The 263,883-nt window shown below is 42.1% G+C and overlaps 7 protein-coding genes, 1 long non-coding RNA gene, 1 other non-coding gene and 1 pseudogene across 17 annotated transcripts; 4 read left to right on the top strand and 6 right to left on the bottom strand.

Moving 5' to 3' along the window:
- The first annotated feature begins 21,055 nt into the window (after positions 1–21,055).
- On the top strand, positions 21,056–57,572 carry MRS2 (magnesium transporter MRS2). Its single transcript, XM_061147512.1, has 11 exons — positions 21,056–21,366; positions 24,530–24,603; positions 27,139–27,175; positions 28,901–29,013; positions 31,076–31,249; positions 33,624–33,754; positions 35,200–35,316; positions 45,433–45,585; positions 45,831–45,948; positions 54,341–54,454; positions 54,985–57,572. Exons 1-11 carry the CDS (start codon positions 21,177–21,179, stop codon positions 55,093–55,095), a joined length of 1,332 nt encoding a protein of 443 aa, XP_061003495.1. The 5' UTR covers positions 21,056–21,176; the 3' UTR covers positions 55,096–57,572.
- LOC133060010 (U6 spliceosomal RNA) lies at positions 48,301–48,407 on the bottom strand. Its single transcript, XR_009693680.1, has one exon. It is a non-coding gene; the product is annotated as a U6 spliceosomal RNA (small nuclear RNA).
- A 105-nt stretch (positions 57,573–57,677) lies between the features above and the next one.
- On the bottom strand, positions 57,678–112,312 carry GPLD1 (glycosylphosphatidylinositol specific phospholipase D1). 2 transcript variants are annotated; one of them, XM_061147505.1, is made up of 26 exons: positions 112,183–112,312; positions 109,610–109,665; positions 96,776–96,854; positions 94,969–95,066; positions 94,368–94,478; positions 93,319–93,367; positions 92,353–92,407; positions 85,875–85,982; positions 85,625–85,652; positions 85,377–85,516; positions 83,513–83,578; positions 81,606–81,729; positions 78,213–78,349; positions 74,346–74,532; positions 69,335–69,445; positions 67,910–67,984; positions 67,651–67,807; positions 66,834–66,975; positions 65,948–66,053; positions 65,767–65,860; positions 64,521–64,697; positions 64,032–64,192; positions 62,687–62,713; positions 62,533–62,583; positions 59,901–59,989; positions 57,678–59,273 (listed from the first exon to the last, which is right to left on the bottom strand). In XM_061147505.1, the coding sequence occupies exons 1-25, from the start codon at positions 112,301–112,303 to the stop codon at positions 59,903–59,905; spliced, it is 2,547 nt and encodes an 848-aa protein (XP_061003488.1). In that variant the 5' UTR covers positions 112,304–112,312; the 3' UTR covers positions 57,678–59,273; positions 59,901–59,902. The 2 variants fall into 2 exon arrangements, with proteins under 2 accessions (XP_061003488.1, XP_061003489.1); XM_061147506.1 differs by having other exon boundaries at positions 57,678–59,989; positions 81,606–81,726.
- A 6,645-nt stretch (positions 112,313–118,957) lies between these two features.
- ALDH5A1 (aldehyde dehydrogenase 5 family member A1) lies at positions 118,958–150,666 on the top strand. 5 transcript variants are annotated; one of them, XM_061147507.1, is made up of 11 exons: positions 118,958–119,287; positions 126,177–126,260; positions 126,956–127,126; positions 128,414–128,530; positions 130,463–130,606; positions 133,610–133,753; positions 135,342–135,500; positions 137,158–137,327; positions 139,567–139,625; positions 140,994–141,174; positions 150,354–150,666. In XM_061147507.1, the coding sequence occupies exons 1-11, from the start codon at positions 118,961–118,963 to the stop codon at positions 150,514–150,516; spliced, it is 1,719 nt and encodes a 572-aa protein (XP_061003490.1). In that variant the 5' UTR covers positions 118,958–118,960; the 3' UTR covers positions 150,517–150,666. The 5 variants fall into 5 exon arrangements, with proteins under 5 accessions (XP_061003490.1, XP_061003491.1, XP_061003492.1 ...); XM_061147508.1 differs by lacking the exon at positions 150,354–150,666 and adding an exon at positions 147,432–147,684; XM_061147509.1 differs by lacking the exon at positions 150,354–150,666 and adding an exon at positions 146,607–147,009.
- LOC133059976 (putative ribosome-binding factor A, mitochondrial) lies at positions 122,017–125,192 on the top strand (annotated as a pseudogene).
- Positions 135,404–146,750, bottom strand: LOC133059872 (uncharacterized). 2 transcript variants are annotated; one of them, XR_009693634.1, is made up of 4 exons: positions 146,625–146,750; positions 142,197–142,334; positions 135,910–137,049; positions 135,404–135,814 (listed from the first exon to the last, which is right to left on the bottom strand). It is a non-coding gene; the product is annotated as an uncharacterized LOC133059872 (long non-coding RNA). The 2 variants fall into 2 exon arrangements; XR_009693633.1 differs by lacking the exon at positions 135,404–135,814 and having other exon boundaries at positions 135,821–137,049.
- Positions 150,667–150,846: 180 nt separating the features above from the next.
- KIAA0319 (KIAA0319 ortholog) lies at positions 150,847–219,067 on the bottom strand. Its single transcript, XM_061147504.1, has 21 exons — positions 218,778–219,067; positions 190,570–190,727; positions 185,628–186,370; positions 182,823–183,000; positions 180,389–180,487; positions 178,096–178,193; positions 177,046–177,133; positions 175,795–175,887; positions 174,260–174,392; positions 170,846–171,074; positions 167,587–167,710; positions 167,040–167,172; positions 165,475–165,623; positions 163,567–163,718; positions 161,608–161,746; positions 160,746–160,905; positions 158,585–158,727; positions 155,746–155,868; positions 154,415–154,505; positions 151,346–151,437; positions 150,847–151,059 (listed from the first exon to the last, which is right to left on the bottom strand). Exons 2-21 carry the CDS (start codon positions 190,622–190,624, stop codon positions 150,881–150,883), a joined length of 3,201 nt encoding a protein of 1,066 aa, XP_061003487.1. The 5' UTR covers positions 190,625–190,727; positions 218,778–219,067; the 3' UTR covers positions 150,847–150,880.
- Positions 219,068–222,264: 3,197 nt separating this feature from the next.
- On the bottom strand, positions 222,265–233,531 carry TDP2 (tyrosyl-DNA phosphodiesterase 2). 2 transcript variants are annotated; one of them, XM_061147498.1, is made up of 7 exons: positions 233,299–233,519; positions 233,129–233,214; positions 229,199–229,378; positions 228,367–228,458; positions 226,533–226,651; positions 225,056–225,226; positions 222,265–223,369 (listed from the first exon to the last, which is right to left on the bottom strand). In XM_061147498.1, exons 1-7 carry the CDS (start codon positions 233,461–233,463, stop codon positions 223,088–223,090), a joined length of 1,095 nt encoding a protein of 364 aa, XP_061003481.1. In that variant the 5' UTR covers positions 233,464–233,519; the 3' UTR covers positions 222,265–223,087. The 2 variants fall into 2 exon arrangements, with proteins under 2 accessions (XP_061003481.1, XP_061003482.1); XM_061147499.1 differs by lacking the exon at positions 229,199–229,378 and having other exon boundaries at positions 233,299–233,531.
- A 228-nt stretch (positions 233,532–233,759) lies between these two features.
- Positions 233,760–246,683, top strand: ACOT13 (acyl-CoA thioesterase 13). Its single transcript, XM_061147502.1, has 3 exons — positions 233,760–234,007; positions 242,719–242,903; positions 245,217–246,683. The coding sequence occupies exons 1-3, from the start codon at positions 233,921–233,923 to the stop codon at positions 245,419–245,421; spliced, it is 477 nt and encodes a 158-aa protein (XP_061003485.1). The 5' UTR covers positions 233,760–233,920; the 3' UTR covers positions 245,422–246,683.
- A 607-nt stretch (positions 246,684–247,290) lies between these two features.
- On the bottom strand, positions 247,291–262,404 carry C7H6orf62 (chromosome 7 C6orf62 homolog). Of its 2 annotated transcripts, none has more exons than XM_061147501.1 (5): positions 261,364–262,404; positions 258,182–258,358; positions 257,025–257,147; positions 251,388–251,522; positions 247,291–248,669 (listed from the first exon to the last, which is right to left on the bottom strand). In XM_061147501.1, the coding sequence occupies exons 1-5, from the start codon at positions 261,403–261,405 to the stop codon at positions 248,544–248,546; spliced, it is 603 nt and encodes a 200-aa protein (XP_061003484.1). In that variant the 5' UTR covers positions 261,406–262,404; the 3' UTR covers positions 247,291–248,543. The 2 variants fall into 2 exon arrangements, with proteins under 2 accessions (XP_061003484.1, XP_061003483.1); XM_061147500.1 differs by having other exon boundaries at positions 260,027–262,403.
- Positions 262,405–263,883: the final 1,479 nt, after the last annotated feature.

Here is a 263,883-nt window from a genome sequence, read left to right as displayed (position 1 = left end):
TTTGTGTAGATTGGATCCCTGTATGGGTAAGAGTCGGACACAACTGAGCACCTGAACTGAACTGGTGCGTTAAGAAGTGCCTGGGTTGTTAATTGATTATATTTCAATATAAAATAAAAGGCTTTTTCTTTTTTTTTTTAAAAAAAAAAAAAAGAAGTGCCTGGGACCGGGAGGCTGGGGGCTGGGGTGAGAACTTTGGGAAAGGGGTGCTTTGTCCAGGCTACTCTGGGACATATATATTGTGGAACAAGAAAATGTTCTTTAAAAAGGTGAAATCTTCCAGCCTGTCTCTGCCAATGTTCCCCTATTCCTCCTAAGACATCAGTACTATGTGTCACGTGCAAATACCATTACAGGCCATACCTAATTCATAATCTATGAATAAAAATTATGTTCATAAATAACTACCATTAATTGAACACTTACCATGTGCATTCTGTGAGGTGCTTTAGATAGATCATCTAATGTTCAGAGCCTTCAGAGGTAAACATTCTTCTCTCCGATGAGGAAACACAAGTAGAGAAGCCTCAGGTCACATGGGAAAATTCAAACCCAGCTTTCTGTAATCCCAGGACCACTTTAACCACCATGACATACCATCTGAGAGATGAATGTCTGAGACATTGCAATCTGGGGCAGAAGCGTTTTTAAGTAAAGTTACTTAATACATCAATGCCTTGAAAGTTCACAGTTTTCAAAAGACCAAAGAGAAGAATATAGAGGGAAAATAGAGGAAGGAAATTTTGTGAGCTGATTGTGAAGAATACAGGTTCGACTTCCCTGGTGGGCCAGTGGTTAAGAATCTCCCTGCCAATGCAGGGGGCACAGGGTTCAATCCCTGCTCTGGGAAGATTCCACAGGCCACTGGCTGGCTGGGCCTGGGCACCACAACTACCAAGCCCACACTCTAGAGATGGACAGCCACAACTAAAGAAAGCCCGTGGGCAACAACAGAGACCTAGGGCAGCCAAATAATTTAAAAAAACAAACAAAAAAAAGGATTATTAAGAATACACAGGTTGAGAGGAAAATATCAGTGAAGATGGGCTGCCAAACGGTAAATAGGACAGAAAATCAGTTTGGGGAGGGGAGAACGGCAGTAAATCTAGCACCCCACCAGACCACCTAAACCTCCCTACTCCCATACCCATACCAGCCCAGAGCAAAATAAAAACACATGGCCTCTTGCTCAAAAGTTCAAAACTTCAAGATGGCAGCAGCAGAACAATAAACTAAGCACGAGGATCTTCCAGGCGTGAACCCTTGTCGCCAGCCCAGGAGGCAGCCCCACATCTGGATTCTAATGCCTCCCCCAACGGTACCTCTAGCCCAGGTTTGTCAGTACCTCTTGAGCCCAGACTCATTTATCCAGTTGCCTCTTAGACAGTGATATGGTGATAAATGTTTAACTACTGGTTTGCAGAGTGGGGAAGGCCTTGATTCACAACATTTGCCAACTTTTGTAATTTCAGTAGCACAAACCAGGCCAATTTCCAGCTCCCATATGACATCCCTGGAGGCATGAGTTATGCTGTCACAGGTATGCTATTTTCTCCATATAGATGCAATAGACATCTAACAAAAGAAAAGCAAAGTGAAATCACTCAGTCGTGTCCGACTCTTTGCGACCCCATGGACTGTAGCCTACCAGGCTCCTGTGTCCATGGAATTTTCCAGGCAAGAATACTGGAATGGGTTGCCATTTCCTTCTCCAGGGGATCTTCCTGACCCAGGGGACAAACCCAGGTCTCCTGCACTGCAGGCAGACACTTTACCATCTGAGCCACCTGGGAAGCCCAATAGAAATCTAACCTCAGAGATAATAGTAAAATGGAGGTGGTGATGAGTTTTGAGCCGTTATTATCTTTGTTTTTTAAATTTATTTAATTGTACGTTTATGTAATTTAGTTTTTAATAATGACCGTGTTTAAAATTCTTGGAAATTTAACAGTTGAGTCTTGCAAGTCAGTAGAAGGTGGTTCTCAGCCCATCCTTTCTCCTAGACAACATCCTTAGACCATCAGAAAGGCAGTCTGGACTCAGAATGCTCACAGGAGCTCATATTTTCCTCAAAATCTCTTTTCCTAAGATCCTTATCTCCATGAATGGACCCCCATCTACCCCATTTGTTCAAAGCTGGAACAATCACATGAGTAAATAGGCTAATTCTTATTTAGAAGGAAGATAGAGATGGAAGAAAGGGGGAGGGATGGGGGAGAGAAGTAAGAGAAGGAGGAGGAACTGGGAGGGGGGCGGAAGAGGAAGATTTGGAGTGTTTGGGCATGCATGCTAAGTCGCTTCAGTCCTATCTGACTCTGCATCCTCCTGGACTGTAACCTGCCAGGCTCCTCTGTCCATGGGATTCTCCAGGCAAGAATACTGGAGTGGGTTGGCATGCCCTCCTCTAGGGGATCTTCCTGACCCAGGGATCGAACCCATGTCTCGTATGTTTCCTGCATTGGCAGATGGGCTCTTTACCGCCACCTGGGAAGGAGTATTTGTGGGCATTCAGCAAAGAAGAGATGAATGGGGGCAATAGCAATTGGGTGGGGCCTCCCAGGGGAGATGAATCTTGAGGTGGGCCATGAAGAATTGACTGGATGTGATACAGTGAAGAGTTGGAAAGGAAGTTAAAGGAATCTTCATGAGGAAAAGAAGAGAAGCAAGGACAGTATGGAGAAGTAAGCCAGGGAAGAATCCAAAGGGCAGATAGTTGTCTCTGACCCAGGCCTGGCCCAAGAGATGGTGGGTGGGGAGGCCTGTGTCTACTGGGGGAGCCTGAGGTGAAGGTCTGGAGAAGGACATGGCAACCCACTCCAGTATTCTTGTCTGGAGAATCCCATGGATAGAGGAGCCTGACAAGCTACAGTCCATGGGGTCACAAGGAGTCAGACACGACTGAGCAACTAAGCAGCGGGTGAAGGTCAGTGATGCTGGAGGCAGAGTCCAGCAGAGAGGGCCCCAGACGCCAGGAGAAATCAGAGGCTGCCAGAGGAGGCCCAGCCTGTGGTGGCCAGTGTCCGCTCTGAGGAGTGTCAGAGCCTCCTGAGTTCCTGAGCCATCTCGAGGAATCCAGGTTCTATGCTCCTGTTTTGTCGGGAACGGCCCACAGTGATTGGAGAAACCCCCGCTGTTCAACGTCTCGCGCTGAACTTTGTGGCATCTGGGATTCCCTAAGAATAAGGAGGATGTGGGCTTCCACTGCCTTCACACCGTGATCCTGCGCCTGGGCTCGGACGTCCCTGAAGCTTCCCTCCCTGTGGGCTGAGGTTAGAAACCCTGCAAACCATATGCCCAGAGGCCCCATTAGAGTGTGCAGGAGAGCTGGGAGTATGGCTGCACCCCAGGAGGGACCTACGGAGGCTCCCTCCAGCTGAGGGCCCTGTGAGTCAGGGTTCCTCATAGCATGACAAGAAGAACCCCAGCATGCTACCTGCATGAGGGGAACAGGTCACCTGGGAGTGGGCTCAGGGTACAATCCTACTTTGCGCATCTCTAGGGACAAGAGGTGCTCTCTAAGACAGAGGATAACATACAATAAATAAAGATATAAGTACTGCCATTTTCTCTGCATGGACTGCTTAGGTACCCAGTTTTTAAGTATAGTTGTGTCTTCCTTTTTTAATAGAGGAAAGGATGTTGCTCGGTTCTTTCTTCTTTTTAATTTTTTAATTTATGGCCGTACTGGGCCTTCATTGCTGCATGGGCTTTTCTCTAGTTTCGGCGAGTGGGGGCTGCTCTTCGTTGCAGTGTGCGGGCTTCTCACTGCGGTGGCTTCCCTGGCTGCAGATCACAGGCTCTAGGGTGTGCAGGCCAGTAGTTGCCACACGTGGGGTCAGTAGTTTCCGCTCCCAGGCTCTTAACAGAGGCTCAATAGCTGAGTGGACGACAGAGGATGAGGTGGTTGGCTGGCATCACCGACTTGATGGACATGAGTTTGAGTAAGCTCCAGGAGTTGGTGATGGACAAGAAAGCCTGGCGTGCTGCAGTCCATGGGGTCGCAAAGAGTTGGACATGACTGAGCGACTGAACTGAACTGAACGGGCTTAGTTGCTCCACGGCATCTTCCCAGATCAGAGATCGAACCCGTGTCTCCTGCATTGGCAGGCGGATACTTTACCACTGAGCCATGTTCCCCTCATTAGAAAGGCCTTCCCTGATAGCCTTATGTGAAGTATCCGTTAGTCACTGTAGGTCACAGCACACCTTCTGTTTCCCATTTGTAGCACTTGCCCCTCCGCAGAATGTTCAGGAGAGTGGACCATTGTCAGATCTCTGACTGCTCTATATGAAGTACTGAGAACAGTGCCTGGCATAGAGTTGAACAGATGAATATTTGTATGTGTGTGTGTGTGTGTGTGTGTGTGTGTGTGAAGAGAGAAAAGGCAGTAGGAAAGAGAAAGGAAGGGAGCAAGAGGGGAGGAGGCAGCAGAGAAAGGAAGGTGTCCTAGCTCAGGTCTCCACTGTGTCCCCTACAGGGATTCACATATGTCTGAGTGCATCTAGTTGGACCCACCAGGAATGTATCCTTAGGAAAAACTAAGGCATCACTTGAAAATAAATTCATCCTAAAGTAAAGGACTGTAAGAGAAGTCAACCCTGTAACAAAGGCTAGATCATGGGAGAGGGGCAATCTGAAGTTTAGCATCTCATCTGCCAGATTCCAGTCCCCATGTGCTCGTTACAGGGAATTGGATGTGGCTATCAGCTAAACTTGACATCATTATTTCACTGCAAATTCTATAAAGCGTTGAGCACAAACAGCTCTTCTTTTATGCTGTCTGCAAAATGTAACGTGGAAAGGAGATGGAGAAGGCATGCTCCGGCAGGGAGCAGAGTCACCTTGGCAGTGTCTCCCTGGACCCTGTGGGCTGTAACCTAGCATCCATGGCGCTGGGACCTGGCAAGAGACAGCATCACCCCATAGAGGTGATGGTACCCAGGTGGCGGTACCTGGCTTCCCAAGCAGTAGAGGCCTCAGTAGGAAAGAATACCAAAAGGAAGGAGCTCCAGCAGGGAATGAGGGCCATGCAGAGACGGGACAGGCTTAGAACTCACTCCCTAGGAACTCCTAAAAGTAACTGGGGGACATTTCAGGGGGACAGTTATGGGGCTGCACATGCATGTTTCATAGGAAGCAAGAGCCTGCCAAACTGTGCCTTTATCATCTTGACCAGTTTCACCCCCTGACCTGATACGACCTGAGAAAATATAGGGGTTTGAGACCCTGAAAGTGAGGGAGAGAGGTACATGCAAAAAAATTAATAGAACCTAGTAATGCTGAAAAAGGCAAGAGAGTAACTGTTTTAAATTTCAGTGTGGGATTTTTTTTTTTAAAGATAAGTGAAAGTTGCTCAGTCATGTCTGAAGCTTTGCAACCCCATGGACTATACATTCTGTGGAATTCTCCAGGCCAGAATACTGGAGTGGGTAGCCTTTCCCTTCTCCAGGGGATCTTCCCAACCCAGGGATTGAAGATAAACAACTCTCTATTAGAGAGTTTCATGTGGAGATTCTGAGATGCAGATCATATCTGCTTTATGATTGCTTCACACACGCCACTTCTGGAGATCTCATTCTAAGGGGTATGATTAATGAGATTCTTTGGCCAATAAGGCCACTTGTAAACTACAAAAATCCTCAGAGGGATTCATCAATGCCCTGTATGCCTTCTGGAGGTGTTTAACTAGCCACCTGGAGGATTTCCCTGTCTCTGGACAATTATTTCACAGCAAGGAAGAAAAAAAATCGCATGAGGTTTCCAACCAGTCAAATTCACTGGAGTCAATAAACATGTCAGATTTAGGAAAGACTTGTATCCATTTCACAGGGATGGTCTCAAGATGGATTTTAGCTTGCTTCACTGAAAATGCCAATATATTTCAAAGTAGATTGGTTGTATGGTTTTATTTATACATGATACTTAAAACCTGGTTTTGAATCTTGGCTCCATCACTTGGTAGCTATGTCATCAGGGCTCTGTTACTTTACTTTTCTAAGTCTTAGTTTCCTCATCTATAAAATGAACAACCAAACACTACTCATACAGTATTAAAAGAGATCATGATTAATCCATAGTGTTTACAAAAGTGTCTGATACACTGTGTCCGACTCTTTGAGACCCCACCGACTGTGGCCCTCCAGGCTTCTCTGTCTATGGGATCCTCCAGGCAAGAATACTGGAGTGGATTGCCATTCCATTCTCCAGAGGAACTTCCCAACCCAGGGATTGAACCCTGGTCTCCTGCATCACATGCACGTTCTTTACTGTTTGAGCTACAGGGAAGACACATAGTACGCACCAAATAAATATCTCATTTTTTTTAAGATAAATCTTTCTTCTTCTCATGTGCAAATGAGTGTGGACAATTTTAGCTACTACACATACAAAGTTTGGCCAGACTCAGTGTAATATAACAGTCAAGTCGGTGGTGCTAGTGGTAAAGAACCCACCTGCTGATGCAGGAGACATAAGAGATGCAGGTTCGATCCCTGGGGCAGGAAGATCCCCTGAAGTAGTATATGGCAACCCACTCCAGTATCCTTGTCCGGAGAATCTCATGGGCTGGTGGGCTGCAGTCCATAGGGTCACAAAGAGTCAGACACAAGTGAAGCGACTTAGCGTATATGCAGTAGAATATAACAGACCAGAGAGAAACAGTCCTGCTTAGGGTTTAGTCTCAAGGCCACTTGCATCACTACCCCAAGATGGATAGTATCAGCACCCAGCCCAGATCCTCTCAGATCCCTGTGACCCCGTGTGTCCTACCCCTGACTTCTATGTGCCACACCTGTGACTCCTTCGCAGGCAGGCTTGGGCTCCTGGAGAAGCAGCATTTGGACTGTTGAGAGCTGGAATGCCTGAGAGTTTACCCTTGCCCACTCCCACCTCCATCTGTCACCTACCACCACCCCACACATACCCTTAACCTGTGACCGACCAGTGCAGGAATATGAAAGCCCACCTCCCTTGCTTTAGGTCGGGTTAACCCTCAAGCATAAAGTACACTTCACAGCTCCCCTGTGGAATCAAGTTGGAGCCACTCTCAGTGGGATATTGCCTGAAATTCCACCCTTACCTGGCTTCTTACCAGTTACTTTAAATAGCACTGCCCATTCTGACTCTCTAATCTTCTGACCTGGACCTTAGCTGCCTAATGCATTCATTCATTCATTATCAAATACTAGCTCAGAACCTACTCCAGGCAAAGCTCTGTTTCTCATTTATGTAGTCAATATTCTGTCCTTTCTACACCTTCTGTGCGCTAATTTCCTCTTCTTCAAAGTATTCCAGACACATTGGGTCAGGACTCACCCTAATGATAATTACCTCTTTTGTTGTTCTGCTCTTTAGTCACTAAGTCATGAGCGACCCTCATTCACCCCCATGGACTGTAGCCTGCCAATCTCCAGTCCATGTGATTTCCCAGGCAAGAATATTTGAGTGAGTTGCCATTTCCTTCTCCAGGGGATCGTCCCATTCCAGGGATCTTGAACCCAGGTCTCCTGCATTGGCAGACAGATTCTGAGCCACCAGGGAAGCCCCAATTATCTCTTTAAAGATCTCCAAATAGAGTCACATTCTGAGGGAATGGGGCTTAGGCCTTCAATATATGACTTTCTAAGGAAGTATACAGTTACGCTCATAACGTACATCATTTGTAATTCAAGTAGTGCTAATTCTAGCAAATCATCACTCTATTTTACACATTGTTCTAAAGAACGACTAGTTCACATCTGTTGGGCTTTCCAGGTGGCGCTAGTGGTAAAGAACCTACTTGCCGTTGCTGCAGACGTAAAAGACGTGGGTTCGATCCCTGGGTTGGAAAGATTCCCTTGGAGGAAGACACAGCAACCCACTCCAGTATTCTTGCCTAGAGAATACCAAGGACAGAGAAGCCTGGCAGGCTATAGTCCATAGAGTTGCAGAGTCGGACACGACTGAAGTGATTTAGCACACACAGGTCATAGTTTAAACTCAAGCTGAGTTTAAAGCTGATGATGAATGGAAAACACTAACCATCAAATGTGTCAGCAAGCCTTTAAATACTAGTTCAGCAGCTGAGGCACCAGTGAGGGATACGGCACAATTGGAACTACAGTGATTTCCAATTCATTCAGTCAAGTCATTACCAAATTTACTCACACTTTGATTTGTTTCCATGTATCTGATGGCAATATACATCATTTGTATCATCGATTTGTTTTCTTCTTATACACTAGAGCTTCTGGAAACTGAAGAACGAAGTACCACGCTATTTTACAGAAAACCAGAACCCCCTTGAAACTTGATCAGTTATGACAACTGAGGACGAGAGCAAAGAGCTTCACTTTTGAAAGGATTTCTGCCTCAGTGGGAGGTGTAAGAAGCTGCTAGCCTGACTTTGCTTGCCTGCAGGACAGCTGGAAGCAGATGTAATGTTGATACTTTCAAGTAATTGCACTTACAACACAATCTACTCTCTTCTGCAAGGAGTCTGTTGTGATACTTTGATTCTTAGACTAGAAAAGCTGTTTAAACAAAGTACTTTCCCTTCCATGGTGATTTAACTGTCCAACTATGGGGAGAAAAATTAAGCTTTCACAAACCTAGGTAACTTAAGCTCAAAATCCTTTCAACACTTCAGGCAATTCTCCATTCCCTTCACCTTAAATGATTTTTGTCACTCTCAACAGGAGCAAGACTCCCTTTGATGCGGAGTTAATAAAAATTGTTAACTCATTTTCTTCAGCTTGATGCTACAAACCAGCAAATAGTTTAAGAATGGTTTCACTATGCCAAACTAAGTTTGTTTTTCTATCTCCCGGTCCTCAGTTGTCTATATGCATAATCATTAAGTAACTGGGTATAACTATCTTACCTACATAAGTCAGGAGTGATATTTTAAAAATAAATTTGTGTGTGTGCTAAGTCGCTTCAGTCGTGTCCAACTCTCTGTGACTCCATGGACTGTAGCCCATCAGGTTCCTGTCTGTGGGATTCTCCAGGCAAGAATCCTAGAATGGGTTGTCATGCTCTCCTCCAGGGGGTCTTCCCCACCTGTGCCTCTTAGGTCTCTTATATTGGCAGGCGGGTTCTTTAGCACTAACACCACGTGGGAACCCCAAAATAAACAAATTCAAATATAAAGAAATTTAAAATAAGCATATTTATATTTGAATATAAAGAAATAAATTAAAAATAAATAAAGCCAAACTTAGCAATCAGTTAATATCTTTCCCCAGACCCCCACACCCCAAAGAATTCAAAGTACTCTGGCCTCTGACTAGCTTACTGCCTCTCCAAGTTATTATTAGATTTCATTAAAGTGAAAAGTAGAATAATGCTCACCTAAGTTTGATTTCTTGTTGTTGTTGGTCAACCATGCTAATCCTTTTGTAACTCAGATTTGGAGCAATAGAACAATGAAAGTCGGTTAGTTCTGTCTCCAACATTCCAGGGGTTTCTTTCATGTTTTCACACTACTAACGGACTACATTTCTCCACAGATTGTAATTCTACACAAACTCAGAACAGTTCTCTTTTCTTTCCTTTTTTTTCATAGCAAAATGAGAAGCACTGTCCTTTAACACCAACAAGTGAGCTTCAGTGGCAAAGTGCCTGCCTCCCTCATCATTAAAAGGTTACTGCTGGGAAAATCTTAGATGTCTAGTTTGAACTAACAACTTTTTCAGTATTTTAAAGGATTTTCCTTAGGTTGCTGATAATTACTGAGGTAAAACAGTACTATCTCTTAGTACCTGGGGAGGGTTTTGTTTTGTTTTAGGGTCAAATGTGGTATTTATAATAAATAGGAGATTTTGATGAAGGAAACTACCCCCTGCTGTGAACAAGCAAGAGAGAAGTTAACCATTACAAAGGAACGGTTTTGCAGGAAATTATGTCACTAATACAGAAGTTACTGGTTAACTGCAGTTCGGTTTCTGAATTAGTGGAAACAGCTGCATTAGGGAACTACGATGTTCTGATGTTATTTAAAGTTTGGGAATTCTAACTTAAAAAATTTTTATCACTCACTAAGACTAGCATAAAAGCCAGGTGGCTCAGTGGTAAAGAAAGAATCCACCTGCCAATCTAGGAAACGTGGGTCAGGAGGATCTGAAGAAGGAAATGGCAACCCACTTCTGTATTCTTGCCTGGAGAATCCCATGGACGGAGGAACCTGGCGGGCTACAGTCCATGGGGTCCCAGAAGAGTCGGACACAGCTTAGCACACACGCCACACCATAGAAGATGGCATCATTAAGGCTAGATGCCCTAACGTTTTTTATTCACATATATCGATTTCTAACTTAGTTATAAACTACTGAAGTTTCAGTGATTGCACAATATAACATTTTTTCAACTCTCCGTTTTATGACCTATTTGATCACTTCCCAATGACATGTTCAAATAGCGAAACAAGACCGTACTGAGTGCAGATTTGAAAAGCACTGAAAACATCCTTGTGAATGGAAGACAAGATTTAAATACCATTTAAATTAAAATGCAGTAAAAGCTTTTCCTAGGAAGACCCCAGGGAGTTTCCTGGTGGTCCAGCGGGTAGCCCTGTGCAGTCTCGGTGCTGAGGGCCCAGGTTCAATCTCTGGTTGGAGAACTCGGATCTTTTGAGCCTTGCAGAGAGCACGGTGTCTAAAAACAAGAACGAAAGATCCCAGCACGCCCTGTGCTGTGCTTAGTCACTCAGACGTGTCCAACTCTCTGCAACCCCATGGACTGTAGCCTCCTCTGTTTCCAGGCAAGAGTACCAAGTGGGTTGCCATACCCTTCTCAGCACACCCTGAACCCTGCCTAACTAATTTTTTCCCACGATTAACTCAAATTTAGTCTGAAAGAGACAAATGGCAAAACAAGTTCAGAAATTTTACTCAGGCCAGAAGGGAGAGGAAAAAAGAAACGAAAACCATCATATGACATGTATTTATGATATACATTTTTTCCCCCACCATCTTTGCATCTGTGAAATGAGGATGAAACAGAAATGGGGTTTAGCCAGTTCACCATCAGCTAAACCTGAAAGCCATTCCCTACACTTTCTGGTAAACTTCAATTATGCCATCTGTATTAATAAGCTGGATCCTGGGAAACCTTTCCCTAGGCATTAGGGTTACATTAAAAATGTCTGGATGCATGTCTATCAGTTTCAGAAGTTCACTTCCAGGTCTGGTAAACTGGGAAAGGTCTAGAACATCCCAGCCTTCTTGAAAAAGTGTGCCTAAGTTCTAACATCTTCCTAGATGATTCATATCTGAATGTGGCTTCCCTTAGTAATGGCAGAGGGTGTAAGAAGTGCAAGCTTGGTTCTTTAAAAGAATAAAAAGTAAAGTAAAGTTTAACATGGAACAGCAGACTGGTTCCAAATAGGAAAAGGAGTATGTCAAGGCTGTATATTGTCACCCTGCTTATTTAACTTATATGAAGAGTACATCATGAGAAATGCTGGGCTGGAGGAAGCACAAGCTGGAATCAAGATTGCTGGGAGAAACATCAATAACGTCAGATATGCAGATGACATCACCTTTATGGCAGAAAGTGAAGAAGAGCTAAAGAGCCTCTTGATGAAAGTGAAAGAGGAGAGTGAAAAAGTTGGCTTAAAGCTCAACATTCAGAAAACTAAGATCATGGCATCCGGTCCCATCACTTCATGGCAAATAGATGGGGAAACAGTGGAAACAGTGGCTGACTTTATTTTTCTGGGCTCCAAAATCACTGCAGATGGTGATTGCAGCCATGAAATTAAAAGACGCTTACTCCTTGGAAGGAAAGTTATGACCAACCTAGACAGCATATTAAAAAGCAGAGACATTACTTTGCCAACAAAGGTCCGTCTAGTCAAGGCTATGATTTTTCCAATGGTCACATATGGAAGTGAGAGTTGGACTATGTAGAAAGCTGAGCACCGAAGAATTGATGCTTTTGAACTGTGGTATTGGAGAAGACTTGAGAGTCCCTTGGACTACAAGGAGATCCAACCAGTCCATCCTAAAGGAGATCAGCCCTTTCAGGGTGATCAGGGTATTCATTGGAAGGACTGATGTTGAAGCTGAAACTCCAATACTTTGGCCACCTGATGTGAAGAGCTGACTCATTGGAAAAGACCCTGATGCTGGGAAACATTGAGGGCAGGAGGAGAAGGGGATGACAGAGGATGAGATGGTTGGATGGCATCACTGACTCGATGGACATGGGTTTGGGTGGACTCCGGGAGTTGGTGATCGACGAGGCCTGGCATGCTGCGGTTCATGGGGTCGCAAAGAGTCGGACACGACTGAGCGACTGAACTGAACTGAACTGAACAAATTATACACCATGTCATGCAAGGTTTTACTCTACTTAACTCTTATCTCCCCTACTCTAAATTTCCTGAGAGTAAATTTTCACCAAACTTGCCATATCATTCTTGGCTATTGCCTGGAGCCAATTCAAGCACATGACAATATGAAGTACATGTACATTTATTTATGGAAGAATACAGAATAAGGTCTATTATCTTCAGAAGCCAAAATTGTAAACATTTTGACAGATGCTAAATGTTTATACAAAATTTTAAACTGTTCCTTTATATTAAATACCTTTTCAATACACCCATAGTTATTAGTACATCAGGGTGGAGAATGCACCAGTTTTCAGACGTTCACCATGTGTTTTCTCCAAAGATGGTAGTTCTAGCACTTTTATTCTGAGACATGCTTTAAAACATCTCTGTGGTGCCACAATCTTTCATCTACAGGGGTGTATGGACAGGCCACTCAAGATGGCTGTTCTCTTGCTCTCTGGCCCCACCAGGGCCTGCTTCTGCTGCTGCTAAATAGCTTCAGTCATGTCCAACTCTGTGCAACCCAAAGGACTGACTGCAGCCTGCCAGGCTCCTCTGTCCGTGGGATTCTCTAGGCAAGAACACTGGAGTGGGTTGCCATGCCCTCCTCCAGGGGATCTTCTGGACCCAGGGATCAAAGCCAGGTCTCCTGCATTGCAAGCAGATTCTCTACTGCTGGGGCAGGAGGGAAGTCCCACCTACACCCTATTCACATGACTGACCTTCCTAGGAACTTAGCCCAGGCCCCAGCTATTGATAGCTTATCAAAAGGGCAGTGAGGGGCATGCTGCCTTGCTGATTTGCCTGGTTAACTAATAAGCCCAACTGGTAATAACTAATAACCCCTATAACTGGTAATCTCCCCTTCCCCCCAAGAGCAAAGACTGCCACCAGATCCTGCCCCCCTTCCACAACACACAGTGGGGTGTAGCCTTAGGACCTTGCTTCAGTTGTGTAAGCTCCCCCATCCTGTAAACCTCTGATATCTCTGATTGCTGACTTGGCTGTTTCTTCGGTCTTGAAGCTAGCCGGGCAAGCACAGGCATTATCGTGCTATCTTACACTACTGGTTTCAAAAAATGTAATTGAGAAAATAAATGAAGTGGCAAGAGGGTCTGAGCTTAAGTTTTTAAAACTAGAGATGTGCTTAGATTCTTGATGTGTAAACTCGTTTATGGTGGTTGATTTTATTTGTCAACTTGAAACGGGCCGCGCAAGTTAAACATTATTTCTGGGCATCTTCGAAGGTGCTTCCAAATGAAACTAGCATTTCAATCAATGAACTCATTAAACTGTTCTCCCCAAGGTCGGTGGGTGTCATTCAATCCACTGAGGGCCTGATTAGAAAATAAAAAGCAAAAGAATTCACCTTCCCCACCCCCCCCACCCCCACCACCTTACTATTTGAGCGGAACATTTACTCTCATCTTCTCCTGCCCTTAGATAGGCATTTATAGCATCAGCTCCCCTGTTCTCAGGCCTCAGACTAAACTGTCTCTCCAGCTTTCCAGGGTCTCCAGCCTCCAGATAGCAGTTCATGAGACTTCTCAGGCCTCATTATTGTGTGGGACAATTCCTCATAATAAATCTCCTTTTATCCTTTTGGTTCTAATTCTCTGAAAAATCCTAACTAGTATACCAACTGTTTTTGATTTCTGTATTAGGAATTCCCTGCATCGCTGAACTCTGTGGGACAAACGTGTACTCCAATAGTTAATAAGTAAGCAAGCATTGGAAGAGTGCTCCCTCTTGTGGCCAAATTTCTTGAAAAATTTCCAGCAAGGGAACGCACCCTCTTGCAGACCCCAGGTGTGTTGTGGTCCCAGACCTCAGAGAAGCCCCTTCCCATTACAGGTACAGGAAAGTGATTTTAAAAAGCTGGGATTTTGGTTTTGGATAATGGACACAAATCAGGACACACCTTTAAGTCATAAAAATAAGGAAAAAATGGAATTCAGTGCTGGAGTCTGATACTATTAGATTTTCACTTTTTAATGTCTACCACATGTGAAGAATATGTCTAGAAACATCAAAAAGGACATATGTTCTAAAGGCAAAAACAGTCTTGGGGTTTGTGGATTCTTCTCCTTATTATAAAATACAGTAAGTAGCTCTCGATGATGAGTGATTTTTGCCCCCCCAGCAGAGAGTGGTAATGTCTGGAGACTGGAACCTACTGGGTAGACAAGAAGAATGCAACTAAGCAACCCACAATATACAGGACAGCCCTCACCTGCAAACTATCTGGTTCAATATATCAATAGAGCTAAGATTTAAAAAAAAAACTGAAATAAGAATATTCTTATGAACTCAGTCTCATATATGACTACATACTTTTGGATTATGCATTTTGTCTTGTAATATATTTACAATGTTTAGCCATTGTTCTTCAAAATAGAAAATACATTTGGATGTGTTGGTTGCTAGCTACAGTGAGATAGAAATTCAGATATTCTCTCTCAGCGAAATGCTTGGAGAGTGAAGTTTTTAGATTAACTCCAGGTGGGCCTGAAATATTTTCATTAGAAAAACATGCCTGCTAGCAACAGGTGTATTGAGAGCTGGAGAAAAGAGAAAAGATTGACTGCAACATGGTTAGTTACCCCTCTGGCAACCAAGGAAAACCAATTCATTTAGGACCAGGAGCCCCAGTCTGGGATCCCTGAATCCTTAGGCTCTCTGAAAATAAGAAGAGTCTGAAAGCTATTTTCAACATTTTAAAAATGCTGTAATAACAGTTGAACATGTATAAGAAAATGCCAGACTAAAATGAAAACAGTATGTAGATGCTTATCATACATACAAGTTCATCTCATCTGACATAATATTGTAGGAATTTGAAGATCCTTGGGGACAAAATAATACAAGGAGTTCTTTGTGGTTAACAGAAAGTTAGAAACTACTGCCTAAGGAAACCTAGCAGTTGAGATAAGTGTGAAGAAATAAAATCCTACTACAATATTGCACTGATTTTTTTCCCTCTAGTTTACTACTTGCAGTGCTTAAGCACACTGCTTGGTTGTTGTTTAGTTGCTCCATCATGTCCGACTCTTTGCGACCCCATGGACTGTAGCCCACCAGGCTCCTCTGTCCATGGGATTCTACAGGCAAGAATACTGGAATGGGTTGCCATTTCCTTCTCTGGGGGGATCTTCTCAACCCAAGGATCAAACCTGGTTCTCTTGCGTTGGCAGGCGGATTCTTTACCACCAAGCCACCAGGGAAGCCCAGTACAGTGCTTGGTATATAATGATAAATTCAAATATTCTGGCTTAAGCCGGGACTTTAAAAAGAAGTAGAGCCACCTCACCTTCAGAATGGTGGTGATGGCAGTAAAACTCCAAGGGAAACTACAGAGGGATGATGGAACTGACTCCTAAACCCATCACAGAGAACGCTGCTCTCACATCGACCCTGAGGATCTGCATTTGTTTTTAATCAAGAACCCATGGGTTGTTTCCTTGTAGAGCTTAGTGAAATTTAGAGCTGTAGTAATTTCTAGGCCCTCACCATCACTGCTCCACCACCATAGTCAAAAACAGTGTGCTTTCAGGGTAACCCCACTGTTTTATTTGGGGTCACAACTGTTTAGGCCAGCACATGCTAAGAACAGGCACAGAATCCACCCTCCTCAGTCTCCTCTGCTGACTCTTCCTCTGTTCCTCTGATGTTAGTTGATATGCCTTGGAGACTGTGATCTGGACACTTTTCTCCCCTCTTTATTATACCCACCACCCCCAGGCAATCTCCTGCCCTCCCACAACCTCACTTACTACTTATGTGCCAAAGCCCACTCATTTATCCATCTAGCCTAGACCTTCTTCTTAGCTCCAGGCCAACAATCTATTAATAACTCTTTGTTCAGTTGGATATTTACTTGGCAATCTCAACTGGTCCAACATAGAATTCCCAATCTTTCCTCTAAACTATCTCTTCCTCTAGGTTGCCCTCACTCAGTACCCAGCACCGTAACTCACTATTTTACTTCTCCCAGAGTCATGGATAATGGTTTAATTAAACATGTAGTTTATGCTCAGTAAATATCTGTGAGATAAATGCATAAATAAGTAAATAAAAGAGGTACAACAGAGTCAGAGGTGCTGGGGATCATAGGTGCTTCCACAAATGCCAAGATAGGGTATCTGCAGCAGGGCCAGTCACCAGACGCATCATCAGATGCAATTCTCCAGGGAACAGTCTGAGCAGCCGTCACAGAGTTCTTCCACCTCTCACCCAGATGGAGGATACAGAAGGATGGAAAGACTGAAGACTTAGGCACAGGTATCATATGGAAGATTTGGAAAAAGCTGTGCTTGGGAAACCCCACCTCTACCATGACTATCAGGAGAAAGAGGTAGGGAGGGTGTTGTCCTCTCACTCCAGATCTAGCGAGAGGAACCTCTTTAGAGCACTCCAACAGCCTGAAGAGGTCCTAGACTCACACCCGGGCATGGGAGACCAGCCCTGCAGAGAAGTAACTGCATTCTAAAGGTGCGTGGAATCCTTCATGCAGACCTGACATCAGGAAGGTCAATCTGGGTTTGTTTTTAAAAGGATCCTGCCCCCCAAGAGCAGCATGGCCGGAAGAGGGGAACCTGCTTGAGGCAAGAAGGGGCAGAAACTGAAAGTGATCAGGAGGGTCACTGCCCACATCAAAGGAATGCCAATCAGATGTGTCTGGGTGGTAGTGGGGAGGAGGGGGGGGGGGAGGGGAAGAGAGCAGGAGGTGGTCCTCTGGAGATCGCGTGAATGTGCCCACGAGGAAATCAGCTTAAAATCTGCCCTGCCTAGAGAGAGCATGGAGCCATTATTCAATAAACACTTCTGGTTCATTCTTACTTTGCTTCACTGCCCAGCAGAGTCAGAAACAACAGCCATGGAATAAGAAAGGCAGTGGGAAAGGGTTGGGGGGAGCTTCCCAGAATCTCTACCTATACCTCAATTTCCTATTTGTCCCCAGGCCTGACAAGGAGTGCAGAATCAAGTCTTTCCTTTGAAGAGTGAAGCAGCTATTAGTATACTGGCGCTGACATTGTAAATTACTGTAGTTTGTATATAGAGTGGATGTTTTATTTTTATTGAGATATGGTTGATTTACAATATATTAGTTTCAGGTGCAGAGCATAGTGATGCAAAATTTTTATAGATCATACTCCATTTATAGATATTATAAAATATATGTTATATTCCCAGTGCTGTTTCCTGGTAGTTCATTTATTTTATACATAGGTGTTTGTACCTCTTAATCCCCTCCCCTTGACCTGCCCCTTCCTGCTCCCCTCTCCCCATTAGTAACATCTACTTTGTTCTTTGTATCTATGAGTCTGCTTCTGTCTTGTTATATTCATTTATTTTTTTAGATTCCACACGTCAGTGGAAATACATAGTATTTGTCTTTCTCTGTCTGACCTATTTCACTAAACACGATAGGGAGTGGATGTTTTAAATTGCTGAATTGAGATTAGAATGAACATAAGGACTGAGAGACCGGAGAAGTCATGGAACCTGCTCAAGTTTTCAAGAGGCAGGAGAAAGACCAGCCCCACTCAGCAGAATTAAAGAGACAAAAATAAAGTGTCTTCTGTGATTACATCCCACGAGGGCAACGTGCTCCAAGTACAAGCCACAGTGGTTTCAGTGATCAGTTACATAAACTGGGTTGGGCAGAGAAGGGGAAAAGGCCAGGAAGAATATAATCGTTGTGGGTGTAGAGTCTCCAGGAGGCTATGATGTGCATAACTGGGATAACATTTCTGAGGTGAAACAGCTCTGGGTGAGAACCCAGTGTGAGCTTGAGATTAGGTCGCCGACCTGCTTTGAAGTTCAAGAGATAAGGAAAGGGGCTTCCCTGGCGGCTCAGAGGTTAAGAATTCACCTTCCAATGCAAGAGACCTGGGTTCGATCCCCGGTCTGGGAACATTTCACATGCCAGGGAGCAGCTACGTTCGTACATTATAACCACTGAGCAGACGTGCCCCAATCACCGAAGCCCATGTGCCTGGAGCCTATGCTCCGCAACAAGAGAAGCCACCACAATGAGAAGCCCTCACACCGAAATGAAGAGCAGCCCCCATTCTCTGCAACTGGCAAAAGCTAGCACCAAATATCCAGCACAGCCAAGAGAAATAAATCTTTAAAAAAAAAAAATAAATAAGGTAAGTAAAGAGATTAAGGGATCTTAAAGCCAAATTTTTATATAGATGAAGAAATCTTCTTGGATCCTTTCATAGCTTAGGATGAAAGAAAGATGATTATCACTTTCTTTGTGTGTGTGTGTGTGTGTGTTCAGTCGTAACTGTAGCCCACCGGGCTCCTCTGTCCATGGGATTTTTCAGGCAAGAATACTTGAGCGGGTTGCCATTTCCTTCTCCAGGGGATCTTCCCGACCCAGGAATCGAACCCACATCTCCTGTGTCTCCTGTATTGGCAGGCAGGTTCTTTACCACTGAGCCACCTGGAAGGCCTACCACCCTACGAAAACTGCTTTTATGAAGGTGACCAGTGAGCCCCACAGCATCATATCCTATACAGGCAATTCGCATTTCTCACCTAGCAGTAGCATTTGATGTAACTGAGCACTTCATTTTTTAGACACTTTCTTCACTTGATTTCATGGATCCCACCCTCTCTAATTTTATTCCTCCTTCTTGGCCATGCCCTCTCATATTCTTCTGCTGGATTCATCTTCTCTTCTTAACCATTTAATATTAGAAGACCTAGAACTGAATCACAGGAACTTTTCTCTTTGAGAGAAAACTTTTCTCCTAAGAGGAGACACGTGGCTTTAAATATTTCTCAATCCCAAATGTGTATATCTAGCTTCAAAATCTCCCCCAAACTCCAACCTCTTACTCGCTGTCTGTGCTCAGGTATCTATCTGGTAGAGCTCTCAAATTTAACATGTTCAGAAACAAATGCCAAGCCACCGTCTGCTTTACATCTAAATTTGCCCCTCACCAAAATTCCGTATCTCAATAAATGGCATCATGATGGCCCATTTGTTTGAGCCAAAAAAATTTGAAGTTGACTTCTGTGCCTCTTTATTTACATCCCATCTACAAATCTTGTCAACTCAGCCTTCCGTTTATTGCACCAAACCCAACCAATCTCCCCTTCTCCATCACCCCCACCTTAACCCAAATCATCACAATCTCTCTGCTTCCACACTTACCTTTCTATAATCCCACACAGCCAAAACAATCCATTTAAATGTAAATCAGATTTACATCTTTGCTCAAAGTACCCCCCTTCCCATAGCTCCCACCCCTCTCAGATTAAATCCCAAGTCCTTGACATGAATTATAAGGCCATGTGTCTGGCCACATCCCAGAGTTTTTCTAAGGCTTTGTAAAGGTCACCTTAAACAGAGCTGTCTCATCATGCTGGTGACTTAAGTTTTAAGAGTTATCACATACCGTTTCCAAGAAATATCTCTGATGGTATGCACTGTTTTTGAAAGATGTATTTCATCATTGTCGCCCTTGGTTAAATGAAAAATCTACCAGCCATGTACTATATACCCAGGGCTCTTTTCCAGAGTTTCTAAACCCCACTCCACCCCACAGCCAAGAAAGCAGGGCTTGAAGTCCTCCTTTGCCCTCAATGCTCAAGTCGAACATTGCTGCTGCTGCTAAGTCACTTCAGTCGTGTCCGACTCTGTGCGACCCCATAGACGGCAGCCCACCAGGCTCCCCCGTCCCTGGGATTCTCCAGGCAAGAACATTGGAGTGGGTTGCCATTTCCTTCTCCAATGCTTTGAAAGTGAAGTCACTCAGTCCTGTCTGACTCTTCAGGACCCCATGGACCGCAGCCTACCAGGCTCCTCCATCCATGGGATTTTCCAGGCAAGAGTACTGGAGTGGGGTGCCATTGCCTTCTCCAAGCCTCTCTCTACTGGCCTCCTAATCACCTTCAGTCTCAGTACCCTACAGGAAGGGGGAAAAAAAAAAAGATTTTCCCTTATGTTTCTTTAGCTCTGTATTCATACACAGTGATTGAATGGAAATCTGTGAAACTTGTGTCTACCGTGCATTTCTACTTGGAAGGGCAAGTCTATTAACTCACACTTTAAAAATATGCATATATGTTGTATTTAATCAATTCTAAGCCTCACTTCTCATATTTTCAAGGCTGAAATTGAGGTCACTCTTAAATGATACAATTAGCAAAGTTTTTCAGCGACTTTTCCTTCTTGGTGGTATATAAAATAATGGCACCTTGAAATTGACATTAGCTTACATTTGATTAAATACAGAATATAAATCATCCGCGTTTATGTTCCTCCGTCTTCACTAGCAAAAGTTTAATATATCATTCCATATGAAAGTTTACTTTTGCTGCATTAAGCTTAATTATAACATGAGTTGGGAATGGGTAATAACTTCTCACTTTCAAATTGTAGATTGCATCTGTATGAAAATGCTCCAGAAACTGAAATACATTATATATATCCTGCGTATTTTTTCACATTTAAAGATTACTAGTTAATATAAGTAATCAACACTGTACGCGCCGACCAGACCACTGCAAATGCCCAAGGGTCGAACCTAGGCTGGGAAGTTCAACTCACGCAGGTACACGCGCCCCACCCACCCCGGGGCCGGTCCATACACGCTATACAAGTACACACAGGTGCAGAAGGCAAAGCTCTGATTGGCCGAGCGTCACGGGACGCGCACGCAGAGGCCCCTTCGGAGCATGCGCGGGAAATTAGACGCAGGCGCGGCGCGCCAGCGCATGCTCAGTATGCCTCGGTCGCAGCTCGGGCGCCGGCGCGGGGTCGCGAAGTGCCGGCCGCCGCGCCACTGTCCGGCATGAGGGGCTGGGGTCCCGCAGCTCTCTCCTCCTCGCTCCAACGCCATGGAATGCCTGCGGAGCCTGGCCCAGCTCCTGCCCCGCGTGGTGGGGCTGCCCCGGCGCACCCTGTGCGCTCTGGCCTTGGGCCTGACCCCAGGCACTCGCCCCGTCGTCGCCTACCGCCGCGCCACCGAATTGCTCGGAAGGAGGCGGGCCGCGCCGCTGTGCTGGCCCCGCCGGCTCCCCGTGACAGGTACCGCTCTCCCCGCCCTGCAGTTCCGGGACGCCGGGCTTGCGGTGACCCCAGGGCCCGACCCGACCGCCCGAGCCCACGTGGCTGTGGCTGCCCGCCCCGCGGCCTGCTCCGTCCTCGGCCTCCGGGTCCGCTCTTGGGCGCCGAGGTCCTGCCCTCTTGCACAGGTCTGCGGGCGGAGCTGTGTTCCACCAGCTCCGAACTCGACTGAGCATCGCCCCCCCTGGGCTCTGCTAGAGTCCGCCAGTCGTCTGTCCTCCCCACCGGTCCGGCTGCAAACGGCTGAGTCCGCTTGAGAGAAGGTTTTTATTAGTTTAGCTCGCATCCGTCATGATAGTGCCGAAACCAAAATTAGGCTTATCTACCTGGAAATTTTTTTATAAGTATTTCTCCTTTCTATCTCTTTCTTTTGAACGGACACATTTGTCCAGTTCCTCAGAAAAGGGGTAGTGAGGCTGAAGACTTCAGAAACTGCTTCTGAGAAAGATCTAACTTTTCTTCAAGTACTGTGTAACCAGATAGAAGGGGATGGAGGTAGAAGTCTAAGTCCCCGTCTCCCCGCCCCCCCCCCCCCCCCCCCCGCAAATGATAAACCACGATGATACCTTGACATTTTCAGAAGTGTGACAATGTGGGCGCTAATACTGCTCAAAAACCCGAGGCATGTATGGCTTCTCTAAAATGTTCTCAAACAAGTTTTCTCAATTGTACTCAGAATGTTTCTAAAGTAGCTCACTATTTCCACCTGCTTCCTCATACTCATTAGGAGAGTCTTTCCAAATTGGATTACATTGCTGATCTAACCTTTTAGGACAAGCATTGAGATTCAGAATCTCCCTCTGATACCTTAGGGTGAACGATGTCAGATTCATGATCTCTTTAGAAGATTTAGCTTTGGGACCAGAGACCAGACTTGACCACTCAGGACTCTTGTGTGGCGGTTTTATTAAAGTGAGAAAGGGACAGAGAAAACTTTTGATGTAGACATCAGAAGGGGGTGGAGAGTGCCCCACTTGCTAGTCTTAGCAAGGGAGCTGTATACTGTTTTAATTAATTATTACAATAAATCAAAAGAATGTCTCAAGGTTGTAAAGATCTTACCAGACCCACTCCCACAATTTACATTTTAAGATAACAGGATTCAGTTCAGTTGCTCAGTCGTGTCGGACTCTTTGGGACTCCAGGGACTGCAGCTCGCTGGGTCTTCCTGTCCATCACTAACTACTGGAGCTTATTCAAACTCATGTCCATTGAGTCAGTGATGCCATCCAACCATCTCATCCTCTGTCATCCCCTTCTCCCGCCTTCAGTCTTTCCCAGCATCAGGGTCTTCTCAAATGAGTCGATTCTTCACCTCAAAGGTGGTCAAAGTATTGGAATTTCAGCTTCAGTATTAGTCGTTCCAATGAATATTCAGGACTGATTTCCTTTAGGATGGACTGGTTGGAATAACAGGATTAGAATTTAACAATAGAAAGATCTTACCAGACCCACTCCCATAATACACGTTTTAAGATAACAGTATTAGTCAGAAGGTTTTCAGGAAGGAGAAGCTGTCCTCAAGCAGGATATGTTGTTGTTATATAATCCTTAGTACAGAGTTTAAATTGAGTTGTTTTGTATTGTAATCACCAGTTCCAGGCTTAAAGAAAAAAATGTTTTATGTGACTAAGATTAAGGAATGTTGAGGAAAAAAAAGACCTTTGTCCTTTCCTCCTCCTTGAGAACTCCAGACCCCTATCTCCTCTTCAGGAGCCCCAGACCCCTCTCACCTCCTTGGGGACCCTGGACTTCTTATCAGTCTCCCTAGAAATTGACTCTCTCACCTCTAGGTAACACTATCTGACTTGTGACTTATTAGCAAATGCTGATTTGTAGCGCTGTAACTTATATTCCCTCCCTCCATGGGATTCTCCAGCCAAGAATACTGGAGTGGGTTGCCATTTCCTTCTCCAGGGAGGAGCCTACTAGGCTACGATCCACAGGGTCGCAAAGAATCAGATACGACTGAGCGACTTCACTTTCACTTTTATTCAGCTGACCCTCATAAGGTGGTTTGTACAGGGTAACCAACAAACCTCAGATTAACAAATTATGTCTTTGAATGTATAGGAAAGAATAAGATCAAAAATGAGAATATAGCTTCATATTCTATGGATAGGAATTCTGCCCATGCTTCTTGTGTTTAGTATTGTGAACAGTGTACTTTCTCAGCTATTAAATTTACTTGGTTATGCTTGAGAGCTTTTCTTCAACTTAGTCTAATCACATTTTCAAGTAAAGGTTTGCCTTTATTCCAGTTCAGTGAATAGTGCAGTGAATTATTTCACAAGTATTCACTCTAAAGTGTATCAGTGGATGTAGAAAACAGCCTTGTGAAAATGGCTGGGTAAGGAGAGGGTGGGACGAATTGAGAGAGCAGCATGGACATGTACACACCGCCTGTAAAATGGATGGTTAGTGGGCAGCTGCTGTATAGCTCAGGGAGCTTGGCTTGGTGCTCTGTGATGACCGAAAGGGGTGGGACGGGGGCAGGGAGGCTCACGAGGGAAGGGGTGTATATGTGCACATAGCTGATTGACCTACAGCAGAAACCAGCACAGCATTGTGAAGCAGTTATACTCCCATTTTTAAAAATAATTAAACAATTAAAGTGGATCAGTGGGGAAGAAATTAAATATAGAGTTAAAATCTGCAGGCTTCATAATTTATAGGTTAATCAAATAGTCCTGATATTTGGAAGGCTGAGAGGTCAGGTAGTTCGTGGAATGTATGTTTTCTAAACTATGTCTTCCAATGTAACTTTCATTGACAACCTTTCTACATCGTATGAAAAGGAATAGGCGTTTTACTTTAATCTCAGAATGCTGTTACACATTTGATGTCCAACTACAAGATATAATAATTAGAAAGGAAAAGGGGTGGTTGGATCCATTAATTATTCTAATGCCTCACCTGAACTATTACTTTTAAAAACCACATTTTGCCAAACCTAACATAATCCCCTGTAAATGTTAAAAGTGTTTCTTATTTTCCCTCTGGGAAAAAAATTCAAAACATAATGAAATAGTTTGAAGACCTCTATAGACTATGAGAGTTGTATCTTAGCTATATGTGAAAATCAATCATATGCTCACAAGGACTTCTCTAATTCATTCTTCAGGTGAAACTTATCGGAATGGAACTTCTGATGTGTCTCAAGCCACTTTAGCCAGTGTATCCCCGGTGTTTACTGTGGTGAGTGTGTGTGGTCCATTTGATGACTTACAGAGAGTACATACTTGTTATGTTAACTGGGCTGGACTGATCAGCCATGATACTACTTACTTAGTTTTATAATGTCTAAGTCATTGTCTTGTGTTCAGTCAGTGACTTGAGTGCCAGCTAGATTTGCCACACAGCACTCTTGAGTCTCTGCTAATATCTGCAGAGCTTGTCCTGGTACCAGAACAGGTGGCTCAAATCACAATTCAGAGCTTCCTAATTGAATACTCAAGATTTCTCCAGAAATCTATTCAGAAGTCCCTGAAGGCTGTTAGCCACAAAATGGCTTGAACCTGTGCTATGCAACATAATACATGCAGAAGCATTTTGAAGGCAGCCCAGGGTATTACTTAAAACTGCACGCTTTGTTGGGTCTTGATCTCTGCAACGTTCTCTGAAATGATTCATAGAAAAAAATTGAATAAAACAACATAAATAGTGTGTATCACACACACATATTTAAAGAAAGAAAAATAAGGCCATTGGGGCACATATTAACAAAGGGCGATTCTAGGTCAAGGTTACATGGAAATTGGTTGTAATATTCTTGTAACATTTTTGTAGACTTAATTTTTTAAATCTTAATTTTTAGAGAAAGTGCTTGCTCTGAGCCAGAGTTTGTAAATTCTGATCTGAACCCTGTCTCTTACTAACTGGATGGACGTGGACACGTTACGATGCTATCTTTGTGCCTTGGTTTTCTCACCTGTAAACTAGGAGTAATAGTACCTACCTTGTAGAATTGTGAGATTTAAATTAATTAAAAATATGTAAAACCCTTAAAAATAATACCTCACATGTGGTGGTAAGCATTCAGTCTATATATTAGCCATTATATATCATCATCATTATTTAGGGTTTTTAACATAGCTTTTCTTTATGAACTGTACGGAACAAGACAATTCCCAGAATTGCACGGAAAAGTTGTCACTGTTATTCACTGTTCTGGGAGTTAGCCAGTTTAATTAAACAATACAAAGTCAGATGTTAAATATTGAAAGAAGGTTCTTTGCAGGTGAAATCATTGTCTACCAAGAACACTTAAGAAAATCAGTTGATGCTATTTGAAATAATGTGAGTTCCTTTACAAGGTAAACATTTTTTAAAAAGTCAGTTTGATCTCATTTTTTTAAATTAAAAATTCTCATTAAAAATGATACAGATAAATACGGAGATGCAAAAATTTTCACCATACATTGTTAAGTTGAAAGCAGAGGAGAGACTGCAAAGAAGTGTTGTAGAGTGAATGTATTTAGTAAGAATAAGTCTGGAAGGGCATTTAGTAAAATGTTAGCATGGTTTTCTCTAAAATTTGTGACCAAATAGTTTTATTTGCAAATTTTCTGCAGCAAATGTATGTGTTTGAAATAAGCTTAAAGAGGAAAGCTAGTATATATTACACAAAATAAAACTTCCCTTGATATAGGTTTCCCTTTAACTCTGATGTTTCATGGTGCTTATATATTCCTATTGATGTTATCTTTGTTCATAAGAAGCAAGCTGAAATATACTATGCAGTTTTATTGTGGTATTAACATAGCATGCATATTTAGGACTTGTACCTCGACTATATCTTAGAGTGTGTCTTCTGAAAATGCATATTTAAATAGTAATTAGTGTAGCCCAGCACATAGTGATTCATTTAACATTATTTTGACATCTTCAGACTTGACTGTGGACAAGTGTTACGGGAAAACGTTCCCTCTGCTTTATAGGAAGTAAGTACAGTTTCTGCACTGTGTCCTCTCTGCACTATCAGAAGAGGTCTTTTCTGTAAATGTTTATTGATTCTGCAGCACCCACCAGAGAGACCTCGTAGCATCCCGCAGATATTAATACTTAGATTCCCAAGGTAAGCCACGTTTGGTCCCAGTCTGTTCAGAAGGCAAAAGGATAGGAAATTCACAAGGGCAGTATTTGGTGTTTTCTCTTCGAAAGAAGTCCTTCCAGCCATCCAGGGGCTCCTGTGGCCCCCTATGTGAAGCTCAGGTACGAGGAGAGCATATTCTCAAAGGTGGGTGCAAGGTCCACCTTGGCTTAGACCCCTGAGGCCCTCTAGTGCCAGTATCTCTTGTCACCATCCCAGAGGCATATCCCAGGCTTCTGCAAGGAGCACAGTCAGTCACAAGAGCCACTGTCCTCGGGAAAGGCAGAACTGTGGCTCCCCGCCAGGTATCATAATCCATTCTCCGTCTTCCCAGTGCAGCCCATCGAGCAGTGATGGGGCATTTTCCACAAGCGATATGGCCTAGTAACACAGCTGACACCCCTTTATCAGATCTTCTGAGGAACCAAGGTAGATAGTTAATCCAAGGTCAGATTTGTCCTGGCAAAGGAAAGGGGACTTTTTGTTTTAATCCTGAACTCATAACCAAATTTAACTTAAGAACAGCAGGTACGGTTTATATCTTCATCATTTTAGAGTTATTTTCATAATACCATATGATATGATACCACAAATCATGTGCTGATTTGGGAGAAAATAATGTTTTTATTATCTGTCTCCAGACAAAATTTGACAAAGAAGGAAAGGTGACTTCTTTTGGTGAGTATCTGTAATTTTCTTTTAAATCAACCCACTGGATGTAAACTATTTTGAGTAGAATATTGTGTGCATATATGGATGTGTTGAAGATGATCTTTCTTAAGCTTTAGTCCATTAGCCCTAATTACTGACAGCACCTGACCTGTACTGTAATTTTGGGGGGCTGCGGGGGAGGTTAGAAGCCACTTTCACTCTCAATAGAATGTTAAAGGAAGGGTGTTGGCCTGTATGCAGCCAAGCGAGAAACACTTTCCCTTTTGTTTCTCTTCCTCAGTCCCCCTCTCACTGCCCTGGTCCTCATGTTCACCTCTGCCTGTGCTGTGCTGAAGGCAGGATCGAGTAACACCACTGCCATTGCAGTTGCAGCGGGGGACGGGGAACAGGAGGGACAGGGGCGCTGGATGGTGGTCACTGAAGCTCTGCCAACGATGGCTCTTGTGGACGGTTACTTTTTAAAATGAAACTCAGCATTACTTTACTGTCTGACCTCAGGTGCAGGTTTCAGGTCTCCCTGTCCTTCCCACCCTTAGTCCTATTCCTGCTATTGCTGAGATCCTAGTGGGGTATATTGGGTATTTTTTGGCTCAGTCTCCTCAAAAGGTTGTTCTACTTAGAGCTCTGTCACAGGTGTGGCTTGATACTGTAGGAATAGATGCTACTATTACCAGCATCATTTCTTGAGTTTCTTCATCTGTTTTGCTTTTTCTTAGGTGATAAATTGAGTTTTCAGGTAGGAGAATCTAGTGATTTTATTTTCTCATTTTGGATTAGTCTAAAAACAAAGACAGTTGGACCTATCTGTTCATAGATTTAAAATGCTGAACTGGATACTGTAGTAAGGAAAAAATAGAAAATGTAGTTCTGTACAGTTCATATTTAAAAATCCATGCGTCTAGAGCTAGGAATTGTTACTGTAAGTTCTAATGATATATAACTATGGTTTTTATACTGGTCCCAAGGGGTTTTTCCAAGTGCAGAGAAATTTTATGAAGTATGGTTAAGAGGAGAAAAGAAAACTTAGTTGACCAGATTTAGCCTGGGTATGTTTTTGAGGTAGAAATGGGTGTTTAAAAGACCCATTTTGATTACTTAGCCATTAAAAAGAATGAAATAATGGCATTTGCAGCAACATGGATGGATATAGAGATTGTCATACTGAGTGAAGTAAGTCAGACAGAAAAGGAGAATTATAATGTGATATCCTTTATATGTGGACTCTAAAAAGAAAAGATAAAAATAGAGACTCACAGACTTAAAGAACAAATTTATGGTTGTAGGAGGAGTGGGGAGAATCGGGGGAAGGGATAATTAGGGAGTTTGGGATGGACATGCACACACTGCTATATTTAAAATGGATAACCAACAAGGACCCACCATATAGCATATGGAACTCTGCTCAGTGTTATGTGGCAGCCTGGATGGGAGGGGAATTTGGGGGAGAATGGATACATGTGTATCTATATGGCTGAGCCCCTTCCCTGTTCACCTGAAATTTTGACAACATTGTTAATCGGCTATACCCCAATAAAAAATTAAAAGTTTTTTTTAAAAAAATGCAGTGGCATAAATTGCAAAAAAAAGCAAAAAGACTCAGTTTAGCTCTTGTTTCTGGTAGTAATAGAAGATTATCTCAATGGTGTTGGGAGGGGTATTCTGATATAAAAATCTAAACTTTTTGGCTTATAAGTTTACCCACTCCTTTTATTGAACACATTTCTTTTTTAGAAAGGAAGAAAACTGACTTATATCAAGAATTAGGTCTTCAAGCCAGAGATTTGAGGTTTCAGCATTTAATGAGCATCACAACCAGAAACAATAGGATTATCATGCGAATGGAGGTAAAGGATTTTATTTCATCTACATTTCTCCCCTGCAGTCTTAAAAGTCCTTCTTTACTATCTTGATCAGTAGTTTAAAAGTAATTTTGCAATAAAAAACAGATGTGTGAAACTATTTCATAATATAACATGTTGTTAGAAGCAGAACTCACTTCACGTGAATTGTACACCCGTACTCAGCAGGTGTAGCACTGCTCTGTTAATAATGAAAAGATCTGACTGCGCTCTCCTTTCTCACTGTTTGAATTTAGCCTCTGGTTTCTGAAATAAGAGAAAGATTCTTGATTTATAACAGACTTTTTTAGTCGTATACAGTATATATATAATTGCATTGTAACTTCAGCTACTAAGAATATATTCTGGTTTTTGAAATAGCCTAGAAGTAACCTTTATATTTTATCATCTTTTGTTTTTGAAATATTTATTTATTTGGCTGCGCTGGATGTTAGTTGCTGCATGTGGGATCTAGTTCCCTGACCCGGGATTGAACTAGGGGCCCCCTGCGTTGGGAGTGCAGAATCTTAGCCACTGAACCACGAGGAAAGTCCCTAAAGTTTATCATCTCAACTTTTTTTATTTTTACAGAAAGCTTTGCGTTATTTTGGTGGGCTGACGTTTAAGGTTTGGAATCAGGTGAGGGGCCACAGGCCTCAGCATCATTCCTGCAGTGGATTCGAGACCTGCCTTCTCCCGAAGTCTTTGGCAGGTCTTTTGTCATTTATCTAGAATTAATTTAAAAATGGGAAACCGTCTTCTCAGGTGATCTTGTGTAGAACTCATTTTACATGGGTTATAGAAGAACATTAATTATAGCATCTAATTGGTATATGTATAGGTATTCACTGTATAATTTTTCAACTTTTCTGAATAAAAATGTTCACTTTACAGTTGACCTTTGAGCCTCATGGGGGTGGGGGCACCGAACCTCCACGCAGTCAAAAATACATGGATACCTTAGAGTTCCTCCGTACCTGCTGTACCCTATCCTCAGATTCAGCCACCGCAGATTGTGTATTTGTGTGGTGTCTACTACTGAAAAACATCTGCATGTAAAATGACCCAAACACAGAATATGTTAGCCTTACTCTTCAGAATTTTAACTTCATCGTGTTCTAAATTAGAGTACTAAGGCTACATTTTATCTTTATGATTTCAAATTAGCTTAGTATGTTTTGGTGATATTTTAAAAAGGAAACTTCCCCACTTCAGCCAAACCAATCATGATTAAACTAAATCTTTTCTAATAGTCTACTGAATGCTTGAGTTTTAAAAAGACCTTATCTTGTTTCCTTTGTTCTCTATATTTCTCTTGATTACCCTGGAAATCCTAGTAAATACATAATCTGTTTAATTCTAGTTCTGTTGAGAGTGAGTTAGAGGTATTAAGATTGGCCTTTATTTTAGGCTTCCTTTCTTTAAAAAAAAAAAAAGTCTTGGTTTTTTGTTTTTGTTGATTTGTTTTTGAAAAACCAAATGAACAGTGATTTGGTTTGCTGCTGCTGCTAAGTCACTTCAGTCGTGTCCGACTCTTCTGCGACCCCATAGACGGCAGCCCACCAGGTTCCCCCATCCCTGGGGTTCTCCAGGCAAGAACACTGGAGTGGGTTGCCATTTCCTTCTCCAGTGCATGAAAGTGAAAAGTGAAAGTGAAGTCACTCAGTCGTGTCCAACTCTTAGCGACCCCGTGGACTACAGCCTACCAGGCTCCTCCGTCCATGGGATTTTCCAGGCAAGAGGACTGGAGTGGGGTGCCATTGCCTTCTCCAGTGATTTGGTTTAGGCTAGTCCAAAATTAATAGAGTATTGGGACTTCCCTGGTGATCCAGTGGCTAAGATTCCTTGCTCCCAATGCAGGGACCCTGGCTTTAATCCCTGGTCAGGGAACTAGATCCCACGTGCTGCAACTAAGACTGGGTGCAGCCAAATAAATAGTTTTTAAAAATTAATAGAGTGTTAAATCCTAAATATTTTTATGAATGTTATTTTTTCTCTACAACTTACATATATGCCTCTGTACATATATCTATCTACAGATATATAGGTTTTTTTTTTTTCTTTACAGTATTTGAAAGCTGTGATAACTCCGGAGTGTCTTCTGATACTCGATTACCGTAATTTGAACTTGGAGCAGTGGCTTTTCCGGGAGCTCCCTTCACAGTTGGCTGGAGAGGGCCAACTTGTCACATACCTTTTACCTTTTGAGTTTAGAGCTATAGAAGCACTCCTGCAGTATCGGGTGAGCCTGTGTTTGTCTAGCTTCTTGAATGTTTTCTGGTTTTACAATGCTGTTGAGGAGGAAGACACTTTGGTTTTTTCTTTTCTTGGCTGTGCTGGGTCTTCTTGCTGTGTGGGCTTTTCTCTAGTTGTAGCAGGCGGGGCCTTCTCTCTAGTTGTGGTGCACAGGCTTCTATTGCCGTGGCTTCTCTTGTTGCTCAGGGTTTCCCTGGTGGCTCAGACGGTAAAGAACCTGCCTGCAATGCAGGAGACTGGGGTTCAATACCTGGATCGGGAAGATCCTCTGGAGAAGGAAATGGCTATCCACTCCAGTATTCTTGCCTAGGAAATCCTATGGACAGAGGAGTCTGGTGGGCTACTGTCCATGGGATCACAGTTGGACATGACTCAGCCACTAAACAACAACTTGTTTCTGAGCACAGGCTCCAGGGTGCTAGGGCTTCAGTATCAGTAGCTGTGACTCCTGGGCTCTAGAGAGCAAGCTCAATAGTTGTGGTGCACAGGCTGAGTTGCCTCACAGCATGTAGGATCTTCCCAGATCTGGGATCCAACCCATGTCTCCTGCATTGGCAGGTGGATTCTTTATGATTGAGCCACCAGGGAATCACTGGTATTGTTTTAATGGCACTTTCCGTAACCACACCCTCCCCCCAAATAGAAACATCTCAGGGTCTTATATGCAGAAGGTACTTAATTCTTAAAGTTTATGACTCAAATAGATCTAAAGTCTCTAGGTATAGTACACAGAGTCTCTTTAATAATCATGTTATGACATTCAGTGAAACACATCTCAGGTTGTCTATCCTGACATCCTGTTTAGGGATACTAATTCAAAATACTTATCTTAAATGTGATATAATGGACATACCGAAAGGTTTTAGCTGTATTCCATTTTATTCTCTAACTAAATTGTATGTTGGGTAACTGCTTACACATGATAAATATAATACAAATATTTCATCAGATCATTCTGGTACTTACCAACCATTCTTTGATTTGTTTGTACAGTCCTTTGTCTGAGGTAGCTAAATGATGCCTTTGTTTGAGATCTAGTTTAACATAGAAATCGAGTACACTTCTCACAGCTCTTCTATTGAAAATCACTGAGGGTCTGGGGATCCTGTCAAGCTCTGAACAAGGATGGTCACTGCTTTCTTGGCTGTGACAAATCTTTCATCATCTCTTCTTCCCCCAGCAGTCAGGATCTGTCTATTCAGGATCATCTATTCTCCCCCCAGTTCAGGACCTGGCTACAAGCAAGAGCCAGTGCCATGAGCATCCTAACCAGGGTGGGAGAAGAGGAGGGAAGAGGGGGGAATAACGGGGGCGTGAGGTGCATGGGGGGTTGGTGGTACCTGGCCCCCTTCTCTTTGTCTGAGTTGCTCTGTAGGAGGGGGCTCCATTCCTTACTGGGGCTAATGAGGCAATAGCCCCAGCTAGTACCAGCCAATAAGATGGTGGCTAGTTGAAGCCCACTCACTAAGCAGGGAAATAATAGAAGGAAAGAAATGAAGGTACATGAACAATGGTCAGTGGTGAAGCTACACAGAGTCAGCTCTCAGGAGCTCATGCTGGGGTGGAGAGTGTGTTGGAATTTACAGTATTAATTAATTTCACTACTTACTTCAGCTACTGTTATGCTGTGTGCCAACAGTTATTGGAAGTATTTTAATATTTTAACAACTAGTATAGCTATATCATGGAGAAGGGCAACCCACTCCACCATTCTTATCTGAAAAATCCCGTGGACAGAGGGCTATGGTCCATAGGGTTGCAGAGAGTCTAACACAACTGAAGCGACTTAGCATGCACATTCGCATATCTGTATTAGTGCATACCTGCAGGTTAATCCTGCTGTGCCTATAGTAACGTGAATAATAAATACACATTTGAATTTTCAACTTTACTTTTTAAAGTTTAAGGTATGTTTTGTTTTTTAAAAGAGCTTTTTTTCTTTTTTCCAAAAGTGCTTTGTTCATAGAAATTATGAACTATTTCCTATTCTGTTTACAAAGAACATAGGTATTGTTTACCAGATGTGAAGTTCGTGTTAAACAGGGGATGGCAGCTTTTCTTTTAATCAGTCTTCCATTCCTTTGATACTAAGTATCTGTAGGGGGAGGACTCTTACAGGAGTTAATTTTCTGTCACCCAAATGGGAGCCTGGCAACAACATTATGCATGATTATCGTTTAACCTAGGAGATTTGAGTTTTTTAATCATCTGAGATAGGCATTCCAACAGTAACCGTGTTCTGAAATGTTACCAGCCTTCCTAGCTATTTTAGATTTCTATATTTAATCAGAGGATTCATTGACCCTGAGTATTCTAAAAAGATTGTTTTAATTCTTATGAAAGGTCATGTTGTTATCTAGATCAACACCCTTCAGGGGAAACTTAGCCTTTTGCAACCACTGATCCTTGAGACGTTGGACGCTTTAGTGGATCCCAAACATTCTTCCGTAGACAGAAGCAAACTGCACGTCTTGCTACAGAACGGCAAAAGGTAAATATGGGTGATTTACCAAGTTGGGAATTAGACACAAATGTCTTAAACTTCTCTGTCAGTAGTCTTAAGAGTGAAATGTTTAACGTAAATTCAGGTCCAAAATTAGTGTGATTATTAACTATCTTAAAAATACCAACTAGTCTTGCAAATGGTAATGACGTTATTTACTTTGAAACTCACTCTCAATGCCTTCATTGCCATATCTGGTTTTCATTATTGTTAAAAATCTGTCTTTCATAACTCTAAAGTAGGAAAGTAGCTTAGGTGGGAAGTTGAGCTAAAGGGGGCACACAAACTGATGTTTATTGAAAGGCTGTTTTCAGTGAAATGCTGTATCAGTCTCTCTCATATGTGTGATCTCATCCTAACCTGTCATCAGTCATGTTGACATGGTTCTCATTTTGAAAATAAGAAAATCGAGGTCTAAGTAATTTGTCTAAACTTTAATAGCTACTAAATGACAGGTCTATATTCAAATCGTATTTTTTTTCCCCTCCAAAGTTCATGAGGTTTTTGTTTGTTGATCATAATGCATTCTAGAATTTAATATACTAACTTGTATTATAGATTGAATGATCAGTTCCTCAGGATTTGTACCCCCTAAAATCCCTTCAAGAGTTAACAGTTAAAATTCCTGAGTCAGTTTTTTGTCCAAAAATATTAGGATGTTCTTACCAGATAAAAGTAAATGGTCGTGAAGTAAGCCAGAAAGATAAAGAACATTACAGCATACTAACACGTATATATGGAATTTAGAAAGATGGTAACGATAACCCTATATGCAAAACAGAAAAAGAGACCCAGAAATATAGAACAGACTTTTGAACTCTGGGAGAATGTGAGGGTGAGATATTTCAAAAGAACAGCAAGTATACTATCTATGGTGAAACAGATCACCAGCCCAGGTGGGATGCATGAGACAAGTGCTCGGGCCTGGTGCACTGGGAAGACCCAGAGGAATCGGGTGGAGAGGGAGGTGGGAGGGGGGATCGGGATGGGGAATACGTGTAACTCTATGGCTGATTCATATCAATGTATGACAAAACCCACTGAAATGTTGTGAAGTAATTAGCCTCCAACTAATAAAAAAAAAAAAAAAAAAGTAAATGGTCTCTTCCTGTATTATCACTGCCATAATTAAGAAGAAAAGTAAATTTCTGGACCCAAAAGTTTACATCACAGTGATTGTATGTTTCTGAGATAAATAACATATGCTGAAAATTGTATCATTATTTAATTTTATCACTTAATATATTAACAGCCTTGTATTGGGAATTGATTCTCAAACTGCATAGTAAATACCAAAAATTTTTTACAAGTCAGTGTTTATCATGAATGTTTAAGGGAGTCTGCTTGATAAGACGTTAGAAAGGCACTACTCCTGTAGGGAAATTTTTTGTAGGTTTATGTTATTGATCATTTCTATACAATTATTCTTACAGCCTGTCAGAGTTAGAAACAGATATTAAAATCTTCAAAGAGTCCATTTTAGAGATCTTGGATGAAGAAGAGCTGCTGGAAGAGCTCTGCCTGACAAAGTGGAGTGACCCACAAGTCTTGTGAGTGACCAGTGACGCTTTGTTAGTTTTTCTCTTAGAATCAGTCGTCTTCTTCAGATAACTTTTTATAAAGAAGAACATTTTTCTAGAATAGAGGTGCACTTTTCATCCCCAGTTTCATTATTTCCTTTTCCGTATTGCATCTAATTGAATTTAATGAAGACTTATTAAGTGCTTGCTCTGTATACAACAACTGTAAAGATAAACACAGACCAACAGAGTGACAGACACAGCTAACTGCTGGAGAGGTCAGCGGGAGAGATGGGGAAAAGGGTGGATGGAGTGCAGGGAGGCGAGGGAGACATTGGCACAGATTCTGTAAGTCTGGTTAATACAAAAACACTCTTCTTATAGACCTTTCATTTCTTATGAACTTAAAAATCATGTATGCTTCTTGTGTATACTCAAGTGTAAATGCTGCCTTTTCAAATGTTTTTGTCTTTGTAACTGTCAGTATCAGAGCTTAATACAAACACCTTTGTAATGTCCATAGTTTCCCTAGAGTGTACAGATTTTTTAATTATTTTGAGAAATTAGTTATCTATATCTTAATAAGGAAACAAAATAAAAAGGGCTTTGTAACCCTTGATGTTCTAACAGATAGATATAGTAGCAGAAACTCGAACACTTGAACTCTTGTTCGCTTTCCTTCTTAAGCCAATCTATCTCTAATATGCTTTATAAGTGTCTTTTACACAGTGCTTCATTCCTGCTTATCCTCTTTGGTAGGATTGGGGGTATAACTAAAGAAGGGGAAAAAAACTAGTAACTTTTTTTTTTTTACTGAAGTATAATTGATTTACAATTTTGTGCTAATTTCTGTTATACAGCAGAGTGACTCAGTTACCCACCTATGTATATTCCTTTTTTAGATTCTTTTCTGCTGTGGTTTATCCCAGGAAATTGGATATAGTTGCCTGTTCTGTACAGTAGGACCTGGTTGTTAGCGCCTCCGTATGTAATGTTTGCATCGGCTACAGACTCCCAGTCCATCCCTCTCTGTCCCCTCCTCCCCCTTGGTAATCACAAGTCTGTTCTCTGTGTCTGTTTTGTAAATAGGTTCATTTATGCCACATTTTAGATTCCACATATAAATGATACCATGTGTATTTTTCTGATTTCACTTAGTATGATAATTTCTAGTTGTATCCATGTTGCTGCAAAAATGGCATTAGTTCATTCTTTTTATGGCTGAGTAGTATTCCATTGTATGTATGTACCACATCTTTATTCATTCATCTGTCCACGGACATTTAGATTGTTGCAATGTCTCAGCTGTTGTAAATAGTGCTGCTACACTATGAATATGCTATGTTGGAGTCCATATATCTTTTGAATTATAGCTTTGTCCAGGTATACATGCCCTGGACTGGGATTGCTGGATTGTACAATAATTTTATTTTTAGTTTTCTAGGGAATCTCCATACTGTTGTCCATAGTGGCCACACCAATTTACACTCCCACTAACAGGATAGGAGGGTTCTCTTTTCTCCACAGCCTCTCCAGCTTTTGTTATTTGTAGAGTTTTTGATGATGGCTATTCTGACTAGTGTGAGGTGGTACCTCATTGTAGTTTTGATTTACATTTCTCTAATAATTAGTGATGTTGAGCATCTTTTCATGTGCCTACTGGCTATTTCATGTCTTTGGAGAAATATCTGTTAAGGTCTTCAGCCCATTTTTCAATTGGGTTATGTGGTTTTGGGTTTTTGTTGTTGAGTTGTATGAGCTGTTTGTATATTTTGGAAATTAAACCCTTGTCAGTTGCATCATTTGCAAATATTTTCTTCCAGTCTGTAGGTTGTCTTTTTTTTTTAATTGTTCATTTGCTGTGCAAAACTTCTAAGTTTGGTTAGGTACCACTTGTTATTCTTTTTTATCAATATTTCTGTTGCCTTGGGAGACTGACCTAAGAAAATATTGGTATGATTTATGTCAGGTTATGTTTTGCCTTTGCTGTCTTATAGTTTAATGGTATCATGTCTTATGTTTGAAGTCTTCAAGTCATTTTGAGTTTATTTTTATGTAGGGTGTGAGGGTGTATTCTAACTTCATTGACTTACATGCAGCTGTCCAAATTTCCCAGCACTGCTTACTGAAGAGACTGTCTTTTTCCCGTTGTATATTCTTGCCTCCTTTGTCAAAGATTAATTGACTATAAGTGTGGGTTTGTTTCTGGGTTCTCTATTCTGTTCCATTGATCCATAGTCTTGTTTTTGTACTGGTTACCACATTGTTTTGATTACTGTAGCTTCCTAGTATCGTCTGAAGTCTGAGAGAGTTATGCCTCCTGTTTTGTTTCTGTTTCCTCAGGATTTCTTTGGCAGTTCTGGGCTTTTTTTTTTTCCCCATATAGATTTTTGGATTAAAAAATTCTAAGTCTAATTCTGTGAAAATGTCATGGGTAATTAGATAGGGATCTCATTAAATTTGTAGTTTACTTTGGGTGGTATTGCCATTTAAACAATATTCTTTCAATCCAAGAACATGGGATATCTTTCCATTTCTTTGAATCCTCTTTAATTTTAACATTCCCTTTTCTGTATTTCATCATTAGTGTAAAACTGATTTCCAAATGTTAATCTTATATTCTGCTACTTTGCTGGATTCATTTATAGATCTAGTAGTTTTTTTTCCTGCAGTCCTTAAGGTTTTCTATGCATTTTCATGTCATCTGCATATGATGACAATTTTATCTCTTCCTTTCCAGTTTAAATACTTTTTATTTCTTGTCTGTTTGCTGTGACTAGGACTTCCATTACTACATTGAATAGAAGTAGTAAGGGTGGGCCTCCTTGTTTTCTTATTCCAGATTTAGTGGGAAGACTTTCAGCTTTTCACTGTTGAATATTATATTGGCTTTGGGTTTGTCATAAGTGGCTTTTACTGTGTTTTTTTTATGAATGGATTGAATTTTGTCAGGTGCTCTTTCTGTATCTGTTGAGACGATCATGTGGTTTTTGACTTTCATTTATATGGTGTATTACACTGGGAATTCCCAGGTGGCACTAGTGGTAAAGAACCTACCTGCTAATTCAAGAGATGTAAGAGACTCAAGTTTGATTCCTGGGTTGAGAAGATCCCTTGGAGAAGGGTATGACAACCCACTGCAGTATTCTTGCTTCCCAAATTCCCATGGACAGAGGAGCCTAGCAGGCTGCAGTCCATGCGATTGCAAAGAGTTGGACATGACTGAGCATTGTTTGATTGATTTTGCGTATGTTGAAGCATCCTTGTGAATTTGTGATAAATCCCTCTTGGTTTTGGTACATGATCTTTTTTATATGTTGTTTGATTCAGTTTGCTGATATTTTGTTGAGAATTTTTGTATCTATATTCATTGAAGGTATTTGCCTATGATTTTCTGTTTTGGTGGTATTTGTTTAGTTTTGTTATCAGGTGATTGATGGTGGCTTCATGGCAATCCACTCCAGCCTGGAGAATTCCATGGACAGACCATGGTGTCACAGTCAGACATGACTGAGTGACTAACACACTTTCATATTACTAACATGTCTTAGGAAGTGTTCTCCCCTCTCCAGTCTTAGAAGAGTTTAAGAAGGATGAGTGTAAGAAGTTCTTTGTATGTTTGGAATAATTTGCCTGTAAAGCAACTTGGTCCTGGACTTTTGTTTGTAGGGAGTTTTTGTTTTTTGTGTTTTTCTAAATTACAGATTCTATTTCACTTCTAGTGATCAGTCAGTTCAGATTATCTTTTCTCCTTAATTCAGTTTTGGTGGGCTATATCTTTCTAGAAAGTTGTCCATTTCTTCTAAGTTGGCAAATTTGTTGGCTTATAATTGTTCATAGTATTCTCTTAAGGTTTTTTTTATTTCTGCAGTATCAGTTGAAATTTCTCCTTTTTCATTTCCTAATTTATTTGGATTCTATCTTTGTTCTTCTTAGTGAGACTGGCCAGAGGTTTGTCAATTTTGTTTATCCTTTCAAAGACCCAGTTCTTGATTTTACTGATTTTTTTTTTTTTTTTTTTGGCTCTGCTGGGTCTTTGTTCCTGCACGGACTTTCTCTGGTTCTGGCAAGTGGGGATCACTCTGGTAGCAGTGCACAGGCTTCTCACTGGAATGGTTTCTCTTGTTTCGGAGCATGGGCTCTCAGGCACTCGGGACTTCAGTAGTTGCAGCTCCTAGCCTCTAGAGCACAGTTGTGGCATGCGGGGTTAGTTGCTCTGCGGCATGTAGGATCTTCCCAAACCAAGGATCAATCCCATGCTGTGTCTCCTGCAGTGGGAGTTGGATTCTTTACCTCTGAGCTATGAGGGAAGCCTGATGTTGGGTTGTTTTCTTTTTTTTCTATTTTTTTTTTTAATCTCAATTTATTTCCTTCCTGATCTTTATTATTTCCCTCCTACTGACTTGAGGTTTTGGGTTTTGTATTTTCTGATTCTTTTAAGTTGTATGTTAGGTTGTTAATTTGAGATTTTTTTTCCCTTGTTTTTTTGAGGGAGGTGTGTAAATTCCTTTTTTTGTTTTCCTCATTGACCTGTTGGGTTTGTTTTTTTGGTTTTTTTTTTTTTTTTTTAGTGACATATGGATTTCTTTTCCTTTGGTTGATTTCTAACTGTATGCTGTTGTCAGGAAAAATGCTCGAAATAATTTCTTTACTCTTATGGTTGCTGAGGTTAGTTTTGAGTCCTAGTATGTGGTCAGTCCTAGAGAATGTTCCATATGCACTTAAATGTGTATTCTGGGTTTTTTTGAATAATGTCCTGAAAACACCAGTTAAGTCTTAACTCATATCATTTAGGATCTGTTGCCTTAGTGATTTTTCTGTCTAGAAGATCTGCCCATTGATGTGAATGGGGTGATAGTCTCCTGTTGTATTCTCATCAGTTTCTCCTTTTTTATTTGTTAGTGTTTTATGTGTTTGGGGCAATAGATGTTGACAAGTGTAAAATCCTCTTCTTGCATTGATCCTTTTACCGTTATATATTTTCCTTCTTTTCCTTTATGGCTTTTGTTTTAACATCTATATGTCTGATAAGACTATTGTAACTCCTGTTTTCCTGTCATTTCCATTTGCATGAAATATGTTTTTCCTCTCACTTTCAATCTGTGTGTGTCTTTTGCCCTAAGGTGGCTGTCTTGTAGGCAGCATATTGTAGGCTCTTATTTGTTTATCCAGTTTGCCATTCTGTTTTGGTTTGAGTATTCAGTCTATTGACATTCAAGGTAGTTATTGATACTTACATATTTACCACCAGTTTAAACCTTGTTTCCCAGTCTGTTCTGTTTCCTTTTTGTTCCTTTGTCTTTTTCTGTTTCTTTTTGTGGTTTGATGATTTCCTTTTCTCTTACCCTTGTATTCTCTTTGGTCTTTTTTTTTTTTTAAAACTATTGTATGTTTTTGATTTGTGGTTGCCCCGTTTTTCAGGTATGTTAACCCTTTCCTATATCTGCTTGCTTTAGGTTGATAGTCATATAGGCTCAAACACGTTCTAAAAAATAAGAATCAACATTTTCTTACTCTCCTTCCCCACATTTTATGATTTTGATGTCCTTTTTCACATCATGTCTTGTTTATCCTTTTACTGTTCCTTGTGTTTATCTTCCTTTCATAAATAGGTTTTTTTCCAATTTGATCTCTATACTGGCTAACTTAAGTGATTTACTTTCCAACTGTGAGTTCCTCTTTACTGTATTTTTCTTTTCTATTTAGAGAAGAAGACCTTTCAATATTTCTTTCAGGATAGGTTTAGTATTGCTGTATTCTTTATTTTTTGCTTATCTGAGAAATTCTTTATTTCCCCATCCTTAATGATATTCTTGCTGGGCAGAGTACTTCGTGTTGCAGACTTTTCCCTTTTTAAACTTCGAACATACTTTGCCACTCCCTTCTGGCTTGCATCATTTCTGTAGAGCAATCAACTGATAACCTTATGGCAGTTCCCGTGTAATTAGCTCTGTTTTTCTCTTGCTACCTTGAGAATCTTGTCTAACTTCTGCTGTTTTTATAATATGTCTTGGTGTGGATTTGTTTGGGTTCATCTTGTTTGCGACCCTCTGTGCTTTCTGTATCTGGATATCTGATTCCTTCTTTAGATTTGGATAGTTTTTAGCTATAATTTCATCAAATTTTTTCAGCTACAATTTCATCAAATACGTATTTAATCGCCTTTTCTCCTTCTGGAATCACTTTTATGTGTAGATTGGCACTTTATTGTATTATCCCATTGGTCTCTTATAATGCTTTTTTTTCCCCATTTGGCTTTCTGTCTACTGCTTTAATTGGGTAATTTTCATGATGAAACCTGAGCCTCAGCACCCAGCCTCCACCTGCCCCATCAGAGGAACATCTGAGGCTGGGAACTGCCAGGCACCCATCCCAACTGACTACGCAGGTCTTTCCACTCTGCCCTCCACAGATTGGTTGCTGTGCTCCCTTCCAAGGCTCCTTGCCCGCTTCTCCCCCATCCCAGCTGATCTCTCCACCAGTGAGGTGACTTCCCCAGGGATGAAAACGTTTTTTCACCATTCCCTCCCAGGAGCAGTCCCATCCCAGTTCCCTTCTTTTGTCCTACCCAGTTATGTGAAGGTTTTCTTACCATTTTGGAAGTCTGAGATCTTCTGCGGTGTTCAGTAGATGTTCCGTGAGAATTGTCCCAAGTGGATGTATTTTGATGTATTTGTGGGAGAACATGAGAGCCACATACCGCTCCTCTGCTGTCTTGAGCCATTTTGACTGTATTTACATTTTTCAGAACCAGTTTTCTTCCTATATGGAAGTGATACTATACATTTACCTTGGAAAGAAAATGCTCATTATGTTCATTTTTACTTTTTGGTTGTATTTTACCTGATAATGATTTGGACTTTGCACTCATTTGTCAGCATTCGCATGTCTGGATTTTCCTGTAAATGGTAGTATGTGTATTTGCATGACTGTCCCCAGATTCAGGGATGTGAAATACAGTAAAGCCTGTGTAGGGATAAACCCGTGTCCTTAACTTATCTGTGTCATATTTAGGATAAGTTAGCAAAGCCAGTTATACTGGCCTCAATCACAATAACAGAAAAGGCGGAGAGGCTAATTTTTTTTTTGCAATACCTGAATTACTGTTGTTGTTCACTCACCAAGTTGTGTCTGACTCTCTTGTGACCCCAAACTGCAGCACGCCAGGCTTCCCTGTCCTTCACTATCTGCCTGAGTTTGCTCAAACCCATGTCCATCAAGTCGGTGATGCCATCCAACCATCCCATCCTCTGTCACCTTCTCTTGCCCTCAGTCTTTCGCAGCATCAGGGTCTTTTCCAGTGGATCAGGTCTTCGAATCAGGTGGCCAGAGGATTGGAGCTTCAGCATCAGTCCTTCCTATGAATATTCAGGGTTGATTTCCTTTACAGTTGGTTTGATCTCCTTGCAGTTGAAGGGACTCTCGAGTCTTCTCCAACACCACATTTCAAAAGCGTCAAATCTTCAGCACTCCGCCTTTTTTATGGTCCAGCTCTCACATCCACACATGACTACTGGAGAAACTATAGCTTTGACTATTCAGAGTTTTGTCAGTAAAGTAATGTTTCCACTTTTTAATACATTGTCTAGGTTTGTCATAGCTTTTCCTCCAAGGAGCAAGCATCTTTTAATTTCAGACTGCAGTCACCATCCGCAGTGATTGTGGAGCCCAAGAAAAAAATCTATCACCGTTTCCATTTTCTCCCCATCTGTTTGCTGTGAAGTGATGGGACTTTGTTTTTTGAACATTGAGTTGTAAGCCAGCTTTTTGACTCTCCTGTTTCACTTTCATCGAGAGACTCTTTAGTTCCTCTTCACTATCTGCCTTTAAAGTGGTATCATCTGCATATCTGTGGTTGTTGGTATTTCTCCCAGCAATCTTGATTCTTGCTTGTGATTCATCAGCCCTGCATTTCACACGATGTACTCTGCCTAAAGTTAAATAAGCAGATGACAGTATACAGCCTTGATGTACTCCTTTCGCAATTTGGAACCAGTCTATTGTTCCATGTCCATTTCTAACTGTTGCTTCTTGACCTGCATACAGGTTTCTCAGGAGGCAGGTAAGGTGGTCTGACATTCCTATCTAAGAATTTTCCGCAGTTTGTTGTGATTCACAACAGTCAAAGGCTTTAGTGTAGTCAATGAAGCAGAAGTAAATGTTTTTCTGGAATTCTCTTACTTTTTCTGTGATCCAGCGGATGTTGGCAATTTGATCTCTGGTTCTTCACCTTTTCTAAATCCATATGAAACTTCTTGGTTCACATACTGTTGAAGGGTAGCTTGGAGGATTTTGAACATAATCTTGTTAGCATGTGAAATGAGTGCAGTTGTATAGTAATTTGAACATTTTTTGGCATTGAAATGAAAACTGACCTTTTCCAGTTCTGTGACCACTGCTGAGTTTTCCAGATTTGCTGGCATATTGAGTGCAGCACTTTAACAGCTTTTAGGATTTGAGAGAGTTCACTTGGAATTCCGTCACCTCCACTAGCTTTGTAGTAATGCTTCCTAAGGCCTACTTGACTTCACACTCCAGCATGTCTGGCTCAGGTGAGTGACCACACCATCGTGGTTATCTGGTTCATAAGATCTTCTTTGTATAGTTCTTCTGTGTTTTGTTGCTATCTCTTCTTAATCTATTCTGCTTCTGTTGGGTCCTTTTCATTTCTGTCCTTTATTGTGCCCATCTTTGCATGAAATGTTCCCTTGGTATCTCTAATTTTCTTGAAGAAATCTCTAGTCTTTCACATTCTTTTGTTTTCCTCTGTTTCTTTCCATTGTTCACTTAAGAAGGCTTTCTATCTCTCCTTGATATTCTTTAGAACTCTGCTTTCAGTTGAGTGTATCTTTCCGTTTCTCCTTTTCCTCTTCCTTCTTTTCTTTTCTCAGCTATTTGTAAGGCCTTCTCAGAAACCACTATGCCTTCTTGCATTTTTCTTGGGGATGGTTTTGGTCACTAGGTCCTGTACAGATTCACGAACCTTTGTCCATAGTTCTTCAGGCACTCTGTCTACCAGATCTAATCCCTTGAATCTTTTCGTCATTTCCACTGTATAATCATAAGGGATTTGATTTAGGTCATACCTGAATGGCCTAGTGGTTTTCCCTACTTCAGTTTGAGCCTGAATTAGCTGATTATCTGAGCCGCAGTCAGTTCCAGGTCTTGTTTTTGCTGACTGTATAGTTTCTTCATCTTTGGCTGCAAAGAATAAATCAGTCTGATTTCAGTATTGACCATCTGGTGATGTCCATGTGTTGAGTCATCTCTTGTGTTATTGGAGGAGGGTGTTTGCTATGACCAGTTCATTCTCTTGGCAAAACTTAGCCTTTGCCCAACTTCATTTTGTAATCGAGGACCATCTGAATTAAATTTACCCTTTCCCGTCCATTTTAGTTCACTGATTGCTAAAATGTTGTTGTTCACTTTTGCCATCTCCTGTTTGGCCATATCCAATTTACCATGATTTATGAACCTAACATTCCAGGTTCCTATGCAATGTTGTTCTTTATAGCCTCAGACATTATTTTCACCACCAGACACAACTGGGCATCACTTCTGCTTTGGCTCAGCCTCTTCATTCTTTCTGGAGCTGTCTCTGCTCTTGCCCAGTGGCATATTAGACACCTACCACCCTGGGGGGGGCTCATCTTTCAATGTCATATCTTTTTGCCTTTTTATACTGTTCATGGGATTCTCACTGAGTGAATACTGAAGTGGTGTTCCCTTCTCCAGTGGACCGTGTTTTGTCAGGCCCTGACTAGCAAGGACGTGCCCTCCATCTGTTCCACGTAGCCGGGTGCCCTGGTTGTCCCACTGCTGGTCCTCTTGAGTGTGTAAACCTTCATTGGCTGCTGGGTGTTGGTCAGCATACTGCCTGGGGGCCTGGGCAAAGGCCCTATTGGAGTTGCTGGGAAGGAGGTCCGGGGAAGCCTGGAGCTGATGGATGTTGGAGGATGCCCAAGAGCAGAGGGCTCCCTGGTCTCTCTGCTGCCGCTGGCCACCCTGGGGCTAATCCTCCACCCAGGAGCCATGAGGAGCAGAGGATAACTGAATATTGTCTACTAATTCAGGAAGCTTTATGGTACTAAATGTATAACACATGTATCGGGGACATGTTAGTTATGTGAACTCTTTTAATTAAAGTGAAAAGAGCAGCGCTGGGATTGACCATGCAGAGGAGATGGAGTTGCTGTTGGAAAACTACTACCGATTAGCTGAGGATCTTTCCAATGCAGCTCGGGAACTCAGGGCACTGATCGATGATTCGCAGAGTATCATATTCATCAATCTGGACAGGTAAGACGGTGTCATAGAAAACAATCTGTATTTTTTTAATAAAGTAATTATTGCACAGTAATAAAGTGTTTAAGTCTAGCTTTGTTTTTCCATTTTGGAAAGAATTATCCCATCATTATCATTTATAACTACTACATGGGAGTGTCTTTTTAAGGTGTATGTTTAGCCCACATGATCTTTAATAGTGAATTTGCGGTGCTTGGTTGGTGGGCCCTTCTGATCTAAGCAGTTGTTCTCCTCCCCAGCCACCGTAATGTGATGATGAGGTTGAACCTACAGTTGACCATGGGAACCTTCTCTCTTTCGCTCTTTGGGCTAATGGGAGTTGCTTTCGGAATGAATTTGGAATCTTCCCTTGAGGAGGTGAGAAAGTATTATTTCAGTAATCTAGGGATGGTTTTTAATATTTTGAAGATCATTTCTTTTTCATGGATTTTATTTTGTTTTCATTATTTACTTCACTCAGTCAGCTTTTAGCTGTGGCACTAGAAATCTTCATTGTTGTCATGCAGGATCTTCCGTGGCAGTGCATGGACTCTCTAGTTGTGACTTGGAGGCTCCAGAGCGTATCAGCTCAGTAACTGAGGCACGCAGGCTTCGTTGCTCCGAGTCATGTGGGATCTTAGTTCCTGGACCAGGGATTGAACCCGTGTCCCCTGCATTGCACAGTGGATTCTTAACCCCTGGACTACTTTAATGGATTTTAAAAAGAAAGTTCTAACATGTATAGCTGCTTATTGGAATAAAATGTGTACTGTAAATCATTTAAAATTCAAACAGTATTGTTAGACCCTGTAAGGTAGAATGGCCTAGGTTTGAACAGACCAGAGCCTGTGCTGGGATTCAGGAAACTGTCACACAGGGCAGTTTAGGACTACCTTATGTTTCCCATAACAGATAACTACACATGGGAGAGGCTTGACAACAGCATTACACTGTGAGGCCGTGGTAATGAGGGATTTTTTTTTTCCTTATATATCAGGCAATGTGCCATGCAGTTGCATGCTTTGATTCAGTCATCAAAAGTCTAAAAATGAATGTATTTTCCCTGCTTTTTTTTTATAGGTAGAAAAACTGAGGCTCAGAAAATATAATTTGCCCAAGAACACAGAGCTAGGAAACAACAAAACTAGGATTTAGGCTCCAAGACTTGCCTCTTTCACTTTGCTCCATATTTAACACTGACTGGCAGAGTGTTCATGTCCTTGTAACCTTGTACTTTCAGATGTCCCACTGTGAGGTTTCTTTTTTCTTTTTTTTATTAATTGAAGGATAATTGCTTTACAGAATTTTGTTGTTTTCTGTCAAACCTCAACATGAATCAGCCATGAGTATACATAGATTCCCTCCCTTTTGAACCTCCCTCGCCACCCCACCCCTCTGGTTTGATACAGAATCCCTGTTTGAGTTTGCTGAGCCATACAGCTAATTCCCACTGGCTGTCTATTTCACATACGGTAATGTAAGTTTTCATGTTACTCTCTCCATGCATCTCACCCTCTCCTCCTCTCTCCCCATGTCCATCAGTCTATGCTCTATGTCTGTTTCTCTGTTGTTGCCCTGTAAATAAATTCTTCAGTAATATTTTTCTGGATTCCATATATATTCATTAGAATATGTTATTTATCTTTCTGACTTCACTCTGTATAATAGGCTCTAGGTTCATCCACCTATTCAGAACTGACTCAAATGCATTCCTTTTTATGGCTGAGTAATATTCCATTGTGTATATGTACCACCACTTCTTTATCCATTCATCTGTCCATGGACATCTAGGTTGCTTCCATGTTCTAGCTATTGTAAATAGTGCTGCAGTGAACGTTGGGGTGCTTGTGTCTTGTTCAGTTTTGGTTTCCTCAGGATATATGCCTAGGAGTGGGATTGCTGGGCCATATGGTGGTTTTATTCCTAGTTTTTTAGGGAATCTCCATACCATCTTCCATAGTGGCTGTATCAATTTACATTCCCACCAACAGTGCAAGAGCATTCCCTTTTCTCCACACCCTCTCCAGCATTTATTGTTTGTAGACTTTTTGATGATGGCCATTCTGACTGGTGTGAGATGATATCTCATTGTAGTTTTGATTTGTATTTCTCTAATAACGAGCAATGTTGAGCATCTTTTCATGTGTTTGTTAGCCATCTGTATGTCTCTGGAGAAATGTCTGTTTAGGTCTTTTTCCAACTTTTTGATTGGGTTGTTTGTTTTTCTGGCATTGAGTTGTATGAGCTGCTTGTATATGTTGGAAATTAATCCTTTGTCAGTTGTTTCATATTTTCTCCCATTCTGAGGGTTGTCTTCACCTTGCTTATAGCTTCCTTTGCTGTACAGAAGCTTTTAAGTTTAATCAGGTCCCACTTGTTTACTTTTGTTTTATTTTCATTAATCTAGGAGGTGGTTCCTAGAGGATCTTGCTTTGATTTATGTCATTGAGTGTTCTGCCTATGTTTTCCTCTAAGAGTTTTGTAGTTTCTGGTCTTAGATTTAGGTCTTTACTCCATTTTGAGTTTATCTTTGTGTATGTTGTTAGGAAGTGTTCTAATTTCATTCTTTTCCATGAAGCTATCCTGTTTTCCCAGCACCATTTACTGAAGAGACTGTCTTTGCCCCATTGTATTTTCTTGCCTCCTTTGTCAAAAATAAGGTACCCATAGGTGCATGGGTTTATTTCTGGGCTTTCTATCTTGTTCCACTGGTCTATATTTCTGTTTTAGGAAAATATGGAACCCTTCACGAATTTGCATGTCATCTTTGCACAAGGGCCATGCTAATCTCCTCTGTATTGTTCCAGTTTTAGTATATGTGGTGCCAAAGTGAGCACCTACTGTGAGATTTCTTTAGAAATGAATTTGCATTTGCATTCAGCAGGCACACTATGGTGTTGAATTCTGTGTCCTAATTAACAGGTGTGTTTATCTATGTCTATTTTAAGTGGTCCCTTTTAAAAAGTGGTCTTTAAAAGAAGCAGTTCTAATGGCCACTCTTCTGTATAGAACTATTCGGTTGTGGCCAGGGGTGGGGGGTGTTGATTGTCCTTAAGATAGAAATCAGAAAAAAAAAAAAAAAAGAAATCCAAACTCCCTGGCCTGTAAGGCTTTTCCTGGCCTGCTGTGCCCACATCCCCATCTTATCTGCAGCCATTTTGTCCTCACTGTCCATTGATTCATCAGTATGCTTACACTGCTTCCACACATCTCTGCTCACCTCCCACCTTTTTTTGCCTGGTCTGTCTGTAGTTGCTAAGTCATGTGCGACTCTTGCAACCCCATGGATTGTAGCCCACCAGGCTCCTCTGTCCATGGGATTTCCCAGACAAGAATACTGGTGTGGATCGCCATTTCCTTCTCCAGGGGATCCAGTGTCTTCTACATTGGCAGGAGGATTCTTGACCACTGAGCCACCAGGGAAGCCCCTCTTTTTTTGCCTAGTTAATATCTATTTCTCTCCCAGGTTTCAACTGTTGTGTTATTTCCAAGGAGACTCTTCACTGATCGCACCCCCAACCCAGCTGAGTAAAATTACTCTTCTAGTTATTTGTGCCACAATAATCCTACACTTCCCTTTGCCATGAACCTCAGACTTGGAATTGCTTGTCTCCAAAAGATCATAGGTGGTTCAACTGGTAAGCAATCTGCCTGCAATGCAGGAGACCTGGGTTTGATCCTGGGGTTGGGAAGATCCCCTGGAGAAGGGAAGTTCTCTACCAACTTCAGTATTCTGGCCTGGAGAATTCCATGGACTCTATAGTCCATGGTGTCTCAAAGAGTCGGACACTACTGAATAACTTTGACTCACACACACCTGAAAAAGATCATAAGGTCCCTGAAGCAGTGTTTGTCATCTCCTTATAAGATGTGAAAGAAAAGTAAATGCAGTGCATTGATTCATTCATCTCACAGATACAGTGTTTGGCGCCTGTTAGACACTGGACACTGCTTTTAGCTGTGGGGGCATAGCAGTGCATCCCTGCCCTTGTGGCGTCTGTTATAGTGGGGCGGGGAGAAGAAACACATCCATGGTAGGTTAGGCGATAAGTACCATAAAGAAAATTTTCTAAAGGAAATCAGTCCTGAATATTCATTGGAAGGACTGATGCTGAAGTTCCAATACTTTGGTCATCTGATGCCAAAGAACTGACTCTTTGGAAAAGACCCAGATGCTGGAAAAGGTTGAAGGCAGGAGGAGAAGGGGACAATAGAGGATGAGATGGTTGGATGGCATCACTGACTCAATGGACATGAGTTTGAGCAAGCTCCAGGAGTTGGTGATGGACAGGGAGGCCTGGTGTGCTGCAGTCCATGGGGTCGCAGAGCCAGACATGACTGACTGACTGAACTGAAGCATAAAGAAAATTAAAGCCAGGTAGAGGGGGAGAGACTGTTAGCAGGAGAGACACGGGGCATTGTAGAGATAGCGTGGTTGAGGAAGGCCTTTCTGTGAAGGTGACCCTAGAGCAGAGCCTGAATGAAAAGAGAAGGTGGAAAGACCTGGGAGAAAAGGTGACCTAAGCAGAGGGCACCACGCATGTGAAGACTGAGGCAGGTGCACTGAGCTTGTTGAAGGAGCAGCAGGAAGGCCAGAGTGGTCAGAGGAGGGGCGTCACGTGGACGGAGAATGGCAGTGAGAGGGCAGAAGGACAGAGGAGGGAGAGCATGTTGATTTTGGAGCTTGGTAAGGGTTCAGGCTTATTCTAAGTGTTATGGGACCCTCAGAGGCTTTTAAACCCAGATCTAGTAAAAAGTCCAGTAGTCACCAAACTGTCTTGTGCGACATAAACCAGCCCTGGACATCCTCAGAAGGTCCTTCCGAAGACCATTGCAAGTTCTCCAGCTCGTGACTGTGTAACTCTACAAGTTCCTGTCCTTCTCCCAAGTCATTTTGTTAAGAACTATGTTTATATACATATACTCTTTCTACAAGCTAACTCCATCTTATACTCATTCTAATATTTTTTTCTAAATGCATGGGTTTATTTAATTTTTTAAAAAGAATTTTTAGCAATTCCTTTCTGTTAGTTCCAGCGTATCCAGTCCTGGTGTTAGTGAGATATGAGTAGGAAGACGTCAGCTTAGTGTGCCCCCACAGAGCAAGATTCAGATCAGTGTCTCACCAGAGTTACAAATTACATCTTCAGGTTTCCTGGACAAGAGTTAAGCATGTTCATTAAATCTATAAATACTAACGGTCTCTCTGTTCTTCTATAGTTAGGGTTATTATTTGAGGTAGGAAAAACATTTTTCTTTTTTAAGATAACATCAAACTATTTCAAGAATAGTAAAAATTCCCATACAGCCTTTACCCAGATTCTTCAAACAGCAACATTTTATCATATTTATCATTCTGTCAGTATATATATATATATATATACTTTTTCCTAAATCATTTGAGAATAAACAAATATGAAGCTCCCTTATGTCTAGATATTTCAGTATATATTTCCTAAAAACACTGACATTCTCTTACATAACCACAGCTCACTTGTGAAAATCAGAAAATTAGCGTTGAAACAACACTGTTTTTCTGATCTGTGGACCCTGGTCAGGTTTCACCACTCAGCACAGTAGAGCCCTTTACCTCATAAAAAATCTTGGATCATGTGTTGCGTGTATTAACAGTTACTGTGTCTCCTTAGGTTCCTTTAATCTAGGCCAGACTTTGTCTTTTTTTTTTTTTTTTTTTTTTTCAGACTTTGTCTTTCAAAGACAAAGGGCCTTGATGCTCACAAAGAATGTAGGTCAGTTGTTTGGCTCTTGATTACTCTTCATTACTAGATTCTGATTGCGACACATTTTTGTCAGTGTTCTTCACATTGAATCCCATCAGGAGACCCTTGATGTCAGTTTGTCTCATTACTGGTGATACTAACTGATCATTTGGTTAAAGGTGGTGTCTGCTAATTTTCTGTCCTATGAAGTTACTTTCTCTGTGGAGTTAAGTATTTTCTAAGAACGCTGTCATTCATCAAATTTGCACCCTCTGGTTTGTTTTGTTTTTTAATTGAAGTGTAGTTGATTGTGTTAATTTCTGCTGTACGGCAAAGTGATTCAATTATACATATAATACCTTTTTAATATTCTTTTCCGTTGTGGTTTGTAATAGGATATTGAATGTAGTTTTCTGTGCTATACAGTAGAGCCTTGATATCCATTCTGTATATAATAGTTTACATCTGCTAACCCCAAACTCCCATTCCATCTCTCCCCCACGCCCCTTGGTAACCACAAGCCTGTTCTGTCTGTCTGTTTTGTAGACAGGTTCATTTGTGTCATATTTTAGATTCCACATATCAGTGACATCATATGTCTTTCTTTCTGACTGACTTAGTGTGCTGATCTCTGGGTCCATCTATGTTGCTGCAAGTGGCATTATTTCATTCTTTTTGTGGCTGAGTAATACTCCACTGTACGCAGGTACCACATCTGTATCCGTTCATCGATGCGGGACACTTTGGTTGTTTTTATGTCTCTCGCTATCATGAATAGTGCTGCAGTGAACACTGGGATGCATGTGTCTTTTTGAGTGATGGTTTTCTCGGATATATGCCATGGAGTGGGATTTCTGGATCATATGGCAGTTCTGTTTTTAGTTTTTTAAGGAACTGCCCTCCTGATTTCCATAGAGGCTGCACCAGCTTACACTCCTCCAGCAGTGTAGGAGGGTTCCCCTTTCTCCACACCCTTTCCAGCATTTGTTAACTGTACAGTTTTTAATGTGGCCGTTCTGGCCAGTGCAGGATGGCACCTGATTGTAGTTTTGATGTGCATTTCTTTAATAATTTGCACCCTCTAGTTTTAGAATCTGCTGTTGCTCCAAAAATGCTTCGTGCCTGAATCAGTTACTACAGGGATGACTATCACATGGTCATTGCTAATTCCATCATTCTTCCTACTTTTGTTCTTTGTCAGATAGAGCCTTCCTTCTCTCCCAATTATTTATTCACTTGTGTCAGTATGGACTCATGGGGTCTTGTTTAATCAGTGAGTTACAGTCTGTCACACTGCCCTCATTATTTATCTTGATGTTCATATTGTTCCTTTCATACCATCTTCTAAGTACTTTTGGCGTGTCTCCATCAGTTTAGAGATTTTTTAGCAGCCTTTGGCATACCAGGATGCTGTAGGTGTCTTATTTCTAAGTAGTAGATTGGCTAGACGGTGGAGATGAAGAGCTCAAAACATAGACACTTAAGCGTGCAATACCATAGGGAATGCCCAAAGCTGGGGGGTGGGGGACGCATTGAAAATCCAACTTTCAGCCACATTCCCCTCCCTTAGTTTCCTAGAAGTCTCACACTCTGCTCTGTGTATATTTTAATGACACATGGAATTTTTAACTTGCTTACCTCTCAAGTTCATCATATTTTAGCAATCCCAGACTTCATTTACAGGGCATTACAGAACCAGTCTACAGGAAAGAACAGTAATCTGGGTATGCTAAATCTTCCTTAAACATAATTTTTACATAATAAATGAGGGTCTTTTTTAGAATAACTGGAAATGTATTCATCCTGGCAGTCAACTGACATTCACACTTGTCTTATTGATAAATGATGTCTAACATCTAACTTCATGTTAAAAGGAAGTAGATTTCTGTATCATATATGGCATGAATTTCCATCAGTGGTTACTGGTCATTTACGCAATGGCTATCTTGGAGGAAATTGGGCTCCCAGTCACTGGAGACCAAGCCATTGTTGATACTAAATAATGGCATTTCTATAGCTGAGGCTCCTAACATGTGAGAGATTAAATTCTGTGATTCTGTATATCCACACATGAACTTGAAAGCACTGCACTGCACAAAATATAGTTTTGAAAATGTCATGGGAATTCCCTGGCAGTCCAGTGGTTAGGACTCTGAGCTTCCACTGCCCGGGACCCAGTCCAAGATCTGGTCAGAGAAACTAAGATCCTGCAAGCCACGTTGCATGGCCACAAAGAAAGAAAATGACAGTGAGGGAAAATGTTAACTATAACTTAGAGGTTTCCAAACTTTCTTGGTTCATGATGCTTTTAGTGTCATAGCTGTTTGGGGCTTCCCTGGTCGCTCAGTGGTAAAGAATCCACCTGCTAATGCAGGAGACGCAGGTTTGATCCGTGGGTTGGGAAGATCCCCTGGAGAAGGAAATGGCAACCCACGCCAGTATTCTTGCCTGGGAAACCCCCACAGGCAGAGGAGCCTCCATGGGGTTGCAAGACAGTCAGATGTGACTGAACAGCAACAGTTGTTTCACAGCATCCCAGGCCAAAAGTTTATTATATTAGAGTTTCTGTCATGTTACTTGGAGTTTGTTTTATGAAGAACAGTTTAAGAGTAGCAGTTCTCACCGTGTTGCACAGATGACACTTGTGTTTTCTTTGAAAATTTAAAATATTCTGAGGTGCTGTAAGGCCAGGACACCTCAGCTCACAGTTCAGCAAGGGTGGCCATAAGCAGAAATTTTAAGTTGTATGTCCTGTATATTAAAATCTGTGTGAATGTAAACAAAGACTGGAAGGAAATACAGAGTAAAAGCAGTTATATTGGTTCACTGATGATCATAAAATACTCTTTTAAATCATGTTTTCCTTCCAGTTTATTTTTTGACTCTTGGTCTCTGAGTGCTGTTAGGGCACTTGTTCTTAGTTCCCATAGGAAGGAGCAGCACAAAGTTTGAAAGTTCCTTTTAAACTCAGGTAGTGACAAGTTCAGGAAATTTTATCACGAAGGAGCCTAGCCTTTTGTGGTTGAAATTGACTGTGTGTTCTCTTCTAGGACCATAGAGTGTTCTGGCTGATCACAGGAATTATGTTTATGGGAAGCGGCCTCATCTGGAGGCGCTTGCTCTCATTCCTCGGACGACAGCTGGAAGCTCCCCTGCCTCCTCTGGTATGAAGGGTCAGACTCGGCACAGCACCACAGCGGGGCTGCAGTCCCCGGGCGGAAGTCCTGCGGCCTGGGCTAGGTTGTCACAGGCTTTGAGACCCTGAACAGGTTTTTTAATTTCTCTCAGCCTCGCCCAGCTTTCCCACTTAAGTCAGTGCCTCCTGCTTCATGTAGTTAAAAGGAGAATTCGATGTTATGTGGAAAGCAGTGGCAGAGTAAGTAAGTTAGAAGTTTATTTTGGTGGAATGCTGTGACAGACATTGTACATTTAGACAGGTGTTAGTAATTCTGGTGCAAGTTTTGTCATAACCAAAACTGAAATGTAGAAAACATTTATCGTGTTAGGAAAAGACAGTTTATCTCTTTTTCATAGCCTTCCACTTGCAGTTTATATCCCTGGAGCAAGTACTCAAGACAGTGATACACGGCTGGCAGGCCTTCACTCCTTTAGTGGTTAATGTATCGTTTTTACTGGTGGTTTTTCTTTTAAACCGACACAACTAAAATTACGAATTTTTTCTGCTTTTATTTAGATGGCCTCTTTACCTAAGAAGACACTGCAGGCAGACAGAAGGCTGGAAGTGAAACACAGCTTCAGGCCAGATGGACTTGGATCAAGCAGGGGTGTCCTAACAAATCGTTAGGAATAACCCAATGGAAACTGAACTATTTTTTATGGTAGTCACAGGGAAATTCTAGTATCTTTTTATTATTTTATGGAATCAGAGACTTGAAAGAAAATCACTGACACTTAAATTATAATGTCTGATGATAAAAATATTATGGCAGTCACAGTACTAGAACTTAATTGTATTTTTGTGCTTGCTTTGTAAAAGACCAAAATTCTATTTCCTACAAACTTAAAAGGCTGTTTTTATAGATGTAAGACATGGAGAGATTAACTTAATCCAGGATTAGATTGTGGTATCGATTTTATTTAATTTATACATGTTAACAAAACTGCAGCCGCATGCCAAATGAAGCCTGGGAACTTGACAAACCCGTAGTTGTGAGATTAGGTAACCACAGTTCTTACTGTAAGGAATCATGTTCTTGTGAATTTCCTGACTCTCAGGTGAAAAAGCTAGCATAATATATATTAACCATAAACTTTAAATCAGCCTTTGACATAACTGTATTTTCTTTTATTTGCACACACACATCCTCCCCCCGCTCTTCTTTTTTTTGGCTGCATGCAGGATCTCAGTTCCCTGACCAGGGCTTGAATCCATGCCCCCTGCAGTGGAAGTGTGCTGTTTCAACCTCTTAACTGCCAAGGAAGTCCCTGCCCCTATTTTTATATAAGGAATACAAAAAGGAAATGAGACATTAATATCAGCTTTGTATAGCTTCCAATTATTTAAAATTTTACTTCCTCAACCCATGAAACTATTTTTCTTTGTTTGACTGTAATTAAAGCCTTTGGAAATAGCTGGAAGTATTTCCATTCTGTTACTGTTTTATAGCTGTTTGAATCATTCCTTGGTTTTTAGGACAGACATGTCACACCAAAAAGGGAAACGTGTAGCAAGATTAACTAGGCTACACATTTTTCATCTGTTTGGCTACACCCGAGAGGCTGGCTGATGGGCTTCCTAAAACAAGAGGGTAGATAAATTTTAAAATTGTATCTGCTACCTTTTTGTTTTCACAGAGTTGAGTTTAAAACATGGCTAATATTTCTATGTCTCAAGCACCTGTGCTACCTGATATCTTCTATGTTTTCTGTATTTTCTGGAGGTTAAAAAGTTACACAGAACATTAGTTATATTCATCTCCAAAAGTAACATACATAGACACTTCTAGAGTCCAAAGCAGCTCTTGCACTACAAAATTAGTAAATAGGGTCCATTTACCAGGTGGGTAAAAATGAATTAAAATGCTCTTTCCAATAGCTGATCTGAAAAAAAACAAATGAAGTTTCCCGTTTCCATGTGTGGTTATGAAAGGACATTGGAACAGCATGAAACACGCTGGGCTTGTCTTGGAGCATGCTCTATGGTGTGGCTGTGGAATGTAAATACCATGACAGATCTATTTGATTTCCAAGATAAAGTATCTTTAACAATATTTAGATTTCACAGGGCACTCTTCTTTGGTATACCTCAGAGCACTATGCTGTTTTTGATCTTCAGGTTATCACTGTAAAATAGATAATATTAATAAATATTACTTAACTGTGACGAAAATTTGGAAGTCCAAGAGGCAAAATGTGATTTGGTTTAAGGTCAGGTACGGGATAGAATTTTGGTCTTTTTTTCTTTCTGATGTTAGTTTGAGGAGGGCTTAGCTAAAATAATTTTCAGTCAGTGTCTCATCAGTAAAAGGGGAAATAAATGCAACTACCTCATAAGTCTGATAAAGGGAAGGTACTAATGGTTTATAAAGTTCTTGAACATGGTTCAGTCAAGTTAATTTCTAGATGTCAGCTGCCTCTGCTTTGGTGATAGATAGCAGGATGCTTCTTACATTAAAGAGCTATTAAATAATAAAACAGCCTATGAAAAAAAAGTTCAGCAGTTTTAAATTTTGAATTTAAATAGATGGAGTATATAAATTATTTGTAAATAAGGTGAAAGAATACCAAATATTCAGTTATGAGTAAGCAGGCAGTCATATCCTCTTTAACATGTACAGGGAATGATATTCTTAACATGTTGTTATTGTAAGACCTCTAAGAAAGTGTAGCAAAAATAGGTGTCATTTTAAGATACTATTAATACTTGCTTTACTCTTGATAGACCAATAACCACTAAATAATCATATTAAAAAGCCATATATTTTGGTGAGTTATTCTAAGATTTGTACACAGCTTTATGTTTTGGAAAATTAATATTAAATATTAAACTCAAATATTAAACTCACTTTAAATTCAGGATTTATTGTCATTACTTTAGTAATGGTAAAAATTTATGTAGTTGGAGCATGGAATAGGGAATTCAGATACCTGAGTTTATTCCCAAACTCACTTCAAATCTCTTTAGGTGTGTGATACAAAGGCATAAATCAGTTCCGGTCTGGAAGCCTGTAAGACAGTCTTTGCATATACAGGTAATAGACAAAAATTGCAAATATGCAACCGTGTTCTGATATCATAAAATAAAGGTAATTTTGAATTGTTGTATAAGTTCAGATTTGTGTTCCTGAGAGATTTAAACCCTATAAGGTATTTTTATTTTAAGTATGTCATAAATCAATTCAAAAGGATAAATTGATGCTTTTGAACTGTGGTGTTGGAGAACACTCTTGAGAGTCCCTTGGACTGCAAGGAGCTCCAACCAGTCCATCCTAAAGGAAATCAGTCCTGAATATTCATTGGAAGGACTGATGCTGAAGCTAAAACTACAATATTTTGGCCACCTGATGCGAAGAACTGACCATTGGAAAAGACCCTGATGCTGGGAAAGATTGAAGGCAGGAGGAGAAGGGGACGACAGAGGATGAGATGGTTGGATGGCATCACTGACTCAATGGACATGAGTTTGAGTAAACTCCAGGAGTTGGGGATGGACAGGGAGGCCTAGCATGCTGCAGTCCATGGGGTCACAGTGAGTCGGACACGACTGAGCAGCTGAAGTCAGAACCAGTGCTTAGAATTACAGTTAACTTAGTGTAGAATGGAAACTTAATCCACCTGTTGAGATAATATATTAGTCTGTCAGGTATTAGGTTTTTTTCTGTATGCCAGGTTTTTATATATTTTCCATACATGCAGTAGGATACAATTTATATAATTTCTTAATACAGGTTAGTATGGTTAAATATCCTATATGAAGACCTGCTTCTAACTTAGTAAATTTTAACCATCTCCTCCCGCTGGTTGCTATTACGTTCAGGAAAATATAAATCTTCAGGTAAAGAATAATTATGTTTAAACACTGGCCCGATCATTTAGTCAAGCATAACACTTTGTTTAGCAGCGGCCTGATGAAGGTATGCATCCTTCTAAATGAAGAGATGCGGTACCGAGAGCACACCTTTACTGAAATGCAGCGTCTTCAGCTTGTTCTTCACTCAGAATAAGGGAATACGAGTAAGTCATTTCTGGTCCCCTAAAAATAAACTTTAATAAAAACAATTCTTCAAATAGGTTGAGCAGGCAAATAGTTGTTAACCAAAAAGCAAATGGTATTTCTGTGTGCTTTGTACTATGCCATAGGGAACCATGCAACTAGTATACCTCTTTGAGAAAGAAGGGACGGGACGGTCCTGGGAGTCAGCCAGAGGTCCTGTCTAGGTGTGAGCCTGTTTATGCTGTTCTCCTATATACACACTCAATATATACTCACAGTTGTAATTCTACTGGTTTTTCCTTTGATTTCGAGTTCAACTTACCCTTCAGCCAAAACCCTACGTCCTCTGACCAGTCTCTTTACTGCCCTGAGAAGCTAAGAGACGGGCTCTGGTCATTTTAATTTTTTCCTGGTTTTAGTATCATTTCATTAGTGTCAGAAGAAAAGAGGTTCTACCCTGATAGAGAATCAACTAGTTACAGTTTACGGATAACAGTGCCCACAGAATTTTAGAGAAGCTGAAATCCTGTGGTCCATTCCCTTCCCTTAAACATTCTACCCTCCAGGCCTGGCAGATGAAATCTGCTCCACTGAGACCAGCCCAGGAAGCAGGGAGGCCAAGCCTGCCTCACTCCTGAGTCCCGCACAGTCACCTGCAGCTCACGACAGATTTCTCTCCTTCCTGTTCTGGTTCTGTTGGCAAGGCTTGTGGCAGTCTCCCACTGCCTGAGGCTTCCTGAGATGACTTCAGATTAGCAGAAGATCACTAGGTGCAACGGTTGTTAGGACAGTCATTTCTCCAGAAGCATCTGAGGGCACAGTCAGGTGATATTTAACTTTTTATATTTGTCCTTCACTGTATGAAACACTGAAGACACAATAGTCCTCATAAGAAAGGACCACATCACTTGCAACGTGATTTTGGAGTTGTGAGGTTATGCCTCACCCCCGTACTTTTCTCCTCGTTCTGTCTCTCATGCTTTTTCTCCTGTGTACTGTGCTTTCTGTTTCACTTTGATTGGAATGGGTCACCAGTTTTTAGCAAGAATTGTGCTACAGAGCTTTTCCTAAGATAACTAGAGACAGGCCTTTCAAGGCATCAGAAAGACACAGGTGCTCAAGTGGAAGAGGAAGTGGGTTGTGCAGCAGGTCTGAGCACAGGAAGCCAGTCAGGAATTAAGTTGAGGTGCACAGGAAACAAGCTTTGCAAAGGGACACGAGTAACCAGCGCATCCACTGTTTCACATACTTCGATGTTGTCACCACTTACTGTGTCTTGGCAGCCAGTCTGTGTGTGTGTCTCCACCCCCAGGAGCCCCACCTGTCGTAAGGTCCACCAAGGCTCCCCTGGATACGCCACTTTGTCCCCCAGAACGCTCACCCAGAAGATGACTCAGCACGAGAGAGGGGGACAGGTGAGGAAAATGGAGTGAAACCTTTAATCTTGGCTGAGGCTATAGATATGAAGTGCCCCAGAGAGTCGGGCTCCCAGAGAACTCCTTCCAGCAGCAACGACAACTTGATTCTGTAGGAGACACAAAACAGGATTCATTCACAACTGTGTCGCTTTCCTGCTGAAGTCCAGGCATCATGTCATGCTCTGAGCTAGAAAGATAAAGCTAGACATTGGCCAGACCCAAGGGCTTGAGCTTAAATGCCTCTTTCCTCTGGTTTAAATACCCCCTTTCTCAGCTCTGTAGGTTCAGAAAACCACAGCTGAGGAAGTCCTCACTAGCTCCTTCTCAGGTACACAAGGGAAAAGTGCATCTGTGAGTGTTTATTCAGCATCCTAGCTGTGGTGCAGTGTAGACGGCATATCTGGAGTAATCTGGCTTCATCAATGTGTTCACACCACCTTCTCTGCCCCTGCTGCTTTCAAAACTGTCTTCAAAGCTTATACAAGTTTTTAAACATTTTTTGAAGTGGATTTTAGTTTTGAAACTACCAAGTGTTTCTGGATAGGTGAGGTGTGGCTGATCTGACTGATGGGTGGAGCAGGGTGTGACCATACAGGGACCAAACCTGTGAAGTTTTTCATTGACTTAATTTTGAAACCTCCCAATGGAATTCAGATGTGTCAGGTACTATGCATGACCTTTTTGCGTGTGTCTTTTTAAATTCCCCCATTGTCAATTAAGAGGGGGAAAAAAGCTGTAAACTCTTACTTGTGGAATTGCTCATTTACTGGATATGTCATAGCTTGGCCACAAGCTAAGTGTCCTCTCCATTGCCTGGTTAAACCACCTCCATTCCTAAAATCAAGTCTTCCCCTGCTCTTGCCCTTTCTGCGCAGTCAGTGTACTCTGATTTCCAGATCCACTCAAGCCCCAGGGGCTCTGCCAGGCCTTCCCTGACTCCCCCAGCCAATTCCCATCAGGGCTCACAGGCTGGCTAAAGGCCACAGGAGGTTTCAGAAACACGGTGGCAATACCACAGACGTAAGTGGTCCTCCTAATTCTAGTTGGTTGCTTAATGCTCACACAGAGAAAGGAAGAGAGGAGTCTTCAAAATCCTAACTTTTACTCATGTCTCCTTAAGAGGCCACCCACTCTCATCATCCTCAGATTGTGTCCATTTTTAAAACATAACCTTCGATTTATCTTCACACTCAAAAGAGTTCTTCAGGGCCCCCAGCCTCAGGTATGTGTTGGGAAAGTGGAGTAATTTTAATATTGACTCATGAACTGTAATTAGGAAGATGAATTTGCAGTGTTAAACAGAAAGGAATCAAATTACTTTCAGATGATCTACACTACCCCCCCCCCCCCTTCAGTTGGTTCATGATTTGTATATGGTTCATGGGTTCTTAGTAACGTCTGATTCCTGGAAAGTGAATAAAATTTAAAATGCAAACCAAATTTACGATATTCTTATGATCATATCTTTTGAGAAGCCCCCCATAGTTTATAATCCGTCTCTTTTTTTGTTGTGGTTAAGCTTGCCCATAAATGAGTTGAAGGGCTACTTGAACTGTTGGCCAGTAGAGGGCAGTTTCACCACAGTGCTTACAAGTCCAAGTCAGGGCCACAGCACCTGCCAAGCCCCGCAGACTTGGTTCTGTACTCAAAACTCTATGATGGCTTCTCTAGCCTTTCATACCACAGTTCACACTTCCAGTTAGCATTTATTACTATACTTGTTTGCCTTTTAACTTCCCACGTGTTAAATAAATCTTAATTTTCCTCAAGAACAGACACTTGGTCTCTTTCTCTCTCATAGCCTAGCACAGATCTGTACAATGTCATATCCTTAAATAAATGAGTGAAATCAGTGGTCTAGCTGTATGTTTTAAGATAAAATCCTTTAAATCTGTCATGGCTATTAAAATTCAAAATGTGCATACCCTTTGACCTAGTAGTCTTCCAGGAATCTAGCCAGCAGAGATATTTGCATAGTTATTCTAAAGCCATACAAAAAGTAACAACTATATAACAAATATATTGTTAGTATGTATTTGGTTCATTCCTAAAGAGCCAAAATATATTAACAATGCTTAGCCAATATGGCAAGGGTTGGCAGACTTTTACAGTAAAGTATCAGGGTAATATTTTAGGCTTTGTGGGACATCAGTCAACTGCAGTTGTGGTAGAGTATCAGAGGTAACTGCAGTCCATGGGGTCGCAAAGAGTCGGACACGACTGAGCAACTGAACAAGCCGCAGAGGAAGAGAAAAGAATGAATGTGGCCATCTATATTCCAGTAAAGCTTGTTAGAGACACTGCAGTTTGAATTCTTGTAAATATCTTGTATCACAAAATAGTCTCATTTTTTCCAGTCATTTAAACATGTCAATCATTTTTAGTTTGTGGATTACACAAAAATAGGCAGCCAGCTAGAGTTGGCCAACAGGCTGTAATTTGCCAACCCCTGTTGTAGAGGATGAAATTGGAGGGGTAGTGAGGAGAACCTTTCACCAAAAACTGATGGGATTATGTGTTTTCTTTTTTTTTTTTTTTTTGAGTCCCTGTTTTTCAAATAAAATCTAAAATACATGCAAAATGAGATCACTCCCAAATCCCAGCCTTAGAACAAACGCAACCACCAAAGCCGTACAGTCTTGGCACTTACCTTTTTCTTGGACCTCACAGTGATCACAGAGCTCCCAAACCTTGAGCCTGCCTGTGAAATACACTGTCTGTTAATGGCCTTTGAAAACATACCATATGATTTTATCAACTTAAAATACGGGAAAGGGCTTCTTTTTTTTTTAGAATTTACTTACTTCAGGAGAAATTAGTACATATTGGGCCTGAAAGAGAGTGATAAGAAAGGGAGACTTAATGTTATTGCTGTTCACGGATTTTTTTCTTTAACCAATTTTAATTATACTCACTCAAATTTCTACATTTTAGAGAAGCCGTTTGTCACCAGAAATTCTGCTTACAGGAATGTAGCTCAGAAAAACAGATGTATAAAAATGTTTATGTGAATATTTATCTTACTATAACAGCAAAAATTTGAAATAGACTAAGTGACTAAGAGTCACTTAAATGGTTTGTCTACAGATAAACAACTAAGCATCTGGTAGATATATTGTATAAGAATATAGAAAGCATAGAAGACTTGTTGATAGGTAAAACAAGATAAAGTTGTGTACAAAATGTACACTAGGATCACAACCATTAATATATACACAGACACAGTGTAAAGGTTTAAGGGTGTGCTTCAGAATCAGCTCTGGTTCAAGTCCCTGTTCTACCATTTCCTAGCAGTGTGACCTGTAACAACTTCCTTCTCTGATCTTCAGTTTCTTTATAATGAACAGAATACCAAACTAATAGCTTTGATGTGAATTAGATTTTATATGTATATAAAAAGTGCTAGGTACAAAGTGTATGCATGCTCAGTCGCTTCAGTCCTGTCCAGTTCTTTGCAGCCCTATGGACTGTAGCCTGCCAGTCCATGGGATTCTCCAGGTAAGAATACTGGACTGGATTGCCATGCCCTCCTCCAGGGGGATCTTTCTAACTCAGGGGTCAAACCCACATCTCCTGCATGGGCAGGCAAATTCTTTACCACTAGCACCACCTGGGAAGCCCAGGCCCACACAGAGTAAGTACACAATAAATGGTAGTAATTAAGTTCATAGAAAAAAAATACTAGCAGGATACACATGAAAAGGTTACTGGACATCTCTGCAGACTGGAATTCTTTGTACTGCATTTTCTAATGGTTTTACAATAAACTCTCTTCTAATTTGAAATTTTAAGTTTAAAATAACAGCCAAGTGTTTTAGATCCAGGAAACTTAAGCAATGAAAGATGAAATAAAAAGGGCTGGAGTCTTCAAGAAACTCCAACGGCCATGGTCTGTTTTCTGCTGTGCGCTCCGAACCAAGAGCCAGTATGACACCACATCGAGCTGAACTTCATCTATGGGGGCAAGCGCTGTAGAACTGCCGGAAGGCAGGCAGCTTTCAAGCAAGTGATTGTGCTCTGACCGCATGTGTGGGTCAGGTTACCTGAGTCCAAGTAGGAACTAAGAGTTCTGGAGTGGACATAATTTACCAAGGCATTAGCAAGTACCGTCCTTTCCCAGTTTGGTGTGGAATTGTGTACAATACTTACCTTTTCTTCTGGACATGGAGTTACCCATGATTTGCATTTGCCTGTCACGTCACCCACGGTGATCTGTTTGCCATTATACACATAAACACAGCCATCCTCTCCCCCCATCAGTCCCGCAGTTGCGTCTGTGTTCCTCAGCGGGGCTGCTATGATGATTTCATCTGTGAACAATGAAAACCAGAAGAAGGAAGTGTCTTACTCCTTGCTGTCATCCTTTCCATTGTTCCACTGCTGGGTCCTCACCCAGCCTCCCACTAATAGTAATGCATCCTTCCCTGGTCTACCCTGATTTCTTTCCAGTGCAGTCAGAGGCTTTTGTTTTCTCTTTCATCATTCATTGATGTGGGTGGCTCTCATTTCACCATGTTCAAGAAGTACAACTCACTCTTGTACATCCGGCTCTGGTCTTGATTTGTTATGAGGCTAGACCAGGGGTGATCCTATCAGGGGGACCCATGTTCTTGGCCAGAGCCACCGTTCCTTTCCTACCTAAGCCATCATTATCCAAGTCACTCAAGTGCAGAACGCCACCAAATCGGGAGAAGCGGCGGTTTCCACTGAAGGTGCTGAGCAGAGAAGGCTGCGAGTCAGGGGTCAGTTCATACATCCGCGTGCTCCCACCTTGGTGCAGGGTCATGGTCAGGAATGACACCTTAGACACGACATCTGAAATAAACCACGGAACAGTAGCTGCCACCGTCACAAGAACGAAGCAAGGATACAGACTTGCAGTGACACAGGCAAAACTATGTCAGATTTGTGAATGCCAAAATTTATATATGATCATTGTAAAAGGTGTGGAAAATACCCAAAAAAAGTATAAAGAAGAAAATGTATGTAATGCATATATTTGTTTCTGGACAGTGATATATACTTACATATACATACCTACACATTTTAATGGGGTTTTTTGCAGATTACAAAATTCCTTTTACTAAGTTTTGGTTTTATATTTAATACTATGATAAATGATATTTATGAATTACTATGATCCTTCCCCCACACTATTTTCTGAGAACAGATTTTTAGAAGGGACCCGTCTAGCATTGGATTTGGGGAATGAGTATTGTTTTTAAGGCTCTTGCCATTTTGCCAAACCTCTTACTAGAGAAAGTACATCAGTTTACATTTCACCAGCAGTGTGTGAGTTCCCAGTCTCAGCTCAACCTTGCCATCGAGTATTCTTTTGCATACCACAAATACTTTGTAGCTTTTAATGAGTACCATAAAATCCCCACTGAATATTTAAACGGTTGTGTGTCGTGGCCACAGTCGGACCCAGAGATCCTGCTGAGCCAGAGGCCAGGGGGACAGGCCTAAATCTAATTATTGGTTTACTTGAACTTGCCCTGCAAGTAGGTCAGATATTTCACGTTTCACTCAATCCGTCCATAGAGCTGTGATTCCCGAACTCTACACTGAAACACTTCGGTGAACTCATGGGGATACTGCAGTTGTCTTTTTAATTTTTGCCGGTAAGACAGTGACATCTGTCTGATGCCACATGACCCACCTGCTGGGAGAGGTCACAGTTTCAACACTAGATCCCCCCAGTTCTTTCAGTGATGTCATATCTTTGCAAAACTGGAGTTTTATCATAACAGGGGTGGTTATGATACAATGCAGGCACCACTGGAAAAGCAGTATAGGTCAAAATGAGAATGATCCGATTCCAGGGTTTGGGAAGTGACGCAGCTATTCTTGAAGAAGTGAAGTTTCATGGCAGGTGACCTACCTCGAGTCGGGGCCCCCACCAGCAGCACTGGGGTCCGGGTCCCGTTCACCATCACGTGGCCACTAGACAGGGAGGTACCCAGTTTCCCCATCGCCTGTGAAATGCAGTAAGTCACTACAGTACAGCTGAGAAACTCTCCCTGTGGTGTCTGCTTCCCTGGGGAGGGAGGGGGCCACCATACCTTGTCTCCGGAAATGGTAAGCCAGCTTTGACTGTTTGGCGGGAAATAGCCATACACCCGTCCAGGGCTCTGTTTCTCTTCACGAGTGCGGAACAAGTGGCCCTGACTGGAAGCAAGTATGCTGGGCTTAGGTGCTGGGACCCAGGACGCAGTGCTGGGCGGGTGCTCAGGTCCAAGGAAAGATGACCCACATCTTCCCCACTCACAGCGCCCCCTGCACCCCAGGCTACTGGTCCCTGTCATCAGTGTGGGGGCGGGGTTCAGAAAGAACCCCCATATCAAGGCTCTCCAGGTTAAGAGGTTCACATTCTACTTTCCAACTGACAAAATAGGGGGATACCTCCTGTTATGGGCTGGATTGTGTTCCCCAAAGTTCATATGTTCAAATCCTAACCGCCAATACCTCAGAATGTGATAGCATTTGGAGACAGGGTCTTTAAAGAGGTAATTATGCTAAAATGAGGTCATCGTGGTGGGGCCCCAATCCAATATGACTAGTGTCCTCATAAGAAGAGGAACAGACACCAGGGATCAATGCACAGAAAAGAGGATGCATGGGAGGCACAGAGAAGACGGCTGTAAGTGACAGAGAGGCGCCCTGGAAGATAGCAACCCTGCTGACACCTTGATCTCAGATCTCTAACCTCCGAAGCTGTGAGATCATCAATTCCTGCTGCTTAAGCCACCCAGACAATGCAGGCAAACTAACACAGCTCTCTCTCAAACTTCTAAAAAGGAACATTTGCCACTTGACCCAGAGTCTTCGCTTTTCCTTGAAGGGTAGGAATTTCAGAGCCACTCCTGTGAACCCCACATTCAGTGGGCTCCCCAGGCTTCAGGCACCCACCCCTTGGGTCACTGTCCTGCACCCCACATCAGGACTCACCTGCTGGCGTTCTTCCAGGTCGGGCTTCCAGCCAGGAGCAGAGTGCTGTTGTTGACAGCGACGCCGTGAAGGGAGTACCCCAACCAAGCAAAGTCCTCCTCTCCCCTCACCAGCCAGTTGGCAGCTTCCACGTTCAGCTTCTCTGCACAAGACAAACAGTGCCTTCTGCTTTACGTGGAAAGACTACAGGAATGGGAAGAGTGGCCCTTTGTGTAGGATAATGAGAAACGGTTCATTGGGCTGTTTTTGCCACAACTCTTACGTGCCCCCACACCTGTCCCCAGGGCCCCAGCATCAGAAATGGGGCTCATGCATCATACAAAAAATACATTTCTAGAGCTAGCCTCTGTGGAGTGGAGGATGCTGTCTAAAAAGAGGACCTGTTGGGAATTTTCTTGGCAGTCTAGTGGTTAGGATGCTGTGTTCTCACTGCCAAGGATCCAGGTTCAATCCCTGGCTGAAGAGCTAAAATTCCATAAACTGCGTGCACCCCACCCCCCCAAAAAAAAGGCCTGTTGGACAGCTGGAGCATCAATGGGATGCCTGAGTGTATTCACTCTTCCATTGAGACGCTATGAGGGTAACTATTGCCCACCCCCCACCCTCCACTTTGGATCTGGGTCTACACACTGGATCCTTCTGTATATTCAACACTGCCCACAACACTTGCTAGAACATCTGAAAGAGGAAGAATGATAGAGAATTCAGGTGAAACCACACACAACAAGGGAAACAGGACCGAAACCCCCATGCAAGAGAAGGCATCACAGACTAGAGCAGTGGGGGTCTCCGCCCACCCAACCCCGGCAAGCACTACCTCTGTCACTGTAACTGGAGGCAGAGTAAAATGCAGCCACAATTCCCTTCTGTTTCCCTCCACCTGGAGCGAAAGGGGAGCCAATCACCAGGTCCGGTTCACTGTCTCCATTCACATCTGCCGCCAGGAGGGTCCAGCCCAAGTTACAGTAGGTATCCTGAAGAGAAAATGGGAACCCAAACACCTTTAACTCAGCCTTGGGGCAATTAGGATGCGGTGAGTTCTCGTTTTCTGTACCTGGTGAAGGTGGTCAACATACCTGGCAAGAGATGGTGATGTTGGGGGAAGAAGACAGTTGTCCTTGTTTGGAACCAAAGTAGATGTACACTGCACCCTAGACAAGGACAAACCACAGGGCGATTGTGAGACTCGGTGGTGACCCAAGAACCTTAAGTAAGAGCAAGACAAAGATGACTGATGATGAAACAAATCACCATCAGAGCCCTGTAGGGTCAGGAGCTCGGTTACTGACTGAAGTCAGTGTCTGGTACTGTGCATCAGCCTCTTCTATCAGATCATTAAGAGCTCCCAAAGCAGAAACTGTCATCTCATCTTGGTCTCCCCCACATCTTGCTCTGGGTCTGCCATCCATAATTGTTCAACATATTTGCAGAATGAACTACTCAACTGCCCACAACCCCTTCAAAGCCCAGCTCAGCTTCCGGCTCTCCCACGAAGCCCCACCACCACCCCGACCCAGCCCATGACTTCTCAACACCAGTACATCTCGTCAGTACCACTCGCTTGCCTTCGGACATAGGCTGTGCTGTTACTGTGTTACAAAACAGTTCCCATCTTACAACTTGCCTCTCTCCATCCCTCCTCCTTCTAGAATCATTTCCTTTCCCCGCTGAGCTGAGGACTGAGTACACAGTGATGGATAAGACCAACCTCGACCCTCCCAAAAGCTGGCCAAGGGGCAACTGTGACACCGCAGTGTGAGGAGCTACAAAGGGGCAGCGAGCAAAGGACAACAGTGTCCCCTGAACCAGGGTTTAGGTCACACTTCCTCCAAGAAGTGATGTGTTACCCCCTACAGAAAAAAAAAAAAAAAATGGAAAAGGGGTTTCCCGGGTAGAAAGAACTTGTTGAGCATGGGTCCTAACATGAGGGTGCCCCATGGTCTGCATGAAAAATTGTTCCCACGACTCACGAGTGAGGAGGGAGGGGAAGAGGTGAACCCGGTGGGAGAGGGTGATGAAGGGCCTTTGACTCTGCAGTCACTCACGATGCTCAGCTATGGTGTGGACTGGGAGGAGGAGAGCCCTCTGGGCCAGGACCCAGGATCTCTGCTCTCGGGGAGGAAAAGGGGGAACGTGCTGGGTTCTGTGCCCGAGAGGAAGGATCCAGGGACTCAACGTCCCTGCCCCATGACAGGAAGCTGTGGATTAGCTGGAATTTCTGCCTCCCCTGACCATCTCTCAGCATCCCCGGGGGAGGGAAGAAGGGAAGGGGAATTCAGGACCTGGCAGAATTGGGAAATCCTACTCATGAAGCCAAACTGAGGCCAGGGAGGCAGGAACAGGATCTGCCAGGTAGCCTGAGGTCACAAGGACCTGAATGGAGGGCTGGGATCATCTCCCCACAAACACTGCCTGGCACCCCTTCCGCCTGCTTCTCTCCAGAGGCTCCATGGGCATCAGCCTCCACCCCCACTATCCCCTCTCCCCACCAGCCTCCTTACTGTGTATGTGAGCTTCTCAGAGCCCACCGAGGGGGCTCCCACCGCCAGGTCAGGCACGCCGTCCACGTTAAAGTCCAGCACAGCCACAGCCGAGCCAAACCGACCTGAGGGCTGAAGACACACCAGTTACTCCCCCTGGGCTGAGCCACAACCCTCCGAAGAACACACCTGACTCCCTGGGGGACCCCATCGAGCACCCAGGACTGAGGAACAAGACTGCAGCCCACTTGTAACACATCCATGACCCTCCAGGTGGCTAGCTCACCCTAAGGATGTTTCTGGCACGTCTGTCTGCCTCAAGGGGGAAGATAAGGTACCAGAGAGAAGAATGCAGGTCCAAAAGAGACACAGATATAAAGAACAGACTGTTGGACTCTGTGGGAGAAGGCGAGGGTGGGATGATTTGAGAGAATAGCATTGAAATATGTATATTAACATGTGAAATAGATCGCCAGTCCAGGTTCAATGCATCAGACAGGGTGCTCAGGGCTGGTGCACTGGGATGACCGTGAGGGATGATGGGGAACACATGTACACCCATGGCTGATTCATGTGAATGTATGGCAAAACCATCACAATATTGTAAAGTAATTAGCCTCCAATTAAAATTAAAAAAAAAAAAAAGAATGTAGGTCCTTAAAAGTTCTAGGTTTTCAGAAAATGGTCTTGTGTATCCTTGTTAAGGACTAGACTCTTATTGGAAAGTACCCAAGATAATAATCACTTAACAGCAGCTAATGTCTGTCAAATACTCAAGATGTTCTAGAGCTGTACTGACCAGTGCAGTAGTCACTAGATAAATGTGGCTGTAACATTGAAATTAAGTCAATTTTTCAGTTTCACTGGCCACATTCAAATGTTCAGAAGCCAAAACACTTAGTAGCTCCCATACTGAACAGCACAGCTTTAAAGCATATCCATCATTACCAAAGGGTCTATTGATTCCGCTGTAGACACTGTTCAAGCATTTTATGTGGATTAGTAGCCCCTAATTTTATGGTTTACAGATGGAAAACTCAGCCCATTCAGGGACCATTTTCTTCCAAGGTGGGTTTTCTAGATCTTCCATCTCCTGCTGTCTGGAATCAGCCTAGACCTAAAGGAAACTCATGAGGTTCTCCTATCCTTTCACAACTTATCTAACAATGAAGAGTCTTGCACAAATGATGCTTGCTACATCACACACACACCCCAAAACGCACATCTCTTATTTGTTGGTTAATCTCTCTATACCTGTGTGCAATGGCATCTGAGAACACAGCCCCTTTCTACCATGCTGGGGGAGGCGGGGTGGGTACTTGATAAACGAGAAAGGATTGCCTGGAGATACAAGCAAGCTGGGGCAGGCTGGGGACCCATAAGTAGGGGCCCCTGCCAACTGAAAACGGGTTCATTTCCTCAACATCAGCTCTACTAGCAAGCCCTCCTGCAGGGTAACTCATTCCAAGAAAAAGCATAGCATTCTAAAATAAGCAGATGCTTAATGAATTCCAGCTGAGCTATTTCAAGTCCTAAAAGATGATGCTATTAAAGTACTGCACTCAATATGCCAGCAAATTTGGAAAACTCAGCAGTGGCCACAGGACTGGAAAAGGTCAGTTTTCATTCCAATCCCAAAGAAAGGCAATGTCAAAGAATGTTCAAACTACCACACAATTGCACTCATCTCACACACTAGCAAAGTAATGCTCCAATTCTCCAAATGAGGCTTCAATAGTACATGAACCATGAACTTCCAGATGTTCAAGCTGGATTTAGCAAAGGCAGAGTAACCAGAGATCAAATTGCCAACATCCGCTGGGTCATAGAAAAAGCAAGACAGTTCCAGAAAAACATTTACTTCTGCTTTATTGACTATGCCAAAGCCTTTAACTATATGGATCACAAAAAACTGTGGAAAATTCTTTAAAAGATGGGAATACCAGACCACCTTACCAGCCTCCTGAGAAATCTGTATGCAGGTCAAAAAGCAACAGTTAGAACTGGACATGGAACAATGGACTGGTTCCAAATTGGGAAAGGAGTATATCAAGGCTGTATATTGTCACCCTGATTATTTAACTTATATGCAGAGTACATCATGCAAAATGCTTGGCTGGATGAAGCACAAGCTGGAATCAAGATTGCCAGGAGACATATCAATAACTTCAGATATGCAGATGACACAACCCTTATGGCAGAAAGCAAAGAAGAACTAAAGAGCCTCTTGATGAAAGTGAAAGAGGAGAGTGAAAAAGCTGGCTTAGAACTCAACATTCAAAAAACAAAGATCATGGCATCTGGTCCCATCACTTCCTGGCAAATAGATGGGGAAAAAAATGGAAACAATAACAGACTTTATTTTCTTGGGCTCCAAAACTATTGCAGATGGTGACTGCAGCCATGAAATTAAAAGACTCTTGCTCCTTGGAAGAAAGCTATGACCAACCTAGACAGTATATTAAAAAGCAGAGACATTACTTTGCTGACAAAGGTCTGTTTAGTCAAAGCTATGGTTTTTCCAGTAGTCATGTATGGATGTGAGAGTTGGACCATAAAGAAAGCTGAGCACCAAAGAACTGATGCTTTTGAACTGTGGTGCTGGAGAAGACACTTGAGAGTCCCTTGGACTGCAAGGAGATCAAACCAGTCAATCCTAAAGGAAATCAACCCTGAATATTCATTGGAATGACTGATGCTGAAATTAAAACTGCAATAGTTTGCCACCTGATGCAAAGAACAGACTAACTGGGGAAGGCCCTGATGCTGAGAAAGATTGAAGGCAGGAGGAGAAGGGGACAATAGAGGATGAGACTGGTTGGATGGCATTACCAACTCAATGGACAGGAGTTGGAGCAAGCTCCAGGAGTTGGTGATGGACAGGGAGGCCTGGTGTGCTGTAGTCCATTGGGTCGCAGAGTCGGATACGACTGAGCAACTGAACTGACTTTGAGATATCTATCCTAATCTTCCATCTTATAGATAAGGACCAGAAAGGTTAATTGCAGACCAAGAATGATGGCTACAAGATTCCCATCTCTAGTGCACGCCATAGTGTGGCATCTTCCCCATTACTTAAGGACACTGGGAGATAAAGGCATGGAGTTACCTCCTTCCTCACCCCAAGGATCTTGGATGGAGTTTCCCATTCACAGGAAGCAGCTGCCTGTCTTACTTCTTGTCTACAGGAGCCCAAAGGATTATACTTTACACCACAGCCTGACAGGGGAATGGCTTGGTGAAGAAGAAAGAAGTAACAGGAATGGGTTAATTTATTTTGGAACTTTCTCATGTGGTGTCAGAAGGGCCCAGAAAATACTGTCCCTGTCCCTCTGGGACTGTGTGATCACGTACTCTGCCATCAACTTAGTTAACACCTCTTGGACTCAGGGGCTCCTTCCATCAGAGCTTGAAAGTGAAGTTGCTCAGTCCTGTCCAACTCTTTGCAACCCCATGGACTGTAGCGTGCCAGGCTCTTCCATCCATGGGATTTTCCAGGCACGAATACTGGAGTGGGTTGCTGTTTCCTTCTCCAGGGGAATCTTCTCGACTCAGGGATTGAACCTGGGTCTCCTACACTGCAGGCAGACTCTTTACCATCTGAGCCACCAGGGAAGACCTATCAGAGCTTAAACTAGATTATAAACCACTGGACTTTTCATTATTTAAAGTATGTTCAGGAGCACCATCCTATTTTTTCACAGCATTAACTCCACAATGAAAGGTTTAATGGGGTGTCTGGGACAAGTAAAGTCTGACCCCCCAACTCCCCTAGGGCTTGATACTTGACGTTTGCGGTGCCACCAAAGCCCCCACACTCATCCGTGGTGGATAACAGGGCTCAATCGACCCCTCCTTACTTATCTCTCACGTAAGGATGAACACCAATGACGTCCAGGAGGAAAACCCTCCAGGTCTCTAGTGCTCCCGAGAGGAACGCTAGTGCTGCCTTCATATGGAACATCTGTACGGTCACTGTGGGATTTTTCTGGTAATGAATAACCACTTAAAGAAATAAAATCCGACCAAAGTCTGGAGTTTAGTTAATAGTAATTTACCAGTGTTGGTCTCTTAATTTTGACAAGAATGCCACAATTATGTAAGATGTGAACACAGGGGAAACTGGGTCAAGGGTACATGGGAACTCTCTGGACTGTCTTTACAACTTTTCTGTGCATCTAAAGTTCTTCCAAGAGGACTTCCCTGGTGGGCCAATGGTTAAGAATCCACTTGCTAATACAGGAGACACGGGTTTGATTTCTGCTCCGAGAAGATTCCACATGCTGTGAAGCAGCTAAACCCGAGTGCTACAACTACTGAAGCTCGCGCCCCCAGAGCCCATGTTCTCCAACAAGAGATGCATGCATGTGTCTGGCTCTTTGCAACCACATGGACTGTAGCCTGTCAGACTTCTTTGTCTATGGAATTTTCCAGGAAGGAATACTGGAGTGGGTTGCCATTTCCTCCTTCAGGGGATCTTCCCAACCCGGGGATCGAACCCACGTCTCCTGCAGTAGCAGGCAGATTCTTTACCACTGAGCTACCTGGAAAGTCCCACAATGAGAAGTCCATACACCTCAATTAGAGAGTAGACCCCGCTCACTGCAATTAGAGAAAGCCCACCCACAGCAATGAAGCTCCAGCACAAAAATAAATTTTTTAAAAAATTTTTAAATAAAATTCTTACAAGATAAAAAAAAATTTATATTTAAAAAACACCCCAACAAAACAAAACAAAAAGGTTTTGTATTATCATATTATCAAGACATCACATCCTGATTGGTTATTCAAAGGCACTCGATAGTATGGGTGTTTCGGAAGCTGTCAGACAAACCACTAAAAGATAAAGAGACAATGAGATCATTGAAGTGAACATGTTTTTCAAAATAAAAGTCACTACACAGAAGCAGGCCTCTGGCTGTTTGTTACTATCATCGTTCTCGCCATTGGACATTTATCCTGGAGAGTGTGCCGGGAAAGGCAGGCAGTGGCTTATCAACTTTGAAAGGGAAAACGTGAGATGTGGCCTCACCTGGAAACCCTCCAGGATCCCGTGGGCCTCCTTGTCCAGGTCCAGGTCGATGGGGGGCAAGCCCAGGTCATTGCCATAGATGAGGTACACACGGCCCACGTGAATGTGGCCTGGGTGGCTGTAGCCAGGGGCACCCACCACCAGGTCACCGTATCCATCCTGGTTGAGATCGGCCGAAGTCATCGCCCTGTAAGAAGAGGAGGGAACCCACTGCAGTGTCTACTGAGAGCTCTGGGCAGAACTGTCTCCTGTTCCTTTCTAGATTCTAGAATGTAACTTCCTCTCATTGCTTTTCCCATCCGAAAATATTCAGAGGTTATATTCACCTCTGAGGTTATACTGTTTGTGGGATTCAGTCTTGTTCTCCAGAGGGAAAAAAACAAAGACGAAATTGGACAAATCAAGGTCTCTGAGCATTTCTGGACCATAGCACCTGAACACACAAAAAGCGCCCTCACAAAGCTTCTTGTTCTACATGCAAAACCCGGAGCAGACAAAGCACAATCCCGGGCTCCACCTGAGAACGGAGGAAATTCCCCTTGAGCCAACGGCACCGATCGCTTTACAATTGGCTCAGTTCATCTCAGATTGTCACCTGATCAAAGACCAACTTGTGGTAAGTAGACCATTTTATTGCTACCATAGCTACATGCTGCTGCTGCTAAGTCGCTTCAGTTGTGTCCGACTCTGTGAGACCCCATAGACACAGCCCACCAGGCTCCCCGCTCCTGGGATTCTTCAGGCAAGAACACTGGAGTGGGTTGCCATTTCCTTCTCCATAGAGGATCTTACATTGGAAAAAATTAAAGAGACTTAGTGGATATTTCTAAATAAGAGTCTATGACCTGCCGGTTATAGAGAGGGACAAATTGAGTCAATGGTTCACATGTCTCTGTTAGCGCTGGAATGACCAAGTCATTTATTTATTTGGGCTCTGATGGCCACATAAAGAATAAACAGCAGGGACTGCTCTGGTGGTTCAGTGTTTAGGAATCCACCTGCCAATGCAGGGGACATGAGTTTGATCCCTGGTCCCAGAAGATTCCATATGCTGCAGGGCAGCTAAGCCAGTGCGCCACAACTACTAAGCCTGCGTGCTGCAACTTCTAAAGCTCCCGTGCCTAGAGCCCCTGCTCTGCAACGAGAAGCCACCGTAACGAGAAGCCCACAGACCACAACAAAGAGCAGCCCCCACTTGCCGCAACTAGAGAAAGCCTCTGAAGACCTAGTGCAGCCAAAAATATATATATATTTTTAATAAAGAAGAAGAAACAGCAGAACAGAGGAAAAAGAGAAGAGCAGTTTCTAACGGGTGTGAGACCTGGTGGATGGGGTCAGACACACACCATGGAGACACTGCTGGTCTGTATTCCCAAGGTGGGACCCTGGCCAGTAATGGCCCCCAAGAAGGAGCTCTGTGCTGCACCCCTCTTTATGTGGCAAGGAGCCCAGCAGAAGGCCCTCATTTGGATTTTCAGGAAGGCGGCCAAGAAGAGCCATTCATTATTCACAAATAAACAGCCAGTAGAGACAGCATTCACTGCCCCCCATTCCTTGTGCTGGAACTGAATACATTAGCAGCCTGAAGAGGACGGGCTGCTGGTTTATTGTTCCAAGGAAATTGCAATGTTATTTGTATTTTAAAAATGTGATTTTTTAAAAGATATTTTATAAAAGCCTCCAAAAAAATAGTCACTTTTACATCCTTGGGCTGTTTGGTTATGAAACAGAGTCCCCCTAAAACAAAGCTCCCTTATGAAGTTTATGATTAATCTCTCTATCCAAACCTTTATTCCCTTTCTTGTGCCCTCTGACCTCAATCCTGTTCTGCTGCTGCTGCTGCTAAGTCGCTTCAGTCGTGTCCGACTCTGTGCGACCCCACAGACGGCAGCCCACCAGGCTGCCCCGTCCCTGGGATTCTCCAGGCAAGAACACTGGAGTGGGTTGCCATTACCTTCTCCAATGCGTGAAAGTGAAAAGTGAAAGTGAAGTCACTCAGTCGTGTCCGACTTTTAGTGACCCCATGGACTGCAGCCTACCAGGCTCCTCCATCCATGGGATTTTCCAGGCAAGAGTACTGGAGTGGGGTGCCATTGCCTTCTCCGAATCCTGTGCTAACTGAACACTAATCAACCAGAGTAAGATGACTAAAACTACTATTGTCCATAACACTGTTAATGTACTGTAATTGATGTTTTATATGTCATCATTAACATACAAACACAGCTTGTTTCTTCAGGGCAGGATAAGCTAGCAGATCCCCAAACCATGGACCACCTGGCCAGAGAATTACAAACCAGAAACTTCCTAACCCCTGAAATTATGATTAAGAAATGTCATAGGATGTTGATCCCAGCTTCCTTGGTCTTCTCCTTTAAAACACTCTAACTCAAAGACCAAACTGGAGTGAACCTGAGGCTTATCCCCATCTCCCTTGCTTGGTGCCCTGTAATAAATGCTGTGCTTTCCTTCACCACAACCTGGTGTCAGTACACTGACTTTCCTGTGCAGCAGATGATGGAAACCTGAGTTGAGATTGGTAACAGTTGTTCTTTAAAAATCAGAGGAATCCCTAAAATTCTCTTTATTAAATTATTGTTGTGTCCCAGGCTTTTGCCTTATGAAGTTATAACAGTCCTGTCAGTATAATAGCCACCTACTTTTATCCTTCTAATGTCATTAGATGCCAAAAAGTGTGTAATAATCTAGCTCCAAAACACATTGAAATTTTAAAAATATTCTATAAAGTAATAGTTTATTGCTGTGGTTATTTAATAAAGTCAAAGTTCCTTATATTTAAACATATTTTTTGGTCAGAATGGCAGTCATCAAAAAGTCTACACACAATCAATGCTGGAGAGGGTGTGGAGAAAAGGGAACCCTCTTACACTGTTGGTGGGAATGTAAATTGATACAGCCACTATGGAAGATGGTATATTCCTTTAAAAACTAGGAATAAAATCACCATATGACCCAGTAATCCCATTCCTAGGCATATACCCTGAGGAAACCAAAACTGAAAAAAGACACATGTACCCCAATGTTCACTGAAGAACTATTTAATAGCTAGAACATGGAAGCAACCTAGATGTCCATAGACAGATGAATGGATAAAGAAGTTGTGGTACATATGCACAATGGAATATTACTCAGCCATAAAAAGGAAAGCATCTGAGTCAGTTCTAATGAAGTGAATAAACCTATTATACATTAGATAGAATGAGCCTATTATGCAGAGTAAAGTAAGTCAGAAAGAGAAAGATAAATATCGTATACTAATGCATATATACAGACTCTAGAAAGATGGTGCCGAAGAATTTATTTGCAGGGTAGCAGTGGAGAAACAGACATAGAGAACAGACTGATGGACTTGGGGAGAGGGGAGGAGAGGGTGAGATATATGGAGAGAGTAACATGGAAACTTACATTACCATACATAAAATAGATAGCCAATGGGAATTTGCTGTATGTCTCAGGGAACTCAAACAGGGGCTCTGTATCAGCCTAGAGGGATGGGATGAGGAGGGAGATGGGAGGGAGGTTCAAGAAGGAGGGGATATACATACACCTAAGGCTGATTCATGTTGAGGTTTGACAGAAAACAACAAAATTCTGTAAAGCAATTATCCTCAATTGAAAAATAACTTTAAAAAAAAAATAAAGGCTTAACAAAAAAAACATTTTTGACCAATTTTAAGGAGATAGTTTCATCTTTACCATAAATTAAGCAATAAATTCATGTTTTTGTTGATGAATTGATTGGAAAATGAAGTGCTAACAGGCACCATGTTAAACATTTGTGAATGACTGCTTGAAATTAATACTCACTGATGAAAGTGTTCAGGAATTAGATACACTCATACCTACCAACCAAGCCTTGTGTAGGGAAGTGACAAGTAGTAAGATGCTGAGGGGCTAGAAACATGTGTCAGTGGCTGAGAGCTGCCAATAAACATCTCACGTATGCTCCTCTCCAAAGACTTGTACATGAAGGATAAGGAATCCTGAAATTAAATGATTACAGACAGAAAAAGACACAGCATAATCAACAAAGCTACTGCTTCAAGTCAAAGGATTAGACTTTAAGAAATAAGTTTGAGGTTTTTTTTTTTTTAATATCTGTTTACTTAGCTAAATAAATAGCAAATAATAAATAAGTAAACATTTATTTACTTGGCTGCACTGGGCCCCAGTTGGGGCACACAGGATCTTCAATCTTCATTGCAGCACATGGGTCTTTTGGCTTTATCATCCAAACTCTTAGTTGTGGTGTGTGGGATCCAGCGCCCTGATGAAGAATCAAACCCAGGCCCCCTGCACTGGGAGCGCAGAGTCCCAGCCACTGGACCACCAGGGAAGTCCCAAGAAACAAGTTTTTACAAGTGATGAAAAATAACTTATTGACTCCTATCAACAAGTAAGGAGACTTAAGACGGGAAATTAGGAGAGTGAAATCACACCCACAATACACGCTCAGGGATGGGAGTTAGAGCCTAAAGGTCAGGACCATCACAAGAAGAAAGAGTCAGTTGACATTAACCTGAACCAACCACGTCAGGATAGTCTATTAATGTTCAGAATGTAACTGAACACAATATAGTTAAAAAATAAAAAGTTTTTAGAAGGTAAGTCCACTCAAATCTAGAACTATAAATATATTAGTGTATATATATCCTCCTTTTCTCCCCACAAACAAATGAACTGGAATGCCACCACGATGCCACAAACCCTCCCAACCATATTCAGATTGAGAGGCTGCTGGATTTGCTTCGAGTCCCAAGAAGCTGGGAAGGCATGAGGGGTCACATGTGGAGGGCTGGGAGCTGTGTGCAAGAGAAATTGGGGGGACAGCAAGCCCCCCCAGCTTAGGATGCTGAATTGTTGTTAGTGTTGCTGCAGACACATAAACACAGACCAGAGCGGCCCCGAGCAACCTGGTTGGGCACTAGATACATTCAAGTTCAGGGATCACAACTCGAAATCCACCCCAGGTGACACAAGACCAAACGAGAATTGTCGGCTGCCCCAGAGCAGCTTCAGCTCAGAGCCGTGGGGCGGCCCTGGACCCCCAGGCTCCAGAGAAGCACAGCTTAGCAGGGCCCTGCAGGAAGGGACTCAGCCTTCTGTTTTTCCAGTCTAACCTCTCCGGCAGGTCGCCCCCGGATTGCTCACCTGAAGCCCAGTTCTGGCTTCCTCATTCATTCAGAAATCGCCACGCCAGGCATCACGCCAGGCCTTGGAAATGTAAATTCCTTCTCTTACACAACTTTTCCTTTTGTGAAGGAGACAGATACAAATAACTGCAGCACGCATGATGTGTGTTTGGACAGAGCTCCCTGGTCTAAAACTCGGTACATCATTTGCAGAACTCACTGCAAAATGAAAATGCAGAGCTGCTTGTTCAAAATCTATTAAGAATTTGACCCTCTTCCACTGCTGGTGAGAATGAAAACTGATACAACCACTATGGAGAAGAGTATGGAGTTTCCTCAGAAAACCAAAAATGGATTTATTATATGATTCAGTAATCCCACTCCTAGGCAAATATCCAGAGAAAACCAGTAATTCAGAAAGACACATGCACACCAATGTTCATTGCAGCACTATTTACAGTAGCCAAGATATGGAAGTAACCTAAATGTCCATCGACAGAAGAATGAATAAAGAAGATGTGGTGTGTGTGTATATATATATTTATACACACATACCAGACTACTACTCAGCCATAAAAAAAGAACGATATAATGTCATTTGCAGCCAGATGGATGGACCTAGATATTATCATACAAAGTAAAGTAAATCAGACAGAGAAAAACAAATATCATATGATATCATAAGTGGAATCTTCAAAAAATGATACAGGGAACTTATTTACAAAACAGAAACAGACTAACAGACTTTGAAAACAAACTTAGGGTTATCAGAGGGGAAACAGTGTGGAGAGAGAAAATTAAGAGTTTGGAAACAACCCATACCCACTACTACATATAAAAGAGATAATCAACAAGGACCTACTATATCGTACAGGGAACTCAATATTCTGTAATAGTCTACACAGGAAAAGAATTTGAAAAAGAAGGGCTATATATGTATATGTATAAATAAATCACTTAGCTATATACCTGAAAGTAACACAACATTGTAAATCAACTATACTTCAATATAAAATAAAATTTAAATTTAAAAAAGGTAAGAATTTTAAGGCAATAACAGCAGAACATTAAAGCAAATATGGGGTGGGACTTCCCTGGTAGCCCAGTAGCTAAGATTCCATGATCCCAATGCAGAGGGCATCAGTTCAATCCCTGGTCAGGCAACTAGATCCCACATGCTACAACTAAGATTGAGTGCAGCCAAATAAACAAATATTTAAAAACTTTAAAATGAATAAATAAACCAAGTAGGGGGCCCTTCTAAGCATGACGAAGGGGACCTTCTACATGACTGCATCGGCCGCACACTGTGAAGCAGGCTCTACTGGGACCCTCGCCCAGGTCACAAAATCGTTTAAACCCTTCTCTACAATCTGATGCCAATTTCCCTTCCCGACTCTCGCAAGTACTTTGATTCCTTGTCCTGTGATCCAGGCAAATAAGACTGCTCAAATTTCTAAACATCCTGAAACTATCCTAACCCATTACCAGAAATACATGCTCAATGACGAAAAACTGTCAGTTGGTTACTATTCAAGGCCTAACTCAGATTCCAGCTTCTGCATGAAACCTTCTCTGATGACAGTTACATAATTTTTTTTTTTTTTAATCTAAGAGGCTGTGTCTCTCCTCCCACCAACCATGGGAGGAGAAACGGTTGCATCTTACTCAGAAATGGTTAGTTCTGTATTTATCACCCCATTAGACTAAAATTTTCTAAACATCAGGGACTATTTCCCTTTCTTCTCTTATCCCCCCAGTAGAATGGCTGACACTTAAGATGATCTCATGGAGGAACTTGATAGGCAGTGGTCTTCCCTTGCTGTGGGGTTTTGCACTATGAGCCTACAATACTGCCGACACACGTTGCTCTAAGGACAGAGCAGGAGTGACCCAAGGGCCACCTGAGCTCCACTGGGCTTTCCAAAGGCCACTGAGGCTCAGGCCTTCAACATACGATGTCTCCAGAACAAACCAGACTTGAAGACCAAGGATACTTGTGAGCCCAGGTGACTTTCAATGAACGATTAAAAAGCGAGTAATCCTACAAAACACAGTATCACAGGAAGCAGAACGTACCTCTCCATTAAAAGCAGAAAATTCTTACCATGGTCCAGGAATCCACACTGAAGAACACTCCTCTTTGGGTATAGTTTATATGCTTTCCAATATTTTTAGTTAGGGCTGCAGTCACATTTTTATGAAAACCATTTTTCTGTACTTTTGAGCTGCTAGAAAGAGAGAGGAATGAAATAGTTAAGACTGAGGAAATAGCAACTCACCCTGAATAACCGAGTTAAAGATGTCATCAAGTTAACCCCAGGTTAAAAGGTCATAAAATTTTAACATCTGCAAGTTGAAGGAACAGCAACACAAAAAGCAAAGTTTTAGAAAAACTTCTATAGGCTATTCCTATAATAATAATAAATCTTTTAATAAATCCATTTCCAAGGTTGAAAAAGCCAGTCCTTACAAAAATATTTTCTATAGCCTCAAAGTTCTTTAAGTGTATGAGTTTGGATTCTTTCCAGATTACTAAAAAAAATCAGAAGTTAAATCAACATTTCATATTAATGGCCAAGACATGGTCATAGTTGTTCAGGAAACTGGTATGCGAGTGGACTGATTTTGCTTTAAAGACATGGGAGAATTAATTATACAATAAAAATACATTTTTAAATCCTATGTTTTAACATCTACATATCAGAAGCCTAAAAAGGCCAGGTAGGTTTCAGAAATGCTTACAGACGGGCCACAGATGAACAAAGAGGGCCTAAGACATCAGACCGTGTAGGGACTCCCCAATAATCTAGAGTTCTTAAACCCAACCTAAAGACATGCAGTTATATTAAAACAAAATTTATTTAATTTGAATAACTTAAACAGTGAGGGCTTACCTGAACTCTTTTTGCACATTTTCAATTCTTTTGAAGCTCTGAACTCTTTTATTGCAATGTCTTTCCTTTTGAGTATCTAACACTTGCTCACCCTTAAATATCTTGGCTGAAGCATCAACTCTTCATAGGAAGTCTCCTGTGACTGAGTCAGGATACTCTGTGGTACATCATGAGTGCCCAGCGCCTGCCCTTCCTAACGCTCAGGAACTGACAAGTTCCCGTTCAGTGACCATCTGTCCACCCGCCAGGCCATCCATCCTGAGAGCAGAAACTGTTTCTGTCTTGTTCACAATGAGGTCTCTAAACGCCTAAACTAGTTCCTGGTACCTAATGATGAGGACATAATATAATTTGTGCTATCTTATTAGTAATATAATATTTACAGGATCAATACGGTTATTAAATCCATGAATAAATGGTTGGTACCCAACTCCAGCATGCAGTACCACCTCTGAGAATACAAATCAGACCCTCTGGCTCTCTTCCTCAGAAACTAACTGAGAGGGCTTCTCCCACCCAGTATCATTAATAATTACTTTTTCAGGGAAGAATACGGTCACAGTTTATGAGTAATGGCAATAATGGTAATGACACTAATATGATTACCTATCATTTACTAGTTAGTGAGCAACTTAGTAACGTGGTTTGCTGTTTTGTTTAGTCACTCAGTCGTGTCCAACTCTTTTGTAACCCCATGGATTGTGGCCCGTCAGCCTCCTCTGTCCGTGGGATTTCCCAGGCAAGAACGCTGGAGTGGGTTGCCATTTCCTTCTCCAAGGGATCTTCCTGATCCAGGGCTCAAACCCACGTCTCCTGCATCTCCCGCACTGGCAGGCGGGTTCTTTATCACTGGCACCGCCTCGGAAGCCTTACTAAGGCGCTAATTGCTTTCTATCCACTCACGCACACACAACTCTGGGAGTATGGATATGTATTTTTTCCAGTTTGCCAGAGGAAGCTGCAGCTCAAAAAATAATTAGGCAACTTGTTTAAAAATCACACAATGGCAGCCCTGGAGCTGGAACCTCTGTCTACAAAGCCCATGCTTTCAGAGTTTACAGAGTACCCCTCTGCATGAGATGTTCTTTTTCTGTGAGTCATTTGCGAATCCACTTACCCCTGGGTGTTGTTTTGTTGACCACCACATGTGATGAACAGAGGGTTCTCAGGGAGGTTGCAGTTACTAGGGAAATAGTCAAATGAGTTAGGCGTTTTTCTACCTTCTTTTCAAGCATGAATTTTTCTGAGAATCACTGTCACATTTCAAGCCGTCTCCCCGAAGTCTTCGTGTAGAGGTGTTTATGGCTTAGCCAGACAGGACTGGTGAAGGGCCTGAGTCCTACTTGATGGGGGTAGACAAGCTGGTGGTAACAGGTCACACCCCACCACTGGTCACCCCCAGACTCAGCTTCCCCCTTCCCTCCCAATTCCATCTGCTGAGTTCTCCCTGCTGACAGGAACCATCTCAGAGCTAGAGACTGAAAGAAAATCACTCCCAACTGTGTCACCTTCTGCCCATTGACGTTTGGTGTTATAATTTCTCAGTCTCATTCCTTTCAAAGCTAAAATTTTAAATTGCCTGGTGGGGATTTCCCTGGCTAAGACTTCACACTCCCTGTGCAGGGGGGCCTGGGTTCAATCCCTGGTTGGGGAACTAGATCCCACATGCTGCAACTACAATCAAAGATCCTGAGTGCCACAACTAAGACCAGTCCAGCCAAATAAATTTTTTTTTTAAATTTTTAAAATAAAATTCCCTGGTGTTCCAGTGGATAGGACTCTGCACTTTCACTGCCATGGGCCCAGGTTCCATCCCTGGTTGGGGAACTAAGATGCCATAAGCCACTGGGCACAGCCAAAAAAACAAATAAAAATAGCTGCAGCACCTCTAACCTTTGCTTTAATAAAAATTAAAAACAAAAATTTACAAACTCAATAATTAAGTAGGTAACTAAGTCTCCCTTTTTACAAGTAAAAAGGCTCTGATAGAATGTAAGATGTGAACTTTCTCCCTAAAACCAAACAGAAGCACTGAGAGAGTGGGGATTACGTAAGAGTTTATTCTAGGATGAAGACTAGAATGGAGGGAGAGGAAGACTGGAAAATCCCCTGGACAGAGGAGCTGCCACAGACCCTCTTTCCCCCTGCTGGCTGATGCTTAAGCTGTCCTTGCCCTGCAGAAGGTCTGCCTCCAGGGGTCCCTATCCAGACCCAGCCCTACCCTGCCCATTTCAGCAGCATGGGAGGGGTTACATCCTGAGGGGTGTGGTTGGAAATCGGTTATGAGAGAACCTCGGCTCCCTCAGACCATGAACAGATCCTGTGAGAGCCGAAATGTCTAATGTTGCAGTTGGAACTGGGGACAAGACCAGTCTGCCCTGGTCTGCATCTGAGTCTCTGGTTGACATTCACTCTGGGTGTGCTGGGGCGGAGCAGAAAAGGAGCTGGAGGTTGAGAAGCTCTCCCATCGGGGCTGCATGTCAAATTGCAACAGAAGGCTGTGCCTTATAAATGCCTTCATTTCTGATTTTCTTTAGGAGTATGAGGCTTAAGTGAAGTGCCCTTTGAAACCCTGAAGCCCTGAGAGCTCAATCCGGGTGGAGAGGAAGATGTCTGTATCCACTGCTGGAGCTTGGGGAGGTGGGCACCCCAGCCCACAGCATGGGGTCTCCCAAAAGAAACAGATGTTGCACAGCGGGGGAAGCGAATTCCTTCCCACCTGGGCCATTTCTCCCAGGCCATGAACTTGGCAAAATCTACCTCTCCATCCCTAGGACAGGAGAGACATCAGCAAACCCAACCAGATGGGAAGGAGTTGGAGTTTTGAGGTGGCAGTTTCCATTCTTTCCCTGCTTCATTAGGACATGACAGCACTTCCTGAGACTTTATCCTCATTTGATCAACTGAAAAACCTGGGTTTTATGATGGGGATGGAATAGCAATACAGGGAGTGATTGGTAGGAGAAAGAGTAACAATTCACCTGGTCCCATTCTTTAACATGTAACTTGTCAGACGGTAAATATTAGTGGACCAAAACGCCATATCATCCAGCCCTCCTAGGAAGTATTCTTGAAATTGTTCCACCAAAAATGGGGATTTTCCAGAATAAGTGGGATAAAGCTAAGGCAGAGAGAAAGAAAAATAATCTAATAAGCAACTGAATCAAGTGCTTCTCATGGTATCTTTATAACACTTTCAATTCAGATTTTGAAGAATAAATTCCTTTACCTTGGAAATAGCTAACATCTCAGCATACCTGCAACAGAAGCAATAATTTAGACTGTGAGTTATGATTTCCACGAAGATATGAAATGAATGAAGAAAAAGTTCCAGCAATAGGTATCCACTATCATGCAGCTGAATTTGAACAAGCAAAATCCATACATCCAATACCCACACTCAGTAGCCAAAGCATTGGAAAGTGTGTTAAGGAATTCACAATAAAATCACTTGCAAATATTCCTCCAGTTACACTTACATTTCCAAGAACTGAAGGTATGAACAGTCAACAATGGCTTTTTTGGTGATGACTGCTCGGCCGTAGAGTTCTTTATAAATTCCCAGGAGATCTTCAACAGGCACATACCTGAGAAAAGCATTAGAATAAAATAAGGGCTGTTTTGACTCTGAAGTTGAAGATAACAACACAGTCACAGCAGCTACCAGTGATTCCAGGATTAATAGTTGCCAGACATCATGCAAAGGACTTTACATGCATTATTCATTTAATCCTACCAACAACCCTGAGTGGTTGATACTATCACAGTCCTACTTCACATACAGGAAACTAAGGCACAGAAAAGTTCAATAATTTGCCCAAAGCTGCAGAACAAACAACTGGTACCCTAATCAAATATTTATACAAATAAAAGAAACCGTGAGTAGCTCTCATAGTCAACAAAAGAGTCTGAAATGTGGTACTTGAATGCAATCTCAAAAATGACAGAATGATCTCAATTCATTTTCAAGGCAAATCATTCAACATCACAGTAATCCAAGTCTATGCTCCAACCACTAATGCCAAAGCTGAAGTTGAACAGTTCTATGAAGACCTACAAGACCTTTTAGAACTAACACCAAAAAAAGATGTCCTTTTCATCATAGGGGACTGGAATGCAAAAATATAAGTTAAGAGATACCAGGAGTAACAGGTAAGTTTGACTTTGGAGTACAAAATGAAGCAGGATAAAGACTAACAGAATTTTGTCAAGAGAACACACTGATCATAGCAAACACCCTTTTCCAACAACACAAGAGAAGACTCTATACATGGACATCACCAGATGGTCAATACTGAAATCAGACTGATTTTATTTTTGCAGCTGAAGATGGAGAAACTCTATACAGTCAGCAAAAATAAGACTAGGCGCTGACTGTGGCTCAGATCATTCCTTATTGCAAAAGTTACGCTTAAATGGAAGAACGTAGGGAAAACCACTAGACCACATAGGTATGACTTAAAGTAAATCCCTCATGATTATACAGTGGAGGTGATGAATAGATTCAAAGGATTAGATCTAGTGGACAGAGTGTCTGAAGAACTATGGATGGAGGTTTGTAACACTGTACAGGAGGCAGTGACCGAAACCATCCCAAAGAAAAAGAAACACAAGAAAGCAAAGTGGTTGTCTGAGAAGGCTTTACAAATAGGCAAGGAAAGAAGAGAAGCAGGAGAAATATCAACAACCTCAGATATGCAGATGATACCACTCTAATGGCAGAAAGTCAAGAGGAACTAAAGAGCCTCTTGATGAGGGTGAAAGAGGAGAGTGAAAAAGCTGGCTTAAAACTCAGCATTCAAAAAAACTAAGATCATGGCATCTGGTCCCATCACTTCATGGCAAATAGAAGTGGGGAAAGTGGAAGTAGTAACAGATTTTATTTTCCTGGGCTCCAAAAATCACTGCAGATGGTGACTGCAGCCATGAAATTAAAAGATGCTTGCTCCTTTCCTCCTTTAAGGAAAGCTGTGACAAACCTAGACAGCATATTAAAAAGCAGAGATATCACTTTACTGACAAAGGTGTATATAGTCAAAGTTATGATTTTTCCAGTAGTCATGTACAGATGTGAGAGGTGGACCACAAAGAAGGCTGAGTGTTAAAGAATCGATGTTTTGAATTGTGGTGTTGGAAAAGACTCTTGAGAGTCCCTTGGACTGCAAGGAGATCAAGCCAGTCAGTCCTAACAGAAATCAACCCTGAATATTCACTGAAAGGACTGATGCTGAAGCTGAAGCTCCAATACTTTGACCACATGATGCGAAGGGCTGACTCACTGGTAAAGACCTTGATGTTGGGAAAGACTGCAGGCAAAAGGAGAGGGGGGCATTGCAGAAGATGAGATGTTTAGATCGTATTACCAACTCAATGGCCATGAATTTGAGCAAACTCCAAGAGATAATGAAGGTCAGGGGAGCCTAGCATGCTGCAGTCCATGGGGTCACAAAGTCAGACAGGACTTAGAGACTGAACAACAACAACAAATAAAAGGAATGTTTAGTTTTGCAAATTCAGAGTTCAAAGAGCAATAGAAGATATTTTTATTCTTTTGAGTTGAATCACTCTCAGGAATCATTTTTTTAAAAACACTCCAAAATAACTCCTAATCCCAACATCCTACTTTCAGAATACACAGTGGTAGGTAGTAAAAAAGAATTCTAGGTCAAGCTTTTGATTCAGAGGTATTAGTTATTGCAGTTGGAGGAAAAGCCACATTTTAAAAATTAGATTTATACTGTTGTCATTTATCTTTAAGAAACTTTTAGATTATACCAGATATAAATATAAATACAAACAAAACCTAATTGAGTGTATCTATAAGAAGGAATCTATTGAGCTGTCCATTTTTTACTTTACAAGCACACCAGAATGGTCTTCTCCTAAATATAGCTTAAAAGTCTAGCAAAAAGCCTAACAAAAATATTTTTTTAAATGAATCACCAAGCTAGCAAGAAAGTGAAATTTTTCCAATGGCCAAAAATAAGTTGGAACTGGAAACTTTGACAGGTTAGTGAGTGGGAAAGCCATTTTTGCTCTGAAGACATCTGCTAAACCTGGGAACCTAGGAGGCTTTTTTTTTTGGGGGGGGGGGGGTAGTTGTATGGCATACAGGAGACAAGAGCTAAAGGATAGGAATCACCCAAAGTGGGCCATTTCTCACAGGAAACGCCTCATTAAAGGCTATACCTTCTGCATGAGTGTTAGCCAGAAATAAATCCAAGACACTAATAAGCACAGCAAAGAAACCTCTGTCTTCATCTTAGAAATGGAGAGAGAGAGGGAAAGCTATCTCGCCCCTAGAATCAGTAACCACTACCCAACCCTACAAATATTTTGTCTTGCACTCATGGTATCTGTGTGGTCAGGAAAATTTCCAGGGTTGAATATCATTTAAATGTGGTTCCAGTTAATAGTGCCTTGAGGTAGCCTGCAGAAGGTAAGACAAGCCTTCCCTGGAGAAATGCAACTGTAACGCAAGCCTTGAGGACCTTCAAGCCTTCAAGCACCACTGAATAAGACTGAAAGAAGGCCAGATCCCAGGTGAGGTACAATGTGAAATGCACATCTCATCCCGTGCAGAGCACCCTGTGCGGAGAGTCGGTGGGGAACCTCAGGTCCCTGCTGCCACCAACTCTTCCCGGTGCATCCAAAGGCCAGTTGTCCTCATCTGCCTCGAGAGTGACCTGTTGGTTCTGGGTCTCCCTTAGTTCTGAGGCAGCTGGACCAGGGATGGGAATGGGCAACTTGCCAGGTCCCCAGCTCTAGTTCTTTGTTCTGTAAGCATCCCTCCCTGCTTCCAGCTCTCCATACTCAGACTAAGGCCGAGGGACAGAGTTATGTCACCTTCCGTCTGCTTAGTAAACATGTGAAGAAAAAACAACAGTGTATCCAACAGTATCTGATAAATCGGACTTGAAGGCAGTAAGTATTGCAAAATATAAAGACAGCCACCAGACAGAAAGCTCGATTCACCAGAAGGACATGAGATTTGAAAACGTGAATATCCTTAACATATGTTCAAACACATGTATAGCAAACTTTGACCTAACTATAAGGAGAAACTGAAAAATTTCATCATCATAGGAGGGGATTTTTTAAATGAATTTCTCAGTAATTGTTAGACTGTCCAGATAAAAGTAATAAGATTATATTATTTAAAACTTATGAATCTTTTGATTTGAGCAGTACATTTAAAAAGCTTGAGCTAATCCATACACACACACACACACACACACACACACACACTCACATAATGTTAAACCACAAATTGGAGAATTAACATTCTTTTCAAGTACAGGTGAAAAATTAAAAATAGATAATTAAATAAATTCTAATAGATAAAAATTAATCATTTGGTAGACCTTTTAGTTAAGACTCAAATTTCATAGGAACCAAAGAAAAGTAGAAGGAAAAAAATAAATATAAGAAAAAGTAATGAAAGAGAAAGAGAACATATAGTATTAATAGAAAGGATCAATAAAGCCAAAAGTTTTTTCGATAATAAAACTGAAAAATATTAGACATGATTAATTGTTTAAAAATATAAGAGAAGGCACAATAAATAACATTATAGATACCAAACAAACAGAAGTACAAGTAAAATGAGGGGGAAAAATGAGGATATTATGAACTCCCTTAAGCCAAAATGTTTAAACACTCAGACAAAATAGAAAAGTCCTAGAAAAATAATAAAACTCTTTTAGAAGAAACTGAAAAACAGTACAGTCCTAAAACCAAAAGTCACTACTTTTTAAAACATCTGGCTTTATAGACAAGTTCTACCAAACACGCAAGAAATCAAAGTTATAATCTTACACAAACTTCCAGAAAACAGCAAAGGAAGACATCTTTGCTTTCATGCATTTCATGAATCAGGTGAGGAGTATACCTTTGAAGAAAGGTACATTTCTTCAAGGTACATTTGAAGAAAAAGGACAGGCTGGGAAATCAGCCCTGATAGATGTCAAAATGCATTAAAGCAGTTTTAGTTTTAAAACTCAGTATTGCTCAGGAATAGTCAATTAGGCCAAGAGAACATGATAGAAAGCCCAGAAACTGACCCACATATACATGGAATTTTATGTCAGAGAGAACATTACAGATCAGTGAACAAGATTAGACTATTGATAAATGGTTCTGAGACAATCAGTTATCTCTGTAGGAAAAAAATAAAATTTCTATCACAGAATATACAAAAAATTAACTCCAGGTAAATTAAAGATATAAAGTTAAGAAATGAAACTATACTGTGATAACCTAGAAGGGTGGGAAAGGGTGGGAGGGAGATTCAAGAGGGAGGGGATATATGTACACCTATGGCTGATTCATACTGATACATGGCAGAAACCAACAATACTGTAAAGCAATTATCCTACAATTTAGAAAATAAATTAGAAAAAATTAAAAAAAAGAAACTATAAAATATTTGGAAGGCTATGTAGGAGAATAACCTCATGCCCTCAAGGTAGGAAAGGATTTCTTAAATAAGATGTCAAAAGTACAAATTACAAAGGAAGAGACTGATACATTCAACTACACTAAAACTAATAAATTCTATTTATCAAGATATACCATAAGTAAAAAGACATGCCACAAACTATTAAAAGATATTTATATCAAATAATTGATAAACTGACAAAAGATTGAACCCAGAATATACCAAGAACACTCAGAAATAAAAAGGAAAACCCAACAGAAAAATAGGCTAAAAACCAAACAAGTTTCTCACTTAAAATGAAACACAATCGATAAAATATGAAAGAATATTCAACCTTATTATAACAGTAACCTGGGAAATGAGAATTAAAATTTTAAGGAGATACCATTTTATACCAAATAGGTTAGAATTTTAAAGCTGGACAATACTAAGTATTCAAGAATGCAGAAGGAGAACAAAGCTGATGGGAGTACAAGTTGGGAAGACCATTCTAAATGACAGCCAGGGATTATTTATTTAGGTTAAATGTGCCTAAGTCCTATGGCCCAACAGTTCCACTTCTGGTACCATTTACTTCAAAGAAATTCCCCTCTAATGCAAAAATATATGTACAAAAATGTACACAGCAACATGATGTGTAAAGTAAAAACACTTAACACTACTTACATATCCAGCACTAGAATCAAGTCATATTGGTAGATTTACACAAGGGAGGGCCATACAGTGGTGAAAATCAATGGACTATCGCTGAACATATCAATATGATTAAGTGTCAGGGAAATAATTTTAAACAAGAAACATTTTTAAATTAAATTCTAATTTAAAATTTAATTTTAAGCAAAATGCATGATGCATAATTCTATTTAAAGTAAAAACCCATATAATATTTTGCATACAGATATGACTGTGCTTATGTGCTCAGCTGTGTCTGACTCTCTGCGACCACATGGACAGCAACCCACCAGGCTCCTCTGTCTGTGGAATTTCTGGAGTGGGTTGAATGCTGGAGTGGGTTGCCATTTCCTACTCCAGGGGACCTTCCCGACCCAGGGATTGAACCCACGTCTCTTATGTCTCCTGCATTGACAGGCGGGTTCTTTGCCACTGGTACCACTTGGGAAGCCCCATGGATATGGCTACATGTAGTAAAACTCTAAGGGAAAAGCGACTAAGTGATTAAGAGAACCTAAGGTTGTAGGTATACCTGGTGGGAGAAAAGGTGATATGACAGAAGGAAAGGCAGGGAGCCTCTATATTCCAGCAATGATCTACTTCTTCAGGTAGCTGGCAGCTATACAGTATTTTTTATTTATAAAAAATACATTATTTTATATGTTTGGCATAATTCACAGATTTTTAAAAGAATCTATTTAGACTAATCTTTAGTTTTGCTTTCCAACATGTACAAATGTAGAAGGCTTCTTATTACATCATAAGTTTTACTTTCTAAGGAAAAAAAGAGTCAAGCTCCTAACTGCCACTTGGGTATCACATATTTAAATATACATTGCTCTTACCAGTGCCGTGAGAGGTAATTAAATTTAAACTCGAACTGGCTCAACACGTCTCCTCCTATGATATGAGAAAAATATTTGCTTTTGGAGAATTAATGACAATACATAGCAAGCTTCTTTGAACATAAATTTGCACAATCCAGTTTATTAGTTCTTCACACTGTTATAGGTTTCTGTTCATTATTTTAGTTGCATAGGCACATATTTAAGAAAAAAATGATCTTTTAAAATCTTAGTGAAACACATGAATTAAGAAAGAGAATTAAGAGAATAAAGAAACTCATATAACCAAAAGTTTTTTTTACTTTAAGATGGACCATAAAGATTCTTCTATTTAAACAAACACTACTCACCATTACTGTGAATATTTAAAGGTAATTAAATATAGAAAAACAATGGAGTTTATCCATTTAAAGCTAAAGTATTAGGAGACACTAGGTAATGAATTTAAATCTGATTTTAAAAGTAATGCTTTTCTAAAATAATGGCACAAGTCAATGATAAAATATAATGGTGTTTTTTTGGTTGTTTTGTTCTTTTCTTGGCTGCACCTTAAGGCATGTGGAATCTCCCTGATCAGGGATTGAACCTGAGCCCCCTGCAGTGGAAGCGCAGAGACTTCTTAACCACTGAATCACTAGGGAAATCACCATTTTTTTGTTTGGTTTTTACTAAATACATATATATTATTATATATTATATAATATATATATATACATATATATGTATATACATATACACACACACATATATATAATGCAAATATACATATATAAAATACATTTATAATCTTCACAGATGTGCATCTCTGTATTAAATGAAGTATTCCTGTACTCTAAACAATTGAAATATTAAAATAGAAAGCTAGTGGCAAGAAACTAAAAACATACATACATAAGGTATAATAGTGACTACAAGTGAAATATAACTACCACGAAAGACAATCTGGCAAATGTAAATAAATAGTACCGAAATCACCAGCCGGATGTGCCTCGGAATAGGAGTTGTGAAAATCAATCTGAGGGAAAAAAGAGAACCATCCAGTATATATCACAAATTGAAGCCCAAACTCTTACCCCGCAGTGAAGCAATGCGTGGGACCCAATGACTACTGAGGACGTGTAGTGACTGGACTCACTTTTCAAAGAAACATTTAATTTTATTATTTGCTTTTTAAAAAAAAGATCCTGGCAGCTGAGTTGTATGCTTCATGTCTTAACAGATAAAGCTGTTGCAAACATTTGTATCTAACAGGATACATGAACAATCTCTAAGTGCAAACTTAAATTTTTTACAGGATAGTATTAATATCAGTGAATAGCCAGAGGGGACTTTCATCAGGTAAGGTCACAATTTTCAGTGGGGATATGGCATCTTCATATAAAAAAGGAAAAAAAAACAAAAGCATGTTAACTTACTTTTAAATAAAACCAGATAGTAGGGGTTTATACCACTATTAAGATGCACAGCTTGAATAAAACATAAAATTTCTCAAATATTGTTTATGACTAAACAGAACATGACATCTATGGATGTTTTCAGGGCACACTAGTCAATCTGCCCACATGGATGAATTTACGCAGGTAGCAAATGTGTAAGAGTAATGGACAAGAAAAGATGGAAATCTAATGAATACTGTATTGGGCAGAGTCTTATTTCCATGTGAATCTGAATAACCTAAAGTTTTTCTTTTCCTACAATGGTCAGTTTTTTTTTTTTAATTTCATTTTTTTTTAGCACTGAAAACATTTTGTCTTTAGGTACAGCCAATTAACAATGTTGTGGTCATTTCAGGTGAATAGTGGAGGGACTCAGTCATACATATACATGTATCCATTCTCCCTTCAACCCCTCTCCCATCCAGACTGGCACATAACATTGTTGATTATCCATTTTAAATATAGCAGTGTGTACATAACCTTTCCAAAGTCCCTAACTATCCTAAAAGAGTCAGTTTTGAATCTTGGGTAGGACAATATCATTCCCACAAAGTCATTAACCTGAAGCTATGTACTCACGGCAGCCATCGTCCTGAGGAATCCTTGTTCAATACCCAGGCTATGCCAGTTGACATCAGCCACCATGTGAGATGTAATTCCAAACAAGAAAGCTATCAATTTCTCTGTGTCCTGCCAAATAAGCAAATTAGAGTTGGGGGTAGGGGGAAGGTAGTTATTTTATAGCAATCTTATTAAAAGGATTAACAAATATGAATTCATTTCCATTACTGAGACTTAACAAAACATCAGAGACAGGTACGTTGTAGTTACCCCCGAACCACAAAGGGCTTTTTTTTTTAACTGATTCTGAGTGCCTTGAAACTGCTTTCAGATTTATTCACTAGGGGAGCAAAACAGCCGAGTGACATGCCCCAAATTTTAAAAACATTGCTTATTGAAAATAAAACTGAAGATGTAAATTTTGAAAAATCATTTGTTCACATGTTAACTAGCTATTTACTGTGTTCCATATGCTGTGTTTGGCATTGTGGCAGAAGGGTGAGTAGCCCTCAGAATCTGGATTTAAGGGTTGGGGTTAGAAATGGAGTTAATGCAGGTGCAATGATAGTACTTGGCAAGTCTGGAACTGAGTATTTTTAGGGCTAGAGGCTCTGCCTACCTCATCCCAGGGAAGAGGATGGTTCTTCCGGATATAATGAATGCTTGCATTAAGAAATGGAGTCCAGTGAGTGCTCTCTGACACGTCATGGAATTGTCCTGACAAAACAGAAGCAGCTCTCAGAGGTCCTTCTTAAAAGGCTGAAGATTCTCTTGTATATTCATACCACATCTTTCTTCATCCATTCATCTGTCAGCGGACACTTAGATTGTTTCTATGTCTTTGCTAATGTAAATAGTGCTTCAGCAAACACTGGGGTACTTGTGTCGATTTGAGCAATGGAATATTACTCAGTCATAAAAAGGAATGAAAGTGGATCATTAGTAGAGATGTGGATGAACCTAAAGACTATCCTACAAAGTCAGTCAGAAAGAGAAAATCGTCTATTAATATATAAACATGCAATCTAGAAAAATGGTACAGATGAACCTGTTTGCAAGGCAGAAATAGAGACACAGATGTAGGGAACAAACATATGGATACCAAGAGAAGCAGGGGATGAACTGGGAGATTGGGACTGACATATAGACACTAATATGTACAGAAGAGATAACTCATGAGAACCTGCTATATAGCACAAGGAAGCCTACTTGGTGTTCTCTGGTAACCTAAACGGAAAGGAAATATAAAAAAGGGGACATGTGTATACAAATAGCTGATCCACTTCAACATAGGACAGAAAGCAGCACAGCACTGTAAAACAACTATCCCCCAATTTTCTTTAAAAGTTGGAGATTCTCAGTGAAGTATTCCACCACCACCTGTTGTGTTGCTGCGTTCCTTCGCCTTCCCTCCAAGCCTCTTAGTTTCCTGAGTCAATATTCAAAGGAAGCCTCTAGGACAGAAGAGCCAGCCAAAAGAAAGAGGAGCCTTAACTGCTCATAGCATCTAGAAATAGCTGGGCTGCAAGAGAAGCTGGAAGTGTTAAGTTCTGTACCCTAAAGCTAAAGAAATCAGCTGTCCCTATTTCTTTTTTTTTTTTTTTGGGGGGGGGGTGGTTTTAAATCTTCTTTTCCATCACAGTCAGCCTCCCTAACAGCACAAAAGAAAAAAGCAGATATTCCAACAGCTTTCAAGTATTTGAATTTATAATACTTTTAAATGGGGTGTGCTATATGCCTCTTTATTCCCACAGGAGGGATGAGTGAAAAAAAAAAACAGGAACTGACATCTATTCTAAACCTTCAAGTGCCAGATTCTTCATGGAGTGTCATAACAGCAATCAAAAGCAAAATCCCAGAGTTCAGATCCCTCAAGTCAAATTTTTTAGATCATTATTAAACTAAAAATAGCCTAACCACTTTTGTTTAAAATATAACTGAAGCACATTTAACTTAATATTATCCTGCGTTTGCATAACACTTGACAAAATAACCTACATTAATGCCAACAGCAATTCAGTATAGCAGCCAGGTGTGTGTTAATTATTACTAATAAATAGTAATTAATTTAGATATTACTATGTTGCAAACATGGAAACTGAGACTCAGCATGGAAGGGGCTTTTTCAAGGTCACACGCTAACAGGTAACATCCAAGGAATAAAAACTCGAACCTTTTGATTTCCTTCAAAATGTTCTCTCTTCTGCCATGAAGCAGGAGAGCAAGTCAGGGCGCTTAGAATAAAGCTTTCAGAATTTCTACCCTTAAGCAAGTAAGTTTCGGTTAAATGGAAAACACAACCGAACTAAGTCACTGATCAACAACAGTGGAAAATATCATGTGTTGTTTGATACTTTTTTGAGTCTAAGCTATTCTTATCAACCAAGGAAAAGCAGCATCATCTGGTCTGTAAGTCTTCATCTTACCTCTCTCGCAGATGCTAGGGTAAAATGAGTCAGGAAACACGGATCCAGCCTGATATGCATCCCGGTGCCTAAGTAACAGCTGGGGAGCAGGAAAATACAGAGGTTAGAGGGCAAGAGAAAACAGCCTGGGAGAAGCAGGCCCAGGTGTGGGAGTTAGAACAATGTGATGGTAGGGGAGAAGTGATGGAAGGAAGTAGTGAAGGAAGGAAGGCATAAATAAATTATAATAACTCTTGTATCAATATAATTTGAACAGCACCCTACCAAATGTATTTCAGGTTCTCTCATACCAAAACAGACGAGCTGATTATATAGTAGTAAAAAAATCACCTATTTGAATTTAATCTTTTGCTTTTTTTCTGTCCACCCAGAAGAACAAGATTTCCCCAAGACTATTTCACTGACCCAGAACTGGTGTGTGGTAAACTTTTTGATGACCTAGTGACAACCAGTAAAATGAGAAAAATGCAGACACATATACATATATATTTATTGGGGCTTCCCAGGTGGCACTGGTGGGAAAGAACCCACCTGCCAATGCAGAAGGCATAGGAGATGCAAGGAGACGCAGGTTTGATCCCTGGGTTGGGAAGATCCCCTGGAGAAGGAAATGGCAACCCACTCCAGTATTCTTGCCTGGAGAATTCCATGGATGGAGGAGCCTGGTGAGCTACAGTCCATGGGGTCACAAAGAGTCAGAAGTGACTGGACGACTCACACACACATACACATATATACACATATACATGTGTCAGTTCGTATCTATTTGTGTGTGTGTGTGTTTATAGTTGCGACCTGTGCTTTAGAGGAAGATGATATCCTTTATAGATTAAAGATTAAGATTATAACCTTTTGAAGGGTTACAAAAATACCCTTTCCCACTTCCAACATGACACATAAGTTGGTGGTAGAGGTTTTCTTCCCAGCGTTCTTCTTTGGTGGCCTTCTCACTCCATCCCATTCCAACCCCCTTATGGCTACACCCAGTGAGTGCTGGGGCCTAGAAAATGAAGACTTCATTCCCCAGCGGCTACTGAGGAGCCGCTTGTCCCTGTGTGCTCCCAGCCAGCACGGAAGTGTTTGGCCTTTCCATAGCAGAAGTAGGGGGGCCCAGGTGATCACAGGCAGAGTTAGAGGGCATCCATTTTGCTACTAAGGAACGTGGCTGAGGTGATGAGGTCCCAGAGCCAACAGTCAAGATGGTGGCGTCTTACTTTCCAAACCACACAGGAGACAGTTGGACACGGAGCTCGTGAATGGAACAGTGTCTGTTTGACTGCTTAGTGGCTCTGGCAGGCCAGTTCTGTGTGTTGTTCTGGGAGTCCTGTCCGGATACTCAGCTTAGAGTCTGCTCCTCCATTTCTCACAGTTTCTCAGCACTGAATCCCCTAATACGTGGTCTTGTACCCCTCTCAGCATAAGGGGGGTTTCCTCTTATGGAAACCCAGAGGGGTTTCCACTATCTGCAAATGAACTCTGACCGAATGGGCAAGGGAAAAGTCTGGCAATCCAACTTTTTGATTTTTCAATAGGGACTTATTAATAACATAGGCTAGATGCAGAAGCAACAAAGAAGTACCTCAAAGAACTTGAAACAGAAGGAAATACAGTATCACCTACTTTTTGTTTTTGCTTTTTCAAGCAGTGTCTCCTCCTCAGTTTTCTAAAGACAGAATCACTTCCATATCGAGCAGGTGAGGCTGACTGACCACAGGGGAACAAGGACAGCACATCCACTCCCACTAGAGTGTTTGGCTCAGAGATGTTTGCTTGACAAAAGCTACTTCAGCTAGAACGTCCCCCAAGACTTCTCAGCTAGAGCTGTGGGGAGAAGAAAGAAGATGCTTTCTTCTCTTCAGGGTTTTATTTGTTTGTTTTAAGACATTCTTTTGTTTTTAAGATGATGCTCTTTCTCATCTTATTTATTTTTGGCCACACCTTGTAGGTAACTGGGATCTTAGTTCCCCGACCAGGGATCGAACCTGTGCCCCCCTGCAGTGACAGCGCAGATTCTTAACCACTGGACTGACAGGGAAGTCTTCGCCTCTTCAGGGATTTTAAACTTAGAAACAGTCCTGGATGGCCAGTGTCTCCCAGTGTCTAGGAGACAGAGTACCACTTAGACCTCTTAGTCCAGCTCTGCCCCAGGTTTATCAGTTACATGAACCCTTAGAGTCTTTTTTCTAAAGACAGCTGGAATTGGACTTTTGCCACTTAAAAGTAATAATTAACTTTGCTGAATATTTACCTTAGCAGCCACTGTAATGGTCACTTTATATGTATTAAGACTTGTTGAATCCGCATCTCCCGGTGAGATAGTGTTATTTAACAGGGAAAAATAATGCTAAAGCAAATTTTAAATAATTCTAAAGTAAATTTTAAAAAGTAAAGGTGTCAGGTGGGAGGGAAGTTCGAGAGGAGAGGATACATGTATACATATAGCTGATTCATGTTGTTGCACAGCAGAAATGAACAACATTGTAAAGCAATTGTACTCCAATTAAAAATAAATTTTAAGAAAAGGTGTCAGAAAAAAAGTCAGGAAACTGCTAGAGGGAAAAGAGTACAGAAGGAGGAGGAGGATATCCTCCTCTTTCAGATATAAAAATGCACCAAAAGACACAGATCAATGAAATAGAATAAAGAAATAGATTCAACCATAATAACTTAATGCATGATAGAGATGAACAAAGGATGGAGTAATCGACAATTGGGTTGGCACAACCCCACTGCAATGAACAGTCTATTCTTATAGGGAATCCATACTTAGCCTAGGTGACACTGACTTGAAATTGACATCAGCGGTAACAGATCACTGGATCCCTATCATGCTTTATGCAAAAATTAAGTACAAGATGAATTAGAGAGTTAAATGTCAAAAATAGAGCCATGAAAATAACAAGACACATTTTAAGTGAATATTTCTATAATCTCAGGATGGAAATGATATTTCTAAGCAAAACATACAGGCAGAAACCATGAAGGAAAAGACTGATGCACTTAACTACACAAAAATTTTAATGCTGTGCATGGTAAAAAGAACCAGAAACAAATTTAAGAGAAAAATAAATAACCACGAGAATCATTTGACACATGATAAGATGCTATCTTTTTTTAAAAAGTCATTCTTCACATCAAGATTAATATCCTAATAGAAAAATGAGCAAAAGACACAGGCAATTCATAGAAGAAGCAATAGAAACAGTCAATAAACACTTGAAAATATATTTAAACTCATTAATAATAAAAATTATTTGTCAATATAACCTATAACAAAATAACCACTTTCATATATTGGCAAAAATGAAAATATAATAAAAACAGACTTCTAAAAGTGAGTCTGTTTCTAAATCTGAAGATAAAGAAATTTCAACAAACTACAGGAACAGTTAAGGATATTAATCCTTTCTTGGTCCTGTTTATCTTCCCTGTTTTGTTTTCATTTTTCATTTGTTTCTGGGCCAAGGGGATTCGACTAGCAGTACCAGGGCTGAAGGGACTTTCCAGGTCATGGATTACCTACAAGGAGACCAAGCATATCAGAACCAGAACATGTATTGAGGATAATGGAGGTCAGGTTTCTCACTGCTGGAGAAAGGAGTTACAGATACAAAGCTGAAGAAGATCCTGTGCTGATGGACTGGAATTGGAGATGTTTTCATGTGAATTCAGGGTTTTAAACAGACACAAAAGCCAACTTGAAATGAATTCTGGGACAATTTGAGCATCAAGATAAATAATATTAGTAACGTGATATAGGGCTTCCCTGGTGGCTCAGATGGTAAAAAATCTACCTGCAATGTGGGAGACCTGGGTTTGATCCCTGGGTTGGGAAGATCCCCTGGAGGAAGGCATGGCAACCCGCTCCAGTATTCTTGCCTGGAGAATTCCATGGACAGAGGAGCCTGGCAGGCTACAGTCCTTGGGGTCACAAAGAGTCAGACACGACTGGGTGACTAAGCACTGCACATAATGTGATATAAACCATTGAATAAAATAGGAATCCATGAATTAATAATATAAAGAGATAGATAAATGGGGAAGGAGAGGCTTTACCTTACAGCAGAATGCAAATTTATAAATGTACAAGGAATGATAGAATCAGATAAACATTTGGCAAACATTAAAACTATTTCAGGCAAGAATCAATGGATGCTAAAAAGTTTAATGAGAAACAGAATATTTGCATTATCTCAATATATCTCCCTACAAAATATTTGCTATTTAAAAAAGTAGAAAATATTAACTTTCCAATATAAAAACGTGGCAGACACCATCTTAACTAAAATTATTCTTAACAGCAATAGGACTTCTGCTTCCAGGAAGATGGGTGGGTGTACTTATCCCTGTTCGTTTTGCTAAATACAGCTGAAACCCTGGACACTGTCTACGAAAAGAATATAACTTATGACTCAAAGGTGGAGAAAAGTATGCACATTGAATAGGAGCTGAAGCGTAACACTATGGTGAGTTCTGTGGATTTTCTTTTTGCTTCATGTAGTCCAAACTGGATACTGGAAAAGCCAGCTGCCTAGAAACTCCAGTGGGTGTCGACAAAACAAAAGCCTGCAACTCTCAGGCCACAAAAACCAGGCATGGGACAGCCTAGCAAGATAGAACTTCTATACTGTAACCTCTTTGCTCTACACAAACACCAAAGAAAAAAACACGGCCCCATGCTTCCTCACCACTAGCTAAGGTCTCATGGGGAGCCTAGGCTTGCCCCCTCACCAGCCTGCGATGAGGTGCCCCTGCTCCCCCACTGCAGTGGTATCAGAGAGGGCTAAGGAGGGAGGCAGGATTTCATCCCTGCCATCCTGTCCCCTACCCTATGGTATAAGTGAGACCATGAGGAGAGCCTGGACATCCAATCCCAACTGGAACAAGGGATCTCTCCCCTTCCCTGCTGTGGGGAGGAGGGCAGTATAAGAAGAGGCCCAGGGGACATCAGGACATCCACCTCTACCCAGGTAAAAGGCCAGCTCTGCCTTCTGACATCAGTAAAGACCACGGTGAGGAGCAGTAATTAGGTACTCCTACCCTTCCTGGCCAGGGAGACATCAGGAGAGGCCCAATGAAGAACCTTTAGGAGGGAGTGTCCCCTGACCCCTTCCACTACCTGAGTGGTATCAGAAGAAGACAACTAGAACAGGAAGTTTAAAGAAGATCCAGAGTCTCATAACCTAATACCTAAAATGTCTAGGCTACAATCAAAGATCACTTGTCATACCAAGAACTAGAAAGATGTCAAAATGAATGAAAAAAGATAGTCATCAGATGCCCACAAAGAGATCGCAGGAGTTTCTGAATTATCTGACAAATATTTTACAGCAACCCTCAGAAAAATGCTTCAGTGAACAACTGCAAACACATCTGAAACCAAAAAAAAAGAAAAAAGTTCTCTCAAATAGAAGACATAAAGAACTGAATGAAAAATACAACAGCTGAAATAAAAGTTACCACCACCAGAAATGGTTCAAGTTGACATGATGGGCCTTCTGGTAAAACACAATGAGAAGAATACAGCATCACTTCAATGGTCTGTAGTATTTCTACCCAAAACTAACCTGCAGGAGAATCTGATCATGAGAAAACATCAAACAAAACCAAATGAAGGTGCATTCTACAGAGTTACTGGGTTGTACTTTTTCAAACTGTTGAGGACAATAAAGAGAAGGTAGACGTAAGGAACTGTTCCAGGTTGGAGGAGCTCAGAGGGAACTGATAACTAAACACATGCTTCTGTATCAGTCCTGGAACCATGAAGTATGTTGAGTCAACTGTTGAAATCTATTAAGAGCCTGGGATTGGGCGATAGTGTTATTTCTCTGTTGATTTCCTGATTGTCATTATCATCATACTGTAGTTGTACAGATGTATATAGTAGTACATGTACACACACACATATATATAGCCCTTGTTTTTAGGAAATATAACCCCTCCTTAACCATGGTTTTGCTTTCTTTGGCTTAGTTACCTAAGTTCAAAAATATTAAATGGGGCATCCCTGGTGGTCTGGTGGTTAAGAATCTGCCTTGCAATGCAGAGGACACCCTGTTAAATCCCTGGTCCAGGAAGATCCCACATGCCATGGAGCAACTAAGCCTGGGAGCCACAACTACTGAGCCAGCTCTCTGTGAGCCCCAAGTGCCGAGCCCACGTGCCACAACCATTGAAGCCCATGAGCTTAGAACCCACGCCCCACAACAAGAGAAGCCACTGCAGTGAGAAGCCTGTGTGCCACAACGAGAGTAGCCCCATTCCTCACAGGCAGAGCAAGCCTGCGAGCAGCAGTAAAGACTCAGCACAGCCAAAAATAAATAATTTTTAAAATCTCAAATGGAAAATTCCAGAAATAAGCAATTCCTAATTTTTAAACTGGGTACCTTTCTGAGTATCATGATGAAATGATTCTACTCGCACCATTCTGCTCTATCAATCATCCCTTTGTCCACTATATCCTGCCTGTTAGTCTCCATCATCAGACCTGCGATCTAGCTAGTACAGTGCTTGGGTTCGAGTAGATCTTACCTTACCTGTTGGAAGCCGAGAGAGGAAGCAGCAAGGCAGCTCTTCCTCACATGGGGCTGCCCCGGGGGCCCAATATGTCCCCTCCAGAGCTGCCGGGAAGAGAAAGGAACCTGCAAGGCAGCTCTTCCCCGCGAGGTTGTCCCAGGGGCCCGGTATGTCCCTTTCTTCCTTCTGTCTTACTGTTGTTGGGCTTTCTATTAATTTTTGGAAATGATAATATATAGTAATAAGGCCTCACTGGAAAAGTCCAAGCCTTTTTGGAAATGCTCAAGATTGCTCTGGCTCAGGACACGACCATAAACATCAAGTCATAAAAGAAAAGGCCACAGGTATAGTTTGGCTGCTTACTTAAAAGATTATAATGTTCTAGAATAGAAAAGAGTAGAGGTATTTAGATTTAGAAGTAGATATACTGCTTTAGTTTACTTGCTCCTTGGTTGAAAGGGTTTTCACTATTGCTATTTCTTTGGTGCTATTTGTTCATTGTTTCCCTTTCTTTAAACAACATGGGATATTATGGGTATTTTTGTAAAATTAGAAAAAGGGGTATATAGGATTTTAATAGAAGACTTATATTAACCAGCTTTACTGCCATTATCTTACTATTAATAGAGGTGTTTTGCTGCTTTAGAGGTGTTTTTGCTGTTTAATAGTTAATCGTTGTAAATTGAGATTTTGTGGTTTCAGGTAAAGAAAAATATCAGGTTTTTCTCATGGTACTATTTTCAGAAATGTCAAACATGTTACTGTGACACTTCCCATGTGTTGTTTTATTGTCCAAAGAATTTACACTATACCTGAGATTTGTGGAACATTGTTTTTGTTAGAGTGAGAATGTTAGGCCATTGAGGCAAGAAGATTATGTACGGGACACTTAAGTATAAACCCTGTAATCGGAAACGTTCTAGATGAATGCTTAGGGGAAAAACATGGGGAAAAAAATATTGACTGAAGCACAAACCAATATCTGATATAATATGTGGTGACCTCAGGGGGAGGTAACATTCATTCTATAAAAACTGAGCTATCCTAAAAATTAAAAAAAAGCTACACCTCTTCTACGCAACCACCTGTGTGTGTGTGTGTGTCTGTCTTCTTCCTCACCGACGCCACTCATCCCTTGGGTACTCCTGGTCCTGCCGGGGCTGGACCTCGGCACTTACCCAGTAATGGCCCCAAAGCACAGAGGAGAGGGGCTGGCAATCTGGACACACCAAAGAGAAGCTGTCAAGGGCTTTCTCCAAGTGAAAAGGTGAACGCTGTAGACTTAATAAGGAAAGAAATATTCTAGCTATGAAATTGTGAAGGAAAAGGAAATTTGTGCTAGGATTGCTGCAGCACCTCAAACTGCAAAAGTTATAGCCACAGTATACAATTAAGTGCTTAGATAAAATGGAAAAGACAATAAACTTGTTCAGTAAATTATTTTGATAGGAAGGCCATAGTTACATAATTTTTATTACATATATTGTTATAATTGTTCTATTTTTAGTCACTGTTGTTTCTCTTAACTGTGCCTAATTCATAAATTAAGCTTTATCATAACTATGTACATATGTGTAGGAAAATACTGTATATATGAAGTACTTTTCCAGTAGTCATGTATGGATGTGAGAGGTGGACTATAAAGAAAGCTGAGCACCAAAGAATTGATGCTTTTGAACTGTAGTGTTGTAGAAGACTCTTGAGAGTCCCTTGGACTGCAAGGAGATCCAACCAGTCCATCCTAAAGGAGATCAGTCCTGGGTGTTCATTGGAAGGACTGATGCTGAAGCTGAAACTCCAATACTTTGGCCACCTGATGCAAAGAGCCGATTGATTTGAAAAGACCCTGATGCTGGGAAAGATTGAGGGCAGGAGGAGAAGGGGACGACAGAGGATGAGATGCTTGGATGGCATCGCCGACTCAATGGACATGAGTTTGGGTAAACTCTAGGAGTTGGTGATGGACAGGGAGGCCTGGTGTGCTGCGATTCATGGGGTTGCAAGGAGTCAGACACGACTGAGCGGCCCAACTGAACTGAACTGTCCACAGTTGCAGGCATCCACTGAGGGTCTTGGGACATATCCCCTGAGGGTCAAGGGAATTACTGTATACAAGGGTGCCTTGAAGGGTAATGACAACCACTTCAGCAATTAACTTTCAAATGGCTCAGGGGAAAATCAATATGCATACATCGGCTCAGAAGGCAAATAGGATAAGTTATCAACAATTGGGGGAGTTAGGTAAAAGTCATACAGAAAGTATTTGTCTAATTTTTTTCAACTTCTCTATCAATTTTAAATTATTTCAAAATAAAAAGTTAACATAGGGAACTGGTTAGATAAATTATGGTACAGAGAATTATGTAATTATTAAAAATTATTCTAAGGACTTCTACTGATATGGACATGAACAAATATATGACCGCTCTGATAAAGTAAATGACGAAAAAGGCAAGTTTACAAAATAACGTAACTTTAAAATTTTTTTACGATGAGTTTCTATTAGTTCTACGATCAGAAAAGACCAAACCTATTCTATGGGCAGTGAGGGAGGAGCAAAGAAAAGAGAGCAACCAACCAAACACCATTGTTCTGATTTCCTAGTTAATACACCACATTTATTTATTTATCTAATAAATTATTATATATTTATCTATTTATTCTTGTAGAAGGACTAAAATCAGGGCAATAATGACCACCAAACTCTGGGAGATTGTGAAGGACAGGGAAGCCCGCTGCAGTCCATGGGGTCATAAAGAGTCAGACACAACTTAGCGACTGAACAGCAACAAGAAAATTACCACCACTGTGAGTTACATTCTTGCAGTTCTTATACATTAATAAACTGATTTTCTCAGCTGTATGCATTAGTCTCTTATTAACTTGATTATGGTAAGTTAGAAGTGAAAGACGCTCAGTCGTGTCCAACTCTCTGCAACCCCATGGACTGTATAGTCCATGGAATTCTCCAGGCCTGGGTTGGGAAGATCCCCTGGAGATGGGAAAGGCTACCCACTCCAGTATTCTGGCCTGGAGAATTCCATGGACTGTATAGTCCATGGGGTGGCAAAGAGTCGGACACAATTGAGCAACTTTCACTTTCCTAATACTGGAGTGGGTAGCCTTTCCCTTCTCCAGGGGATCTTCCCAACCCAGGGATCGGACCCAGGTCTCCCTCATTGCGAGTGGATTCTTTATCAGCTGAGTCAAAAGGGAAGCCCAAGAATACTGGAGTGGGTAGCCTATCCCTTTCTCTAGGGGATCTTCCTGACCCAGGAATTGAACCATGGTCTCCTGCATTGCAGATAGATTCTTTACCAACTATCAGGGAAGCCACGGTAAGTTAAAGTCATTACAAATGCAGTCACCTCTGGATGGATCAGCAAAAGAGAATCCCAGAACCAACAGAACCCAGACCCTAAATGTGCAGGGCTTGCTGAGCACCACCAGCCTGTGGGATCTGTCTAGCATCCTTGGGGTAGCCTCCCTCTGGATCTTTTCACCAAACTGGACCAATGAGTCCAGCACTCACCAGAGAGCAGGTTTTAGTACAGAGAAAGAGGAACTCTAAAGATTCCCACATACAAAGTTATGTATCTTCAATCTTTGAAACAGATCCTCAATCTTTGAAGAGAGATTTTCTGATAGCACGAAAAAAGCTAACATAATCCCTGTCTTCATGAGTTAAAAGGGGGAGATGCACTCAAGGCACTCAGGGCACTCAAGCCATTTCCAGTGACGATATCAGTGTACGGATTAGGATCAGTGCCGAGGGGAATGATGTGTGTCCATTTAACATGTTTTAAGTTAGTGATACAAGCTTGGATACCTCTACTAGAAAAGCACTCTGGGCACACTCAGGATTGATTGCTCACACCATAAATTAGGCAGATTCTTATTTCTCCTCTTCCTACCAACTTTCTATCAGGGTCAATGAAGATGACAAATACAAACACTGTTTTTTTCCCTAGAGGGCCTGTTAAATTGGTGAGTAAGGAAGTTGAAACTAATGACTAGAAGGCGTGTACAGTTGGCGCTCCAGGCATCCTGTCCTCTTGGGACCAAACTACGGTCCTCTGGGAAGTCCTCCGACGTACAGCCAAGCCTTTGACGTCGGACAACAGCAGGGTTTAGCACAGATTGTGTTTGCAGAGCGTCAAGAGCCAAAGAAAAGTAACAGGATTCGAAGAACTCAAAACGATTTTGGAAGATGAGTGAATGTTGCCACTGGGGACAGGCTGTTGGCATCTCGTGTTGCTGCATTGTGTAGGGACCTCTGCGAGCGTTTTGCTGCCCTTTTAGATTGGGAGGGATTCCCAGATGGCCCTATTGGTGAAGAACCCGCCTGCCAAAGCAGGAAACCTAAGAGACCGGGCGGGGGATGGGAGTTCGATCCCTGGGTGGGGGAGATCCTCTGGTGGCGGGCATAGCAACCCAGGTGCTCCCAATTCGCCAGTATTCTTGCCTGGAGAATCCCCACGGACAGAGGAGCCTGGGGGGCTACAGCCCTTACCGTCGTACATGGTCGGACAGGACTGAAGCACACGCTTATATTGGGAAAGGGAATCTGCAGAGAGAGAGGGTCACTTATGATTTCTTTCATCCTGTACCAGTTCCTGGTGGACTAACAGTGACATATGTCACGAAACATCAAGTTGGTTCGCATTTCTGGGGACCTGACCTAACTTTTAACTATGTTGTTTAGTCGCAAAGTCGGGTCTGACTCTTGTGCTTCCTAGACTGTAGCCAGCCCTCCAGGCTCCTCTGTCAATGGGCTTTACCCAGGCAAGATTACTGGAGTGAGTTGCCATTCCCTTCAGGGGATCGTCAGGATCCAGGTCTCCTGCATTGGCAGGCCGATTCTTTACCACTGAGTCACCTGGAAAGCCAACTTCTAACTCTAAGGATGCCCTAATTAAGTACATATTATCATCCCTATTTCACAGATGAGGCTTAAGGACAGAACTTGTCCAAGGTCTTAAAAATCAATAAATGATGAATTCTGATTTGGATGCATAGTTCAGCCTGGTCTGGTGGATGGACAGTGTGTGTGGACAGGTATCTAGAATACACTGAATGAATAATTTGGACCGAATGAACAAAAACTTTGACTCCCACTAAGTGTTTAGTTATTTGTGTGACCTTCTTACCAGCTCAGCAGTTTCTGGTCCCTTCCACCCTAAATGAAGAAAGATCAAAGTTCTTGGTACTTATAACAAGATCACTTTGATAATTTCCCACGTACTTTGACTAAAATCATGTTTGTTATTAATAATGACTTAGCACAACTTTGTAAACCAACAATGTGTGCACGTGTGCTAAGTCGCTTCAGTTGGGTCCCATACTTGAATTAAAAAAAAAAAAAAAAAAAATCAGCTTTTAGCTTCAGTTATTCAGGTTGAATAAGTTTGTAACCCAGCAAAACTGCTGCAGGGGTCGCCTGAGCACAAAAGCCTTTCTTTTTTTTATCCCCCATTTCTAATTTGTTAGATAACAAACTTCAGACTTCTAAACCTCCCTGTTCCAAAAAGCAAATTCAAATAGTTGCTAATAGAAACAAAGGAGGAAACCAAAGTGCAGTGATTAAAGCAGGATCCTGGTTCCTCCTCAAGGAATAAAAAAAAAGAAAGAAAAAAAAAAAAAAAGAAACTAATGACTAGAAGAAGTTTATGAACAATGCTAGATTTCAGTTATTGTATCAATCCTACTTTCTACATTGGATTATCAACACTCACTGGTAAATAATTTGATCCAATTCTGAAGTCATAGAGAATTTAACCACTCCTCTCAGAGGTAATATTTAAGAATCTTTGTCACACAGTTTTATTTAGCTATAGAATTAGAAATAGTGTATAGTGCCAGAATGGTTTCAACTAGTTTGAAGATGCGTAAAGGTGAGCCATCAGCTAGTCATACCAAGAATACAGTAGGCAGAAAAATCAAAATCTCAAAGCATACTTCTCAATAAATACTTCTTCCTATGATGATACAATTTTTATGTAACACAGAGAGTTAAGAAGTGGGAAAAAATAGCTTAAGTATAACCTTTCTTTACAAAAAGAAATAAGGTGTACTCTCAAAAAATGCTTTCCAATATTTTTCAAACAATAATCTACATAAAATATTTCATTATTATATATACTCAAGTAGTGCTAAAGTATATATACATTTTAACCCCAAATATTAATATTTTATAAAGATATAAAAATGACATATTTTTTATTGAAATTAGGTATTTCAATATCTGTTAGGGCCTTTGTCACCTCTGAGGGAAAGCTAATGTCCAAGGAATAAAAGAAAAAAAATCAAACTTCTTACCTCTTTGTAATTAATACTCCCATCCTGAAGGTGGAGAAACTCCAGAGCTCTGTGCCCTGTAATAAATAAATATATAAATGAATTAAATCCAACTGTAACTGAAAACAGAACTGCCTGAAGATCATTTTAAAAGGAAAATATATAATTTTGTGCCTGTAACTGTCAAGGAAGTGGGAAGTGAAAATTCAATTTGTACTAGTAATTTTCATTAGCCAATAATTAGATTCAAACAATATTGTTACAGTACAAATCAAAATTACAGTTTCTGCTTAACTAGCTCTTATGACCTTGGGTAAGTTACATTACCTCTCCAGGCCTCAGTTTCCTCCTATGTAAAATTAAGTAAATAACATCCACCTTATAGGTTTGGTAAGAGAATCACACACACACAAAAAAAGGCTAAGTGATGAGCTCATGACTGATAAATGCCAAAAACAGAAGTTATATTTTGCTTCAACAACCCACTGGGGTAGACAAACCAAGTTTATCTGTACAATACAGGGTCTAAACCATGGACTGAATCAATGACCCATAAATGTTTTCTTCATCATTGGACTACTTTAGAAGGAGAAAAAAAAGTCTCAAAAAGCCACGTGCTCCACCCACACACCCACGCCCATAAGATATGCACACCCACACCCTCAATCTTCTTAGTATCAATAACAGGAACACTCCTCGTGAAGACATAGTCAAAGGTGACACCTTATTTCTATTGGAAATCACATCCAATGTTTTAATTCGTACAACAAAAATCTAGCCTCTACCATGTTATAAACATTTATATCATAAAGAGGCAAGGTCGTAGCTGACACAAATAGCAGGTATACAAGATTATAGAGGCTTACAAACTGAAACCACTGAAGGAGGCAAATTCTAATTAGCTCATATAAATGTCAACCATCTACACAGGCCTTATATAAGAAGTGAAAACAAGAATCAGGATATTTATGAAATCATGTAAGTTATTGGCAAATAATTATTGAAGTTTTAATTTCTTTTTGTATAAGAATCCTCACAATCTGTGCAGATTTGGAATTGCCTTCAATTATGTCCACATAAACATATTATATTTTACATTTAACATATATTAACATATTAATCATTAGGACTCTTGTTTGGCACCTACTGAAGAAATGGAAGCAACAATCTGCTTTTTAAAAATTTTAAGATTTCATCTGTCTTGCTAATTTTTTACTCTAAAGATTAAAAAGTTGAATATTCCCACTTATATTTGTTCCTCTTTGGCCCACTGCTAGTGTTTTTAGCAATTTCAGTTTCACAGAACTTAGATGTGCAAGATAATTTAGAATTCATCAAGAAGTTCAGCCCCCTCATTTTGCAAAAGAGAAAGAGAAAGTGAGTTGCCCAGAGTCACTCACGTAGTTTATAGCAGAGCTGGTATTAAAACCTACGCCTAATTCACTTTTCCACTGTCTCGTGACTCTAACATCTAACATTTTAGATGTTAAATGACTAACACTTTAGCATAGATGTTTCCTGAAAGAACACTGGACCAGCTGTTAGGATATGTAACTCTAGACTAGGTCAGTAACAAGTTAGCTGTGAAAACTCTCTGTGATCCATTTCCTCTATTGTAAAATAAAGGAACTATACTCAGTGATCTCCAGTATTCCTTCAAATCATAATTCTGTGATCATACAGTTCTTGTCCAGCAGAGCTCAATATTCTGATTTGCACTGATAAATTTTCATATTTTTTTTAAATTGGGGGATAATTGCTTTACAATGTTGTATTAATTTCTCCTGTACAACGTGAGTCAGCCATAAGTATGCATATACCCCTCCCTCTTAAGCCTCCTTACCCCCATCCCAAATTTTCATTTTTCATTCATAATCTTGTTCTGCTTTGAATCTTCTAGAGGTAGCATAACTAAAACATTGGTACTGTTTTTATCTAAAGAGTGAAAAAACATTACGAATACATTTCATCCAAGAACCAACCTTTTGTGCTACCATCTACCTTTATCCAGATCACTCAGCCTTTGCCCCGCCCCGAGCTCATAGGCATCGGCTTATTGTATCCCTGGGCTCCCCAAATCCTGCCATCATTCTGGGCATCTCTAATACCAGGGACTGCTCAAATTTCCCCACTTCCTTGCCCTCCCTGAAGCCAACCATCTCTAAAGCTGTTTGACTCAGGGGACCCAGTCCCGTGGCTATATGTGGTCCTTTATGTATACTTGGAAACGTAGAAACAAAAATAGATTCCTCACTCCTCCCACACTACACCCACTTTTCTCTTCTCCCATTCTATCAGTTCTTCTGCTTCATGGGAACACCCCCCCACCCCCCAAGTTTATCCAGTTCCTATTTCCCCATGCAGAGAAACAGCCCGAGACCCAGTGACCAAAGCACCTTCCTCTCCTCCATGGACTTCACTCTGATAGTCCCCAACCCTGGACGACTCCAGCCTGGGCTTTCCCCCCTTCACTGCCGCATGGTTCAGGGCAGCAGGGGAACTCGTTGTCAACACATGGGATCAATTCTAAATCTCCTCCATAACATTTGACAGATACACTGTCCTTCATACCATGACAAGAGACTGGCACTTACCTATTTCTATGTGTGTCGAAACGCCACATGGTGAACTTCTAGGGCAAAGGAAGCCCAGCAGCATCAGCAGTCCTGACCAGAATCTGAAAGCAGACATGCTCTCATTACTCCCCGCTCCCATGGTGACGAGCAATGCTCTGAGCTGCGGCAGCACAGAGTCTAGAAGCCTGGCCCAGACCAGCTGCTCTCCCTCTAACCAGGTCACTGACACGGGAAACCCTGCCTCATTTCAAAATAATATTATTTCCCAGTGAAGTCAACTGTTTAACTACTGTTTAACTTCACCAGGACAGCAAACAAACTCCACCTGGGAGAGGAAAGGAAAAAAATAAGGATAAACTGAAATCTCAATGCCTCCCGTTAGGAGCATTCCCACCTTCTGACTCTGGTTTCTCCTGGATTTCTTTTTAATATAACATTTGGATGGAGATGCAAGCAAAGTTGTCTCCAAATATTCTTTGCTTTCTTTAAAAAAAAAAAAGATATTGACAACCTTTATCTTTAAAAGATATTGATTGTATTGACAATCCATATATTGGACCACCTCACCTCACAAGAGTCGATTTCTCTTGCATCTTTCCACACATACATCTGGTTGCCCTGCTTCCTCGGCTTCTGCAGCCACAAGTGCTGGGAAAGCTTTTATGATGATCAGTTGGAACCGGCTTCTCTTTCATTATTTGGCAACAGATAATGACACTTGTATGGGATTACACAATAGCAACTACTCCTGGTCTCTTTCTCCCCGGCTGTTCTTAAAGCGCTTATCCAGAACCTGCTGCCTGGTCAGATTCCTGCAAGCAAAGATGCTGATAACACTTTCAGCGGGGGAGAGGGAAGTGTGAGTGGGGAGAGACAGATTTCAGATCAAGAAAGGATTCAGAAAATGAGAGGTTCAGAATATACCTGACATACAAGTATGCAATCTATCACACTTAATCCATGGGAGAACTTAGGTGTAACTCTTTGTAGAAATGATGGTGATCTTAAAGCTCAGATGACGCATAACATTAGAAGCAGGAAAGTTGATTTTGAAAGAAGGGGAGGACACAGAGTCCATTCTCAGGTTAGCCAAATGGAAGAGAAGAAGAGAAGACGGGATGATCTGAGACCCTCAGGCATCTGCCAAGTTTCCTTTGCTCCTGCAAAGCCCCCAAAGAAAGCAATGCTAACAGCTCTTCCCCAACCTGGACAGCCTGAGGCCCCACTGCTCCTGACTGTAGGTCAGAGGCCATAAACTGAGTGTTTTGTTTGGCAAATGGACTGTTTTATAAACTTAGGCCAATTTTTTTTTTTTTTTTTTTTTTACAGGAAAAATCTGCATAGAAATCTAGATTTCTGGGAATTCACTGCAGTGGACCAGCTAGATTTCTATGCTGAGAGCCCCGGGTTCGATTCCTGGTGCGGGAACTAAGATCCCCAAAGCTGTGCAGCACAACCCTTAAAACACAAACAACAAAACCTGATTTCTAGCTGTTTTTAAAAAACAAAGAACTGGCTTCATGAACTGATGCCCCCATATGCGAGGACCACCAGCTGGAGCTCCATCCAGCTGGCAATCTCTGTCCCCAGCCAGAGGTACCCTCCCCACGTTCCCCCGTCCCCACCAGCCACACGATGCGTGCAGCCTGCTGGACCCTTCTGGCCACCAGAAGCCGTGGAGTTTGCCCCCTTCTCACTCCAGGTTTTCTAAAGCCTGCATGTGAGAGGGTGGTGATTACAATTTAGGGCTCTGGTAAGCCCAGAAGAACTTTCCCTGGTGGCTCAGATGGTAAAGAATCTGCCTGCAGTGCAGGAGACCCAGGTTTGATCCCTGGTTTGGGAAGATCCCCTGGAGAAGGAAATGGCAACCCACTCCAGGATTCTTGCCTGGAAAATCGCATGGACAGAGGAGCCTGGCAGGCTATAGTCCATGGGGTTGAAAAGAGTTGGACATGACTGACCAACTTCGCTTCACAAGCCCAGAAGACCCAGGAGTATTCAGTGAACAACAAGGTAAGAAGGCTGCAAAGGGTCAACAGGGAAGATGAAGCACTGCCTGAAAATGGGATCTAATGAAATTTAATAAAACAAACCCAACCACAAAGCTCCAGAGAAAGAAACAGGTTCAGGGATCCGTAACTAAGCAATACTAATCCCGAGTTTCTCATTACATATAATTTTTGTGTTTACGGTTCAGAATGACTTAATTTTATGTATGCAATAGAACAAGAGGTAATTACTTGCTTAGGCAGTCTAGTGTGATGGTTATGAGATAGGACCTTTACAGGACAATAGTGCTTGAGATTTTGTGAAGTCTGTATTACCCTCGTAACTATGAAAACAAATATACAACTTTTAAAGGAAAGTTAAAATATAGCTTGCAATATTAAGAAAACTATCTGACAAATGTGTATGGAATTATTTTTCTTTCCACCCCCTGCCCTCTTTCCTAATACATGAACACACCTGGCCAGCTCTGGAAGGCATCAGGGCAGCCTAGAAGCAAGATGGGAGTCAGGAGGGAATCATTTCTGCTCTGAAAGGGAGTTTGCAAAGAGCACAGAATAGTGGGGGAGTCAGGCAAGGGACAAGGTGAATTTCCTAGGCCCTAGGCACTTTTGCCTTGGTGGCAGCCTCCTCTTTCATAAAAATAAACATTTTTCTTAAAGAAAAAAAAATCACATTTTACATCTGCGTTGCTATCAAGGTTAATATATTAATACTTAAAAGTAAAATCTTATTTTTTAATTCTGACTTTATAAGAAGGGAAACGTTTTTGTGTTCCCATAAAAACACTATGGGCCCTAGGCAGAGTGGGCACCGTTTGAAATAGAACACTGGAAACGTAAGAGTAATTTCTGATCAAGAGAAGCAACACAGCCGACTTCATTATTCTGGGCCTCACTTGCTCAACAAAACAGATTTCCCCAAACCTCAGAAATCAACCATCCATAGAGCTCCCTCTGCAGGCAGGAGATGGAAACACACCAGTTCCCCAGTCCAGAAATGATACCCAGTTCAGCTCAGTCGTGTCCTACTCTTTGCAACTCCATGGATTGCAGCACACCAGGCTTCCCTGTCCATCACCAACTCTCGGAGCCTACTCAAACTTAGCACTGCCTCTCACCCAAAATTCCTTCAATAGAACACATGAAAGATTAAACTCTGAAAGTGCAAGTAGCTCAGTTGTGCCCAACTCTTTGCAACCCCATGGGCTGTAGCCCGCCAGACTCCTCTGTCCATGAAATTTTCCAGGCCAGAATACTGAAGTGGGTAGCCATTCCCTTCTCCAGGGGATCTTCCCAACCCAGGGATTGAACCAAGGTCTCCCTCATGATAGGTGGATATTTTACCATCTGAGCCATCAGGGAACCCAACGCTATTCCCGTTTCTGCTACAAATGTGACTCAAGACTGAATGACACTGACTCAGCAACCAAAGTCAAGATATAAAGTACAACCTCAGCCTTTCGCCAAAAAAAACAACCTAGAAAAAGTTGAAGAGCCCACACTGTTAGGGAAACTAAATAGTCTTGTTTAGTTTCAGAGACAAAGCAGGGCTGGCTTCTGACCTTGCTTCTAACTACATTGACTCTGAGTGCAAGACTTGATAGATAAGCCCCATACATCAGACAGGGGACCTACCTTGAGACTGCTGAACCCCTGGAGGGGATCAGGCCAAACAAGCTCCAGGCTTAACAAAATTCCAAGTTTTACCGGACAAAACAAACAGCCTTAACATGAAATCAGAGCTGCAATTTGCTCACAGATTGATGATGCTATCAGTTTATGTCCTGGGATTATAAACAGGAGCCCTGAACGGTGAAAATAAAAAGAAATTTAATGAAATTAAGACACTTGCTCCTTGGAAGAAAAGTTATGACAAACCTAGACAGCGTATTAAAAAGAAGAGACATTTCCAACAAAGGTCTGAATAGTCAAAGATATGGTTTTTCCATGTATGGTAGTCATGTATGGATGTGAGAGTTGGACCAAAAAGAAGGCTGATCACTGAAGAATTGATGCCTTGAAACTGTGGTGTTGGAGAAGATTCTTGAGAGTCCCATGGACAGCAAGGAGATCAAATCAGTCAATCCTAAAGAAAATCAGCCTTGAATATTCATTGGAAAGAGTGATGCTAAAGCTCCAATACCTTGGCCACCTGATACAAACAATCAACTCATTGGAAAAGACCCTGATGCTGGGAAAGATTGAAGGCAGGAGGAGAAGGGGATCACAGAGGATGAGATGCTTGGATAGCATCACCGACTCAATGGACATGAGTTTGAGCAAGCTCTAGGAGATGGTGAAGAACAGGGAAGACTGGCAGTTTGCAGTCCATGCGGTTGCAAAGAGTCAAGTATGACTGAGCAACTGAACAACTACTGAACTGTAATTTTCACCCACAGAGCAGACTCACTTCCTGGGACATCTTCCCAATTGGGACTCCAGATGAGCTGTGTCATGGGACTTCCCAGGGCTAAGTCTGGATGCTGGTCAAAACCCAATTTGGTGATGTATCCTCTGCTGTTTCTATTTCTTTTTTAAATGTTAGTATATTGAAAGTAAGCTGGATAATTCTCTAATAAATATTGGTATTATTTGTTTGTCTATAACAAGTGGCTTAATTTGTTAACAAATCCTCTGAACCTGAGACAGAAGTGAAAACTTTCTGTGAAACACCACAGGCTCTACCAAAGCCAGCAAGAACCTCTCCTCTTAGTAGAAATACAGGAGTTTTTTGGGACTAGTGATTCTAAATCAACTCTGAGAGTTAGGCTTCATTTGAACCCAGAGACTCTGAGTATAGGCCTGCTATTTATATCCTCATCAAAGTTGAGGCTTCCTTGCTACTTCCGGAGTTTTAGGCAAAGTCTAACTCTGATCATACCTTGGTTGCCTGATTTTGACAAAAGGGTCCTGTTGACTCACTGGTGGCCTAACTTGTGTCAACTACAAACTGACACTTGCCAAGAGCATTTGGACTTCCCTAGAGGCTCAGACGGTAAAGCGTCTGCCTACAATGCAGGAGACCCGGGTTCAATCCCTGGGTTGGGAAGATTTCCTGGCAAAGGAATGGCAACCAGTACTCTTGCCTGGAAAATCCCACGGACAGAGGAGCCTAGTAGAATACAGTTCATGGGGTCGCAAATAGTCGGATGTGACTGAGTGACTTCACTTCACTTCAAGATCATTGTCAGCGACCGAACCACAAGGGCATTTGCCATCTGCCTCTGAGGAGACTGAACCCCCTGGCGCTACAGCTGTTGAGCTTCAACACTCCCTGAGGGAATTCAGGGTGGAGTGAGGCACTCTGTGCTCCAGGGAATCTGGTGGGACAGGTCTTTAGATAGTTGGATATTTTCAGGAACTGATTTCATGATTCCAATACTTGCATCTCCTCATATCTAGAAAGGCACTAATTGTACTAAATCTTTTCATGCTGACATCAGAGCCTCCTGACAAGCACAAAAGTGAAAGTCAAAGTCGCTCAGTTGTATCCAACTCTTTGTGACCCACTGGACTGTAGTCCATGGATTCTCCAGGCCAGAATAGTGGATTGGGTAGCCTTTCTGTTCTCCAGGGGATCTTCCTAACCCAGAGATTGAACCCAGCTTCCCTGATGGCTCAGGCGGTAAAGCGTCTGCCTGCAATGCAGGAGACCTGGGTTTCCTCCCTGGGTTGGGAAGATCCCCTGGAGAAGGCAATAGCAACCCACTCCAGTACTCTTGCCTGGAACGTCCCATGGACGGAGGAGCCTGGTAGGCTACAGACCATGGGGTCGCAAAGTCAGACACGACTAAGTAACTTCACTCATGCACTGCAGGCGGATTCTTTACCAGCTGAGCCACAAGGGAAGCCAGAATAGCAGAAAACCTTTTGTAAAATGAGTGTTTAATTGTATTGAACTCCCACCTTCACCAAAATCTTATATAATGACTTCCCCCCACTGCCTCTTTGGAGCAGTCTCTCAGAGCTATCTGAGGTGCTGCCTCTCAGGCTGCAGCCCTCATTTTGCCCCAAATAAAACTTAACTAGAAACTCTCAAATTGTGCATTTTTTTAGTGGACACTTTAATCTCGCTATTGTTTGACCCAGATCAGCTAGCATGGATTTTAACACTGAGCTGAATTTAAGGTAGCAACCGTACCGAGCCTTATACCTTCTCTTACAACAAACCTATGGGGCAGGTTATTCCATCCCGCAAAGCAGCGGACCCAGGTTAAAGGGATTTTCCTCTCCAAAGGCGCTTATATCAAGGGCATCCCTGCTCCCGGTTAACGCAGAAATAGACAAGCATCCAGGCAGCAGAACGCTGGGCCACACTGCACCCTCTCCGAGAACACTTGCCCCAAATTCTAAATGCACAGGAGCTACGACGGTGAATCATCCTGATCACGTCCTAAGAAACTGGGGCTGACATCTGCACATCCACGGACCAAGCACTAATTCCAGCGGCGGGGAAAGCTGGTTGAGGGATTGGTGGTGAGAGGGAGCGGCGGAGGGGACTAAGGAATAGTTACAAAGCTGACGCGGGTCCGCAGGCGCCTCTACCAGCGAGCTTTCCCGTTCCCATCCGCCATCCTTCCCAGGTCGCGCAGGAAGCCAAGCCTGCCGGCGCTCTCGGTCAGTCAAGGTCTAGAGTTCGCGGCTGTGCTGCCCAAAGGGCGCGGGAAGAGGGCGCTGCTCTCCGCCGCCTGCAGCCCGCGTCCCCGCCGCCCGGCGCGCCCCCGCCGCAGCCTGGGTTCCGGGTGCGCACGCTCCCTCGCCTGCTTTCTGCAGCCGCCGCCAGGGCCATGGCGACCTGCCTGCGGCTCCGGAGCTGCCCGGCTCCGCACCTCCGGCGGGCACCTCCCAGCCGGGTCTGCCGCCCCCGTGCCGACTGCCCGGTGGCCCCGATCCGCGGCTACGCCCGAGGCCCGGCGGGCCTCTCCGAGGCCCTGCTGCGCACCGACGGCTTCGTGGGCGGCCTCTGGGTCTCGGCAGCCGCCACCTTCCCGGTGCACGACCCGGCCAGCGGCGCCGAGCTGGGCTTGGTGGCCGACTGCGGGGTGCCGGAGGCCCGCGCCGCCGTGCGCGCTGCCTACGAGGCTTTCTGCAGCTGGAGGGGGGTCTCGGCCAAGGTGAGTGCGCGCCTGATCCAGGGGCGATCGGGGCTTTGTACCCTAGTGAAACCAGCCGTGTCACCTCTGCCCTCCCCAGTGCTCCAGGATACACCACGTGGGAAGACTTAGTAACAACAAAGAAGTTTGGAGCGCCGGCTTTGTGCCAAGCCCGGGTGCGGGGCGTTAGGGAGCGTGACCCCGCCCTCGAGCCTCATAAAGGGTCTGGTAGGGGAGCAGAATACGAACCTGCAATTATAAGCCAGCAGACCGCGGGGGAAGGGTGGTTGGTTTCGGTAAAGGCGCTTGTGATTTCAGAGTATCTGAAGTACTTGCCTGGCTGCAGGAAGACCACGCAGGAGGCTAATAGGGTGGTTTACACGCAGGCTGGTAGTGAATGCTCGGGCCAAGTCATGAACTGGGGAGTGGAGAGAATTGGGGGGGAAAAATCGGGGGCTTTGTGCAAGGGAAGAGACAAACCCAGGACCCCCCTCCAGGTGTGGGGCCTGAATAGGGAGATACATCCATTAACTGACAGAAGTAGAGAATTGGGGGTGTGGGGTGGGGGATGTCAGAGCGGGAGAGATTGCAGCGATGTTGAGGCAGGGAGATTTCCTTCCTCCTTCATTTAGTTTATGACACGGGAGTCAGCCCAGACGTCATTTTCTACCCTGTCCTTCAGCATCCTTCCTCTGAAGGAAGACAGTCCAGCAATGAAATCCAAGTACCAAGGGAGTCTAACAGTGATTCATCCATTAGACATTTTCTGAGCACCTGTTAGGCCACCCACTGTGGCAGGTTCTGGGGGTACAGCAGTTCCACAAAAGAAACATTCCTGCCCTCCTGGAGTTCACTTGGAGGGGAGGGGGGAGGAGATTTAACCTGTGACAAATAACATAGCTAAACAAACAAGTCACTGCTCCTTTCCCCTGGGTCCTGGTGCTTGCTCCTTGGAAGAAAAGCTATGACAAACCTAGACAGTATTAAAAAGCAGAGATGTCACTTTGCCAACAAAGGTCCCTATAGTCAAAGCTTTGGTTTTTCCAGTAGTCATATATGGATGTGAGAGTTGGACTATAAAGAAAGCTGAGTGCCGAAGAATTCATACTTTTGAACCATGGTGTTGGAGAAGACTCTTGAGAGTCCCTTGGACAGCAAGGAGATCAAACCAGTTAATCCTAAAGGAAATCAACCCTGAATATTGATTGGAAGAACTGATGCTGAAGCTCCAATACTTTGGCCACCTGATGCCAAGAGCCGACTCGTTGGAAAAGACCCTGATGCTGGGAAAGATGGAGGGCAGGAGAAGTGGGTGACAAAGTATGAAATGGCTGGATGGCATCACCGACTCAATGGACATGAATTTGAGCAAACTATGGGAGATGGTGAAGGACAGGGAAGTCTGGTGTGCTGCAGCCCATGGAGTCAAAAAGCGTCAGACACAACTTAGTGACTGAACAACAAACAAATAAGTATGTTAAAAGTAATGGATGCTATGAGGGAGAAAAAGCAGAGAAGGCTAACAGGATCAGAGGCCAGAGAAAAGGGGCAAAATGGAAAGTAAATAGTGTGGGCAACTGTATTAATTTGCTAGGGCCACCATAACAGTATCACAGACTCGGTGGCTTAAATAGGAATTTCTTGTCTCAGAGTTCTGGAAGCTACAAGCCTGCTCTCAAGGCGTGTGGGCAGGGCTGGTTTCTCCTGAGGCCCCTCTCACCCTGGCTTGTGGGCGACCATCTTCCCCATCTTCGTAGGCTCCACCCTCTGAACTTGTCAGTGTCCGAATCCCTTCTTGAGAAGACACTAGTTATATTGGGTTAGGATCCACTCTTATGACCTCATTTAATCTTAATAGCTTCTTTCCAGAGCCTATCTCCAAATGCAGTCACATTCTGCGGTACTGGGAGTTATATGAATTTGAGGGGAACCGAATTCAGGCTGCAACATCAGGGTAGGTCTCATTGAGGACAGGAGAGGCAAAGACCTGCGGGGGCGAGGGAATTCAACTGGAGCAAAAACTGAGTCAGGAGCATGCCTGACGCACCTGTAGGTCAGCAAGGAGGCTGACACTGGGAAGAATTAGGAGAGGGCTGGATGGAGTGGGGTGGGTAGCCATTCTAAGGACTAAGTGCGGTCTTACTCTGAGGCAGGGCTTCATTTCAGGGTTTTCAGAGAGCTCTAACTTGCCTTCGGAAAGGATGCTCTGGCCACAGTACTGACAATAGACTGTAGTGGGGGCAACGGTGGAAGTCCAAGGACCGCTAGGAGGTGGTGATTTACATGGGAGATGCTGGTGGCCGGCACTAGAGTTAGTGGTGGAGGCAGTGAGGCGTGTTCTGATAAAGGATATGTTTTGAAGGTGGAAGACAGCTGGTTTCCCCAAAAGACTGTTACAGGGGAGAGAGAGAGAGATGAAAGACAAGACTGAGGGAGGGAGAGGGGTAGGAAGGTGAAAGACAGGACTGAAGGATGACTCCAGGGCTTTTGGCCAGAGCCACTGGAGGGAGAAGGGAAAACCACACACTGGGATGGGGAAGGATGGGGAAGGGGTGAGAGGGGCACAGGGAGAGAAACCAGAGCCCCGTTTTGGCCCCACTGAGTCTGAGATGTCTGTTAGACGCGGAGTGAGGGTAAGGGGGATGTTGAGAAGGGTATTCTCAAATTCATATAACTCCCAGTACCGCAGAATGTGACTGCATTTGGAGATAGGCTCTGGGTAAGGCGCCTGAACTAGAGAGATAACGCACATGAGTGCTAACAGCTGTGGGAGACACAAGCTGGCAGGAAGCGTGTGCATCGAGGTGAGCCCTGGGCCCTCTGGTGTCTTTTTGGAGCTCCCCCCAACCCCACCGGGGCCTGCAGCCTCAACCTACCCCACTGGGGTGTTTCAGGGGCCCAGGAGCAATTCCAGGTGCAGTCAGACGGTCTTCCCTGGGGCCTCTTGGGGACCCCTCCTTCTCGAGAGGACCTCGGAGGACTTACTAAGGAAGCGGTGGGCTCAACTTCCCATCTCTGCCATCTGGATGGCGGGGTGCAAACGCAGCTTGTAAGGCGGCTTTCTTGTCGCCCTACTTCCCTCTCTAGGCCCGTTCACGTCCTTCCTCTGGCCGCTGGGATGAATCATCCCCAGACTGAGGGATTTAACACCTCGCAACAATGCAAAATCATTCTTACCATCCTGGAGGTCCAAGTCCAAGAGGGGTTTGCTGGGCTGCATTCCCTGGGGAAGCTCTGGGGGTTTCCTGGGCTTTTCCACCTTCTAGAGGCTTCCCTGGGGCTTCCCTTGTAGCTCAGTTGGTAAAGAATCCACCTGCAGTGTGGGAGACCGGATTTGATCCCTAGGTCAGGAAGACTCCCCAGAGAACCCGGACACAATTTAGTGACTAAACCACCACCACCAGAGGCCTCCATGAGTCGGTGGTCTGTGACTGCACCACGCCAACCTCCGCTTCTGGAATCTACCTGCTCTGCCTCTTCCCTCCCCCTCCCTTTCATAGTCCTCCTAGTGATTATATGGGGCCCACCTGGATAACTCAGGTCCGCTCTCACCTGACCTTAGTCACGTGGGCAGAGTCCCTTTGGCCTTGTGAAGCAATACATGTAGCCACAGGTTCCAGGGATTAGGCGGGGAACGCCCTGAGGGCCGCTCTGCCCTCCACAGCTGAGCGCTGTTCTTGTTGCTTCTTGTCCTTTCGGAGGCGGGCTTCCCTGGTGGCTCAGATGATAAAGAATCTACCCGCAATGCAGGAGACCTGGGTTCGACCCCTGCGTTGGGAAGATCCCCTGGAGGAGGGCATGGCAACCCACTCCAGTATTGAGGCCTGGAGAATTCCATGGACAGAGGAGCCTGGCGGGCTCCAGTCCATGGGGTCACAAGGGTCAGACAAGACTTAGCAACTACACTACCACCTCTCTACAGAGAGGGTGAAATGACTGTAGTAATATTGTTTTAAGAGCTGTCGATGCCTCTTCTCTGGGGGTTTGAGGTTCAGAAGACTCAACAACACCCTTGAGAGCTAAGATAACAAAGCGTGTTAGCTTATCCAAAATAGGGAGGGGAAAGAACTCAGAGAAAGACAGCTGGTGGTGTTTCCACAGTCTCAGGCTCATGAGTGCTATGAGAAAATAATTTAAATCTTGCCCCTACTAAATGGCTTAGAATGACAAACCAGGTTTGCTGGTTGCTATGGGCAACCACTCAGGCAGATAGGAATAAACCAGAGTCTCCTTTGCTTCATGTACACCTGTTAGATGCAGGAGGCCAAAGCTCAGGGGTGCCTTCCTTCAGGGCACCTCTGTGTGGTCTGCTGACCTGGGTTCTCTGGGCTCTCTCTTTAAGTATATAAATGAATTCCTTTTTAAAAAAAATATTTAAGAAATCATTTCTTCCACAACATACTTAATCAGGTTTCTTTGTTCATCCTTTTATCTTTGAAAATTTTTTTAAAATTGTGGTAAAATGCACATAATATAAAATTTACCATTTTAGCTCTTTGCAAATGTACAGTTCCATGGTATTAAGTACATCCACAGGGTTGTGCCTGGCCTCTCTCTTCTGAAGTGTGCAAAACCCTTTCCTAAACATCACAGACCCCATACCCTGCACCCCAGTCTATGGGACAACTTGCCAGGGAGTCATTAAAATAAAGACCTGGCCATTTGTTGGCAGTCGCCGAGCAAAGATATGGGCAGCTCTCAGGGGTCTGCGGGGGGCTCCACTCGGGACTCCTGAGCGGTGCCCGAGGTCTGCACAGCTCGCCTGTGTCCTGTGGCAAGAACCTGCTCAAGAAATTTGCTTCGAAAACCAAGTAATGCTCCTGAATGGGGGTCCTGCAAAGGGACGGGGCTCCATCTGGGCGTGAGCCTGATGCCCGAGCCCGCAGCCAAGTCTGTAAGCGCAGTCTCTGCTTGTGAAAGCCCACCCGTCACTATTACCATTTGTGGTTTTTCCACCCAGCCTTTTGTCTGTACTTTTATACAGTTGTGATGGTTTTAAGTCTGCTAAAAGCAAAGTGAACTTCTAAAGCAAAGGAATGTTTACATTCCACCGTGGGTCCGAGGTTCCAAATCCTCGGATTCAACCAACCTTGGATTGAAAATGTTTTGCAAAAATTCCACGAAGTTCTCAAAAAACAAAACCTGAACTTGCCTTTCTGGCGACTGTTTTCATCGCATTTGCATTGTATTACCTATGGAGGAAGCTTTGGTGTGAAGGTCCTTGGGCTCTCAGTTGACCCACAAGCCATTGGAGTTCTTGATGATGAGCACCTCCAGAACCCGAAGGAAGACTGGGGCGCCTGGGGGCGCTGAACGGCCTCCTCTACAAAGCGCCCACAGGCTTGCTGTGCACCCCCAAAGTGAGCCGGGAGCTGTGCGACCTGAACGCGGAGCTCTGCAAGGCCTCTCTGGCCTCAGACTTCTCTGCCTGCCGCGTCTTCTGGAGGGCGACCCTCTCTGAGGCCCAGAGCGCACACGGGAGGCCGTCCTGCAGAGGAGCGCTGCGCACGTGGGGCGTCTTCTGATGTCCCAGCAGACCCCGAGGAACGTGCCGCCCAGAGTGTGTGTTCAGGACACGCAGCTATGATGGAGACTGATCGGCTACTGGCAGTGGCTGATTTTGGACCCCGGGATAACAAAGAAGACTTTGTGCAAAGTGATTTCAGCGACCCCGAGACCCTGGACACTGCTTCGCCAAGTGATACCCTGGGCCCTGCGCACACTCGAACCTGTGTGGGATTGACCACGAGGCACTCAACAAGCAGATCCTGGAAGACAAGAGGAGGAGAGAGAAAGGCCACGGGACCGTGGGCCCCTGTGGCCAGAGCACATGGCTGAGCTCAGGAAACAGACGAGGACGAGGAAGGCCAGACCCCGTGTGGACGATGACCTCTCTCCCAAGAACTACCTGCGGGGCGGGGAGTGAGGAGCGAGGGGGCCTCCTGAGGAGCATGCCCCGGGCCACGAGTGGGGCTCCAAGAGGCAGAGCAGGAACTGCGATGGAGAGAGAGGATCAGAAGGGAGTGGATCGTGACCCGGCTCCGGGTGCATGCGCACCGCTGGCGCCGTCCGGCGCCCTCCGGCAGCTGCAGGTGTCGTCTGCACCCTCGCGCTGTGTTGCAGGAGAGGTGGTGAGGCCTGCGGGAAGGGGCTAAAAACCTTAGTGAAAAAAGTCAGAAAATAAGGAACTATACTTGAGGACACTGTGAAATAAGCCAGTCACAAAAGGACAGAGGCTGTATGACTCTACCTGTATCAGGTTCCTAGGGAAGTTAGATTCAGAGACAGAAAGTATTAATAGAATGGTGGTTGTTCAGGCTGGGAGGAATGGAGAGACAGGTCCAGACTGTCAGTTTTGCGACATGAAAAGGTGGTGATGGAGGGTGGTGATGGCTGCAAGACCATGTGAAAGTGTTGTACTTAATGCCACTGAACTGGGTACTGAAAAGTGATTGAGATGGTAAAGGCTGTGTTCTGTGTATTTTACTGCAAAAAGTAAGGAACTATACCTTTGTGTGGTGAAATTCATTATTCGCCTTTACTATAAATAGTAACAGTTGTTCCACAAAACTTTTTTTCACTTTTACAATTTATGACTCAGCACACCCAAAATGGAATCTTCGATATTACTCACCAAAGAAGGGTCTGTACCCCTGGAACACATACAATGTTGCATGTCAGTTATACCTCACTTTTAAAAAACAGGTCACAACCTACTCCAGTATTCTTGCCTGGAAAATCCCATGGCCGGAGGAACGTGGTAGGCTACAGCCCATGGGGTCGCTAAAAAAAAAAGTCAGTATATGTTTCCCCAAGAATGAGACTGCTCAGCAAATATTTTAGGAAACTGAAGACTATTTAACAGTCTCTCTTACACTTGGCATTTTACTATCTTGTATTTCTTTTTCAGGAGAGGAGTTCTTTACTTCGCAAGTGGTATGACTTAATGATACAAAATAAGGATGACCTTGCCAAGATAATTACAGCTGAAAGTGTAAGTGCAGGACCTAACTTAGTACTCAAAGAAACTGTCCAAGAGTTCTTAGAAGAAAGCTTGGAGGAGCCTCTAACTTCCGTGCTGTTAGGTAGCTAAAGAAAATGTGAATTCTTTACCTCATGATCAGACATCGGTTATTATTTTGGGCACAGATTTTTCTGATTAAATCAGGCACACATATTTGCTAAATCAAAATTTCTATGTTGTAACTTACTCTTTAATAATATGCAAGAAATCGATTTTGAGTGGAACTATGTGACTACTGCTTTTCCATCATTCTAGGTTTTTTTTCCCCACATGACTGCTTTGATTTTTTATGTTGTTTTTGTACATTTGCAAAAGTACCAGCTTTTTGGTCGCTCTGATAAATTACTTTCCACTGTTCACAACATTTAGAAAATAGCAGAAGGAAAAAAATTTGAAGAGGCCATTCTAGGCACCTCCTCCTGATTGTAAACCTATTAAGGAGGCAAATGACGACTGTGGCTCAGGATGACCTGGCAGGCTTCCTTCCATCACCATTTGTGATTCCGTTTTCAAAGACTCACACTGAAGCTAGAAATTTCTCCTCCACCCAGGGGGGTTTTGTAATGGGAGACTCTTGTACTCTGCTTGCAGCTTTGAAGAATTGAGAAACACAGAATCGCGCTTTTGTTATTAGACAGTAATGAGTGTGTCCTCTTCTGATTCAGGGAAAGCCACTGAAGGAGGCACAGGGAGAAATTCTCTATTCTGCCAACTTCCTGGAATGGTTTTCAGAGGAAGCCCGCCGTGTTTACGGAGACATTATCTCCACCCCAGCAAAAGAAAGGAGGGCTCTTGTCCTCAAGCAGCCCCTCGGCGTGGCTGCAGTCATCACCCCGGTATGTGGCAGGAGCAGCGAGATCCTGGGGGAGGCGGCGGAATGGGGCTGGTGCAGGTGTGCTCATCCCGTCATCTCTGGCACCTGTTCTTGGCTTCCTGATGCCACTGCTGGAGGCGGAGGCGTGTTTCCTGGTCCTCTGATCACGAGAGGTGTGGTGCTGGCCAGTGTTTTCTAACGCCTGCAGGAGCGGGATGACCCACAGGAGGACCTGGGGGCTTCTCTGACTTGGCATTAAAGGCTTCTTGGCATTGTCCAGTACATCTAAAAAGATCTTCTGGTGTTTATCATTTTTAAAAGACTTAAGATGTGACACTTTCAAAGTATTTATGTGCCTTCCAGCAGGCACTGGGCCACATTCTGAAAGTAAAAAGGCTGAGAAATAAGATACTGCATCTGCCTGGATAGGACTGCAGTATCCTTGTGGGGCGCCCAGCTTTCTCTACATGAGTTGCTTCTCTTGAGTCCATCTTCTGCTAGATGCCGTATTAAGTTCTCTATGGTGTCTACCAGTTGGTCTCAAGACTGCTTGTCCTTCCCTGCTCACCACAGTCACAGAGAAACATTCCCCTCGCTGTCTAGACTGACTGGGCTTGACTCAGAACTCAGTCCCCACTAGCTGTGTGACCTTCTTAACTGCTCTGTCTCACTGTCTCCAAACCTTCAATTGAGAAAAATACCAACCTCACTGGGTTGTGATGAGGATTTAATTATAATAGTATAAAAGAGTGTACAACGGTGCCCAGGTCAGAATAAGCACTATACAAGGTTTTGTTGAAATAAAATATTACTATAAATGTCCACAGAGAGCTATCTATGAATATCTATAGAGAGGGAAGTAATATATCATATACCATTTTCAAAATCACCTTTGCCAATATTTTTTCCCAAAGGGTCACCAAAGTACAGCCCTCAGGCCTATGTTTGTAAATAAAGTTTTACTGGGACAGAGCCACTCCCATCTGTATACATGCTGTCTAGTTGTGACAGAAACTGGACATCCCACAAAACCTAAAATATTTACTACCCAGCCCTTTACAGGGAAAGTTGGCTGTCACCCAGTGTAGATAGTTTTATAGTGCTTTAAACTCTGAAGGTGTTTCTGTCTCCCTCAGCCTCTGTCTCCACGCTCCCTGGAGCCAGCAGGTGCCAGGTATTCTAAGCTCCCCTGTAAGAACGCCTCTGCCAGGCAGGTGGTCAGGACTTGCTGGTTGGTGTCTTGCCCCGCCCGCCTTTGGACCAGGGCACAGTCCTTCCTCTCACTCCCCTCCTCTCTCTTCTGATGCAGTGGAATTTCCCCAGCGCCATGATCACGCGGAAGGTGGGGGCCGCCCTGGCAGCCGGCTGCACGGTCGTGGTGAAACCTGCCGAGGACACGCCCTTCTCCGCCCTGGCCTTGGCGGAGGTGAGCCTCTATGCACTGGGCCCAAAAAAGGATGTTACCTGGGATGGGAGGAAGCACTGTCAAAGCCTCCTTCTTTGCATCTCCTGTTTGATGGTGCTCTGCTTTAATTCACTAGTCGTTATTTTAAGTCAGATGTTCCTCTTTTTAGAAAAAGTAACGGGAATTTTCTGACATCTGTAGGCTGTTGTTTAGGCTACCCTAACAATGATATCTAGCCATCGTTTTTAAGTCATAGTAATGTGACTAAATGGAGAAGGAAATGGCATTGCCTGGAGAATCCCGTGGACAGGGGAGCCTGGTGGGCTGCTGTCCTTGGGGTCGCAAAGAATTGGACACAACTGAAGCAACTTAGCATTAGCAATGTGACTAAAAGCTGGGCATTTCTCACATTGAGGGCACCTCTTATTAACCACTGCCTTCTCCAGCTCAATCTGCATTCAGTCAGATCTTGTTCTTCTGTTTAAAACCCTCTAATGGCTTCTCATGTCATGCAAAGTAGGATTCAGACTTCCTGCAGTGGCCTTCACTTGTTAAACTTTAGAACCTCTGACGAGTTCTTTCTATTGGGCAGATTCCCCTCCACCCTTTTCTTTCCCTTACAATCTGTCTTTTGAGGAAGCTGGACATCTGACCGGTAGAGCTCCCCATCAACTGGGCTTTGCAGACAGCACATCAGGGACCATGTTCCTCTGTCTCCTGTGCTTTCCAAACTGGCAGCTGTATCCAGACACTTCATCAGACTCGGGTTCGATCCCATCTTGTGTCGTTTTGTCAGGAGAATAAGGCCTGGGTGTCTGTGTTTTCACGTCTGCGGCCCTTGCTGTACGATGCTGCTCAGTCTGTTCATTCATTAGGAGTTGCCCAAATGGTAATATTTTAATTCTTTCATTTTTCTTTCATTTATTCACCAGACCACTTCTATAAATCAAAGCTTCCCATCATCTCTGTGGTTACCTGGCAGTGAATTCACAGAGGAAAGGGAGCATATTTGATTCTTCTTATTTACCAGTTTTTCAAATAAATGAATCTATTCCTATCATCTGCCAAAGGTTCCCAATTAGTTTGTTTTTTAAGGAGCAATACGTGCTAATAGATTTTAATGTGTTGGTATTTGATGAGTTTCACTTTCTTGTGGTTATTATCCTTGATGAAGCTCACATTGCTCCCACTTTTGGCCAATGGCAGCCTCTTGGAATTGGCTCTTTTATCTTTTAACATAACTCTAATAGTTTTTGAGACCTTTTTTGCTATCTAGTATGAGAAGATATTTTAGACTTATCATATATATTTCTTGTCCCAGACCTGGGATTAACCATTTCTGCAGAAAGCCTTTATTTCCTCTGGTAGGAAATGATATTTTAAGGCATTTAGGTGCATCCCTGGTACATTTAGGGCACCAGGGATAGTCATTGCTACTGGCTGGTCATTGTTTCTAGGCCCTATTAGTGGCAGGGCTGGGAAATATACATACATGTGTGTACACACACATGCACATGATAAAATACTGCTTAAAATTCATGCAGAAACTTGCAATACATTAACACCACGTTGTCGCTCAGTCGTGTCTGACTCTCTGCAACCCCATGGGGTGCTGCCCGCCAGGCAATTCTGTCCATGTGATTTTCTCAGCAAGAAAACTGGAGTGCATTGCCATTTCCTTCTCTAGGAGATCTTCTTGACCCAGGGATCAAACCTGGGTCTCCTGCACTGCAGGCAGACTCTTTACCATCTGAGCTACCAGAGAAGCCTTAATATCACATTAGCACTAGTAAGAATCTTATTTCAGTTTTAAATATTCTGTCCCCAAAGTCAGCCTATGGTTTTTTTGGGGGTTTTTTTTGCCATTACTTTCTGGGTTAAAACATTTATTTCTCTTTTCTGTTTTTCCAGTTTGATCATTTGCTGCCACATGTTTGCTGTTTCTCTTTATAGCTTGCAAACCAGGCTGGAATTCCCCCAGGTGTGTACAACGTGATTCCTTGCTCTCAAAAGAAGGCCAAGGAAGTAGGGGAAGCACTTTGTACAGATCCTCTCGTGTCTAAAATTTCCTTTACTGGTTCCACAGCCACTGGAAAGGTATGTGACTTAAATCTCAAAGGAAACAGTGTCATTCTAATAACTTCTCTTTATACAGTATCAAAAATACTACTTCATCTCGTTCACCATTTGGAGGAAGGTTTCCAGCAGAGTGTTAGAAGCTCTGTCCCATATCATAACGTCTGATCATCTTCCAGAAATATTTGGATGGTGTTCCTCATTGTGACATGATCTAGGTTCCTGTTTGACAAAACTGAAGGTTTAAGGGTAGATCAGGTTCCCATTATTTGTTGCATGTGAAGTAGATGAAAGTTGTTCATCATATTCCCATAACTCTCGAATGTGTTTCTTTCATAATGTAGAATTAAAGAAATGGATGCCTTAGAACAAAAATTGTGTTTAGTTAAAGGTAGTTACAGAAACAGAAAGATCATTGTTTTTTCTAGCTTTCTTCTCTCTTATATGTTGAAAAGTTCTTTCCCCAAAACCTCATTTGTGTGCCTATTAGTGCATTTTTATTTATGCTTTTAAATGTTTAAGACAGAAAAAAGGCAGAGTAGAACAAAAGTTCTTAGTCATGGTGTTTCTCTCCAAATAGTACACATTTTTCCTGCTAGTGTTTATATACATACATTCATATGCTCATATTAGAGAAGTACATAAACATATCAGATTAAAATAATAAAAATCTAATCTGAAAGTTCTGGTCAAACTGGTCATTTTTTGGACACCATGAGAAGCAGGAGAAAATATACCAATTTTAGTAACTCCCAGCCATAACCATGTTTGTCATGCCACAAACTGATACTTGGGAAGCCTGCCACTCATTCATTTCAGAAGCATGAGTTTTTAGATCCATAAAGTGCTACCACCCTGATCCAGAGATCTTGCAGAGCAAACTTATTCTCAGAGGGTTTCAAAGTCGTTAGAGAAAAAGAAAGAGGCCTGGGAGAAGAAGGGTTGTAAACCTCTGCCACTGAAGCCAGAGAAGTACCCAGACGCTGGGCAAAGGCCAGCCACTCACTGCTTAATCTTACTTTGCTCAGCAAACTGTTCCCAACAGACAGACCCCCAGGGAAATGTCAACCGTGTTCCTGTCAAGTCCAACTTTCCTTTTAAGTCATTTACATGGGACAGTGCTTCGCTTCAAGTGGTTTAAAGGGAAGAGGGATAGGAATCACTGATAAGTAGCCATTCTCCATACCAACAGCCTCTTCTGAGCTGATCTTTGCAGAGAATCGGTGGCTCAGCTCTGGATCTTGGCACATAGAATCTTGCCTCTAACCGAACCCCCTTCAGTCAGCCTCTTCTGGAGATGCGGCCCTGCCCTTACCCCTTCCAGGGGGACCGCCCCTCCCGGGGCCTGTGAAGGGGACAGAGTACTTGTCTGCTCCCCACAGAGAATTCAACCATGAATGGTCATTTGACTTGAGGAAAACAGATTCATAGGCTGGCCAGTGACCAAGGGTGAGTGTCTCATAGAAAGGTAAGCTGGGTAGTCCCGCTCCCTTTCTAAGGCTTTGGGAGCTGAAGTCCCGAGAAGGTCAGCAGGGGGAATGGGAGCAGGAAGGACTCCTTAGGACGTAGCAGAATTGTAGGCAGCAGGGGCCATGCAGCCAGAGTCGGGTTCAAGCTCTCCTCATGGGTGCCGAGTGGGAAGAAGATTCAGAGGACACAGGTGGAGGCAAGCGACCCAAGAGCAAGCCGAGTCGGGAAAACCAATGGCCTGGCAAAGAGCATTTCTTAAAAGTTCTAAAGAAAATAGCTATCATGAGTCCAATAAAGAAATAGGTTTACTCACACCAGTCAGAATGGTCATCATTAAAAAGTCTACAAACAATAAATGCTGGAGAAGGTATGGAGAAAAGGGAATCTTCCTACACTGTTGGTGGGAATGTAAATTGGTACAGCCACTATGGAAAACAGTATGGAGTTTCCTTAAAAAACTAAAAAATAGAGTTGCCATGTATCTGGCAATGCCACTCCTGGGCATATATCCAGACAAAACTGTAATTGCACCCCTGTGTTCATAGTAGCACTATTTACAGTAGGCAAAACATGGAAGTAACCTAAATGTCCATCAGCAAATAAATGGATAAAGAAGATGTGGTACATATATACAATGGAATATAACTCAGCCACTATAAACGAATGAAATAATGCTATTTGCAGTAACATGGATGGACTTAAGAGACTGTCATAGTGAAGTCAGAGAGAGAAACAAACGTTGTATGTCATCCCTTATATGAGAAATCTAAAAAGAAATGATATGAATGAACTTATTTACAAAACAGAAATAGACTCACAGACTTAGGGAGAGGGATAGTCAGGGACTTTGGGATGGACATGGACACACTGCTATATTTAAAATGGATAACCAGCAAGGTCTTGCTGTCTAGCACAGGGACCTCTGCTCAACGTTATGTGGCAGCCGGGATGGGAGAGGAGTTTGGGGGAGAGTGGATACATGTATGTGTGTGGCTGAGTCCTTTTGCTGTCCACCTGAAACTATCCCATTATTAATCAGCTATACTTCAATATAAAATGCAGTTTTGTTTTTTAAAAAAGGTACATATCCCTCTGTGTGTATAGCCAAATTCTGGATAGATACACCTAAAGATTTTATCAGTGCTAAACTATGGGTTCTGGGGTTCTGAGTGATTTTATTATCCTATCTCTGTGATTGTTAAGCCTGTTTGTAATTTTTTGAGTAGGTCATACATTGACATGGTTCAAAAATCGGGGCAGTATAAACATGTTTATATTCAGAAGTTTCACCCTTACCCCGTTCCTGATTTTCTCTCTTTTATACATAATTATTTTTAGTTTCTTGTCATCTTCTCCATGTTTATCAAGTATAAGCAAGTATGAATATATATATGTGTTATATATATGTAATTTTCCCTGTTTCTTATGCAAACTGGCATCCCATATACACTACTATGTACCTGGCTTCCTCCTCTATTGGGTGCTTTTTGGAAACAAAGCCTTACCGGTCCCTGTGTTGACTGGGCGCTCACAGCATCCTCTGTCTGCTCCCAGGTCCTGTTGCACCATGCAGCAAACTCCGTGAAGAGGGTGTCCATGGAGCTGGGTGGCCATGCCCCGTTCATCGTCTTCGACAGTGCCAACGTGGACCAGGCTGTTGCCGGGGCCATGGCCTCCAAATTTAGGAACTCTGGACAGGTGAGTCCCGGAGCGTTTTCCTGGGTTGTGTGCTTTACAAAGATCCTACCCACTTCCTCACCTCCTGGGAGAAAGGGCACTTCTGGGTTCCTCCCTTCATCCTTCGTGCATGTCCTCTTTCATCGGCGTTTAGTGAGTGCCCTCTGTCTGGGACTCTGCTAGGCTCAGAGGGTTTGAAGGGAAATACGTTGTCCTCCTCCCTGGCTTCGAGGAAAATTTCCTGAACAGCAGATGCCTTTTAATCAAATCGTTCTCTTCTTTCATCTCTTTGAATCTGGTTATTGTCATAGTTTTCCCTTGCTGGGCTTTTCTCTACTGAACAGGTTTAAGTATCTCCCCAGATACAAAACAGCCTGAACAGCTAGGGTCTGCAGCCCACAGTCTTAAGGAAGAGAATGTTGGAAAATGTTGAGATGGTGTTTTGAAAAACTCTAAAACCCTACTGCCTGGGTCTCACTCTTCCCGAGATGAGGGGGGCAGGACAGGCCCCCACTAGAGGGTCACACACACCACAGTGGGCCAAGGAGGGTCCAGCTTGTCCTAGGGAGAGTGGTGGCCTGCGCTCACACCTTCTAAGGAATCCCAGAGCGTTAGATCCAGCAGGGACCTTCCAAGTTATCTCATACAAGGTAAGCACTTCATCTTAGAGTACCATCAATAAGCGATTTTAAATGTATTCCAGAAATGGAATAAATATTGAGTTATCTAGGAGGAAAAAGGTGAAATGTATAATATTCTTTATTAAATAGTTTTCATCCTGTTTTGACTGTTGGTAACTAATTTTTCTCCTTTCACATATCTTAAATAAGTTTGCTTGTTTCTGAAATAGGTATGTTTCCTTTTAGAAACACAAAATGCAAAGGTGTATAACCTTCAGAGTTACAAAGCTACAACTTTGGGGTATATTGCTTTAAGCCAATAAAAATGCACAGGATACAAAATTATCTACAAACTATTTCTACTAGAAAATACACAATTAAGAAAAAAAGCCATGAAGAAAATGTATCAAGGATAACCTCATTTCCAGTCATGTTTATATTATATAACTTGAAAATGTTAGGCCTACACTAGAAAAAATAATAAACAAAGGGCTTTTCAATAATTTAGGCTGAAAGAATGGTCTTGTCTCCATTTTCAAAATGTTGGATTGTGCCAGACTCTTGAAAGGTTCAATAAGCTCCAGGACATAAATTAGCCTTTGAATCCTTTTCCTTCTAGCTCCCCTGTCTGTCGCTGAGTATCACTGTCTCAAGGAGCTACTTTCTTGTGTTGGTTTTCTGGTTCCAATATGAGCCATTTGGAAAAAAACCTGAGTTAGTGGCTTTTTGCTCACAGATAATTTATGCTCGCTTATCTGTTTAACCTCAGAGGTGTGGTGGCTGTGGAGGGGCCTGGAGAAGCACATGCTCTTGGCATGTTTGTCTTTAGGGCCAAGCTCGAGTATGGAGGAACACAGCAGGTGGGACCCAGGACAGGAACCACCTGGGAAGGACATTTACGTTCAGAGGTAGCAGCAATCATAGGTTTATTGGTTGGGTCAGTAGCTTCTGAAGAACTGTCGACGTTGAGTTTCTTTCTTTCTGTCTAGACTTGTGTTTGCTCCAACCGTTTCTTGGTGCAAAGCGGTATCCACGACTCCTTTGTGAAAAAATTTGCTGAGGCAATTAAAACAAACCTGCATGTGGGTAATGGATTTGAAGAGAGAACTACTCAAGGCCCGTTAATTAACGCAAAAGCTGTGGAAAAGGTAAGTCTGTCTTATTATCTGTTCAGTGTCCTGGTTTCAGTGTCAAAAAACACTCCGGTAAGGTGCCCAGCAAGGTGGTTTTGGAAACAAGGAGAAATTAGAAACACTAGTGAATTTCTGCCAGTTTCTATGAATCAAGTGGCATCGTTGGGTTATAAGCTCTTCCAGCTCTATCATTTCGCTGAGTCCCCATGAGATCTGCCACTTTCATTCTTCTGCCGTCCCTAAATCTTCTCTTGCAGTGGTGATAATTCTGTCTCCTGCTGCTTCAGGAATTACCATCTTGAAATACAGTTCCTTCATCTTTGGAACACCTAAATGGAGAGGAAAAAGGCTTTTTGTTTTTGAGATCAGACATTTCTAGGAATCTAATATTGTCCTCTGAGAATTTTGAGAAGACAGTACATACTCTTGCCTGGAGAATCCTATGGACAGAGGAGCCTGGCAGGCTACAGTCCATGGGAATCACAAAGAGTCGGATATGACTGAACATGCACACACATCCACACAGGGGTGTATCCATTTTAGTGACAGAAGCTCTAGAAAGACTTGAAGTAGAAGAAACAGGTCTATCAAACAAATGCTAGAGGAAAACTTCTCAGAGCTAGGGAGAATTTCAGACTGAAAGACTTTGCCAATTGACAAGTATATAGAATTAGAATAAAGAGAAAACCCAGATATGTTTTGCTAAAATTTTAGAATGTCAGAAACATACAAAGAAGATTCAAGAAGCTTCTAGAGTGGGGAAAATCGACCCATAAAGGAGTGAGAACTGTTTTTGAATTAGAATATTTATCGTCAGCACTGGAAGTAGAGAAATACACTCAACACTCGGACGGAAAATTATTTGGGGTCCAAATTCCATTAGCAGCCAGTGCAAGATAAAACCACCCAACCTGCAGTTATCAGAACACTCCGAATATAAACCATCTTCAGTGCACCTTTTTCGAAATAACTAGTACTCGAGGAGAAAATATTAGAACGGAGTGAAAGAGGAGTCCAGGGACAAGAACAATGTGGGATCCAAGAGCCTGGAACTAACCCAGGAAGGTGAGGAGAGCAAATCCCAGAAAGGCAGCTGAGCATCAGGCCTGGAAAGACACGAGTGTGTGTGTATTAGGGCCATGCAACAAACAGTAAGACCAAATAGTCGGAAACCCACAGAGCAGGGTTGCTGTTGTTCATTCGGTAAGTCATGCCCGACTCTTTGCAACCCCATGGACTGCAGCACACCAGGTTTCCTTGTCCTTCACTGGCTCCCAGAGTTTGCTCAGGCTCATGTCCACTGAGTCCGTGATGCCATCCAACCATCTCATCCTCTGTTGTTCCCTTCTCCTTCTGCCCTCAACCTCTCCCAGTGTCAGGGTCTTTCCCAATGAGTTGGCTCTTCGCATCAGGTGGCCAAAGTATTGGAGCTTCAGCTTCAGTCCTTCCAATGGGCGCGGAGGAGGCAGCTTTGTACATAGCACCTGCCCTCGTGACTCCGTATCTCGTAGCTGTGTATTTGGTTCTTCCTCCGTAGAAGGAACTGGGGTACATGGTTTCAAACCTATTTGAAAAAGAAAGAAAAACCCAGTTACAGTTTCTGACAGTTTAAACATTTTCCAAGTATCCTGGATTCCCTTTCCCAAAGGCTCTTCCTTTTCTCCTCACACAGGTAGAGAAACACGTGAGTGATGCCATTTCCAAAGGGGCCACCGTTGTGACAGGTGGGAAGCGACACCACGTTGGGGAAAATTTCTTCGAGCCCACCCTGCTCAGCAACGTCACCCGAGACATGCTCTGCTCTCAGGAAGAGACTTTTGGGCCTGTGGCGCCTGTTATCAAGTAAGACCATCCAGCGTGTAGGAAGACGGGAGGGAACAGTAGGAAGGGAAAAGGAAGCCTGGAGAGTAATCCAGCTCCTGTGTCGTTTGAGGCCTGGGGGGAGAGGCAGAGAAGCAGAGAGTGGTGCTGTGTCAGGGGAAGGGCCAAGTTCAAGGTATGGTGTTTTAAAAATTGGTTTTCATTATTGCCAGTTTAGACCACAAAATTTACCAAATTCTCTACTTTGCTTCCTGCCGAACTCATTTTTCTTCATAATGGAGTACATCCTTCAAGAGTTCTTTCAAGGGTGTCTGTGGGAAATGAACTCTGTGTTCTTATGGGGCCTTTTATCCCACACTCACAAGTAAATAATAATCTACCTGCATAAAAATCTAGCTTCACAAGATATCACTCCTTGGTCTGCTTATTTTCAGGGTTGTTATTGAGAAAGCTGATGTCTGCTTCTTGTTCCTGTGAAGGGATCTTTTTCTCTTCAGAGACTCATGGCCTTTGATGTTCTTAAATTTTACCGTGGTAGCTTAGGTACGGCATACTGTGAGCTTCTTTTCAATCTGAGATCCTAAGGCCTTTATTTAAAATCTGAGGTGTTTGTTTAGTCCAGGGAAATTCTTGGTCATTATTTCTCCAAATATTTCTCTCTCTTCCATTGTTAATGAAATTTATAGACTAATCTGACACTGGGAGAATGGACCACTTGGAGAACTTTCATCTTTGTTTTAATAAAAAAGTTTTTACCTAGAATATGAACTTGACATTTTCCAAAAGGATGCAAGGGTTAGGAATGCAGGTTTTGCTACTTTATATCTGTGTCCCCTTGAATGAGTTAACTTCTCTGAGCCCCAGGGTCCTTGATGGGAAAAGGACTAAAAACTAGTACCTGCCTCATGGCTTCCCAGGTGGAACAGTGGTAAAGAATCTGCCTGCCAATCCAGAAGATGTAAGAGACGCAGATTCGATCCCTGGAGTAGGAAATGGCAACCCACTCCAGTATTCCTGCCTGGAGAATTCCATGGACAGAGGAGCCTGGTGAGCTACAGTCCATGAGGTTGCAAAGAGTCAGACACGACTTAGTGACTAAACAACAACAAACAAAAAACCTTGCCTCGCAGGACAGTTGTAAGGTTTAAACGATGTAATATACATAGAGCACGTCACCTAGTATCAGGGTGGTTGTTATTGTGTAAATCGTGAAATCACACAGTCGTGTCCAACTCTTTGGACCCCGTGGACTGTAGCCCACCAGGCTCCTCCGTCCATGGGATTTTCCAGGCAAAAGTACTGGAGTGGGTTGCCATTTCCTTCTCCAGCGAGTCTTCCCGACCCAGGGATCGAACCCGGGTCTCCCACATTGCAGGCAGATGCTTTCCTTTCTGAGCCACCAGGGAGTTCACGCTCAAAAGGTGAAATCGTCGAGGACGTCCCACCTGATGGTGTGATGAGTACATTTTCGAGGGACACGTAGGCAGTGAGGACCTGGGTGACTCCTGGTTTCTATTCTCTGACAGATAGAATGGCTTGCTCTCTACAGTGGAGAGACAAGAGCTGCTCGTCCTTGGAACAAGTGATTCTCTTGCGGTCCCCCTCCTCTCTCTCCCACTCACCCTCTCACACTGACCCGTGTCTGCCAGCTCTGCCCAAGCCTTCAGAGGGGTGGCTGCTGCTGGGTCTCTGATTTGAGGAGCTGGGATGCACAGAATGTTCTGCTCCCAGTTACAGTTCTGGGGCAACAGAAAAAGGCCTCTGAAATATAGTTTCAGAAATGAGATTATCAAGCTGGAAGAGACTACATTAGGCTTCCGTACTAGTAGTCTCATTTCCAAGGGGAACAGACCCCCAGCACTATCACACCGTCAAGAGCATAAGCGGTGGGGCTGAAGCAGGCCCTGACTGTTGTCTGTCTCCCACATCACGGCTGCTTCTCAAGTAGTTATTATCATTGGCGCACGTCTTAAGAGGGAACAAGAGCAGTAATCCTTTTCTTAGGCATTTTATTCGACATTCTGAATACACAGTAGTTCCCTGTGTGTCTCCTGTTCTCCTAGAAGAGATGAACTGGTGTTGATCCAAGCTCCCTAGCCTTGAACTCAGCGTGTGCAGTGAATGAAGGTATTTTCCTCTCTGCTCCTTGCAAAACTCTGCTTGACCCCTAGTTCTTATTTGGGAAACAGATCAGAAGGAAAAACAGGTGGTTTTCCTTCCCCTGAGGGATTTTGCTGATGACCCGCCCTGACTTTGGCAGGTTCAACACAGAGGAGGAGGCGGTGGCGATCGCTAACGCAGCCGACGTCGGTCTGGCAGGTGGGTGTCTGTCCTCGCTTGGTGACAATCACAGTCACTTCTCCAGCTGTGCCTTTTAAATGACACCTGGGGTTTTGAGAAGTCAGCTTCTTTGCAGCACATGATTCATTGCTTTCCAAGGGGCAAGGGCGGGTTTGTGCCAGTCCAGATTCTTTGCCCAGATGTCCCCAGGATGTGGGATGGGAGCTCCCCGGTTGGAGCTGGGCATGCTGGAGGGAGAAACAGCAGTGCTGACCATTCTAGGGGAGAACCACCCACACCCCTTAAGTCCCATGTCCCCAGAGGCTCGATACCTGGAAATTCCAAGTGCTTTTCCTCACATCCCTCCTGGAAGCCCGAACAAAAGAGATAGTGCTTGACTTCACAGAGAGCATCGGGGCAATGAAGGAAGGGAAGACAGCAGAGGCAGAGGGAGCCTCACGGAGTGGCTGCCGTTCTTGCAGTTTGGACATGGTCAAGGCGGCCACAGTATGTACGCTGTGTCCCTCACAAAACTGTGTGTGCATGAAGACACTCAACAAATCCGTCTTTAGCATCCACTAGTGGATGAAGTGTTGGCAAAGATACAAAGACATAAAGATCCAGCTGTGGCTCTACAGGCGCTTCTCTGGGTGGACAAGAACCACTGACAACCAGGGAAAGGGTGTGCACGCTGTCGAGCCCCTTATTCTACTACACAGACTCTGAGCTGCCGACTCAGAGGGCCTGACGCTGGAGTAAGATGTGTGCACGAGTGCCCCCGTAACGCTGAGCCCAGTATTCCTCCAGTCCCTTCTCAGTGGGATGATGGTGGAAGAAGCCAGGCCCTGAACCACGGCGTCCATGCTGGGCAAGACTCTGATGGTGCAGATTGGAGGAGAGAGGTTCTGGGCAGAGGGGGACCTAGGGAGTTAAGTGAAAATAGGACAGGAGAACTGGGTGGATGAGTTTGGTGGCGATAGAGTGACTGGAATAATAGAAGATAAAGCTGTTCATGTTGTTTGGGAGAGTTTAAATACCCACCAAGAACTTAACCTTATTTATGGCTAACAAGGAGTCACTGGAAGGTCTGGGTAAAAAAATATCACGTGGATAACCTAACAGATGTGTGCAGTGTGGATTGATTAGGAGGCCATAGGAGCCGGGTTCATTGTTGTTACAGCCCTAGCTGGAGATGGTGAGAGAGCTAGCGAGAGTGGAACAGAAGCAAAAAGATGATTTCTAAAGGTTGTGAGATGAAGACACGCACGGGACCAACTAGAGGCTCCACTTGGAAGCAGGGAGGTTCCAGCCCACGTGACTAGGCAGCTGGTCATCCATGGCACCCTCAGCTGTGACACGATGTCTTTAATGACTGTTCTACATCTGTGTCCTGTATCCCCACGACAGGTTATTTTTACTCTCAAGACCCGGCCCAGATCTGGAGGGTGGCGGAGCGGCTGGAAGTCGGCATGGTTGGTGTTAATGAAGGACTCATCTCCTCCGTGGAGTGCCCTTTCGGCGGGGTGAAGCAGTCCGGCCTTGGGCGAGAAGGCTCCAAGTATGGCATTGACGAATATCTGGAGCTCAAGTACGTGTGCTTCGGAGGCTTATAGGATTCTTCAGAAAATAAAAAGGGAGGCTTACCTATGTATGGGGACGTGCCATCCATTATTTTAAATAAACCCATAGGGTAGGTGAACTAGGAATTAAAAAAAAAAAATCATCCAATCCTTTTAAGCAGATACAGATCCTACCCCTCCCCTTAGCTGATGTGGGACCAATACATGCCACAAGCCTGTGGCCACAGATCCCTGAGAACCAGCAGTGGGTTTATAGGATGAGGCCCCGGATCGCCAGCCCCCACGCCCCCACCCACGACCTCGTCTGCCGCAGAGCAAGGTGCAACAAGCTGGTCCTGCAGCCCCCTCACCACGGTGGGACCACAGCCCAGGCAATGACGTAGCCAGCACCCACATGGCTCTGGAGTTAAGACCCAGGGGGCTGCGGGGGACACCTCTGAGCGTGACTGACAGGCTGGGCAGGATGCCGCTGCATGCCTGGGGACCCCCCAGCCGGGTATTCCGAGGTGTTGCTGCAGTGGCTGAATCAGCGTGGTTTTTTTTTTTTTTTTTAAAGAACTTTAGACACAGCACAGAATTGCCTGAATTTCTTTGAGAAATGAAAGAACCCCACTCTTTTTGACTAGTTTTTAAACCGAAGGCTCCATCATCCTCAATGGCTTAAAGATTCTGTGTTCACTTCTGTGCTGTTTCTCCACATCATGTTTCTGAGAAAATAAGCATAAAGCAGAGCATAGCGGCAGCAGCTTAGTGGGAGGATGGCCCACAGGTAACGGCCTGGCCAGGCTTTGTCTGCACAGACATGCTGTCTACCCCCCACACCCACCCCTCAGTACAGTGGAGATTCTGTTCATGCCTTACTTAGCTCCATGGGATACTGTGAACGTAAGAGAAAGCAAACATAATATTTGCCAAAAAGTGAAAATTCGATGTTAAGTGTGGGAGTCAGCATTATTATGGGTAGCACTTCCCAGCCCGGCTTGGGTCTCCAGCAGTGGCTTTGCCAAGGTGAGGGGAGGCTGGTACCCACCTGCTCGGCTCCTGAGCCGCAGGGAAGGCTGGTCTCCCACAGCTGCTCTTTAGGAGCCTGGTGGGCTGCCGTCTATGGGGTCGCATAGAGTCAGACACGACTGAAGTGACTTAGCAGCAGCAGCAGCAGCTCCTTCACCTGCAGAGAGACAGCAACAGCGCTTTGAGCACAATGATCTCCAAAGGGAAAAGAATTTCCATAGTTGCCGGGTGGAAGAGGCACTTTTTATCCAAAGAGTTTTTATAGTTCTTTTAAAGACAAAAAGCCCAATGATCACTGTTTCCTGTTGCTCTGAAAGAAAAACTCTGATTAAGAAAACCGAGTCTAAACGTCCTCATACATGAGGAAAGGGGAGGCCGGTCCTGATGGAACAGACAGGGATGAAGCTCCCCCTTTTCCACTATGTGTGTGTGTGTGTGTGTGTGTGTGTGTGTGCGCGCTCCACTGACATCCTCTGGATGTCTTGGGGAGCGGAAGGAAAACATGCATGAAAGGAGTGCTGGAGGCTGCTCCTGGACCAGCCAGGACATGGCACCCCTCACTGAGCCATGGGGAGCTGAAGAGATAAAGGTCTGAGATGTCTCTGGGCACAGAGATACCACGGCCAGTCCCAGAGCTGGCTTGTATTTGCCCTGGGTTACATCAGCCATCCGCCTGAGGCCCAGCTAAGGAATCAGCTGAAGTCAACCTCCTGGTGACGGGCACTGCTCAGACCCTGTCCACAATCACATACACATCATATTGACAGTGAATTTGCACTTACTAGTTCTGGGGTTGTTTCATGTAACATTTTAATTACTTAATGTTTGGATGTGTCCATCTGTTCTCTATTAACAATAAAAATGCTCTAAATAGTTTTTAGAAGTCCAGAAAACTAGTGCTTGAAATGTTTGGGGGAATACATTCAAATATGTTTGTAACTTTGTAACTCAGTAGCTGCTTTGGCTTGATGGCAGATTTTGAGTTTTCTAGTATATCTGTTTGACCAGGTACATAAATTGAGGGCCAGAGACTCACTGCAATATCCTTGATTAATTTTGGAATTAAAATAATTTGAAAAGGCAATAGCTTACTGTTTAGTAAAATTGATCTGGATTGTGGGGAAAGATGTATTTTTTAAATAAACATTTTTGGGGGTTATTGTTCAGTAAGGTGATCGATTATGTGATAGAATATGTGATGGATTTGTTAAAAAGTGTGTGTTTTTAACGTGAAATAGAAAAGGATCATTAGACTGGAGGTTGGCTTACAGGCCAAATGTGGCCTGCTGTCTGCTTTTGTACAACCCAGAGCTAAGAATGGTTTTTATATTCCCAAATGGTTAGGGGAGGAAAACAATCAAAAGAATAGTATTTCATGACACATGGAAATTTTCTGAAATTCAGATATCAGTGTCCATAACTCTTTGCTATCTTTGTGGACTGTAGTCCACCAGGCTCCTCTGTCCATGGAATTCTCCAGGCAGTACTGGAGTGGATAGCCATTCCCTTCTCCAGGGGATCTTCCCAACCCAGGGATCGAACCTGGGTCTCCTGCACTGCAGGAGGTTCATTACCATCTGACCCACCAGGGAAGCCCCAAATAAAATGTTATTGGAACCCACCCACACCCATTCATTTACCGTATGATCTGTGGCTACCTTCTAGGCAGAGTTGAGTATCTGTACCACAGTTTTTTACAGAAACAGTTTGCCAGCCTCTGATCTAAACCAAGAGGAAGACATTGACTTTCCCAAGTTTATGAGGCATTATTTCATTTTATTGACCACCTACTGTGTAAAAAGTACTTTTCCAGGCCTTGCTCCAGTGAATTCTCACCAAGAATTTTCCAGCAATGGTCACATAACTCATACGAAATCACCCAGATAACGGGAGTCTGTTGGCCTTGAGAAAACACTTCTCAGTTAACTTTTCCCAGCTACGCAGGGATTCTCAATTTAAACCTCCTCTGTACCTGTTATCTTTATCCAGTTGAGTAGCTTTTAAACATAATTTTATGTCAAGTGTTGGCTCATCTACCTTTAATTTTTATGGAAAGACTTAGTGAAAGATCAGAAGCACAATGCAGATAAATCTGTTTTACTGTAAACTTAGATCATTAACTTTAAACTCTGCCACATGACTGCCTTCTCTGCAGGCTGAAGCCCAGGGCTTTAATTATTCATATGCGGCTATGATAGATAGCATTTTACTTGAATAATATTTATGCTGTGGTTTTTTTTTTTCATGCTGTATTTTGTGGGATAAAACTTGGGGATAAGTGTAGTTAGAACTGTGAAAACATTTTGTTTTTTAAAAATGTACATGTAATTCACTGTCCAGTTTTTTATAACTGTGTATGTGTGTCAATGCAGCAGAGTTGTGTGTGTGTGATTAATAAAGGTTGAATTAACAGAATTTCCTGTTTTAAGTGAAGGTTTCTGGTTTGTGGGATTTTTCTTGCCAGTTCATCATTTGAGTTTACTTTGGAGATCATTAGACCAGTTTGCATATGTATGCCCCCCCCCCCCCCAAAATATGAGTAGGAGTTCAGGAGATGCCACCCCAAAATGTACCACTTCACCATAAGGATTTTTGTGAGCTGAAGACAATTAAGTAACAGATAGAAGAAAATCACTCTGTCTTTTGTTACCCCTCAATTTGCCTAAAAGTAGGATGAGTGCTAAGCCGCTTCAGTCGTGTCCGACGCTTTGTGACCCCATGAACTGTAGCCTGCCAGGCTCCTCTGTCCATGGGATTCTCCAGGCAAGAATACTGGAGTGGGTTGCCATGCCCTCCTCCAGGGGATTTTCCTGATGCAGGGATGGAAACTGTGTCTCCCGCATTGCAGGCGGGTTCTTTACCACTGAGCAACCAAGGAAGCCCCAAAAGCAGGATACAAATTTACAAAGGTGCCCCCTCTCTATCAAGAGGGAGGGACAAAGGTTAATTCCCAGAGACAACTTCAGGCCCAATCAGCCTGGACTCTAAATAACAAATTTTACTAACTAGCCTTTGGCTCCACCCTTGAAAGCCTACAACTGTTTTCCTCTATCCTGTCATTTCTCCAGATTTATTGTTCTTTGTTGAAGATGCTATGTAAGCTGATGCTTTAAGCCACTTTCAGTTATCACTTCTCTCTGAGATATACATGAGAAGTTTGTTAATCTTTTATGGCAGTGGTCTCAGCCAAGAACTCAGAAAGGCAGAGGAAAAATTATTTTTCTGCTACATGTATAAACAATGCTCCTTTGATTAGTCTGTGAATCTCTTGGGCAGGGAGCCAGCCTAGGAAATTCGGTACCCTAGCACATTCATACAGCAGGACTGTAGTAGGGAAGAAACTTGTATTCTATTACAAGTTAATAGGACTTCCCTGGTAGCTCAGTGATAAAGAATTTGCCTGTCAATGCAGGAGACATGCGTTCAACCCTTGGGTCAGGAAAATCCCCTGGAGGAGGAAATGGCAATCCACTCCAGTATCCTTGTCTGGAAAATCCCATGGACGGAGGAGCCTGGTGGGCTACAGTCCGTGGGGTTGCAAAAGAGTCAGACACGACTTAGTGACTAAACAATAGCAGCAAGTTAAGCTTAAATTATTCGCAATGGCTCGTCTCTCAGAACCCTGCTTCCTAGGTAATGAGCATTAAGCTAAAATACCTTTGTTTAGCTCAGAGGAATTATCCTGACTAGGCCCATCTATGTATGGCTGTAGGCAGGAAGAACCGTCCACACCCCTCCACAGAGGCTGATGGAAACCAGGAAATGTTTGAGTTTACTCTCTCCTCTTTTAGTATAAAAGAAGCCTGAATTCTAACTCAAGCAAGACAGTTCTTTGGAGCATGAGCCCACCATATTTGCAGCCTGCTGCCTTTCTGAATAAAATCATTATGTCTTGCCCCAACAACCCGTCTCTCAATTTTTGGCCTATGTACGGAGAGTAAGGTTACTGAGTCCAAGCCTGCCCCATGGCTAATTACATGCTTGCTGAACTAAGCCGGAATTTACATGGTTTGCAGGTGTGGCTGTCTAAGAAAGGAGGATCCTCCGGCTTTCTCAAGTTCACCAGTCTCTCTCTCCTACACAGGCCACGGTTATCTATTATGTACTTTTATCAAAGTTTGGGTTTTTTGGCTACAGAAGTGTATGAGGAAGGCATTTTCTGAAACCCTGCTATTCAGATAAAATCACTGTTAATTATTTAGACAGGATATCTTATACTTTCATCCAGTGTTCGTTTATATTTTCAAAAATTTCACGTAGGCCTCACTGAATCCAAGTTACATCAGTAGGCCTTGAACAAAGTAAGAAAACATAGCATTCTTTCAAAAAAAGAACAGCATTCCTGGATACCCATCTCCCTTTATCATTCCATTTACTCCTCGCGTTTCTCGTAACCTGCTTCTGATTTTTAAAATTACTTTGTTACCAGGAAAAATGATCCACTTACCTCTTGTTGACCTGAAAGGAACCCCCAGATACTGCTCCAGCAAAGATGGGTTTAGTTGGGACGAGCAGAGAACTAACTGTAACTTGAGATCTACAACCACAGCCAGCTGCATCAAGTCAACTCCCCACAGACTAACAGAAGGAAAAAATGCTTTTATAGGGAGGAAACGGAAGTTGGGCGGGTTAAAGAGTTCGTGGCTTTTCATTGGCTGAGTCCTTATCAGGAAAGAGAGGCCTTCCTCCTGTCCAGCTCTGCTGTCATCACAGGGCGTGAAAGCGCCCTCTTCTGGTCGCCTGACTATCGATGTTTCTGGTTTTTTTACACTCAATTTGTGGGTTTGCTTCATGCTTAGTCTGGGCCTTCACTTGGAAGTGTATTTTCTTCTTCCTACTATTTCTAGCAGTAAATTTTCACCTGTTACAGTTTATCTCTGACTTAGCTTGCAACAAATTAAAATGCAAACTAGTGTGGTTTTCATTTATTGAGTGTGGGAAATCTGTCCTGGAAAAAAAAATAGGTCATGCTAGGTGTGAATATTGAAAGGCTATATTCTATTTGTATGTTATTTATAAGTAAGTGGAAGTGGGTTTAGAAATTGGTGGTCTGTAAATCTACCTATAATCCATCCATTTTATCAGCTAACCAGGAAGGAGTTGCCAAAATTTAGACCACAGACAACACCGCTGTCCCAGTGGGCTAGTGGGCAAGAGTGAGTGTTCAGGTGTTCTGTCAGATTATATTATATTACATTACATTATATTCTTAGGACACAGTCTCTGTTGAAACTACTCACCTCTACTGTTGTAGCACAAAGGAAAGCAAGAATGTGCCTGTGTTCCAGTAAGACTTTATTTAGGGACACTGACATCATTGTAAGGACTGATGCTGAAGCTGAAACTCCAATACTTTGGCCACCTGACACGAAGAACTGACTCATTCGAAAAGACTCGGATGCTGGGAAAGATTGAAGGCAGGAGGAGACGGGGACGACAGAGGATGAGATGATTGGATGGCATCACCAACTCAATGGACATGAGTTTGAGTAAACTCCAGGAGTTGGTGATGGACAGGGAGGCCTGGTATGCTGCAGTTCATGGGGTCGCAAAGAGTCGGACACGACTGAATGACTGAACTGAACTGAACTGACATCTGAATTCCATGTGAGTTTGAAGCATCACAGAAATATGACTTTTTTCACCCATTTAAAAATGTAAAAACCACTGTTAACTCACTGGCTGCACGAAAACAGGTCATGGGCCAGTCTGCTGCCTCCTCTCCAGGAAATCCAACCATACAGAAGTATAAAGAATGAATATCCCCCCAACGCACCCAACGACGTGGAGGCATTACAGAGAATACAGACACCTTTATTCAGATTAGCACATACATTTAATAGTGTTATAATAGAAATGATACCTTGTCAATACATGGGGGAAAGACATTAAAAAAAAAAAGTAAAAAAACCAAGACTTCAGCCAAAGTTCATGATGGTTTGGTCACACACAGAAAAGAACAGTACTGCCCCTCCTCTCTGCCCATAAAGGAGGTGGCGTTGGCATGCCATGTATTACTCCTTACCTCACTGCGTCTTTTTCAGCAGGTTCCTTAGTCATACACATGCTTGACCTCTTAATACTGTGGGTTTGAATGCTCCACCACTGATATTTGTTTAGCCAGCAACTAATAGTCTGGTCATCTTGTGAGCCCCACCACTGGCCTCTCCCACATTCTTGGGCCCTGCTTTGCTCATCTAAGCTCCTACAGAGTTTCATCTTCCCAAGACCCTTAATGCAAAGTGTACAAGTGAGGAATGCTGATTGCACTCCACCTCACGCTCGGCTCCTCTCATGAGAAGTGGGATAACAAAAGAGGACTCACTTTCTGATCTCTGGTGTGCTGTTTATGTTTGACCCACCAAAGATTCACGATCCATCGGTGGTAGAAGGATCAGACCCACTAGGCTGGAGACAGAGTCAGAAAGAAAGGGCAGAAGCAGAAGCTCAGCCACCCAGAGAGGCAGCCTCGGGTATGATCCCGCAGAAAAGATGAAGTCTTCTTCCCCTTTGCCTTCTGCTCCCTTCACAGAGGGAATTCTTGGTCCTAGGAACCAAACTTCCAAGTGGTCCAAAAGACCCACCAGAATTTGCCCTCCAGTAACTGGGCGTGGGAGTCCTTTGTGTATAGGGAAGGAGGGTGGAAGGCATGGACCTTGCATCTTACAAAATCTGTATTCGATTCCTATATCCACCACTGACTGGCCATGACCTTGAGCAAGTTACTTAAACTCTCTGGGCCTTTATTATATTCAATATATATACCTTTCCAGCTTGATTGTAAGGATCAATAGAGTATGTAAAATACATGTATTATGTACATATTACTTAAAACATGATCACTCCTTCTCCATCACTGCGCTCTGCTGACATCATATTTAGGCTGCCATCCTCTGTGCCAGAAATTTCCAGTTGCACACGAAAATAATATAACTGGCCACTGGGTAGGGCAGATTTTAAGTTCACGAAGCTAATTATTTATGAAAAAAGCATCACATTTTCCTTCTAACACCATCAATAGGACTGAACTGGCTGGCTAGACAGAAAGTGTAGACATAAAGAAATGCTTAAAAATAAAACCACACCTGTATGCTTTTTACTTTTGCCATTTCCCGGAAAACAGAATAATTAAAAACAAGACGGTCTCATGAGGATGGATATTAGCAGCAAGAACAGCACCGGAAAGCTTCATTTTTTTCAGTGGCCCATGGGGACTGTTTTCTCTATTGTCCTGTCCTGATGATTTAAACCTGATGGTTTAATGGCCTTGCTTCTCAATCATAGCAAAGCAGTCCCGGTTTCCCTCTCCTGTGACAAAAGCTTGTGCAACAGAATATTGCTTAAATGTGGTCATGCTTGACGCCACAGCCCTGGTTCTGTCTGCGACAGGCCCGTCCCTCATTCTGATCCCTTCACAAAGGACGCCAAGGGCGCTGCCCAGGCCATCGGCCTCAGGACCACAGCGGACAGCAAAGCATCAGCTGCCAGCTGAGTTCTCAGGCTACACGTCACCGTAGTTCATTGCTCTCAGATGCGGCTTTGTGGTTAGAGATGCTTTAATTTTTTCCATATATTTAAAATAAGCTATTTAGTAGAAAATGGCAGAATAAATATAGTTTTAAACAAATTAAGTGGATATCTATGTCAAGTTATTAGGAAGAGTAACTACAGGGAACGCGTATCAGAAGCATACCATTCTCATTAAGACTGGAGGCGTTTCAGAGTTTGGGAATACACTCAGCCCTCCCCCTTACCACTTCTGCATCCACGGGGCCCACATCCCTGACTGTGTATATTACAAAGTCGCTCAGTCTTTATTCCTATTGGTGGAGGTCCAAACGCACGGCCTATTGCACATGATAAATAGCTAATGAATTACTAATCACTTTCCTTGTGTTTCCTATAAACTGAAGCTGAGAGAGGCCTCAGCAATAGTTTGTTTTTCTCGGAGAAAGAAAAGGTAAAACCTGTTAAAATGTTATCTTCGATTTTCAACCCACAAGTCAGCAAACCCCACCTCCCTCTCTGTTGCCTCTGGTCCTCAGAACACAGTTCTTATTGAGCTCTCAAACTTCCTAGAGCTACTTGCTAGAAACAGCACAGAAATGGTGGTTGGCTGTCTCGAAGCAGCAAAAACAGGAGACCTCAGCTCTGTATGTATGTCTCTTCGACACAGGAAACTGGCTGGACAGAGGACAACCCACACTGCAGATAAATCAGCTCAATACACACAGACCTCAGGCTCCAAGGCTCCTGTGACAGAAACCACGCTGGGAAAGTCATCTTTAAAGGCAATTACCGCTCCTAAGAGAAGTCAGCCCTCTCTGCATCCGTACTGAACTCACCTTCCCCAGGGGTCTGCAGACAGAAACAGATTCATCTTTTTCTTAACATAGGGATATAATGCTGTGTTAGGTACAAAAACACAGAGCTCTTTTAAGCATATACCTTAGCATCTTACCCGACCTTTACTCCTACTAACAAGCATCTCAGTGAAAAGAGCATTGTTTTCATTCTGTTTTGTGTCTCAAAGACCCCAAGAAGACAGGTCTTTTAAATTATGGGGACACACGTCCAGCCCAGTGTGAAAGGACGGGAACACGCTATACTAACAAGAGTTGAGTTTTGTCTGTAACTCCCACCGAGTCTCCGGGATTAAAGGATTCCTGTAGGCATCCTTCTGTTTCACAACCAACCGCTCCATTATCTGTCCTTTGAGCAATAGCTGAAGGAAGCTCCGTTTCTGATGGATCCGTTCATGGAAACCTTCGGATTCCCTCGCTCCATCCTCTCTCGGCTGAAGATTGTATCCTGGTCGCTGTCAAACTCGGACTCGGACACCATCAGGCTGGAGTTGTGCTCTGTGCTTCGGTGCTTGATACCTAGGGAGAAACGGACAGATGCCTCTGGAGGGGAGCGACACTCTCCCTCCCCGCCATCCATCATTCTGGTCCCGGGCACCGAGCCCTGCGCTCTGCACCTGCAAAGCCATAACTTAGGAGGCAGCAGGCGCTTGGGGTTTCCTGGTGGGTGTTAACAGGGGCTCTGGAATCACTCCTGAGCCTGAGCCCAAGCTTCGTCACTTATCAGCTGCATCCTCGCAGGATGACTCTCAGATGCTGAGATTAAACGCTGGCAAGGCACTGGGAAACTGTCTCGGAGACTTACCATATTTGGGCCTCAGCTCCATTCTTTCCTGGTCATCCATGTTGTCCAGGATGGTGTACTTGGTTTTCTTCCTTATTTTAGTCCTTTTTCGTCTGAAAAGGACAAAGAAAAAGGTCTATTCAGATTCTCAAGGAGGTAGGTGGGATCCAGGATTTAAAACCCGTGGAGGACACTAAAGGAAATGCTTTGCCTTTAGAATGCTATTACATTTTATTCATTGGCATCTTTTATTAATGATATGTGGGGCTTCCCTGGGGGCTCAGATGGCAAAGAATCTGCCTGCAATGTGGGAGACCCAGGTTTGAGCCCTGAGTTGGAGAGATCCCCTGGACAAGAGAATGGTAACCCACTCCAGTATTCTTGCCTGGAGAATCCCATGGACAGAGGAGCCCAGAGGACACGACTGAGTGTCTAACACACAATCTTCTTCATTAATGATGTGCGTGACAGCCCAGTCTGGGTTTGGTGAGCCTGAGATACATCATGTGCCTTTCTTTTTTTTAACTTTTTATTTGATATTGTTGTTACTTGGTCGCAAAGTCGTGTCCGACTCTTTTGTGACCCCATGGACTGTAGCTGGCCAGGCTTCTCTGTCCATGGATTTCTCCAGGCAAGAATATTGGAGTGGGTTGTCATTTTCTTCCCCAGGGGATCTTTCTGACCCAGGGATTGAGCCTGCATCTGCATCTTCTGCATTAGTAGGTGGATTCTTTACACTGACCCAGCCAATTAACAATTTTGTGATAGTTTCAGGTGAATAGCGAAGGGACTCAGCCATACATACACATGCATCCATTCTCTCCTAAACTCCCCTCCTATCCAGGCAGCCATATAACATGGAGCAGAGTTCCATGCCCTGTCCAGTAGGACCTTGCTGGTTATCCATTTTAAATACAGCAGTATGTACATGTCCATCCCAAAGTCCCTAACGATCTCTTCCCCCTCACCCTTCCCCCAAACGTAAGTTCGTCTCTAAGTCTGTGAGTCTCTTTCTTACTTACGCCATCATCCCGAAGAAACACATGTCAGAGTAGCACTGCTGTTATCACCTAACTCCAGGTTCTCACCTAAGCCTCAGGCTGAGATGCAAGGACCTTCCAGCAACTCTGCGTGTTGGCCCAGCAAGCTTTTCTCCATGAGGAATTCCTTCCTCAGAAAAACCTGGATGAACAAGTTTCCCCCTGAACCTATACTACCCTGGGATGTCCAAAGATGCAAGAATGACAAGATGACATAACTAGCAATCAGAAAAAAAAAAAAAAATCAACAGAAATTATAATAAATTCTCCCAAAGGAATAAGCAATAACTCAGTCTTTCATTTTTTCACAACACATCAAGACAACCAGGTTGATCCTATGGACCTCACCCTATGCTTCAGAGGATAATCTGAAAATACACATAGACACTATGGTAAGATTTGTAAAGAAGAAACAAAGGCAATATTCTGAGAACTTAGTGATTAAGAGCATGGGCTTCCAACTCTGGGTTTACTAGCTGGGTGACTGTGAGGCCATTTTTTCTCACCTCTTTAACTGCATGTTCCCACCTGTAAAATGGGAATAAGAACAGTTCCTTTCTCACATGATTGATGGGAAAACTCAATAAGATAACACATAGAAAGCATTTAGAAGCATTCATTATAATGGCAAGTACTTAATAAATGCTCAGTCACTCTTGTCATCATCATCTTCTACTTGATACAAATGTCACAAAGCTACAGAATTTTGAAAGCTAAGCACAGCAGGGTGACCTTCATCCCAGATGGTTCTGGGAAAATGTAATGGATAGAGGCTGCTAATTACCTCTGCTTATGCACTCGCTCACTGGTCCTATCTTTGGAAAAGTAATCACAAATAAAACTACAAAAATTGATAAGTGATCTCTGAAAAATAACTATTATTATGGTATTATTAAGGTATACCATTGGTTTTTCCAGTGGTCATGTATGGATGTGAGAGTTGGACTATAAAGAAAGCTGAGCGCCAAAGAATTGATGCTTTTGAACTGTGGTGTTGGAGAAGACTCTTGAGAGTCCCTTGGACTGCAAGGAGATCCAACCAGTCCATCCTAAAGGAGGTCATTCCTGGGTGTTCATTGGAAGGACTGATGTTAAAGCTGAAACTCCAATACTTTGGCCACCTGATGCGAAGAGCCGATTGATTTGAAAAGACCCTGATGCTGGGAAAGATTGAGGTCAGGAGAAGGGGATGAGAGAGGATGAGATGGTTGAATGGCATCACCAACTCAATGGACATGGATTTGGGTGAACTCTGAGAGTTGGTGATGGACAGGGAGGCCTGGCATGCTGCAGTTCATGGGGTCGCAAAGAGTCAGACATGACTGAGCAACTAAACTGAACTGAATTATGTTTTGTTTATCAAATCTTCGGAGAGCATTCACAGAGATCCATGTAGGAAAGTGGACCCAATGCTGCCTTCTAAGGACTTGAGTAATCATTATTCTTATGAATGTCCTCACAGAGGGCTGGGCATGGGGTTCTGAAAGGTTTGAACCATTAGTTAAGTCTGGGGTTCCTCAGCGGTCAGGTTCACGGGGGGAAAAAAAGAAGGAAAAACCTAAAGCAAAACTTCTCTGGTGATGGTGCCACTTCACTTAAAGTTCTTCATTTAGGAAAAAGAATTCAGATAGATTTGTTGCTTCACAGATGTAAACTAATGAAAACCTACCATTTGGATCAGTACATTCTAGAACTCCTTTCTCTACTGAGAGTGGATTAGGCCACTGAGGTAGTGTTCTAGTGAACGTGATGTGAGACTGGTAGAAAAGATTAGATTTGATACAGAAGCATTGAATCTTCTAGAAAATATGACAGCTGTAATGAAAAAAAAAGTTGCCTCTAGTATTATTCCATTTAACTAGTAGGCATATAAGCCCTGTGGGGGAGAATGTATTATCATGTGGTTTTAAAGTCGAGTCTCTCTTCATAAAAAGAGAGATTGTCAGAAGTTGAGCAGTGTCACAAACCCGAGCAACAGCCCTTACCCCTATCCTATCACCTTGAATGTTGCATCTTTATTTTCAAAGAAATAAATAAGCATGCCAGGTACCTCTTGCAGCAGCAGACGCAAAGCCACGTTAAAGCCCCTGTCAGCACAATGAGAGCAAGAGTCAGTATCGTCACATAGAACACGCTCCACTCTGAAAGACAGGAAAGCCAGAGCAGACATGTTACATACTCTCTGCAAAACAGCTTTATTTCAATAACTCTCAACGAATATTTCTGAATCCTTATACGCAAAGGCCATCTGTGGTGTTGTGACCACCTCACCAGGCTGGCTGCGGGGCCTGGTAAAATACTAACAAATCAAGAACAACTTCAAACCATCCTACATTTATCCAACTGGTTCAGGGACCTCATGGAGCACATATTGCATGCTGATCTGAGAACAGAAGAAACTGAAAAAGATAAATCCATCAATTAAGAAGGCTTCTGAAACACCCAAGTAATAACGTACATCAAAACATTCATTCCAGAATCACAGAACCTCAATACTGGTTCTGGTCTGGTTTCAATAAAGCAAATAAGGTGCTCATTTGTATGGCTGCCTATGACATGAAGATACTTATCATAGAGCCCGACAGTCATTCAGAAACGATTTCATCTTCACTTCACTTCTTCCACATCCTTACGAAAATCCAGTGTAAAAAGCTTTGCAACAACCCAGGAAGAGAGAAACCAATGGAGCAAAGACACAAGGTTTAACTCCATTAAATGTTACAACACTACTTGGAATAATGATTCAAGGGCTGGTTATTTTCAAATTTTTAAGAAGTAGAAACGGGAACATAATTTGGCAGGGAGCTTGTCCTAATTTTTCTGCCAATTATGTCCATCTGCATCCCCAAGAAGACAAAATGACTCTTAGAAACAGACTGGCATTGAAACACAGTTTCCTCCTCAGAAGAGACGGAGGCGGTGGCTCAGGCAGACGCTGGCTAGGATGGTGGCTCCAACGTTTGGAGCCTGCTTGAGCAGACAGCCTGGGGAGTGGGCCAACTTTCTTGCTCATGTGATTCCAGCCAGGTCGACACCATGGGCCACTTCACCAGAAGGTCACACCCAGTTCAAGCCAAGGCAGGTACAGTCTGGACATGGGGTCCATGTAGCCCAAAGCAACCTTCTCAGCAATGGTTAGCGACATCTGCTCTGCCGAGGTGAATTTCCTCAGCAGGAAGTTTTAAGGAAAAGTCTTAAACACACCCCCAAGGTGAATTGTGGGAATATCTTGACCCATCACCACGTGAGCTGGTTCAATGGGCTTTGGATGAGAAAAGGGTTGAATTTATAGCTGTACAGTCAGGCAGGTCTTTCTGACAGTTCAGAATGATTTGTCTGAAGCTTCCTCACCCGGAGCCCACCCACCACGCCAGGACTCACCACAGTTGCTTTCCCCATCCCGGATATAACGCTGGATCAGGTTCTCCATCCACAGCTGGGAGCAAATACAGCGCTTTGTGATGGGGTCACAGTGACCATGGCCAGAACACTTCAGAAGGCACCCTGCAAGAAGGCGAGTGAGGCAGAGGTCATCATGGGGCAAAGGAGGCTCCCTGGCTTCAGCTGTGCTCTCTTCTTCCATAGACCCTGAAGAGAGGCGCCTTGTTGAGTCAAGAGCCTCTTACTGTATGGACGGCGGTCCAGGCATGGTCTTTCATATTGACAATCGCATCAGGAAGTGAATGGCAGAAACATGTCAACACGTGCACCGTGAAACAAAAGGCTTAAACACATAGCGGAAATGCAGCACCCTCTGGCCCAAGAATGATAAATGCTAAAGATTTATCCAGTGAAAATGACTGGGGATGCGCACAAAGATTCATCTACATTGTGTATGTGTGCGCTCAGTTGCTCAGTCACGTCTGACTCTTTGTGACCCCATGGAGTGTAGCCCACCAGGCTCCTCTGTCCATGGGGTTCTCCAGGCAAGAATACTGGAATGGGTTGCCACTTCCTTCTCCAGGGAATCTTCCTGACCCGGGGTTTGAACTCAGGTCTCCTGTATTGCAGGCAGATTCTTCACCGTCTGAGCCACCAGGGAATACTCTCTCTGCATCAGAGATTCCAATTGTGGCTGTAACCAATGACTGCAAACCTGAAGGCTTGAAACAACCTACCATTATTTAAAAATCAACCTGACAGTCTGTGAGTAGAGACTTGGTTGTATAAATTATGAAACACATCCAGGATGGAGTATTCTGTGACCACAAATATCTTACTGAGGGATAAATTCTACAGGATTTGAGAAAATGATCATAATATGGTTTGAAGTTAAAAAAGCAGATTTAAAAATATGTATCAAATTATCCTGATTGCATTACATGTGTCTAGAGATGGGGGAACTAGAAGGAAAAACATCAAATTATTAACAAAAGTTATCTTCAAATGGTGGGAATTCTAGACTCTAGAATCTAGAGGATTATTCTAGGGTTATACTAGTTTTTTGTCTTCTTGTGTATTCCAAATTTCCTACAATAAACAAAGATTACTTTTGTAGCAAGAAAAAAATTCTTCCATGGCTGATTCATGTCAATGTATGGCAAAAACCACTACAATATTGTAAAGTAGTTAGCCTCCAACTAATAAAAATAAATGAAAAAAAAATTAATTTACTCCACATTACAAAGAAAGTCAATTGTGATTAGATACACATCTGAGACAAATTAAATTTTACTATCCAAATATTATCATGGTCCTCAATGTCTACTGAAATGATCCTTTTAACATAATAAGGTATTCATGTCCCTTGGAAGGTGGGGACAGAAACCTGGGCTAAAGACTACATTTCCATCCGCACATGTGAATGGATTTGGTACCAGGAAGAGGCAGCAAGCAAGCGGTTAAGAGAAGAGGTCCCACTGGAAGGCACTATAAGCTATCTTAAATTTCCAATGGGCTTCCCTGGCGACTCAGATGGCAAAGGATCCACCTGCAATGCAGGAGACCTGGGTTTGACCTCTGGGTTGGGAAGATCCCCTGGAGCAGGGAATGACTACCCATTCTAGTATTCTCGCTTGGAGAACTCCATGGACAGACGAGCTTGGTGGGCTATAGTCCATGGGATCCCCAAAAGTCAGACATGACTGCGTGATCAACACTTTCACTGTTTCTGGTGACTCAGCAGTGAAGAATCCACCTGCAATGCAGGAGACACTGGTTCAATCACTGGGTCAGGAAGATCCACTGGAGAAAGAAATGGCAGCCTACTCCAATATCCTAGCCTGGGAAATCCCGTGGACAAGAGCCTGGCGGGCTATAGTCCATGGGGTCGCAAAGAGTCGGACATGACTTAGCGACTAAAGAATGACAAAATTCCCAATAACCTACATAACATCTATTCACAACCTAAGCCACAATGTCCCACGTCAATCAATTCTCCAGCCATTAATACTTATCTGTCTCTAACAACATTCTGTTTAAGACTGTTTAACAACATTCAGACTGTTTAAGTCTGAAATTCTAACAATGACCAGTGTGTGAGAGTATAGTTTTAAAAATGAACCATGACTTGTTTCTCTCCAGGTTCCCTCAAAGACAAAGCATAGTTGGCAAATGTATGTTGCAGGAAACCGACTGGAGAAATAAATGCAAAACAAATCCCTGGATGCTAAAGTGAAGCTGTCCCCATGTCTTCTTTCTGTGCCAGCAAAATGTAGCCCTGATTAGCAAATCTGATTCTTTTAGAATATTCCCATAGGAGTTGACATGGAGAAATTAGAAAGATAATTAAATACTGAACTTTATTTCCATTTAATTCAAAAAAGACTATGAGACCTGGCTATAGTCCTGCCATATTGGAACCAAATCATATTTTACCTCCTCCAAGAAATCTTTTCCTTTAATCTGGGTAGTTACTTATATTTCTGTAATATTACCATTGCATTTAATTGGATGGCATGTCTACTGCGTAGTGTTTAGGGTTAGTCACTCAGTCGTGTCCAACTCTGGGATCCCATGGACTGTAGCCCATCAGGCTCCTCTGTCCATGGGATTCTCCAGGCAAGACTACTAGAGTAGGTAGCCATTCCCTTCTCCAGGGGGGTCTTCTCGACCCAGGGATTGAACACGGGTCTCCTGGATTCCAGGCAGATTCTTTACCACTGAGCCACCTGGGAAGCCTTATGTCTAGTCCAGTGGGATCCAATTCTGAATATACAACAATTATATATTTACATTACTTGACCTCTAAAAACAAAGATATTTCTGATAGGGGGCATACCTGCTGTGTCAATCCTCAAGACTTTGAAAAGCAAGAAATCAGCCTTTTCCTTTGAGAGCCGCCTGTGTAGATTTCGGGCCACTTCGGCAGCTTTGAGGACCTTGAAAGGTGGCCCAGTCTGTACATAAAACACAATCACGGTGCTGCAGAGGAGACAGAGAGGGGCCAGCCACATGGTTAGCCAGTGACCGGCGTGACATATCCACTCCAGCCCTCGGACCTGCAGGGCTGAGAAGGCAGGCGGCCACAGCTCCGCGGCCTGGCAAGGACATGGGTGTATCCTGGGGGCCAAGGAGTTGATCGGCTTCTATTCACAAATAAAGGCTCTTTGGTCCCAGAATTCAACTGATGAGGGGCAGATCTTCAGATAAATGGAGCAATGTGTGAGTGCATGCATGCTAAGTCACTCAGTCATGTCTGACTCTACGACCCCATGAACTGTAGCCTGCCAGGCTCCTCTGTCCATGGGGATTCTCCTGGCAAGAATACTGGAGTGGGTTGCCATGCCCTCTTCCAGGGTATCTTCCTGACCCAGGGATTGAACCTGCATCTCTTACATCTCCTGCCTTGGCAGGCACCTGGAGGGCCCCAAAGCAATGTGTACAAACAGACACAATCACACACAACATGAGAACCTTCAGATGCATCTTCACTTTTACCTTTTTGCTGAGATGTGATATACTTGCAATAAAAGTCACCGTTCCAAAGTAAGTGTGTGTCTCAGTGGCCTTTAGCACATTCACAAAGTTGTGCAACCATCACCATCTATCTCCAGAACATTTCCACCATCACAGAAACTCCACACCCATCAGCAAGCATTCCCAGGACTCCAGCTCCTGCCAACTACTAATCTACTTTCAGTCTCCGTGGATTTGATTATTCTGAACTTTTCATATACATGGAATATGTATGAGGCATTTTGTGCCTGGCTTCTTTCACTTTGTATAATGTGTTCACAGTTCATCCAAGTTGAGGCATGTATATCCCCCTCCTTCAAAATGCCAACTATTATTCCCTTGTATGAATACATATCATTTATCCACTCATCAGTCGATGACATTTGGACTGTATCTACTTCTGGGCCATATGAATAACACCACTGTGAATGTCCACGTCCTGGATTTTGTATGGACATATGTGTATTATTTCTTGTGCATATATATCTAGGAGTGGAATTACTGGGTCGTATGGTAATTCTATGTTTAGCATTTTGAAAAACTGTGAAAGTGTTTCCCTCAGTGGATGCATCATTTCACATTCCCACTGGCGATATATGGGTGTTCCAATTTCTCCATATACCTGCCAACATTTGTTACAGCCTCTTCTGGATTAAAGCCATCCTGATGGGTATGAAGTGGTATCTCCACGTGATTCTGATTTGCATTTCCTTACTAACTAATGATGTTGAACATCTTTTCATGTGTTCATTAGCCACTTGTACATCATCTTTGGAGAAATTTCTATTCAAATCTATATTACTCTCCAAATGTTGCCATAAAAATCATATCACAAACTGGGTGTATAAGGGTTTTTTAGAAATTCAATTATAAATCCTATAAGAAATTAATGCAGAGGTTGAACCTTACAGACCCTCAGAAGGTGGTTGGTGGTTTAGTCACTAAGTCGTGTCCGACTCTTGCGATCCCATGGACTGTAGCCTGCTAGGCTCCTCTGTCCATGGGATTCTCCGGGCAAGAATACTGGAGTGGGTTGCCATTTCTTTCTCCAGGGGATCTTCCTGACCCAGGAATCGAACCCAGGTCTCCTGCACTGCAGGCAGATGATTTACCAACTGAGCTATGAGGGAAGTGGTAATCCAAGATCCTCTGAGAGTGAGAGAAGCCTCAGCCCCATGAACATGAGGCAGGAATGGAGTCTGGCTATGAGGCATGCCCCGTGCATGCCCCAGACTATTTGCATGCTCTCTGTTGATACCAGAACCAAAACCCAACTCCCTCTGATGGTCCCTAACTCCTTCAGTCAGAACATTCTCCATCAGCAAACATTTACTGAGCCTCGTGGGAAGGACCTCTATAATCATGCCCTTGCTGCTGCCCTTTGAGGAAAAAAAATAAAGGATACAAATGGGATAAATGTGTGTGTAAAGACACAGAACAAGAGAGGAGACGAACACCATCAGGCCGGACTGAGCGGCTCACACCTGAGGTCCGAGTGGGCCTGAATCTTCTGAACCCTGATGTCCGAGTCCAGCACGTTCAGCAGCGCCGCCAGCTGCCTCACGAGGGTGTCCTTGTGCTGCTCCGACAGCTGCCCAACGCCGACCTGCAGGATCAGCTCCACCAGGCCGCCCTTCTTCGGGTCTGAGGAAACGAGAAGACACAGGCTTTCTTTCCATTTGAAAACCCCAGGCTTGATAACAGGAGGAGTAAGGCCTGCACAAGAGTCTCAGAGCTTGAAGCAACCCCTGTGTTAGGCTCTACACTTGGGTTCTACGGCTCAGGTCAATTCTCCCAAAAGCCACAGGGGCCACTGTCTGTGAGGACTTTTTCCTTGTTTTATATCAGCTCGCTGTCTTATTAATCTTTCTCCAGATGATAGACAGGTGTGCTTAGTCAGCCTTGGGGCTCACTTAATATTCTGAGACCTCACACACCTCCCCTGACCCAGAAAGAGAACTCGGTCCCTGAGGGCTGTGGGCCCGGCCCAGTTCATGCCGGAGCTTAGTGTGGCCACCTCACTGAAGCTGCCCTCCTGGCACTCCCAGGAGTGAAGCCCTCGTGGCCACCTCACGAGGCCTTTTGTCTTTGAAAGACCTCTTTGTCTTCGGGTAGGAAAACCAAAGTGACCAAGGAGTCTTGCTGTCAGGCCCAGTTCTCCCTAAGAGTTCCGAGGCTGGATCTGTTGGGGGACAGATGGCCACGTGTAGAGGAAACCACAAGGTGGGCCTGGCTTCCCACACGGGGCTCCACTGCCACCTGCAAAGAGCCCCAGATACAGATCTCCCCCCAATCCTGGCTCACAGGCCAGCCCCACAAACGCAGGCCCAGAAGCCCAGCGCGTACCTGGCCGCACTTCCACTGTGGCGGTGTCCGTGTCTGAGGCCCCCTGACCATCAGCAACTCGCAGGCGGAAAGTGTAGATGCCCTCCACCAGGTTGGTGAGCTGCAGGGCCGAGCTGTGGTCAGAGCCGTCGATGACATCCTGAGAAATAACACGTTCACAGTCCGTACTTGGCTCCCAACCCGGGCCTCTGCGGACCCCAAACCTCAGTGGCCCGTCTTTGTCACACATGCATGATTCTAAGGGACAGGCTGAGGAGGAAGTGGGGAGGGGAGGTTAGCGAAGGTGTGGGTAATCCTTGGTGTCTCTTCCACTGCTATTTTTATTTGTTTTTTAAAAATTTTTACATTTTGGTCACACCTCACAGCATTGTAGGATCTTAGTTCCCCAACTAGGGATTGAACCCATGTCTCCTGCATTGGAAGAAGAGAGTCTTCACCACTGGACCACCAGGAAGGTCCCTCTTCCACTTTTAAAGCACCAGGAGACACAAGACTCAGACATGACTTTGTTACAGGAGCTTCCCAAGGGCTCTAGGAATGACCAAATTCTACCCAGCAGAGGCAAAACCCCCTGAAATCAGGGCAAAGACCTGGAGTGTGAAGCACTCTCTCTGAAAAGTTTTCTGGGTCTTATTTTCAAAGACAGTTTCACAGTGCTTAGGATTCCTCGTGGTGTATCATGTTCACCTTCTCTAGTGACCCAAGAGCCTCAGTAGAGACATCTCTGCTGAAAGCGTTTGAGAAGAATCTCCTAGACCCCTGCCCTGAACTTGCTAACAGAAGAGGGTGATAACTAATTGTTAACAAGTGCTCTGATCAGGGAGCTGTTATAATTACACTCAGAAGCCAATCCACCATCTGGCTGAACAGTATTCATTCCAGAGTTACTCTGGAATGAAAGCGCTTTCAGTTCTTTCCCTGGGACCACTCCCTCGGTACATCTCCAAGAGTAAATTTTCATCTTTCAAGTCCTTAGCAACAGCAGGAATGAAGACGTACCTACATTTATAGCCAAAAAGGCAGGGTGCTCTAATGTGGAAAAATGCCTGATAGGAACTGAAAACCTAAGCCTCTCTGGTTGGTTGAAGATGAGTTAATCAACCTTGGCCAAGTCACTTTCCATCTCTGCATCTGATTTTCTATACTTAGGCAATGAGAATGGCAATCCTGGATCTGGTGACCTATCTGGTACAATGCTGAGGAAAAGGAAAGAATCCACGTGGATCGAAATAGGTATAACAGGAAAGCTGAGGAGCTTGAGGAAAGAATGAGTCCCTTTAGAAGATTCCAGGCTACAGTTTCTGACTCTATCAAAGTCTGGGTGGGGAAAAAGTCAGAAAGGACTTCAGATTTATTTAAATTGAATAGCAGCTTCCTGCACCCAGGCGTCAGAGGAAACCCAGAATCATAAACATCTTAGCGGGGCATGGAAAGGGAGATGAGATCACAACAGAGACACAGAAATGGAGTTAACTGTGTCCCCTCAAAGGTTGAAGTCCTAACCCTCCATGTCCAATGGACATGAGTTTGAGTAAGCTCCAGGAGTTGGTGATGGACAGGGAAGCCTGGCGTGCTGCAGTCCACGGGGTCGCAAAGAGTCGGACATGACTGAGCGACTGAACTGAACTGAGGTCATAAAGGTGGGGTCCTGATCCCATAGAATTAATGTCCTTATAAGAAGAGACACCCAAGAACCCTCTCTCTCCCCTTTTTCTCCCTCTCTCTCCCCTACTTCCTCTCTCTCTCCGGCCCCGCTCCCATGTAAGGACACAGCAAGAAGGCAGTTGGAACCAAATCATCTACCACCTTGATCTTGGATTTTCCAGTCTCCAAAACTGGGAGAATATAAACATCTGTTGTTGAAGCTGCCCCGCCTGTGGTATTTTGCTATGCAGCCCTAGCAAACTAACACAGACATAATGCTTAGTGGTCCAGGGGCAATTCTCTTCAAGTACTCACTCCAGCTGCTGGACTCTGGCCGTCCCGGATCCACAGATAGGACACAATTCCTTGGTCATCAGTAGACCTTGAACCATCCAAAGTAATGGAGTTATTGGGAAGCACAAGAACATGTCTGCCACCAGCCTGGGCTCTGGGAGGACTATTATTTTCTAAGTCAAATACAGCAGAAATGAAAGCAAAGAAATTGATTTAAAATACTTGTGATAAGTGTGACATAAAATATCCATGACTATTCCATCTTGCAGATATGTAGATTTAAAATATCCAGAAAGCATCATCTCCTGCCTGAAATACCCATAAGATAAAGACTTTCTTTAAGTTCCCTTTGCACTCAGCTACTTATAAGTTGGTAGCCAATATGTTGGACAGTTTACTATTATCATTATAGTTTTTCTCTTTTTGAAAAGAGAAACCATGATCTTATTTACATTTGGGGTCTGGAAAATGAAAATATTTTCGTTTAAAATATGCTCTGGATCATTCTGTACTGGTCCACGCTATCTGGCCACAGAAATATTTATGTTTCTAGTCATGCCAAATTTTGATTGTGTAAATACAATAAAGAACTTGAGTCAGAAATAATTAGACCTCATTGTTCTGACTGGGTATCAAACATAATGAACAACGTAAGAGCCATTTCTGATATAATGAAGATGCTATGAGGCAGATGGGGTTGTTCAGATGGGGTTCTGGGATTCAATAAACCAACCAACAGAAAACAGGTGAGGACAGTCAAATATTGACCCAAAGGAGTAATTAACATCCCACTGGTCACTGGCCACTTTCTTCCTCAAAAAAGACAGAGACTGGAATAGAGCCAATTGGTGCCATTTTTAGCTTGCCATTTTGTCTGCTCCACTTCTCCACAAGCATTATCTTTTTAAAAATCCAAATTTTTCAGGTAAAAATGGCATAATGCTAGGGTTTGCCTCAAACTGCTTCAACCAGGATCAAAGAAAATATGAACTGATAGATGAAATAAGAAGGGTAAAATGAAAAAAAAAAAAGAAGGGGAAAATGTTGTTAACTGTTGAAGCTGGGTGATGGGTGTATGATGGTCCATTAGGGCTATTCTCTCTACTCATATATGTGGTTTAAAACTTACACAATAAAACATTTGGGAAAAAAACTCAAATTGATGTCACTGTGCTGAGAAAATTGCTTCAGCCTCTCCCAAATGCACAATAAAGTCCAAACTACCCAGCACAACACAACATACACACTTCTTTATGGCTGAGCCTGAGGCTTGGCTACCCTCCCCAGTGTTCTGACTCTCTTGCTTGTCCCTAATATCCAACTGGATTTTCCCGTCCAGCCATGCTCTTTTACATTTCTGAGCTTCAATACATCATAATCATTCATTCCTTCACTCATTTACTGAAGGAACCAACATTGATGATTTGCTGTGAGTCTAGCACTGTGCCACACGGAGGAGACAAATACCTATGATAAAGGTCTTCAACCACTCATGGTCAAATGGAAAAGCCAGAGACAAGTACCTAAAGCAAGATGGTATAAGATTGGACCACATATTTCATATTCATGGTTTCATGGAGCCTGAAACCATCTCTGCACTTAGATTTCCGAGGAGACAGAAAGCACCATGAGGCCACTGGGACTCCGGGCTGCGGCTGCCAGTAGTCATGGAAGATTGAAGCCATCAGGAGGTGCGCTCCACAAACAAAAGGGAATGCTATGTCCTTGCAGAGGGAGGCGGGAAAACAGCTAACATGGACGGAAAAGGAATGACCTTTGCTTGGCCAACCAGAGCTCAGCATCTGCTATGAACCAATAAGCAAACACCAGCATTTCCAGATACCCATGTGGCTAAGGGTCTGTGAAATCAAGTAGAAGGCGCCCAGCCCCCTCCGCCAGCGGATCCACCCACCCTCTGCCCTGACTCACCCTTCTTCACGGCCACGGTGAGGGTGGTCGTGCTGCTCAATCCCTGCTGGTCTTTCACTGTTAAACGGAAGTGGTAGGTACCCACCTGAAGACCGCTTACTGTGGCTATAGCTTTGTCGAAGTTTTCCATCTCCACTGCGCTGGGGCCTCTATGAAACACGACAGTCATTAACAATGGGCACAGCGTATGGGAGTCTGAGGACGGGAGGCATGGTGTTTGATATAAATGGTTCTTTTTATGGCAATAATATATACCATCTAGAGAATTCTATGGAGAAGGCAATGGCACCCCACTCCAGTACTCTTGCCTGGAGAGTCCCATGGACAGAGGAGGTAGGCTGCAGCCCATGGTGTCCAAAGAGTCGGACACGACTGAGCGACTTCACTTTCACGTTTCACTTTCATGCACTGGAGAAGGAAATGGCAAACTACTCCAGTGTTCTTGCCTGGAGAATCCCAGGGACGGGGGAGCCTGGTGGGCTGCCGTCAATGGGGTTGCACAGAGTCGGACACGACTGACATGACTTAGCAGCAGCAGCAGAGAATTCTAAGATAACTTTTTATTCATTTAGATTCTGGAGTTCTGTGTAAGAGTCACAAGCTAAATCCTATTTCAGGCAAAGGTTGCTGGATTCCTGGGAAGAGGATTTTGGAGTTCTTGTTTGTTTGTTTAAATTGAGCTGTCAGTAAAATGACCTGTTTTTAGAAAATGGAGGCTTAGAAACTACTCCTGCTTCTTTCACTCTTTTTTGGCCGTACTGTGTGGCATGCAGGATCTTAGTTCCCTCAGCAGGGATCAAACCTGTGTCCCCTGCAGTGGAAGTGCACAGTCTCAACCAGTGGATGGCCAGGGAATTCCCTCTGCTATTTCTTCTTTGAATAAAAACTGCTGAAATCCTCAGCTATCTTTCAGGAGAATACGGAAGAGGAGGGAACAAGCCAGATAACTGATTTAAGAGAGGAATTACAGCAGAGTTGTGAAGACTGTGGGCTCTATAGTTAGGAAGACCCAGGTTGAGTCCCAGCTCTTGCTCTATCTGGACAACCCTAAACCCTGTGATCTCACTCATCTCTGCAAGCCTCAGTTGCTTTACCTTTAAAATGGGAATAATAGTATTTACCTCTTAAGAACTGATCTAGCATTCCACAAGATTAAGCATGTGAAGTACAAAAAAATGTCTGAGGACACAGGAATCCCCTTGAACTCTGCACTTCTGCTGTTTATAGTCACTGCAAGTGGTTTGAGAGTGTGTAGATGGGGGGTGGGCCTCTCATGAAGATGCCCCACCCAGGTTCTCCTGAACCTCCTCTGTCATGAAGCTCACCTCACCCGGAGACTGCCCTGGCCACCTACCCTCTACTGTCAAGAAATGCCCATCTTGTCCATCCACGCCTGATGGAGAATTTAAACGATGGTGCCCCTCCACTTCTAGAAACGAGCTTAAATCCTGACTCCTCAACAATCTCAAGTTGACTGTTTAATCTGGATCCTCCAGAGAACAGGTAATGTTAGCACTTAAGCCAGGGTGTGAACCCCGTGCTCGGTGATGGGATGGGCGGGCTACCTGACACGCTCCCAGTGGTAGAAGACAATGCCATGGTCATCGCTGCTCCTGCTCCCGTCCAGGGTGGTGCTTTCCACGGGGAGGATCAGCTCCTTATCTGGGCCGGCCACAGCCACCGGAGGCCTGTTGTTTTCTAGAATTATAGAAATGGTGTGAAGAAGTAACATCTCTTTGCATGAAGTCTGCCATCCTCTGATTTCTTGATTTAAGCAAATTACTCATATTCGGATCAGGTGGCTACTAGAGTGTGCCCTGTCCTTTGGGAATCCTGGGGAGACACATGCAGTCTCTCAGCTGACCCAGGAATTAAATATTCCAATTAAATATGACTGGGATGACAGATAGCAAGAAATACTGTACTGTAATATGTACACTTCTGGTTTCTTGAAGAGACCTCAAAAGTCATGAAGTGGAACTGTAGTCAATTTCTTGACAGTTCAAAGACTTAAGAGAATTCGCACCAAATTTGGCTGGTCTGAAGCTCAGAATCCAAGATGTCATTTCTGTTTTAATCTCTGGGGCTAAATTCCTTTCCTATTTCACCTACCAGGCTGGACAGTCACGGTGACCACAGCCGTGGACTGTTGCCTCGAAGAATCTGTTACCATCAGCTGAAACGTATAATCTCCTTCCTCCATAGCAGACAAATGAAGGTATGGGGTCTCCACTCCCTAAGTCATAGCAAATACAAAAATGAAAAAGAAAAAATAATATTAAAGAAGCACAAGTAATTAGCATGACAGAATGAGAAAATAGTGATTCTACTAAATGTGGAGAGCCTGCTTTTAAAAAATATATACATGTCCCAGGAAAATGGGATCTAAAGCCCACAGTATATCCTCAGACACTGTTTAAAGAATATAAATTAATATAGCCTTTTTGGAAGTCAATATGGCAGCATCCATTCAAATGTTAAAAGTACACACTCTTCAACCCAGCATTTCTGCTGAGTATCTGCTGTGGAAAGACCACGTGTGTAAAAATGGAGACTCGCCCACGGATGCTAAGACATTGCCTATGGAAAAAAAAAGAAAAGGGAACAATCCAGACGATCATCAAAAGAGAAATGGCCAAGCCCACCATGATACACTATGGAATGCTAGCTGAAAAGAAAGAGGTTTAAAAGAATGAAGTATATGTACACATTAAAAAGTGGAAAGATATTAAAGACATAATACGAATCAAAGAAAACTATGCAACAAAGGCTACAGTGTGCTGGATACTATTATACACATACAAACTTTATACACATACAAACACAGAGAAAGATTCTGGGCATACACAGGTTAAACTCATAAAAGTAATTATCTCACATAAAGGGACTTGGGTGAGGTTAAGACGTGTTTTGGCTTTATCAGAATTTGAGTTTTTTTAACCACAGGAAATAAATCATGATCAAAAATAACTTTTTGCTATTGCTTATCATCTCTTGAATTTTTCTTTTTGTGCATGCATTCTTTCTTTTTAATTTTTATTGATGTATAGTTGATTTACAATGTTTCAGGTGAAACAGTTACACATACACATATTCTTTTCCAGATTCTTCTCCATTATAGTGTATTACAAGATACTGATTATAGTTCACTGCACTATACAGCTGGTCCTTGATGTAAAATAACTTTTTTAAATGCTGGGACAACAACACTTTTCAATAAGGCATTTTTTTTTTCAGTTGAGTATACAGTAGTTTACCCTTGGACTATATCCTGCCAGGCTTCTCTGTCCATAGAATTCTCCCAGCAAGAATACTGGAATGGGTTGCCTTGCTCTCTCCAGGCGATCTTCCTGACCCAGGGATTGAACCTGGGTCTCCTACATTGCTGGCAGATTTTTTACCATCTGAGCCACCAGGGAAGCCCAATAGGTCCTTGATGTAAAACAAATTTTTTAAATGCTGGGACAACAAAACTTTTCAATAAGGCATTTTTTTCAGTGAGTATACAGTAGTTTAACCTTGTTGCCTTCAGGTTAATACCCCGTTGGTTATTTTTGCTGCTGTGTTGTTTGGGAATATTTCCAGTTTTTGCCTATGCTTAAAGTTCATGGCATCCTGGAAAGGATTTTTGAATTTAAGTCCTATCATAACGTATTTACTTTCACAGATCCTAAGATTGTCTACAGATAAATTTCTCTGTTTATGTTTCTCTTTTAGTTTTAAAGGAAAAATTTTTTTAAAAAAGAATAAAAAATCAAGTGTGTTATCACAAGGGGAGTTGCTGAAATTTGAAATGCATTCTTTTAATATCTTAAAAAAGGGCTTTCCCCTATTTGGACTCAATAAAGCAAAGTTTTTTGTTTTTTTTTTCTGAAAAGCTCTTAGAGAAAGTATAATTTCCAGTACATGCCTCAAAATTAACATGGTTACAGGGACGCTATGCACACAGTGAAAAGGAAACTCGCAGCAAATGGGAATTGAGCAGACAGATTCACTGAGAATTTTTAGTCTAAGCATAAAAGAGTCTGGTTTAAGAGCTTATCTTTGTGATGGTCCCAGTTCATAAAAAGCATCACTCCTTTCGACACCGTCATCAATCAACCACAAGGCAGCAGCATGGTTACTGGGGCGAATCTGATAGTATTTCCAGCAAGTGGGCAGGTGCACAGGGCAACGAGCTTAGCCCTGCAGTCCGGCACAAGTGACTTCCTCTGGATCCAGGTCCCGCAGACAGGGATGCACTGCTGCATTAGCTCTGGGCACATCATTCTCAGAAATTAAGGGAAAGAAATTTTGAAATATTTTTTTAACTGAAAAAAATACAAAATAGTCCATCTTCTTGTTTGTATCCAAACTCCTCTGAATCCGAATTCTTAACCCAACAGCTGCAAACAGCACTTGCCACAGCTCTCAGGTAGAGATGAACACTATATCACGTCCTCTCTAAGGGTATCCAGAGGACTCACAGCTCCTTCAAGTTCCATGCATCCAATCGGGTCATTCTTAATTCATCGTGATCACAAAGCTCTTTCCAGAAAGATCAGAAAGTAAAGTAGGTCAGTCTTCACAGACTGTCTGACTTCATCACAAACACTAACGAGAAATTTGTCTTGGACTGGTAAGACGGTGTTTGAAGGAGAAGAGGAAGGGGGCAATGTAAGGTACTATCTTTTTTCCATTAAACTTTTAAATAATAACATAATTTCAAAGGTACCAAGCTGGTTAGCAACAAAAACCAACAGCTCTGGCCATCACCAAAAGAAGAATAAGTAAGCAGCTCACACACATGCATACAAATACAGCAACATTTCAAGGTTATTATAGACAGATATATTAGAGATTTGAACCAATCAAAAGGTAAATACAAAGAGATCTCAACAAGAGACCGCTGGATCTAGAGACGATAACATGCAATTTCTAAAAATAGGAGGAACAAAATACACAAGAATTTTCTGATAATGAGGTTTAGATTAGATTATTTCTAATGTTTATCCTAATATGTACTAAAATAATATTTCTGTGGCAAATGTTGGGTCAGCCTTTTTCCAAACTAACCTCAAGGTCAAGTTTTTAACATTCAAGGTCGACATTTCAACTAGGGCCTGCTTAGTTGCTATTCTGGGCTTACATAGAGTGAGTGAGGGAAAGTGACATAAATTTAGAAGATTTGTGAGTTTAGCTACTCTTCTAATAGTTATAACAGGCAACTTCATAAAACATATTTTCTGAATTTAGTTTCCCCCTTGTACCAATATTTTAGATGGATGGATGGATGGATGGACAGAAAGAAAAAAGAAAGATGGATAGACTGAGAGACAGATGAACAGATAGCTAGACAAATAAAAGTCTGAAGGCAGGATGGAGAACTTACCTGCATAGCCACCTCTTTGCTCTCCCTCCCAGGCACCAGGGACCACTCATAGAGGACGATCTGGTGATCATCACTGCTCTGGTTTCCATTCAAAGTGATGGAGTTTTGGGGCAAAGTTATGGTCTGATTTGGTCCTGCATTGGCGACTGGAGGGTGGTCCATAGCGCTGCTGATTATTAGGGTTGCCGTTGTAGAGTTAGTGGCTCCATCTGAGTCTGTAACAGTCAACCTAGTAAAAGGACAGGAGTCTATTATACTGCACGAATATGCCAAATTTTAAGGCAAGTGGTCAGCTGAGTCTGCCTATGTATATTACTCCGAACAACTCAGAGCAGAAACTTGAGGATGAAGCTGAGGAAAGAAGAGACCCGAGGATATATTTTTTGCTGCTGATTTACTTTATTTTTAGCTAGCAATATAGTCACATGATAGGGTTTTCTTTTACGTGGATTTCTCACGATCCTTCGAGATGCTGGATGAAGAAACCAACCCCGACCAACACAGAAGCCTCTCTCTATTACCTGAGACTCAGAATGTATCAGCTTTAAGTCCTGCCCTCAGGCCTGAACATGTAGAGGCAGAAAATCACTCACGAAGTTTCAGTTACAAAGCCTTTTGATTTTCTCATTCTTTCCTAGAGGACTCAGCATTAAGTGTTTGCAGGATACTCCTTGCAAAGCCATTTTAGGAGTAAGCACTTTCAAATACAAATGATTCTCAACCCACACAAACAACAGAGAGCTACACTGACCCTCCTGTACGAAACTCACTGGTGATGTGGCAACTGCGTCAGTGAGATAAGGCCACTTCATCTTTCTGGAATAAAGATGTTAATTCAGAGCAGCAGTGCATGTTCAACAGGTATAAACAGGACCATGAGAATGAAGCTCTGGAAAGTTATACCTACATATTTGCAGGTAAGGTACTTACTGGGGGCCCACATATCCCATGCAGCCAAGATCCAAACTCCAGTTCTCACTCTGACAGGAAACCAAACACCTAAGATCCTTCCTCCACAACCAAGCTTAGTCAGGATACATTCTGAGTCCTTAAAGAAATGACTCGAAAATGACTCAAGATGCTACTCTAAGAAGTCATTAGTAGAAGAAAAAGAACAAAGTAAATCAAAAGTAAATAAAAGTAAGTAAATAGTAAAGATAAGAACAGAAAAGAACAAATTAGAAAACAAGCAAGTAGATTAAAGCAGTTCTAGTTAGGTTCTATGAGAATACAAATAAAATTAACAAACCCCTTAATTAAACTAACTGAGAGAAAAAGAGAACATAAATTACCAATATTGGAACTGAAAAAGGGGTTATCATCACAGATCCTACAGACTTGAAAGGATAATATGAAGATATTATGAGCAACTTAATTCCAAAAAATATGATGCTTTATTAGGAATGCATAAACTTCTTGAAAAATACAATTTACTAAAAACTGACACAAGGAAAAAACATATACATTACACATCATTGTTAATCAACTATATTCTAATATAAAACTTAAAAAAAGAAAAAGTAAAAAACAGAAAATCTAAATAGACTTGCATCTATTAAAGCAATCAAATTTATTAGCAAAACTTTCCCAAAAAGAAAATTCCAGGCCCACATGATCTTACTGATTAATTCTATCAAACATTCAAGAATGAAATACCACCAGTTATTCATAAATAATTCAGAAAATAAAGGAAATGAACTTGTTTTATTTGGCCAGTATAATCCTCACACCAAACCTTAACAAAGACAAATGCAGAGGGAGAGAAAGACAGAAGAAAGCATAAACCAAATCTTTCATGAGGACAGACATAAAAATATTTACAAAAATATTATCAAGTTGAAGCCCATGCTATATAAAAAGAATATCATGATCAAACAGGGCTTACTCCATGAATGTAAGGTCGACTTAACATTCAAAAATCTCACATAATACACAAATCTAACTCAAAATAGATCACAGATTTAATATAAAACCCAGAAATACAAAAATTTAAAGAAAGACACCAGGATCTTTGCAATTTGGGAATAAACAAAAGCTACCTAGATAGAACACAAAAAGCATGAAACATAAAAGAAAAAAAACTGATAAATTAGACAATCAAAATTTAAAACTTTTGCCCTTTAAAAGGTACCATTAAGAGAACAAAACTTCATATACTGGGAGGAAATATCTATAACATGTATATAAAATAAAGAACTTGTTTCAGAATGTATAAAAATCTTACAACAGAATGTATAAAAATTTTACAACTAAATAAGACAAACAATGTAATTTTTAAAACAGGATAAAGATCTGAATGGAGCTTCACAAATGAAGCTACATGAACAGCCAATAAATACCTACAATATGCTTAATGTCATTAGTTATCCGGAAAACGCAAATTAATACCATAATGAGATATCGCCTTCCATCAAAGTAGATAAAATTAAAAAGAATGATTACATCAAGTATTGGTAAGGATGTGGAGGTTGAAAACTTCATATACTATGGGTGGGAATATAAAATAATATACCCACTTTGGGAAAGAGCTTGGAAATTTCTTAAAATGCTGAACAAACTCAACACAGGACCTAATTCTTCCATTGGTGGGTATTTACCCCAGAAAAATGAAAATATATGTCCACAAAAGACTTGTATGCAAATGTTCATGGCAGCTTTATTTATAACAGCTCAAAGTTAAAAACCCCAGAGTCCATACTTGATGAAAGGATAAGTAAATTGTGGTATATATATCGATACATTGGAATAGTACTCAGTAATTAAATAGAATATGCTGTTGCTAGAGACAACAGCATGGATGAATATCAAAATCATTTGCTGAGTGAAAGAAACTAAGCAAAACAGAGCACATACTGTACAATTCCAATTATATGAAATTCTAGAAAGTTTGGGATAATTTAAAGTGGCAGAGAGCAAGCCAGTGGTTGCCCAGAGACAGGAATGGAAGGAGGAAGGGATTGCCAAGGGGCATGAGAAAACCCTGGGGATGATGGAAATGTTTATTATCTCGATTCTGACAATGGTGCAACAGGTATATACATGTGTCAAAACTCATCAAATTTTATATCTTAAATATGTGCAGTTTATTATACTCCAGCTATATCTTAAAAAGTTATAAAAAGATATAGATAAATCACATAACTCTGCCTCACATTGACTCAGAAGATAGAAACTTTCTTTCATGTTTCTCAACACAGCAGAATAGGTGCCATCCCATACTGTTGCTGACAACCAAATCCAAAGGTTTCCCATACACAGACACTTGTAGTTTATATTATTGATCAGAGTATAAAGTGGCTGTCAACCAAAACCCCCGACAAAACCAAATCTGCACTGTCTCCTGATGAAAATGAAAAGATGCATCAATTCAAGGAAAGAGTCAAATGATCAGTGATGGAAACTGAAGCGACTTGCCTGAAAGTATAGTTTCCAGGAACAAGGTTAGACAGATGTAAGACGGGGGAATCAGCTGAGGTCTTCTCTTCTCGGAAGGGCCCATTAACTTCTTCCCAGTGATAACTCACTATCTCAGTATCATCTGTACTTTCTAGAAAGATTGAAAAATAAATGAAAACTAGAATTAAATACAAGGATATTAAAACATCAATTTCAGGATTAATATCATTGGGTGTTTAAATGCATATTTATTTGAAATTATTTAATTCCAAAGATTTCAATGGCCATATATTATGTGTTAAAAGGGAGATTTCGTCTTCTCCCTAAATTATCATCATGATTTTTCTCCCAGATTTCCACCAGATTTGAGTCAGGGTGTTTCCACTCAGTTGTGAATTTAAATGGAACAGTGGCAGGCACTATTGCTTTTTTTTTTTTTTTAACTCACTTTAACTACAGCACATGATATCTTACTGATAATTTAAATAAATATCTGAGTGACAGATTCATAAAGAATTGAGAGGTGCTTCTATATAATTACAAAACACCTTTTACCACCCTAATCATTAAGTGTAAATCCAGAGAAAGACTGTACCCTACATGAAAACCTCCCACCTCTACTTCAAAAGAGAGTAAACAAAATGTACTATGCAGAATAACAGTAATTTAGACCTAGAAGGGAGCCAGACCTCATTCATTTAAGGAAAGAAACCTTCATGTGGCAGATTAATAATCCTGAACAGTTTCCTGTAACCAAGCTACACTGAATTAGAGGAATCAAGATGTAATGCATTTTCTCATAAATATTTTCATTTAAAATATGCTTTATTTTCATGTTGCTAAGGGGGCAATATAGACATTTATATTGGAATAGATGCAAGAGACTGTGTCAAAGTGATTTGTATACATTTCTGTATCTGTGCAGACTTTCTGAAAGGAGCAGCACTAGTGACTGACAGGTACTCTTCTCCTAGGAACCAAGGCAAGAATTCTTTACTCACCGGATCTGGTATTAGCTTTGTGATTTGATGGACATAAATGCAAATACCAGTGACACTGACACTGCTGAACATATTTTGACTATAGTGTCAAACACAGGATATGCTTTCATCTATTCTCATTTGCCTGGACCCATGAAGTTACACTCGGGCCCCTTCCACATACACTCTAATTGAAGGAATGAACTCTGAATTAAATGAACAAAACTCTATCTGCCCTCACTAAGGACACCCCTTCTACCATCTGTTAAAAGTGACTTTCCAAAGGCTCATCGCATAGACTGCATCGAAAGGAGAGTCTTTCCTAGTTGCTTTAATTCCGATGCAATAGCTAGGCCCTAAAGGACTTTTCTTATAGACAAATGAGACATAACTGAAGAGAAATTCAGCCCAAGGCAGAGAAGTCGTGCTCAAGGAGCTGAAGGACTTGGATATACAGACAGATGCCCATCTATCAATGAGTTAGCCCGTAAGTCCTCTCAGCTTCAACAGAGAGCTCCCATTACATCTCACGGTTCGTGGGGCAAAACCCCCAACTTGGGGCAGGGTACTCACGGCTGCCATCGATGAGAGCCGACGTCAACGGCAGGGAGAATTCCTGTCTCTCAGGAGAAGCGATTGCCGTGGGAGGCAGGTTGACTCTTCCGGCTGCGAGACGGAAAAAACGACACGGACTGAGTCAAGTTGTGTTCTGTGCACACCAGCACCAAAATAAACCATCTGACCTTCAAACACACTGGTCATCGATATCCCATCCAGACGGTGTTTATCCTACAGGCCTTGAATGTGCAGAGTGCGTGTTAATGTTTTGGGATGTTTCCGTACATTTTAGGAGCATGTCTGTGGGTTTAGATTTTTGTACAAAAACCCCAGGCTCAATGAACACATGTAATAACAACCAAGGGGTTGGTGAGAGAGTTTGAGCAGCAACTGCAGAAGGGGAGCCCTGGAGTGTGGTTCCAGCTGCTATGATTAACTGGATCTTCAATCTTTGACTGAAGGCTCCCTCATCACCCCTGAGGTAGAGGCTGGAGGGGGTGCTGGCACCCAGTTGGTCCACCTCCCTTAGGCCCAGTGGAGGGAATGGAGGAGGTTCAAGACCACACCACGCTCCATGCACGGAGCCAGAGCTGCGCCTACCCTGACAAAGGGCCACTGTTTCCAACTCACACAAGTGCCCTGACCTATGGGCTAGTGGAGGCCTGAAAGGACCAGGGGGCTTGAAAGCCCATGGCATGCATTTTCCTTGGCCCTGGAGGCGCTCAGTTAAGTGAATCTGAAAAGCTCCTTCACCTAAGGTCAAGCTGAGTCACAGGGAACCGAGATAGAAGAGTGTCAGACGGAGGAGGCTGAGGCGCAGACCATTTGCCACTGACTTGAGGCTTCCCTGGTGTCTCAGATGGTAAGGAATCTGCCGGCACTGCAGGAGACCCAGGTTTGACCCCTGGGTGGGGAAGATCCCCTGGAGAAGGGAATGGCAGCCCACTCTGGGATTCTTGCCTGGAGAATCCCATGGACAGAGGAGCCTGGTGGACTACAGTCCATGGGGTTGCAGAGTCGGACAAGACTTAACGACTAACACTTAAGAGAAAGCAATAACCTTGCAACCCTGCACAACAGTGTCAAGTGAGTACTAAGAACTGTACTAAGAAAGCAGAAAGGAAAAAAAAAAAACCCATGTCATCTTTGCATGGTCTCTGCAATGGTGTCCAGTGTAAAACTAAATAATATATTACTGTGTGGTTCAGGCACCAAAAGGCGAGGTGGACCTATACCACAGGAGGCTAGTCTCTTCCACAAGCTTACCTGGCTTCACGGTGACATTTACAAATCCCTCTCCAAACGCATTTTCACCAGAAACTGCTACTTTGAAGGCATAACGTCCTACTGACAGCTGCAAGATAAAGAAAAGTTACACCAGTAAATGTGCAAACAACAGGATGGGTCCACTGCCTGGAAGATCCTTAAATATTCCAGAAGCTGTTCTCCTGAAGTCAGCACAGAGAACGGGCTTGGGACCTGGGCACACACTGCCACATCTGAAGCCTGTACTCTAAAACAGTGATGATCATCTAGGAAGGACTTCAGCTTCATTACAGACGTTCACAGGCCTTACCGAGGCATATGTGAGATGGACCAGCCAACGGTGGCCATTCGCAAACTTGTATGTATGGGAACCCCGCATTTTTACCAAGTAGGTTTGGTGGGTCAGCTGAACGTGGCCCGGATGCCAGACTTTGAGAAACAGCGCTCAGTGATAAGGGGATGGTGATGCTAACTTGTGTTGCAACCAGTAGCTGTGTGGTCTCAGAAATGAAGACAACATAATCACCTACGGCCATTTAAAACGAGGACATGTTTCCTCCTGTGACGGCTTACATCTTGGAGCAATATTTGGTAGTCAAACCATCTGTGGACTGGAATGAATTTTTGGCAGTCCTAGAAATGTGCCTAAGAATCAGAGATGACAAGAGTGTCTCGGACACTGCAAAAGGGGCAAGGGTTGGAGTACAGGCTTTAACCTCACTACAGAGACCCACATCAGCCTGGGCAACCAGCCTTCTTCCCCAGACTGATATGCCAAGTAAGCCAAATGAAGAAAAAGTTCCCGAAAGCCCCTTTATTCACACTTGCCTGTCTACCTACATGCTTGAAACATAATTCATTAATGTGTGTGCTGAGTTGCTCAGTCACGTCCAACTCTCTGTGGCCCCAGGGACTGTAGCCCACCAGGCTCCTCTGTCCACAGCTCTCCTTTTAATCTTAACCATAACAGAGACTTCTGGGTTCAACAACTAAGGCGACACCTGAATTTTTAGGTACACTGTCAATTACAACCAGTCACCAGTTACTTACTTGAGAGACATTAAGAGCCTGTGTGTGTCTTTGTTTTATTTCTCCTCGGTAGTCTTCAGGGTGGCTTATTAAACTCCATTCATAGCTGTAAGTTGTTTCTGAGAGCCAAAGAGAAGTATGAGTAGTTATAAATTCTTAAAAGTCACTATAATCTGGGCAGAGGAAAGAAAGTGAGAGTCTTCAATCTACTAGCAGAAATTAATTTAGGTATGTTGAACCCAACTTTCAACTATCATCCAAGTAAGGAATAATAAGGTTTATGTATCTTTTGAATGTAAAATTTCTTTTTTATTATAAGAACACATAACTTATAAAAATTGAGAAAATATATAAAGTTTTTTTTTTAAAGGGCCCTAATTTCATTGTTTGCACTTGATGACTTTCCTTCCAGACTGCTACACCTGACTATACAATATAAATTTTAACATAATATAATCCACTGTGCTATGGGTTTTTTTCTCCTTTATTTTTCTCCTTTTAATAAAAAGCAAGAAGATTTTAATCCATCTGTTGTAGGGGTTTATATAAGGACGTAAGAACAGATTAAACCTCTGTATGTTAAGACAAACCTGTCTTCTACTTTGTGATACTAGTCATTAAGGCATGAGGTACTTCAGCTGAAAGGAATAAATTACAAATTCCAAGTATCACCATTTATGCCTAAATTTTGATCCATGTGTGACAGGGAGAAATAAATAAAGGAACTAACTGGAATGAGAAATATTCAAGCAGCAGAGGAATGAATATATTTTGAGAAAGAATGTATTTGCCAGGTCACAAGGTCAAATGTTTGCTGAATAGCAGAGTGCTGAGCCAGCAGGAGAAAGAGCATTTTAAACAACACTTTTTTGAACACCTGTCATCACTACAATGTCTGCAACAAACCTTTGTGCACACGCTACCTCCCTCACCTGACAGGAGAATTATTCCAGGTTCTGTGGGTTGTGCATTCTAGGCCGCTTCAGTCATGTCTGACTCTATGGACTGTAGCCTGGCAGGCTCCTCTGTCCATGGGATTCTTCAGGCAAGAATACTGGAACGGGATGCCATTCCCTTCTCCAGGAGATCTTCCTAACTCAGGGATTGAACCTGTGTCTCTTATGTCTCTTGAACTGGCAGGCGGATTCTTAACCACTAGCGCCACCTGTGAAGCCCTCTTGAAAAGTGAAAGTGAAGTTGCTCAGTCGTGTCCGACTCTTTGCAATCCCATGGACTGTAGCCTACCAGGCTCCTCTATCTATGGGATTTTCCAGGCAAGCGTACTGGAGTGGGTTGCCATTGCCTTCTCTTATTACAAGTCAAAAGCAAGCATGTGGGAACCTCTCCTGGTCTAAGATACCACTCTGTTTTGCATCATTGGAAATGTAGGACTTGGGACTTCACTGGTGGTCCAGTAATTAAGAGTCTGCCTTGCAGTGCAGGGGACGTGGGTTCGATCCCCGGTCAGTGAACTAAGGTCCCACATGCCGCAGAGAAACTAAGTCGATGCCCTGCAACGACTGAGCCTGCACATTCCTGAGTCCATGAGCAATAGCTTAAGAGTTCATGCACCCCAACAAAGATCCTGTGTGCTGAAACTAAGACGCAATGCAGCCAAATACATAGATAAGGATTTTTTAAAAGCCATAATTCTCAACTTAAAAAAAAAAAAAAAAGAAATTGCATTACTTTTTATTCTGACCAATTAAAGGAAATGCACTGGATTTAATTCCTATCCTCTTACTCCGTTTTAAACCATTTCAACAAACTTTAAAGCTTATGATGATCAAAGCCTCAAGAGTGACATTTCCAGGTTGTGAAAAGGAATCCAAGTTGTAAAAAAAAAAACCAGTAAAGACTCCTTAAGGACACGCCAGCTAATGCGCCCCCTAGTGGTCCCAGTGTGTTAGTCGCTTAGTCGTCTTCGACTCTTTGCGACCCCGTGGACTTCTCCACGCAATTCTCCAGGCAAGAATACTGGAGTAGGTAGGCATTCCCTTCTCCAGGGGATCTTCCGGACCCAGGGATGGAACCTGGGTCTCCTGCATACTAGGCAGATTTTTTTTTTATCGTCTGAGCCACCAGGGAAGCCCAGAAAGAAAGAAAAGTGAAGTCTCTCGGTCATGTCTGACTCTTTGCGACCCCATGGACTGTAGCTGCCAGCCTCCTCCATCCGTGGGATCTTCCAGGCAAGAATACTGGAGTGGGTTGCCGCTTCCTTCGCCAAGGGATCTTCCCGACCCAGGCATCGAACCTGACTCTCTCCACATGACAGTCTGAGCCCACTGGTCCCAAAGGAAAGTCAAAGCCTCACCTGCAGGTGGCGCTGGTACAACCGAGGCCTTCAGCTCAACTTCATCTTCCGGGGAAGTTATGACTCTGTTCTCGCCAGCAGACACCATGAGTTGTTTCACTGAAAGTTAATTAGAAATAGTATATTTCATCACATACCTTAATGATGCTACATTACTGTCCTATAAGAGACTTTTTTCGTATCCATGAAATAAAATAACACATTTCTGTAATAGTTCTTCATCTGACTCTATCAAGGATACTTTTTCCCCTTTGGCTAGTAACTGAACTGTACCCCATATTAGGCTACAAAGTAGATCTCATTAGTTTAAAACTGTCTATGTGAGTAGACACTGTGGGGAAAATAATGCTTCAGGCTGACTGGGCAAGGTTGTCAGTGACAAGAGTTGTATGAAACAGGTGGGATACTGTGGATCGGGGCTATTTTTTTCTCTTGCTACCAGCTTTGCTTGACTCTCTGGTAGGTGCTATTTTTAGTCATAAAAAGATGGAATGTGATCATAAGTGTTTCTGATATTATTCATACACCACTCAGTTCTTCTGATAGTAACCCCATGCACTGCTGCAATGGCCTTGCTCTTAGAACATTTCCAGGAGAAAATCCAGGCAACCTCAATGGTAAAAAGGCAGTAGACACATCCATTCTTACTAAATCAGCATTCAGAACAATGGTTCCTTGCTCTATAGCCAAGATTACATTGATACAGTCAATTGACTGGACTCAACAGGACGTCAGCCTCACTTGTAAAACACAATTGAGATAGGTCAAGATATCACATAGAGAAAAGCAAAGATTTAAAAAAAAAAAAAAAGCTGAGTGCTCTCTAGAGGTCCCAGCTACTTGGAGATGTTAGAGGGACACGTGGCTCATTTAAATCCACTTTTCTCCTCCTGGTCTGTATTCAGTCCCTTGAGTGCCTTCCTAGACCAGCTACAGAGGGTTCGCGGCCCTCTCTGGCTCCTCTTCCCTGTCACTGACTCTGTGAGAAAGATTAGCAATTCTGAACTAAGAAGGGACACTGGTTCCAACCCCTCACTTTAGAAACTGAGCCCTAGGAAGGCAATGTGAGTTGCCCAAGGTTATGTGCATCATTAGCAATAGATATTTAACTAATTTAAATGTATTCATCTCAACAGTCACTTATTTACCAGATTAAACACTGCCAAGGGCTTTCAAATGATGAATTCATTTCATCCTCTAAGCTCTCTAGGAACAGGTGCTATTAGAACCCAAGGATGCTAATTCCTAGGACAGCTTCCTTTTCATTATAGTACTATCCAGCATCTCCTCCACCATTGTCCCCGTCTCTACTGAAGCTCAGGATCAAAGTAAATAACCAAAGAAGAGAGTGAAAGTGAAGACGGCTCAGTCATGTCCAACTCTTTGCAACCCCTAAACAGTCCATGGAATTCTCCAGGCCAGAATACTGGAGTGGGTGGCCGTTCCCTTCTCCAGGCGATCTTCCCAACCCTAGGATAGAACCCAGGTCTCCCACATTGCAGGCAGATTCTGTGCCCGCTGAGCCACTAGGGAAGCCCAAGAATAAACTGGAGTGGGTAGCCTATCCCTTCTCCAACAGATCTTCCTGACCCAGGAATTGAACCAGGGTCTCCTGCATTGCAGGCAGATTCTTTACCAACTGAGCTACCAGGGAAGCCCAAAAGAAGAGAGGGGAATCCTGAAAGGAGATCACCCGCAGAAAGGCTCGGGAAGCATGACAAAAGCCTCTAGTAACTTCTTGAGTATTAAATCTAATGGGAGTTTTTCAGTCCTCCTGTAACACACAGCCCCCTCATCACTCGGCTTCCAACGTGGAACCCTCTCCTCTCTCCTTCCGTCAGTCCATGTCTGCTTTCTCTCTCTCCTACCTCTCAACCATGATCATCTGGTCAGCTCCGTGGGCTCCTTCTGCTCCCCCAGCTCCTAACACAGGGCAACCCCAATGCTCCACCCCTCAGGCCTCTCCCCAGCTCACCTCCCTACTCTCCCTGGACAGCCTTCAATGATCACCTCTCCACCAGTGACATCTAGCTCTTTATCTTCAGCCCATCTACTCAGCTAATTTTCAGTTCCAGCTGTTTATATACCTCAGCCTCCTCTTTGCTCCCATGGCAGTCTCTCACAGCATATTGTATGAGATACTGTATTGCCATATTGCTTGCCATATTGTATCAAACCATCTATTTATCTGTTAGACTGGTCCGCTCATAGACTCATGGAGGGAAAAGACAATATCTATTCATTTTTTTAATTCCCAGCACCTAGCAATATTTCTGGCAAACAACAGATGCTTAACAACGTACCCAGAGGGAATGAGCAAATTTTAAAAGTTGTCGCTACTATGACTATGGCATTCATAGTATGTGAATATAGAATATAGCATGAATACAGCATGTCTTCAGCACATTTCTTCCAGGTGTGTTTTTTAACTTACCTGGCCTGGGAGCAGTAGGAGCAGATCTGGGTTGCTCGGATGGGATGGTGCTGGTGGAAAGGGTTGGAATGCTATGCTCTCTGCTCCACGGGGTGACTGTGAGAACCGGGCTCTTCTCCACAGTGGCCGGGCTGACCTCCAGGCTGGCTGGAGGGGGATCATGGGATGGCACTAGGACCTAGGCGATCAATTACAAGGATAAGTTGTCAGAGGGGAAACAAGGTTGGATAGAGCCAGGTCAGTAAAACTCAGGCTAATAAGACAGGGGACCAAAAGGTGGAGTTGGAGTGTGAAATCCACAGAAAGAAAAGCTGTAACTCAAACATTAACTGGAGAAGGGGGCACTGGGGTTTATTGAAAACACAGCTACTCACTTCTGTGGTCCACTTAGCCACATAAAAGAAGGTGAAAGGTGTTAATACTTGGTGGGGGAAAAGAACACAGTTAACCTATGATCCTTTATTTTTTAATGGAAAGTCTTAAAGTGTTTAAGACAATTACAAAGACAGAAAAATACGGAAACTTTGAAAAGAAACATACACCAAAGCGGAAAAAAAAAACCCACTTCTGATAATATCACTACTTAAAAGACTGTTTAGCAATTTTTAATGGTTGAGATTATAATACACAGTCAATTCAATCCAGCTTTCCTTACTTACTCTAACCTAAGCACTGATATCTTAAATAACATTTTTTTTTTAATAAAGAAGTCTTAATTGGTTTATGTTCCTTTATCTTCTGATGCGCCCTCTTGTACCTTGAAATACACTAAATTCTCCCACGACCTGTCCTCCAGTCACTACTGCCAGCTGCATTTGGCTTCCCCTGATCAACTCGCTCACTGCATCTCACCCAGTCCTGACCTTTCCCAAGCAAGCAGCCTCTGGACTCAAATGTTCTCCCCACAGGGCAGCCTCTGAGTCTGCCTCCCTGAGCTCCTGCTCTTAGCACTTGAACCTTCTCTGCCTCGGTATGTCTTCTATCCTAAAGGTCCCCATTCTTTTCACCTGTGTTTTTCATGGAAAGTTCCATACAGTTTATGTCCTCTCCTTAGTATCTCGCTCCCCCAATCCAACCGATTCATGTCACTAGTGAATTTCTAGCAACCTCAGAACCTGTTGGGTCTTGAAGAAACTGCAGGGGGTTGAGAATACATCATCCCCAAATAAGACACTCCGGCAAACTGATTATTTTGAATTAAAAGTACTTGGAAAACTGTCAGTGTAAAAAGAACACTCTGACCCCTCTTCTGTCCCCCTGAAAGCAAGAGACAAATCTCCACGGGAAAGGGACCTTTCCTTTCAAGGATTATCTACAACTTAATGCAGCTCAAAAAAATTTAACTGTGACTGTAGGGGGAAATTTGTATTTCAGTGGAAAATAAAGCATTGTACCAGGAGGATAGAAGGTAACCTTTTCACCAGAGAGAAGAAATTGAGGGCTGAGAAGGCTGAATAAACAAACCTTGAGTTAAAACAACAGGCCCAAAATAGAGTCGCTTATTTTGTCCCCAAAGCATGATTTACGGTTTCAGCTCTCCCAGAAACGGAAGCTTAAACCAGTCAATCAGGAATAATCTTAAGATAATCTGCTTGATAAACTCCCACTGCCCCTTAAAGGAAAGTAATCTTGCAATAATCAACCCACTTGCCTGCCTTGTATAATCTTCTTGTTTCCAACTCCCTTCTGCCTAAAAATGTCTTTCATTTTGTACAGCTCCTCAGAACTCCTTTCTATCTGCTATACTGGATGCTGCCTGATTTGAATGCATTTTTTAAAATATATTTATTTTAATTTATTTATTTGGCCATGCTGGGTCTTAGTTGCAGCATGTGAATTCTTAGTTGCAGCATGTGGGATCTAGTTCCCTCACCAGGGATCAAACTCAGTCCCTTTGTACCGGGAGCATGGAGTCTTAGCCACTGGACCACCAGGGAAGACCCTGAATGCATTTTTGTTCAAACTCTTAAAAATATTAATATGCTTCAGCTTAATTTTTTAACAGATACTTATCTTTAACAGATATTTTGTCACCAATTTACTGCCCCAAGCCTAAACCTCTTCCTCTTTGGCTTGTCAATTCTTCACAGATCTATTGTTTCTTTGTTCAAAAAACAGAAAGCTTTCCTTCTTTGGTCATGTCTCATATTTTTATGGGGTCTCCTACACATGAAAAGTAAATTTGCTTTTCTCCTATTAACCAGGAGAAAAAAAAACTTAGAAGAAAAAATTTTTTTCTGCTCCTACAAAACCTACCACAAGAGATTTGCAAAGCCTCTGTCTATACATGCTGCATTATATGGGCTGGCTCTGGAAACGTTTAAAAAACCCTCATTCATCTTAGAGACCAGTAGAGGCAACTCAAGGGAGAAGCGCTAAATCATCACTAGGTGGCTGACTTGTGAAGGCAAAAGAACTATTTGCTCTTTTAAACAGTCTGGTCACGAGGCCCCAAAAGAGGAACAAGATGTTAGGTCTGGAAGGTTCTGAGAGCCATCTTTCTTGCCAATACCTTAACAGGTGCCCTTAAGAAGAACCTTCTCGTGTCCTCCACCTAATGAGGCCGTTGCTTAGTTGCTAAGTCGTGTCCGACTCTTGGTGACCCCATGGACTGTAGCCTGTCAGGCTCCTCTGTCCAGGGGATTTTCTGGGAAGAGTACTGGAGTGGGTGGCCATTTCCTTCTCCAGGGGATCTTCCCTGATCCAGGGAGGCGCCTCCTGCATGGCAGACGGGCTCTTCACCACTGAGCCTGGCTCCAAGGTGAACTCAGCCCTTCCCGTCACACACACACCAGCCACACCCACCTCTTTCCCAGAGCTGTTGCCGGCTTGCCCGTGGAGCTGAGAAGCCTCTCTCTCCACTTCTTCTCCTGGAGGTGGGGCAGTGACCAAGGGAAGCAACAACCTCTCCGGAGAGGGTTTCGGGGCCGGGGTCCAGGCCGACTCATTCAGCTTGTGGAGCCCTGGGTCCTCCGGCTGCTTGTCCGCTGGTGCTGTGGGGCTGTCTCCAGCAGAGGAGTTGAAGCCTCCCTCACCTCCGGGCAGCAAGCCCCAGTCCGTGAACTCGGCGCTCTCCCGGGGCTCCTGCTTGCGGAGCGGCTGGAAGAGGTTCTGCTCCAGCTCCCTGTAGTCATCCGAGTACTCAGACATGTCCAGGCCCCGATCCGTGCCCAGGAAGGGCAGGTCCTTTCTGATATCCTCAGGTGAGTCCCCCCAGATTCCCGACGGGGCGCCCCTGTTCAGCATCACCTCCCCGTAGTCCAGCAGCGGTGCGGGCCTCTGGGCGGGCCTGAGCACAAAGGTCAGGTAAGACCTGATGGAGCCCATCTTCTTGGGCTCGCAGCTCTCTTTGTGCGGGCAGCTCACCAGGTAGCAGCGGCCCTCAAACCACCAAGCCAGGTCGCAGCTGGACAGGTCGCAGCAGGCTGATGTGCAGTCCCCCAGGGGGGTGGTCTGAGGCACCGGCATGATTTTGCTAGTTTCCAAGTTAGGAGAGATGATGGCATTGGAATACGTCCTCCCCTCGCTGCACTGCGTCCAGGCACAACCTGCAAACATTCCAGCCACCAATAAGGAAGCCAGGCAGGTCACTTCTGGCAAGCAAATAAACCACCAGCATCTCCTACAGGAAGTCCGCTGCCTTATCATACAGCCCGCCAATCAACACCCCCATCTGTACCCCTGTCCTCGCACCCTTCCACCCCAACCCATCCATCCACAGATTCTTCCATCTGTCCATCTTACCTTCCATCTTCTCTCTTTATATGGTGCTACTCCACTTACTGAAGAGAGGCGTTCTTTTCTATGTGTGTATCGCTTTTACACTGTATGTGACATTTTGTTCCTCACCCAAAATCCAGTTATAAAGGTTTACTTCAGGAACAACGTCATACTGTTGCTGTTAATTGAATTTTTAAATATCTCAGCTTATTCTGATGACAGGGAATTATCAAAAGAGAGAAAAAACTCATCCTAAATATAGGTCTAGAACAACTAGCTTTAAGCCGATTCTAAATAATGAACCACAAACTTTGCCAACTGGCAAATCAGTAGGCAGAAGTGTGGTGCTACCTAAGTGTGATCTGCAGACACAGGGGGGCAGGCCATGATAAGAGAATCTGGGGCTTTTAGAAAACTTGGTAGCAATCTGTCATTCCCTGGCACCCAAGGACAAAATCACTTTTCTCCTTTTGTATGTTGTAAAACAATCAGATATTGGAATCTAAAAGATGGTACAAATGAACCTGTCTACAAAACAGAGTCATAGATGTAGAAAACAAATCCAGTTACCAAGCGGGGGAAGAGAGGGAGGGATACACTCAGAGACTGGGATTGACATACCCACAACTAATATATATAAAACAGATACCTATTAAGAACCTACTGTATGGTGCAGGGAACTCTACTCAATACTCTGTAATGACCTATGTGGCAATAAAATCTAAAGAAAGAGGGGATATATGTGTTAACTGATTCACTCTGCTCTAAAGCAGATACTAACAACATTGTAAATCAACTACACTCCAATAAAAATTAATATTAAAAAAAGATAAAGAATGTTGCCTACCATTCGGTTCTACAAGGATGAAGTCACTGCCCACTGCAGTCACTAACAGACAGTGTACCCAGAAAGGAATTCAGGATGAAAAGCAGGATGAGGCACTCTGTGCTTTGGAAAAACAGGCCCCTCAGATAGTTGGACACATGTCCAGGAAGAATTTTAATGAGCTCAGATTCTTGCATCTTCCCGTACATAGAAAAGCACTAAAATCGTCAGCTGAGATACCTGTTCCTTGTGACTAGCAGCAGTGGTGTATCAAGAGGTGTGCTTGACTGCACGCATTCTCCTGCCCCAAATCATATACATACGGGCTTCTTCTTCCAGCTTTTCAGAGCAGTTCCCTCAGACCTACTGAGACGCTGTTGCCTGGACTATAGTCCTCAGGAAGGTCCCCAAATAAAACTGAAACCTACAACTCTTGCATTGCATGTTTTTCTTTCAGTAGACAACTTGTTGTTGATATTTTACCAAAGAGTCTGTCTGTGGTGGATTGGAAATAGAAACAAATTGGTCCCTCATCACATATAGTTCCAGGAATGCAGTTCTGCTGAACTCCGAAGAGCAAAAGATCTTTCTAGTGAGTGCTCATCACTGATCATTCTCTTAATAACTGTTACATTTTTCATAATGACAGTTAGAGATGACTTCTAACTGGAGGTAAGAAAAATGGTTAAACACAGTACAAGAATTCATGTTGTTTGGGACTTCCCTGGCAGTCCTTTGGCAGGGGCACAAGTTCCATCTCTGATCAGGGAGCTAAGACCCCACATGTCTCCCAACCAAAAAACCAAAACATAAATGAGAAGCAACACTGTAACAAATTCAACACAGACCTTTAAAAAATGGTCCATAGCAAAACAAGAATCATTTCTTTTTTTCACCTGTATACATATCATCACTATTATAAATTTTTAAGAATCATTCAGTGCCAAATATTGACTCAATATTAGTCTAACTGGTCTCATCCAATAAGAATTAGATATAAATATATATCTTTCCCAGTAAATAAGCAGGCAAACTGCTTTACTTCAACTGAAATGATATTTTCTCAAACCAAAGCTACTTTTTAAAAAAATCACTTTAATAGTTTTAGCCTTTTATTTTCGAAAGAAAAGCTTAATCTTTTATCAGATATGGAGAGGGGGAAATACTCTGTGCTGAACATGATAAAACAATCAAGGTCAAGAGATGATAAAAGGGATAAAATAGGTAGGTAATCTACAACTCCCAGCTCTACTTTCAAAAATACTGTCTTTACTTGTGAAGATATCACTGCTGCTGCTGCTGCTAAGTCACTTCAGTCGTGTCCGACTCTGTGCGACCCCATAGACGGCAGCCCACCAGGCTCCCCCGGCCCTGGGATTCTCCAGGCAAGAACACTGGAGTGGGTTGCCATTTCCTTCTCCAATGCATGAAAGTGAAAAGTGAAAGTGAAGTTGCTCAGTCGTGTCTGACTCTTAGCGATCCTATGGACTGCAGCCCACCAGGCTCCTCCGTCCATGGGATTTCCCAGGCAAGAGTACCGGAGTGGGCTGCCATTGCCTTCTCCCAAAGATATCACTACATCCCTTTAAAAGAAGCAGCCTTTAAATGAAGACCCAAGCTAGAAATTTCTTTCAAACACAATTGGCAGGATACATTATCCCTTGAACAACTGAACAATCCTTTTGAAAAATATGAACTGAACAATCCTTTTTGAAAAATATGGTTCATAAGAACTATCATGTTTCATTTCTGGCTTTGGATACCAGAAGCTTAAAAGTCAACGTGTAAAACTGTGTCAAAGAAACCATTAAACATGAAAAAGGCTGTGATCCTAGAACAAGCAAATTGTTACATGTGGTTGAGAAGCTTGGCAGAAGTCTTCAACAAAAAACTTAAAGCAGTTTTCCCTCAGGTTGGAGGTGGTGGTCTCCAGAAACCTCTGGGACAGATCATCATTTTGTTCTGCAAAAAATCACCTGAATGGGCTGTTTAGATACACATACCTTAAGAGTGGATCTGAATATTAAATAAGTTTGAGAAGGTGGGTATCCCAACAACTAAACCATCTATTAGACTCACTCAAGAAAGTTCCTGAAGCGACAGAAGAACACTCACAGGTTTGTCCCCTCTACAAATCCCCAGTCCAATCCATGAACATAGTAAGCACTCCATGGTTGTTGACAAGTCAACAAAATCAATGGTTAGCATCTTGTCAAAGGCAAAGAGGATAGAGAGAAAAGCCAGACAAGCCCTAAATAACATTACTGGGGCTCAGTTAACCCAAGAATTTTGAATAAATGAAAAACACCCCATAAGAAAATGACAAAAAGCAGTGAAAAGGTAGGGATTTGAGAGAAAAAAAAAAGGGGGGGCTCAAACTTTAATGACAGCATTTTCCAGAGTACAGAGTACATCAAGCATGGAATAAAGGATCATTTTGTTTTGTATACCAAGCAGTGGTGAGTTTAATAAGATGGACGTTTGGTGTGAGGAGAGTAATATGGAGGAAATGATAAAGCTTCTCTGACTATAGTATTTCCTCAAGTGGCCCTTGTATGACCTAAGACTGTGCTTCTTCAAATTTAGATGCTTCAGGCTCCTGAGTCACACCCATTAGGAGTTCTGATTCAGTAGGTCTGGATGGGGCCTAAGAAGACACATTTTAACAAGGGTCACTCCCAGATAAACCTCGGTGTGGTTTTACCGCACTGTGACAAACCCTGGATATAAAACCAGTTTCCCTAGCCATATGTCCATCCTCGGGCTTCGGTAAGTTCAAAGGGGTCTGGCTGGCCTAGCTGGGGCATGGATCACCAGAGCTGATGCTGACCAAGGATTTTAAGCCATGGTGTGTCCACAAGAAGTAAACAGACCATGTGAAAATAAAGATTTAAGATAGAAAAAAGCCTGTTATTTGCTTTCCAAAAAAGATCTACTATGTGGTTCTTTGAAATAAATACATGAAGTTTTCCCAGTATATATGAAATGTGATTTTCTTTTCCCCAAAATAGTCATGACAAAAAAGTTAAATGCCTGTTTCCAGAAACCACTTCTGCACGAGGTCTTCCTTTTTATATGTGAAATAAGTCTGTTGGAAAGCAAACGCACGGCACCTTCATCTCCTCAGGTTGATCTGAGTTGCTTAAGTCAGAGAGGAAGTTCAAGGGTGAGGCTGGCATCTCCAGGGTAACGGTCTCCTACCTGTAAAGGTCACCAGCAGCAGCAATGAAGCGAGTGCGCCTGTGGGGGGCGCCATTCTGCCTCACGCAGTGGGTGCAGGCCGGCTGCGTAGACAGCCCCGAGAGGTCTTGGCTGCGGGCTTCCTTTGTGTTTCTTAGGAGCCAGATTTGGCCTCAGAACTTCAAAGGAAAAACAGAAAAGAGACAGGAAGGAAGAAAAGAATAGGTAAATGCAGAAACACACAAAGTCATCTCTATCATTTATTCATGGCAGTGGGAAGCCTATCTTGGTAACACCCCAGGGTCACAGTGGGGTTCAGGGCAGGACACCCCAAGATGTGCCACTCTGGCATGTGGATTATTTCAAGATGAAAACAAAGTCCAAAGGACTCAGGATGAAACTCTGTCCGTCCCTCTGACTGCCGAAAAGGATTTAGACAGAGGACCTGTTCGAGGAAGGCAGCTATCACCATGAATAAATGCAGTATCATATGAGCTAGATGTGGCAGACATGGAGGAACCTAGCAAAGTCTGCCTGTTAAAACTCTGTGGGTCCCACTGTCTCCTTAGGACATGGCAAACACCCATTTTCCAAACACTGGCTCTTTTTCATCTTCCTGTGAATTGCCTTCCTTCCCTTTGAAGTCCCAGATCCCTACCTGCTTCTCCTTGGTCCAGGAGGACAAATATACCTCATTTATCTGAAATTATCTGAAATACCCTCATTTTATCTGGAATCTCTGACATTATGTGGATTTCTTATTAAATTGCAAATTTAATAAGCAATTAAATTTGGTTTTCTCCTGTTAACCTGTCTTATGTCATTATAACTATTTGACCAGTCACACACACACAGAGGACCCTTCCTGACAACCATTTCTCAGGCAAACCATCCACCTGAAGTTTGTTTAAACAGAAAGGACAGTTCCTAAGAAGGGGCAAAGGGTTTCTCATGCTCTCTCCCCTTATTAGCCCAAACCTAGGCAATAAAAGAGAACTGGGGTCAGAGGCTTGAAAGAAGGCAAGGCGAAGCCCTCTTTCAGAAACGCTACATCCTCAATGCACACGATGACAGAGAGGCAAGATTGTCCAGAAAACACACAGACCTCACTAAATGCCTTCACAAGTGACTCAGCAGCAATGCACTAAGACTGTCAGGAAGTTTTAAAACATCTTAATGTATATTCACTTATAGTTCCTTTTTATATATGCCCAAGAATGACCGAGGAGAAAAATCTCCCTGGAGCAACCTCCCCAAAATCTCTTTCAGAGTGTAGAAACAGTTTACAGGATAAGAAAGGGATGTGCTATGGTATAATTGACAGGATTTTTTTTTTTTCTTCCTTTGTGGTATTTAAAATAACGATGCATCTTCTAATCACTAGCATCTTAGATTCAATGATCTAGAGCAATACGAGCATCTTGTTTCTTGTTTTTGCCTGGCACTTCCTTCAGTAGGATCTTCACAATAACCCAGGTGGCATTATTATCAATGCTTTCAATAATATGAAGATGGTGAAACTGAGGCTCACCAAAGTTCACTGATTTGCTCAAGGGTGAGGAAGATCCAGTATAAGGAAGGTCTGGACTCGAAGTGCTTGTTACTGTAACAAGGCTCCCAGGAGCAAGCACAGCTAGATAAGGGCTTCCTAATGAGTGTTCCAGAGCCTTGCCGTGAGCTGCAAATTGATACGCTATGGTCAGCTAGAGTTCAGTTCAAGTTCACATCACTCTCTCCCACCCATCCCTCATTCCCTCCCCAAGCACACTTATACTCAGGCTTTTGGGAGAGAAAAAGACACCTTACTTTTCCTCTTCCCGTCCCCTTTCCAGAAGCATCTCATTCAGAAACTTACAAGGGGAGCAGGGATGACAAAGAGTGGGACACAACCCAGCAGAGGCCTCCCAACTCGCCATTTAAGTATGATGTGGTATCTGGGGGAGGTGGAAGGGGGTTACTGGCAAAACAAAACATTTCGTGATGTGCTGGCTGTCCTTTATTCAAGGGAACACAATCCATGGTCTGAGGGAGTAGAGGGCATCTAAGCAATGGACCACTCTTAGATTTGGGGCAAGAATGAGTTTTATTGAACATCAGAAGCAGCATCATCGAAATAGGGCACAACAGACTGGGAGGTCAGAGATTTCCTTACAAGGCGAGCAGGTCCTGTTTTCTAGGGTGAGGTGCTAGTCGTGTCCAACTCTTTATGACCCCATGGACTGTAGCCCGCCAGGCCCTCTGTCCATGGGATTCTCCAAGCAAGAATACTAGAGTGGGTTGCCATGCCCTCCTCCAGGGGATCTTCCCAACCCAGGGATCGAACCCACATCTCTGGCATTGCAGGCAGATTCTTTACCGTCTGAGCCATGAAGGAAGCAAGCTGAGCTGGAGGCTTGCAACTGGTGTGTGTGAGGGCTCCTTGACAAGCATCTCCCACATGTGCATATGGACTGTGGTTTAGATTTGGGATGTGGACCGGGCCACTGGGGCAGCTTCCTTTTCATACATTCTAATACGTGAATTAGCTTTATCAGTGGGTGCTCAGTCACTCAGTCGTGTCCGACTCTTTGCAACCCCACGGACTGCAGCCCACCAGGCTCTCCTGTCCATGGAATTTTGCAGGCAAGAATACTGGAGTGGGGAGTCATTTCCTTCTCCAGGGACTCTTCCTGACTCAAGGAGCGAACCGCGTCTCCCACGTCTTCAGCATTGGCATGAGGATTCTTTACCACTGAGACAGAGAGGAAACCGGAAAGGACAAGGAGCCTACAAACACAGCCAAACCAGGAATCCTATGGAAGAAGGGTTGGGGAATCGCTGGACCTTGCTTTGAGTCTTTCTCGAGAAACAATTCAAACCACAAGAAGGCCTCCCACTGAACTGCAGTGGTGGCTGTCACTGACCACTTGGAACAGGTTGCTGCTCAGCCTACAATCATCACTGGCCAGTGCCCAGTAAGGAGAGAGGGGCGCCTCCCTGGCCCCCATGTTACTGAGCTGAGTCACGTCAAAAGACCAGAAAGGAACCACAGTGAAGGTGGCCGTGGTTAAATTCAGGAGGTTGTTTCTGTGTTAATGTTTCCGTGTGTCAGGATAACAGAGGCCATATGAACACGAGCTTCCATAAGGTGAAGCAGAGAATGTGAACACTCAGAGTCCCATAAGCTTCAGGCCTAAAAACCCAGAGGAAGACCACCTGCTGGTGCAAACTGTCTGCCACTAATAACTTCCTTTCTCTGAAGCAACGAAAGTGTGGTTTGGGATGGGAAGTGGATAGAAGAAAAGATTGGCCATATCCCATTTGCGGTGACTGACCGTGCCCTAAAAGGCAGGAGAGCAACTGGTCCTCCAGGGATGGCATTCAGCCTGCTGCCAAGACACTGCCCAGAAGAGCAGAGTTGCTATCAGCCAGGGGTGGTTGGCTGAGAACCCCATGGATCAAGACCAGGCCCCTGCCATACCATAGGATAACTTCAGCCAAATTAATAAAAGGTGAATCTCTGAGCAAACATTGCTCCAAAGGCACACAGCCTGGTAAAAGGGCCATGAGACAAATTTCTAAGCCCTTAACCCTGTGGCAGATGCCCTTGTGCAATGTACCTTGCAAACCATATCCTACTTGGAAAGCTCTGAAAAGCAATTATCTTAGAGCCAACTTTCAGTGCTCAGCAAATGTAAGCATCTCCTATTGTCAACCCCTGACCTGCCCCTTGAGAAATCTGTATGCAGGCCAGGAAGGAAGAGTTAGAACTGGACTTGGAACAACAGACTGGTTCCCAAAAGAGAAAGGAGCACGTCAAGGCTGTATATTGTCACCCTGCTTATTTAACTTCTATGCAGAGCACATCATGCGAAAGGCTGGGCTGGAGGAAGTACAAGTTAAAATCAAGATTGCCAGGAGAAATATCAATAACCTCAGATATGCAGATGACAGCACCCTTATGGCAGAAAGCAAAGAAGAACTAAAGAGCCTCTTGATGAAAGTGAAAGAGTGCCGGGAGCCGTTATGGGGGGTCCCGCCCGTGACGAGGTCATAAAGAAAATACCGGGCAGGCAAGGCCGTCTGGGACCCCATCCATGACGAGGTCACGAGGAAAAAACCTGACAGGCAAGGCCGTCTAGGATGAGGGACCCTCCAGGTTGGCCTCAGCCTCTACCCCACCCTGTATCCGCTCCCCTTTTCTGCTGTTGTTCTTGCTTGCCCTGTTGCAGATTCTTGTGTTGCCTGCCGAGAGCTCTCCTGCTCCTCTTTCACTGAATAAAGACCAACTTAAAACCCTAATTAATAAATCTTCTGGATGCTGGTACCCTATGAAGGGGCCAGAGATGAAGGAAATGCTTCCATTCAAACATTTTGCTGGCATTCTGGCTTGTTTGATAAATGTGTGATCTCATTGCACAAAATGCTCTTGATTGTTCTAAACATCCTAAGCACAGTACGCTAACAAAAGAAACTATTAAGCATAGGCCCCTTCATGGGGTGAGAAAAGCTCCACAAATATGATAGCCACAAATGTGCCTAATAGAAAATACTTTAGATAGAGATTAGCTGGCAACTTCTTGCAGGTGGTTAACTTTTAGACTAAGAGCCTGTTTTGTGCCATATCTGCTGTTTCTACAGTCCTTCGCATTTCTGTTCTGTAAAAATGTAATCCTATCTAGTTCCCATAGAGATGACGCTTATTAGAAAGAAAATAGATTAATTATAAGAAAAACAGGGTCGGCTACTGAAGTTGCTTAAGTCACACCAGGTGCAAGCCATAAAATGTTAGCAGGCCTGAAGGCCAAATGATAAGAAAGACTCTTGTGAACGAAAAAGTATGTGGGTGACATCCAGTTTCTGTTGAAGGTCAAGTTGCTGTAATGTTTTGAGATGCCCTGTGTGTAAGCAATATGCACTTTCCCCAAAGATGTTGTTAAGGGTATAAAGGGGCACTGCAAAAATAAACTTCAGACTCAGCCCCGAGCTTTGTCTCACTCTCTCTCTCATTCGCCGACGCCGTTCATCCTGAGGGTTCCCCTGGATCCTGCTGGGGCTGGACCCTGGCAAAAGAGGAGAGTGAAAAAGCTGGCTTTAAACTCAACATTCAACAAACTAAGATCATGGCATCTGGTCCCATCACTTCTTGGCAAATAGATAAGGAAACAGTGGAAACAATGGCAGACTTTATTTTTTGGGCTCCAAAATCACTGCAGATGGTGACTGCAGCCATGAAATTAAAAGATGCTTACTCCTTGGAAGAAAAGTTATGACCAACCTAGACAGCACGTTAAAAAGCAGAGACATTACTTTGCCGACAAAGGTCTATTTAGTCAAAGCTATGGTTTTTCCAGTGGTCATGTATGGATGTGAGAGTTGGACTGTGAAGAAAGCCGAGCGCCGAAAAATTGATGCTTTTGAACTGTGGTGTTGGAGAAGACTCTTGAGAGTCCCTTGGACTGCAAGGAGATCCAACCAGTCCATCCTAAAGGAGATCAGTCCTGGGTGTTCATTGGAAGGACTGACGGTGAAGCTGAAACTCCAATACTTTGGCCACCTAATGCAAAGAACAGACTCATTTTGGAAGGCCCTGATGCTGGGAAAGATTGAAGGCAGGAGGAGAAGGGGACGACAGAGGATGAGATGGATGGATGGCATCACCGACTCAATGGACATGAGTTCGAGTAAACTCTGGGAGTTGGTGATGGACAGGGAGGCCTGGTGTGCTGCAGTTCATGGGGTCACAAAGAGTCAAACATGACTGAGCGACTGAACTAAACTGAACTGACGGTCAACACTGTCTATAAGGTTCCTTCAGCACATTAATATAAGCAAACAATGGATCTCCATTTCTTCAACATTCAAAGGTATATGGACTTCATGTTATCAAGTCTTCTCTGCTCTAACAATTTGCAGGTTTTGCAAGTATTCTTGATATTTCTGGCCTGATCTTATTCTTTAAATATATATATATAGCACCTCATGGATTAAATCATATTTTGACATATATTTTCCCCTTTGATCCCTATAACCACTCTCTCTGAGATAGGAGGTTTTATTATCCCCACTTTACACAAAAGGAAACTGAGTTTTGGGGTCAGTCTTGAGACTCTGGATCTCAAACCTGCCCGGTAACTGCCCCAGTTCTCCTCCACAGTTTCGGAAAGTAAGAACATTCTACTCTGAGTAACTGAAGAAGACCTCTTTCACTTATTATTCAATCTCTGAACTGCTGGATTCTCTTGATAGAGTCTTGCCCTCTCAACTGCTTGCCTTGCCTACCTTCCTGTGGTTTTATGTTCTCATTAAATGGAAAGAAAAGTATTAAAGAATTCACAGAGAAGGCCTCACTAGCTTCCTAAAAATTTCAATCAAAGGCAGCATTGAATCTGAGAGGTAAAATAGCGCTTTTAAAATAAGGCTTAACAAGTTCAAAAGGCTATAAATAGTACAAATCCATAGATCCTTACATAAACTCTGCACGGATCAACTTTATACACGTGAAGATCTGAAAGAAATGCCCCTCCCAAGGTGAAAACTGGTGAGAATAATTTTTATTTCTTCCTTTTGATGATTTCTTGTCTCTCCCTTTCTTCCTTCCTCTCTTATCTGTAAATTCTATTTTTTAATACACTAAATACATCTTCCCTTTGTATTAATAAAATACAATTGCATATTCATTTTTAAAGAAGGCTTAGGGGACTTCCCTTGTGGTCCAGTGACTGACTCCACACTCCCAGTGCAGGGGGCCTGGGTTTGATCCCTGGTCAGGGGACTAGATACCACATGTAGCAACCAAGAGTTCACATACTGTAACTAAGACCCAGTGCAGCCAAATAAGTAAATAAATATATTTTTTTCATTTCAAAAATAAAGCAAGTTTTGGTTGTTGTAACAGAGCATTTTTTTTTTTTTTTTTAAGTTACCAAGATGCATGTAAAAGGGCTATTTGTGATTCTTAATGTGTCTGGTCTGATTTTGTTCTTAAGTGTCACCATCTCTGAGCTTCCTGTCATGCATAACCATCCAAAAAGCCTCACACCAACTGTCCTTTGTCTTTGGGTGATGGTGATGATGTCACTGACTCAGAGGTGACATAAGGCTCAGGGATGGGGTCAGAGAATGAATGAGCTTTAGGAATGCAGTGAGCTCAGAGACAGCACAGAGATGCATCAACAAGTAATGATGGAACACATCTCGTCCTGGCCAAGGAAGGGAGGAGGGTCAAGGAAGCAGGAAGAGTGAGGCTCAAAGATTTCTGCTGTCTGTTCAGTGAGTTTCCTCCCCTTATTTCCTGGTAACAAAATTTCAGGTAATTATTTGGGACACAAGGGTACCCAGTTAAAAGACTATTTCCCAACACCCCCAGAAGCCCCATGGGATTATGTGTGATTAAGCTCTGCTCAGTGAGATATTAATATGAAGGAATTGCTGGCTAGGACTTCCAGAAAAAGCCCCTTTTGCCCTCCTCCTCTTTCTTTCTTCCTGCTAGCTGAAAGAGGACCCGAGGGTTAACGCCCCAGCAGCCGTCTATATCCACATAGAGACTCTGAGGAGGCAAGCCAGGTCTAGAAAGATCAAAGGTCCCTGATGATGTGGAGCTGATGTATTGATCCTCAACTGCCAACCTGTGAGTTTTTCTGAGAAGGAGATAAACTTTTACCTCATTTAAGCCACTGCTTACACTGCACTTTCCATTATATGGCACCAGCTGCCATTTTAATCTATAAGTGACATTACTTATGGATTACTTTTTTTTTTTTCAGTTTATGGAATGTAAAATACTTAGATTCAGGTAAGCTCAGTTGCTTCATGGAGATTTCAAATACTATAAAAGTCCAAACCTTTATAAGAGTAATTAAAAAAAATTTATTTTTGGCCATACTGCATGGCATATGAGATCTTAGTTCTATAACCAGGGATCAAACCTGCAGCCCCTGCATTGGAAGTATGGAGTCTTAACTACTGGACCACCAGGGAAGTCCAATAACTTAATCATTTTTAAAGTGGCAGATATGCCCATGACATCTGAAACCATTTATATGAGAGTCAGCATATACTTCCTTATAGGATTAATTAATTTTTCATGTATATTTTCTAATAGACTATAAACTTCTTGAGGAAAGATCATCAATCTTAAAACACAGCTTGACTATATTTTGACTTCAAGTTTACTAATTTCTCATCTACCAACATTAACAATTTTAGGTTTTAAAACAGCTAATATTTGGAATCATGCTGTAATGTATAGAAATATTGATCACTATGTTGTACACCACATTTAAAATAGTACTGGAGGTTAATACTTCAAAAACCAAAGGCATAGAAAAAAAGGTCAGATCTGTGATAGCCAGAGGCAGAGGTTGGGGAGGGGCAACTGCTTGAAGGTGGTCAAAAGGTATAAACTTCTAGCTATAAGAAACATAAGTACTTGGGATGTAATGTACAATGTGATTAATATAATTTATCCTGCTGTATATTATATGTGAAAGCTGTTTAGAGAGTAACTCATAAGACTTCTCATTACAAGGGCTTCCCTGGTGGCTCAAATGGTAAACCATCTGCCTGTAATGTGGGAGACCTGGGTTTGATCCCTGGGTCAGGAAGATCTCCTGGAGAAGGAAATGGCAACCCACTCCAGTACTCTTGCCTGGAAAATTCCATGGATGGAGAAGCCTGGGAGGCTACAGTCCATGGGGTCGCAAAGAGTCGGATATGACTGAGCAACTTCACTGGTTCTCATTACAAAGGGAAAAACATTTCTTTTCCTTTTCCTGTGTGTCTGTATGAGACGATGGATGGTCACTAAACTTAGCGTGGTCATCACTTCATGGTGTCTGAAATTCAAATCATTATACTGTACAAAACTTATATAGTGCTATATGTCAATATATCTCAATAAAACTAGAAGAAAAAACAAAGAAGAATTTAAAATAAAAAATAAAAGGCTAATGTTTAAAGCATTTTAAATAATAGTGTTTCTTTAGGTGAAAACTAGGTAAAGTCACAGATGATTTAGAAATTGCTCGCATGCACGACAAGTAACTTTTCAATCCCACCTGTGAACACAGAAGATACATTTGAAAATGTTTATTTTCAAACCTCAAGGAGCAAATGATTTTTAAAAAATAGAAAATTAAGTCGCATGCAGTTTCTCTTAAAATTTTACCATTAACAACAACCAGTTAAATAAGAAATGAAAGAAAATAACAACAACAAAAACAACAAAAAGGAATATAATAGAAAAGAATAGCAAACAACAAAAAAAATAATAGAGATCTAAGAATGAATTTACAAGATACATGCTTATTTTAAGACAACTTTAAAATTCTGGTGAGAAATACCAAAAAAGCTTAAGTAAATAGACAAAAACATGAGTAAATATTCTTGGACAAAATGATCATATCAGAAATATGATAGTTTTTCCTAAATTGACAAGCAAATTTCTATGTTCCCAATAAAAACAGTGCTGATTGAAATTTATTTGAGCAAATAGAAAACTAGACAAAGATGATTCCTCAGATCACATGGAAGAATCAGTAAGATATGAAGGCCAACAGACTTGAAGAGAAGAGAACTAAGGGGAAGCAAGTCCTACCAGACAGCAAAACATATTATAAAGTAAAAATCATTAAAATGAGATGGTACAGGTATAAAACTAGATCACTGAATGGATAGATATTCAAAAAATGAATCCAAATATTTAAAGGATTATAGGACATGATTAAAAATGTCATCTCAATCAGTGGAGGGGGTAGATTATTAAATAAATGACTCAAAAATAACCATTTGGAAAAAAGTAAGTTGTATCCCTACCTAACATATCATACCAAGATAAATTCCTAATGTATAAATAAGACCATAAAAGCACTATAAGAAACTGTGAGGTTGGTTTTTGATAAGGATGTCAGGACAATTCAATGGGGCAGAGACCAATATATATATATATATTTTTTTTCTACTATCTCATATAATGTATATGGGGTTTCTTTTTGAAATAGTAAATTCATAAATTCTAAAATATACTGTGGTGATGGTTGCTCAAGTTTGTGAATATATGAAAAGCCACTAAATTCTACAGTTTAAATACGTGAATTGTATGATATGTGAACTGTATCTTAAAGCTGCTTTTTTTTTAAATGAAAAGAAACAATGGGAGATTATATTTGTAATCACTGAGTGGGGAAAGCCTAGGTATGAAATGAACTTAGAAATCATTACAGAAAATATGAATAAATCATGTGCCATGCTCTTTGTGATTGAGACCTCATAGACTATAGCCCACCAGGCTCCTCTTGCCCATGGAATTTTTCAGGCAAGAATACTGGAATGGGTTGCCATTTTCCTTCTTCAGGGAATCTTCCTAATCCTGGGATGGAAATCACATCTCTTGCATCTTCTGCATTGGCAGGCAGATTCTTCACCACTAGTGCCACCTGGGAAGCCTGAATAAATCACGTCCACTAACAAAAAAAATGGATAAATAAAATTTTTCATGGAAGCAATACCATTTCTAAAGTCAAACTGTCAACAACATGAGAAACATAAGCTGGAATGGATGAAGCATAAGCTGGAATCAAGATTGCCGGGAGAAATATCAATAAACTTAGATGACACCACCCTTACAGCAGAAAGTGAAGAAGAACTAAAGAGCCTCTTGATGAAAGTAAAAGAGGAGAGTGAAAAAGCTGGCTTAAAGCTCAACATTCAGAAAACTAAGATCATGGCATCCGGTCCCATCACTTCATGGCAAATAGATGGGGAAACAGTGGAAACAGTGACAGAGTTTATTTTGGGGGGCTCCAAAATCACTGCAGATAGTGACTGTAGCCATGAAATTAAAAGACACTTGCTCCTTGGAAGAAAAGTTATGACCAACCTAGACAGCATTTTAAAAAGCAGAGACACTACTTTGCCAACAAAGGACCGTCTAGTCAAGGCTATGGTTTTTCCAGTAGTCATGTATGGATGTGAGAGTTGGACTATAAAGAAAGCTGAGCACCAAAGAATTGATGCTTTTGAACTGTGGTGTTGGAGAAGACTCTTGAGAGTCCCTTGGACTGCAAGGCGATCCAACCAGTCCATCATAAAGGAAATCAGTCCTGAATGTTCATTGGAAGGACTGAAGTTGAAGCTGAAACTCTAATACTCTGGCCACCTGCTGCGAAGAACTGACTCCTTGGAAAAGACCCTGATGATGGGAAAAATTGAAGGTAGGAGGAGAAGGGGACAACAGAGGATGAGATGGTTGGATGGCATCACCGACTCAATGGACATGAGTTTGAGTAAACTCCAGGAGTTGGTGATGGACAGGGAGGCCTGGCATGCTGCGATTCATGGGGTTGCAAAGAGTCAGACATGACTGAGTGGCTGAACTGAACAGAACTAAAGTGGGAAAAATATTTACAGCTTACATAATTTCCCTAACACATAAAAGTGTCCTCTAATAGAAAAGTCCATCAGTAGATACAACATTGAAAAGGAAATATAAATGCATTTTAAATACCTCAAAAGATACTCAATTTCACTCATAAGAAGAGGAATACAAATTAAAGCTAAGAGATACCATTCTTTCATCTATGAGATTGTCACATATGAAAAAACATTCATACTTCACGGTGTGGGTGAGAGTTTGGCTACTCAGACATTCTTATCCTTACTAATGGAAATGGAAACTAGCACAATCTCTATGGAGGACAAAGTGGAACCAAGTACATTTCAGCAGCTCCACCTCCAGGAATTTATTCTACAGAATATACATAACCATTCATGAAATCATATGCACACTAGTTTATTGCTGGGCTGCAATGTTGGTATTAACAAACAGAATGGAAATAACGAAACCTTCATCAGCAGGGAAGTAGTTACATAGATTAAGGCTGCCCATACCCTGAAATTCTCTGCATTTGTGAAGAAGAAAGAGGAATGCCCTCCACGTGCTGGTAATATACCAAGACCTAACAGGGAATGGCAACCCACTCCAGTGTTCTTGCCTGGAGAATCCCGGGGACGGGGGAGCCTGGTGGGCTGCCGTCTATGGGGTCACACAGGGTCAGACACGACTTAAGCGCCTTAGCAGCAACATTACATGACAAAAGCAACTTGCAGAATGGTATAAATGGTATTCACCATTTGTGGGAAAAGAGAATGGGCTGGGGAAAAACATAAACATGAACTTGTTTGAAAATGCATTAACTATCTCTGGAAGAACACAACCAAGAAAGCGTTATTAACACCTGATGATGAGGGAGGGAGCAGGAAGACAGAATTTTTTTCAACAAGCAGTCTTTTGTGCCTCTTGAATCATGTGAATATCTTCAATATTTTACACGTAAATAAATAAGTTTAATATTCTTGCCATTGTGCTCGGCCTGGAGGCTTAGATCTACTGAGCATCAAGACCTCAGTAAATAACACAAGAGGTTCCACGCAGGAAAGGAACCTGAGCATGTAACCCAGAGGGGGATGGGCTATGAGAAAGGCAGCCAGATTTAGCAAAAACAGACACAGGATTTCCAACAGAATGTGAATTTCAGATAAATAACAAATAATTTTTATTATGCAATATTTGGGACATGTCTATACTGTATTTTGTCAGGCAGCCCAATCTATGAGAAAATGCCTGGGCTATCCTGGGCAGCTAGTTAGAACTACAACTAGTATACATCTCTGCTCAGAAGGTCTATACATACAACACTATGGAGAGAAAGAGCTGATATTTATACTTCACCTTAGAAGAAACAGTCTGACCCAGATTCAGACAGTATGCTGACTGCCCATGGGTCTGTGAAATCATTTAAGCTAAGCATGAACAACTTGTTAAGACCACAAGGAGTTACCATCATTTCAGGCAAAGAGGCTTCCCTGGGTGGCTCAGATGGTTAAACCTGCAATGCAGAAGACCCAGGTTCTTTCCCTGGGTTAGGAAGATGCCCTGGAGAACAGAATGGCAATCCACTTTAGCATTCTTGCCTGGAGAATCCAGGCATGGACAGAGGACCCCGGTGGGCTACAGTCCATAGGGTCATAAAAAGTTGGACATGACTGAGTGACTAACACTTCACTTTCAGGGAAAGAACCAACATGAGGGGAAGATCTAGAAAACAAGTCACTGAAAAAAGGGGGTGTATTCATATTTTAATTTGCGACTTTTAAACTCAGTAATCTCTATTTCAGAGAGAGAGAATCACCATGGTTCTCTGTGACAAATGACTTTTCAAAGTCAGCTGACAGATTTCATTTCAGCTGGAGCTGAGTGTATGGAAAAGAGAAAGAAAGAAATCCTGCATATGGCAGCCAAAATCCAACATATCTGATATTTGCTTCCTAACTGCCTTGTTTTTTGGTAAGGTTTGCCCAGAATGATTCTGTGGAGAATAGCAGGAAATATATTATTCATATATTTCTCTTTCCATTTCACTGCAGTTCACTTTTGATCTTAGAAAAAGTCACTGTAGTAGTTGTGACCAATGAACTCAGTTCAACCAAGCAGGAACCATCTCCTGGCCCATGGCAGGTCTCCTAGGATGATGGTGATTGTGTGCATGTTATTGGGTAGGCCAAAGAGTTCGCTTGGGTTTTTCCATAAGATGGTATGGAAAAACTTGAACAAACTCTTTGGCCTACCCAATACACAGACTGGTTCAAATGCTGACTGGAGCCAGTGTTACAAATTCCGGAAATATGCCAGGATAGACATCTTGGGAGAGGAGAGCAAACTCGTCACAAGACCTTCCATGTCCCCCTCTTCCCAGTCTTCTTTCCAACATCCACAACCTCCTCTACCCTGACTATATCCAGTTCAAAAATCAGTTCTTCAAAGAAGCCTTCCTCAGTTTCTTGAACATAACCTCCAAGCTGAAGTCACTGTTCCCTCCCCTCAGGACATGTTCCAAGGCTAGATTATTATCACAAGTAAACATTGTATGAAGTACAATTAACCTCTATAAAAATTCCCATCTATTTCATAATGTCCCTGGCACTCATTTTAATCCTCTGAAATCCCTCCAACTGCATATTATCATCCAATGAAATCAAGGCTCAGAAAAACTAAAATGCCCAAGAACTGGAACCCAATCCAAGTGTGTCAGATACCACAGAATATGTTTTTGCCACTATTCTGTATTGTCTTGTGTGTCTCTTCATTAAAAAAAAAAAAAAAGCTAATTGGGTTTTCTTCTAATGTATAAAAGCAATAATATCCAATATTAGGGTAGAGTTAAATATAATTGTATATCCTATGGATATATAATACCCATGTATTATTACTATGAGGCCCATGGTCCAATACTATCAATTCATGAAAGATGCATATTTAAAAAGAAAATACATGGGGAAAGTCTGGATTTCTATGTCTAGCAAAATGGTAACACATACAATATTGAGATTTCTGGGGGAAAATACAAGAGACACTTTTCAAATATATAACTGCACTCACAGGGAAATAAGGGAAATCCCCTAAAGCTGAGAACAAACAAAAAGTTGGAAGTTGATGCTGAGGTTGTAGTTGCCTGAGATATCTGTTGATTTCTAGAACATAGAGACAGAAGTCTAATGGCTACAATACAGAAGTTGTAGCCTTGGGCGCATTCAAGATGAGGGGTTGAAACTAAGGTGCCTTGGAAAACCAGGAACCTTTAAGAGACGCAACCTTGTGCGTGAAAGGATGAACTGGGGAAAAAAAATAAAAATAAAACCCTGGCCACTGTGCTCTATGGGAAGAAATAATTCTACCCCTGAGAACTGACAACCAGAGGTTTCCTCCTCACAGGTCTAGGCTCCACTTCATTACACATTTGGTTCAATTAAAACCAAGGGGAGAAATCACCTTAAAGTAGTTCTGGGCTGATAGTACCCACAGATACCTGGCAGAGGAAATGACAAATCCTTTCTGGAAGAACTCACCGCAACCCTCAGGGAGAACTCAGATCAACATGAGCTTAGAGTTCCAAATTACAAAACATAGAGACACCAGGAAGAAAGGCAACAGAAAAGACAAAGAGAATCCAGTTCCTGAGATTTTCAAATAATAAAATCCTGACCTACAGATATAAAATAAGACACTTAAAATGTTTACAAAAAGAAAGATGTAAGATTACTCCAAAAAAAAAAAAAAGACCCTGGCAGATTTGAAAAACCACCAAGCACAAGGGTAAAAGTAATTAAGATACTTTTGCTATCAAAAGCTCAACAGATGAGTTAAAGAGCAGATTAGACACTACTGAAGAATTCATGAACTCAGAAGGTCCTATTTGACATATGTATACCTATGGCTGATTATGTTGATGTTTGGCAGAAAGCAACACAATTCTGTAAAGCAATTTTCCTTCAATTAAGAAAATAAACTTAAAAAAAAAAAAAAAAGGTCTTATTGGAGCCAAGTCTTAAAGAGATGAGACAATGAAACATGTGGACAGAAAGAAGAGTTCTAGGCAGAGGGGACCTGAAATGCAAAGGCTTTGAGGAGGGAATGTGCCTTGTATTCCAGGAACTGCAAGACGGTCAGCATGGCTAAAGGCAAAGGTCGGGGGGGCAACTGGAGGCCACACTGGTTCACAGGTCAGTACAAGGATCTCCGGCTTGGCCTCTGAGACGGGAAGTGGTGCAGTATTAACTCTGTCGGCTGAGGCTTCCATGCTGAAGGCAGTGTAGAGGGCAGAGAGATAAGTGAGAAGCCCGTGCACTTATCTAGGTGGGGGGATGGCATCTTGCCCCGAGGAGGCAGCAGTGAGGGTCTGGGTCTCAAAATACCTTAATTATTTTGCAGGTAGAGACTGCAGGATTTGCTGTTGGATGTGCTGGAGGGCATGAGACGAAGACAAGTGATCAGGATGACTGAGCAGTTGAAGAACGGGGTTGGAATGACCTGAAATGGGGGGCAACTCAAGACAGTCAAGTGGAGTACTGATCAGCGCACTGGATAAACAGATCTGGAGCTCAGAGGAGAGACGAGCCGGAGGTATAAACGGGGAGCCACAGAGCAGGTTTAAAAGCTGCAAGACTGGTTAAAAGCCCTGAGGGGGAGAAGTATAAACAGAAAGGAAAGAGAAGAGGGGAAGAACTGCCTGAGTGGCTAAACCTGAGTGCGGACTGGAGGGACTGGCCCGTCTTCAAACGGGTCCATCAGCGACTGGTCTCACCGAGTCAGATGGACCCGTGGGGAGGCCTTGGTGTGCAAGGGGGAGAAACTTAAAATAACGCCTTCTGATTCGGAGAGCACCACATTTTGCTCTCAACGGGAGTGCAAATCCCATGGCAGCAGCTCCCTGGCTACTTCAGCCGGAGCAAACCAAACAGAGCTCTGGCCTGATGAAAGGACTGACAACTTCGACCATTAAGTGGATTCCGATCGCTGCCAATTCTACCACTACCAGATGGACTGATGTAAAACCCAGTTTTGTATCTCTTCCATTAACAATATGCCATGGGGGGAAAAATTAGAAATTTATTTTTAATATATTTTAACAACATTGGAGGAGAGTGGGAGAGGCAGGCTTTGTGAGCTTGACATTCGGTTGTGCAAAAATATGCAGTTCTACTTCAGAAACTTTTAAAAAGGCATTTTGGTAAGCCAGGCTGCAGCAATTCGGAGCTTGGTTGTAATCTCATCTGGGAAGATTCCAAAGATGAGGGCCTCTGCAGTTTTTACCCCGGAGGGAATGCTGACAATCCATAGCTGTGTTTTTGCTTTCTGTATCCTCAGCCTAGCCCTAAACCTAGCCCTATCCATTGGGCCTGTGCATGCAGAGCACTCATCTTCCTGCTGCCAATTCTCTTTCGTATTTCATTTCGAAGCAAGAAACGGAAGCAACAAGAGATCTGCCGATGAGTGTTAGCACACAGAACTGAGAAGCACATAATTATGCCTGTCTCCCCTTTTCGGGGGGGGGGGGGGGGCGGGGAGGCGGGGAGGCGGCTTCCCTTGTAGCTCAGTTGGTAAAGAATCTGCCTGCAATGCAGGAGACCCGGGTTCGAGTCCTGGGTTGGGAAGATCCCCTGGAGAAGGAAATGGCAACCCACTCCAGTATTCTTGCCTGGAGAATCCCATGGACAGAGGATCCATGGGGTCCCAAGAGTCGGACACGACTGAGTGACTAAACCACCACCACCACCCCTTTTTAGGGAGTCTTAGTCAGGTTCTCCCCTTCCCCTCCATCGATCCCCTCCCTGCAGGTCTCTATAAACCCAAGCTTCCAGGCAAAGGTGTTGGTTGTTATTACTTGATTAAACCTTAAGGTCTTTTTCTCTATGAGGATGTCACAGGAGATTCCTGGTGACCAAAGGCTATTTTAGGTATTTTTGACAGAAGGTTGTATGAGAGATAGCTGGAAGATAGGTGTCTGTCTTGTAGTTCTCTAATCATAGCTACTTAACACACCCATTTTGTCCTCAAAGCAGCTTGAGAAGCCAGATGCTGTAGTACTAGGCCAAGTCCCCAGGTGTTCCTCAGAGAAGGATCATTCCACCCTCGCTGTTTAAGCTCTCTAAAGAGGCAGATCCTGGTCACCATCATACCAAGAGACCCAGCCCACCCAGCAAATACATTCACATGAATCTTCCTGGAGGGAACTGGCTTCATTAAAAAGGATTAGCTTCACTAACAGGATTAATAGGACTTGGGAGTTTTGAAATCAGCTTCACCAATAACTGAGAAGAAAAAGAAAACTTTCTAGTTCCAAATTGCAGACTGGATACATAACATCTATTTCCCCTGTTTCCTATGTTTCTACTGAAAATTGAAAATAAAGGGGAAAGGCAGGCACAACGTATGAACAGATGGGAGAAAAGAAACCCTAACACTGGAAAAATAAGAATGAGAACTATTAATAGACCAGAAACTCCAAAGAATTCCTGGAAGATAGGAAGCAAGTGGCATGGAAGCGAGGGAGATAAAGGAAACCCATTCTCTAGAAACTGGGGAAGCACAGGACTTTCAAGGGGCACTGGAGGAGCCCTAAGCCCTGAGCCCATGAAAGCCAAGATAAGATGGGCCAATGCACAACCTCTGTGTGACGCATTGAAAGAAAGCTAGATCTCAAGCTTATGCCAGGAAATCTTCTCTTAAGAAACAGAGATCTGGGACTTCCCTGGTGGTGCAGTGGAGAAGAATCCACCTGCCAATGCAGGAGACACAGGTTTGACCCCTGATCCAGGAGGATTCCATATGCCGGGGAGTGGCTGGGCCCGTGTATCACAACTCCTGAGCTTGCAGGCTGCAATGACTAAAGGCCGTGTGGCTAGAGCCTGTGTCCACAAGACAGCCACCACAATGAGAAGCCTGTGCACTGCAACAAAATCCAGTGGAGCCAAAATAAATAAATATGCAATATTTTTTTTTAAATCTCTTTTAAAAAAGAGAGAGAGATTTGTCCTCATAGGGTGTCAGTGGCAGCAGAGGGCCTACAAAAAAAGCAGAACCAAGAGAATCTGAAGACTGTCCCGGAAGGAAACATACACCATTCCCAAGCCATGCCCCTCAAGAGCAGAGCTCTCCTCCCCATGGCTACCTGGGGAGCCCCTACCTACCCAGGCTGGAGGGAGATTTTCCCACTTTTAAAGTCACTGGCTTTCAATGCAAAAAAGTTTTCTGAGTAACCTTACATGTTCCTGTTTTCTAGCCTGGAAGTTCTCTTTAAATTGTTTGAATATGTTGTGTTTGAATCAGACAAAAGTTCTAAAGCATCATTGTCCTGTAGGGGTTTAAAAGCCTGACCAGGTCCATAATGCCTTGTCTATTTCTACGCTCCCATCGGGTGATCAGCAAAGTGGTTATTTACTTTTCACATCTGTATTAGTTTCCTGGGGGTGCTGTTATAAAGCACAGCAAACTAGGTGGTTTAAAACAGCAGCAATTTATTCGTTCACAATCCTAGAGGCCAGAGGTCTGAAATCAAGGTGTCACAGCCCCTCCGAGACCCTGGGGCAAATCCCTTTTTGCCTCTGTCACTGATATTCCCGGGCGTGCAACTACATCACTCCAGTCTGTGTCTGTTGTCAAATGATGCTCTCTTAGGCTGCCTTTGTGTCCAAATTTCTCTCTGCTAACAAGGACACTAGTCATACTGGATTAATGGTCTCATCTTAGCTCAAGTACATCTGTGAAAACCCTAATTCCAATAATGTCACATTCACAGGCACCAGGATCTGGGACTTCACCTTATCTTTTGGGGAGACACAATGCAACACACACCACCATCCTTTGTCCTTTTCAACAGAAGGGCTTTCTGAAATGTTCCCACTTTGTCCCATTACTGACCCCACAGAGTACCTAAAACAGACAGCATTTTCTAAGTTTAAGGGTGGACAAAAAAAAAAAAAAAAAGCCAACCATTTTACAGGGAGAAGAAAGGATAACTCAGGTCTTCACACACCGGGGATTTTTTTTCATCTCTGCCCAAAGAAAACCAGTCAAGTTAGAACCAAGGTAGGATGAATGGTGAAGAACTTTAGGGTATTCCAATCCAGACCGTGATACATTGTGGCCAGAAGTTACAGACATTGCATGGTGATGGTTCATTATGGCTGCTGCTAATTTTTGACATGAAAAGCCAGAAGGAGCTATGAAAGATCAACTTCGTGATGAAACTGCTGTTCCTCCGCGGCTGCCACTTTTTCTGTGCTAACATTTCTGATCAAAGGGAAAAGTTTGTTTTTTAAAATGATATGTTACAAAAGCCCAGGAGAACTGCCTTTTATTAGCTGTCGTCTGTGTCTCCAATCTCTGGCACACTGCCCGGATGGAGGCTGAGTGAATGAAATAACTCGTTTTGTAACTATGATGACCAAAATGTACACTAAAAATATTACGATCAAATTATACTAATGAATGGCTATTTTCTCTTTCCAGGCTCTCCTTCCATTTATTCAGTATGTATACATATACTTCACCAAAGCTATTCTCTTAGTGAAATATAGTTCTCACTTTCATTTCACATTCTATCCCTCATTATCCCTCACTGCTACTTTCTTACTCATTATTCTTTTCTGTTATTTTGCAATATCCCATGGAGGTGATTCTTATAACTGACTTCACCATTTCCTTGTGAAAGTGAAAGTGTTAGTTACTCAGTCATGTCCAACTCTTTGGGACCCTCATGGACTATAGCCAACCAGTCTCCTCTGTCCATGGAATTCTTCAGGCAAGAATACTGCAGTGGGCTGCCATTTCCCTATTGCTGGATGATTGGTTGTTTCTGGTATTTGGCCTTTATCAATAATGCTGCAGTGAAATGCTTCTACAGGCTCAGAGAGAAAACAAGCTCTAGCATGTCTGCCAGAGGGAAATGAAAACAGCTCAAATGGGGCCTCATTTCAAAGACCTCAACGGATGTTCCAGACAGCATTTTCCTGCAGGCTATTCGGGAACAGGCTGCGTTTATAGTTGGTCCTGTTTGCAGTTAACTGGCTAACAAAAGTAGGCTGGTAAACGCTTACTTTTCAGAGCCAGTGAACTCAAACAAGATAAACTGTATTTTGCCATTTCGACTTAGCCTTTGGGAGCTGCTGGAGGTGCTCTCTTTGTGATATTATTCTTATACCATCTGAGCATCCAAGCTTTATCAGTCACTACTGTGACAAAAGCTGTCTTCGCTGAGGCAGTCTTTATTCACAGGGGTGACTGGAGGCCATGGGTTACCATCTGAGCATCTTGCACTCAAGGAGTCAAAGTGAGTGGAGAGGAACATGGTGATTTCCTGGAAGTAACTGGATAAAACAGTCAAGAGAACAATTCAAAGGACAGGTGGATAGTGAAAGGTTGTATGTGAGAAGAAAGAAAAGGTAAAGAGAAGTTATATTTACTTAGGTACTGATTTCTAGAATAAACCATCTCTTCTGAACTTCTGGAAATGGACACACTGTCTCAGGGTCCTCATATTATAAATAACACCAGATATTGGTATTCCTGGAGAAACTATTCCTACTTTAAGGGAAAATTTTTCAGAAGGTGTAACCTTGAGTGTACATCTTGGAGCTTTAAATAGTCTCCCTAATTATGGGAACAGCTTAGCTTTCAGTTGGCTCAGCAATTTTGTTTCTCCCTCAATTTAATTCTTACTAATGGGGTCAACACTGCTTTCTAAATAAATGCTTTGTCCTGCGCTCTAAAAATTAAATCATCACCTTTAGAGAGCATGCATGAGGAAAGGCCAGGAAGAGTGCAGACACCATCTGCCACCCACTGTAGGGGAAAACCCAGTCGGTGCTCAGCGATGTTTAAATTCAGATACTAGATGTCTTGTGAGTCAACAACACACAGTGAATCTGCTTTACGCCAAATTCTAAAGACAGGTGATGATTACCAAACTTCTGAAACAGGCAAACTGTTCATCAATTCTGAGACTGTTCAAGCCCTCAATTCTATTAATATTTATCAACATGTCTATAATTAGCTGGTCTAAGAGTTCTTTACACAACAAAGATTTACTATATAGAACAGGGAACCATCTTGAATATCTTATAACAAACTATAGTGGAAAAAGAATTGGAAGAAAAGATTCAAATCACTTTGCTGTATACCTAAAACTAACAATATTGTAAATCATCTATACTTTGTTTAAAAAAAAAGTTCTCCTTTAGAATTTAACTTTCTGGCATTAATAATTATTCATTTATTCCCTATGAAAGAAAAGGAATAAAATACAAAGAAGGTAGAATATGGTAGGTTAATAATTTATCCTGTTAACAACAAGAAAGTTTTTTAAATGGTTTGTAATATTCATCATCACCATCACAATATAATAGCCATTGATAATAGTCCTTTTATTCCCAAGGCAGTTTTACATACTATTTTCATATTATTTGAAGTTCCCATTAAGAATCTGAGAGAGGTAAGACAGTTACATGTCATCCACAACAGGCATATAGAATATTCTGGTTGAATTAGCTTAAATTCTGTGGTTCACCAATCAGAAGTTAGTTTCCAGTTTCTCCAAAGCAGGTCTCTAAGTTTCAACGTGTAAGGAACACAAAGAATGAAAAAGAGTCAAGGTTGCTTTTTCCTGATCTTTTTCACTTTTAAAACTGCCGTTGCCAATGCAGTTGATAAACCCTTCATGAGTCACACTCCTTCACCCTGGACCTGCCTGAGCCTGGAGAGTGGACTCGAAGATTAAGCAGCTCAGAAAGTACCTGTGGAAGAAGCTTCAACCCACTGCTCTTACATCTACAAAGGGCTCTCAAGGCCTCAGATCTTCACCAACAAACCAAGGAAGTAAGGTGGTGAAGGAAACCCAGACATGACTAGATGCAAGGCCAGGAAGGGAAAAACTTGGCAGTGTTTCAGTAAGGTAATCTATGGTCTGAATTTCTCCACTGAAAGAGGATAAAGTAAAACTAGTCCTAGAAAAAAACCTGTGCCAACCTACACAGAGGATTACCCAGGAATTTACTGGCAACAGAGATAATGCCTTACAATTACAGTTTAAATGATTTCCTATTAGGCGATCAAGCAGAATTAAGGGGAACATGATCCAGCATTGGTTTTGAAACACAGGATGGGCATTCGTGTGGAATGGCAAGTGAACAGATTCTGTGATGCTCCAAAGGGCAGACCAGGCAATAAATAGGAGGGAAAATAAGCCAAAAAAAGAGAAAAGTCAAATCGCTCTTTTAACAATGTTCTAAGAATCAGATTATTAAGGAGACAGTGAAGAGAATAACACAAGATGTTTCCTCATCATTAGACACATCAAATTAGTGAAGGGAATATCAGCACGAGGGTTGATACAATCAGGCTGGTGAAGATCAGCAAAGTTCTCTGAAGCAACAGCATCTCTGTATAAAGCAGACAAATATACAGACAGAGCACTAATTAGAAAGATCCCATTCCTAGGCATGGTCAGAAGCATTAAAATATGCAAAAAGACTCAAAATGTGAAGAGAATCTATTAAAATACAATAAGAAAACTCTACTGGGAGAGATAACAGGAGATACAAATACAGGGGGAGGGAAATCTTGTATAACCCGGAAAGACAATAGACATTAAAGATAATAATACTGTTAACAAAGAAACAAAAAATGAACTAAAACTCAACAGATGGCTTTAAAGTACTTGACAAAATTCATTTGCAAAAAAACAAACAGGCAAAAAGATATTTGGGGAAAGAAAGAAGAGGCAAGAGGCATGGTAGATTCTAAAACTCATTATAAATCAAAAATCATCTATTAAAATGTATATGCTAAAATAACTTTTTATTAGGGCTTAGTCTATCACAGGGCTTCCCTTCCAGTGGTAAAGAATATTCCTGCCAATGCAGGAGACTTGGGTTCAATCGTTGGTCGGGAAGATCCCCTGGAGGAGGAAATGGCAACCCACTTCAGTATTTTTGCCTGGGAAATCCCATGGACAGAGGAGTCTGGCGGGCTACAGTCCGTGGGGTCACAACAAGTCAGACATGACTAAGCATGCATGCACTACTCACTACTACTCTATAACAAACCAGGAATAACAAAACAGTGGGATGGGAATTACTATTTAAGAAGTGCCATCATGATAATGAATATATGTTTCTAACAAGGAGGAAAATTTACTTGAATGTTCCAAAGACAAACAAAAAACTTAATGGGAATAGTTTTTAAAAAGAAAGAGAAGAAAGGAAAAATACAATATTAGTTTCAAACACAGGGACAAAATCAATTTGGATCAATTAAGGAATCAGATATTATCAAAGACTAATGCAGCAGGAAAGTAGCTGAACATCTACTGACATTATAAAATATTATGAGAAGCCTCATAAACACCACTGCAGCCTAGAAGGACTAATGCATCCTAGGAAGAGGGGCTAGAAGAAATCAGAGGCATGCCATGACAAGACTCAAAGAAAACAGGGAAAGAATGGCCAAGATGTACCTCTCTATGGGGACTTCCCTTTAACAACCTGGTACAATACCAATTTATAAGTTCCATTTCCAGGCTAAATGGACCATACATATACATAACAACAACAAAACTTTTTATTAATACAAAGCTAAGTGCCAAGGCAGAAGCAAAGCAAAAATCTGTTTAGAGGGACAGTGCTGGACATGAAGCACATAGAACTCCACCAGAAAAGCAATTCCCACTGAAAATGAACCACAGTAATAACAAGAGTAATATACCTTAGAGAACAAACCAGTACAAAGGAGAGGTGGCAGATATTAACAGATGAGAGTGAGAAACAGGAGTAAAAGTGTACCTAAGAGACACTACAGATTAAGTATGTTTGAAGTGGTAAAGCAGATTAAAGTGAAAAGAGGAGACAAAAATTAAAAGACATAGTTTAAATGTTGCAATCAGAAGTTGTAGAATTAGAAATAAAGTCATAGGAGCCATGTCAAGGTAGGGCAGAAGCCACTACAATATTGTAAAGTAATGACCCTCCAATTAAAATAAATATTTAAAAAATAAATAAAACTCAATGAAATGGAAGCTGTAACTGAATAAATAACCTGAAATGCAATTCAAATAAGCTGAAAATGCAAAAGACAGAATAAAGTCCTGAAGTAAAAAAAATTGGCCCAATATACATCTTCTGATGACTCCAAAAGGAAAGAATAAAAACAATTGGGAGGATTAAATAGCTATACTCCAAAACAAAATAAAAAATTTTTAAAAAGAATTGGGACGAAACAAAATGTAAAGAGAAAACAGCCAAGAAGTTTCTGGAATCAATGAAAGACAGAAATCTTCATATTCTGGAAGTACAAGAAGTTTTGAGCAGATTGAAAATAATTCTGTTCCTATTCTCCCTGAAACGAAACTGCAGAACTGGAAAGACAGAGATTAAATGTTGTGAAACCATCATTGTCACCATCCCCAGAATTTGTCATTATTCCAAATGGAAACTTTGTACCCATTAAATCATAACATTACCTACGCCTGGCAGTTTCCAGTAATCACTATTCTACTTTTTATTTCTATGAATTTCACTGTTCTAGATATTTCAAATAAGTGGAATCATACAATATTGTCCTTTTGTATTTGGTTTACACCACTTAGCATATCTTCAAGATTTATCCATGTTGTAGCAGGTTACAATTTCCTTCCTTTTCCAAACTGAATAATATTCCACTGTCTGTAAGGATCACATTTTGATTATCCATTTATCCACTGATGGACATGACATTGAAGATTCTGAAGCAGAAGTGTGACATGTTCATATATCTGCTTTAGAGTAACCCTAGGAGGGGACTGAAGGATCGTATTTGTGAACCAAAAGAAGACTTTGTTTCAAGAAAGTGAGAATAGTAAGAGGTCTAGTAAATTAGATCAGAAAAAATTTCTCCAGATTTGGGAGGAGCAGTTGCTGCACAGGAGTAGTTAGGAAATTTTGATATAAATGAGTGAAGACTAGTCAGCTAGCAGCATACTCCTAAACACATATGTGTTGGGAAAGAAGTCTTTCCCACAGGATAATAAAATGTTGAGCATTTGGCACCTAGAATTTGAATGTCTTATAGTTTTAAGACAAGGAGGCTGAAGACACTGAATTAACAAAATATTTCAACCTCCTGATAAGTAGAAATACAATAAGAGAGCCAGTAAAGACAGCAGTTTTACTGAAGATAAGTCATCTTAAGAGGTGCTTTTTGAGACATTTTCAAGGAAGAAAACTATGTTATATTGACCAGAAGACATCCTATTCTTTACTTTAACGAGAGGCATAGAAAATAAGTTGTAAAGTATGCTGATAATCACAACCTTAGAATAACAGGATCTTTATCCTAGAGAGGAGTAATCCATACTTCCCCATCACATGAAAAAACATACCACACACACTAACATTTAAAATCTGTAGGTGGGGACTTCCCTGGTGGTGCAATGGCTGAGACTCCACCCTCTGCATGCAGGCGGGCCCGGGTTCTATCCCTGGTCAGGGCGCTAGATCCCACATGCCACATCTGGGAGCTTGCATGTTGCAACCAAGGCTCGGTGCAGCCAAATAAATATTTTAAAAAATAAAATTTGTAGGTGGCAACACTGAGTTAATTTACCTTCCACACTTAATAATTCTTTAAATTTAGCACAGAATAAAACTAACTTTGAAAATTTGATATTGGAATTATCATGTCTCTAGCTACATTGCTTAAATTAAACAGATGTTTCCTAGAATCCCTTGCTTTTATGAACTTAAGGAAAAGAATGTACAGCAGGCTAGACATAATACCACTTTCCAACAGTAACATATTCTACCAGTGTTATTTGGAAGGGATTACAGTCCAACACCGTATCTTTAATCTATCTGTGTGTCATTTAAGACTTATTTTGAAACAACCACCTATGGTTAAAAGACTCTGCCAAATGATGCAAAAATAGATGCTATTTTGGTCCAACCATATTTACTGCTTAACAGAAATAAAGCTTCTCACTATGGAATTCACATGAATAGTGTCTGAAAATACACATTTAAAAAAATAAATAGAGCAATAACTCACCAATTACTCCAGGCCCATTAAAGCGAAGCTCCTTCCTTATGGTATCAAATATAATTACCTGGAATTGACATGCCTTTAAGATTGTGATTATATTTATTATTGTTGTTGTAAAGATGCTGCAAAGAAATATTTATGCATTTCTGATGATTTAATATTACAAATCAGAACAAGTTTTGGTCACATCAAAATATTTCTATTTTTAGTGGCAAATTATTCTGAAGACATATTTTTTGAAAAGAAAACTTATGTTGAGAACAATAATAACAACTAACTTTTACTGAAGTGGACTTCCCTTGTGGCTCAACTGGTAAAGAATCTGCCTGCAATGCACAAGACCTGGGTTCGATCCCTGGGTTGGGAAGATCCCTTGGAGACGGGAAAGGCTACCCACTCCAGTATTCTGGCCTGGAGAATTCCATGGACTACACAGTCGCAAATAGTCGGACTCGGCTGAGAGACTTTCACTTTCACCTTTTACTGAAGTGTTACTGCATGCCTGGCAACAAGTAAAGAGCTCTTATACGTACCGCTTTAATTCATTCTTATAGGAATTCCATTAGGTTGTTCCTATTATTATCCCTATTTTACAGATGAAAAAACTGAGTCTAAGAGGAAGTTAGGAATTTGTCAAATGTGACACAGCTGCTAAGCGGCACAGCCATGACCAAACCCAGGCCATCTGACCTGGCAATCTACATCACTGCCCCAGAAATAGTCATGCTTGATTCTACAGATTTATTTAAAGAGAATGCATCTTCTCTGTTTGGCTAGAAAAAATTAAGAAAATTTAACAACAAATCCATTCTTTTACAATTAAAAATTACCAAGGCTCTCTTTTGATTATTTTCTTTTTTTTTTCTTTTGACTATTTTCATTGCAGTCAGTTTGACTGAATTATTTTTGTTATTCTAAAAGGAAATTAATTTCCTAAACTGGCATCTTAGATGGCAAAGGTGTGATGAATCTATCACCTGAGGTCCTAAAAAAGTCTTGATTATATTTGTATTTCTCTTTTTCAAATTTTTCAAATTCAAAGAGGAATTCAGCTTTCCATATGAAACAAAAGTCTACAGCTGAACTGATATTTCCAGTTTCCCTTGTCTATATGAAAAGTCATGTATAATAATAAGCAGAAGATAAAATTTTATATTTGGCATAATTTCAAGAGTCTCCATGATTGTGGTCTTCTTGTAACAAACAATTTGAAACATCTGGACAATGAGAATACATTTCAGGAATAAAGAAATAAACACTAACACTCCCTTCAAAATTTCTTGCTCTTTTGAGGGGGTTGTCTGAAATTGACTTTTTCTATTATTATCAAAGATATCATTCAATTTTTCTATTTAAATACTGGAAAAAACACTAACATTTAACCCACAAACAAAAATGTTTAGATGAGAAATCTAGCAATAAAAATGGATGAGTGTGTATATCATATTCTTTTCTCACTCCATATACTTAAGAGGATGAATGATGGAAAGAATGACTCTCACAAACGAGGTTTATGCTCTTGATTACTAATATTGTGATGAATATCCATTCTGTGGAGGAAGTTCAAAGGGAAGGAGGAAAAAGCCATGAAAAGGTTTTTAGCTTCAAATTATGGTTAAGATACACAGACAAAATGAATTTAGCAAATGATAATAAAGATCACATAAATAATACCAAACGAAGTTTAAAGAAAACCGATTCTACAGGGCTAAGAAATGCAATTCACGAGATTGGGAAAAGATGCAAATTTTCTCGACTCCACCCTACTAAGAAACAATCAATTGGTGCAGTAATCGAGAATAAGCCCTTTCCTAGATGGCCAGAAGAACCTTAAGAAACTCACCTCCTAACTCGGGGCGTCTTGGTTTTATTTTTCTTTGGCATAACCTGCCTACTTGCTGCCCTCTCTTCCCATTACTCGGCCAGAGGGTTGGGAAGGGGGATATTTTATCGAGGCGCTGCTGGCCAGGAGAGACTCTTGCCCAAACCGGAGACAGGATGAGGCTACTGCTGCGCTCTTACCTCCAGCAGTGACAGCGACTGTGGTCACCGCTTCTCTGCGCGGGGCCAGCCAGTCCTGCCGGGATTGGCACGGGTCTAGCCAAGATGCAAACAGGAGGGTCCCCGCCCGCCCCTCGCTGCAGCTTCTGCTGGAGCTGGGATAGCGCGCGCCCGTGATTCAGCGCCTTTCTGCTGCGTGGTTACCACGGCGACGCGCGCGCACGCGCACACGTGCCCCCAGGGATGGGAGGGCAGCGGTCTTTGCCCAGCTCTTGGCTCCCAGCTCGTGCTCTAAAGATGGGTACGCAAGTTACCTGGACTCCCACCCCGCAGGAGACCAAACAGAAGGCTTTCGGGCAGCAGGCTGGCCTGCATTGCTCCACCTTTCCTTCACCAACCCCTGAGGCCACCTTGGTCCTAAACAGCTTGAGGGGATGAGTACCTCTTCCAAATGCAGGGGCCAGGTTCAAGGGAGGTGTGAGCACAGTACTTGGGTCAAAGACCCTTTGCAAATGTCTCCCCCAAAGCAAAGTCACCCACATGCACACGTCCTACTCCTCCAGCGGGAGCCTCTTTAGGCTTCCCGCTAATTTTGAGCACGTGTTGCTTTCTAAAAGGAGGATGGAAACCGGTGTTAGGAAGTATTGCATTATGGGACGGTGATCATTTGAACAATAGAAAACTCCTAAAAAAAAAAAAAAAAAAGAAAGAAAGAAAGAAAACTCCTGTGTAAGACTCTCCCTTCCATTTATAGTTTCCTTGTAAGAAAGATGCACACATTGAGGTATGGTAATAGAGAACCGAAAAGAAAGCCAGGGCACTCCTGAGGCCTTCCTTGTACATTCCCATGACTATTAAGTTTAGAGCAGTGCTTATTGGAAGCAATGACTTTGGGAGGAATATTTCCTGTTAATTTTGCTTCTGGGTTAATCTGTACCTGTCCTCCCAGGCTGATCAGTTGGTATTTCCACTGTTTCAGTCCTGAGTAGTTTTTGATGAACGATCCCCTTCTAGGCTATGCCCTGGCTATGGCTGGGCCTTGAATGAGTTACTTGCTTAACCTGTCTTGTCAATTATAAAATAGAGATGGTAATAGCACTTGTAGAAGATGACTGTGGGGATTTGAGGAGTGCACAAAGAACAAACTATTCAGGACTGAAAGAGTGGAAACACCAGTTGATCAGGCTGGGAGGACAGGTACAAATTAACCCCGAAGGGAAATTAACAGGAAATATTTCTCTCAGTCATGCAGTAGCTGTAAGATGACATAACAACCTCCTCTAAGAATGACTGCTTTCCTACCAGCCGACCCCCTTTGCTTCACTATTTCCATTAGTAACTAGTAATACCCCACTGCTGAATTCTCCTTCCCTCATGACAATGTGCAATCCATAGTTCATCCCTGCTTCTCCCAACCTGCCTCTGAAAAAGAGTAACCCAACAGGACCAATCTCTGATTCCAAGACCCTCCTTCAAAGGAAACCCAAACCTTACAAGACACTCCGTCCTTTCTCTTCTCATAGTGGCATTCCATTGTACCCCCGAGTGCCCTTTCTCCCCACATCAAGAAATCTGATGTACTCAGACAAGAAGGCTGTTCCCAGGAGTCTCTAAATAAAAATTAAGTAATTAATATATGGGCTTAAAAATCTTTACACACACACACACACACACATATATATGCTCACATATACATGTAAGTTTAGCCTAGACTTTTAAACTCAGAGTCATTACAATGAATATCTATTTTGATATATGTAATACATATAATCATGGAACTTCCCTGGTGGCTAAAACGGTAAAGCGTCTGCCTGCAACGCGGGAGACCTGGGTTCAATCCCTGGGTCAGGAAGATCCCCTGGAGAAGGAAATGGCAACCCACTCCAGTACTCTTGCCTGGAAAACCCCATGGATGGAGGAGCCTGGTAGGCTACAGTCCATGGGGTCGCAAAGGGTAGGACACGACTGAGCGACTTCACTTCACTTCACAATACATATAATGTCTATTTTCATACTGAATTATGAAAATATTAGCTGCCTCTCTAAGACACAAATGAGAGGCCACTATCATTTCTCTTCAGCGTTTATTGAGCTCCTGCTACATGCCAGACACTATCATAAATACTAAAGATAAAATGATATATTTTTAATACAGCTTTCCAGACTTTATCTGATCTTTATATGCTGTTGGTTGGGACATTTGTTCTTACTGAACTGCACAATAAAAGACAAGGACATACCTTTTTTTGGAGGTGGGAGAAACAGGTCTAGCATGATTCAAGTACTTACAATATCAGTGGAAAAGATGCTGCTTACCATACTGATACATAAGATTCTCAGTTGGAATTTCAACAAGACTGGAAATAAGGTACACAAAGCTACTATACTGAGAATACCTGAGATTCAAAGTAAAAACTCAAACATGCGCTCTGTAATAACCTAGAAGGGTGGGAATGGGCAGGAGGTGGGAGAGAGATTCAAGAGGGAGGGGACATATGTACACCTATGGTTAATTCATGTTGTTGTATGACAGAAATCAAACCAATACTGTAAACCAATCATCAATTAAAAATAAATACTAGAAAAAGATAGAGTGTCTTTATTCGTGCATGAAGAACTTTTGCCTATGGAAAGCAGATGAAAAGTAGTTTTATCGTTCTTATTCACTTCTAACTTGTTTCTTAGATTTTGGCACTATAAGCAGTAAATGGGAAGGTATTTAACTTGGATGCTGAGTCGTATGAAGGAAATGATACTCCTTTCCAGTTTTTAAAACAATTTGGTAATTATTTAATCTAATACACAGTACTACATTTTTTTTTTTTTTTATATTTAGCCTGTCACTTATCCAGATTATTTTCGGTAATATAAAGTGTGGTAGAGTTCTTCTAATTCTTCTTTCAAGTGAATAAGCAGTTTGTGCCCCAAACATCCTTTTCTCACAAAAATGAACTATAGCTTTCATAATATATGCTAAAAGATTAGCATTAATTCTTATTTTCTTAAATGACTAACATATACAACTCTTTTCCATTATGACACACCATACGTATAAATTCAGTTTGTCTTTTTTAAGGTGTTTGAGTTGTTAATTTTGACACTCCTGATGAGAACAAGGTTCTGCCACTTCTCATTCTGATTATTTGCCACCAGTTTTCCTTTCTGTATACTGAGGAAGTCAATATATTCTTGGTAATACTTGGCAGAGTGAGAAGTAATGTAGAAAGCTTCACAAAGGTGAAGCTGCAGTAGCTGTGGAGCCAGAAACAGGAAGCAGGTAATAATTTCAATTCCATCATGAGCACAAAAGCATGTTAAAACAAACTATAAACAAGCAAAATTCTTTATTTAAAGTATATTCTCTTGGGGAAGAAAAAAAACATGTTTCCTTAAAGCACATGTAGAAGTGTTCCTTATTCACCTCCTGAAAAAAATTCAGTTTTACAAGCAGTAAAACTAAATGGCTATTTCTCTTTACATATTTTTCTCTTAGAAAAAAAGCCCAATGCCTCTGGAAAACTGACTTTAATCATTATCAAGCCTGACTTCGCCTCTGTTCGGCAACGTAACTACAAACACAAATTTTTTTAAGTTAAGGAATTTTAAATCATGAGTTCATTTCTAGCTTACCAATTAGGTACTGTTAACTGACCAAAAATCTGATGGATGATAACTATCAAATTATTTGGATTTATGAAATAGTATTAAAAGATCCAATCCCAAGGACTCTGTAACCCGTTTTTTCTTTTTTTTGAAGACTTATTTAAAATATAACTATTTTGGTACCTGATTTAAAAAATAAATCTAATATAAAGGCTAGTCCACAGACAAAATGTGGCCCTGCTTGAAATCCAGCCAGCAGCTACGAGCACTATTAAAAGCTCTGGTAGCCATTGTGGCCTTGCATTAAGAGGCCTCACGTTTTCAACACAGGTATGCTTTAGTTTAAATGAATATTAAGATTTAGTTCTGAAATCTGAGGACACAATCCACAAAGTAAAATCACAGTAGCTTTTCCTTCTGTTACAATGATCCAGTTTATAATTCCTCCTTGTTAAACTACCTTTCCAGGACAGATAGAAATTATAATTGAAATTATAATCACAGAACAAAATCACTCCAAACATTGAAAACTCATATTTGAAAAGAAGTTCACAATATTACATCTAAGTTGCACAGAAGACCCCAGTGATCACTGGGAAATCTACCACAGTCCAGTTTTTCCAGCCCAAGCAGGTCCAAACTTTGGGGAATAATGTGGCCACCTTCTGCCGAGGCTCTAAAAAATATTCGATCAAAACGAAGCTTACAAGTAGCAGCTATCCCAAGATTAGAGTTCATTTGTGTATCCCATGTATACTGGCAATGCTTAGGTTTGCCCAAAAACTCCCAGACATCCAAAATGTTGTTGGGTAAACCACCACATTTGGTAACCTGAAAAGAAAAAGAAAGAACTCTTTTCAGTCTTTTTTCCCTTAAATTAAAAAGGTCTTTACCATGACTGCATCTAAGTACAATTTTTCCAGTCAGAATGCCACAGATTTTTGTTGATGCACAAATGCAAAACTGGGTACAACTAGATATTTTATAAAAGTAGTTTACTGTATGATAATAAGTAGGTAATATAAAGATATCAAGAGAGTCAGAGAGGTCTGAAATTTGCCCTTTCTCTTCTAACATAAATAGATCCCTAATTTTGGGTATCAGTTAAAACCCAGAAGGCTGAAAACCCATGGCCTCAGTTATTGTTATCAGTAGTTTTTTAAAAAATGAACATAAAGTGTAGAGAAGGCAAAACTGTTACTCTAAGCTATAAATTTAGACGTATACCATTTTATATGATCTAATAATGTCAAATATCTGCAGTGTTTTTTTTGGTTATTTTCTGTTTTGTTTTTTTTTTTTTTTAAATAATAGTCATGCTAATGACTGTGAAGTGGTATCTCATCATGGTTTTGATTTGCATTTTTCTCATGACCAATGATATTAAACATCTTTTCAAGTACTTATTGGCCATTTGTATGTCTTCTTTGGAGAAATATCTTAACCTTTTGCCTTTTAAACTTTTTGTTTTGTGTTGGGATATGGCCGATTAACAATGTGATAGCTTCCAGTGGACAGAGATGGGATTCAGCCATACATACACAAGATTCAGCCATACATATACATGTATCCATTTCCCCACAAACTTGCCTCCCATTCAGGCTGTCACATAACACTGAGTAGAATTCCATGTGTGTTGTATCCATTTTTTAATGAGGTTTTTTTTATTTTTGTATATTTTGAATATCAATCACTCATCAGATATATGACTTGGAAATATTTTCTACCATTCCATGGGTTGCCTTTCACACCCCTGATAATATCCTTTAATGCACAAAAGTTAATTCTGATTAAGTCTACCTTATCTATTTTTTCTTTTGTTCTCTGTGCTTTTGGTATCATATCTAAGAAATCACTGCCAAATCCAATGTCATGAAGGTTAAAAAAAAAAAGTTTGAAAAAAGAAAATCTCAATAGGAAGAGTTAGGGAAAACTAGGCTGGTCAAATCTTTGTTCTTCTCACCTTGCAACTAGAGAAAATGAAAATAAAGCGACCTTTGCTAAACTAGAAGAGTTTATTATTTTCTCTACACCCCTCTTTTTAATCAATATATATTGTTTTGTGTTGTCTTTTTCATATGCTATATATATATATTTCACTAATAATGTAAGTCTCCCTGCCTCTGCTTTCCCTGAGTAAGGCAAGTAGTGCAGTCTAAATAATTATTCACTGAACTGCATCTGCAAGGCCACGTACAAGTAATGAACAAATGAAGGTCCTAGTTTTAACAGCTTTAGTCAAAAGAAACCTAGGGGACTTCCCTGGTGGTCCAGTGGCTAAAACTCTGCGCTCCCAATGCAGGAGGCCCCTGTGTGATCCGTAGTCAGGGAACTAGATCCCACATGCGTCAACTAAGAGTTCGCATGCTGCAACTAAAGACCCCACATGCCGCAACGAAGATCCAGTGCAGCCTTGAACAAATAAAAAAAAAACCCCACACCAAAAACACAAGAAATCTAAATGAATTTCCACAGCAATAAACTGCCCATAAACACTGAACTGACTTCATCACTCACTTCCTGATCCCTGAGATTTGTATCTCCAGCAAATATAACTGTAGCTGATTCTGGAGCCTCTTGCATTTTCTCTAAAACCATTTTCAACTGATTCATTCGTTCCTTAGCATGCCTTCTGGTGCTTTCCAAATGAGAAGTCATAAGGCAAAGTTCATTTCCTGATACACTCACCTGCAACAAGACAAATGAGAAGAGTTGAGAAAATGATCCACTGTTAACACTGAACTCTTAACAGAATCAGTAATTATTCAATTGATTGGTTATATATTAATATTCATTAAAGTGAAACTGTATCATCAGCACTGGGCTTATCTCTAAAAGGTCAAAGAAGACTCCCAAAGAATACTGGGCAAGGCCACTAATACTTCAAGACCTAACCCCAAGGTCCACTCCACTGTGAGCCCTTTCCCAAGGTCCCAGGTCTGTGGCTCCCTCTTCCATCCTCCTACAGCACACTGTAGACTGTTTGTAAGATTATAAATTGCAACACAATTACCTCTCTCCTACAAAGCTGTTGAATCATTCGAATCATCTACTATAGTATCGAGAGCCTGGCACATAGGTAATTCAAAATAATATCAGTTAAATGATTAATGAATGAATGAGAATCACTTACCATTTGCAATGAAGATAACAACAATGTAAGACCTGTCAATATTTCAACTAATTGCCTGCAGAGTCAAGTCCAAATTCTTTTATACTGGACATTCATGATCTCTTATAATCTGGATCCAACCTACTTTACTAGCCTCTCATCACACTACCCCTCTTTGTACCCTCTACACTCAACTGAATAGAACACTCATTTCGAGCTATATGTGCCTTCTTTCATATAAACATACCCTGTTATTTGCAATTTGCACAAGTTTGCTCATGGTGCTTCTGCCACCAGCACTGTTCTTAATGTCTATATTTTACATATTTTTCAGGGCCCAATTCAAATACAACTTCCATCATGAAACCGTCACTAAACAATGCAGCTAAAAGTCATCTCTTCTTTCTCTAAGCTTTCAAGGCACATGATTACACCTCTCCTACAGCATTTATGCCTTTCCTTTATTTTAGCTACTATACATATAATCTCTCCCCTGCTAATATACGAATTCTATGAGAGCAAGACCTATTTGACTAATTTTTGAAAGACTCACAGAATCCAACACAGTACCAATTACAGTGCATTTAATTAAAAAAAAAAAAAAACCAAAAACTAGAAAGCAAATGTGGAATATTAGCAAACTCATATATTAAGAAAATATCTAATGAATCAAGGATCTTATTTTTACAAATTTTCTATATTTTGAAATGTGTCTAAAAATTTAATTTATAAAGTTCTCTTAGACTATTTAAAAGAAGCTGTAAGTGAGGAGTAAATATTTCTATAAATACAATGTTTTATTTTTTTTAAAAGACATCATCAGGGAGCTATGAAAAAATTAGTTCATTCTTCTTTTTAAGTCAGTTTAAAAAAATTACTTACATGCACACACAAAAGGTTTCTCATCATTTGCGTATTTGGAAAAGGAATAATTTCTTGGCTTTTAAACCTCACTCTCGATTTCTTCAACATTATAGCTGTGAAATATCCTTCTTCATGACCTTCAAGTGTTTGTGGAAAAGAATGTAGGCTGAGAGGTCAGAGGTATTTGCAGTTTACCCCAAGTTCCCCTACTGAAAATTCTATTTTAACAAACAGGTACAGAATTTAAATGGATCTACATCTTAAGAGTAAACTATTACTTCAAAATAGTTGAAGATGGCCAACCAAGTCCCAACATAATTGAAGTATGGAAGAATTACAAAAATGTAGCTGGAAATACAGAATACAAAAATAAAAATGAATTTACATAAATGCCCCAAACAGTTAACAGTGCTAATATCAAATATAAAAATTTGAAAAAATGTTAAAAGGCAAGAGTATGGGACAAATTGAGGCAACTTGATATGAAGTTACTTTTAACTCTGAAAGCACCAGAAAAATCACAGGAGGGGAATAAAAAATTTAGAAAGTAAAAACTTGCAAGAAGAAAAGAGAACAGAAGTGGGGGGCAGTGAATAAGAGCTTCCCAGTTTTTCAGAGAGCGAAGCAGACGGAGAAGGGCTGGCTGGTTTAATCAGAACAGAGGGAAACCAGGAAAAGAAGAAAAGGGAGAGAAGGGAGGAAGAACTGGAGAGGGAGGGGCAGGAAGGAGGGTATCAGACTAGAAAGACAGCAGGTGGGCAAGGCAGCAGGAGGAAAGGATGAGGGAGACAGAGGGAGGAAAGGAGAAAGAGAAAAAAGAATTTTCTAGAACCAAAGGTTATGAACCTCCAGACTGAAAGGTCCTACCAAGTGTTAAGCATAATAGATGAAAAAACACTGGCTTTAGAAGAAGAGGTTCAAAGTTTCCTGAACAGGAATTTGAATGGCATCAGACTTAAGATCATCAATAATGGAAACCAGAAAATACTGAAATCATGCTTTCAAAATTCTGCAGGAAAATGACTTTCTACTTAGAAATCTATGTCCAGCCAAACTATCAAAGAACTCTGAGGATAAAACACTGGCACATGCAAATAGGATGGGATTCAAACACTTCACTCCCTCTCCACTACTTCTTAGAAAGTCACTGGAGAATGTGCGCCAACAAAATGAGGAAGTAAAGCAAGAAGGGATAAAGCAGGGGATTCAGAAAACAAGAGAAGAGAAGACAGGCAAAAGGAATCCCCAAGAGAATGCAGAAAAGTTGTCCCACAAAGAGAGAGAAAAAGACAAAGAGAATTCTCCCTTCAGCAATTCTGGATTAAAAAGTAAATCAAAATTGAAATCATATACTAGGCAAAAGTGAAAGTCAAAGAAAACATGAGATTTAGCCAAAAATCATGAAATGAAACCGAAGTGGTACACTAAATGCACTTAATAAAAGCAAAATAGATGAAAAGTAAAAAACTAAAATATTAAGAGCAAAAAGGTAGAAAAAGGAACAAAATAAAAAGAAATTGGTAAAGACTCTTTGAAAAACATAACCACAATGTGATCATCACACTTGAACATTCTCCAACAATTTGATTTCACCAAAAAGCTAATTCATGCCTTAAATTTTGGCAATTTACATTTTTCTGAAAAATCATCCATTTTAACCACTTCTTCACATATAGTATCTTCTATGATTTTTTTTAGTATTGGAGAGTGTGACTTCTTTTACTCAAGCTTACTTTATTTGCGCTTCCCCCCCCCCCCCGCCATGTTCCAATTGTTTAACTTTGATTTATCTCTCTCCTTGACTTGTTTTGCAAAAAAAAAAAGACAAGTTAAATAACAGAAAAATTGGTACCTGTAATAATCTCGTAACTACTTGCTTTCTTCTTTAGGTAGGCATAATATGGGGGAATAACTTCCTGTAGAAATATCACATCAGGGCTGTACCTAATTAAACACATCAATTTATGATAAGTATCAGTTATACCATTTCATTTGCAGCTACCTATTAGGAAAATACCACAGCATAAAAGAAACACAAAATTACAGTCCTCTAGGACACCTACTATTTGATGTTTACATTGATCTTTGATAACTATAAAATGAGAAAGATCTGTGCTACTTAACACATAATACTGTAAAGATCAAATTTTAAAAAAAAACATATATATGACAACCCTTTAAAGTCAGAAGAACTGGAATCACTGACAGTAGATACCCAGTAATATTAAGAGCTTCCAATTGTCTTATACTCTAATAGATGCCTAAAGTGTTGTTGTCTCTTTCTGTCCTCTTGAAACGGTTATTATCTATGATGAAGAAAATGGAGCTCCAAGCTCCAGAGAATTAAAGAGGCTCTCAAGTGGTTCTACAAGGTCACAGAGCCAGTGTGTGGCAGATACAGATCACACTGGCAATTTTCTTTTCACAGCAATAATCACATAACAAGTTTAGTAAGTAAAATAGTACCAGAAGGCTTCAAACAAAAGTTAGTGTTCCCTCTGAACTCCAACCCACAGTCCTGCTCCCAGAGGCAATCACTCCTGATTCTTTCTGGTATTTCCTCTGACAGCTGGACTCTGAAGTCAGGACTGATTGCAAAGCCCATAACCTTGATCTATTACCCTCTTTGTAGGCAGGTAAGACACATTATCACACTATCATGAAACAAATGTAATAATACTTACAAAGCTAAATATGAACACACCCCTCGAGCCCTCTCTAGCAGATTGTTCATGTCCAATCCATCAATATTCCAGGTAATGAAAGAGAATACGCTGCCATCTTCTTGCTGAACACTTTTATCTTCAGATGGGCTGGTTTTAGAACTAACTGAATCATTTGTCTCTTCCTTGGTTAGGTCAACACTGCCAAGAGCAGAATGAAACATAACTCTGCAAATAATCTAGAAACTGATTAACTTAAAAATTATTTTTCAAATCTTTGTAGCCCTCATTTTACAGGTAAGTAAAATTCTCTTGCTAAAACTGGATTTGTTATTTTTATTGCAATTCATTATCAATTTTGAATTTCACATTTATTCATAGTCTTCCTCATTGCAAAGTTGGGCAGGGGGTAAGTACATTTTAAGAGTCCTAAAACTACCTGCTCATAGAAGAGCAAGAGTCTGATGACTACAGAAAACTAGACTCTGTGTTATGCAAAAGTCTGTTCACTTAGAACCAACTTGATATCCCTCAGTGATATAGGTCATTAAAATAACTTTACAGACTACAGCCCCAAATTAGATTGAGTATGTAAGATTTCCACATTTATTTGGATTCATTTTAAATCATATTTGAAATATGGTGCCAGACAAAGAATGGCTACAATTTTGTTATTTGCCTCACTGAGAGGGGAAGTCCAATGAACACCCTTCTCCTTGAATCTGGGCTTTAGTGACTTACTTGATAAACAGAACACAGTGAAAAGGATATTCTGGGATTTCTGAGGCTTGGCCATTAGAAGCCTTGCAGCTTTCACTCCAGTCTTTCGGAACCTCTGTCTAAGAACCTTGAGCTCTCACACGAGCAGTCTGACTGCTCTGTGACTGCCATGCTGGAGAGACCACATGTGTGGATTCTAGTCCTCAGGCCTGCCTGACTCCACCTCCCCCATCAAGGCCCGGACATTGGCGTGGAGGGGCAAACATTACTAAATGTTGACTCCTAAACGTTTATATCACACACACAAATTTAAGAACTAGGGTTTTGTATTTATAATTTTAGTATATTTAATGCCAGTAATTTAACTTCTTTTAGAAAATTGAATTGTATTTTATGGCCTTGCCACGCAGCTGGCAGGATCTGAGTTCCCCAATTAAGAACTGAACCCCAGCAACAGCAGTAAAAGCTCCAAGTCTTAACCACTGGAACACCAGGGAACTCTCCCCCTCCCCAATTTTTTTTTTTAATTAAAATATAATTAACCAGTATTGGGGACAAATCCATATCAGGGGCCTCCTGATCTAACGCACTGAGGAGGACACCCTACCACTCTGTGTCACATAGTATAATGTATATAAAACATACCAGTTTCAGGTACATAATATAATGATTCAATATTTGTATACACTGCAAAATGCTCACCACTGTAAGTCAACTATAAACTTCCTTTGGAAATAATTTCAGACTTTCAGAAAACAGTAAAAAGAATTCTACTCACCATTCATACAAATAAATGTTAACATTTTACTTAACATTTACTTGCTTTACTTGTTATTCAGAAACATGTGCATAAGTATTTTGAATGCACTGATACCCTGGAGAAGGAAATGGCAACCCACTCCCTATTCTTGCCTGGAGAAGCCCATGGACAGAAAAGCCTGGCAGGCTACAGTCCACGGGGTCAAAAAAAGTTGGACAGGACTGAGTGCGCAAACACACACACCTAAAGATAAGGACATACATATATACCCTAGTACAATTATAAGAAAAGCAACAAAGGAGGAAGAAAAAGGTTCTAGGCTGAGGTGATAAATATCTTTACAATAGCTGAAAGGCAAGAAAAAGGACCCACTGGAGAAAAGAAAAGTCTGACATGTCTAGAATGTAAACTCAAGTGGGCCTTAGGAAGCATCACTACGAACAAAGCTAGTTGAGGAGATGGAATTCCAGTTGACCTATTTCAAATCCTAAAAGATGATGCTGTGAAAGTGCTGCACGCAATATGCCAGCAAATCTGGAAAACTCAGCAGTGACCACAGGACTGGAAAAGGTCAGTTTTCATTCTAATCCCAAAGAAGGGCAATGCCAAAGAATGCTCAAACTACCGCACAATTGCACTAATCTCACACGATAGCAAAGTAATGCTCAAAATTCTCCAAGCCAGGCTTCAACAATACGTGAACCATGAACTTCCAGACGTTCAAGCTGGATTTAGAAAAGGCAAAGGAATCAGAGATCAAACTGCCAACATCTGTTGGATTATAGAAAAAGCTAGAGAATTCCAGAAAAACATCCACTTCTGCTTTATTGACTACGCCAAAGCCTTTGACTGTGTGGATCACAACAAACTGTGGAAAATTCTTCAAGAGATGGGAATACCAGACCACCTGACCTGCCTCCTGAGAAATCTGTATGCAGGTCAAGAAACAACAGTTAGAACTGAACACAGAACAACAGACTGGTTCCAAATAGGGAAAGGAGCACGTCAAGGCTGTATACTGTCACCCTGCTTATTTAACTTATATGCAAAGTACATCATGAGAAACGCTGGGCTGGATGAAGCACAAGCTGGAATCAAGACTGTCGGGAGAAATATCAATAACCTCAGATGACACCACCCTTATGGCAGAAAGTGAAGAGGAACTGAAGAGCCTCTTGATGAAAGTGAAAGAGGAGAGTGAAAAAGTTGGCTTAAAACTCAACATTCAAAAAACTAAGACCATGGCATATAGTCCCATCACTTCATGGCAAACAGATGGGGAAACAATGGAAACAGTGACATAATTTATTTCCTTGGGCTCCAAAATCACAGCAGATGGTAAATGCAGTCACAAAATTAAAAGACGCCTGCCCCTTGGAAGAAAAGCTATAACCAACCTAAACAGCATATTAAAATGCAGAGACATTACTTTGCCAACAAAGGTCTGACTAGTCAAAGCTGTGGTTTTTCCAGTAGTCATGTATGGATGAGAAAGTTGGACCATAAGGAAAGTTGAGCGCCAAAGAATTGATGCTGTTGAACTGTGGTGTTGGAGAAGACTCTTGAAGAGTCCCTTGGACTGCAAGGAGATCCAACCAGTCCATCCTAAAGGAAATCAGTGCTGAATATTCATTGGAAGGACTGATGCTGAAGCTGAAACTCCAATACTTTGGCCACCTGATAAGAAGAAATGACTCACTGGAAAAAACTCTGACGTTGGGAAAGATTGAAGGCAGGAGAAGAAGGGGACGACAGAGGATGAGATGGTTGGATGACATCACCGACTGGACGGACATGAGTTTGAACAAGCTCTGGGAGATGGTGACGGATAGGGGAGCCTCGTGTGCTGCAGTCCATGGGGTCGCAAAGAGTTGGACACGACTAAGCAACTGAACTGACTGACATGCCTGGAAGTTTTGTGGGGTAGGAAAGAGAGCGTGACAGGAGAGGAACCCAGAAAGGCAGGCAGTGGTCAAACTGTGGGGAAACGTGTAAGACATACCGACTTTAAGAGCAGAAGTGCAGGAATTGGGGAGGGAGCAGTGAAATAACAGGGGCGGATGCGCATTTTATAAAAACCATTATCCTGGCCGGCCAGCAGACAGTAAACGAACAATAGGAAGCAAGGAGACTTCCAGGCTACCATTCTTCAGTAGAGGATTTTGTGTCTCATCCATTTCGAAACGCTCGCTTACCTATTCCCTACACCTGGAATAAAAAATTACATTTCTGATATTTCTCCCTCGGACTCCAAAGTACATCCGAAGTGACACAGCCTGGACTTCTCGGGAGAAACGTGAGCCCCGCTGCTGGGGCAGGTCTCATCTACACCAACCCTCCTCCTTCGCCTACTCAGACCCAAGGCCCGTCTCTGCGCAGGCCCGCCGCCTAACTCGATGGCGGGTCCTGGATGCCCAACGCAATCGGGTACCGGACTGCCTCCGCCCGAACCCCGGCCGGTCGTCACCCACCAGGACTCGGGCTCAGAGGGGGACTCAGGACGGCTTTCTGAAGCGCTCTCCTCCACGGTCGGCTCGAAGTAGGAGTTCAGCGCTCTCTGCAAAACAAAGACACAGGGATGGGACGTACGCCTGCACCACGAAGGTCAAGAGCCGGCAAGAGAGAAGCAGCGAAAGCTTACTTCCATCTCCCAGTCGTTCTCCGCCAGGTAGCACTGAGCCACAGCGGCGTCGCAACTCGCGACCGAAGCAAACTCCACACACAGGAGTCTCCGCTTCTTCACCTCGGGCTCCCCCTCCTCCAGCTCCGCCTCCGGCCCAGCCTCCGGCCCGCTGTTCTGCTCCATGGGTTCCCGGCACGTTCACCGCACCTTGAACCCGGCCGGGAGTTGGTGGGGTGGGTGGGGCGCGGGGGCGGGGACAGTCTGGCGCCAGACTCTGCACTGGCGCCAGACTCTGCACAGGCGCCCAGCGCCCGCGGCGCTAGCCCATCCACCGCCCGCGAGAAAACACGCTCGCCTCTCGGAAGACGGTAGAGCGCCTGCGCAGCAGGAAAGTCGGCCCGGGATGGCGCGGGCCAAATAGCGCATGCGTGCGCTGTCACAACGCGCTAGACGTCGGTGCGCCAGCTGCCGGGGTGACGGACAATTGCGGCGGGTGCGCTCGACGGCGGACCTGGAACGCTCTTCGGGTCCAGAGGGCTGTTGACCCTTTGTGTCCTTGTTCTTTTGCGAACTTCGGGGCTCCCCTGCTCTTCCAAGACTCGGTCTTAAGTGGGGCCTGGGAGCCGGCGATCGGTCCACGATGATCTGGTTGAAGAAGGGAAAGACTCTGCTGGAGTGGCTAACGCTCTCAGGCAAATTGAACAATTTCGACAGAAACCTGGAAAAGGTATTAGAGGCGAAGGCGCGGTTTCTAACGAAGGGAAAGAAAGCGCCCTCCTTGGTTCGTGGGTGAACGCTGGATAAGTTGTCTCTGGCTAGATTCTTTTGGATTGAGTTCCTAAACTCACCTTAGTAGTAATGATTACTGCTTTGATTGAGCAGAGTTATGTGCTAGGTGTGCCTACGTTCATTTGTCCATTTTTAAAAGGAAAAGGTTAAGTGGGTGAGTCAGCAAAATGGGTTTATCTCAGGAATGGCAGAGGAGTTACATGCAAACTGAGGCTAACCATGGGCAAGTCCTCAGCTGTTCTTCTATAGAGAGAATAGGAGACAGTTCAGAGGGGCTGTTTTGAAGAAGTTCTTGGAGGAGAGGAGAGTCGGGTTTGTGGTGGTGTCTCATTGATTGAGTTGCGGAGGTTTCTTAGCTTGTTGCTGATAAAATCTTCCTTTTTCCTGCTGGGATTTATAAAGTAAACTGGGAGGAGTGTTAACTGGGGGAAAGTTCCCCCTTTAGGGCTTCACCACCCCCTTTGGAAGGAGGTGTTTTAAATAATCACAACATTGTATAATTAAAAAGAAATAAGTTAAATTAATTTTAGTAAAATAGTTTAACAAAAATATTTTAACATGTAGTCAATACAAAAAGGGCTACCTTTCTGTGCTTTGAAATCGTGTGTGAACTGTACACTTAAAGCACATCTCAGTTCATACTAGCTGTGTTTGAAGTGCTCGCTACTGACAGGTGGCTAGCGGCTACCGTATTAACTGCACAGGTCGGTATCATGATAGGTGCTCTGTGTGTTAACTTGATCAAAAGTTGATTTTGCAGTTGTTTCCTGTGGGCAGATTTGCTCAGGCTAAATAGGTTTATGCATAGTGATTTGTAAATCTAGTCATGAACATGGTTTCTTTTACTGTGAGTTTTAAGGTAATGTGATCTAGACCAGCAGTTCTCAATTGGGGGTGGTTTTGCTCCCCATGGGACATTTGGTAGTGTCCTGCCACCCTTATGGCAGAAAGTGAAGAGGAACTAAAAAGCCTCTTGATGAAAGTGCAAGAGGAGAGTGAAAAAGTTGGCTTAAAGCTCAACATTCAGAAAACTAAGATCGTGGCATCTGGTCCCATCACTTCATGGGAAATAGATGGGGAAACAGTGTCAGACTTTATTTTTTGGGGCTCCAAAATCACTGCAGATGGTGATTGCAGCCATGAAATTAAAAGACGCTTACTCCTTGGAAGGAAAGTTATGACCATCCTAGATAGCATATTAAAAAGCAGAGACATTACTTTGCCAACAAAGATCTGTCTAGTCAAGGCTATGATTTTTCCAGTGGTCATGTATGGATGTGAGAGTTGGACTGTGAAGAAAGCTGAGCACCGAAGAATTGATGCTCTGAACTGTGGTGTTGGAGAAGACTCTTGGGAGGAGAGTCCCTTGGACTGCAAGGAGATTCAACCAGTCCACCCTAAAGATCAGTCCTGGGTGTTCATTGGAAGGACTGATACTGAAGCTGAAACTCCAATACTTTGGCCACCTCATGTGAAGAGTTGACTCACTGGAAAAGACCCTGATGCTGGGAGGGATTGGGGGCAGCAGGAGAAGGGGACAACAGAGGATGAGATGGTTGGATGGTATCACCAACTCGATGGACACAAGTTTGAGTAAACTCCGGGAGTTGGTGATGGACAGAGAGGCCTGGCAGCTGTGATTCATGGGGTCAGAAAGAGTCGGACACGACTGAGTGACTGAACTGAACTGAGACATTTTTGATTACCAGAACAGGAATGTGGTAGGAGTGGTGGGACTGGCATTTAGTGAGTAGAGTGGAGGGATACTACCAAACATCCCCAGTGCACAGATTCCCTCCCTCTGTCCCCACAGCAGAGAATGGTCCAGTCCAAATGTCAGCAGGGCTGAGATTTTGAAAACTTGATTTAAAACCATGCTGTTAATCATTCACTTTGATCTAGGTCAAAAGTAGATAAATTGCTCCTCTTACTCTGTGTACATATAAACCATGTCTTTGCACTGGACTTAGAGTTGACTGTTCAAATCATATGATTTCTTTCTCTAAATCTCTGGTTAATAATTCTTTAAAGTCTAGTTTTTGTGCCTTACGGGATCTTGCTGATAAATCATTTTACGTCAAAAAATTGTGTCTTTGGTGATTTAAATATGACACCAGAGGTTCTTCAAGGCAAGAAATGCTCACTTTTAAGTACAGGATTTTAAAATGCAAGATTACTGTTAAAATTAAACTGGAGTAAAAGATGTACATGGTCTCTCAGACACACTTGTCCTCTTACCCCATTGCTTTTGTAAAGACTAGAAGGAATAATGTTTCTGGGTGTAAGAAGCAAGTGAGATGTACAGAACTATTGTGTCAAGTCTGCCCCATTACCCACTCCCACAAAGTCAATGAATCAAGTACAAAAACACTGGAAAATTTGGCTGACAATATTCCAAAGAGGATTTTGTTTGGGGGACAGATGTTTGGAGATAGCATATAGAATCTGAAAAATGATAGTGACTTTCTGTCCCTCTACAAATGATCTGGCAAATTGAAAATTAGTTCTGGTATAGATGTCAAGTCAATGCATGAGATTGTACATTATACTGCTTTATCTTAGCCTGTCCTCTTTTTTAAAAAACCTCTGTTTTATCAGTGTTTATAAACACCCACAGAACCTATCTTTTATAAAGCACTGATACAGAAAGGCTAACACTCAAAATAAAGTCCTGATGTTGCTATAAGATCACTTTTAAATCAGTCAACAAACTAAGTACTGTGAGATTATAAAGAAATACCCATCGACTTCCCAGGTGGCGCAGTGGTAAACGATCCACCTGCCAGTGCAGGAGACGCAGGAGACGCAGGTTCCATTCCTCAGTTGGGAAGATCCCCCGGGGGAGGAAGTGGCAACCCACTCCAGTATTCTTACCTAGAAGATTCCATGGACACTGACAGGAGCCATAAAATGACAGGGTACATTTTATGGGGTCTCAAAGAGACACGACTGAGTGTGTGCACATACACACACCACACACTCCCCATCACAATTCCTCACCCCTATCATCGAGGAGAGGGAAAAAGTGGGTTCCAAGGAACAGTCCCATCAGATGTGCCCTGAGGGGGAAAAAAAGTCCTCCAAATAATTTCAGAAAACATTGATGTTGTATCCCCCTCTTTAGAATTGTGGTATAATACACATATTTTACCACATGGGGCTTCCCTGATGGCTCAGACAGTAAAGAATCTGCGTGCAATGCAGGAGATCTGGGTTCGATCCCTGAGTTGGGAAGATCACCTGGAGGAGGGTGTGGCAACTCACTCCGGTATTCTTCCCTGGAGAATCCCCATGGACAGAGGAGCCAGCCGGCTAGTCTTTGGGGTCACAAAGAGTTGGACACGACTGAGCACACACACACACAACATAAAGTTCACCATCCTAACCATATTAAAGTATTCAATTCAGTAGTAATTTTTGCATTCACATAGTTGTACAACCATCACCACCATCCATCTCCAGAATTCTCCATCTTGCAGACCTGGAACTACCATTTAGGCAATAACTTCTCATTCCCTTTTTTCCCCAGCCTTGCCAACCACTATCTATAGTCTGTGTCTCTGAATTTGACTACTCTATGTACCTCATATGAATAAAGCCATTGCATCCCTTTTATATATTAAAGCTTTCAACTAGTTCTGCAGTAAAGAAACATGTTTCACCTTATCATGTTTAAGTTACTTGCCAAAGGAACTCTCACCCCCACAATGACACATGTGAAAGTATATACTTCAGGAGTCTCAGGTGAGATCTAGAAACACCAGGTGAAATCCAACACACAAAGAAATAAGGGCAGGCAGTTCAGAAGCCAGGTTAAATTGTGTCACGTCATCCTTGTGGAAATGAGAGGTAAAGTGTAGGTGAATGAGCTGTCTAGACTAGAGCACAGACTAGAGAGAAGCATTAAAGATTTAAGACTGAACCCCGAGGACATACAGGGTTGAGAACAGTAAGTAGCCTTTGAAGACTATAGAAATGGTTAGGAAAGTAAGAATAGACCTTATACTTACTAGAAAAACTTTGAGGCTTTGGCTCTACCACAAAAGGACAGTGATATTACTTAAAGTTGATCCACATGATATGCCAACAGGTATACCTGGACTAGGGAACAGATTATTTAGACTTCTCTCTTGCTATTTGATTTGTGATTTTATCATAATGGGCTCATCATATTTACATTCCTGCAGGGCATCACTCCTTCCTGGGAATGACTCTATTCCAGTTCTACATACCGAACTAGATTAGCTGCAAAAATTCTCCCCAAGTTTGTGCTTTCCCTCTTGAGAGGAGATCTGGAGGAGTGAAGAGACATCACCCCAGTCCTCAATGTATAAGTGGTGAGGAAGGTCTTTCCCTATTAGCCCCTCTTTTCCAGGTTGAAGGCAGCAGAGGCGCTGTAATTGAGAGAAACCTTTCCAACGTGATTATTGTGAATATAGGCCTTCATAGCATCTACCTTTGTAGGCATTCTAGACTGATTCGATAAAATCTACCATTTACCAGCCTTTGGGAAGAATACTGCTTATAATCTTGCTTAGCACATCTCTCCTCACCATCATCACCCTGCCAATGAACATGAGTGGAATGGTACTTCAGCTGGTTGAATCTTCAGGGAATATTTAAATTCCTCTGAGCGCTTCCCTAGGGCTTTGTTTGCCTCCCATGGCACCCACTTATTAACTTTCATTTTTGATCTTCTCTTATAGTCTCTACTGGTTCCTCAGTCAGTCAGTTCAGTCGCTCAGTCGTGTCCAACTCTTTGCGAACCCATGGACTGCAGCACACCAGGCCTCCCTGTCCATCACCAACTTCCAGAGTTAAATCAAACTCATGTCCATTGAGTCGGTGATGCCATCCAACCATCTCATCCTCTGTGGTCCCCTTCTCCTCCCACCTTCCATCTTTCCCAGCATCAGGGTCTTTTCAAACGAGTCAGTTCTTCGAATCACGTGGCCAAAGTATTGGAGTTTCAGCTTCAGCATCAGTCCTTCCAATGAACATTCAGGACTGATTTCCTTTAGGATGGACTGGTTGGATCTCCTTGCAGTCCAAGAGACTCTCAAGAGTCTTCTCCAACACCACAGTTCAAAAGCGTCCATTCTTCAGTGCTCAGCTTTCTTTATAGTCCAACTCTCACATCCATACATGACCACTGGAAAAACCATAGCCTTGACTAGATGGTCCTTTGTTGGCAAAGTAATGTCTCTGCTTTTTAAAATGCTGTCTAGGTTGGTCATAGCTTTTCTTCCAGGGAGCAAGTATCTGTTAATTTCAAGGCTGCAGTCACCATCTGCTGTGATTTCAGAGCCCCCAAAAATAGTCTCTCACTGCTTCCATTTTTACCTTTATCTTTCAGTGTTCTTTTCAAGTGACTTAGGGGAGGGCAGGTTTACTTAGTGGACCTGAGTCCAGTGGAGACAAACACACTGTCTACATGAAAGATTTGTGAGGACTGAGACAGTGTCTTCGTGCCTGTAAGACATGCATATACATTTCTGAGCATGGTCTGTAACACAGAGTTAGCCACAGTTAGCAACCAAATAAATACACGTGCTCCCTGCAGCCGGTGTCTTGACTGAAACCGCAATCTATTTTTTTTTAAACAATGTCCTCCCCTCAGCCCCTCTTCAACAGAGAGGTAGTTCTCCACTGGTTTCTTCCCCCACAAGACATGTTTCTTAGCTCTGGAAAGTTGGGTAGCAAATCGGTCTTCTAATTCGAAAGAAGAATCAGTCTTCATTGTTATCTTCCGTTGGTTTACTTATTCTACTTAAGGAGACAAGAACTGGCAACACTAGGGATTCCCTGATGGTCCAATGGTTGGGACTCTATTATCACTCCTGAGGGCCTGGGTTCAGTCCCAGGTTGGAACTAGGATCCTACAAGCTGTGCAAAGGGCCAAAAAAAAAAAGAATTGGTAACACATAAAAGTATTTCTTTGCCGTATCAGAGTGACCAGTGCAAGAGTATCTCTATTCCAGTATACATTTTCAGCCAATTTTGTATCTTAGTATAGCCTTTGGCCTTTCAAGTTGGGTGGGTGGGTTTAGTCACTCAGTCATGTCCAACTCTTGGCAACCCCATGGACTGTAGCCCGCCAGGCTCCTCTGTCCATGGAATTCTCCAGGCAAGAATACTGGAGTGGGTTGCCATTTCCTTCTCCAGAGGATCTTCACAACCCAGGGATCAAACCAGGATCTCCTGCATTGCAGGCAGATTCTTTTTTTTTCCCCATATGATCTCACTTCATGTAGAACTAAGAAAAACAAAAGACAAACAGCTCAGAGATACAGAGAACAGTTGGTGATTGCCAGAGGCAGGAGTGGGTGGTGGACAAAAGGTAAAGGAGTCAAAAGGTACAAACTTTTGACAACATACAGCCTTGTCCTACTCCTTTCCCAATTTTGAATCAGTCTGTTGTTCCATGTCCAGTTCTAACTGTTGCTGCCTGACCTGCATACAGGTTTCTCAGGAGATAAGTGAGGTGGTCTGGTATTCCCATGTCTAAGAATTTTCCACAGTTTATTGTCATTCACACAAAGGCTTTAGTGTAGTCAATGAAGCAGAAGTATATGTTTTTTCTGGAATTCTCTTGCTTTCTCTATGAACCAGTGAATGTTGGCAATTTGTTATCTGGTTCCTCTGGGCAGGCAGATTCTTAACCATCTGCACCACCAAGCTGGGGGAGAAGATCAGTATTAAAATCAGTATTCTGCAGTAGAAAGTCAAATTGACATTTGTTTTACCTTTTGTCATCCCAGCCAAAGTTAGATAATCAAATGGAACACTAAGAACTGATTTCTATTAAATACACTGTACCTTGAAATTACACTCAACTGCCTTTGGTGACTTGGAGAAGGAAATGGCAACCCACTCCAGTATTCTTGCCTGGAAAATCCCATGGACAGAGGAGCCTGACAGGCTACAATCTGTAGGGTTGCAAAAAGTCAGGTGTGCCTGAAAGTGCAGAGGTACACACGCACCCACCTTTGGTGACTGTAAGGCTTTCCTGAACTGCCTAGCTTTTTCAAACTGTCTTCACCTGGCTAAATTCTGCCCATCCTTCAATCTGCAAATAATTTCACAGGATGCCTTTCCTAATGTCTCTTCCCTGAAAACATACTTGGATGAGTAAGATTCTTACTTCCAGCAACCTGTATTTATCCTATCGGCAGTCATTCACTGTACTGCAGTGTGCATGTATTGTTCCTATAGACTGGAAACCCCTTAAGAGCAGAGATTTGCTCTTGTTCATCTTCAGACTGCAGTGCTTCAAAGTCTAATAAATGCCCCAGTAAGGTGAGTTTATATCTTGGGTCTCCTTGGTGTGCATTATTAGTTTATGAGGACATCTTGTGGCTAGATCATTTATTGAATAATGCTCCCATTCTAACATTCACTTTTCCATTGATTTACCTCTTAAGCAAAACATGACAAATTATTTAGAATGGTTTGTATTTTATGGTTCTGTTTCTGTTTTATATCAGGGCCTTCTAAGGGGTAGACAGCAGCAAACAACTCAAGTTAGTTTGTGAAGTTCCAAAATGCCTTCCTGGTGGGAGCATAAAAGCTGCTGTATATCTAGAGATTCTACAGTTAGCAACAAGGGAGACTGGGAGGTGGATAGACTTAGACCTGAATCTCAATTCTGTCATATCCTGGGTGATCTTGAGAGTAAACCAGTCTGAATTTAAATTACTACAAAATGAAAACCATCTCTCCCTTACTACATAGTGCATGGAAAGACTGGCACAGTGCCTGACTTACGAAAATGCTCAATAAATGGTAGTTCTCTAGAGTCGAATCGTTTAATGCATGAGACACCCCTCCCTCCCCAGAGACATCACACAGTCATCCATAGTCTGTCTGAAAACCTCTAGTGACAGCAAGAATTACTGCACTGGATGCAACACATTCCATTCACAGTTCAGTTCCAACTTCTAAACATTATCTATGATGTTTTTTCCTAGTAAATTAAATAGGATTTAAGAAACACATTTTATTTTTGTTTCCTTTCTAAAGATGTTTGATATAACATTTTAAATTAATTGTTCCACATTTTATCTTTCAAGTAATTTTTTCATTATGATACTATAAATGGGATAGGACCTTAAAAGCAGCAATTTAACTATGCTGGATTCTATTAAACTTTTTATACTAAAATAGGTTTGTGGTATAAGCTTGTTCTCATAACGTATTGAATTTCTTCCAGCATATTTTAAAAACTGTTTTAAACCATTCATTATGAAGTCATTCTAAAATTACTTTGTGCAGTAACTAGGGAACATCCAAATTAAAATTACAATGCACCAACCTGACTTTGTTCGTGCAAAATTTCTGAGAAGACATTAAGAAATGCCAGGTTGCTGTACCTAGAGCTGAAAAGCTCAGATGGAATGTTTGATTTCTGCAGAGTAGTGGAGATTAAGAAAAACTACTCCTGTTTTTCCCTAAATATTCCATTTTATTTCAGCATAATTTACTCCAGAATTCAATTCTATCAAGAGAGACTGGTAACTTGATTTTCAGTTTCTGAATCAACTTTTGGGGGTGGCTTGGTTTAATCCAATGACAGTTCTTGGTAGAGCTGTTTGTGCTTTTCTAATACCACCAAATATTCAAAATTCTCTTTTCTTTTCTAACACTTAGGTGACTGTTGTTTCTGCTGCCCCTGGGAAACTGGTTTGTGAAATGAAAGTAGAAGAGCAGCATACCAATAAAATGGGCACCCTCCACGGCGGCATGACAGCCACCTTAGTGGATGTCATATCAACGCTCGCTCTGCTGTGCACAGAAAGAGGTATAGCCGGAGTCAGTGTTGATATGAACATAACGTACGTATCCAAAGTGTACCCCAAATCACTTTTCTCAATGTGATAACTCATTTCAAACAACTGAGACTACACACATTTATAACAGAAATAAAGCATGAGTTGCCCTTAGCTGGTCATCCTTAAGTGCAGCTACAGATTTGCCTTAAAAACATTCCATGGTTTTAGAATCTACAACTAAAGGGATTTCGAAGTACAGTATATATTAGTAATAATAATATAAATAATCAGGAATATATAATCAGTGATAAAGGGAAGTCAAGGGGACCTTAGGAAGCATCACTATGAACAAAGCTAGTGGCGGTGATGAAATTCCAGCTGAGCTATTTCAAATACTAAAAGATGAGGCTAGGAAAGTGCTGCACTCAATATGCCAGCAAATCTGGAAAACTCAGCAGTGGCCACAAGACTGGAAAAGGTCAGTTTTCATCTCAATCCCAAAGAAAGGCAATGGCAAAGAATGCTCAAACTACCTCACAATTGCACTCATCTCACACAATAACAAAGTAATGCTCAGAATTCTCCAAGCCCAGGCTTCAGTGATACGTGGACCAAGAACTTCCAGATGTTCAAGCTGGTTTTAGAAAGAGGAACCAGAGATCAAATTGCCAACATCCACTGGATCATAGAAAAAGCTAGAGAATTCCAGAAAAACATTTACTTCTGCTGTATTGACTACGCCAAAGCCTTTGACTGTGTGGTTCACAATGAACTATGGAAAATTCTTCCAGGTGGAAATACCAGAACACCTCACCTGTCTCCTGAGAAATCTGTATGCAGGTCGAAAAGGAACAGTGAGAACTGGACATAGAACAACAGACTGGTTCCAAATCGGGAAAGGAGCACGTCAAGGCTGTATATTGTCATCCTGTTTATTTAACTTATATGCAGAGTACATCATGTGGAATGCAGGACTGGATGAAGCTCAAGCTGGAATCAGATTGCTGGGCGAAATATCAATAACCTCAGATATGCAGATGACACCACCCTTATGGCAGAAAGCGTAGATGAACTAGAGTCTCCTGGTGAAAGAGGAGAGTGAAAAAGCTGACTTGACACTCAACATTCAAAAAACTAAGATCATTGCATCCAGTCCCATCACTTCATGGCAAATAGATGGGGAAACAATGGAAACAGTGACAGCCTTTATTTTCTTGGGCTCCAGAATCACTGCAGATGGTGACTGCAGCCACGAAATTAAAAGATGCTTGCTCCTTGGAAGAAAAGCTATGACCAACCTAGACAGCATACTAAAAAGCAGAGACATTACTTTGCCGACAGAGGTTCATCTTGTCAAAGCTATGGTTTTCCCAGTAGTCATGTATGGATGAGAGTTGGAAAGCAAGCTGAGCACTGGAAGAATTGATGCTTTTGTGGTGTTGGAAAAAGACAATTTTTCCACCTAAGCTACAGAAGATATGATTTTTGTTGGAAGGGGAGGCAGAAGTTAGAGTGGGAAAGCCAATGTTATTTGACATGAGGTCAATGTAAACATGTCATCAGGTTTCAATCTAAATCTTTCCTTAGGCTAACTTAACATTTAGTCCGTCTTTACTATGGAAATCAGCATGCAGTAAGCAAGTCACAAGATTAAAATGCAAAGGGTCTTTTGAGATTAAGATGAACAAAAAGAACTGCTGGGGCATTGAGGCACATATTCAGCAGTTCTTCCCTTATTCCATGTGATGAGGGTTAAGACCGCCTGATGACCCTGCTTTGCCTCAAGACTATTAGGAGCGGAGATCTTCCAACCTAGCACTGCACTTCATGATCTTCCAAGATACTGCTATTACAACCATAAAGCATCTTTAATAAGCCAAACATAATTTTGGCCTTTAAAAGTCTGTGTGGCTGAAGTTTTGGCCACCATCAGGAGCTGCCTGAAATCCAAGAGGGCCTTATATTAATTCCTTGTAGTTGTTTTTAAATCATTTTAGAGCTGAGTAACTTCTGCATATTGATAACAAAACAGCAAGTATTACCTCACATAGGAAGTTAAGCAAATTAAACGAAAGCTTGGGGGAATCTTTCACTAGCCCCGAATAAATATGAAGTAGGAAACCTAAAAACAAAGAAGGGCCACAGGGCTGGGGAGCAGTTGAAAACCCCTGTGTTTATGGGAAAACAAACTTGTGTGCGTGTAAGGAATCAGTAAGAGCTAACTTGGGTCAGGATCTGCCATTCAAATTAGAAAGGACAGAAAGTTTACTGATACTATTCTTGAACTACCTAGGAAAAAAATAAGGCAGCTGTTATGAGATGCACTCAACTTTCTCTTTTAAAAACTATTTGTTAATTTAAATATTTCCTTTCAAGGTACCTATCACCTGCTAAAATGGGAGAAGACATACTGATTACAGCACATGTTTTGAAGGAAGGAAGATCACTATCATTTGCTTCTGTGGATCTGACTAACAAGGCCACGGGAAAATTAATAGCACAAGGCAGACATACCAAACACATGGGAAACACACCATCTGAAGGCAACTCGAAGAAGTCCAACAATAAGTGTCCAGAGTAAACCTGACTTGGACAAATATAATTTTCAAAATAGCACAACCACAAGTAGCCAAGAAAGTGTCTTTGGGGAAAATGCCAGAGATCAAGTGGGATATAGGACCGGGGGTTGTCTATATTCTTTGATTTCGAGCCTCTTAAGTTTTAGTCAGTAATCCGTGATACTTGGATGAAAACACTCAGCTCAGAGTGTTTTGAAAACAGGTAAAGCAAAGCTCACAGGGCCATTTGAGGTAAGATTACCTTTTAACTTAACCCAGTATCATGCTAAAGGACAAATTAATGATTAATCCTTAAAATGTAGGTCCTCAGCTCTAAAATGCTAAGTTTTTTTAAAAACCCAATTCCATTATGGAACTTCGAAGCCGAGGAACCAAAGGCCACACTGAAAAAGAAGAGTGAGCAATCCTCAATAAAGTTTAAGGCAAAGCAGATTAGGGATAAATAGCCCAGTGGGTATGCTGCTTTTCTGACAATTCAGGATTGGTATATTTTATAGTGGTGGTAGTGGGAAGCACAGAATTACCCCCTTTTCTACTACCTAGGATAAAACCATGCAGATCTTCAATCTCCTAATGCTTGGTATTGGAAAGACCAAGTTCACTAATTGTTTAGTCAATTTCTCAAATTTCTGTCAACTGTGGTATTTATAATTGGTTTCTGCATCAGGGTCTTAGTTCTAACATTTCACAACTGATCATAAAGAAAGGAAGTAATTTCCTTTGGAAGTTGGAAACAGTTAACAGTTAAAGGTTGATGATCCTTTGGTTGTATTAGAATACAACATGCACATCAGAATATATATAGCCCTGTTTGCTGGAAGGGCAGAAGCAGACTTAATAACAACAGTGAGCACATAGGAAACCCAGATCTAGTATTGCCCACAAAAAGGAACTTGGGATCCTTGGAGAAAACAGCTGATTTCAGAGCTGGGGGGTGGGATAGGGAAATAAGATGAACCTATCTTGTATTTGAAAGTCAAGGAGTGCTCAATAAAACAAGGCGTGAAAATTACATAGCAGTGTATGACGCAGAGAGCTCAAACCCAGTGCTCTGTGATAACCTAGAGGGGTGGGAGGTGGAAGTTCATGAGGGAAGGGACATGTACACCTATGGTGATTCGTGCTAATGTATGGTGGAACCCACACTACTGTAAAGCAATTATCTTCCAATTACAAATAAACTATATACCATTGAAAAGAAATGAGTCCATACTGTTTAGGTGACAATAAATGGCTGAGACAGGAGAGCCCTTCCTTGTTAACAGAACGCTGGCACATGTAGAGGAGGAAATATAAAATAGTAACTATAAAATGGGAAAACAGGACACCACCTTCACCAATGAACGTGGACGTCAATAAAGAGCACATGAGCAGTGTGTTTCTGGATATTAACTTCAGGGGGGTGTAACATCACTCACAATGGGCAATGACCAGGATGCCCAATCCAAATTTAACCACAAAGGCAATCAAATACCAAATAAGGACATTGTTTTTTTTAAAAAATTGGCCTGAACCCTTCAAAACTTGAGTATGGGGGCAAATTCTAAACCTTGGCACCTAGTTCCACTCAGGGCGGTTAGGTAGAGTTTAGAACAGTCCCTGACCAGGAGCAAGTGTTCATTCCAAATAGATTCCAATTGTCAATTGATCAGAAAACATGGAAGTGCATTGTGAAATTAACAATATTTTTGTCTTTTCCACGAAGCCAGGTATAAGGCCAGGATGGTAATTGTTAAAAGCTGACAAAATGTCTTTGATTCCCAATTCCTGTTGAAATTACAAACCCAACTTCTGAGTTTATGGTTTAGCCATGGGCTAAGGTCTCAATAACAGGTACCCAAGTGACTTAGAAGAAAAGTTACCACTTCGAGTTTTGTGTATTCACCTGAATAGTCAGGGAACTTTCACCTATTTTATTTAGGTTTTCATTTATTCAAATTCCAACCAGAAGCTAAATACAATTGGAAACCGGTAAGCACTAAGTTTTACTCCAAAGGAGTAGGATCATTTAGATTTACTCCAATAAAAGTATGCAACCCTTAAGCAAAGCTTTTCTTCATTTAAAAGAAAAATAAAACTATACAGTAGTCTTTCCTCATGTTCATTGCACAAAATGAGTTCTGCTTTTAGAACTTTGACACTCAATGGTGTTTTTTTTCCTCCCCGCACAATTTAAGATCCCAACTTTAATAAACTTTTCTACATCAAAAAAACCCTAAGTTTTCCTTTAGGATGGTGTAAAAACCAGTATTTCTGCACAATTCACTGGAATTGTTTTTCTTTATAATAAAAATCTCTTCAAAACAAAAAAAAAAACAAATACCAAAAGGAAAGTCCTCTCCCTATTGTGGTTTCTGCAGCTATGAATGTATTTCTCAGTTTCACAGCTGCTTAGCTACTTCAGACTCCAGATCTGCTTTAACGTGTGTGTAACTGTGTGCACACTCAGCAGAATACTTTCATAACAGCAACTTGGGGAAAGAGATCTGGAAATAAAATACATACATTTATGAGTACCAGGAAACAAACATGACCCAGTAATACAGGAGGCAAGACTGCCTAAAATGAGATGCTTTTAAAAGATTTCTTTCCCATGGTTGTTATCTTTTTCTTTTTTAAACAACCACTTTTGGCCATTAGAATGAATCTGACACTGCTCTGAACAACGGTGATTATAGCAAAGCTATAAGTTTTAAAAACGTTGTTTATACCTGTTACATTCACTTCTCACCCTCCAAATACTGATGACAGGTGTCAAAGAGGCCAACACCAGCACAAATGGAAAGACCATCAAAAATGACTATCACCTTGTGCTTTCAGAAACATTTAAGCATTTCAGTGTACAATTGTCCTTTCATTTCACATTTTTAGTAAGATGCTGATGCAGTGCAGCAAATATGCAAAGCATCTTCTTTCACACAGTCCGTGCAGAAGACATCTAATTTAAGTTCTGAGATACAAATGATTAAAAAAAAAAAAAAAAAAATCCAGGATGAACGAGTTTCAAAATGCATAGTGTTCTGTGCATGAGTCCATTTTTCTTAAACTCTAAAAGAATCAAGTGGTAAGAAAAAAAAAATTGCTGCTGCACTCTCTGATCTTCTCCATTTTGCTGGTCAGCACTCTATTCTGGCATGTAAGGATGGAGGTGGTCCTCAATGGTGCCAACTGCCCAGTGGGTAAGCTGTTCCTGTGGCAGGTAGAGGCAGATGCTGCATAACTTGAAGATTGTAGCTTTGTTTTTTGGAGTCTGGAAAGGGAAAAAATTTTTAGAATATTCTTAAGAAGGACCTCAACGTAACTGGCCAATTATCACATGAGAATCTCCCACAATTTACTAAGCATTTAAGAACACAGTAACAAAGCACACAGAGTAAGGCAAGAAAATCATGGTCCCTATTCACAGGGACCTTGGTCTGGTCAGGACAGAACCCTGACATACGAAACACAGAAGAAGAGTCAACATGATACTAAATGTTTACAGAATTTATGCAGACTTTAAAAAGTTACGAAAGTCAAGACTACTAGCTAAAAGAAATTAGGATTAAATGCATATCATGGAGATAGATTTGAATAGAGGTTTGCAATCACGTTTGTATACAGAAAGACAGCAGATGTGGTGAGAGCAGAAGGTAGAGAAATTAGAAATAGGTTAAGAGATTTAAGCACATCCTGAGGTAAAGGACAAGCCCAAAGTATTAACAGATAAATCACACTCGTTAAGTATTTTTAAAAAGCAGTTACCATTTTAACATCTAACTTCTGATAGATAAGGGCTAGGTACTTTCACAAAAAACTACTGCTAGTAAGTGGACAATGAAGTCTGAACCCAGAACTGCCTTCAAAGTTTTGCATCTTTTCACTATAGCACCTCTTAAAAAATAAAAGGCAAAAGGAACAGAAGGTGGACTTTGCCAATGTCTGAAGCAGTCTACATACCTACAAGCAGAATCCATACATGTATATTTTTTCATTTTAACTTTAAAAACTTAGGACTTTCATTTACTACATTTATAGAAAAGAACATGATCACAGAAGTTATTTGTCCAAGGTCTCATGGCCAGTAAGTTACTGCATGTACGTTAGAATCCGAATTCTAGGCATGAGCTTCTATACCACCTCCCATTCAAAATATTTTTGGTCTAGCCCTTATCATATATTTTATGTTAGAATATAAAGGGCAAATCTCTGCTAGATGATTTCAATCAAATTTCTTAATTTCCTGATTTCCTTAACTATAAAATGAGTAGTAATATCTATACATCAAAAAACTGTTATGAGGATTAAATGAGCTCATACACGGAAAGATCTTAGTATTGAGTTTGGTGCATAATACAGTTGACTCCTAAACAACATGGGTTTGGGCTGCTCAGGGCCACATATAAGTAAATTTTTTCAATAAATATATTGTAAAAAATTTGATATTTGTAAAAATTTGAAAAAATCCAGATAAACCACATAGCCTAAAAGTATCAAAAAAAAAAAAAGGTTATGTCATAAATGTGTAAAATATTATGTACAGATGACACGACACTTAAACACAGGGATTGGAACACAGACCCTAAATGCATTTGAAAATCTACATGTATAATTTAGTCTTCCCTCCATATATACAGTTCCACATCAGCTGACTGAACCAACCATGAATTCAGCCAACTGGACTGAGCAGTATGTATTTATCAAAAAAATTTCACGTGTAAGTGGACAAGTGCAGTTGAAACGCTGTCATTCAAGGGTCAACTGTAGACACTACTCGAATATCCTGCTCTACAGTCTTTTCTCAGTAAGTAACTCAAACCAAAGTATACTATAAGCAATTAAAAAGGATAAGAGAGTCAACCAAAAAATATTCACCACAGGAGCACTAAGGTAAATAAGAAACTAAAAACAAAAAAGGCCCCAAACAAAATACACCCCACCTAAATTGTATGGTTTTCTATCAGTTTTACCACATGCTTCCAGTGAAATTAATTTTCTTAACTCCCAGTTTTACTTGTAACTACACCATAAAATTACTTTCTATAAGGTACAAAATGTACAATCTTCCCAAATAGCCTATCAGCTCCATGAAGGTGGCAGTATGACTCCCATTTCTAATTCTCCAGTACCTTGCACAGACTTGCTCAAATAAAAACAAAAACATTGTACACAATGCAATTAATATCGTACTTTTTAAAAAAAGTATTTAAAATCACCTTCTCAAAGAGGCCTTCTCTGGTGACATTACCTAAGAATTCACACCAAACAGTATATAATTCCCTCTTTTCTCTTAGTATTTATTACTTACCTACCTCTAGGGTTTCCCACAATGAAATGCCAACCCATAGGGCAGGAATTTCTAACTTGTTCACCGCTATACAATACCTGACACTTAGCACTCATCTGCTGAATGAATGCTAAATAAATTACAATGATGCTATTTTTAACAATTAACAAAGTATCTATTACCCACTATAAATTCTAAGTGATGACATTTATTAGGCTTAGGTTAAGAATAAACATTTTACAGAATAAAAATCAATTTGGAATACTTGGATTGCTACTTAAATTGGAAGTACTTATTTAAAATACATGTGGACCTTTAAAACACAGATGTGCTTTCATCCTTTTAGATATTTAAAAGATCTAGGCCAGTGCTTCTCAAAACATAAACGTGTTATCAATCTCTTGAGGATTTTATTTAAAATACAGATTCTGATTACTGCAAACTGAAATCATGACTTTTAGAAAAGTTCCCCATGTAGATCTAACATGCAGCAGTTTGGGAACCAATGTTCCAGGTTATGGTCAGGACATCTGTTTCTTGGTTTTTAAACAACTTCAAAAATAATGCAATACTGAAGGGGCAAATCAGAATTAAGTAACATACAGAAAACAATTTACTAACCAGTAAAGTTTTAAAATGAGCCCTTGTGTGGTTTACCAAAAAAAAAAAAAAAAAAAACAAAAACCCACAACAGCAGCTTACCTGCAAGTGCTGTCTGTCAATGAAGAGAAACACCGACTGGTTAGGATTGTTGACAACAATTCCAGTCTTGTCCTTTCGGCTCAGTACATGCACAAACTGTTTTTCATAGTCACCGTGATGAAACTCAAATTTGGCCTAAGAAATAAGACATTTACATGTAACTACAAGCATGTTACACTACCTAAAACGTCTACTGCACCCATATGCATACAGCTGTGCTCTCCAATATGGTAACCAATAGAGGCTACTTACATTTATATTAATTAAATGGAATTGAAAATTCAGTTCTTTAATTGTACTGGCCACATTTCAAATGATCAATAGTCTCATTGGTAGCTGGTGGCCACCATTCTAAATAATCTTTTGGGATACACAAGATTTCATCACAGAAAGTTCTTTTGCATAACACTTCATAATTTGACCTTCAAGAAAAACTATACCGAAGTGACTAAATTTTAATACTCCTTTTAAGCCAAATATCATTAAATAAGATTTTCAGACCCACTTAGCTCAAGACTCCTACTTTAGTACTTAGTCCAGTAACACCACCCATCTTTCTCTTACATAACAAAGAATGCTACAGATGGCTCTTGGAAAGAAATCTATTTATATTCCAATCCCAGCTGCACACCTCACTACTTACGTGACCTGTGCAAACCCCTTAACTTTTCTAAATTTCAGCTTCCTCACCTATAAAATAAAAGGGCTCTAACCCATCAGTTAAGAGGAGTAAATGAAAAGTAAAACCACACCTGAAATATACCTTCAGGCCTCACAAAGTTGAGTATCTAAGGATACAGGAACCCCTCAAATTTAAAAAGTTTTTATACACATTTTTTTAAAGTTTTTTAAAACAGTAAAGTTTTTAGTAAAGTTTTTTACATTATGAAGAACAGTTATCAAGTCAGTCATAACATTCTTTTAATCTTTTAACATTAAGAAGATTATCCAACAAAACGTCTATGGAGAGGACAAATGACAGGTGAAAAGACCAGGCTAACAGGGAATTCAAGAAACCTGGAAACCTTAAACAATCTATTTTAGAATAGTGAATTGTAAAAATGATTATTAGTCCATTTGGTTCAAACAATCTTTATTCTCCCATTATGTCAGAGACAGTAGAAAATACTAACATGGAAAAAACATCAGACCTTGATGTCTAGGGTTTTACTACCCAGTAGCTTTTCTCATAAGCCATAACATAAAATATGGTATCCCCTAGAGTACATCATGAGAAATGCTGGGCTGGAAGAAGCACAAGCTGGAATCAAGATTGCCAGGAGAAATATCAATAACCTCAGATATGCAGATGACACCACCCTTACAGCAGAAAGTGAAGAGGAACTAAAACACCTCATGATGAAAGTGAAAAAGGAGAGTGAAAAAGTTGGCTTAAAGCTTAACATTCAGAAAACTAAGATCATGGCATCTGGTCCCATCACTTCATGGGAAATAGATGGGGAGACAGTGGAAACAGTGTCAGACTTTATTTTTTTGGGCTCCAAAATCACTGCAGATGGTGACTGCAGCCATAAAATTAAGACGCTTACTCCTTGGAAGAAAAGTTATGACCAACCTGGATAGCATATTAAAAAGCAGAGACATTCCTTTGCCAACAAAGGTCCGTCTAGTCAAGGCTATGGTTTTTCCAGTGGTCATGTATGGATGTGAGAGTTGGACTGTGAAGAAGGCTGAGCACCGAAGAATTGATGCTTTTGAACTGTGGTGTTGGAGAAGACTCTTGAGAGTCCCTTGGACTGCAAGGAGATCCAACCAGTCCACCCTAAAGGAGATCAGTCCTGAATATTCATTGGAAGGACTGATGCTGAAGCTGAAACTCCAATACTTTGGCCACCTGATGCGAAGAGTTGACTCATTGGAAAAGACCCTGATGCTGGGAGGGATTGGGGGCAGGAGAAGGGGATGACAGAGGATGAGATGGCTGGATGGCATCACCAACTCGACGGACACAGGTTTGAGTAAACTCTGGGAGCTGGTGATGGACAGGGAGGCCTGGCGTGCTGTGGTTCATGGGGTTGCAGAGTCGGACATGACCGAGCGACTGAACTGAACTGAACACATGACTCTCAACCCACTCCAGTATTCTTGCCTGGAGAATCCCATGGACGAGGAGCCTGGTGGGCTACAGTCCACGGGGTCGCAAAGAGTTGGACACGACTGAGCGACTTCACTTTCACACATGACTCTACATAAAATACTGAATTATACCTTTGCACATTTATTGAACTCTATATGAAAAGCACGTTATTAGATACTGACAAATATAAATAAGATTATCTCAATCCTAAGGGACTCACATACTGCTGAAGAGGAAAAGCACATAAAAACGTAAATCCTAACTTACTTCAAACCTTTCCCAGAATATGATCTGGTTATTTGTAAAAAAAAAAAAAAAAAAATCTTAAAATGGGTTCTTACTGTTAAAAGAGCCATGAGAAGAAAGAATAACTAACTAACAGTAGACAATGAGGGCAAGTTTACCAGATGATTTTGGATTGGGCCTTAAAAGATGACAATAATTTTCCCTGGGGAAAATAAAAATGGTAAGCAATTTGGAAAATGCCACTCTAGGAAACAGAACCTACACAAACACAAGTGTGTGAAAATCAAGACGCTGCTCAAAAAAGACAGCTTCAAGTGTTTCACTGTGGCACATATCAGGGTGGATGGAAGAGGCCAGTAGATAACACACTGACAAGAAATTTAAGTGAGACTGAAAAAGGCTTTGCCTGTTTTGCCTGTGTTTCTGTGGCACATCAATTCTATCCTGTTCACTTCTATCCTGTTTGAATATCCAGAGTTTTGGGAAGGAATGGTCCACACAAAAAAGAAAACTAATATGCAGCATGTAAGAAACAATTCCCAGAAGGCAAGTAATGAATGTTTTCATAGCATGATGAAGAGCTAACCTGCAGCAAAAGCATTAGGAATGAGGAGGAAAGAGGAGACCAGGCCAACTGTAACAGTATCTCCCTGCACTTCACACAACTATGAATATAGCAGAACTCAATATTTGAAAACCAGCTTTACTGTGGTTTCTATTAAATCTCACTACTGAAGTATTCTGATTTTAAAATGCTTTGAGTCAGGAAAAAAAGGTGTGTCAATTCAAGTTTGCCTTTCCTTCACCTATCTTGAGAGAATAAACCCTGCTATTTTTATTTAAGGTTTCTCACTCAGGATATTTAGATTAAAATTACTTCAAAGAAGTATGATTTTTACACTGCTAATTATAAAAATATTACCTATATCCTAGATAATCCTATATCCTACTGCTTATATTCAGTCTGTAATTTAAAGATTTTATCATTCAGGGAACTTTCCACAGTACAGGGTAGTGAGTTAAGAGCGTAGGCTTTATAGTCCGTCTAGACTTAAGTCTTGACTACCACTTAACTGCATGACCTTGGATTATTTACCTATCTGATAGTTTCTTTGCAAAAGGAGGTTACTATCTACCTAGTTTAAGGACTAAGTAAGATTCAACATACATCAAATTTTACTTAAAAGACAGCCTAGCAGTCAACACTCAATATAACAGCCATGATTTTAAAGAAAAGTAATACTTGAGAAAACTATTTTAATACAACTATTTTTTAAAAACAAGGTCTGAGAGAAAGACAGGGTACTAGAAATTAAAAAAACATACTGTGATAAGCAGACCTAAGTTTTTCCAATGGGATATTCTGAACTGAAGAACACACACAAAAAACCTAACAGTACTTTTGGAGAGCAGCGCCATTAAGGTTTAAGACCTGCCCTGATAACATAACATGCCTTTTCCATTCCCGTCTTCTATATTGAGCTTAAATTCTCCAGCGCGTTCATCTTAGTCAGATGTCGTCAATTAAAACAACACAGAAACATAGGACATTCACCTCTATTTAGCCCACTGTCAAATGAACCTTAGAAAAAGGAATGACAACTTATTTGAGCTATGTGTAGCAACATTACCATGGGGACAGGACAAGGATACCAATTAAGTCTATTACACCCAAAAGCACCATAAAGACATTTCGCTAGAATGGATAAAAGCAAAATTTTTTCAATGACAATTTTCATAGTCCGATATGCAGATGACACCACCCTTACGGCAGAAAGTGAAGAGGAACTAAAATGCCTCGTGATGAAAGTGTAAGAGGAGAGTGAAAACATTGGCTTAAAGCTCAATATTCAGAAAACTAAGATCATGGCATCTGGTCCCATCACTTCTTGGCAAATAGATAGGGAAACAGTGGCTGACTTTATTTTTCTGGGCTCCAGAATCACTGCAGACGGTGACTGCAGCCATGAAATTAAAAGACGCTTACTCTTCGGAAGGAAAGTTATGACCAACCTATACAGCATATTAAAAAGCAGAGACATTACTTTGCCAACAAAGGACCATCTAGTCAAGGCTATGGTTTTCCCAGGGGTCATGTATGGGTGTGAGAGTTGAACTATAAAGAAAGCTGAGCACCGAAGAATTGATGCTTTTGAACTGTGGTGTTGGAGAAGACTCTTGAGAGTCCCTTGGACTGCAAGGAGATCCAACCAGTCCATCCTAAAGGAGATCAGTCCTGGGTGTTCACTGGAAGGACTGATGTTGAAGCTGAAACTCCAATACTTTGGCCACCTGATGCGAAGAGCTGACTCATTTGAAAAGACCCTGATGCTGGAAAAGATGGAGGGCAGGAGAAGGGGACAACAGAGGATGAGATGGTTGGATGGCATCATCGACTCAATGGAGATGGATTTGGGTGGACTCTGGGAGTTGGTGATGGACAGGGAGACCTGGTGCGCTGTGGTTCATGGGGTCACAAAGAGTCCGACACTCTGAACTGAACTGAAGCAATTAGTTCAAAATAATCCTTCTAAAATTTAGTTTGGTATACTTAGTCTTTAAATAAATGTAGTTACTTCTTAGTTTGTCTGATTGGTAAGTATGTTCATTGTAGAAATTTATTGAACATATATTATTTAATTAAAAAAGGAAAAGTTACTTTATCTGACCTAAAACTAACGATAATTAACATTTTGGTGGATCTTGTACTTACAACCATGCACATATATATAGTACAAATAAAATTACATTAACACACAGATAAATTCCCTTAAATAAAACATTAGAAATTGTCAAGCACATTAAATGACAAGTCAAAACATAGCAAAATGTCAAGGAAAGTTAATTAAGAACCACTACTAAATTCTTTTCTCCTATGAAGCTTTATATGCAAATCAACTCCTAGGAAAGGGTTTCTTCATTCATTTCTTGGATGAGATTTCCCTGAGAACCAGGGTTAAGTTACAAAGTATTTTAGGAGTGTGTGTGGTGGAGGGAAGAAGATTTTCTAAAGGTTATCTATGGGCTCCACTATCAATCAACAAATGTCTACCTTAAAACATTTTTTCTGACCATAATTTCAAAGACACACTGGTTAGTCAGAACCACCTCAATCTCAAGAGATTCTATATTCCAAATGCTGTCCATTCCTACAACAGTAAAAAGGCCAGGAGGGACTCTTGAAGGAAAACCTATCAGAAAGCATATTTCTAAGGAATTTCTTAAATTGGACCCTATTCTCGGAGTTTTCAACTTATTTATGTGTTCACCACATTTATTTTAGAATAAAATACCTGAACAGGCCTAAAAGGCTCATCAGATTCCTTCCACCTAGAGAACAGGAGACAGACAATTTTTTCAATATCATTCCGAGGCCAAAGAATGAAATCCATCTCCTGAGTACAGCCAATTACATCCTGTAAAATGCCACACACACACAAAACGTTACTTTCAAATAAACAAAGCCATAACAAGCAATATCACAAATTACAGGGTCTGACTACAAAAACATTTTACAAGTGCAAAAGGTTCACTATACAGCTGACCCTTAAACAACCTGGGCAGGAGAGACACTGATCAGAGTCGAAAACTGCATGTAATTTTATAGCCAGCCCCCCATATCTGCAGTTCTTTACCTGTGGATTCAACCAACTGTAGACTGAGTAGTACTGTAAATTATTTATTTAAAAAAATCCACTTATAAGTGGGCCCTGACAGTTGCTGCAAATCTGTGTTAAGGGTCTACCATGTGTTATGTCTTTTAAGAGGTGACAAGACTGTATACAATCTGAATAGTTTACGACCTAATTCTAATTTTTATCTTGTAGAGTTCACATATAATCAATCAGTCTAACAGTTATCATACTGAGATCTAAACTCATCAGTGCACAGTGAAAACTCCAATTGAAGCTCTCATTTTTTGTCTTTTAAGTTCTTATACCATTATTTTCACTCTTCAAAATCAGACCCTAATTAAGCAAAGGTGTCCTGGAACTTCTAAATCACCTTATTACAGGTGAAATGTTAATTCTATCATATGCTGATTATTGAGGCCAATTAACCTCTTCCAGACCACTACATGGTTATCTCCAGCTGCCCCCCAAGCCTACTAATGATGGAGCCCTCTTGTTGATGTTACTTTGCCCACAGTAACTTTCAATGAGTTGCAGAAGTTTAGACAAACCGCCTCAAAAGTTCTGTATTTACAAGGGGCAAGATGTTTTACTCTCCCCTGAAAAAGGAAACCTCAGTAATATAATACATGAATCACAATAATGTACACTATTACCAACGGAGTAATGCCTAAGAAAGTTACGCATGCTTTATTTAAATTCCATTTTTAAAGAGATTTACAATCACCGTTCATTACCCATTCTTAGGAGGGAAATAAAAAAAGGCAAGTTTAACTCACATAAAGCCTACCCAATCAAGACTTAAAAACAGAACTCACCCTTCTCATAGACTGGTATCGAGGAGCATGGAGCTGCACCACATCTTTCTGTAAAAGCTCTATGGAACTTTCCAAGGAATAGCTGGAATCTCGCACACCTTTCAGGATATTTTCTTCATAATTATTTGTCATAACTGGTATAACCTCAGACACTTCAAAAAGTGCTGATTTTTTCTTCTAAAAGGAAAAAAGAAAAAAAAGTGTATTAACCTACTGGTAGCACATTGTCTTCTAACACCCAGAGTTCATAATACAATTTTTGTAGCATTATTCTAACACAGCAAAATTCTTAACTGAAGCCATTTCCGTACAGAAAACACAGATTTTCAAACTAGGTGGATTCCTCTGTTCTTCCCTCAACCCCCTTACTTCCCAACCATACACAAATAGGCTATTATCAGAATGTTTAACTGCATGTTTTTTTTTAGCATTATGGTAACCATAACAAGAACTTATTTTGCACAGTATTTCTTAAACAATGAGAAACAAACACCAGATACCCCTGCTTTAATAAAAAAACAAAACAGTGATTTACTCCTGACGCAAATTCACTCAACTGGTTCTACACACAGCAAAATCAAACTCTCAGCAGTTTAAAATCAAGGCTCTAGGGTCAATTTCCATTATTCCTTCTGGGTATTACGTAACTACAAATGTCAATATTCAAAAGGAAAGGAAAAAATGTCCACCAAACCTTCAAACTTAGTTAAGATCAAGAACTCATCAATTTAGTTTATAAAATTCATGAACTGCTCAAGACAACTGTCTGGATACTGTCCAGTCAAAGACTTCCATAGGTGTGAGAAGAGCTAGATGATATAATTTGCAGCATCTGAGATCTAGTCTATTTTTATCTCGTATTTCTAGTGAACCTATAATAGTGTCCATTAAAATCTGGTCTTATCAATTCTGCAATTAACGAAAAAAGAAAAAAGCAAATCCGTGATATTCAATCTTGAGACAATCATTTCAAAACAAACCACTTTCGAAACCACTTTTTATGCTATACCGAGCAGCTAAGAGAGTTCTTAAATACTAATAACTTTAATAGTGGGAATAAATATGTGAGAAACTTTCAAATTAAAGATATACCATGCCAAGATGGTGTTTCTGATGTGAAATTAGCTCACAACTTAAGCACAAAATCAAAGCAGTTTCCTTAATATTCAAAACCTAACCTCATATCAAATAAAAATTATCTAAGAAATTGTCCATTATTTTAAGTTGCCAAAAAAGTTTTTATCAGGTTTTCTGTGACTACTCACAACTCATTATTTGCTATTTTACTGTGGAATTAACTCTAACACCAAAAAAAGTGTACACTTCTTTTGGTCATGTTGTACTTCTAAAGACAAATTAACCGTTACAGTAATTAACTGCTCCTAAAAATAAAAGTGCATTCTATTTCACTAAATGTACCATGAGAAAAAATAAACTACAGCATGTAGCTTAAGAACCAGAAAGCTTTCAGCAAGTAAACATTTTGATTCCAATTTACTACTTTCAAACATTCTATATACCTCAGATAATCTTTAAATTCAGTAACCAAGTTCTCTATATAATCCCACGTAAATAAAATTTATTGTAAAACAAAAACGCGAGTTTTACAATGCTACTCACCCCATGTTAACTAGAAGTGGATCCTACTCAGCTTTAGAATTACGTTATTTCCAAACCACTGAGCACACAAGCCTTTCATTCATGGTTACACCCTAACTCCTCTGACTGAGGGTCAAAGTTAAAGCATACAAATGAAGACTTTTGTCCACCACTCTTTAACCCTAATCACATAATATACACTTACAAAAAACCTTGTGCTAAATCACATTAAGAACTTTAAATTACCTTCTCCTTGAATACAAAGGCAATATACATCTTGAAGTCAAACTGGTCAGCTAGAGATTCTTTTTTCTTTCTAAGCTGAGCACGTAGTCTGTTCAGAGCTTGTTTCTTCCGGGAGTTTGGGTCCCCCATTTTGAAATACAGGTGGTACTAAAGCCTTTGGAAATTGTCACTAAACTATGGGCACTTTTTCTTAAGACTCAAGTACAACAGAAACAAGTCATTTTTTTTCCTGCTAATATGATTGTATAGCTAAAATCACGACTGCAACCCCAAAACTGCACCTTCTGGCAATATTAGGAGACTGTCATATTACAGGGTCAAGAAACAAAAGCTGCTGTCCAGTCATGTTTGGACAAGAAAGGTTTGGGGTCAGATGGGAAAAAGGAAGGGAAGGAAGGAAAGAGAAAATACTTAAACTAACTTTTTGGAAAACACATTGGGCTTAACTGCCAAAATAAAGGTGGGGGAAGGGAAAAACCTATGAATAGGATTTAGGTGTGCAATAAAACACAGTTGACACCAGTCCAATCCTTAAAATCCATCCGGATCTTTTTCCCCTCTTTTTAGAGAAGGAATAATGAAAAGGAATGAGGAGGAGAACTGTGATCCTTACTTTCCAAATATCAAAAAGGAAAAAAAAAAAAAAAGCCACCAAAATAACCTCCCCCCAAAACCAAAACAGGGTAGGTGAATGAAACTGAAATATCCAATTGGACTTTATCCAGCCAGATTCATGGCTATAGTACCTAATTAATTCTTAAGTTATTTCAGATTTCACTATTGCTATGTATTATCAGTGCGTGTTATTGATTACACTTGGTAGTGAGCAAAGAGAAAAGTGCAAAATCGGTAGAGAAAGAAGGGGAGAGGTTCAGGGTTTCCCTGCAATCAACTACAGTGTATACCGGGGGCGGGCAGCTGTTGCCCAAAGGAGCCATAAGAAAAAACAGCGGAGTCATTACCAATTTCCCCATCACCCACATTTTAACCATCAGGCGGCTGCTAATGCTGCTGCCAAGGAGAATCATGATGGCAGAAGAAAAAGGGGTATATAATACGATATAATAATGATTCCGGCTCTGTGGTTAGACCTGATTAATGCCCGGGATCCCAACACCCCAAGTCCTGCAATAAGTCCTACATTCCCCGAGGGACCGTTCCCTATGAATCTGCCCGCGTGCAAGACCGTGGGGAGTGAGACTTATCTTTTTGTTAACATTGCTGAGGCAAAGGTGGCGGGTTCTTCTCCCAAAGCCCAGGCAGTGCCCGGGGACCACCTGCCTTCCACCCCCCGGAGGTCCCACTCCCGCCCTTTGCCTTCAGCGGCAGCGACTCACTCGCACCACGGGAGACACTGGATCACTCGGGTTTTCACTCATTTCATCGTGGAAACAATCCCCGCCCGGGTAGAGGAGGCGGGAGAGGGTAAAGGGGAAGGATCAGTGGGAAGAAAAGAAAATAGTTGCGTTAATATTAATTACTTTTTAAAGTATGCCCACCCCACCCCACCCAAGGAAAGAAAAAAAAAAAAACAACAACACTTAAGTTCCCGGATTCCGGATTCAGCTCTCAAGTTGAACAGACCATGTTTCCCGACTTTGGATGGCTTAGGGAGGGGTCGTTAGTTGGCTTCCCGAAGGAACAGGGGGGATGGACTGGAGGCGGCTGGGGCGGGGTGGGTGACGGGGAAGTCCCCTCCCTGTCCCCGCGGAGACCGGGACTGGCAGACCGACTCTCGGGCGGGGTTCGGGCCCTCTAGCCGCAGCCTGCGGGCGGAGCGGTGGCGGCGGCGGAAGAGGCGGCGGCGGTGGGGGCGCTGCTCGCAGCACGGGCAGGAGCCATGTCAAGAGAAAACCACCAGCCAACTGAACCCCTCCATCCCCGCTGCAGTGCGCACTGTGACCGGGCCGCCCGCGCTGCTGCCGCCGCTCAGCCCCCACCTGGGACCCATAGTCTGGCTCGGCGCCCCGGGCGGCGGCGGACGGGAAGGACGCGGGGACGGCGGCGACGGCGAGAGAAAAGAGAGGAGAAACGAGGAGGAAGGGGGAGGGGGGGGTTGGATTTGTACTGGCGGCGGAGGGGGAAGAGAGGAAGGGGAGGGGAGCCCTGCGCTAAAGGGGGTCTGTCAGCGAAGGAAACCCCCCAAAATAAAAAGTTATTTCAGTTCAAGCATCTGCTCTGGAGTCTTTCTTCTCCGCACGGATCGAGCTCCGGCTCTCGGAAAGAAGGTCGAGGAGAACCGCAGGGGGGAGAAGCCGAAGCGGAGGGTGAGCGTCCGCGGTGGCACAGGCTGGTTTCCCCCCCACCGGTGGCTGCGGAAGCGACAGCGGCTGCCTCGGCACCTCCCAGGTCCGGGGCAGAGTCGCGTTTGAGACGAGAAGCGAGAACAAACAACTTAAAATGGCAGCGACGGCCGCTGCGTCACCCGCCCCTCACCGGCACCGCCTCGAACGTTCTGCGGCTGCGCACCGGGCGGGCCGCCACCATCCGCGCAGGGGCGAAGGGGGAGAAAAGACGGGCCGTGGTGAAGGTTTACATGGTTCTCAAGGAGAGAGGAAAGAAGAGCAGGGGCAGAGGGTGTGAGCAAGCTTTGAAATGGGTGACTCTCCGAGATGAAGCTTCTTGGTTAACACTCCCGCCTCAAAAGGGGAGTTTGAGAATAGAAATCTCCCCCTCTTGTCCAGAATGCAGTTTCTATGGGGCGTGAAAAGGGACGACCTAATCTCCCTCCGCCCTCTGTCAGGAGGGCCCGGCTCCCGAGTTGGCTCCTCGCCCCGCCCCCGCCGTCGTCATAAAGCCACGCCCTTACGCCCTCCCCGTCAGAGCACCCGGATGGAATCGCCCTGCCCTCATTTCGTGCTCCCCTCAGACTCGGCCGGGGCGCGGGAGAGGCGGAGCCGGTGGGCGGAGCCAGTGGGCGGAGAGAACGCGAAGGTGGGGCGGGGTAGAGGAGGAAAAGGGAAGTGTTTGTCGGGAGAGGAGGCGGAGATGCTCGTTTCAGTTCGTCGCAGTTTGTTTCTAAATCACTGATTGGCAGGCCTTTTGCGGGTCTGCCCCGCGGTCTCGTGCAATTGAGCGTTCGTTTCCAGTATCTGGACTTGAAACGGCTAAGCCGCCGAAAATGGCTCCTGTTGGTCTCACGTGGCTGTTTCCCCCCCTCTCCACGTGCGCAGAGAAGGGAGGGGGGGTTCTCAAGCTCCGAAGAAGGTGAAAGACGCCGTTAGAGCGTTGCTCTTGTGGTTTAGGAGGAAAACTGCCGAACCTGCCCCGTGCATCATTTTAACCTTACTTGTAGAACACAATTTTTATGGCAGTCCGCCACTCAGGACCTTAGACCCTGGGACCTGTCCCTTAGGTGGTTCCTCAAAATATGAAGAGCGTATGTGTAGGACGGACCCACACGTCTTCGAATCACATGTCTTTGGCTCCAAAGAGCAATTAGTCCCATTTTTCAGAGCTCCAATGTACCTATAAAACGAAGCTATATAAATAAGAAATCCGCAAAGGTCAACATTCAACAAAAGCAAAGGCTAAATAATCTTTTATGAGCTACTCTGTGATGAAATTTTAGAACTCCATTGGTTCCCCCAAATTATTATTCTTCACTTGGTAAAATCAAAATAGATTACCTGTAATGACCCCCCCCCCTTTTTAACCCATGAACCAAAAGATTAATTATATCCACCCTTCAAAATAAATTGTTTGCAACTAAAAGATTATATATTTCTGGATTTCCAAATTATTACTGTGTGTGTTAGTCAATCAGACGTATTGGACTCTTCGTGACCCCATGGGGTGTTGCCCACCAGGCTGCTCCATCCCAGTGATTTTTGAGGCAAGAATACTGGAGTGGGTTG

The sequence above is a fragment of the Dama dama genome, chromosome 7 (genome assembly GCF_033118175.1).
Source record: "Dama dama isolate Ldn47 chromosome 7, ASM3311817v1, whole genome shotgun sequence".
NCBI lineage: Eukaryota > Metazoa > Chordata > Mammalia > Artiodactyla > Cervidae > Dama > Dama dama.
The sequence above is the reverse complement of the archived record's forward strand: the minus strand, read 5'-3'. Positions and strand labels throughout refer to the sequence as shown.

What these genes read in the sequence shown, in the direction of transcription:
- MRS2 (XM_061147512.1), top strand. Translation starts at nt 21,177, where the DNA reads ATGGAATGCCTGCGGAGCCTGGCCCAGCTCCTGCCCCGCGTGGTGGGG. An exon ending in CCGCCGGCTCCCCGTGACAG is followed by an intron (nt 21,367 to 24,529) that starts GTACCGCTCTCC and finishes TTCATTCTTCAG; the next exon opens with GTGAAACTTATCGGAATGGA. An exon ending in TGGAATCTTCCCTTGAGGAG is followed by an intron (nt 45,949 to 54,340) that starts GTGAGAAAGTAT and finishes GTTCTCTTCTAG; the next exon opens with GACCATAGAGTGTTCTGGCT.
- GPLD1 (XM_061147505.1), bottom strand. Translation starts at nt 112,303, where the DNA reads ATGGGAGCGGGGAGTAATGAGAGCATGTCTGCTTTCAGATTCTGGTCA. An exon ending in CCCTACACAAGGCTTGGTTG is followed by an intron (nt 74,533 to 78,212) that starts GTAGGTATGAGT and finishes CTCTTCTTACAG; the next exon opens with GGCGATGACTTCGGCCGATC. An exon ending in ACCTGGAAGAACGCCAGCAG is followed by an intron (nt 66,054 to 66,833) that starts GTGAGTCCTGAT and finishes ACTTGCTTCCAG; the next exon opens with TCAGGGCCACTTGTTCCGCA.
- ALDH5A1 (XM_061147507.1), top strand. Translation starts at nt 118,961, where the DNA reads ATGGCGACCTGCCTGCGGCTCCGGAGCTGCCCGGCTCCGCACCTCCGG. An exon ending in GGAGGGGGGTCTCGGCCAAG is followed by an intron (nt 119,288 to 126,176) that starts GTGAGTGCGCGC and finishes TTTCTTTTTCAG; the next exon opens with GAGAGGAGTTCTTTACTTCG. An exon ending in CCGCCCTGGCCTTGGCGGAG is followed by an intron (nt 128,531 to 130,462) that starts GTGAGCCTCTAT and finishes TTCTCTTTATAG; the next exon opens with CTTGCAAACCAGGCTGGAAT.
- KIAA0319 (XM_061147504.1), bottom strand. Translation starts at nt 190,624, where the DNA reads ATGGCGCCCCCCACAGGCGCACTCGCTTCATTGCTGCTGCTGGTGACC. An exon ending in GCAAAGAGGTGGCTATGCAG is followed by an intron (nt 167,711 to 170,845) that starts GTAAGTTCTCCA and finishes GCTATGACTTAG; the next exon opens with GGAGTGGAGACCCCATACCT. An exon ending in GGAGCTGAGGCCCAAATATG is followed by an intron (nt 151,060 to 151,345) that starts GTAAGTCTCCGA and finishes GTTTCTCCCTAG; the next exon opens with GTATCAAGCACCGAAGCACA.
- TDP2 (XM_061147498.1), bottom strand. Translation starts at nt 233,463, where the DNA reads ATGGAGCAGAACAGCGGGCCGGAGGCTGGGCCGGAGGCGGAGCTGGAG. An exon ending in GTGTGTTCATATTTAGCTTT is followed by an intron (nt 228,459 to 229,198) that starts GTAAGTATTATT and finishes GTGTTTAATTAG; the next exon opens with GTACAGCCCTGATGTGATAT. An exon ending in CAAATCTCAGGGATCAGGAA is followed by an intron (nt 223,370 to 225,055) that starts GTGAGTGATGAA and finishes TTTTCTTTTCAG; the next exon opens with GTTACCAAATGTGGTGGTTT.
- ACOT13 (XM_061147502.1), top strand. Translation starts at nt 233,921, where the DNA reads ATGATCTGGTTGAAGAAGGGAAAGACTCTGCTGGAGTGGCTAACGCTC. An exon ending in TCGACAGAAACCTGGAAAAG is followed by an intron (nt 234,008 to 242,718) that starts GTATTAGAGGCG and finishes TCTAACACTTAG; the next exon opens with GTGACTGTTGTTTCTGCTGC. An exon ending in AGTGTTGATATGAACATAAC is followed by an intron (nt 242,904 to 245,216) that starts GTACGTATCCAA and finishes TTTCCTTTCAAG; the next exon opens with GTACCTATCACCTGCTAAAA.
- C7H6orf62 (XM_061147500.1), bottom strand. Translation starts at nt 260,155, where the DNA reads ATGGGGGACCCAAACTCCCGGAAGAAACAAGCTCTGAACAGACTACGT. An exon ending in CCTTTGTATTCAAGGAGAAG is followed by an intron (nt 258,359 to 260,026) that starts GTAATTTAAAGT and finishes TTTTCCTTTTAG; the next exon opens with AAGAAAAAATCAGCACTTTT. An exon ending in GATACCAGTCTATGAGAAGG is followed by an intron (nt 257,148 to 258,181) that starts GTGAGTTCTGTT and finishes GGCATTTTACAG; the next exon opens with GATGTAATTGGCTGTACTCA.